At 44.4% G+C, this 288,358-nt stretch overlaps 1 pseudogene; it reads left to right on the forward strand.

Moving 5' to 3' along the window:
* Positions 1-119,493: 119,493 nt before the first annotated feature.
* Positions 119,494-119,611, forward strand: LOC126164099 (5S ribosomal RNA; annotated as a pseudogene).
* The last annotated feature ends 168,747 nt before the right edge of the window (positions 119,612-288,358 follow it).

The raw sequence follows: 288,358 nt of genomic DNA on the forward strand, positions 1-288,358 counted from the left end.
GTTAAATTTTAACATTATGGGTACGTAACGTTTAGAAAGATTCGAATAGCAATTTGCACGAATGTAGAACACTTGCTTATGTTCGTAAGGCTTCTGTTAAGTAATGAATGTTGCGAGCAGAATGTTAGATGCAGATTCCTATGTTTAAGGGTGAATTATATTTTCTATTTATAACTAGTTTTTGTTCACCAGAGGTGAGCTGGGGGAAGTATGTTTTTCGTAAACAATTCGTGTCACAGTTCCCGGAATGTAATAGAAACGGACGGAGGAGCAAGAACGTGTCCCGGGAACATCTGCAGTGGGAGTGACGGCGTGAAATCGGACATCCTCCGTAAGACAATGGCGCCGCGGGCCCTGCACAAGCAGCTCCGCCTGTGCCTGCTTTAATAAATATTCAGGCCGCAAGAAGCGGGCGCTGCCAGAATTCATTAGGCGCTAATTTAAAATTGGCTCTGCTTCATGGCGGTGCGCGGACAGCCCGCGTAATGAGAGTTTTTATATACGCCGCAGTTAATTACAAGTATTTGAAAAAGTCGATTCTCTACGCCTCGTAGCAGAAATTACGTGTACAGTTAGAAGGGCTGTCCGTTCTCTCTCTCTCCCAATCTCTCTCTATCCACTGTGCTATTTTCCTTTTGGTTGTTTGTCGATTACTCATCGCTAACAAAAAACTTGATGATAACAGACAAAAATTTAGCAAATGGAAGGAAATTTGTGGTAAGTTCCTATCGGACCAAACTGCTGAGGTCATCGGTCCCTAGACTTACACACTACTTAACATAGCTTAAACTAACCTATGCTAAGGACAACACACACACGTCCATGCCCGAGGGAGGACTCGAACCTCCGACGAGGGCAGCCGAGCGAACCGCGGCAAGGCGCCTGAGACCGCTCAGGTACCCCGCGCGACTTTAGCAGATGTTTCTAGGTACATTTGTAAAAGCTTCCTAGTCGATGCCGAGAATGAATTATTTTATACGAATGAAATCCCTTTAAAATCAGTGTACAACCTGCTTCTGTTTTACACTGACAAACCAAAACATTATGTCCACTGCACACCGCGACGTTGAATGTTGCCTGGTGGCGTTGCGGCACCTCACGTGATAAAGTATGTAAGCGGAGCAGACACGGACGGGGATCACCCAAGCGAAGCGGGAAATTCATTGAGATAAGCGGCTTTGACTAAGGGCAGATTATTATTATGCAGAACCTGCGAACGAGTATCTCAAAAACGGCGAAGCTTGTAGAATGTTCGCGTGCTACTGTCGTGAGCATCTACAGAAAGAGGTAGAAGGGCAGTGAAACTACGACTAGACTCTAAATGGTTGGACGCCCACGACTCTTCACAGAACGTGGCGTTCGGAGGCTGGTCTGCTCTGTAAAGTAGGATACATGGCGATCTGCCGCATCACTGCCAAAAGAGCACAATGCTGGTGCACGCACAAGTACTCGAATTGCGCAGCAAACCGTCCGTTGTAAATTGTTCAACATGAGGATCTTCAGCAGACCACCCCTACGAGTTTATTTCTCGACCCCAACGACATCGTCGGTTACGACTGCAGTGTAACCTTCGGTTTTCGGCCGCCGATAAATGGAAACGAGTAGGCTCTTCGGGTGAACCACGTTTTTGCTACACTAGGTCTATGGTCGTCTCCACAGACGCCGTCATTGAGGTGAACGGTGGCTGGAAACGTGCAGCGCCACGAACGCAGTATGGTGGAAGCAGTATTATGCTATGGAGACATCCTCCTGCACTTACATGGGGCCTGTGTAGTAATCGAAGACACGCTGACAGCTGCGAACCACCTGCATACCTTCATGCTTGATGTCTTCCCCTACGACAATGCCATCTTGCAGCAGTGTAGTTGTCCGTGTCTCAAGAGTCAGAACAGTGCTATAGTTGTTCGAGGAGCATTGTAGTGAAATCTTGTTGATGTCACGGCGACCAGATTCCCCAGATGTAACCCATCTGTGTCACTGTCGGGCACCATCAGTCTGTACACAAATTAGCGGCCTGCTATTTACACGAATTACATGAGCTGTGCGTAGATATCTAATGCCACATACCTCCACAAGGCTACCAACTAATTGTCGGGAACATGATATGCAGAATCAATAATATCTTTCGTTCCAAACATGGACAAACAAGTTGTTAACCAGTTGGTCATAATGTTCTGGCTCATCAGTGAACGTGTACCATTACACTCGCTACGGGTAAGGCTGCTGCCTCAACTCATGGTGGCCTCTGTATTTCCTTCAATCATCTGCCCATATTTATCTAGTACAGCTTAGGACTACTACAAACTTAAGCACGTTTATTGCGTTGTTTGTCGTGGTATCGTCGAGAAGTCGCGGTACCATACCAAAGTCGGCTACACATATCGCTACCACATACGTTAACGGGTAATCCCCAACGACGTACGGGAGACAATTCTGGAGACCACACCTCTTCTCTCAGCACAGTAAGCACCCTCATACTGAGATCTATATAGTGGTGAGCATGCAGGAGCACATCCTAAATTTTCTTTTCTATTTTTCTTTATATTATTCTTGTCAGCATCTTGGATGCATGAAATGTTAAGCTAATTGTATGAAAATTGTCGCATTTGTCAGCTTTTGCAGTCTTCGGAATTGTATGGATGACATTTTCCCGAAAGTCAGACGGTATACTGCCAGAGTCATACATTCTACAAACCAATGTGAATAGTCGACTTGTTACCACTTCCAGTAATGATTTTAGAAATTCTGATGGGATATTATCTATACCTTACGATCGAATAAGGCCTTATTGCCTCCAAAGCTGTCTTAAATTCTGATTCTAATTCTAGATCCACTATCTCTTCTAAATCGACTCCTGTTTCTTCTTCTAACACATCAGACAGATCTTCCCCTCATAGAGGCCTTCAATGTATTCTTTCCAACTATCCGCTCTCTACTCTGCATTTAACAATGAAATTCTGGTTGTACTCTTAATGTTACCACCCTTGCTATTAATTTCACCGAAGGTCGTTTTGACTTTCTTATACGCCGAGTCAGTCCTTCCGACTATCATTTCTTTTTCGATTTCTTCACATTTTTCAAGCAGACATTTTGTCTTAGCTTCCCCGCACTTCCTATTTATTTCATTCCACAGCGACTTGAATTTCTGTATACCTGAATTTCCCTGAAAATTTTTGCACTTCCTTCTTTCATCGATCAGCTGAAGTATAGTTTCTTTGCAGTTACTTTCTTTGTACCTATGTTTTTCTTTCCAGATTCTGTGACTGCCCTTTTTAGAGATGTCCATTCCACTTCCACTATACTGCCTACTGGACTATTCTTTATAGCTGTATCTACATCCTTAGAAAACTTCAAGCGTATCTCGTCATTCCATAGTAGTTCCGTATCCCACTTTTTTGCGCATTCATCCTTCCTGACTAACCTCTGAAACTTCAGCCTTCTCTTAATACTACTACATTGTGATCTTACTGTTAGTCTATATCTGCTCCTTGATATGCCTTACAATCCAGTATCTGATTTCGGAATCTCTGTTTGACCATGATGCAATCTAACTGAAATTTTCCCGTAACTTCCGGCCTTTACCAAGTGTACCTCCTCCTAGCCCAGACGGCTACCCTCGCTGTCTAACGAGTTGCTTCCCGAGCGGAAAGGTGTGCCGGCCCCGGCACGAATCCGCCCGGCGGATTAGTGTCGAGGTCCGGTGTGCCGGCCAGTCTGTGGATGGTTTTGAAGGCGGTTTTCCATTTACCTCGTTGAATGCGGGCTGATTCTCCTTATTCTGCCTCAGTTATTGTCGGCGATTGCTGTGCAAACACCATTTCCACACACGCGTACACCACTATTAGTCTACCACACAAACGTTTGGGGTTACACTCGTCTGGAATGAAAGGGTTCCTGGGGGTGAGGGGGGGGGGGGGGGACCGAACCGCACGGTAATTATTGTCGGCGATTGCTGTGCAAACACCATTTCCACACACGCGTACACCACTATTAGTCTACCACACAAACGTTTGGGGTTACACTCGTCTGGAATGAAAGGGTTCCCGGGGGTGAGGGGGGGGGGGGGGACCGAACCGCACGGTAATTTTGGGTTTCGTGTGGGGTGACCATGGGGAGGGTGGACTGCTGTGGCCTGTTGTGGGGTTGTGAACCACTGAGGGCTACGGCGAGTCGAAGCCTCTCCGTCGTTTGTAGGTCCCTGGTTTAATGTAACACAATACAATCCCTCCTCCTCATGTGATATTTGAACAGAGCTGAAACTTACTGCAGAACTCAATTAGTCTTTCTCCTCTGTCATTTCTTGTCCCAAGCCGATATCCTCCAGTAACCTTTTCTTCTACTTCATCCCCTGCAACTACATTCCAGTCCCCCATGACTATTAGATTTTCATTCCTTATGAGTATTGTATTATCCTTTCATTATCCTCATATACTTTCTCTGTCCCTTCATCTTCAACTTGCGACATCAGCATGTATAACTGAACTGTCGTTGCCGGTGTTGGCTTGCTGTTGATTCTGATAAGAATAACCCTATCACTGAACTGTTCACATGAAGACACTCTCTGCCCTACCTTTCCATTCACAACGAGTGCTACTCCCTGTTGATATAAACCTATACTCATCTGACCAGAGATTGTTGGCTTCTTTCCATTTCACTTCACTGACCCCTACTACATCTAAATTGAGCCTTTGCATTTACCTTTTCAGATTTTCTAGTTTCTCTATCACATTCAAGCTTCTCACATTCCACGCAACGACTCGTAGAACGTTAACCTGTCGTTGCTTATTCAACCTTTTTATCCCTCTTGCCACTCCCCTCCCAGAGTTGCAAATGGGGGACTATTACGGAATCTTTTGCCAATGGAGAGATCATCATGACACTTTTCAATTACACGCCGCATGTCCTGTGGAGACACGTTGTGTGTCTTTAATGCAGTGGTTTCCATTGCCTTTTGCATCCACATGCCGTTGATCGTTACTGATACTTCCGCCTTTAGAGTAAGAGAGTGTCCTGAAACTCCGTCCGCTCTTCCACCGTCTTTGACAACGCCATTGGAGAATGAGGGTGACTTCTTATGCCGGAAGACTTCGGTTGCCAAGGCTGATTATTAATCACAATTTAAGCGGCGGCGGGTTCGAACTCGGGATGGACGGCGTTTTAATTATGAATAAAAGACTCTACAGCTTTTTTTGTTTTTGTTGTATTTGGTCGTAGCGGACGTCACATGACATCCGTTGAAGTTGGTTGTTGATCCTTCTTTCACTCAGGTTTTTATTGCAGCTATGATGCCGGGGCCGCTAGACGACGGGTCTCTTAGCAATGAAATAAACAGGAAGTGCAAGGAAATTTACTAGAAATGGCTGCAGGAAGCCCGAAAAAGAAATGGTTTTCGGAAGAAAAGGTATAGGAAACAGAAAAGTCAATACATACAGGTGTTAACATTGCGAGTTCAAGCGCAATTCCGCTGCTAAGCGCAGACGAGAAAGCGGATAAGTTGCAAGAATGCACTGAAGGTCTCTACGAGAGGGAGGAACTATCTGCCGACGTGATAGAAGCAAATGTGGAAGTCGATGTGGAAGACACACAGAGTTCAATATTATAGAGCTGGAGAGAGTTTTGAAGCAATTGCGACGAAATAAGGTGGAAGGCATAGGTAAAATTATTGAGGAAATAGCACCCAAACGACTATTCAAGTTGGTTCTGAAAGTTGCATGTTCATATACAATTTCATTTTTTGCTCTCAGTATTTTTGCTGTTTTTAAGTCATTAATTTAGCTTGAAATGGTTTACAGAGTTCAATATTATAGAGCTGGAGAGAGTTTTGAAGCAATTGCGACGAAATAAGGTAGAAGGCATAGGTAAAATTATTGAGGAAATAGCACCCAAACGACTATTCAAGTTGGTTCTGAAAGTTGCATGTACATATACAATTTCATTTTTTGCTCTCAGTATTTTTGCTGTTTTTAAGTCATTAGTTTATCTTGAAATGGTTTACAGAGTTGAATATTATAGAGCTGGAGAGAGTTTTGAAGCAATTGCGACGAAATAAGGTGGAAGGCATAGGTAAAATTATTGAGGAAATAGCACCCAAACGACTATTCAAGTTGGTTCTGAAAGTTGCATGTTCATATACAATTTCATTTTTTGCTCTCAGTATTTTTGCTGTTTTTAAGTCATTAGTTTATCTTGAAATGGTTTACAGAGTTCAATATTATAGAGCTGGAGAGAGTTTTGAAGGAATTGCGACGAAATAAGGTAGAAGGCATAGGTAAAATTATTGAGGAAATAGCACCCAAACGACTATTCAAGTTGGTTCTGAAAGTTGCATGTACATATACAATTTCATTTTTTGCTCTCAGTATTTTTGCTGTTTTTAAGTCATTAGTTTATCTTGAAATGGTTTACAGAGTTCAATATTATAGAGCTGGAGAGAGTTTTGAAGGAATTGCGACGAAATAAGGTAGAAGGCATAGGTAAAATTATTGAGGAAATAGCACCCAAACGACTATTCAAGTTGGTTCTGAAAGTTGCATGTACATATACAATTTCATTTTTTGCTCTCAGTATTTTTGCTGTTTTTAAGTCATTAGTTTATCTTGAAATGGTTTACAGAGTTCAATATTATAGAGCTGGAGAGAGTTTTGAAGGAATTGCGACGAAATAAGGTGGAAGGCATAGGTAAAATTATTGAGGAAATAGCACCCAAACTATTCAAGTTGGTTCTGAAAGTTGCATGTTCATATACAATTTCATTTTTTGCTCTCAGTATTTTTGCTGTTTTTAAGTCATTAGTTTATTTTGAAATGGTTTACCGTTTTATACAATAATCAGCTTCAATTTGTCGAAACAGTCTCTTTCTTTCTGCACTGATGCATTTCGTATCTTTGGAGGCTGGATTAGGCCATTTTTGGAACTACTAGGCAATGTTGTTGTGATGAGGATTCGCCGTTCTGTTACTGGTTTTCTGTTCGAAAAGTGGTGTAGTCTGATTTGTTTTTTGTCTGGTGTCGATGCCAGCTGGTTCTGAATTTGTACAATGATGAAAAGTACGGGTAATAGCTTTTCAGCTACATTCTGTGGTGAGTATTGGTCGTGTTGTAGGTTCAAATTGATCATCCTTTTTTCCCTTTATTGTTATTTTGAAACCTTTACAATATACGTAGGCCGGCAGAGGCTTGCAGCAGCTTAGTACGCTGCTCTACAGCCTACAGACTTTTTTAAAAACAGCATAAGAGAAGAAACAAGAAAAACAGTTTAAAATGGCGGAAAATTGCGGAAAACTAAAACAGAAAGCAAAGGGGTTGGCAAGGTTAATAAAATACACACGATTCAGACAAGTAACATAGTAGTCACACAATAAAAAAAAAAGAAACATGGCGACAGTCTGGTTTCTGTTCACAAGAGATAAAAAATCACACCCAGCGACAGTATGATGGCTGTTCGCAACACTTCCCAAAAGACACAACACGGAACACTCACTGTAAAACACTGCACGAATATGTCGGCACAAAGATGACACTCCCTAGCCAAGGGCAGATAGGGGGGGTGGGGGGCGGGGGGACCTGGAGGAGGTGGAAAACAAGGAGGGAGGAGAGGAAAAAACGTAAAGGGGGGGGACCGATGGAGGGAGAGGACTCATAAGGGGGGAGAGGGGCAGGGCAGATGCGAGTGGGAATGGGAAAAGGCAGAGGAGGGAAATGCAAATGGACTCGGGGGAGAGAAGGGGGCAGAGAGAGGGGAGAGACATGATCATCCTCTTCCGCATTATAAATGAACAACTGCGTTGCTATAAGTCCTGCATTTAGATCATGTGATTTTGTTACTTACTGGGACAAACTCATTTTGTATTTGCTACTTTGAGAACCATGCAGGCAATGTGAGTTAACAGCACTACGAAAGGCGTTCAATACCATAAGTAATGCTACATCTTTCTTTTCTCAGACAATTTCACCACTGTGTAATGAATTAACAGACATTCGAAGTAGTAATTTGGTAATTCTGCATAGGGAAATGGAGTGGGTGGCAAGTAATGGCGTAGACAGTGAAACAATTAGTGGACATGGAAGCATTATTGATCGATCGGTCGGCAACAGCTCGCCTCAGGAATCCGAAATGGCAGGACACGATCTTGCAAATACTGCAGATTCAGGTTTTGCGTCCTCACCATTTTCTCAGATAAGTCAAGACACATTTTCTGCTTGTCAAAATGTGAATGTTGTCGGTGCAACTTCACTGCCGAAAAGCACTCAGGAACATGTTTCAGACACCAGTGCATTGTTATTACAGTTAATGCAACAAATGGGACAAAGGCTACAACAGTTAGACACAACGCTTGAACAAAATCAGAAACAAATGAGACAAAATCTTCTAGACACAATGGAACAAAATCTTCAGAAGTTAGACACCACGCTTGAACAAACACGTGAAGATTTAACTACTGAGTTACATAACATTGAATCGAAATGTCAAAAAGTCTGTAATGACGTAAAAACACAAATTTGTGAGCATTTTCAACCTATTTTTTCGCGGCATGAAAATGCATTACAGAATCACGAAGCAGCCATAAAAGAACTGCAAACTATTGTTCATGAAAATCATGAGACCTTACAAGCTAAAATTGACTCAATTGCATCTACCTATTCAGTTACGCAACTTGCAAAAACTCAGGAAAACTTAAAGGACTCAGTAGATACTCTGAAAATTGGTTCAGAAAGACACATGGAGGAAATTAGTTCATTATCAGAGAAAGTAGTGGAACTTTCGGATCAGCTAAATAATTTATCTACGAAGGTAGATGATAATCTGAATGACACAAAGCCGGTAGTCTTTAATGACACAGAAGAGTGCGAACAAATTAGGAAATTCAAACAAAATCAGAATCAAATTAATACGCAACACCAAAGAGAAATCCGGGAAGTACAAGATCAGCTGACACAGGTAAAACAAGAATTACGTATATCAGAGGACACTCGCACTCCAACACAGAAAGAGGGACTTAGAAATACGGAAAAGCCACAAAATAATAACACAGGGCATTTCGGAAATTATGAAAGAAATCGGCAAGGTGCACCGAATTTTGAGATGGAACCGCCGACACGACGTAACAATGACCGATATGCGACTCGCCGACACGATGATTTTCACTATAAGCTGTTTATTACTACACGTAAATTCAAAGCATATCAGAATTCTGGCAACAACATTAATCCACGAGCATGGCTTCATCAATTCTCTCATTGTTTTCCTGGTCATTGCAGCACAGATTAGAATTTATGTGTGGCTACTTAGAGAATGAGCCAGGAATGCGATCGGTCATTCACGATTGTCACAGCGAAGGAGAATTTTATCATGCCTTCCTCTCAGCATATTGGTCTCAAGCTACACAAGACTGAGTAAAACATAGCATCATGATGATGAAACACTTTGAACAATCGGAATTTTCTAGTCTTGTCAAATATTTCGAAGACATGTTACATAGGAATCAGTATCTTTCAAACCCATACAGCCCCTCAGAACTCATCCGCATTTGCTTAATCAAATTGCCTGAATATTTTTGACATATTATTTTGGCAGGACGTTGCAAAGACGACATTGAAGCTTCTCAGGGACTGTTACAAGAACTGGAAATTAACATTGACAATCGCGGAACGCGAAAACAGGAACACAACATTTACAGGTCACATCCGTCACAATTCCGCGACTAAAGAAATAATAACTGGACACGATAAGTCTATTCTTACAACGCAAATCGTGAACAAAACATACACCACCCATATGGCAACCACTGGCAGAGTAATAGTTACAGAGAAAGATCGCATTTCCGTAGTAATGAATATGACAGAGATAACCATAGAAACAGATAATATGGGAACGAAAATCATTATTATTCTCCACCACATGACCGACAAACAAGAAAATATGTAAACTACCGACAAAACGACAGACCTGAATTCCACGAGAACTGGCAAGTTTCAAACAGGGCAAGGCCTTCTCGAAAAGGTGAATTTGCAGAAGTTAGGTCTCCTAATCCTAATAACGACGCGCGCCAACATAGAGACAGACAATGACTCGCACCGCAGGCAGCCACGTGCGCCGGCTGGCTCAGAGAAAAATAACATAGACGCTAACCTTGAGAAAAATTTTAGCATTCCTCACTGATGTATACCGCATGATAATTCCGTTCAAGTTGAACCTCTGCGTACTAGGAAGAGTACAGGATTGCACCACACTTTACATGTAAAACCGTTTATTGAAAGACAATCTGCTTTATAACTTAGTCTTTGCCATAAAATTTTTCACTTCACGCTACTAGTATGCTTTGTCAGACTTAGAAACTGTTAACATGCAACAATGTTTTGAAGTTAACTATCCAGTCTAGAACCTAGGGAGCATTTTTAAACAGAAATTACGAATGCATTGTTATTGTGAACAGATGACACAGTGTTATTGTGTGTGTACATTCTTGCTTGTTAGTTGCACGATTACGTAACGACTATAAGGCTCACTTACTTCGAACATTTACCAGTACTGCTAGTGAGATTTTAATGCAACATTTTGGTTTACTTGAAGATTCATTCTGGATTTAAAGTACTTTCTGTGAGACACCAGATGACACAGTGGTTAGTTTTTGTGACAGCTACACGATTTTATCACGACGCTACTAATGAGTGACAATTTACAATGTTGCTTTTGCGGTGTTTCTGTTTTATATCTGCACAGTTTTTGTGAATTATTCTGGAATGTAAAACATGTTTTAGTAGTACTTTTTGTGGTATAGCTACAATGAGACAGTCTTTTCCATAGCACAACAATACGTTACAGCACAGTACTTTCTTCATCACGGCAATAAGCGTAATAACTAAGATATCTATACGCAAAGCATTTCACTTTTGTTTATCATGAGGTAAGTACATTGACTTCTGCAGAACTTAGCTTTCAGAGGACGATAACTACAACACTTCCACAGAGATTATCTTACAACAAGACGCACAGTTTAGCGCTACAGTACACGTATTTGAGTGATAAATTTTGTACTTAAATCATTTATTTTTAAAGATATTTGAAGTACAATGGTACAAAGGTTTTCCGTGATACATTTCATTCCATTGCTGTAATGTGTAACACCTGAGAGTATAATTACATTAATCCTCAGGGGGTACATGCCTACTTTGTGTACCATGTGTTTGGCAAGTACAAGGAGCCCTAGCTAATATGGTATTTGCTTACACAACTTTACACATCGGTACCATATTTCTCTAACTCACAAATTACACAGCTATCTGATCATTAAACTGAGAGATAAAAAAATTTTTTTTACTACATCAGTGACACATGTTTACTCAATTACACAGTTGGGTAACTTCACACTTATGAAATTGTATTTTGTGTGTACTTTGTGAACTGTTCATATTTTTTGGAACCATTGTGATACTATGAGAGCTTTGAATGATGTATTTGGTATGGGATCATGATTTTTAAAGTACGTTTGAGGTAGATGACACTAGTGTACTCTTGTATACTTGTGTTTTTCCTGTATTTATGTGTTTAGCTAATAAGATTTATGTTGTAGAATTTTTTAAATACTATGTTATTATCTTCATAAAGATGTTGAGACGTTATTTATTCTCTTTTGTTTTAATGATCATGTGTGAAATAAATGTTTCAAGAACCATTTTCATTATTTTATTTATTTACTTACGTCATAACTCCTGTAACACTGATGTATATGTCTGTTTCTATTCTTTTGTAAAGCCTGCATTACTACAACTGTCATCTGTACTATTATGTTCTTTAATGATGTTTTTTGTACCTTTGTAATTGTATTCTTATGTTATAAAATTGTAATTGACACCAGTTCATCATATTATTAACTTGTAAGTTCCATTTCACTGCATATGTTTCTGTTGGTCATAGTATATGGACAATATGTGAGAAGTAGGGACTGCTAGTGTTTACACGTGTGTTAATAATTCAGCAAGGGACTGAATAACAGCATTGCTGGTTCTAAGGACAATTCCAAAAACTTTGTGAGTGCACAAGTGGTGGTCATGGACTTGCTATATGTGGTGTCACCACCAGACACCACACTTGCTAGGTGGTAGCCTTTAAATCGGCCGCGGTCCGTTAGTATACGATGGACCCACGTGTCGCCACTGTCAGTGATTGCAGACCGAGCGCCGCCACACGGCAGGTCTAGAGAGACTTCCTAGCACTCGCCCCAGTTGTACAGCCGACATAGCTAGCGATGGTTCACTGACCAATTACGCTCTCATTTGCCGAAACGATAGCATAGCCTTCAGCTACATCATTTGCTACGACCTAGCAAGGCGCCATTATCATTTGCTATTTATCTTGTGATGCATGTACCGTCAGAGCAATGTTCACCAATTATGGATTAAAGTTAAGTATTCCAGAAGCTATGTATCTTTTTTACTAGACTCAACTCCTATAACTGTTCCAGACCTCACGCCAGACTGCGTGAGCTTAAACGCGTTCCTTTCGGCTTCCTCCTAGTGGCTTGGCTGTCTTGCCAAGTTACAACAGGTTGGCTACGAGAATTTTGTGTTCGTCTTGATACTGCTCTAATTTACTTGTGTAATGGCTTCGCCTCATTCTCAAGATGTACTGTCCTAATTTTATCACTTGCAGAATCAGCAGAGGCAGCTGTTACTGAATGCCCTTGGACAGCTCGTCCAGGGTCAACGTGCAATGCAAAACGATGCGGCAGCCGCCACTTCACTGCTACCGCCGCCACAACCCGCAGTTGCACCACATTTTCGTCCTTTTGATGCGGCACTGGAAAGCTGGACGGAGTGCTCACACCAATTTGGATTCCATCTCGCCGCCTACAGAATTCAAGGTAACGAGCGGCAGCCGTTCTTATTATGTTCTGTCGGAGTGTCCACGTACCATGTGATAGTCAAATTGTTTCCCCGGCGCGACGTAGCAACTCTGTCCTACGAAGTAATTTTGTCTGCATTAGATGCCTATTTCAAAGAAACAGTCAATGTAGTTGCAAAAAGGTATACCTTCTTTCGTACAAAACGTACGGCCGGTCAGACTAATGGGGAGTGGGTTGCAACCTTGCTGGGCCTTTCTAGGGATTGTGCTTTTGAGTGTCAATGTGGCCTCCCTTATTCAGATACTATGGTGCATGATGCAATTGCACAGAACGTTTCTGATGTTCGTATAAGGGAACAGATTTTGAAACTAGTCAATCCCTCCCTTCAACGAGTGATGGACATATAGGATCGGCAGGACACACTTGACTTTGCTCAGGAATCATTTGAAACTTCGCCACCTGTGTGTCACGTTAACCAGCCCGCCGGGCGAGCTGCACGGAACAGTAAACAGTCCTCGTGCCCGGCCGCGCCAAAGCCGCCTGGCTCTCAGCCACGTGTCCCGTGCCGGCATGCAAATGCAGTGAAATCATGCCCGCGGTGTGCTACTAGACATTCGCGTGAGAATTGCCCGTCATGCCAGGCTATTTGCTTTTTCCGTAATAAAAAAGGACATGTTCAAAGTGTTTGCCAGAAAAAGCTCCGATCGGACACTACCAACCATTCCAGGCCCTTTGCTTCGCTCCAGAATTGGAATCACACCAAGGATACTCAGGCTCGCGACGCTTCGCCCATGGAAGTTCATGTAGTTAATGCCACTCCGCCCAGTGCTACTCTCTCTAACAGTGACTGTGTTCGGCCCACAAATGGTGTGCGTCGACATCGCCAGAAATCCCGTCAAGTCGCAAGTGATTCTGTACCACTGTCAGTTCACGTTGCACGAGACAGTCGCTCTTGTCATCAGCAGGACAATAAACTTTTTGTGGACTTGGACATTAACGGCAAAGTGATACCGTTCCAGCTCGATCCCGGAGCTGCAGTTTCACTACTCAATCACGACACGTACAAACAGCTGGGCACACCTCCGTTGCATGCCGCCAACGTTAAGCTTAGTAGTTATTCCGGACAAGCGATCCCTGTGTTAGGACAGTGCAACCATCTTGCAACATACAAGGGACAAACAAAACTTGTGTCATTTTATGTCCTTCGTTCTTCTTCTGCAGTGAACTTGTTTGGTTTCGATTTATTACAGTTGTTTAACTTGTCTATAGTAAATCAGGTCCTATCAGTGAACCAGACTGTGCCTTCAGCCAGTGTTTCTCGTCTATGTGACGAATTTGCAGACATTTTTGCACTGGGCCTTGGTAGCGCTAAGAACTATAAAGCACATTTGGAACTGAAAGTCACCGCGCAACCGAAATTTTTCAGAACGTGCAATGTTCCCCACGCATTGCGTGGTGAGGTCGCAAAAACATTACACGATTTGGAATCACATCACCCTTAGTAATTTTGCAAAAACCTTCCGGAAAATTGAGACTTTGTGTGGACTTCAAGGCAACAGTGAATCCACAACTAGTGACTGCTACTTGTCCTTTACCCCGCCCGGAAGATCTTTTTTACAAACTGTGCCCGGGTAAATATTTTTCGAAGTTGGACCTAGCAGATGCATACTTGCAAATACCGGTGGACGAAGAATCCCAGCGAGTATTGGTGGTTAACACGCATCTTGGTTTGTACCGATTCAAAAGACAGCCATTCGGGTGTGCATCCGCCCCTGCATTGTTTCAGCAATATCTACAAACTGTTTGTGCGTCGGTCCCTACTGCAGCAAACTATCTGGACGATATTGTGATCTCCGGAAAGACGGAAGAAGAACATTTAGCCAATCTAAGACCATTATTACAGGTCTTGCGACAAAATGGTCTTCGCTTGCGGAGGCACAAATGTGTGTTTTTTGCTCGTGACTTACCCTACCTGGGACATGTACTCAATGCCCAAGGCATACATCCCAGTCCTGAGCACCTCCGTGCCATACAAGACTTGCCTTCGCTGGAGAACTTGAAGCAGCTACAGAGTGTGCTGGGAAAAATTAACTATTATCATCGCTATATTTCACAGGACTCTTCCATTTCAGCTCCGCTTCATCACTTACGCCGTAAGGGTGTTCCGTTCGTCTGGACGACGGAATGCGAACGCGCCTTTCGCCTGTTGAAATCGGCGTTGCTGTCCAATACTTGCCTTACGCCATTCGATCCCCGGAAGCCCCTTTTGTTGATGGTGGATGCATCGGATTTCGGGATCGATGCTGTGCTTGCGCACAAAGATGGTTCGCACGTTCGCCCTATTGCCTTTGCGTCCACATTGCTCTCGTCTGCGCAAAGACATTATTCACAGATCGAGAAAGAAGCATTGGCTCTCGTATTTGGTGTTACAAAGTTTCATGATTTCTTGTATGGTCGTCGCTTTACCATCATCACAGACCACAAACCTTTGACATCGCTTTTTCATCCGTCCAAGCCTGTACCTCCACGTACAGTGCAGAAATTCATTCGCTGGTCTATTTTCCTCTTGCAGTACCGCTACGATATTTTGTATCGGTCCACTGCTAAGCACGGCAACGCCGATGCGTTGTCCCGTTTGCCTGTTGCTGAGGATAGCGTATTCGATTCCTCCGAACTTGCTTGCATGTTCATTGATTCAGAAACTGGTGACGTGGTCAAATCGTTTCCGATTGATTTTCGTCGTGTAGCTACAGCCACAGCTGCCTACCCTGTCCTTGCTACCATTCTACGTTTTGTTGCTACGCAATGGCCCTTGTCAAAGTCATGGATCGGGGATCCGTTGGTTCGCCGATTTTTTGCTCACAAGGAGAGACTTTTTGTATGATGTGGTGCTTTGCTGCTGCGTTCTGATAACGATCAGTCCAGGGTCGTGGTCCCACGTTCGTTACAGTCCTCTGTCGTAAGGCTTCTCCACCAAGGACATTGGGGTATAGTGAGAACGAAACAACTTGCTCGTCAGCACTGTACTTGGTACGGAATCGATGCCGCGATTACGAATATGTGCTCTTCTTGCATGGTGTGTGCCGAACTACAATCAGCACCACCGCGGAAATTCTTTGCATGACCAAAAGCCACTTCCCCTTGGCAACGCTTACACATCGATTTTGCTGGTCCCTTCTGGAATGCTCAATGGTTGATTGTGGTCGATTCATTCAGCAATTTTCCTTTTGTTGTGCGGATGTCTTCCACGACGTCATCTGCCACCATCCAAGCGTTATCTGCTATCTTTTGCATTGAAGGTCTTCCACAGACTATTGTTTCCGACAATGGCCCACAATTCATGTCCCCAGAATTTCAGTCATTCTGCAAGGCCAATGGTATTCAACATCTGACGTCCGCGCCGTTTTCGCCACAGTCAAACGGTGCCGCTGAACGTTTGGTCAGGACTTTCAAGTCACAGATGTTGAAGCTGCGAGATTCGCATTCTCGGGAGGACGCGTTCTTTCTCTTTTTGTCCTCGTATCGCTCTCAGCCCCGAGATGATCGCTCGCCGGCTGAGTTGCTCCACGGTCGCCCTCATCGAACGTTGATGTCTTTGCTACATCCACCGCATCAGGTTCCTGTGCAGCGGCAGACAGCTGCTTTTGCCCCAGGCGACTTTCTCTATTATTGCAACTATCGCGGTTCACGGCGTTGGCTCGAAGGGCGCATTCTTCCCTGCCTCGGCCGCGCTATGTATCTGGTTTTTGGGGCCTCTGGTGAGGTGCGTCGGCATCTCAATCAGCTGCGCCTCTGTCGTCGACTGGGTTCTGCCGCTTACCGTCTGCTTTCAGCGACGGTGCCGTCCTGTCAGCGCCCTGGGGACCAATCTACTGGCTCGCCTCAGCCCCAGGTGTTACCGACGCTGCCTTCCATTTTGCCCTATGGCGACGCGCCGCCGCCGCCGCTGCCGCCGCCGCCTGTTCTCCCACCGGCGACGCCCGCAGTGGACGCGTCGCTGCAACCGCCGGGCGCCTCCCTGGGTCACGCGCCACCGATCGCTTCCCGTGACCCGTTGTCCTCCGCCATGTACTTCTTGCCCGCTCCGGACCACATGGCGTCTTCGCCTGTCGGGTGCCCCGGCCCGATGGAGGTCGACCCTTCGGCCCCTCCTGTCTCTCTAATGGCGCATACACCGCATGTTGGCGTGCATCCTGAAGCAGGTTTTCAGGCGTTTCCTAGCTGCCCTCGGTCCGAATGGCAGGGTGCGGGTGGCACAGCCTCGCCTGTTGTTAGGCTCCCCACCTCGTCGCATACGCCAACATAGCGTCCTCCCCACGGCGGGCGGAAGCCTTATGCCACAACCGAAGGCCGATTTGCGGGGGACGAATGTGGTGTCACCGCCAGACACCACACTTGCTAGGTGGTAGCCTTTAAATCGGCCGCGGTCCGTTAGTATACGACGGACCCGCGTGTCGCCACTGTCAGTGATTGCAGACCGAGCGCCGCCACACGGCAGGTCTAGAGAGACTTCCTAGCAGTCGCCCCAGTTGTACAGCCGACTTTGCTAGCGATGGTTCACTGACCAATTACGCTCTCATTTGCCGAAACGATAGTTAGCATAGCCTTCAGCTACGTCATTTGCTACGACCTAGCAAGGCGCCATTATCATTTGCTATTTATCTTGTGATGCATGTACCGTCAGAGCGATGTTTACCAATTATGGAATAAAGTTAAGTATTCCAGAAGCTACGTACCTTTTTTACTAGACTCAACTCCTATAACTGTTCCAGACCTCACGCCAGACTGCGTGAGCTTAAACGCGTGCCTTTCGGCTTCCTCCTAGTGGCTTGGCTGTCTTGCCAAGTCACAACACTACATTGTCCGCAAGACTCTTCGACGGTGATTGTGCACCTGCACAGTCGCAGCAGATGGCTGCTGGCCATCTCTACAAAGACTACAGTGGGTCTACACCTTTGATGACTCACCAATATCATTATTTCTGCAAGGACTGCAGTGGGTCTGCACCTTTGGTGGCCCACCAATATCATACTCTCTACCAAGACTATAGTGGGTCTGCTCTGTGATGAACTACCTACCAATATTCTTCAAAACGTCGAATGACTCTGCTGTGGGTTTGCTCTGTTGTGGCCCATTACCTGTCTGTATGTCGAGAGTCAGCACTGTCTTTCCGTTGGAAGGACAACACTACTTCTTCAAGACTGCATGGAAATCCACTACTTCTGTGTGCATTTTCTTTTACTGCTCAGACTTTGAGAAAAACACAGCAATTTTACTGTGATGAATGATCAGGACTGTCTTTATGGACTGTGAGAAAATTTTAGCTTTTGAGCAACATTGTATCAATAAGTGTGTGCATTTGATATCTTTGTTATTGTAATTATGAAAATTTTTATCAAATCATTATTGGCCACTGCCCAAAACAGTTTGTAAAATTATTTGTGGGGAGCATGGGGGTTATGTAAGTAGACTGTTTATGTTTTCTTATTGGCAACGTTACGTAGCGCTCTGTATGAAAATCACTGGCTGTGCTGTGTGCAGTCTGTGGCTAGCTTGCATTGTTGTCTGCCATTGTAGTGTTGGGCAGAGGCAGCTGGATGTGAACAGCGCGTAGCGTTGCGAAGTTGGAGGTGAGCCGCCAGCAGTGGTGGATGTGGGGAGAGAAATGGCGGAGTTTTGAAATTTGTAAGACTGGATGTCATGAAATGCTATGTATATTATGATTTTTCAACACTATTAAGGTAAATACATTGCTTGTTCTCTATCAAAATCTCTCATTTGCTAACTATGCCTATCAGTAGTTAGTGCCTTCAGTAGTTTGAATCTTTTATTTAGCTGGCAGTAGTGGCGCTCGCTGTATTGCAGTAGTTCGAGTAACGAAGATTTTTGGTGAGGTAAGTGATTTGTGAAAGGTATAGTTTAATGTTGGTCAGGGCCATTCTTTTGTAGGGATTTTTGAAAGTCAGACTGCGGTGCGCTAAAAATATTGTGTGTCAGTTTAAGCACAGTCATGTATAATTTTTCGAAGGGAACGTTTCAATATTCATAATCTTTTCTTTAAATTATTTTCCTCTGCCCACATTATTTGACTTATTACCTTGCGTAACGTAGCTACATGCTGGCCTGCTGTCATATTGGGCTCAATTTTCCTGCCGAGCTCGCGATGTAAACTCTCAGACATAGAGTGAGCAGTTACCTGAATTAAGTTCATTTTGCACTTGCAAATCATCGCCGATAAATACTCCCTTCTTTGTATAACACTGCTGACTGGCGTTTCATATTAATAGACGCTGCTTCTCTCCGCTTTACTTCACTAGTTTAATTACATATTTTGTTTTGCTGGTAACTTTAAGGAAGCAAACAATAAAAACCTGGATTGATAATTAGTGGCAGATTACACACGGTGTGATTTACGAGGATATGTCAACAAGTATCTGCAATCGAGTTTTATAGTTTATTACAACAATAGAACAAAATTTTTTATCTCATTTTTCGAAATATTCGTCCTGCCTTTCAATGCACTTGCTCCAGGGTTGCAAAAGGTTTACCGTACCCTCTGAAAAAAGGTTTTTGGTGGCGCAGCAAGCCGCGTATGAACCGCTTGCTTAACCTATTGATCTGAGCTGAATTGACGTCCTTTCAGAGTATCTTTAAGTGGACAGAAGAGACGGTAATTCGACGGGGCGAGATCGTGGCTGTGTGCAGGGTGCTCCAACATGTCGAAACACAGCACCTGAAGCGTTTGAGTGGTGTAGGCCGCGGTATGCGGACGCCCTTTGCCATGCCACAAAAGAACGCCTTGTGACTATCGACCTCTGCGTTTAGTGCGAATTTCGCGCTCAGCTAGTTTAACAGCATGTCACTGTAACTTTCTGTGTTAACTGCTGAGTTCTTTTCCACATAATGTTTCAAGAACTGCTCTTGTCAGTCCCAACAGCTGTGAGCATCACTTTTCCTGGGGAAGGTTGACTCCTGAATTTTTTTTGAGTGGACATTCGGGGTGCTTCCATTCCGTCCTCTGGCGTTTGCTCTCTGTTTCGAAACTATGAATCCATGGGTCATCTCCAGTGACAATTCGCTTCAGAAACGTTTCACCTTTGTTAGCGTGATGGTCCCGTAGGTGCTGACAGATGTTCTTGCCGTTGCACTTGTGCCCTCCATCTCGCACAGAGATTGGTGAATGTTGTTATGAACGGTTTCATATACAGAAGCATGACTAATCTACGTACATCATCAGTCAGTTAATGAAGATCAGACACAGCTTGTTCAGTACTGGCATTAGTTATGCCTGTACCTGGACGCCTCCCTCTTTCCTCATCATTCACTCTCGTACCACTACTTCCGAATGGTTCAGTTCATCGGTAGAAATTTAACTGAGACAAAACATAGTACTCATATGTTTCAAATGGCTCTGAGTACTATGCGACTTAACTTCTGAGGTCATCAGTCGCCTAGAACTTAGAACTAATTAAACCTAACTAACCTAAGTACATCACACACATCCATGCCGGAGGCAGGATTCGAACCTGCGACCGTAGCGGTCTCTCGGTTCCAGACTGTAGCGCCTAGAACCACACGGCCACTCCAGCTGGTCATTGCACTCCTATTGTGTTAAAAGTCTTCTATGAACTGTCACTCCCGGTACACATTCAGACCACTAAAAACGGACTATGGAATGCCGTTCTTTTATGGTGTGAACAGAGCGTGGCGCGGCGATCTTTACGTTACAACAAAGCAAAGCGGACTGACGTAATAACAACAGGCAAAAACAACAGCTCCCTCTAGTGGCTGGTGTGTACACAAAGCCGTAGAGCCGACATAAAGACAATTAGAGTAAAACTGGAGGTACATATTGACTTATCCTCGGATTGTTACACTGATTACTCACTTCGAAACCAATTTACCTACACTCAGTTTCCGCAAGACCTCGCATGCCAAAATATGACATTAATGAAACCACACTGACACTCTAATACCGTCACAACGGGACGCAGCACGGATCATTAGCGCTACAACGTATTAACGAGCACGGTAACCTAGTATCAACTCAATACCGAAATTTCCACTCGATAGTGGCTGCTGAGTTGCCACACCAAGCGCACGCACGCACAAACAAACAACCCTTGTTTAAGGAAAGCATTGCTACCGGGCGACGATTATTCTGAAATGCGGTACTGGCTAACCCAGCGGTAGCTGCAGTAACATAATATACAATCTACAATGAAACTAACCGACAAATTTACGACAAATGTAATAAAGAATAACAAATATATCGTCGTGGGAGAATAAAGGATCCTTAAACATACCCCAACCTCAGAAAATTAATTTCGCCTGGAAATTTCTGGTGACTTAAGTTTCAGCTTGAAATTAATCAAGAAAGAAACGTCTCAGTAGACAAGAAAGAAACAACAGATAAATACCCCATAATGGCAAATTAATAGCCTCATGAATTATAGATACGTACTTAACAGGTGTCACCACCTGAAAATATAACTCAAGGAATAAGTATAGATGAGATTAGTGAAATACGTCCAACATGTATTGTTTAAAAAATGTCAGTGGAAAAAGACAAATATATGCAGAACGCGATCATTATACGGAACTGTATCGCTATTAATTAACAGACCATTGTGTGCAAAATCCTTAACTTTTTCTTCACGAAAACAAATGCATAATCTGATTTTTTAAAATGCTGTTATTAGCAAAATGATTAAATTGTGAATGAAGCTAATCAACTATTTACTAACAGCAACTAATGTCATTGATAGAAGACATTAAATCAGCATCTCTATCTTGTTAGCTTTTCTCTTAACAAACTTCATTAAGCTCAAAAGAATGTATATTGAGGGGAACAAACACTCCGATTTGTGTTATTTTGGTAGATAAACATCAACTTCTTATCAAGTCACATAACAACAGTAATAATGGGAAATAGCCGATTACTCCAGTGGAGCAGTTGTTACCATTGCAGCCTTTTTACATCAAGAACTCAATATCCTTTCGTGTCAGACTTTGATCAATATCATCCTTACAATTTTATTTGGTCTTGACAAATTTATCGAGTTCACTAATAGTAATTCGAAGATCACAAGAACGTCGTCCTAAATGAAAAATTAACTGAGCGTCTGCATTACTTCCACCAATAATCAACGGTATAATGGATTACTGCACTCGGTTCAATAGACTAAAAAGCTCCTTGTTGCTGTGCGATTGACACTGAACTTCCTTCTGTTCATCATTTTATTTCCTGCCTTGAGCATAATTCTCGCAAGTCTTTACAGTATCACATGTAGGTCCAACCTTTCGCTCAGAACTGCTTCCGATTTTTGACGATGTTCGAGCTTTCTTTTCCTATGTGCAATCAATTCTTGCTTAATATCATCCAGTTTCTACGTATTGTCGTCAAGTCTTTTGTTCATATCTGAGTTCATTTTTTGATTATTATCCTGTAACTTTCGAGAATCTACTCTCTAACCGTCTCTCAGTTTTCGTAAAAACAGAATTAACACAATCTCCCCTGCAACATTATCGACGTGATTGTTGTTTATCACTACCTCTCACAATTCAATGTGTACATTCATAATTTAATTTTAATACTCAGTTGTCTCTACAATTTGAATTCTGTTTAGTAATCCCTGTTCATTAATGTGTTTCATATTAATACTGTCGCATTTAACGCTGTCCTGCCCTATAATTACACCACGGTTCTCGGTATGACTAGCCACTCTTATTCAAATATGTATACTACGCGCGCAGTTTGTAATCCAGTTGATAGTTTGTCACACCTTCTTTCCATTCCAACGTTGTCGTAAAAATCGAGGCGCTACTGAAAATTCCAAATTCTATCACAATATGTTGATGCTTGCAATTGGGCTACGGATCTGAAGATGGTGGCAGGATCCGGCGTCCTTGTCACCGGTGTCCATGTGTAACACGACCAGCTGGTGAGTCATTGCTGAGAACTTTTAGCACGCTGACTATGGATGATTCGACTGGAACCTGTTAATGGTAGTCGTACTCGGTACAACTTTTATCAAAGTGATTACTCATTTCTAAACCAGTTTATCTGCAATCACTTTTAGCGAGATCCCATATGCGACAATACATTTCACACTGAAACCTTAAGACTAAAAGCAGAATGCGGATAATTAGCCACAAAACATTAGCGACCACCACCACCCAATGTCGACTCCATGCTGCAACTGTCCACTCACTGCCGAGTTACTACACCAAGCGCACGTGCAAAGCAGCAATCACTACTTCAGAAAAGCGTTGTCGGTAGGAAACTATTACTCTGACATGCTTCACTCAGCTAACTCGGCGGCAGCTGCAGTAATATAATTTTCGATGAAACTAATCGATAAACTTACGACAAATGGCACCAAGAATAACAAGTATGTCTACGGGGAGGATGTAGAATCCTTATACATGCATGGATTTAGGTTTCAGATGGAGACAGGTGTGTCATCAGTTGCTGTCTTGGAAGTTTGATGATTTCTGAATACAATGCACGGTGATCCGGTATTTCAGTGAGATATCTTGTAGAATACATGACATGGAAGGCCTATGTAGTTGTAATAGTAGGAAGTGATTTTGTTTTGACGTTATATTCTGATGATAGTGGGGCTAAAGAAAGGATTTGTTTATGACTTCGAATCTAAATTCAATGATTTCAGATAAGAGGAAACATCCCCATTTGAATTGGTTTGGGTTACAAGCTGAGAGAAAACACATTATATAATTTTTGGACCAGTTCTTGAGGAACAATAACTTACTGTTTCATGTATGAATAGTGAACTATTCGAAATTCTCTTACGTTGTGCCTACATTAGGCAAGTGTGTAATCACTCATTTATTGCAGCATAGCTGACTAGTTCAGTGCTTTACCTAACTGCCGAAGATAGCAGTTCATTTTATCACACAATACACCACTTACCGTGTATACAATTACTGAGATTGGAGACAGTCCATCAGAGAGTTGGAAAAATCTCATCCATGCAGTTCCAAAGGTAACAAGAGCTCATAATAACAAGAATGACGTGCTCGGCAAGAAAGGGTGTAAAGCAGGAATGCAGCGTGCAGGCTGCCTGATTGGATGAATTTCGGGAGCGTTTTATTAATGATTTCCAGTACTTAAATTTTATTTCTTTCTTTCATGCTCAGCAATGTAATGTTTTCGCGGCCGCTCCAGTGCCTTGTGTATCGGGACCAGTCTATGTTGCAGGCCAAGAGTAGATTGTAATGATCAGAGATTGCTAGTGAGGCATGCTCTTTAAGCGTCGCCTCTAGTGATCAATGGGAAGTGTAGGACCTTTGTGATACGTGGTTTTGCATGAGCACCAGACGAGATGTTCTTCCGCCACTCAGCTTCAAACCTGACAGTACGTAACCTTTCTTCACTCTCTATTAATTCCAGACTTTGGTCCACCGTAACTTAGCCGTGGCGGCTTCTCCAAGTAGCTGATGCATATTCACCTTCCGCAGGTGTACCCCTTGTATCCCGATTACTGAATTATATCATGCATTTTTACCCCATGTACTAAATTACAATATGTATTTTCACCTGTTTAATTCTCCTGTTATTACTTGATATTATCCTTACTGGATGGCCAGTCCTCACCATTCCCGGCAGCGGTACAGTAGTTTTTGTCCTTCACCGTTCAATCTGCACATCGGAGGAACTTCGACGAAATTAAAAGGCTCATGAGTGCGACTAAAATTCAGGGTGAAAGGCAACGATAAGATTTTCTGATAACATACCTATCGTCAGTGAAAGTGAGGAAGAACTACAGGACATGGATGAACATTCTACTTAGCACATAATGGAGACTGAGAGCAAGCCGAAGAAAGACGAAAGTAGTAAGTAGTAGCAGAAATGAGAACAGTGGGAAACCTGCCATCAAACTTGGGGACCACCACGTAGACAATTTACAAGAATTGAATGTAAATTAATACATGACGGACTTACATTGCCTACTAGAACAGACGGAGGGTATTCCTGCCCAAAAAACAACCTGCAGGTATCACATATCGGCTTTAAGAAATTTCTGCAGACGTCTGCTTGGCTTACAGAATTGAATGAAGGTGATTCATGGACTGCGTGAAAATCGGAAACTAAGAAAATCGAAGCGTTTGAGATGTGGTGTCACACAAAGATGTTGAAAATTAAGTGGACTGATAAGGTTCAGAATGAGGAGGTTGTCCATAGAGTCGACGAGACAGAAAATACGTGAAAAACACTGACAATAAGAAATGACAGGATGATAGGATATGAGTTAAGACGCCAGGGAATAACTCTCATTATACCGCGGGGAGTTCTACAGGGGAATATCCGACAAACAACTGACGCTGTTCGATGTTGGTTGGTTGGTTTAAAGGAGGGGAAGGGACCAAACTGCTAGGTCATCGACCCCTCGTTCCAATTAAAATAATTCCATAAGGGTGGGAGTAAAATGATCGAGACATACGAAACACAGCTGGAAGAAAGGAGAAAAACACAAGAACGACAGAAGAGCAACAAACACTAAAATGGACAAAATCGGACACGAAAATGACAGGGAGACACAAGAAACACATAGAAGAGATAAAAAAAACCAGAGCAGATTACCATAGCTGGATGACCATGAGAATAAAAAGGAGAAGCCAGCCACTCTGCAACACAGTAAAATCTCCGTCCTCAAAGCTCTAGGGCGGAGGACACAGAGGGAGAAAGGACACGCGCCAAAACTTAGATCAAATGAATAAAACGAATAAAACGTAAAACTAAAGTTGCTGTTGAGGCATTGACGCCCAACACCGAAGGTAGGGTGCTGGGACCGCTACGGTCGCAGGTTCGAATCCTGCCTCGGGTATGGATGTGTGTGATATGCTTAGGTTAGTTAGGTTTAAGTAGTTCTAAGTACTAGGGGACTGATGACCACAGTGTTAAGTCCCATAGTGCTCAGGGTCATTTGAACCATTTTGTGAGCCACAGCGAAACCGAGGTGCGTCCTCGCGACAGAGCAGGTAACCATGCGTTAGCCACGTATGGCCAATACGGAGGACAACTGATTCCCTGCGAGAGGACCGTATGGGAGACTTACACACATTCGTAGTCTCCTTAATGACACGCAATTTGTTGTGGGTACTGTTATGCCATTCCGTCTCCCAAAGCCTATAAACTCTGCGGAATAAGACAGTTTCGGAGATGCCCACCTTCAGAAGCGGTTTCCACGTAGCCTATTTGGCCAGCCTGGCGGCAGTTTCGTTGACTGGGATTCCGATGTGTCCTGCGGTACACACAAACGCCACTGAACGATCGGATCATTCCAGGGCATAGAAGGACTCCTGAATGGACGTTACCAAGGGATGTCGAGGGTAACACTGGTCGATAGCTTGTAGGCTAATCAAGGAGTCAGTACACAGGACAAATGACTCGCCAGGGAATGAGCGAATGTGCTCAAGAGCACGAGATATGGCCGCCAGTTCTGCAGTGAAATCGCTGCAGCCATTTGGCTAGGAGTTCTGTTCAATATGTCCTCTATGAACATACGCAAAGCCTACGTGACCGTCAGCCATCGAGCTGTCGGTCTGAACCACTTCATGGCCCAAGTACACTCCTGGAAATGGAAAAAAGAACACATTGACAACGGTTTGTCAGACCCACCATACTTGCTCCGGACACTGCGAGAGGGCTGTACAAGCAATGATCACACGCACGGCACAGCGGACACACCAGGAACCGCGGTGTTGGCCGTCGAATGGCGCTAGCTACGCAGCATTTGTGCACCGCCGCCGTCAGTGTCAGCCAGTTTGCCGTGGCATACGGAGCTCCATCGCAGTCTTTAACACTGGTAGCATGCCGCGACAGCGTGGACGTGAACCGTATGTGCAGTTGACGGACTTTGAGCGAGGGCGTATAGTGGGCATGCGGGAGGCCGGGTGGACGTACCGCCAAATTGCTCAACACGTGGGGCGTGAGGTCTCCACAGTACATCGATGTTGTCGCCAGTGGTCGGCGGAAGGTGCACGTGCCCGTCGACCTGGGACCGGACCGCAGCGACGCACGGATGCACGCCAAGACCGTCGGATCCTACGCAGTGCCGTAGGGGACCGCACCGCCACTTCCCAGCAAATTAGGGACACTGTTGCTCCTGGGGTATCGGCGAGGACCATTCGCAACCGTCTCCATGAAGCTGGGCTACGGTCCCGCACACCGTTAGGCCGTCTTCCGCTCACGCCCCAACATCGTGCAGCCCGCCTCCAGTGGTGTCGCGACAGGCGTGAATGGAGGGACGAATGGAGACGTGTCGTCTTCAGCGATGAGAGTCGCTTCTGCCTTGGTGCCAATGATGGTCGTATGCGTGTTTGGCGCCGTGCATGTGAGCGCCACAATCAGGACTGCATACGACCGAGGCACACAGGGCCAACACCCGGCATCATGGTGTGGGGAGCGATCTCATACACTGGCCGTACACCACTGGTGATCGTCGAGGGGACACTGAATAGTGCACGGTACACCCAAACCGTCATCGAACCCATGGTTCTACCATTCCTAGACCGGCAAGGGAACTTGCTGTTCCAACAGGACAATGCACGTCCGCATGTATCCCGTGCCACCCAACGTGCTCTAGAAGGTGTAAGTCAACTACCCTGGCCAGCAAGATCTCCGGATCTGTCCCCCATTGAGCATGTTTGGGAGTGGATGAAGCGTCGTCTCACGCGGTCTGCACGTCCAGCACGAACGCTGGTCCAACTGAGGCGCCAGGTGGAAATGGCATGGCAAGGCGTTCCACAGGACTACATCCAGCATCTCTACGATCGTCTCCATGGGAGAATAGCAGCCTGCATTGCTGCGAAAGGTGGATATACACTGTACTAGTGCCGACATTGTGCATGCTCTGTTGCCTGTGTCTATGTGCCTGTGGTTCTGTCAGTGTGATCATGTGATGTATCTGACCCCAGGAATGTGTCAATAAAGTTTCCCCTTCCTGGGACAATGAATTCACGGTGTTCTTATTTCAATTTCCAGGAGTGTACATGTCGAGAATCGAGAGGAAGTGATAGCGGAGAGCTGTAGGGTTAACGGACTCCTTAGAGCCATGCGAAAGGTCCATAAGAATCTGCGCCCTAGTTTTACACCATGGAGGTGTACGTGAATGGACCTCGAGGAGAGGTGGCAACGGGAAGGACTTCATTTCAGACAGAAGGGACCGGACGCGAACCGCAATCGTAAACTCTGACCTGGGTCGCCTATGCGGGAGATGAACCGCCTTCTCAGAGCTATATAATGCCATTAAGTGTCCTACGACACATGCAACTGAGCAGTTGGGAAAGTTTTTGTTGAGAAACGCAAGACAATCAAATGAAAGCTGAAAGTGCAACCACAGAAAAAAGTTATTTGATATTAACAATTGCGAAACACAATTAGCTACATTCAAAACAGGGCTTGAGATAGTGCAACCGGCTGCAGGTGGTCTCACTGGGTGGTTGTCACAAGGACTGATTGGCACAAGTCTCAATTTTCAGATGCCTTTGCTTGCTGGCGATCTAGAACGAAGTTGAAGCATGACCACAATATTCTCAGTAGGGTGTAAGCTGTCGCTAGTTCCTGGTGACAGTTTCTCGAATTTTATTTGAGTTTTTGTTATGATAACAGGTCCAGCGGCGGTGTCAGAGTTAAATGGCTTGGCAAGTGGAAAAGTATTCCAAAGTTGAAACAAGGCGGTCAGTAGGATTCTTGAGAAAAGTAGTCTAAATTACACACAGATTCACTGTGACATTTTGGTGGTATTTGAACAAAATGCAGTGTTGCGTCCAGCCACAGTGAAATGGTCCGAACGATTTGACTAAGGCCGTATGAACGTGAGTAATGCTGATCGTGTAACGTCGAAGTACGGTGCAGCAGTCTCTAATAGTTACTTTGCCCGCCACAGTAATGTGTAACTTACTTTTTGAACTGCCCTCGAATGCACTTAAATAACTAGTGTCTGAATTAGTATTAAATAAGTCATCATCATCATCATCATCAGTCGTCTGATACACTGAGGAAGAAAAATCGCAGCACCAAGGAGGAGTTGGCGACATAAAAGAGAGTTGGTAGGCGTGTATCGACATCTGAAAGATGATATAGACTTCAGTGTGCAAACGAAAGCCTCATTGAAGGGTAGTGTGGACGTCAGTTGTATTTTCTGATGAAAGGTGGTCCTGCCTTGATGGCATTGATTGATTTGTTGGTTAACAGGAGGGCAGTTGATGGCCCGCAACCAACCTGTCTCCATGTGATGGTCACAATGGACACACTCCAGGATTTATGGTCTCTAGTGCCATTTCGTGCAGGAGCACTCTCATGGTTATCTCCCACGACACTTGGCTGCAAAATGTGTACGTCAGTCTGGTGATTCGACCTGTTGTGCTGCCATTCATGAACAGCATACCACAGGGTATTTTCCAACAGGATAGCGCTCGCCCACATACCACTTTTGTAACCCAACATGCTCTACAGAATTTCGACATGTTGCCTTGGACTGCTCGATCATCATATCTCTCTCTAATCGAACACATACGGGACATCATCGGCCGACAACACCATCGTCGTCCATAACCACTATTAGCCGTCTCCGTATTGATCGACCACGTGCAACAGGCATAGAACTAGCACTCCTGAAAGTTGGTAGATCACTTGCCCGCGACAGGCGAAGGTCTCGATTTCGAGTCTCGGTCCGGCACCAGTTTTAATCTGCCAGAAAGTTTCATATCAGCGCACACTCCGTCGCAGAGTGAGAATCTCATTCTGGAAACATCCTCCAGGCTGTGACTAAGCCATGTCTCCGCAATATCCTTTCTTTCAGGAGTGCTAGTTCTGCAAGGTTCGCACGAGAGCTTCTGTATAGTTTGAAAGGTAGGAGACGAGGTATTGGCAGAAGTAGAGCTGTGAGGACGGGGCGTGAGTCGTGCTTGGATAGCTTAGTTGGTAGAGCACTTGCCCGCGAAAGCCAAAGTTCCCGATTTCGAGTCTCGGTCCGGCACACAGTTTTAATCTGCGAGGAAGTTTCATACTCATTTGAATGTTCTCCAGAGCATAATGGAGTCGCCGCCAGCTTATCTTCGTCCCGCGCTACATGTGTCAAGGAGCTTTCCCTGGAAGTCAACAGATTCGCGCCCTTCCATTGGCGTATTGAAGAAGGTATAGGGATTAATCAGATCAGGCAACGCTCTGACACTGCGGCAACGTGCACTGCCGATGATCACATACCCACTTCACTCGTAGCGGCCAATGTCATTGTGTTAACCGTGGCACGTGCATGGGTCGTCAGCTTCGGAGGCACACCGTTAGGAGTGTTCGGTGCAGTGTGTGCTCTGGCGGACTCGTATCCTGCCCAGTATTACAGTCTGATGTTAGTGTCCAGCTTGCGACGTCCAGAATCTGTAACGAGGGGTGGCTCACCATTCTCAGGACGTCTGGACGTGTTCTACGAGGTGCATTCAAGTTCTAAGGCCTCCGATTTTTTTTCTAATTAACTACTCACCCGAAATCGGTGAAAGTGGCGTTACTTCTCGACGTAATCGCCCTGCAGACGTACACATTTTTCACAACGCTGACGCCATGATTCCATCGCAGCGACGAAGGCTTCTTTAGGAGTCTGTTTTGACCACTGGAAAATCGCTGAGGCAATAGCAGTACGGCTGGTGAATGTGCGGCCACGGAGAGTGTCTTTCATTGTTGGAAAAAGCCAAAAGTCACTAGGAGCCAGGTCAGGTGAGTAAAGAGCATGAGGAATCACTTAAAAGTTGTTATCACGAAGAAACTGTTGCGTAACGTTAGCTCGATGTGCGGGTGCGTTGTCTCCGTGAAACAGCACACGCGCAGCCCTTCCCGGACGTTTTTGTTGCAGTGCAGGAAGGAATTTGTTCTTCAAAACATTTTCGTAGGATGCACCTGTTGCCGCAGTGCCCTTTGGAACGCAATGGGTAAGGATTACTCCGTCGCTGTCCCAGAACATGGACACCATCATTTTTTCAGCACTGGCGGTTACCAGAAATTTTTTTGGTGGCGGTGAATCTGTGTGCTTCCATTGAGCTGACTGGCGCTTTGTTTCTGGATTGAAAAATGGCATCCACGTCTCATCCATTGTCACAACCGGCGAAAAGAAAGTTCCATTCATGCTGTCGTTGCGCGTCAACATTGCTTGGCAACATGCCACACGGGCAGCCGTGTGGTCGCCTGTCAGCATTCGTGGCACCCACCAGGATGACACTTTTCGCATTTTCAGGTCGTCATGTAGGATTGTGTGCACAGAACCCACAGAAATGCCAACTCTGGAGGCGATCTGATTCAACAGTCATTCGGCGATCCCCCAATACAATTCTCTCCACTTTCTCGATCGTGTCGTCAGACCGGCTTGTGCGATCCCGAGGTTGTCTCGGTTTGTTGTTACACGATGTTCTGCCTTCATTAAACTGTCGCACCCACGAACGCACCTTCGACACATCCACAACTCCATCACCACATGTCTCCTTCAACTGTCGATGAATTTCAATTGGTTTCACACCACGCAAATTCAGAAAACGAATGATTGCACGCTGTTCAAATAAGGAAAACGTCGCCATTTTAAGTATTTAAAACAGTTCTCATTCTCGCCGCTGGTGGTAAAATTCCATCTGCCGTACGGTGCTGCCATCTCTGGGACGTATTGACAATGAACGCGGCCTCATTTTAAAACAATGTGCATGTTTCTATCTCTTTCCAGTCCGGAGAAAAAAAAAATCGGAGGCCTTAGAACTTGAATGCTCCTCGTACCTTGGTTTCGTCACGTGTTTAGACATTCACCACAGCGCTTCTCGAACAACCGACATGTCGTGCAGTTTCTCAAATCCTCGCTCCGCGCCGCCGTACCATCACAATCTGCCCTCGATCGAATTCAGATCGACCGCGCACCTCCCCCATTCTACACACAGACAGCACGGTCACTGACACTACATGCTGCGTGCTTGTGTCTGACCAGCAGGAAGGGGACGCTGCTATCACCTGGACGGGTGTGTATCGAGAGTAGAGGCGTGGTCATAATTTCTGGCTGATTAGTGTATGTCCTCATACCATGAGACACAGTATACACGTCTGGGATATCAGCTGAGACGTTGTACCAATACACAGCGATCAAAAGCTTCATGCATCCAACTGGCCTCCCCCTGACGATCAAAAATCCGCAGTGAAAATTAGAATCACGGTAGGGAACCGTATCGCTAAGGGTTGAGCACCTATGACACGTGTAACACCATAGCTCTAATGCTGTACTGATTCATTTTGCTTTTAGTTCATTTAATGTTACATTGCTGTGCTTCTGTAAATGTGTTTGTTTGACTAGATAACACAAAACTGTATACTCCTTCCTTTGTAAAAACTTTGAGTCATGGTCTGATTCTATGCAATGTACTATATGTGTCGTTTAAATGCTTTGTCCCATTTGGAGGGAACAAAACTTACTGTATATGATTGTAATTTTGTGTGAATAATTTTTGGTAGAAATGTCAATATGTGAAAATGTTCTGTTTTATTTAATGTATTTGATTACTGTTATGTAAACTGCTGATCCTCACTTAGGGTTCTTAGTTAGTTTGTATGTAAAAGGTGTAGTGGTTCCCCTCGGGAATGGAACTGTGTAGCGCGCGCAAATTGTGGTTGGCCTAGGTAGGAAAGGTGGAACTGATAGACAGTCGGGGACGAGCTACGAGTCGGAGACGAGCTACGAGTCGGAGACGAGCTACGAGTCGGAGACGAGCTACGAGTCGGGGCACTGCCATGTAAAAGATGCATATTATGCTGGTTCCGAGAGAGGCTTTTCCTGCCGCTTTCAAATGCCTCGGAAGAATGGATAAATGGCTGGAAATATTCTGGGATTGGTATCAATCATCGCCACCAAGAAATGACAGAGTCCAGCAATTCTGCCTGCAATTCCACCTAACAACATGCAGTTGCCACCACATTGCGCAATCATTGCATCGGAATATTACAATGATGTATAGTGAAGGATTAGCTTAATGGATGTGTTAGTCTGCTGAAATATAAGGTAATTTATATCTGAATTTATGTACCTACCCTGATTTTTCTCCTCATCATAACACCTCTCAGGTTCCTCTCCGTTTGAGTTAAAGTGAGATCCGAGTGTCCTTACTAAAAGAACATTAAAGCCCAATATTTTGCTCATTAATGCCTCTTCAACATAGTAAAAAGAAAGTTAAAGTTAATGTGGCAAGAGAGTGAGTTAAAGTCAATGATGTTTGCTGAAAATAATTTTCCTAGTAAGACTGCTTAATAATGTGTTGTTGCCAACTTCAAATAAAAAGTCCTTAAGACTGAGGCTTATAAAGTTTTGCTTAGTAAATGATCACATTACTGCCTGTTGTAAATCGCGGAAGGTGAGTCAGTATCTTACATATATGTTAATTTTGTGTCTCACTGTAGTAAAAGTAGAAAGCTGCAGTTGTGAAACGTTATATACTCATGTTTGCTAATTGTTTGTCTCTCTTGTGTATTAGAAGTGCATATTAATAGTAATGTTATAAAGACCATTCACTTTGTGTAAGCCCTGAAAGTAATAGTGTGTTTCGGTATCTGTTATAATTTTGCAAATAGTTAGTGCTGATCTGTTAGTTTCAATATTACCGTAAACATATGTATGTGTCAGAGTTCACTGCACTCGCGTGTGACAAAGTATAGGTTGTGTTTATCCATTAAAGTTACCAATAACTATTTTCCTGAACGAGAATGTTAATCATTATCTTGCCTAGTTAGGCTGGCGACCGTTTTCTTTATACGTTAAACAGTGCAGATAGGCAAAAATTTTGTTTGTTACTGTTCAAATATTTACGTAATTCTAACTTTCATTTCCGATAAGCCACCTCCGTTAGGAACAACACGGTCAACCTAGCAAAATTCCTCTCAGAGGGTAACACTGTTCTGTTGCTTTATACCATTATTAATCCAACAAAATAATTCTGTTTTGCAAATTGCCTCCAGTTTTGAGGTTATGGTATAACAGTAGCAGGTAGGAGTGTTACACACGGACTTCTCAAATGACAAGAAGTATAAAAACTGTATTAGTGTAGGAGTTCTCTGCCGTGTAGACAGCAAGAACAGTGCAGAACTGATGTGTTGAATCGCCTCCGTAGTCGCCGACGAGGTATACCATTGTGAGTTAAATGTTCGTTGGGATAACATAGGGCAGCACCTGTGGTCGAAGCAGCCGGTCGGTGCGTCTGCCCGGCGGGCAAGTGTTCACAGTAGCTGCGGGCTTCGTCAAGGCCGCCATTACGGCGGTACAGGTAGGCCGGCGTACGTGCAGCCAGCTGTCCGCTCCTCGTTAGCGTCGTGCGGTTTTAATGGTTGCAAACCGTTTGCAATTATCCACACGTGCTGCTGCATGTTAGGTGGCAGGAAAAAAAAAATAAAGTCACGCACACAATTCGAAGGCGAAAGGATGTTGTTTGTCATACTTCGTTGTGTTATAATATGCTTAGAGTTTCCAAATTAATTTTCCGGAATACTATTGTAAAATATTTTTTTTTAATATAAAACTCACCAACTGATGACAAGCAGTACTTAATTACATAATACAGGGTGATTCAAAAACAATACCACAACTTTAGGAATTTAAAACTCTGCAACGACAAAAGGCAGAGCTAAGCACTATCTGTCGGCGCATTAAGGGAGCTATAAAGTTTCATTTAGTTGTACATTTGTTCGCTTGAGGCGCTGTTGACTAGGCGTCAGCGTCAGTTGATGCTAAGATGGCGACCGCTCAACAGAAAGCTTTTTGTGTTATTGAGTACGGCAGAAGTGAATCGACGACAGTTGTTCAGCGTGCATTTCGAACGAAGTATGGTGTTAAACCTTCTGATAGGTGATGTATTAAACGTTGGTATAAACAGTTTACAGAGAAGGGGTGTTTGTGCAAAGGGAAAAGTTCTGGACGGCCGAGAACGAGTGATGAAAATGTAGCACGCATCCAGCAAGCATTTGTTCGCAGCCCAGGAAAATCGACTCGCAGAGCTAGCAGAGAGCTGCAAATTCCACAATCAACAGTATGGAATAGTCCTACGAAAAAGGTTAGTTATGAAACCTTATCGTCTGAAATTGGTTCAAGCACTGTCTGCAGCTGATAAGATTAAAAGAATCGATTTCTGTGATTTTATCCTTGCTCAAATGGAAACAGATGAATCTTTCGTTTCAAAGATTGTGTTTATTGATGAAGCAACTTTCCACACTAACGGGAAAGTCAACCGTCACAATGTTTGTATATGGGGCACTGAGAATCCGCGGGAAACAACTCAGTATGAACGTGACTCGCCTAAGGTGAACGTTTTCTGTGCCATTTCAGCCAATAAAGTTTTTGGTCCCTTTTTCTTCGAAGATGCTACTGTAACTGGACTACAGTATCTGGAGATGTTAGAGAATTGGCTGTTCCCTCAGCTCGAACAAGAAGCACAACAATTCATATTTCAGCAGGATGGAGGGCCACCACATTGGCACTTATCTGTCCGTAACTACCTGAACGTCAACTACCCGAGGCGATGGATCGGCCGCCAGGTAGCCCGTGACAGAGCACTTCATCACTGGCCTCCAAGAAGCCCTGATCTTACCCCTTGCGATTTTTTCTTATGGGGGTATGTAAAGGATATGGTGTTTCGGCCACCTCTCCCAGCCACCATTGATGATTTGAAACGAGAAATAACAGCAGCTATCCAAACTGTTACGCCTGATATGCTACAGAGAGTGTGGAACGAGTTAGAGTATCGGGTTGATATTGCTCGAGTGTCTGGAGGGGGCCATATTGAACATCTCTGAACTTGTTTTTGAGTGAAAAAAAACCTTTTTAAATACTCTTTGTAATGATGTATAACAGAAGGTTATATTATGTTTCTTTCATTAAATACACATTTTTAAAGTTGTGGTATTCTTTTTGAATCACCCTGTATTTTCTAGAGTGTCCTATTACTGCATTACAAAAATGTTGTTAAGTGTTGCAGATATCCTTCGAGGAAAATACTATGAGAAAACAATTCCGCCCAATATACACGATACAGTATACTTATGAGACAAAACATTGTGACCTCCTGCTCAGTAGCATATTTGGCCACCTTTGGAGCACAGCATGGTAGAGATTCTGCGTCTTATGGTTCGATAAGTTTCCGCAGTAGAAGTAGATGGTTCAAATGGCTCTGAGCACTATGGGACTTAACATCTATGGTCATCAGTCCCCTAGAACTTAGAACTACTTAAACCTAACTAACCTAAGGACATCACACAACACCCAGTCATCACGAGGCAGAGAAAATCCCTGACCCCGCCGGGAATCGAACCCGGGAACCCGGGCGTGGGAAGCGAGAACGCTACCGCACGACCACGAGCTGCGGACATAGAAGTAGATAAAGTTAAGGAATTCTACTACCTAGGCAACAAAATAACCAATGACGGACTTTGCAAGAAGGCCATCGAAGGCAGACTAGCACTGGGAAAACGTGTTTTCCTGACCAAGAAAGACCGAAATAAGTGAGAATCGAAGCATATGAGATGTGGTGCCACAGACGAATATTGAACACTGCGTGGACTGATAAGGTAAGGAATGAGGATTCTGCGCAGAATCGGAGAGGAAAAGAAGAAGGGGTATGGGTGTAGTGCATCGTAACGCATCTGCAGCAACAACTGGAGCAAAACAGGGACACAACGAACTGTTACAAATCATTTACTTCAAGGACACCTCCGAGCCGGACACCCTGTAGCGTGCGTTCAAAAAAAATGTTCAAATGTGTGTGAAATCTTACGGGACTTAACTGCTAAGGTCATCAGTCCCTAAGCTTACACACTACTTAACCTAAATTATCCTAAGGACAAACACACACACACCCATGCCCGAGGGAGGACTCGAACCGCCGCCGGGACCAGCCGCACAGTCTATGACTGCAGCGCCATCAGACCGCTTTTTTTAGGAACCAAGTGACTTTTATTTTTCTTCTTTTCGTTCTCGTTCAAGGTGTTGTAGTGGTTTCACATATTTAACCAACACCCATTTTTTCAAAAATGATCTTCAGCATGTTGCCATAGTGCTTCTTGTGGTTGCGATACGTGCTGATTTTTGCATATTCACACTTCATGTAAACGCGGAATTCTATCTCGTTGTCCGACCCAAGTGTGTGGATGACATAACTAACATATTTTCCCAGTAACCAGCTAATGGCGTTGGTTTTTAATTTCGGAAAGTATGTCATGTCCGGTCTCAGGAGGAGCGACGGCGTTATAGATTGCGTAGAGGATCTGGTGAGAAAGGCGATTTGTTGCCTGATCCAATTCCAGTTATGCACATTGCCACCACAGGTGAATCTGTGGCTGAGTGTATCCACCAGATTGCATTTTCCACAAAGGTGTGTCTGGTTTAAACCGATCCCATATAGTCTCTCGTTGGTGCTGATGACATTATTAACTGTTTTGTACCATGCGGAAATAGAGTCTGTAGATAGTCCGGCATAGTTGATGTTCCGCCATACAGCTTTCCAGTCACAATTTGGGAATTTCGTTTCAATTTTGTTTCTACCCTCATTTAACTTCCTTTCAAGTATGATGTCGCGCGCTGTGATACGTCTGTTGCTTCTGATTTCGTCACTAAGGTAACTTGCTTCGAGGAAAAAGTTCCTCACATACTGCAGACGGGCATTAATCCTTCGCACATCAATCGGTGCTTGCAGGCTATGGGGTGTCACAGCCTCAAAGAGCTTTGCGGTTATACATTGTGGAAGTTCTCTGAGTATATGGAAAGTCCGTTTGAGGAACAGAGCAGACGCTTTATTGCGAATATCCACCAAACCGAGGCCCCCGTTTCTGACATCCAGTATAACCGTAGTCGCACCAACCCTGAATATGTCTCCTCGCCATAAATAATTGGTAACAGTGGACATGATCCCTTTCGCTACTAGTTTAGGGATTGGAAATACCTGTGCAGTGAAATACGCTTTAGACAAAACGCAGGAGTTGATGAATCTGACTTTTTGCACCAGGTCGATAGTCCGATGGATGTTTTCCATTACAGCACCATGAACTTTCCTCCTAGTTTCCGTCCAGTTAAAAGCAGCCATCCGCATCGTACATGCCATTAAGGTTATTCCCAAAGTTTTATGTTTGTTGTCTTGTTTTGCCCATGCCAGTCGAAGGTCATCTAGGCCCCGTAGATTCAATATTTGACTTTTGTTTTCATTTGCTGTCGCTCCCGACGCTAGACAATACCTTTGGATTTCTCTTTCCAGTGTAACTGTCTCCTCCTTATTCCTTATTACAACGCCCACGTCATCAGCATAAGCTCGTATGACAGTTTTCTCACCACTCAATGTTATGCCTGTTAATCTTGCGTGGACAGTGCGGAGGAAGGGCTCTAAAGATACTGAAAATAAAAACATTGATAAGGGACTGCCCTGTGGAACCCCTCGCCTTATCTGTATGGATTTAGATGTTTGGCCATTGATTGCTATTTTCGCATTTATACCTGTTGCAATATTCCTTAGCATGTTCACAATCTGGGGGGGAAAGCCATTCTTGGCAGCGTCGCAAAGAGGTATCTATGACTAACGCGGTCAAAAGCTTTGTTGAAATCTATAAAGATTAAAGCACATTTTATACTTGTCACTGAGGTAATTGCAATGACGTCTCTGTATGCAGATAGACTTTCGAATATCGTTCTGGTCGGAGAACAAGATTGGTGATGAGTCAATATTTTGTTGGAAAAGGCAGAGAGTCTTTTGTTGATAATACTCGGCTAATCCCTCGCGGCAGCGTGTGTTCCACTGACCCCAAACCACCGCTATTTGCGACCTTTAGTGGTGTCAAGCGAGAGCTCACTGGAGAGCAGGTTGGAGGTCTGTTGTGTTTTCTGATGCAAGCTGGTCTATCTCGGTGCCAGGGGCGTCCGTGCGCTGCCTGGAAGGAGGCCACTTGAGTGTCGGGAACCAACCAGTACGCGTGTTAGGCACGCTGGATCTACACCTGGTCCGGGGTGCGGTTTCGTATGACGGCAGTCGCAGTCGTGGTTATTCCTCGCGGCCCTTGGCTGCAAATTTGTACAGTCTAGTGATACGACATGTTTTGCTGCCGTTCATGAACAGAATTCCAGGCAGTGTTTTGCAACAAATTAACGCTCACCCATATACCGCTGTTGTAAGCCAACATTCACTACGGAGTGTCGACAAGTTGCCCTGGCCTGCTCGATCACCAGATCTGTCTCCAAATGACCACATGTGGCACATCATCGGACGACAACTCCAGCGTCATCAACAAACAGCATTGACCGTCAATTTATTGACCAACCAAGAGCAACACGCATGGAACTCCATCCCACAAACTGACATCCAGAACTTGCACAACACAATGCATGCACATGTCTATGCTTCGCTTCATTATTATGCCGGTTACACTGGTTATTAATGTAACAACATTTTACGTTTGCAAAACGTATCTGGCGTTCACATTAACCTGTGATCTTGTAATTTTAATCACTTAGATATCCTACGTAGACAAATGTATTTTCGAAATTTTCATGACTCTACAGTAATTATTTTTTCCATCAGTGTATATGTATGAATCTAACTGCTCCCTGATGTTGACAGTGTACAATGTTACCCGCAACAGCAAAACAATATTTTGAACATGTAAGTACATTAGAATATTAGAACTGTATGTGCAAAAAGTGTGTTGGTTATTTTGTGCAGTTTTCTCTGCAGGCACCTCTAAAACGAGCTCAAAATTTTACTACTGTTCGTCTCAACAGGACTTTTCTATTCAAACAGGGACAACAAACTCTTAAGACTTATGAACGATTGTTGGTTAATATTACACCATAATAGACAATATGTCGATCATGTATATTAATACCGAGGAAATGTTGCCACCTCGATGGAGATACATGTAAATTCATATAGTGCAGGTTCTTCCCAGGCTTGACTGTTTCAACATCGACTCGAGATACACAACGAAAATAGCATATTGGTGATTAAAAGGCAACACTTGAAGAGCAGAAGTATTCGACCGAGTGGTACTCTTTAGACTTGTTTTCTGTTTTTGCATTTATTGATTCGTAAATAAAGGTCATTTTTCTCTCTAACAACTAGTTGAAATATTTGTCCGAATACAGAAACGGATTAGTTTTTAAAAGCTATTTTGTATGCAGTGTATCTAAAGCAGTAAGTGTGAGCATTACGTTTTATTTGTTTTACTGATCGAGTGACTGTCATAAGCATTTTGCAACATTTGTACCTTGTTAGCTCTAAGTAGCTTGTACCCCACTTAGTTGTGGGACTTTCCTTTTCCTATTGAGGACAATGTGCTTGTATGCAATCACATTACTGTAGATGAAAACTGGACGAAGCTACGATCAGGTAAATAATACTAAAATGCTCTCAATGGAACAAACTATCTTTAGGATATGTGTCATGTAATACCTAACTTATTTTAAATCGGGTTTCCGAGTCACTTCTTTAATATGGTAACATTTTTTCGAAAGCGCTATACGAGTACTGTAAGTGAATTCGTATTCATGTGCTTGCCGCTGTGTGTGTTCGTGTGTATTGTACATTTGAGAGCACGTGAACTAGATTTCTAGATTTTGTTAAGGTGAATAATAGAAAATTTTTAATTTAGCTTACTGTCTTGGCGTTAGGGAGAAAGACGCTCGATTTAGGATGAGGACATGAGCACTGTATCAATAAAATAACTGTCGTTAATTTTATCGTTGTTTCACATGAAGTGCAGATGAAACTTAGTCTTCCGAGCTATCTCATAACGGAACAAATTATTCAAATTTATCATCCATTCTGCTGTTACACCATAATTTGTACCTACTGTCTAGCTCACGATTGTAAATAAAGCACATCAGCCGCTGGCGATGGGTTTGATTATCACGGACGAGATTACTTTGAATTTTCGGACTTTCTAAATCCATCCCTCCACTTCGCACGTCATCGCCGCATGTCTGACGAACATTATAGAACACTATGTTCATTTTATCCTCTTTGCATTCGATTCGCTGAACAATGTCGGTACACCTTAAGGCAAGCTAAGATGTATTTTGAGGATCATACGATATTACTGTGTGAGCCTTTTCTTATATGTTTCTCAACTCAACTTTTAACGTACGCCGGCATATTACTGTTCACGCGAATATTGCCAACTCAGTTTAAGCAAACAACTGTTCGAAAGGATAGGCCCTAAAGCAAATCTTGATGGATTCAGTTTCACAAGACATATCTCCAACACTATTTCGTCCCATGGCGCCTTAGAAGAGGAGAAAAAATGGATTAGTTAAGACACTAAGTAGTGGACACAAAGGCATTCCAGTAAGAGGGTACTTAATAAAAAACCTTTGGTATCATGATTAAATTGTTAATTAAGACAAAATATTATTTGAGTTCTGTATGCAGCTGAAAGGAGTGAGCCAATAGTGCCGTCTATTCCTGCAGATGGTGTCCTAAAAAAACAAATCGACATTGTCTTGGAAAAAGGTAACAAGACAAATATAAACAAACTTCTAACAAGGGTAAAGTAATCCATTTGAGTTAAACCCATCGAAACTGAGGAAATCTGTAATCCATGTGAATTAAACTAAGCGAAACTGAGGGAATAAGATGAGGGAATGAATAACTAAAAGCAGCAGCTGAGTTCTGCTTTTTGGGCATGACTGTAGTAGAGGGGACATAAACTGCGCACTAGCAAAAGCACCAAAAGACGTTGTGAGGAGTCTTGAAATTTTGACATCAAATATAAATGTTGGTGTTAAAAAGTCTATTCTGAAGGTATTTGTCTGGTGTGTAGCCTTGTATGGTAGCGATACGCGGATGATAAGCAGTGTAGATAAAAATGTAACGGATGCTTGCGAAACGTGGTGCCTCTGGAGAATGCCGAAGATTAGATGGATAAATAGGATAAGTAATGAAGAGGTCCCAGAATGAGATTTTCACCCTTCAGCGGAGTGTGCGCTGATATACAGAGCGCTGACGTATAGAGCACTTGCCCGCGAAAGGCAAAGGTCCCGAGTTCGAGTCTCGTTCCGGCACACAGTTTTAATCTGCCAGCAAGTTTCAATGAAGAGGTCCTCCATCGAAAAAAGTTTTGTGGCACAAGTTGACTAAAAGAGAGGATCATTTGATAGGACATACCAATAACACCACCATACGCACACACTCACCGATTTTTAATGAATCAAAGTGCCACATACAAAACAGCTTCAAATGTCTGATAACTTTGCAGATGGATTAATGTGTGAAATATTTGATACTAAGCAATAGTTATGACTGAAGCAGTAAGACCCTCATTGTGTTGGGAAGGGGGTAAACTATTTACCTTTGGATATTTTGTGGATCTGAAAATTAGAAAAAGCTTGGAAAAGGTTCAGAAAAAACAGAATCGCTTGAACGACTGCAGATAGAAGGTTCATATTCACAGGACATGTACATTAGTATGTTCTGCAGAAATAGCTCAACACGACCTACCAATAAAAGGTACCTGCGGCCCTCGCTGTCGCTATAAACCTAAGGTAATGGATCAGTGTGACCTGTGCAGATGTGCAGCGGACCTCGCAGACACATGCGCGAACCGTACCGTCAAATCAGTACCGAGCTTGAAAGACGGAGCCTTACTAGCATGAGAAAATATGATTCATCCATGCGGGGGACGAAGTGTTTCGTAATGCAACGACTGTGTGCAGAACGGTTCACGGAAGACCGTAGAACATGATGGGGTGTGTCAGGTCGCACCACCCAGCCCCCCCCCCCCCCCCCAGGAGATCTACATCTCATCTGAATGGTATTTCAGGACAGATCCGCATCCTCCTCGGCTCTGGCGCAACGGTTGATCGGTGTAACACATCGTACACTATCAGGGGTGACAGTCCGTTGCCGTTTATTACGGCAAGGATTACGTGTGCGTCGTCCGCCTATCTGCCTATCTTTGACGAATGCGCAGAAACACGCTAGACGGCAATGGTGTATGGGACGACGTCACTGGGGACAGGAATGGTATCAGGCAGTGTTTTCGGAAGAATCCAGGTTCTGTTTGTTCGAAAATGATGGCCGCATTTTGGTTCGTCGCAGCCGGGGGGGACCGCCATCACAGTGACTGAATTCGCACAAGACATACAGCACCAACTCAAGGCCTTATGGTGTTGGGTGCTATTGGGTACAACCGTAAATCACAGTTGGTGCGTATCCAAGGCACCGTAACGAGTATGACATCCTGCAACCTGTAGCCATACCCTTTCTGCACAACATACGAGGCGCCATTTTTCGGCAAGACAGTCCTCGACCACATTTGGATGCACCAACATGTGGCTTTCTGGAGTCACAGGATGTCAGCCTTTTGCCCTGTCCCTCCAAACCACCAAACTTGTTGCCAATCGAAAATGTGTGGGATATGGTGAAAAGACGGGTGCAGCGCTGTGATCCAATGCCAACCACCACAGATGAACTTTGGATGTGGTGTCACCGCCAGACACCACACTTGCTAGGTGGTAGCTTTAAATCGGCCGCGGTCCATTAGTACATGTCGGACCCGCGTGTCGCCACTGTCAGTAATTGCAGACCTAGCGCCACCACACGGCAGGTCTCGAGACCCGTACTAGCACTCGCTCCAGTTGTACGACGACTTTGCTAGCGACTACACTGACGAAGCCTTTCTCTCATTTGCCGAGAGACAGTTAGAATAGCCTTCAGCTAAGTCCATGGCTACGACCTAGCATGGCGCCATTAACCATATTTAAAGTGTCTCATTTGTATCGTCAGGAGCGATGTACCACAAGGATGAATTAAAGTTAAGTAATAACGCAGCTACGTACTTTTCTTTATAGCATTCAATACGTATCCTGTTCCAGAACTCACGCCAGCCGGTGTGTGTGTACGCGTGCATTTCGGTTACCTCGCCTTGTGTCTAGACTGTCTTGTCTATGGCTGTACCATAGGAGCCATTCGCGCCTTATACATGTCGATGCCATCACACATGGAACAAGTTGTCAGGAATAATGGCGGAATCCGTAGCTACTAGGCAATAGGACATATCTGAACCGAGTTAAATGAGATGCTTATCATTTCTGCAGGGCGTACTAATGTACATGTCCACCGAATATGTATGTCCTATCTCTAGTTGTTCAGGTGTTCTGCTTTTTTTCTGAACATGAGTGTATTATATGAGGTTCATTCAAATGAAACCTGGTCAGTGCGTCTACCTTAGCCTTACACGTAAGTTGGTACCATGTAACTGCCGGTATGATGGCGCCATCTATTGGTAGACAGACTGTCGCGTGCAATACTCGAATGGTGCTATCTTTGAGTCATATACAACGTTGAGGAGGAAAACGACTTTCTGTCGCGTATTGTCACAGCTGACGAAACATGGTGTCACCATTTTGAACCAGAAAGCAAGAGTCAAAGCAAGCAATGGAAACATGGGACTTCAGGACCTCCAAAGAAATCAAAGGCCGTGCACACCAGGTCTGGCAAGGTCATGATATATTTGTTCCTTGCCACAACGGACCACTGATTGTCGAGTTCCTGGAAGGTGGAACTACTATCAATGCCCAGCGATATCAAGTCGCTATACAGAACTTTAGACGAGCCACCAAGTCGAAACGCCGAGGCATGTTGTCCAATGGCATTATCCTGTACTGCGTATAACTACATATTTGAGTTAATAAAATCGTTACCGTTACTTTGCAGTAGTGACCGGGTTTCATTTGAGTGGCCCCAAATATCAGCTCTGTATGTAGATGAAAGGAGTGAGCAAGTGCTGTAGTATATTCGTGAAGTTATTCAATCTGTATAATGAGCAATCAGGAAAAAGAAGCTTTTTTAAAAGAAGCTGTGTATCGGGGAGAGAAAATAAATACGGTCATATTTTCTGATTACATTGTAATCCAGTCATATACAATAAAGGAGTTGTAAGTTGAGTTGAACGTAACGGATAGTATCATGAAGGAACGTAAGTGACAATGTCTTGGAAAAAGGTTACAAGATAAATATCAAGAAATTTGAGGCAAGGGTAAAGTAATCCATTTGAATTAAACTAAGCGGAGCTGAGGGAATTAGATTAGGGAATGAATCACTAAGAGCAGCACATGAGTTCTGCTATACGGACAGCGACACACCTGCATATGACTGAAGTACAGGGGACATAAGTTGCAGATTCGCAGTAGCAACAAAGCAGTAGCAGCTTGCTGAATATCAAATATTTCGCACATAAATTCATTTGCAAAGTTGTCAGACGTTTGAAGTAGTTTTGTATGTGAGACTTCTGACGTTTGCTAATATTTTAACATCAAATACAAATAGTAGTGTTAAAAAGTCATTTCTGAGGGTATTTGTATGGAAGTGATACGCGGGCGATAAGCAGTATAGACAGGAACAGAATGGATGCTTGTGAAACGTGATGCCACTGGAGAGTGCCGAAGATCAGATGGGAAATAGAATAAGATCCTGCATCAAAAAGAATGTTGCGGCACATGTTGACTAAAAGAAGGCATCAGTTGACAAGACCTGCCAGTAACGCCGCAATACGCACACACACACACACAGATTTTTAATGAATCAAAGTCCCGCATACGAAACAGTTTAAAACGTGTGACTACTTTGTAAACGAGTTAGTGTGTGAAATATTTGATGTGAAGCATGTTAAACATTTATGACTGAAGTAACAAAACTCCCATTGTGTTGTAAAGGGATAAACTGTTCTCCCTTCATTATTTTATGTGTCCGCAAACTAGGAAAAGGTTAGAAAAGGTTCGAAAGAATATTTAAAGTTTGTTTGAAGTCTAAAGTGCTCTCTTTAACAAACAACGGATGAGTGTAGTCTGGGTAATTTTGTGCTCCTTTTTAAGAAAGGCTAGTTTTCACGTCACTCTGTGACGTCATATTTCCTGAACTGTGTATCGCACAATGATATAATTTTGCAGGTACATTCAATGGTATATACGGCTGCTGTCTGCAAAATGAGTTGCGAACAGAGTTAGTCGTAAAGGACTATTAAACTTAAAAGACATGTGTGATGTTGTAGTTTTACTGCATGAACAGTGAAAATGTACGCGTAGTAAGCGATAATTGGTTTTCCTTTCATTACTTTATGGCGAGTGTCAGCGAGGAAATGTTTCGAATACGTTTCTAATTTTGTATAAATTTCGTGCTGTCATGTGCTGCGTGAATAAAATCTCGGTAACTGCTCGCTGTGAGTTACTCTGCCTGAAGACATTCACAGTTTCTAACTTCAGTACCTGACTTACTGTGCTATACCTTTTTAACGCCAGGTTATCATTTTTAATGATCAGATTATGATAGGATATACCAATTTTAAATTCAGTCAATAATTATATAAAATACTGGAAGCCGTTAGATAGGCAACCCGTCATCGGGTTGGGTGACCGGTTTCGCCGTTTATTGATATTCAAGAATACTTCCTGAGTCGTCAACCTGTTATCAGTTTAGTAACGGTGGTAAGTCTGGTAGGTGGAAACTGTTGAGGAGCACCAAGGCTTGACAACTATAGGCAGGTCCATGGGTGCAGTATTTATTCAGAGATGAAAAAGCTTACACAGGTTAGACTGACATGGAGAGCCGTATAAAACTAGCCTACAGATCTATTAACACAACAACAGCACGCAGATTTGTCATTTTTCTTTGTCGGTGTATCACTTGACAGAAAGTTGGTAGGTGTGCATGGACGATAGAGTGATGTAATTTGTGGTCTCGTGGCGTTGCCCGACGCTGCTATAAGACGTCTCAGTCATTAGGGCCGGCGTCACTAATGGGGTCGGCTTACGGACAGGACAGGTGCGGGCAACACGGCCAGCATGAGAAGGTTTTTGCCGCAAAACCGCCGCACGCTCATGCAGGTGCTCCGGGCGGCGTGCACAGCGGACAGCGCGTTTATTTGCTCCCTGCCCGGGGCCTCTGTACGACCGGGAAAGCGCCTGTGGTAGGCGTGCTTCGTCAGTAACGTACACTCGGCGTCGGGTCTTCGGTAATATCAATGTTAGGGAAAGCGAATGGATGACTTAGATTTGTTGGGAGCGTTCTGAAGAAGTTCGATGCAACTGTAATGGAATTCTCACACAACACACTGTGTAGTATCGATTTCGATGCACTTAATTTTATTTATTTAATTTTTAGTACGAAATTATTTTCGTTGCGAAACTTTGTCTCTAATTAACATCATGAGTTTTGACGACAAAGACATTATATCGCCGCAACGAAGACATTATATTGCTGGTGCTAACCCGTCTCGCAGCGCTTGTTTTAAATTCATTATTCAGTTGTCTGTCGTCAGAATGCTCTAGAGAGAGAGGGGTACGAATTCTGGCTGCTACTCCTGAACCGGTTATTTTAGTACATCGAAGAATGTCAGATACTGTAACGTTGAGTCAGTACTTGAGATTTCAAACATATTTAAAATGCAACGTCAAAGTAAGATAAACTCCGTCCGAACAGGCCTTGAAGGCCTAACGCTACTGACCGACAGCCGTGTCTTCCTCAGCCCACAGGCGGCACTGGATGCTATGGGCACCGCTCTCCCGGTCGTTGTCAGCTTTCATGATTGGAGCCGCTACTTCCCAGTCAAGTAGCTCCTCAATTGGCCTCACAAACGCTGAGTGAACCCAACTTACCAACAGCTCGCGGCAGACCGAACGGTCACCCGTCCAACTGCTGCCAAAGTCCGACAGTGCTTAACATCGGTTATCTGACGGGAAACGGTGTTACCACTGCGGTAAGGCCGGTGGCACAAGCTACAATAACAAAACAAGGAGAAACCCTGTTGTCGTTTCATAGCTTGACCAAGATTCACTATTCAATTATCCTGTTCCATGCGTGTGTGCTTACTATACAGTGTGTAACGGGTATAAGTGCAAATATTTTTATATATTTTACTATAATATATACACACATTAGTGTGTTGACTGGTTTTTCTCTGCAACGAACAGTCTTTCCACAAACTTTACGACGTGATGTTTTGTGCATGGTCGTAAATGCAGTGCTGAGTGGACTACAGCTGTCGGTATGGACTAACCGTTTTGCGTCCACGCGTACACACTTCATCACTTGACCTGCTGCCGAAGGTAAAGTAAGCATTAATGGCTTGCTCTTGGCACACATGGTTGGAGGTGCCAAGCAACCTAAAAATGTACTATTTGTAATAGCTATAATTATTAATCTACCGATGACCTAAATACTGATTTAACGTCATTCAGTACGCCATCCCCAGGAAATATCTTCACTTATACCTGCTATATTTGGAGTAGGTATTAAAATCCATGGAGAAGAAATAAAAACTTTGAGGTTCGCCGATGACATTGTAATTCTGTCAGAGACAGCAAAGGACTTGGAAGAGCAGTTGAACGGAATGGATGGTGTCTTGAAGGGAGTATATAAGATGAACATCAACAAAATCAAAACGAGGATAATGGAATGTAGTCGAATTAAGTCGGGTGATGTTGAGGGTATTAGATTAGGAAATGAAACACTTAAAGTAGTAAAGGAGTTTTGCTATTTGGGGAGCAAAATAACTGATGATGGTCGAAGTAGAGAGGATATAAAATGTAGACTGGCAATGGCAAGGAAAGCGTTTCTGAAGAAGAGAAGTTTGTTAACATTGAGTACAGATTTAAGTGTCAGGAAGTCATTTCTGAAAGTATTTGTATGGAGTGTAGCCATGTATGGAAGTGAAACATGGACGGTAAATAGTTTGGACAAGAAGAGAATAGAAGCTTTTGAAATGTGGTGCTACAGAAGAATGCTGAAGATTAGATGGGTAGATCACATAACTAATGAGGAAGTATTGAATAGGATTGGTGAGAAGAGAAGTTTGTGGCACAACTTGACCAGAAGAAGGGATCGGTTGGTAGGACATGTTCTGAGGCATCAAGGGATCACCAATTTAGTATTGGAGGGCAACGTGGAGGGTAAAAATCGTAGGGGGAGACCAAGAGATGAATACACTAAGCAGATTCAGAAGGATGTAGGTTGCAGCAGGTACTGGGAGATGAAGAAGCTTGCACAGGATAGAGTAGCATGGAGAGCTGCATCAAACCAGTCTCAGGACTGAAGACCACAACAAAAACAACATACCTGCTACACCCTGTACATTAAATGACTACTCCCACGGCGGTGAGAGAGATACTGCGTCTTTTATGAAGTTACTTATAAGTCGATCCTCGCGTACAATCTAACAAAGGAAATGACATAAGAGATAATTCAAGTCTAAACCATATCGTTCTGATATCAATTCATTATAATAATTTTTCAGTTCTATTTAAGCTGTTAGCGACTCTTTTTATTACAGTCATGATAGCTGGTATGACCAGTCCTACTCTGTTCCATTGTTTGGAATCGTTACCAAGTAGGCGTAACAACAGACATTGAACGATTTTTTTAATTAATTAATTAATTTATTTATTTACTTTTTTTGGGTCACCAGTCGTCTGACTAATCTGATGCAGCCCGCCACGCATTCCTCTCCTGTGCCAACCTTTCCGTCTCACAGCAGCACTTGCAATTTATTTGCTGGATGTACTCTATTCTCTGTCTTCCTCTACCGTTTTTACCCTCTACAGGTCCCTCTAGAGCCATGGAAGCTATTCTCTAATGTGTTAAGTCATGTCCTACCGTCCTGTCCCTTCTTCGTGCCAGTATTTTCCATATATTCATTTCTTTACCAATTCTATGGAGAACCTCCTCATTCCTTACTTTATCGGTCCATCTAATTTTCAACATTATTCTGTAGCACCATGTCTCAAATGCTTGGCTTCTCTTCTGGTTTGGTTTTCCCACAATCCATATTTCACTACCATACAATGCTGTGCTCCAAACGTACATTATGAGAAATTTCTTCCTCAAATTAAGGTCTGTGTTTCATACTAGTAGACTTTTCAATGCCAGAAACGCCCTTTTTGCCACTGTTAAGCTTTTTTTAATGTCCCCCTTGATCCGTCTGTCGTAGCTTATTTCGCTGCCTAGGTACGACAATTCCTTAACTTCATCTACTTCGTGACTGTCAATCCTGATATTTAGTTTCTCACTGTTGTCATTTCTGCTACTTCTCGTTACTTTCGTCATTCTTCGATTTACTTTCAGTCCATTTCCTGCCCTTATTAGACTGTTCATTCCATTCAGCAGACTCTGTAATTCTTTTTCACTGATGATAGCAGTCACATCACCGAATCTTATCATTGATATCCTTTCACCTTAAATTTAATCTACTCATGAACCTTTTTGTTGTTTCCATCATAGCCTCTTTGATGTGTAGATTGAACAGTAGGGGGACAGACTACATCCCTGTCTTACATCCTTTTTAATCCGAGAACTTCGTCCTTGGTCTTCCAGTCTTATTATTACTTCTTGGTTCTTGTACATATTGTATATTACCTGTCCTCCCTATAGCTTACCCCTATTTTTCTCGGAGTTCATAACATCTTGGACTGTATCAGACTGTCGAACGCTTTCTCCAAGTGCACAAATCCTATGAACGTGTCTTGATTATTCTTTAGTGTTGCTTCCATTATTAACTGCAACGTCATAATTGCCTCTCTAGTGCCTTTACGTTTGCTAAAGTCAAACTGATCATCATCTAACATATCCTCAGTTCTCTTTTCCATCCTTTTGTACATTATAACTGTCAGCAACTTGGTCGCATGAGCTGTTAAGCTGACTGTTCCTTAATTTTCGCACTTGTCGGCTCTTGCAGTCTTCGGAATTGTGTCGGTGATGTTTTTCCGAAGTCAGGTGGTATTCTACACACCAACGAATTACAGACGCTTATCCAGTACCGTAAAAAATCGACATACCTCAGACGAAAGTGTAACAGAATTGCTCGAGGAGCTTAAATGGGAATCCTTGACGGAAAGACGACGCATTTCTTTCGAAACTTTCTTTGGCAAGTTTAGAGAATCTGTATTCGAGGACGCCTGTTGGGACCATTAAGCTACGCTTAGGGATCGTGAGCGTAAGATGAGAGAGGTAAGGACGCGTACAGAGACGTACAGTCATTTTTCCAGCGCCCAGTACACGAACAAATGTTCAAATGTTGAAATGTATGTGAATTTCTAAGGGACCAAACTGCTGAGGTCATCGGTCCCTAGGCTTACACACTACCGCGCGGCAGTACACGAACAGAATAGGAAAAGAATGTGCTCTGTATAGTAGCTTTTGGAGTATTTACCTCGTCGTAGACGTTGAACAATTACGAACTTGCCTTGTTGAAATGAGTTTCCAAAGAATGTGCTAATTTCTACTGTAAATGAAATCTCTCAAATAGCTTCGTCATTCTTTGACGGAACTCCGAAACTTTGTATAAAATACTCAGACTCCACGTGTCCTTCTACATTTCGTCAGCGTCGCTGACGACTTCATCATCCATGATCGTACGTACACTTTACACGTCGAGCAAGTCATCGACTTTACTCTGTATGCATATAAATAAATGCAATAGGCTTTTATGGAGGGATTCAGTTGTTTTTCTTAATCCACTTGACCACCATTATGAGGCGAGCTCTGGTTCTTTGTAGCCTCCTTCTCTGACAACAGAGAACTCATCCCTCAACACAAAGACGAAATCGTACACCATAACATAGCACAATCAATTCCCACACAAGATAGGAAACATCTTCAGAAAACCTAAAATTGTTAGATTATTCAGGATACACGGGACAATACAAAACAAACGACATCAGAATAGAATGATCAATAAAACAGTTAAGGAATATAAACATGTAATATCTTCAGCTAAAAATATATCTGGATGACTGCGTGAAATACTAACATCAGGTAGAACATATAAAGCCATTGAGGGTTAATGTACCCACCCCACATATCGAGAACATCTAGTAAAGGAAAACCACCGCCATACTGCGATAAAAAAAATGCATGACCGTCTGGTGCCATAACAAAAAAGGAAAGGAAATGCCCATTCTACAGGACGAATATTTCAATACAAAAGGACATAAATAAAATTAAAACCTGCTAAATGACGAAACAGCAATACCAAAAGGGCAATATATATATATATATATATATATATATATATATATATATATTTTCTCACTAACCCATAACTTATTATAACACACACACACACACACACACACACACACACACACAACATGCACTGTCACCCACCACCCACCCTCCTTCATACCCACCCCAACACTCCATTAAACTAAAAAATGGTTCAAATGTCTCTGAGCACTATGAGACTTAACTTCTGAGGTCATCAGTCGCCTAGAACTTAGAACTCATTAAACCTAACTAACCTAAGGATATCACACGCATACATGCCCGAGGCAGGATTCGAACCTGCGACCGTAGCGGTCGCTCGGCTCCAGACTGTAGCGCCTAGAACCGCACGGTCACTCCGGCCGGCTCCATTCTACTCTCACCCTCTATACCTCCGATTATCCTCAGTTAGCCTTACAGTATGTGAGCAAGAATATGTGCAGGTTACATGAAGTGAAATGTTACATGTGACCTCCAACTGCATGTTGTGCTATGTGCAACTATTACATACAGAAGGAAACATGGACACACAAAAAGAACATGACAAGAAATGTAAATGTAAAAGAACACGGCCACGTATTTGGAAATAATTAGATAATTTGAATGAGCTGCCAAGAATCATCACAGAATATGAATAAATAAATAATTTGTTTTATTTGATAGACCACTGATGATGCCTGACGTGGACAGACAGAAATAAAACACTGAGTTGCGAAAGAAGGATTTTTTATCATCTTCATGATAAAGCAAAATGAAGATGCAACTGAGGAGGGATGGCTAGAAATATCAGCAACAAGGTACCCCTTTTAGAAGAGTGATCGATTTCTACCGGGGAGCTGCCTTTATGAGGCCATCCTGTGCATCTATCTACACACAATAGATCTCTTGTGTGCCCAGCCTCGCTCAGTGCTCTCTGGAGCCTCTGTGCATTGTACCTTTATCCTCCCTTATTACAACAGGTCCATGAATGCCTTTATTCGCTCGCTGGTGCTGGTGGTAAGGTGTCAGTCTTCTTGGATACGTTGTCATGTCGGGAAATGAGGTTGCTGCGGCTGCTAAGGCAGCCAGTCTACTACCCAGATCTTTTAGCCATTCTGTTACCTCCAATGATCTCAGTGTTATATGCAGGCACGTACCCTAGACCTGGCACGAACTCGGGTGGTCTCACTGTATGAACAAACTTCGGGATGTTAAACCTCTCCGTGTTCTTCGAAGAACTGCATCTCGTCCAGCTCGTCGCGAAGAGATGATTAGGGTCCTCCATGTTATTTATCTTCAAGAAACACGGAGTGCTATACTGAAAACGCGCTCCTTTCTAATTCATAATTTCGGTGCTTATGGTCACATTCTTTATGAAACTTCCTGGCAGATTAAAACTGTGTGCCCGACCGATACTCGACCTCGGGACCTTTGCCTTTCGCGGGCAAGTGCTCTACCAACTGAGCTACCGAAGCACGACTCACGCCCGGTACTCACAGCTTTACTTCTGCCAGTATCTCGTCTCCTACCTTCCAAACTTTACAGAAGATCTCCTGCGAACCTGGCAGAGTGAAAATCTCATTCTGGAAACATCCGCCAGGCTGTGGCTAAGCCATGTCTCCGCTATATCCTTTCTTTCAGGAGTGCTAGTTCTGCAAGGTTCGCAGGAGAGCTTCTGTAAAGTTTGGAAGGTAGGAGACGAAATACTGGCAGAAGTAAAGCTGTGAGTACCGGGCGTGAGTCGTGCTTCGGTAGCTCAGTTGGTAGAGCACTTGCCCGCGAAAGGCGAAGGTCCCGAATTCGAGTCTCGGTCGGGCACACAGTTTTAATCTATCAGGAAGTTTCATATCAGCGCACACTCCGCTGCAGAGTGAAAATCTCATTCTGGACATATTCTTTATGTATCCTGAAGCTAAGGAAATGAAGTCGGTACGCGCAATTTTATATTTCCTGCCGGTTTTTATAGGCACATGTAGAAATAACTAACACCCCTGAAGGAAATTATCACATAAAAGTCTAAACGTGCTTGTGATAATAAATATCAGGGTTGAAGCACGTAATTCACCCATTTCGGGTTATCATTATTTATTTATCTGTTTCAAAATATGCAAATTGCAACAATATTGTCACATAAACTTTTAAACTTCATATATGGCACAAATTTGATACCCATTGGCAGCACACTTAACGAGTCGCAACTGAAACATAGACTCATCTCTAGGGAAAGCCAGTACAAATAAATCGCTAATAAACTATAATGAATTAGAAAAACTAGCACACTTTATTCTGGAATATTCTGTTAGTGCGTGCGACCTGCATCAGGTTATTCTTATCAAGGACATCGTATTAGAGAAGGATTCCAACATGAATTACAAGGAATTTTTATTTCTGACAGGAGAATCTGACAGTAACGGTGCGAAGAATAAAGTGACAAACACTTGACAAGAGAGACATAATGCCTCCAAAAACTACATATAAAATTGAAAAGAGAAACAACGCTTTGAGGCAAATTTACGAATATTTGATAGGTTCCTAAAAGTTGCTTCATTAGTGACTGAAAATAAAGGCACACATAGCAGAGGCATAAATGGGGTCTTTTTACTATGCTGCGTTACTGAGTTTAGCTGCAGCATCCTTAATACACTCCTGGAAATTGAAATAAGAACACCGTGAATTCATTGTCCCAGGAAGGGGAAACTTTATTGACACATTCCTGGGGTCAGATACATCACATGATCACACTGACAGAACCACAGGCACATAGACACAGGCAACAGAGCATGCACAATGTCGGCACTAGTACAGTGTATATCCACCTTTCGCAGCAATGCAGGCTGCTATTCTCCCATGGAGACGATCGTAGAAATGCTGGATGTAGTCCTGTGGAACGGCTTGCCATGCCATTTCCACCTGGCGCCTCAGTTGGAGCAGCGTTCGTGCTGGACGTGCAGACCGCGTGAGACGACGCTTCATCCAGTCCCAAACATGTTTAATGGGGGACAGATCCGGAGATCTTGCTGGCCAGGGTAGTTGACTTACACCTTCTAGAGCACGTTGGGTGGCACGGGATACATGCGGACGTGCATTGTCCTGTTGGAACAGCAAGTTCCCTTGCTGGTCTAGGAATGGTAGAACGATGGGTTCGATGACGGTTTGGATGTACCGTGCACTATTCAGTGTCCCCTCGACGATCACCAGTGGTGTACGGCCAGTGTAGGAGATCGCTCCCCACACCATGATGTCGGGTGTTGGCCCTGTGTGCCTCGGTCGTATGCAGTCCTGATTGTGGCGCTCACCTGCACGGCGCCAAACACGCATTCGACCATCATGGGCACCAAGGCAGAAGCGACTCTCATCGCTGAAGACGACACGTCTCCATTCGTCCCTCCATTCACGCCTGTCGCGACACCACTGGAGGCGGGCTGCACGATGTTGGGGCGTGAGCGGAAGACGGCCTAACGGTGTGCGGGACCGTAGCCCAGCTTCATGGAGACGGTTGCGAATGGTCCTCGCCGATACCCCAGGAGCAACAGTGTCCCTAATTTGCTGGGAAGTGTCGGTGCGGTCCCCTACGGCACTGCGTAGGATCCTACGGTCTTGGCGTGCATCCGTGCGTCGCTGCGGTCCGGTCCCAGGTCGACGGGCACGTGCACCTTCCGCCGACCAGTGGCGACAACATCGATGTACTGTGGAGACCTCACGCCCCACGTGTTGAGCAATTCGGCGGTACATCCACCCAGCCTTCCGCATGCCCACTATACGCCCTCGCTCAAAGTCCGTCAACTGCACATACGGTTCACGTCCACGCTGTCGCGGCATGCTACCAGTGTTAAAGACTGCGATGGAGCTCCGTATGCCACGGCAAACTGGCTGACACTGACGGCGGCGGTGCACAAATGCTGCGCAGCTAGCGCCATTCGACGGCCAACACCGCGGTTCCTGGTGTGTCCGCTGTGCCGTGCGTGTGATCATTGCTTGTACAGCCCTCTCGCAGTGTCCGGAGCAAGTATGGTGGGTCTGACACACCGGTGTCAATGTGTTCTTTTTTCCATTTCCAGGAGTGTATTTCGGTGTAATACAGCTATGAGTTTGATAAAACTTTCTTGAAAGTGGCTTAAGCCCATTTGTAAAATAGAAAAGCTAGAAGCAAAGACTGAACCATGGTGTAGTCCAATCCCTGTAGATTTTTTTTTTATTGGGTCATATGGTAATACTTTGGCTGTAGGCCCTCGAAATGGACGGGACACTTAAGTCGTGATTTGCAGCTGAGGTTTTCCCAAAATTCTGAGATGTATGGCTTAAATGTAGTGTTCGTTTTTCTTATAAATGCCTGACCTTTCTAAACTGTGATAGACAACAAAGGTGTGTGCCACTGGAGCAAAGTACAGACAGTGTCTTTACAAACAAATGAGTTTGTTGCTGAGTTACTGCTTTCTTGACAACTCAGAAATGGAGACAACAGTTGAAGAATATCCTAGAAGTATGTAGTACCCTAGGAAAGCCCGCTAGGCTAGCTGCGTGGTTTAACGCTCTGCTTCCCGAGCGGGAAGGCGTGCCGGTTTTCGGCACGAATCCGTCTGGCAGATTAGTGTCGAGGTCCAGTGTGCCAACCAGCCAGTAGATGGTTTTTAAGGCGGTTTTCCATCTGCCTCTGCGAACATGGGCTGGTTCCCCTTATTCCGCCTCAGTTACACTATGTCGTCGATTGCTGCACGAACACTGTCTCCACATATGCATACGCCATAATTACTCATAAATAATGATATACCCGAAATGGGTGAATTACGTGCTTCAACCCCGATATTTATTATCACAAGCACGTTTCGACTTTTATGTGGTAATTTCCTTCAGGGGTGTTAGTTACTTCTACATGTGCCTGTAAAAACCGGCAGGAAATATAAAATTGCGCGTACCGACTTCATTTTCTTAGGTTCAGAGTACATAAAGAATGTGACCATAAGCACCGAAATTATGATTTAGAAAGGAGCGCGTTTTCAGTACAGCACTCCGTGTTTCTTGAAGATGAATAACATAGAGGAGCCTAATCATCTGTTCGCGACGAGCTGGACGAGATGCAGTTCTTCGAAGAACAGAGAGACGTTTAACATCCCGAAGTTTGTTCATACAGTGAGACCACCCGAGTTCGTGCCAGGTCTAGGGGACGTTCCTGCTTATAACACTGAGATCATTGGAGGTAACAGAATGGCTAAAAGATTTGGGTAGTAGACTGGCTGCCTTAGCAGCCGCAGCAACCTCATTTCCCGACATGATAACGTATCCAAGAAGACTGACACCTTGCCACCAGCACCAGCGAGCGAGTGAAGGCATTCATGGACCTGTTGCAATAAGGGAGGATAAAGGTACAATGCACAGAGGCTCTAGAGAGCACTGAGTGAGACTGGGCACACAAGAGATCTATTGTGTGTAGACAGGTGCACAGGAAACGGAAACATCTCGGGTTACACTTGTCTGGTATGAGACGTTCCCGGGTCGCAGGGGGGGGGGGGGGGGGGGGGGCGTGTCCACTGGGGGCCGAACCACACAATAGCCCTTGGTTCAGTGTGGGGCGGCGGTGGAGTGAGTGGACTGCTGTGGCCTGTTTTGGGGTTGTGAGCCACTGTGGGCTACCACGGGATGAAGCCTTTCCATCGTTTCTAGGCCCCCAGTTCAATGCACAGTCGACACGCTAGGGAACTTCAGCGTGTACTGTAATATAATACAACATTGAACACGACACGTAAGTTCGAGTTCACTTACCAGATAATGTAAGATCAGGAAAGTTCACCCTGTATGAAGACTGGTAGGCTTGATTATGCGGTATGGGTCATTCGTTGGGTGGGACTGCAGACAGAAACCAACTGTGACAAAGGGGACATTACGTGAAATCCAGTGGCCATGTCTACAGAGTGGGGGATGAATTAACAAAACTGCCAAGCAATAGCAGCTACAGATCAGCGAGTGTAATCGATCAGACAGTGAAGAATTGGACAAGAGGAAAGAGGAAGTGAGTTTTCCATCTGGAGACACGCAAACCGGTAGTCAACTCATTCTTGAGACTCCATTCAGTCCGGCGTCTACCATCATTGTGTGAAATCTCACTTCTTTTCCATTTTGAAAGGACTTTGGTTTCATACTAGACTCTTTAAGCATCCTAATGAACTTTTTTCTCCTGACCTGAGCCACTAAAATACTATGCTAACACTGCACCTGCGAGATAATCACCCTAGACATATCCTGAGAGGATGCATTACTCTGCGTCAACCGCCGAGCTGTGCTGCACCTGAAGGATTAGGTCAGCCAGTGCAGAAAAATGAACGAGTAAACAGAGTCTCTACGAAGCCACAGAACACAGAAGATGGAAGTTTGCAGCTGTATTCCCGCAACCACATACATGACGAAAGGTGATCGATGTGTTGCACCAAAATTGCATCTGTTACACAAGCCGTCATGTGAAACTGAGTTCATCGAGTGGCAAGATGCACTGGTCCGTCGCTCCCCTCCCCCATCACTTACCCAATACTGATTCAAACTGTTCCTGGGAATGTATTTGTGTTTTTGAGCCTATAACAAACGAAAATGTTTCCATTTATTAATATTTCAATGAGTTTGCTTTCAGTACAACCTTACTTGCATATATCCTTTGTCATTGTACTGTACTATACATGTGTAACAATTATAAGTGCAGATATTTTTAAATATTGTACCTCAATATGTACACAAATCAGTTCGTTGATTCGTTTTTCTCTGAGTCGAACATTCCTCACACAAACACATAAATTTTTCAACTTGATGTTTCCTTTGTGGTCGTAACTGCACCAATAAGTGGACTATGCCTGTCAGTATAGACTAACCGCTTTGCATAAATACGTCCAAGCTTCGACACCTGATCTGCTACCCAGGGAAACGTAAGCATAAATGGCTTGCTTTGCACGTACTTGGAGGTACTTTGACTTCATTCCTTTGACCCCTATGGGGGCACAGGGCATCCAGGAGAACTCGCCATTTGTCTGTCTTCGGCCATTTGCCTCAATTCTGGTCAGGTCTTGCCAACTCTTTTTGCTTCCCCTTCCACTCTCCTCTTCCATGTGCCCCTAGGTCTTCGTCTCTTCCTTGTTCCCTGGGGATTCCATTTCAATACTTTTTTCTCGATGGCTCCATCTGGTTTTCTCATGGTGTGCTCCAACCAAACCCACTTTCTCTCTCGTATCAGTTCTTCTATAGGTATCTTCTATAGGTATCTGGTTTGTTATTAGCCAGAGCTCCTCATTACATATTTTTTCTGACCACCAGATATTCATGATGCGTCGAAGACATCTATTTATGAAGCTTTGTAACTGGGATGTTATCTTTTTATCCATTTTCAAGCTTTCACTGGCATACAGGACAGACTTCAGGTTTGTATTAAAAATACGGATTTTTGTTTTGTACGTGATATTTGTATTTTTCCATATTGGATACAATTCTATAGAGGCATCATTTGCCTTTTGAATGCGGTTTTTAACATCATCTCCAGCTCTACCATCTTCCGTCACTATACTTCCCAGATACAGGAATGAGTTGACGGTTTCCACCTGCTGCTCTCATATTAAGAGTGGCACCTCCATGTTCTCTGAATTTACTTTCATTTCCTTTGTTTTGCCTGTATTTACCTTATTTATCTTGAGGTCAGCAGTCTCTGCTTCCTCTTTCAGCAAGTTTAATTTAGCTTGCATATCAGTCAGCCTTTGAGCTAATAAAACTATGTCATGTGCAAAATCCAAATCCTCCAGACTTTCCTGGATCCCCCACTGGGTTCCTCGTCTCCTGCCTGCTGTGACTATTTTCATAACTGAGTCTAGAACAAAAAGAAAAAGTGTTGGTGATAAAATGCAAACCTGCAGGACACCAGTTGTTACTTTTAGGGGCTCTGTCATACTTCCCTTGTGGAGTACGCAACATTTGTAGCCATCACATTGATCTTTTATGATGTTTAAGGTCTTCTGTGGTACGCCATACTTCCGCAACACCTGCCAGACCACTTTGTGTTTCACAGAATCTAAGGCCTTTTGAAAACCAATGAATGCCAGGTACATGGTTGCTTGGAATTCTTTACTTTGCTCTAAAATGATCCTAAGAGTGTTAATAAGATCAACACAACTGCTTTGTGCCCTAAGACCGGCCTGTCCTTCACGCAGTCGCTTTTCAAGAGACTCTTTAATTCTGTTTAATATAATTACGGTAAGGGTCTTACTGGGCACTGACAACAATGTAATACGACGCCAGTTGTTACAGTCTGACAAATCTCCCTTTTTTGGGAGCTTTACCACCAAACCAGTTTTTCAATCCTTTGGATATTTTCTCTTCAAGCCAAATATGCTTCCGCAATTGATGGAGCATTTTAACAGTACTTTCAATATCGGCTTTTAAGAGCTCCGGTGCTGTGTTGTCTAGGCCTGGAGCCTTTGTATTATTTAGTGTTTTCAAAGCAATTTAATTTCGTCCATTGTGGGGCACTGCAAATTTATATCTTGATCTTCTTCGACTTCCTCGAGAACATCCCTTACTTGTTCCTCTTGGTTGTCTTCACAATTTTACAGTTCCTTGAAGTGCTCCACCCATCTCTGTGTCTGTGGCTGTTGAGTTTTAAGCATCACCCCATCCTTGTTCTTAACTGGTCCTTCACGTCTGAAGTTCTTCATTGACAACCTTTTGGTTATATTGCAGAGCTCTTTCATATTTCCTTGTCTTGCTGCCTCTTCTGCTAATTCTGCTTGCTCATGTATCCATTTCCTTTTATCTCGACGTAGCCATATTTTCACCTTTTTGTTCGACTCCGTGTATTCTTTATACACTTCGCTCTTCTGCGCTCTTGTCTTACAAAGATTTAACTTCAGTTTTAGTTCTTTACTGTGACTGATTTCATTCCATATAGCACTGGAGATCCATTCCTTCCTTTGATGTCTCTTAAATCGTAAGATTTTTTCTCCCATATCTAAATAACTGTCTTTGACTTTTTGACAACATGTTTCAATTCCCTCTTCCATAAAATTTTCTTCAGAGATTGTCTGGAATCTATTTTGTAGTTGAAGGGCAAATGTTTCTTTGATCTGATGGGCTTTTAACCTTACCACATCTACTTGAGCTTGGTTCTCTTTGCCACTATCTTCAGTCTGAATTCAGCCAAAACTAGGTTGTGTGGACTTCCAACGTCTGCTCCTCTTCTATTTCTGACATCTAACAGAGAGTGTCGGAACTTGCGGCTTATAACTATGTGGTCTATTCCATTTTCGGCAACGTGGTCTGGAGAAACCCACGTTCTCTTACGGCAGTTACGATGTGGAAACAACGTGCCTCCATTGACTATGTCATGTTCAGCGCACGTATCTCTCTACAGTTCACCATTTACATTCCTGATCCCCACGTCGTGCACACCCATGATATGTTAAAGCCCTTCATTTTCTGAACCAACTTTTGCATTCAAGTCACCCATTAAAATTTTTATGTCCCTAGAAATTGTTTGCCAAGGGACTCCGTTAAGCACTGTATAAAATGGTTCTTTTCATTCCCCTTTAGCTACTTCAGTAGGTGTATAGCATTGAATTACAGTGACATATCGCACATTTGTTATCCGTTCTGAGACTGGTTTCCAGTAAGCTCTTCTTGCTGCTTTTAGATAGTAAGAGCCCTACACCGTTTCCATGCATCGCGTCCTCACGTGTCTGAGCCGCATACAGCAGCACTCCAGCATTTTGTGTTTGGAATTCTCCAGATTCTGGCCACCTTGCTTGGAGGTACTAATCAACGTAAAAACGTATGACTTGTAATAGTTATAATTATTAGCCTGCAAATGATGTAAATACTGATTAACGTTATTCAGTATACAGTCGTCACTCACTGATGGAAATATCTGCACTGATACCCATTTAGGCCTGTACACATTATGAATCGTACAGTATCGTAGGCAACAAGATATTCAGAATGTAGTCTTCAGACTGCTGGAGAACGCTGTAAGAATTGTCCTTAGTGGCCTTGCGTAAGAGCTCTGTGGACTCTGAGATCGTTAGCCTTCACATTCTCTATTGGTTTTCTTGGGCCAGGCTCTCCCAGAGAAAATACTTTGCATAGTTTGTTTGCAGAGGTAAATCACGATAATACTTAGATGTCTCACTTCGCTACAGAATGCCTCTAATGTAATTGAAGTTTTACTTGTTTCATTAACTGAGAGAGCTAACCTCTCTCTGTTATATCTTTGCATGGGGATCTACATTCGAACTTATTTGTCATAGTTCTTAAAAAATCTGAGGTGTATGTGATTTTCTGCAGGAATGTAAGTTAATGTGTGATATATGTTGTAGTTTGTATGCCTACCCTGACGTAACGTTTAGAAAATATTGCTGTACATATACTTTACAGGAATTTTACTTTTCTTTAGCGTTTATTATGTTCTTGTTTCTCTTTACATATGGCAATCACAAATTTGTTAAAGCCATTGTTGCTGAAGGGGGAAGGGGTCTTATATCACTTGAGTTTACCCCTTCATTTCTCTTCTCTTCTTTCGGAAAAACAATTCTTCTCAGAAATATTTTTCTACAGTAGTTCAAATTTTCCCTCCTTGTTTGCCTTAAACGGTATGTATGTAGTCTACTCTTTTACTGTCGCTGTAGTTGATACACTAATGAAGAAAGCTTTTCGCTTTCCACGACCCTTTCAGCATTATATTTTTCACGTACTTCTAAAATATGTGCCTTTCCGCTGTCTTTAGAGTTTACATATACTATTTATTGCAATTACATGTTTGTAATAGCACAACGGTTCAGTTACGTAATATCGAACAATATGCAACAGCATGCCGTTTTCTATCAATATATAATTGTCATTTTAACACAAAGTGAATGTCTTCTGTAATTTGCTGAACCTACTCCGTTCACCAATGCACTTCCCTTCCGATTCAAAGGAATTAGGTTGTCGAGCCGAGAAACTTTTGATCTGGCCGGTAAATATAATCAAATGAGCTTAGTTAGGGATATATACTCAAAGTGTATCAACAGAAAATAATCAATTTTAGAGAATTTGTAAGCGTCCTACTCAGTTCAATGTTCATTAGTAGCGTAAGTAAATCCTAACATGCCCTCATTTTGAAAGATATGTCCTTTCATATACAAAGTTTTAGCCCTTGTAAACAATTTATGAACACAATCTCACCACAACACCGCAATAGATGGTTGACTGAGAAAACCGAGGGACGCAAAACTATCTGTAATGCCACAGCAATGGCCAATGTGTTTATCGATTTGTCCTAGAACGTGCATGGTCTGTAATTATAATAGTCAAATATGATTCAGCAGGTATATATACTATTCTGTGGAACCATGCACAACGTATCTTGAGTGGCATATAATTGACTTTAGAAAACAAAACAAAGACAACAATACACGTCCTATCAGCACACATGGAAGAGGCAGTTAAAGTTAAGATACGTGGTGACTATGTAAACAGAAATTCGATACGAATCACGAACTATTTTGGAAGGTAAAATGAGGGGAACAGTGACTGGATTGCCTCTAAAATTCTTAAGATTCATTGGCCTATGATATCATTCTGCACCAAGCCTCAAAGCTACTACTGTCACAAGCAAGGTGGAGCCGGTAATGTCACGTAGCATTCAAGCCCATTCGCGATAGCCACAACAAGTTGGCAAAGCGAAGTAAGAACATATAACCGCAAAATGCAAGTGTGTTCTGAATGATTAAGAGAATAGTATTGGAGATTTGCATTGCTGACGTACAACCATTTTAAATGAAACCATTTCACCAAGCAGCGACTCATTGAGACACCGCATTCAACGCCAAACCCGTCTTGTCTACGCCGCTGAAAACACCAGTGTGTTCTTGAAACCAAGATGCAGCGTGCCCTGTGAGTGGGCATAGCTACCACTGGCCCATACAGAGCGTGCTTCCTTCAAGTCTCGCAGACTCAACTTCCAAAGATACAAGTGTTCATAGTCGATACTGGAAACAGAATCATCTTTTGATTACTCTAGCAATAACTAGTTTCACAGAACTAAGTAAATGTAGAAATAATGAAGCTGAATATGGAAAGTGGCTGTTTAACACGCAACTTACATACTGAAATAAAAATTATTATTAATAATAAAAATTTAAAAGCATAGTATTACTACTAGCAAGTATTCAACAACTTCCTCAAGTTTTCTTAAAATAAAGGGAAGCTTTTACTTACCTTGTGTATCATTATTTTTCCTTAGTAAGTTCCTTATCAACCGTTTTTGCTATTTTTTGTGTTCAAAGTGACGGGTGAGTCGTATTAGGACATGGCAAACGCAACACGTTTAGTAGAATTCAGGAGACAGCTTGGCACCCGAAGTATGGACTGTACCCTGCCTCTTGAAACCTCCCCTTGGAAAAATTATAAATGACTGTGCTTAAACTGATACACTATATTATAGCGCAACGCAATCTGACTTTCAAAAACCCCTACAAAAGAATGGCCCTGACTAACAATAACCTATACCTTTCATGAATCACGTACCTCACAAAAATCTTCGTTACTCAAACTACTGCAACACAGCGAGCGCCAATACTGCCAGCTGAATAAAAGATTCTAACTACTGAAGGCACTAACTACTGACAGGCATGCTTAGCAAATGAAAGATTTTGATAGAGAACAAACAATGTATTTACCTTAATAGTGTTCAAAAGTCATAATATATATATATATCAGTTCATGATATCCAGTATTACAAATTTTCTCTCTCTGATGGACACACGTCCAGAACATCCGCTCTCAAAACTCCGCCATCTCTCTCCCCACATCCACCACTGCTGGCGACTAACCTCCAACTGCGCAATGCTACGCGCTGTTCACATCCAACTGCCCAACACTACAATAGCAAAAAAAAAAAAAAAAAAATGCAAACCAGCCACAGACTGCACACAGCACAGCCAGTGATTTTCATAAAGAGCGCTACGTGGCGTTACCAATTTAAAACCCTAAACAGCCTACTTACACTCTTAGCAGTCACGTAGCTGGTGTGAGCTTCATGTGTAAGTAGGCTGTTCATGTTTTCTTATTGGCAACGTTACGTAGCGCTCTGTACGAAAATCACTGGCTGTGCTGTGTGCAGTCTGTGGCTAGTTTGCATTGTTGTCTGCCATTGTAGTGTTGGGCAGCGGCAGCTGGATGTGAACAGCGCGTAGCGTTGCGCAGTTGGAGGTGAGCCGCCAGCAGTGGTGGATGTGGGGAGAGAGATGGCGGAGTTTTGAAATTTCTAATACTGGATCTCATGAACTGCTATGTATATTATGATTTTTCAGCACTATTAAGGTAAATACATTGTTTGTTCTCTATTAAAATCTTTCATTTGCTAACTATTCCTATCAATAGTTAGTGCCTTCCGTAGTTTGAATCTTTTATTTAGCTGGCAGTAGTGGCGCTCGCTGTATAGCAGTAGTTCGAGTAACGAAGATTTTTGGTGAGGTAAGTGATTTGTGAAACGTATAGGTTAATGATAGTCAGGGCCATTCTTTTGTAGGGATTTTTGAAAGTCAGATTGCGTTGCGATAAAAATATTGTGTGTCAGTTTAAGCACAGTCATGTATAAATGTTCAAAAAGGGGACGTTTCACATGTACGGTATTGTGTTTGCGTGTGCTCAGTCCTGTACTACCCGTCGCGCGACTTTACCTGCAGTGGCTACTCAGGGAGCGGAACATTCCACGAGAGCCTTCTGCAGTAGATTCTACTGCCCCACAGGTCTGTTGTAGCCCTCACAATCACGTAGTGAACGAAGAGCTCATTTATCGAATTCCTTTGCAAAGACGCACCAGGCGGGCTCATTAAAATTCTAGCAGGGCATAGTGGTATGTCGACGTAAAAGAGTGGATAAATAAGTGATGAAAGTGTTATACATGGTTTAGTATGGGCCATTCTCCAGTAAACACGTCGTATAAACATACACTGAGGAGCCAAAACATTACGACCGCCTGCTTAATAGCTTGTTTGCCCTCAAAAAAATGGTTCAAATGGCTCTGAGCACTATGAGACTTAACATCTATGGTCATCAGTCCCCTAGAACTTAGAACTACTAAAACCTAACTAACCCAAGGACATCACGCAACACCCAGCCATCACGAGGCAGAGAAAATCCCTGACCCCGCCGGGAATCGAACCCGGGAACCCGCGCATGAGAAGCGAGAACGCTACCGCACGACCACGAGATGCGGGTTGTTTGCCCTCTTTGGAACGAAATACATCACTGATTCTGCTTATCAGGTATCCGACAGTTTGTTGGTAGGTTCGTGAGGTATGTGGCATTATATGTCTATGCACAGATCATGTAATCCGCGTGAATAACGGGATGATCAAGTGGTTTAAATATCTACGCGTAACGCTCCAAAGCGATATGAAATGGAAGGAGCATTTGAGATCTATGGTAGGGAAGGTAAATGGTCGACTTCGGTTTATTGGGAGAATTTTAGGAAAGAGTAGTTCGCCTGTAAAAGAGACCGCATATAGGACGCTGGTGCGACCTGTTCTCGAGTACTGCTCGAGTGTTTGGGACTCGAGTGTTTGGGATCCGTACGAGGACGGACTGGAGGAAGACAACGACAAAATTCAGAGGCAGGCTGCTAGATTTGTTACCAGTAGGTTCGAACAACACGTAAGTATTACGAAGATGCTTCGGGAACTGAAATGGGAACCGCTGGAGGGAGGGCGACGATCCTTTCGAGAAACACTATTGAGAGAATTTCGAGAACCGGCATCTTACTGCCAAACGATTCTACTGCCGCCAACATACAGTGCGTGTAAGGACCACGAAGATAAGGTACGGGAAATTAGGGCTCATACGGAGGCATACAGGCAGTCGTTCTTACCTCGCTCTACTTGCGAGTGGAACAGGAGGGGAAATGACAAGTAGCGCTACGGAGAACCCTGCACCACACGCGGTAAGGTGGCTTGCGGAGTATCTGTGGTGTCACCGCCAGACACCACACTTGCTAGGTGGTAGCTTTAAATCGGCCGCGGTCCATTAGTACATGTCGGACCCGCGTGTCGCCACTGTCAGTAATTGCAGACCGAGCGCCCACACGGCAGGTCTAGAGAGACGTACTAGCACTCGCCCCAGTAGTACGACGACTTTGCTAGCGACTACACTGACGAAGCCTTTCTCTCACTTGCCGAGAGACAGTTAGAATAGCCTTCAGCTAAGTCCATGGCTACGACCTAGCAAGGCGCCATTAACTATTTCTAGAGAGAGTCTCACTTGTATCATCAAGAACGCTGTATACAAATGATGGATTAAAGTTAAGTATTCCAGGAGCTACGTACTTTTCTTTATAGCATTCATTACGTATCCTGTTTCGGACCTAAGCACCTGCGTGAGTTGACGCGTGCATTTCGGCCTCCTCTTGCCCCACAGTGTTGGCTCTTCTGCCAACACAACATTATCTGTGTAGATGTAAATGTAGGTCGTTCTGCCTCTCATTAAGATAGACCAGAACTCTAAGATCCATTACAGTAACGCTGTATAGCTCCGTGCAGAAGGTGCGCAGCCGCGCGGCGTGGCCGCTCGGCTGGAGGCACTATGTCATCGATTGCGCAGCGCCTCCCGCCGAAGGTCCGAGTCCTCCCTCGGGCATGGGCGTGTGTGTTGGCCTCAGCATAAGTTAGTTTAAGTAGTGGTAAGTGTAGGGACCGAAGACCTCAGCAGTTTGGTCCCTTAGGAATTAGCACACGTTTTGAAGATGTCCACACTCAGATAACCAACATGACAAAAAAACTGCGATTTCCAATTAGCTGTTTCTCGGTAAACATTGTGACCGGGATTTATACGGTGCTTTCCCTTCGGAATGATCAATATAATAGTGTGCTAATGTCAGCTTTTATGATTCTGATGCACATTTTATTTGGCAGTGCGGAGAAATAAATAAATCAAGGGGTTTTAGTGTATAGGAAAGCGACTGTACTGAAAAACCATACAGCTTAGACGAAATTGTACATCGTTATCACAAGTCGTTCACACCTCTCCTATCTCCACTACAGAATATCAGTACAACAACAACCACAAAACTGTAACTCATTTTACTACTAGGGAGATGGATAGAACTACAAGATGAACACCTGTACCTGTTGTAATTTATTATACGTCTATAGTAGTTATGACCTTGGTAATTACACTCTGAAAATATTCCCTTCTAATATAAAATTTTTACCCATGAGTGAACAACAATGAGATCTCACTACTGCTAATTGAATATTAGGTAGTAACAACACTTTTGTAGCACAGCGGAATACACTCCTGGAAATTGAAATAAGAACACCGTGAATTCATTGTCCCAGGAAGGGGAAACTTTATTGACACATTCCTGGGGTCAGATACATCACATGATCACACTGACAGAACCACAGGCACATAGGCAACAGAGCATGCACAATGTCGGCACTAGTACAGTGTATATCCACCTTTCGCAGCAATGCAGGCTGCTATTCTCCCATGGAGACGATCGTAGAGATGCTGGATGTAGTCCTGTGGAACGGCTTGCCATGCCATTTCCACCTGGCGCCTCAGTTGGACCAGCGTTCGTGCTGGACGTGCAGACCGCGTGAGACGACGCTTCATCCAGTACCAAACATGCTCAATGGGGGACAGATCCGGAGATCTTGCTGGCCAGGGTAGTTGACTTACACCTTCTAGAACACGTTGGGTGGCACGGGATACATGCGGACGTGCATTGTCCTGTTGGAACAGCAAGTTCCCTTGCCGGTCTAGGAATGGTAGAACGATGGGTTCGATGACGGTTTGGATGTACCGTGCACTATTCAGTGTCCCCTCGACGATCACCAGTGGTGTACGGCCAGTGTAGGAGATCGCTCCCCACACCATGATGCCGGGTGTTGGCCCTGTGTGCCTCGGTCGTATGCAGTCCTGATTGTGGCGCTCACCTGCACGGCGCCAAACACGCATACGACCATCATTGGCACCAAGGCAGAAGCGACTCTCATCGCTGAAGACGACACGTCTCCATTCGTCCCTCCATTCACGCCTGTCGCGACACCACTGGAGGCGGGCTGCGCTATGTTGGGGCGTGAGCGGAAGACGGCGTAACGGTGTGCGGGACCGTAGCCCAGCTTCATGGAGACGGTTGCGAATGGTCCTCGCCGATACCCCAGGAGCAACAGTGTCCCTAATTTGCTGGGAAGTGGCGGTGCGGTCCCCTACTACGGTCTTGGCGTGCAGCCGTGCGTCGCTGCGGTCCGGTCCCAGGTCGACGGGCACGTGCACCTTCCGCCGACCACTGGCGACAACATCGATGTACTGTGGAGACCTCACGCCCCACGTGTTGAGCAATTCGGCGGTACGCCCACCCGGCCTCCCGCATGCCCACTATACGCCCTCGCTCAAAGTCCGTCAACTGCACATACGGTTCACGTCCACGCTGTCGCGGCATGCTACCAGTGTTAAAGACTGCGATGGAGCTCCTTATGCCACGGCAAACTGGCTGACACTGACGGTGGCGGTGCACAAATGCTGCGCAGCTAGCGCCATTCGACGGCCAACACCGCGGTTCCTGGTGTGTCCGCTGTGCCGTGCGTGTGATCATTGCTTGTACAGCCCTCTCGCAGTGTCCGGAGCAAGTATGGTGGGTCTGACACACCGGTGTCAATGTGTTCTTTTTTCCGTTTCCAGGAGTGTAGTACTACTAATTCTCCTGAAGGAAGATTGTCGGCACTAAGTTGTGCTTGCATCGGCTACAAGAATGTGAATAAGAACAGATTATCAAAAAGAGATAATGCCTTAGGACAAATGTAACACTATTTGACGAGTGAGAAAGTAAATCGATACGCAACTAATATATACAGATGGCCCATATGAAAGCATAAAGCAACGCTCGTAAAATCAAAGGTTTGAGCCGAAGAAAACCCAACGTCGGGCACAATGGAAACGCGTCTCTAACCTGAAAAATCAGGTTGTGTAGAATGACACCAATGTAACGCCAGCTTTTTTTTTTTGTTGTGTCACTTCGTTGAAGAAAGGCCCATCGGCTTTGCCGATTCGCCATGTATTTTTGTGTGTGTTTGGATGGTTGTACTGTGGTAGCACTCTTTATATGACTTTGGGGGACAGAAATGTTATTGTTTTCGGACCTCGTCCGCCAATCCGCCTCCTTGAGTGGTGGTTTGCTCTTCCTCTTCAGGAGTTATGTGGTTGGACGTTTTCGTTGTCTTCTTGTTTCTTCCGAGGCGATTCGCCGTTGGGCTGTCGTACTTTGTTTTGGTTTCGGATGCGAGTACTAGTTTATTTTAGTGAGTAGTATTTAAGTCGTACTTGCCTCTCCGTATGAGCTATGATCTTTCTACACATTTATTTAGGTGAGGTGGCTAATGATTCTAACCCTGCCTATCCTTATGAGCTATGATCTTTCTACACATTTATTTAGAGTGGCGGTTAATGATTCTAATCTATCTACAGCGTTATGTGCTAATTCTAATCTACTAGAGGTGGCTGATGATTTTTAATCTATATACAGTGTTTATGTTTAATATACTAGGTGTCAGTTTAGTCTGCTGTCTCTTCAATTATGCTACGTGGCACGCGCTGCTTGTGCCATTGCTTAGGTTTGCTGGTGCCTACGTTAGTCAAATGTCTGCAGTTATCTCTTATAATATCTAGCTTGTTATGGACCTGTGTTGCTAATTTCCTGACTGTTTCATCTAACACGTCCATCTCCATGATCTCGTGGAGGTCTCTGGTGCGTGCCCGTGGTGGGACGCCTAGGATCCAGAGCAGCATTTTATTTTGGACGATTTGTAGTTGGTATCTGGTGGTTCTGCTTGCGGTGCCCGACAAGTTACAGCCACACGTCGTCACAGGCAAGATTGTGGTTTTGTAGAATTTTCGTTTTGTTTCTTGTTTTAGGTTTGTACTTTTGAATATGGGGAAGAGGGCCTTCGCTAGGTTTTGAGCTTTTTGTTTCCTTTCCTTAATGTGCCGGTGGTAGAGTAGCTTCCTGTCCAATGTGACGCCTAAATACTTTACTTCATCCCTCCAGGGCAGGTCCTTTGTACGAGGTGCTTTCAAGTTCTAAGGCCTCCGATTTTTTTTTCTAATTAACTACTCACCCGAAATCGATGAAACTGGCGTTACTTCTCGACCTAATCGCCCTGCAGACGCACACATTTTTCACATCGTTGACGCCATGATTCCATGGCAGCGGCGAAGGCTTCTTTAGGAGTCTGTTTTGACCACTGGAAAATCGCTGAGGCAATAGCAGCACGGCTGGTGAATGTGCGGCCACAGAGAGTGTCTTTCATTGTTGGAAAAAGCCAAAAGTCACTAGGAGCCAGGTCAGGTGAGTAGGGAGCATGAGGAATCACTTCAAAGTTGTTATCACGAAGAAACTGTTGCGTAACGTTAGCTCGATGTGCGGGTGCGTTGTCTTGGTGAAACAGCACACGCGCAGCCCTTCCCGGAGGTTTTTGTTGCAGGGCAGGAAGGAATTTGTTCTTCAAAACATTTTCGTAGGATGCACCTGTTACCATAGTGCCATTTGGAATGCAATGGGTAAGGATTACGCCCTCGCTGTCCCAGAACATGGACACCATCATTTTTTCAGCACTGGCGGTTACCCGAAATTTTTGGTGGCAGTGAATCTGTGTGCTTCCATTGAGCTGACTGGCGCTTTGTTTCTGGATTGAAAAATGGCATCCACGTCTCATCCATTGTCACAACCGACGAAAAGAAAGTCCCATTCGTGCTGACGTTGTGCATCAACACTGCTTGGCAACATGCCACACGGGCAGCCATGTGGTCGACCGTCAGCATTAGTGGCACCCATCTGGATGACACTTTTCGCATTTTCAGGTCGTCATGCAGGATTGTGTGCACAGAACCCACAGAAATGCCAACTCTGGAGGCGATCTGTTCAACAGTCATTCGGCGATCCCCCAAAACAATTATCTCCACTTTCTCGATCATGTCGTCAGACCAGCTTGTGCGAGCCCGAGGTTGTTTCGGTTTGTTGTCACACGATGTTATGCCTACATTAAACTGTCGCACCCACGAACGCACTTTCGACACATCCATAACTCCATCACCACATGGCTCCTTCAACTGTCGATGAATTTCAATTGGTTTCACACCACGCAAATTCAGAAAACGAATGATTGCACACTGTTTAAGTAAGGAAAACGTCGCCATTTTAAGTGTTTAAAACAGTTCTCATTCTCGCTGCTGGCGGTAAAATTCCATTTGCCGTACGGTGCTGCCATCTCTGGCATGTATTGACAATGAACGCGGCCTCATTTTAAAACAATGCGCATGTTTCTATCTCTTTCCAGTCCGGAGAAAAAAAATCGGAGGCTTTAGAACTCGAATGCACCTCGTATTTAGTCTCAGGTGTTCTTCAAGGATGGGTCTTTTTCTCGTAGAGTAGACTGCAGCTGATTTCCCTGCGTTCAGTTGCAGTTTATTTTGGCGACACCATATTTCCACTAGGGACACTTGCCGCTGCAGCCTTTTGATGTTGGTGAGGTAACGTTTGTCGCTTGTGTAAAAGGCCGTATCGTCAGAGAACTGGGCACTGTTTACTCCTGGCTCCAGTGGGATATCTTTTGCTTAGATGTTAAACAGGGTTGGCGAAACAACTGATCCTTGGGGAATTCCTGCATTCAGCGGTCGTATGGATGAGTGTTTTCCGTCAATTTCGACCACGAAGTGTCTGTTGGTCAGGAAGCTGTCTATAATTTTGACGTAGGTGGCTGGGATGGTTGTCTGTCTTAAGAGTTTCCATATTAGGTTCTGATGCCACGCTTCGTCAAACGCTTTTTCCCAGTCAAGGAAGGTGGCGGCTGTTGAATTTTCGTAGTTCATAATTTGGGAGATGTGTTCTTTTAGCCGGAGTACTTGGAGCTCGGCGGAAACTTTCCTTTGGAAGCCAAACTGTTCTGCCCGGATGGTGTTCCCTTCAGTGAGGGCTTTTTGTATACGGTTTAGTATGACCCTCTCAAGGATTTTCCCCATGGTTTGTAGGAGGCTTATTGTTCTATTATTGGCTGGTAGGCTGGGGGTTTTTGCCTGCTTTCGGAATTGTTATGAGTTTCGCTTTATTCCATGTTGTTGGGAAGTAATTTAGTTGTAGACATCGGTTTATTATTCTGGTCAGCAGGACAAGGGGTTTTCTAGGGAGGTTTTTGAGATGCATGTTAGCTATTCTGTCAAAGCCTGGTGCTGTTTTTCCGCTTCTTTTCCGTATTTCTTTTCTTATTTCACTGGGTGTGGCTAGTTCTGGTGGTATGGCTGGTATTGTGCTTCGGTTTCACGTCTCATTAAGTTGTCTTTTTCGTGGTCTTCCCGTGTGCGAACATCATACTGGGGTAGGGAGTTTTGATCTTCAAAGGTTTCAGCCAGTAGTTCTGTGGTGTGACCGCCAGACACCACACTTGCTAGGTGGTAGCTTTAAATCGACCACGGTCCGCTAGTATACGACGGACCCGCGTGTCGCCACTGTCAGTGATGGCAGACCGAGCGCTGCTACACGGCAGGTCTAGTGAGACGTATTAGCACTCGCCCCAGTTGTACAGCCGACGTTGCTAGCCATGGTTCACTGAGAATTACGCTCTCATATGCCGAGACGATAGTTAGCATAGCCTTCAGCTACATTTGCTACGACCTAGCAAGGCGCCGTATTCAATTGATATTGAGATTCTATTAATGTATCATCAAGAGCGATGTTCTACAAATGTGGATTAAAGTTAAGTATTCCAGAAGCTACGTACTTTTTTTATAGCATTCATTACGTATCCTGTTTCAGACCTCACGCCAGCCTGCGTGAGTTTAAGTGCGTGCCTTTCGGCTTCGTCTCATTGTGTCTAGGCTGTCTTGTCTAGACACAACAAGTTCGACTCTTGCAAGGGCATCGAACATGATGCCTTGTTGGCCCAATAGGGCCCTCTTCCCTGTTGGCTGGCTTTTTAAGTTTTTGACTAACTTCCATTCATCCTGTGAGTGGAACCTGAATGTTTCCATGAGGTCGCCCCATTTTTGGGCGCGCGATTCTGTGAGACGTTTTTGCAGTTCTCTTGTTAGCTTGTTCATTCCTGTCCGGTCCCTAGGTTAGCGCGTTCGTTGCCATCGTTTTCGTGCCTTGTTTTTCAGGTGTCGGAGGTCTTGCAGTAGTGGTGGAAGATTGTCTTGCTGTTTTTCGATTAATGTTGCTGTGGTGGCGTTTTTGGCGGCTATTTGGATATCTTTAGCTGGCTTCCGTATTGCTTCATCAACTTTGTTGACGATGGTGAGGTCGGTGGTTGGTCGGGTGGTGGCTGTTAATGCTGTTCTGTATTGGTCCCGGTTTATGTGGTTTTGTTTGGTGGTTGAGATGGTGGTCTGATCTTACGGATATTGACGAGTACTGGGTGATTGTCGGATGACAGGTTGTTGCAGACTGTCATCCTCACATTGCCTATTGGGCCCTTGGTTAGTATTACATCTAGGACATCTGGTCTTTGCTGGGGTAGGAGTGGTATATGTGTGGGGTCGTCTGGCCCTTGGACGATAAACGGAAGCGTTTCTTCTAATGACTGCAGCTTATTTCCCTTCCGGTTCACTAGCCGTGAGTTCCAGAACGGATGTTTTGCGTTTAGGTCTCCCCCCAAGAGAATTCTGGGGTGGAGATCTAGCATTGTTCGTAAGTCTTCTTCTTCGTCGGTGTTTATTTTGGCGAGTGTAACTTCCATCTGCTGTAGTTCTGGGATGCTCACTGGGTCGTGGGTTATTGTGTTTTTGATGAATATTGCTGTGCCTCCACCTCGTTGGTTTCGTTGGTCGGATCTGTAACAGGTCATGTTTCGGAGTCGGAAGTTGGCTGATGGCTGCAGATGGATTTCTGTAACCAGCAAGATATCAATGTCCTTTTCGGTAATGAACGCTTGGATTTCGGTATTTTGGCGTTTGATGCCATTAGCGTTCCAGACGCAAATGGTTATGTCACGTTTTTGTCCTCTGTGGTCCGCCATTTTTACTCGGTGAGCATTATGGCTGCTTCTAGCAGGATTACTGCCTTTGCCGTTTTGTCTTGTGCTGCGCGGAGTTGGTTGGCCGTTGTTATGATGGTTGTCACAAGGTTTTCTTTATTAAATAGTTGTAGTGTGGACAGTATTTCAGCCACTGCTATTCCCGGTTCAGTGGGCACGTGGTCAGCTGGTGGTTGTTGTTGTGGTGTAGTGCCCAGTTGTTGTTGTGTTGGGGTGCCTGGGGCCACGGTTCTGTCGTGTTCTGGGTGTCGCTGTGGGGGTGACGTTACATTTGCATACGTGCGGTCGGTTGACCGCATGCCTCTTGTGATGGTGGCATTTGCCAATGTCTGTCTTCTGTCAGCGCGTCTTGTCGAGTCCGTCTGTAGTTCCGTTCTTGTGTGTTCTTGTCGGTTTATGTTGTGGCTTTGGGCTGGTGTGAATGGCTTTAGTCTCTTTTGGTAATATTCGAACCCTTTTAAGTGTGCTGAGTGGCTCCCTTTGCAGTTTGCGCAGGTGGGTGGCTCTGTTCGTGGCTTCTGGCAGTCCTTGGAGTGGTGCAGTCCGGCGCAGCGTACACATCGTGCTGGCAACTGACAATAGTTTGCGGTGTGGTCTAGCCTTTGGCATCGATGGCACTGCGCAGGACCGTTTCTCGCCCTGTATGCCTCCACACGTACCACCACCAACCCCAGCAAGCCACGTATGTCGTACAGTTTGTCGGCCTCTTTAATTTGTGGCGTTGCAATTTGGTAAGTTCTCTGCGGGATGAGTTTCTCTGCCCCTCTTTTTGTGTTAGAAAACGGACACGATTTGGTGGCCTTTTTGTGTTAGCGCTGTTTTTACTTCGTCTACCGGCGTGTTGGGTAGTAACCCTTTCATAACATATCCCCTACAGCGTTGATCGGCATGCTGGTGGCCGTAGTAGGGTAGCTTTTCCTCTCTCAGGTATTTTTCTGCCTCCCTGTAGTTTTCCGCTGTGTCGAAATGGTATTTCACGCTGTCTCCGTGGAAGATGGCTTTTAGTGGCCCCTTGATCTTTTCCTTTAGGAACTTCTTTAGTTTTTGGAAATCGCATGGTTGATGAACCACGATTGGTGGTATTTTGTTAGTGGCCATGATGAGCGCCGCTTGGGGTTTTATTGTGTGTTGCGGTCCCTGTTGCCGTTGTTCGGCGTTCTGGTAACGCCAGCAAGCAACGCTCTCACCATAAATACAAACTGCAGCAATCTTAGATACCACCTTGTCAGTAATGCTAGATGTAATAAGGTCTGAACTTAAGAAAGTGTCTGCGAGTAGAGCAATTTCGGCTGCTGTACGTGGTGACCTCAGCAATAGGCAGATGCAGAGTGCCTCGTTACGTAGTCACAAGAGCCAAGCGAACTCAAATCTAACCGCGTACCCACCTGACTGGTCGGCAGGGCTTTCATTGTATTCCTGGCCGATATGCTGCTCATCGAAAGACGCGACTTCCGTAACATACGACAGGATGCAATACATCAGGCTGTTCCAGCTCGTCGGCTCCGTGTTGAGCCGCGGAGCGCTCCCTGCTGCAGGGAGCCGTGTCGCTCGCTGTGGCCATTCAAGTGGGCCGGCACGCCGGCACGTGGTACGGCTGGCTGAGGCAGGCGGCAAGGCAAGCGTTTTGATGTTCCAGCTGCGTCTTACAAGATCTACAACCTCATACTCTTAGCTGCTAAGGCGTGGTGACGTGCTACACCAGGAAATATGATGTTCAGCAAATAAATAAGAAACAACTGTTTTACAAGGAATTGCATATTGTATTTATTGGGCCTCTGTAACTTGACATTTTCTTTTCATTACAAGATCGGAGATATCAGGCGTCAAAGTGTTCGCAGCGTTAATGCGGAGGATGACCTTCATTGTTGCATCCTGAAGAAACGATCGTTCCTTACTTTTTCCTCTTCTCATTGCTGAGGAAAAATGCTCACAACAATATGTAGATACAAACATGCACATGGTCTGAGCGTCATTTTTGTGAAGCTTGGGAAATGTTTTTTGCTGTAATGAACGATACCATAGTGACAAATCCAACGTGTTGTAGTACCTCTCTTTCAACAAAGTTAAATTTTGCAAATCAATAATCTCCAATTGAACTGACGATGACAAGTCATCGGGGGAAACTGAAAAAGAATTGCTGAACACCTTAAGTTCCATTTCCAAACTAGTGAGGTCACGGAATCGTGTTTCAGACGACGTGATGAGCTGGTTTAACTTTGCTTGGTAATCGCCGAAAGTGGTATCTTCAGGTAGTTTTAAACAAGCAAGACGATTGAAGAACGTTAAATGTCCATTACTCATGTGCCTCTCAAATAAACGTAACTTTCCATGAACGCGTTGATCTGGTCGTGCATGTCAACGATTAGCTACCCTTTACCCTGCAGTGACAGATTTAAATTATTCAGGTGCATAGTTATGTCAGCTAGGAACGCCACGTCTGATATCCATTTTAAATCTTTCAGACAACGCATTTCTTCCCCTTTCATGTCGAGAAAAAGGGATTTTTCCTCACGAATGACAAAGAAAACATCAAGAACTTTTCCCCGACTCAGTCAACGAAATGTATTGTGGTAAGGTATATCCCCATACTCCGCTTCCATATCTTTCAGGAATCCTTTGAATTGGCGATGATTCATACCGTGACGCCGCACAAAATTCGCACACTTCACGACATCTTTCATTACGCAACCTAGCTCTACTGTTTCAGCACACAGTGCCTCTTGGAGAATAAAACAATGAAGAGTCAAAATGACTTTCCCGAATTCGTCCCTGGGTTTATTTTTCAAACGAGAAGCAAAATCTTGGTGACGCCCTATCATTTGTGGTGCACCGTCTGTCGCCACAGAATGGAGATTATCCCACGGCAAATTCATATTGTCCACTGATTCACAAACAGCTTCAAAAATGTCACGTCCTGTTGCGGTGTAATCGAGTGGTAACACATCCAAGAGCTCTTCAGTTACTTCTAGCTCCATGTCGACACCACGCACAAAGACTGCAAGCTTGGCACAGTTCGATAAGTCGGTGCTTTCGCCAAGCGCGACAAAGCTCTCCGCCTTTTTCCTGAGCTGTGTCTCTAAATCCGCTGCCATGCCCAGGATTCGACGAGACATTGTTTGCTTCGACAGGGAAACCCCTTCAATTACCTGCACCTCCCTTGGAAACAAACATTCTGCAACTGCTACCATGCACGATTTTACGAGTGGTCCCACCGAAAACGGACTGCCACTCGTCGCAATGATGTGAGCGACCCTGTAGTTTGCTCGAATTGCAGGTGCAGTAGTATATTCTCCGCTCTCATTCACCTGAAAAGTATAAACGCATTACAGAACACGAAATATGTTGCATGTTTCGATACCCTCCGTATTACGAAACCGTTTGTAAACTTAGGTCCCCTGGTAAGTCGTTCTTAAGTCTGGCTACCAGTTCTCTGCATGCAACGCCTTCTACCTGATCGCAGTGCACTGCGTGAAGACGTGTATAAAGTCGCTGCATATTGTACCTCTTCGCAGAATTAAATAATTTATGACATACACAACACTGCGGACGACCATCCCTCTCAATGAATAGAAGGTATCCTCCAATTGAGGTGCAGGGCTCACGCGGCTAGTCATAGCGGTCATTGAACACGGATTATTGAGTCAGTTGCGGCTGCATGCGGCCAGGGGGCAGTGCGTTCGCTTTCCCCCTCCACGCGGGCTCCGAGCTGCCGCAGTGACCGCTCCGGAGCGCTCCGGCTCCCTGGAGCTCGGTTGGAACAGCCTGCAATACATAGTATTTGAGCCTTGCAAGTTACTCACAACGCATATATCAGTATACACAACGATGAGCCAAAACATTATGATGACTGCCCACAGCCTACTGATGTGGCCGTGCGGTTCTAGGCGCTTCAGTCCGGAACCGCGAGACTGCTAGGGTCGCTGGTTGGAATCCTGCCTCGGGCATGGATGTGTGTGATGTCCTTAGGTTAGTTAGGTTTAAGTAGTTCTAAGTTCTAGGGGACTGATGACCACAGATGTAGAGTCCCATAGTGCTCAGAGCCATTTGAACCAGTTGTCTGCCCACCGCGATTTTGTGTATTGTCTGGTGGCGTTGAGGGCACGTGACGCGGTAAGAGAAGTAATGAGCGGAGCAGAGACGGATGGGGGATTTTTCTAGCGACAAAAAGGGGCGCTATTGCGGCAATCCGCCGGCATAAGCGACTTTGACAAAATCCAGGTTGTTGTGGCCCGTGTCTGGGAATTTCGGAAACGGCGAAGCGTGCTGTTTTAGTGAGCATCTGTGGAAAATGGTTGAGGAAGATGAAACCAAGAGAATTTGGACGTCAGTACCTCATCACAAAACGTTGGGATCGGAGGCTTGCCCCCTTTCCAAAGCAGTATAGCCGGTGATCTGAGGCAGATTTGACGTCGGAGTAAATGGTTCAAATGGCTCTGAGCACTATGCGACTTAACTTCTGAAGTCATCAGTCCCATAGAACTTAGAACTACTTAAACCTAACTAACCTGACGATATCACACACGTCCATGCCCGAGACAGGATTCGAACCTGCGACCGTAGCGGTCGCGCGGTTCCCGACTGTAGCCTAGAACCGCTCGGCCACTCCGGCCGGCACGACGGAGTACGGTGCCGACGCAAGCACAAGTGTTTCGGAGCACACCGTTGAGTGCACAGTGTTGAACATGGCGTTCCGCAGTAGAGGACCTCTACGCTTCCCCATTTTGATCCAACAGCACCATCGGTTAAGATTACAGTAGGCTTGGGATTGTCGAGACTGCACCACGGATCAATGGAATCGTGTCGCCTGGAGGGATGAATCCCGTTTATTGTTGCAGCAGGTCAATGGTCGTGTCCAGATACGCCGTCATCCATGCGAATGGCTGCTCGCAACATGCAGCGCGCCGCGCATTCAGGCCGGTGGGAGCAATGCTATGGTATGGGGGTTTCCATGGGACCTGCGGTAGTAATCAAATGCAACATGACAGCTGTCAACTACTATTACGGACCTTATGCTTGATGTCTTCCTCGAAAGCGATGGCATCTTCCAGCGGAATAAGTGTGGGTGCCATAGGACCAGAATCGCGCTGCACTGGTTTGAGGAGCATGATAGTGAACTCACGTTGATGTCTTTCCCATCAAATTCGTCTTCTCTAAGTCCGATGAAACGCAGCTTTGACACTGTCGGGCGCCAGGTCTGCGCCCAGAAACTAACCACCCATAAATTACGGGAAGTTGTGGGGCGGCGAGTGAGTAAGCAAATTGCTTGTGAAATAAAGTTTGTTATTTAAACGTGGGAAAAACCCTGCACTTCCCGGCTTTTGGAATGTTGTATAATGTTGTCTTTCGCCGTTCTCAACGCTGGCTCTCTCTTTGCTTTTTGGCACCCAGAAAGTGATTTAACGAAACGTGGAGCCTGTAATGAGAGTTCCTAGTGCCCACTTAACCTGAGAATATTATTATAGCTGCAGCTTATAGCTCTGAAGAAGTAGGAGATTGTTCGGGATTTCTAATCAAAAACAATTTTCCAAAATAGTTGAGTATATTCTGAAATTCACTGATAACATCACAATTATCCCAACAGCCTAACAAACAGAGCAGTTCAGAGTCTAATTCGCTGATGCAACTATAAATGTCCGAATTGAATGTCAAAAGAATGCTCGCCAAAATTTGATGAGAAAATCTCATCAAACGCCACGCTAAAATGATTGGTAGAATGTCTGTCCCGCGACGGCACGTGAAAATACGACAATACGCAAACTGAAGCTAGATAATGCAAATCATCTCAGAATTAATCCTTCACTTGAAATACTTTCACAGTTACGCGTATACATCGTAACTCAATACGGCACCCGAGGCAGTTTGTAGCAGCGCTACCGTAGCGAAGCGACTCCCGACACAGCTGACGTGCTATTCAGCGTCTGGAGAGAACTGGGGCCTTCCTTACTCGCGCAGTGCTCTTATATACAGGGTTATTACAAATGATTGAAGCGATTTCACAGCCCTACAATAACTTTATTATTTGAGATATTTTCACAATGCTTTGCACGTACATACAAAAACTCAAAAAAGTTTTTTTAGGCATTCACAAATGTTCAATATGTGCCCCTTTAGTGATTCGGCAGACATCAAGTCGATAATCAAGTTCCTCCCACACTCGGCGCAGCATGTCCCCATCAATGAGTTCGAAAGCATCGTTGATGCGAGCTCGCAGTTCTGGCACGTTTCTTGGTAGAGGAGGTTTAAACACTGAATCTTTCACATAACCCCACAGAAAGAAATCGCATGGGGTTAAGTCGGGAGAGCGTGGAGGCCATGACATGAATTGCTGATCATGATCTCCACCACGACCGATCCATCGGTTTTCCAATCTCCTGTTTAAGAAATGCCGAACGTCATGATGGAAGTGCGGTGGAACACCATCCTGTTGAAAGATGAAGTCGGCGCTGTCGGTCTCCAGTTGTGGCATGAGCCAATTTATTCGTCGACTTCCGCGGGCTACGCGTGAAACTTGCCCGCACGCGTTCAACCGTTTCTTCGCTCACTGCAGGCCGACCCGTTGATTTCCCCGTACAGAGGCATCCAGAAGCTTTAAACTGCGCATACCATCGCCGAATGGAGTTAGCAGTTGGTGGATCTTTGTTGAAGTTCGTCCTGAAGTGTCGTTGCACTGTTATGACTGACTGATGTGAGTGCATTTCAAGCACGACATACGCTTTCTCGGCTCCTGTCGCCATTTTGTCTCACTGCGCTCTCGAGCGCTCTGGCGGCAGAAACCTGAAGTGCGGCTTCAGCCGAACAAAACTTTATGAGTTTTTCTACGTATCTGTAGTGTGTCGTGACCATATGTCAATGAATGGAGCTACAGTGAATTTATGAAATCGCTTCAATCATTTGTAATAGTCCTGTATATAGCCTCGGTGCGGACGGCTAAGAGAACGCCGGCTCTGACTAGGCTCTCACGACTGGCCGCTGGGCTAGTAACGCACCACTTCAAGTTACATAATAATTTATAGCTTCTTTTGCTGATGGCTTATGAAGCTGTTAATTTAATCGTGCATTTAGCACGCAGGTAAGTATTTATAATAAAATTATGACGTGGCTAAGTTAAATATCTTGGGCGAGAGAAATAATTAAGTTACGCTGCACGCAGCATATGAGCTCTGAACTGGTCCTTTTGAGATCCGCTATCGCTATAATTTTATAGGTATTCAAAAGAAACTTTTCACATCTTCATAGTCATAGCGGACCTCCAAACTATTTAAATCTAAACATCCTAGTCTTATTCATTAGCCTACTTAATCTATCTTGCTTCCTTCAGTTTTGAGATGAAAACCAGAAAATCATGAATTTCCACTAAAGTCTTAACCTGTGAAATCCAAAGTACTGTTTTTATTAAATCATTATGAAAGATGAGTCTAAATATAAATTTTGAAGTCTCTAGCTCCTTTCTGTTGCGCCAATTATTTTTTTAGAAAAACGCCCAAATTACAAAAATGGCTGAAGTTATTGCACTGATATTTAATACACATTAATTTAGTATTATTCCTTACATGCTGGAAAAGTTTCAGATCATTTGCTTAAATTTTAAGGTATTGCGCAACCTTTATGACGTCAGAGCTAGTTACAGCAGACTGGCTGGCACACAATGGAAACTGATGTGAATTTACTACAGCGTGAGTAGGCTGCTTCCCTACATCACCCTCTACTTAAATTTTTTGTTTATGAATGTTAATGAATGAAAAAAAAATTTAATTACAAAAAGGGAAGCAAGAGTACACTTTAACTCCCTATAAAAATCAAAATTGAAATATAAACATGTAGAAACATTAAAGAAAACTGATTATCTACATTAATTATTTAAATTGTGGCCATGTTCACTGCCTTTTAAACAATGTCAGTACTCAAAATTTTAAGCGAAGTCACTGAAATATTTCGGCATACATATTGCCTTAGACAAACAAACACATACGAATTGAAAAATTATGAAAATCTTAGATCCATTAAATACATTACATACATTTTTACATACACAAATTCAAAGAAAATAACATGATACATAAACAGATGATTATCTCTTAGCAGTCTTTTCTAAACCTGAAAGAAAGTTCACAAATAATTTTTTACACACGTGGTTGTAGCCGCTTTGGCTGGCGTCCTACACTTCCATTCACAAGGGTAGAGGAGGGGAAGTTGCTATGGTGTGCGTCCTTCACGTTCTCTCTAAATTACATGGGGGAAAGGGGAGGGTCACTGTGAGTTGTGTCCAAGTCACTCCACGCTTTCACGCAGCTACCAGGCTGCCATTATCTGGTTTGTCCTGTAGAACAAACAAAAGAGTGCCTCAGACTCTGTTCACTTAATATCTAAGGGTGGGTCACAATGAAATGGGGATATATACATTTTAACTTCCAATATATTACTGGAACAAAGTTAACAGAACTTTCTTTCCACATTACTCTTGCGGTTACTTAAATGTCATAAAATCGGTAAATAAATGGCTCAAAACGCCGTTAGTCACGTACTAGAGAAATTCTATGCTCATGGCATACAATCATGAATCCTATTTAACGTCAATTTATTATTTCTGGGCCGGAACACTGAACCAATGCTCGGTACATTCCTGACATTTGTATATTAAGCACTTAACTGAATCATCTTTGATTATCTTATTCTTAGAGATAGTATGAGTATGATTAGTGGTTGTTTTCTCAGCTTCTTTGTATATGTGAGTAACTTTTGGTAATAGTACAGTCCTGAGTGTTCAAAACACACTACGTTTAGTTGCCTACAAAATCCACTTATTGGTCCTCTGCTGTTGTCAGTTCCACATCTGCAATTAGGGTCTTACTTACTTTGAAGTGTATTTATGCTGAGCTAAAATTACTGTTTCACGTCTGCTATTATGTTTCTTATTTATATTGCTAGTGTATGTACTTATTTACCACTCACTCTATTAATATTTAAAGCATAGGATAGCACATTTATTTCATATTCATAGTGTATTGCGGCTGATTAGTTTGCTCACGTGGCAATCCATTTCCACTCGATCGGATGCTGAAACCTCAGGTAGTCTCTCTCGGACCTACCACTAAAGTGCATCAAATAATTATGGACGAGCGTAATGCTAAATTCCTTAAACCTATAGGACACCATGAGCTGCTCTGTCTCATCTAACATAAGGGTACCTATGGTCGCATTCACGCTTCCAACTCATAACCTCAATACGCGTAGGTGTATCCTGTCACACACTACACTAAAATAACGGCCAGCTCCAACCTTATAAATACTTCAGGGACGTGTCCTTCACGACTCAACCACAAACACTGCTCACTTCTATTACACTGCCTTTCCTTGCTACATCAGGTGAGTTTAAACTTACAACTTATCTGCATATTTTTCATAACACTTAGCAATCTCCTTCTTATTATTTATTAGTTAGCTCTAATGTATCCACTAGGTTTCATTACCACTTCAGATTCTGCTTGTACACGAATTCATACATCTTTTTTAAATTACTGTTGATGGACCATTTCCAACCAAACAACACTTTGTACTTACTATATTACCAGGGTACTACACATAATTGTTACTCAAATACATTTGTATCTTAATTACGTCATACTTCTCTATTGTTTGTCACTATTCAGTTTATCACATTAGGTATCTTTCTTCACTGATCGGTAGATAGAATGGTAACATAACTCATGGCCTGATAGTCATGACAGAAAAATTTCATGTCTGAAAGAAGAGATCTAAATTTTGGTGGATAGGAAAGATGAAGAATGAGTGAGACCTGAAAGGGAAAGAAGATCTCACACAGCTAGGACTGCACAGCTGCCACACTGTGTAGAGGTTACAGAACAACCTCCTCCCTACAGCACTCATTGGCTGAATGCTGACTTGATAGTCATGACGGAAAATTTTAGTGTATGAAAGAAGAGGTCGAAATTTTTTTGACGACAGGAAAGAGGAAGAATGAGTGAGACCTGAAAGGGAAAGAAGATCTCACACAGCTGGGACTGCACAGCTGCCACACTGTGTAGAGGTTACAGAACAACCTCCTCCCTACAGCCTTCCTTAGTTTAATGCTGTATTGATAACCATACCGGAAAATTTTAGTATTTGAGAGTAAAAGCCGAAATTTTGGTGGATAGGAAAGATGAAGAATGAGTGAGACCTGAAATGGAAAGAAGATCTCACACAGCTGGGACTGCACAGCTGCCACACTGTGTAGAGGTTACAGAACAACCTCCTCCCTACAGCATTCATTCATAGCCTTTGACCACGCCACGTCGATCTGAAAATACCTTATGATGCCTCTTTAGAACCTGTCTCAGTTCTTCCTTTTGATTGTCTGAAATCTTATCGATTTCCTGCAACTTAGCTTCTATTTTGTCCAAAATAATTGCTTCTTCTTCTTCTGTGTTCAGCTTATTGTTACTAAGATTAACACCTTCGTCCCAATACCTCCTATTTTTCAAAATTCTTATAGGCAACTCCCAAGTTTCATGATCAGTTACTACATGCTTATCACTAAAAGGTACTATAATTACTCCGGTTATTGGTAAGACCATTTTTAATTGGCTGTTCTCAAAGTCCACAACACTCTGATATTTTGACAAGAAATCTATGCCAATTAAAACCTCAATACTGAGATTGTTTACAATTAAACATGGATGATCTATTAAATTACCATTAATGTTAAAGGGTAGTAAAGCTTCTTGCTTTACCGTTTTTGAAACCTTGCCGGTAGCACCAATTATTCTTAGTCCTGATACCCTCATTACTGTAAGCTTGTCTTTACCAGGTAATGCATCAAAGAAGGACTGAGATATTGCACTCACCTCACTTCCACTGTCTAAGAGACAACGTACATTGATACCTAACATATTTACTATTATTATAGGGTGGCTTATTCTAGGTTGTACAGGTGGTTCCTCAAATTCATCTAGTAGTTCCTTTTGGATTTGTCTCCAACTAAAGTGATTGACATCTGTCTTCATTACATTTAGGTCACAGTGTGTAGGGGTTTCCTGAATTACATTTTCAGCTGCCTTTTCCAGTCGGTCTATTAATTTTAAATCGAAACACTGCACGACTTCATTACATTTAGTTTGCTGAACATAACCCAAATTACTGTAGTCTGAGCGATTCTGCGCCTCCAGACCGGGCATAACACTAGTTACAGCTAAACCACTTTTACCATTATCGTCAGTTTCCTTCTCAAGTGACAACTGGTCACAGCTACTGGGTTCATCGACCCTCAACAGCCTACCCTCTACATTCTCACTTATCTCCTGTCCTAAGTCTATTAGTACATTATCAACATCCTGCACAGGCACTTTAGATAAGAGCACATCATCCTCATCGTAAATATAAGCATGAATTTCTTCTGCTTCTTCACCTGTCAATTCAATATTTTGTAGCTCTTCCCTATTGTTACACTGCTGTGCCTTCTCTTTCTCTTCCCACTTAGAAAGCGTTTCTAACACGGTATCTATCAAATACTGTGAGTGATCTAATATTTCTGTTGTATCTTTAGATGCTACCGACTCTTCATCCACATGTTCAGTTTGAGTATTCTGATCTGTCTTACCAATTCCCTTAACTACTGGCTTAGGAAAAGTAACCGCCTGGTGAGCGCCAGTGTCCTCATAGACGGGAACTAGTTTTCCTGCCTCGGCCTATTGCTGTTTTCTTTAGTTTCATTATAATTGACTGGCACAGCATTGCTTTCCGTACTGTTGTTTACATGCATATTTCTGTTCGGCACAAAATTATTATCTCTTGAACGCCATTGTTGGTTCTGATAATTATTTCCCCAATTCCTACCTCTCTTAGGATGGCGAATACCTACTGTTCTGATGTTTACATTACCATTTTGCTCATTCCTAAAATTACTATTATTGTTAGTGGCATTTCTGTTATTACGTGCCTGCTCCTCATTGGCAGCAACACGTTCTACACGTTCCAAATATTCAATGAAACGATCAAGGTTGTCTCTAGGGGCCGATATAATTCTGGTTTGCCAATACCATGGCAGTTTGGCTTCAAGACCTAATATAATCATTTCTGGCTTTAGCTTTTCCGCCAAATGTGACAAACGTGAAATCCATGACCTAGCAAATTCTTTAATTGATTCCTTGCCTGCACTGAAGCGTTTTCCACTCCAAAATTCTCTTAACACTTCATTTTGCTTATTACTAGACCAATATTCATTAATGAAAGCTGTTTTAAACTCCGCTAAAGTTTTACACTTCAACATAACATCAGCGGACCAACGCAAGGCGTCACCTGCTAAATGGCTTTTAATAAATGAGATTTTCTCTCGTTCAGACCAATTTGGTGGAATTACATCTTCAAAATCGTTCCAGAAATCTAGCGGGTGGATATTTTTATCTGGATCAAACCGCAAGAACTGCCGACACCCGATAAATGCGGCGTTAGCAGCTACAACTTGTTGTACACTACCATTACCAGAAGTTACTGAAGCTACTTTACTCTCAATGTTAGCAATGTTAGTAGTGATATTTTCTACTCTCAATTCAACATTATCTACTCTTTGTACAATATGAGTAGTATCACTTTTGATTGCATCTACGTCTGCTTGACATATGTTTACTTTAATATTAACATCTTTAAATCTATCTGAGCACAGTTCAGATTCCGACTCGATCTTTTCTGTTAATTTGGGCTCCAGCTTCGCATCTTCCATTTGGAAGTCTCTGCGAACCTCAGCAACTTCAGATTTAACTGTTTTATACATTTCAGAAAATTGTTGAGCAACCTTTTTCTTAATATCCTCATGGTTGTAATCAATTTTATAATTCAAACTGTCTAGATCCTCTTTCAACTTATTGCAACCAGCCTTGAAGGTATCGTCCATTACCTCCAATCGTTTATTAAAATTAGTTTGACTGGCCACAATCCTGTTATTTACCTCAATTATATCAGATTTTAATTCAGCTGTCATTTGTGCATTACTGGCAGCGATTGCTTGTAATATAACATTTAGATCAACAGCCCCAGCATTTTTGGGTTGCTCACTAGCTGGCTTTTTATCACACTCAGGTGACGAAAAACTAGCTCCAACACCAGAATCATCAAAATTAAATGAAACTTCTGATTGATTAGTCCTATCTAACTTCTCCTTCTTAAACTCTACCATCTCTGATGACTGTTTCATTTTTAATTCATCAGAGAAACTATCATCCAATAAATTTACAATTTCTACTTTCTGCTTTACTACAGGGGTCTCTATTATTGAATCATTACCCCTTCCCACACTACTGTCAGGAGATAATACTTCATATTTTACTTTAACATTACCACTTTTATGCATATTTACACTTGAACCGTTGTCTGGATTTACAGTTCCCTCCTCAGACATAGGTTCTGATATAAGTTTAACCTCAGTTTCTTTAGGCGGTTCCATCGCCGACAGTCTCTTAGTGCAGGTTAGTAAAATTTTTAACAGTTTTCCACTTAACTTAGTTCCTTCTGCACGACGTTGCCGTAGCCGGCGCGGCGTACCAGGATTCCTGATGCGACGTGGCACGTTGAACTGCAGACGGCACTCCGACGGCTGTGGTGTGTTTACGTGGCCCGTAACTGCAGGCGCGGCCCCCGGCTGCTGCGGGAGACGACTGCGGTACGGCGAAACTGGCTTCTCGCGATGCCGGCAGCACCGCTAGACTCAGTGCCAGCTCCGTCAATCTAGATGCGTTGTTGATTCAACTGCGTTGTCCACCTGCCTATGTAACACTTTCACTGTTCTATACTCAGTTGCGTGTCGCATTTCACTCGCGAATCCGAATAGTTAAAAATCACTTTCACTTAGTTGATTTCCCGGCCGATGCACCATATGTGGGGCGGCGAGTGAGTATAAGCAAATTGCTTGTGAAATAAAGTTTGTTATTTAAACGTGGGAAAAACCCTGCACTTCCCGGCTTTTGGAATGTTGTATAATGCTGTCTTTCGCCGTTCTCAACACTGGCTCTCTCTTTGCTTTTTGGCACCCAGAAAGTGATTTAACGAAACGTGGAGCCTGTAATGAGAGTTCCTAGTGCCCACTTAACCTGAGAATATTATTATAGCTGCAGCTTATAGCTCTGAAGAAGTAGGAGATTGTTCGGGATTTCTAATCAAAAACAATTTTCCAAAATAGTTGAGTATATTCTGAAATTCACTGATAACATCACAATTATCCCAACAGCCTAACAAACAGAGCAGTTCAGAGTCTAATTCGCTGATGCAACTATAAATGTCCGAATTGAATGTCAAAAGAATGCTCGCCAAAATTTGATGAGAAAATCTCATCAAACGCCACGCTAAAATGATTGGTAGAATGTCTGTCCCGCGACGGCACGTGAAAATACGACAATACGCAAACTGAAGCTAGATAATGCAAATCATCTCAGAATTAATCCTTCACTTGAAATACTTTCACAGTTACGCGTATACATCGTAACTCAATACGGCACCCGAGGCAGTTTGTAGCAGCGCTACCGTAGCGAAGCGACTCCCGACACAGCTTACGTGCTATTCAGCGTCTGGAGAGAACTGGGGCCTTCCTTACTCGCGCAGTGCTCTTATATATATAGCCTCGGTGCGGACGGCTAAGAGAACGCCGGCTCTAACTAGGCTCTCACGACTGGCCGCTGGGCTAGTAACGCACCACTTCAAGTTACATAATAATTTATAGCTTCTTTTGCTGATGGCTTATGAAGCTGTTAATTTAATCGTGCATTTAGCACGCAGGTAAGTATTTATAATAAAATTATGACGTGGCTAAGTTAAATATCTTGGGCGAGAGAAATAATTAAGTTACGCTGCACGCAGCATATGAGCTCTGAACTGGTCCTTTTGAGATCCGCTATCGCTATAATTTTATAGGTATTCAAAAGAAACTTTTCACATCTTCATAGTCATAGCGGACCTCCAAACTATTTAAATCTAAACATCCTAGTCTTATTCATTAGCCTACTTAATCTATCTTGCTTCCTTCAGTTTTGAGATGAAAACCAGAAAATCATGAATTTCCACTAAAGTCTTAACCTGTGAAATCCAAAGTACTGTTTTTATTAAATCATTATGAAAGATGAGTCTAAATATAAATTTTGAAGTCTCTAGCTCCTTTCTGTTGCGCCAATTATTTTTTTAGAAAAACGCCCAAATTACAAAAATGGCTGAAGTTATTGCACTGATATTTAATACACATTAATTTAGTATTATTCCTTACATGCTGGAAAAGTTTCAGATCATTTGCTTAAATTTTAAGGTATTGCGCAACCTTTATGACGTCAGAGCTAGTTACAGCAGACTGGCTGGCACACAATGGAAACTGATGTGAATTTACTACAGCGTGAGTAGGCTGCTTCCCTACAAAGTGCGTTGGCACCTGGTGGCAGAAACCTCTGGAAACCTATCAAGTACTTGTCAAACCCACCGCAAGCAAAATCACTGCTGAATTGCGTTCCAGAAGTGGACCAATGAGTTTTTAAGTAGGTGACCATAATGTTTAGGGTCATCAGCGTATATTATGAAAGACGTTTGTCACAAATGACTTTCAAAGGTACAAGACCAAAGTACTATCAAACTATGGTATTTGTATCATTCGCCATTAGAGTTCTCTTAAAAAAACAGGTGCACTAGGATGACATGTGCCAAAGCGATCGTTCTTGGTTTATAGCGAAATTTGGGAGCCAACGAGAACCGCTAAGCGAGCAAGAGTATACAAGTAATATTTCTAAGAAGGACTAATGGTTCCTCTACAGTGTATAAGAAGAAAACCATAGGCCTATAATACGAAATTGGAACACTCGAGAATTAATCGCGACGCATTGCACATAAAATAAATAAACCTCCATTGATAGAGAGACTACAACAATTACGCTCTTCTTAAAGCATTAATTAATGTGCAAAAATACAGTCAGGTGTGTCAAAAACTCATACTGAATTACAGGGTGACACAGAAAACGGGAACATTTCCAAAATCCTATAAAACTAGAAGTGCTGAAGGAAAGAAATTGCGTTCATAGTAATTGAAACCTTATAGATTTGCCAATTACGAAACATTTACCTTTTTTGTTAAATTGCGTCCATTAGATTGCGTCTTCCTGTACGAATACAGTCGCGAAATCTGCTATTGAGATTCCTCATTGACCACTGCAACATCTCAGTTGGGATTCTATGAATTGCATCCCATATTCTCTGTTTCAACTCATGCACTGTTCTTGGGCGAGTCATGTAGACTTTGATCTTGAGGATCACAAACGGATAGATCTGGCTATCTAGGGGGCCAGGGAATCTTACCGAATCGTGAGATCACATGGTTGGCAAACACTTCTCGCAAATGTGCCATTGATTGCACCGACCTGTTGAAAGCAGGCTTCTTTAACGTTTGGGAAGTTGTCTAGTGCAGGTGTAACGGAAGTTCGTAACATCTCCACGTAACGATCGCCTTTGACAGTTATTGTGTTTCCCTGTTCATTTGCGAGAAAATACGGTCCGATAATCCCAAGTGGTGGAACACCACACCATACTGTCAGTCACTTTACTAGCGTGTATAGGGCGCTCATGAACGTGATTAGGATTTGTGCTTTCCCAGTAACGGTAGTTCTGTTTATTCACATAACCTGTGAAATGAAAATGTCCCTCATCTGACATCCACAACTTGTTTAGAAATTCATCGGCATTGTTATTTTTTTTATCATTTGTTAACAGAATCCTAATCGTAGCCGGTAATCATTGCCCTTCGATTGTTGCACCATGTGTAGTTTGTACGGATGAAATTTTAAATTAAGACGAACAATTTAGCGAACACACTCTCGGGACATTCCAACCACTGGTGCTTGCCTACGAATGAACGTCGTGGGCTCCGCAAGACAGATTCGCGTACAAAATCAATGTTCGCTGGAGAAGGCACACTTCTTGGTCGTCCTGTTGGTTTCTTCTTGATCGAAAATCCAGTCTCTTCAAAGGTATCAACCCAACATTGATCGCGTGTTTCGATGGAACCTCCAGTCCTAAATTATAAAAAGCGTCTAAACTCCCTCTGCGCCCATACCAAACTAACATTGTTTCTACAAAACAGTTTTATGTCTAACGCACGCTGTTGTCCGTTCCACTGATCCCTGATTACTGAAATGCCGGACTGTTTACTCGCTAAGTGTCACGCACACGCAGTGCTGCCAAAAGCCCATGGCTACCACTACTCATTTCAAACATTACCGTTATTCTGTGTCACCCTGTATCTCTAGAAGTCTTTTAAAAAACGCGTTCAGAACTATTAGAACTTCTGTGACCCTTGGTAATGTTATATTAGCTCAGCGCACGCCAAAGTGTGAAGCATTCTGCTGTGTTTGTGACATTCGTCACTTTCACACTAAATAGAATAATAAACTAGCCATGAGGCCATTCGACAGCCGTAGCAAAAACAAGCGTGTCGATATGACTATTGGTGAAGTAAGAAGTGGAATTATTCACACAAAAAGAGATTATGTGGGAAATGTGCTAAATGTGATTACCACAAAGCAGTCTCGGGTCCAGGTCCCATTTCCACATTTACCTGATTTCCTGTTCCTTTTCTCCCGAGAAGATTCATCGTACATTTTAACGAGCCTTGTACCACTAAATTCTTTTTTTAGAAACTCTAGGGTATAGTTAAAATGTATCTCTACCCACCAAAAAAGTTCAAATTTAGACAATATAGCAAAACACTATCACTTACGGAAAATTTTGTTTCGATTTCTTGAATGATTTATGGCAGATTATGGATGTCAACGTTTCAGCAAAGAAGGTCAATTTGAAACAGTAGAATGATGAGAGAGAGAGACTGATAGGACAGCGAAAGAAACATTACACTGGGTTCTCTGCAGAAACTGTTAAATGTCACTCTTCGCTAGCTAGATGCCTCAAGTTCTTTGATTATGGAAACATATTTAAGTTCTGTCATTCACCTATCGTAGTATATGGGCATTGTGTGGAAATAGATAAGGAAAAAAGCAAATGCCCTAACAAGATGAATCCTGCCAGAAATGGGAAAAATGTACAGCAAGAGTAAAGGACTGTCCTACTTACAGATAATATTGGAAAGAAAAATTGATATGACTAATTATTGATGACTACAGTAACTGAGTGCCTCTACCCACAAATAAACGAGAAGATAAAGAAAATACTCGCCTCAACTCAAAGAAGCATAAATCTCCATCTAAACGGTTAAGAAAATGGTTCAAATGGCTCTGAGCACTGTGGAACTTAACTTCTGAGGTCATCAGTCCCCTAGAACTATTTAAACCTAACTATCCTAAGGACATCACACACATCCATGTCCGAGGCAGGATTCGAACCTGCGACCGTAGCGGTCGCTCGCTTCCAGACTGTAGCGCCTAGAACCGCTTGGCCATCCCGGCCGGCACGGTTAAGAGATAAACAACGTGATCTAAAATTTACAATGACCCTACACTTGCTTAGCGAAAGACTAATGTTTGATGTCTACAAGTTGTAAGGTTCCTGGTAGGTTTTACTTTTGTAGGTAAGTCAAACTACGCCCTGAAATAAGAAACATGCACTGTAAAATACAATGTTTAAACCCGTTAATAGAATCAGTAATGCAGTTTGATTGCAAGGAGTTTGAAGAAAATTGTGGCATCCAAACAGTGAAGCCTTACTTTTTGGTAGAATGATTTACAATACGCATATAAAAAGCTAACTAAATTTTTGTGTGAACGTGAGAAATTGCACCAAGCACCTGACTAAGCATAGTGAGAGCCCCCTGCAATGAAGTGGAAATGTGGTCCCAGTCTTTTGTGAAAACTCACACATTAAAGACATGAAATAAGCACATTTTCCATAAAATAAAGCACGGCGTCTTTGCCATCTGCGTCAACATCAACGTCTACCTTTTCTCTGAAAAGCATGCAAAATATGCGAAATATAATATTCGTAGTCATTAGCATTCTCAGAGTTCCTTAAAGAATCTACCGATTACTGAAGAAAAATTATATGTTTCACGTCAAGTTGTCGTACTTCTAAGTGTAAGAATAATTCGTCTAAACAGGAAAATGTGTGGCAAGAAAATTCGCTTTGAAAGAATATTAGAATGTAGAACCATGTAATTGACTCCCAGATGGTAATTCAATCATATCAGTACATGTAACATAACTGCACAGAACACATGTGGCACACAGAGATCCAATACGTAAGACTGTATAGTTCTTGCGGGTAATGAAGTATTGACAAAGGTTCACTGATAGCGAATGTGACAAAATTTACTGTACTACCTTGCCCGCAGCTCGTGGTCGCGCGGTAGCGTTCTCGCTTCCCGCGCCCGGGTTCCCGGGTTCGATTCCCGGCGGGGTCAGGGATTTTCTCTGCCTCGTGATTACTGGGTGTTGTGTGATGTCCTTAGGTTAAGTTAGGTTTAAGTAGTTCTAAGTTCTAGGGGACTGATGACCATAGATGTCAAATCCCATTGTGCTCAGAGCCATTTGAACCATTTTTGAACTGTACTACCATTCGGATGATTTAATTGCAAATAGGTACTGTACCGATCAACGAAACATACTCTACTCACAAGGACACAAATACCGAATCTCCACATGTGAGACACACTTCCAACACGTGAAAGGTATAGTCATGCACAAACGATAGCAAAATCGTATTGCTATTGTGCTCTGTTTGCACACAGCCAAACCACCTCACTGTACAGCAGAACAGCAACCTTCGCCATCAGACTCCCAAATACGATCGATGTATCACCGTCCAGTAGGGCAGAAGAAAAGAGTGACTCATTGAGACTCATCATGCCCCTGCAATCTGAGTGTGGCGTCTGTGAGCTGGTTGTTTGACACAGCCGGAACCCAAAGACTGGTTCCTCAATACATCACAGTTTGACCCAAAAACAACTAAATTTTCCGGAATAGATATTAGTTACATAAATGCATCTTTGCAACAAGTCTGTGGTAACTACGACGCGAGATATCTGAATTGTAGAAACAGAAAGTCAAATACTGGAAATTTCAATGTAAGAGCCATATTTCAAAGTTATCTGAACCTCCATCCCATTCTGTCAACAGAAAGCAGATTATGGGTGTTGGCATCCAAAGTGATTAAAACATAGAATTCGAGAAGTATAAAACACGAATAGACCGTAGGCAGCTGTACGATAGCTAAGAGGATATGGCCAAGCTGCCTAGTCGAGAAGAGTTGGATTACATACAGCCTTGAGAGATGTAAAGCGTTTTGGACAACCCGTGGGAAATTTAATTATCTTCCCGGTTCCCGAATTAATCTGGGGCGTTTTATAGCTTACGGCGACTTTCATTCTTTCGAAGATTCAGATAACCGGACTGCCGTAGAATGTTGTACTACTGTCTGTTGGATTACTGCAGGAACCGATTCGCAACGCTGTGAAGTCCCGCGTCAGTAGTTAGCAAACGTTTTACGAAAGGATGCCCTCAGGTTTCTATTCGCGGATTTTAATTAAATCTGTGACGTTAACTTAGAACCACTTCTGAATTGATTAAAAAACTGCCAGTAAGTAATAGGAGTTTTGGCATATGCTGACGACCTGCTGCTTTTTGTACACACCAACAATTGTGATACGCTAGAAAAAAATTGTGGCAAACTTTATGGAATTATGCATGAGGTGCGCTCGACAATGCAACTCAGAGTAGCACCACAAGAATCGACGTACGTGTCACTCAAAGGAAGACTTCTTAGGGATCCAACCATTACAATAAATCAGGCGATAATTCGAACGTATACCGTCAACGGGGATTTCTATGTGTAAGCAGACCAACACCTGGCATTGAAGACTTCACATAGAATATATAGCAAATAAATTTAGTTGTATAAATATTACAGTTATCAATATGGGACAAAGGAGGTTCGTTTTTTGCCCCTGAATGTAATTAGACTGTACCATGACTGTACATTAACTGCGAATGTTGACAACGGAGTCAGTATTTGGGCGCTAAGGTCACGGCTGGTCAGAGCTGCTACTGCGCTGCAAAAATACAGCGAGCAATCGTGTTATGCTGCTACGAAGTCTTCAGCACCACATCTATATGCGCCCTAACTATACTGAAGAACGTATATCCCCAGAGGATACAAATAAGAAGAAGAAACAGGAGAAAAATTTGCATAAAATTCTTGGTGAACCAGCGAAAATTCTGTTACTAACAAAGAGCTTGTAATTTTCAGAATGACACCAGAGAAGGCATTTCTCAGATACAGGAAGGAAAATGTTTCATAGTCTTTCTTATGCAGACGAACGGATTCAGGTAACACATTTCGAGTGAATTAGAGGACTGGCCCACGTGAGCCATATCATACAAATCTGAATAGAGTAGGTACGAGTCCAATGACCAGCTGTTATTGTGGCAAAATCGACACACCAGACCGTGTCCTACGGGAATGTTTCTTAGTTCAAGATATTGCAAGAACTACGAAGTGTGTAGGAGGTAAAACAGTTTACAACACAACCAGAGTAAAATAAGACTTTAATACCAAAATTATTCTAACTGGTGCTGTCTCTCGGAAAGTATGGCGTAACAGTAAACAACAGACACCACAGTAGAGAAGAGTAAAGCTTGTAGACGACCTACATCTACATCTACATTTATACTCCGCAAGCCACCCAACGGTGTGTGGCGGAGGGCACTTTACGTGCCACTGTCATTACCTCCCTTTCCTGTTCCAGTCGCGTATGGTTCGCGGGAAGAACGACTGCCGAAAAGCCTCCGTGCGTGCTCGAATCTCTCTAATTTTACATTCGTGATCTCCTCGGGAGGTATAAGTAGGGGGAAGCAATATATTCGATACCTCATCCAGAAACGCACCCTCTCGAAACCTGGACAGCAAACTGCACCGCGATGCAGAGCGCCTCTCTTGCAGAGTCTGCCACTTGAGTTTGCTAAACATCTCCGTAACGCTATCACGGTTACCAAATAACCCTGTGACGAAAGGCGCCGCTCTCCTTTGGATCTTCTCTATCTCCTCCGTCAACCCGATCTGGTGCGGATCCCATACTGATGAGCAATACTCAAGTATAGGTCGAACGAGTGTTTTGTAAGCCACCTCCTTTGTTGATGGACTACATTTTCTGAGGACTCTCCCAATGAATCTCAACCTGGTACCCGCCTTACCAACAATTAATTTTATATGATCATTCCACTTCAAATCGTTTCGCACGCATACTCCCAGATATTTTACAGAAGTAACTGCTACCAGTGTTTGTTCCGCTATCATATAATCATACAATAAAGAATCCTTCTTTCTATGTATTCGCAATACATTACATTTATCTATGTTAAGGGTCAGTTGCCACTCCCTGCACCAAGTGCCTATCCGTTGCAGATCTTCCTGCATTTCGCTACAATTTTCTGATGCTGCAACTTCTCTGTATACTACAGCATCATCCGCGAAAAGCCGCATGGAACTTCCGACAGTATCTACTAGGTCATTTACATATATTGTGAAAAGCAATGGTCCCATAACACTCCCCTGTGGCACGCCAGTGGTTACTTTAACGTCTGTAGACGTCTCTCCGTTGATGACAACATGCTGTGTTCTGTTTGCTAAAAACTCTTCAATCCAGCCACACAGCTGGTCTGATATTCCGTAGGCTCTTACTTTGTTTATCAGGCGACAGTGCGGAACTGTATCGAACGCCGTCCGGAAGTCAAGAAAAATAGCATCTACCTGGGAGCCTGTATCTAATATTTTCTTGGTCTCATGAACAAATAAAGCGAGTTGGGTCTCACACGATCGCTGTTTCCGGAATCCATGTTGATTCCTACATAGTAGATTCTGAGTTTCCAAAAACGACATGATACTCGAGCAAAAAATATGTTCTAAAATTCTACAACAGATCGACGTCAGAGATATAGGTCTATAGTTTTGCGCATCTGCTCGACGACCCTTGTTGAAGACTGGGATTACCTGTGCTCTTTTCCAATCATTTGGAACCTTCCGTTCCTCTAGAGACTTGCGGTACACGGCTGTTAGAAGGGGGGCAAGTTCTTTCGCGTACTCTGTGTAGAATCGAATTGGTATCCCGTCAGGTCCAGTGGACTTTCCTCTGTTGAGTGATTCCAGGCATTCGAGGGCGAGGACCTCATCAATGCTTTGCATCTAGCGCCCTCACGTGGAGTGCTCTTCCATCTAGGTTACGGTGTATTTCTCTTTTACTCTAGGCGATAGTTTGTGTTGCCCTCTATTTCTACTTTTTCTTACAGTATAGCATTATAGTCTACTGCACTAGGGAACGAGATCGAAGCCCGATAGTTCTATGCGCGCTTGGCCCAGTAACATATCAGTGATGGAAGGTCACCACAAGCGTACCTGAGAAGAACAAGAAGAGTCAGTGAAGGATAAGCGATGCACTCTGATGCGTCGTCACGCTGTCTCTTGGAAGATCTTGGTGGACCCGACAGCGTGGTCGATCTAGTAAACGTGCAGAGAAAACAGATACATTCCGTTAGTAGCAAATTGTGTTTCTGTATTCATCTGAGGCTACAGTAAAGAGAAACAGTACAGCTAAATGTCAGTGATACTTTGCGTGTGTGTGGATTTCTAAATAATGAAGAAGGAGGCGTACCTTAAAACTACAGAAAACGATTGCAGGGTAAGAGAGGCAAGACAACACACATGCAAGGATAACAAAAATGGCAATTTAAACATTTGCACTTGATAATGAGAATAAATTCTCGAAATGCATTGTACTATGCATAAAAACACATAATAGGTGCAGTGTTCCACTATTTAAGTCACGTATAAGCACATTTACAAGCCTTCCGAAAACATCGATCATGATGAATATGAATGAAGTAAGACACCGAAACAGTTAAAGTACAAATAGGGTCTAAATTAGAAGAAATGGTAACTGTCACCAGAGTGTTACGAAACAAAAAATGTACAGTAGACTATAATGCTATACTGTAAGATAAAGTAGAAATAGAGGGCAACACAAACTATCGCCTAGAGTGAAAGAGAAATACACCGTAACCTAGATGGAAGAGCACACCACGTGAGGGCGCTAGATGCAAAGCATTGATGAGGTCCTCGCCCTCGAATGCCGAGTAGTACATTAGTAGATCAGGCTGTGTCTGCTCAGGAGCGACAGACTCAATGTCTTCCCGAGGTGCCTGTGGAGTATCATCTCAATTGCGCGACTGGATTCGAGATAATCTGTCAGAGAGGTGACAGTCATAGGAACTGACGTGAAGTCATAGAGTGATTGGATTGTTTGAGGGGAAGAGACCAAATAGCGAGGTCATCTGTCTTATCGGATTAGGGAATGACCTGCAAGGAAGTCGCCCTTGCGCTTTCAAAGGAATCATCCCGGCATTTGCCAGGAGCGATTTAGGGAAATCACGGAAAACCTAAATCAGGATGGCCGGACGTGGGATTGAACCGTCGTCCTCCCGAATGCGAGTCTAGTGTGCTAACCACTGCGCCACCTCGCTCGGCGTCATAGAGAGAAATTGAAGTGATATGTGGGGTTCCCCAAGGAAGGGTTGACGGCTCCTGCCGCTCTTAATCTATATAAACCGATTTAGGAGACAATCTGAGAAGCACTCTTGGATTGTTTGCAGATGACACTTGCGTGTGCATGTAGCAAAGTACTCGGAAGAACAAATCGAACTGCTACATGATTTACTGGCCGGAGTGGCCGAGCGGTTCTAGGCGCTACAGTCTACCATTACGATCGCAGGTTCGAATCCTTGCGTCGGGCATGGGTGTGTGTGAAGTCCTTAGGTTAGTTAGGTTTAACTAGTTCTAAGTTGTAGGGGACTGATAACCTCAGATGTTAAGTCCCATAGTGCTCAGAGACATTTGAACCTTTTTTTTTATTTTATTTTTATTTTTTTTCTACACGATTTAGACAAGTTATCTGTAGGAATGGAAAAGTGAGAATTGATCCTAAACAATAGAACAGTGTGAGGTCCTCCACGTGAGTAAGAAAAATGTTCCTTTACATTTGTCTTGTATGGTAAAAAACATAAATGTAAAAGTTGTACGGTTAGGGATTGAAATTACAAAAAACTTAAATTGAAATCGTCATATAGAAATAGAATGAGGAAAGCGAACCAAAGACTTGGAAGATGCAACAAATGTACTACAGAGACTGCCTACAGTAAGGTTGTCCTTTCTCTTCTGGAGTATTGCTACGCGGTGTGGGATCGCACTAGACAAGGTTGGCGGGGGGCATGGAAAACGTTCAAAGAAGGGCGTTGATTTTGTACTATCGTAAAGTGGGGAGAAATCCGCCCACCAAGGGGGAAAACCCCGAGAAATGTTGGGGAACCCGGGCTTTTGTGTGTGGGATGGATGTGGAAACAATTGTATCAGTATATGCCCTTTTCTTCTATATTCAGTTGTCATTTTTTTGAAGATCGAAATTTTTGCTGAACTGTCTATGCTGGGCTATCATACAAGCACGTACGGTCAATCGATAAATCCCCCACATCCACCGTTTGGAACGTTTGTCAGCGACAAATACACTGATCGACAAAAACATTATGGCCACCGACCTTGTGTCGATATAAACATGTCCAGGCTATAGCAGCGTCACCTGGCGAGGAGTGACTGCTAGCCACACATGCACGGTGCGTGTATCATCAGTGGGCGTGCTGTCCGTGTATAGAAAGGCGGAGGCGCGCGATCTATCTGAGACTGACCGAGGGCAGTTTGTGGTAGTGCGGAAGCTTGTGTAATTTATTCCTCCTACCTACGTAATTCTGTAGCTCTCAATTCGTTCGAGCAATCAATCATTCATGATAGGAAACACAGTCATAGCTCAGTCACTCCAAAATGATTCTGAAATTTTACTTGTTAGAATGAAATCAGGCGATGATTCTTCTTCTCTGCAGACTCGTGCTTTGCGGCAGTCTGTTAATCTGTACAAATAAAATGCCTCGTAATTTTGGGAGCGTTGTATAATCAGTCAGGAAACCTCAGATCAATCGGATATTTGGCTTTGATGAATTTTAACCTTCCGAAGAAGCAATGGAGCTCTTGGATTATTAAATGCAGGTTCGTATCCAGTCTTTCGGAAGTCCCTTCTGATTAACAACTACGCAATATATCGATAAATATCATTAATTCCCAAATGTCACATACACATCCTTTTTTGAAGGTGCAATATATATATATATATATATTTCCTTTTTAATCGTATAGTTCGTATCAGTTATCTTCTGTGATAAATCTCAATAATCAAATTACAGTTCTTCCAAACCAAGCTCATGCTAATCGGCACGGAGACAATCTCGGAAGCTCCCTTCTCTCCTTTTTTTTATGATTAACAACCACCAGAGAGAGTACTACAAAGAATACTTATGCGCTCATGGCATAGCTATTGTATGAACTACTTTTCGCATGGATTCTGCGAGTATGAAGATAGAAAATTAGTAAACGTCATTCAAGGGTAGAATTGTATCAGAATAATTCATCGAATATAAAGAGATATTACACTTGGCACGAGCATTTTGGAAACTGTGCGACGTATCTGGTGTTCGAGTAGCGCTGTTCTGAGTGCGTTCAACACGTAGCGAAAACTAGGTGAAACCACGCCCAGATATCGTGGGTTTGGCCGGCGATCCCTCGTTACTTATGTCGGTCGGCGTAGGCTGGGCAGATTTTTTTTAAAAAAAAGGGCGGAATAAGTGGGAAATTCTTGAAGGGCTTCTGGAATATTGTGACTTGCAGAAAAAGACGCGTGATGCAGTTAGTAACGGTATCATACAGTAGATGTGTTTAAAAAGAAAGAACTTCGTTTAAAACATTATCACGGTCAGTGCTTTGATAATGGACTAAATATGGCTTGTCAAATAAAAGATGTGCAAGCAAAAATGGAGAGACACTTATCCGCAGGCAATATTTTCTCCTTGTGCAGTTCATACTCTGAACGTAGTAGGATTACATGCTACTAGAAGTAATGAAGTAGTAAGCACATTCATCTGTCTGAACCAGCTGTAGAATTTCTTCAGTGGAAGCCTACATAGATGGGAAGGGTTATTAAAATACACCGTCAGTCGATTCTTCTAGGAGTGTCTGAAAGAAGATGGAGAACAGGCAGTGAAGTCTATAGCAGGCCGGCCGGAGTGGCCGAGCGGTTAAAGGCGCTACAGTCTGGAACCGCACGACCGCTACGGTCGCAGGTTCGAATCCTGCCTCGGGCATGGATGTGTGTGATGTCCTTAGGTTAATTAGGTTTAAGTAGTTCTAAGTTCTAGGGGACTTATGACCACAGCAGTTGAGTCCCATAGTGCTCAGAGCCATTTGAACCATTTGAAGTCTATAGCAGGAAAATTATGAGAAGTAGTAGAAGCTTTAAAATTCACGAAAATTCAGTGCAGTCCGTCTCTTGATGGTATCGTGGAAGTTAATTGGCTGAAAATTTTTTTCTCCAAGTTTGAAGCACTGTTTCTCTTGAATGTTTGGAGAGGATTTTTAAAATATAAAATCGTAAGAACCTCGATTCTGCACTCAAAGGATATTAACCTTGGTAACACTGTACAACGAAAAAAAAACTTTTTTTTTAAGGAACAGAGTTAAAACATGGTGGACCTAACTAATTTGAACTTGCTGGATTCAAAAATGCAGCTAGATTTACGCATCACCCTCCAATTTCTTGCTACAGAGATTTTTAAATGCCTATATCCAGAAACATAGACTAGGGTGGTCTACACTAAATTTAGACAATATATAACATACTTAATGCTATAAAACTATAGTGTCCTGGGCGTAATGTACATTTTTAGAAGAAAAATTGCAACTTTCAATTGCTCGATGTTGATGTTGACGGTAGAGTGTTGAGTCTTTTTCATGACAACTTCCTTCTGTGGGATATATATCCTTCACGCTGCAAAAACCAACAGTAATCACTTAACATTGAAGGGTTCCATCTACCTTTATAGTGGCTTTCCATTCGCAAAATGTCCTGATGGAATATTTCTCCGCATTCGTCACTAACCGCTCCCAAGTTGGTAGGGAAGAAATCTAAATGAAAATGATGGAAATGGATTTTTAGTGACATTCAGGGTCCAAGATTTTTATAGTTCTCTAAAAGAGTTCCTACTAATATGTTACTGTTTTCTGCTATTGTATTCCCTAGAAAAAACTTCAACGACATCCTTAAGAGAATGCCATGCTGCAAGTTCTAACTGACTTAATTGTTATTCTAAGTGCTTATCATGCATTAACTCTCTAATTTGTGACCCAATAAAAATCTCGTCTTTCAATTTGGTGTCACTTAACTCAGGGAACACTGCACGTAGATGCATGAAACCATTAGCATTTGTGTCCATTCCCTTGACAAAATTCTTCATAAGGCCGAGCTTAATGTGCAGTGGGGAAGGAAAACATTTTGAGAATCCACCAAAGGTACGTATTTCACATTTTCTCTCCTTGTAGCCAATTTTTCTCGTGGTGGCCACTGTATAATGTATCTGTTGCACGGCTGTCCCAAAGACAAAGGAAACAACAATACTTTGTGAAACCACTTTGGAGACCAATTAGTAAACCAATCACCTTAAGATCACCTTAAGATCATATTTTCCAGTTTTCCTCCCTATAATTAATGGCTTCAAGTATCTCTGACAAATTTACGTAGTTCTCTTTTATAGTCACAACGTACCCTGCAGGTACGGATGGAAACATATTACCATTATGCGATAGTACAGCCTTCAGACTTGTCTTGGAAGCGTCAATAAACAAGCGCCACTCAGCAGCATCGTATGGTATGTTTGTTTCATTAATCCTACTGCATCACTACAAGCACAAACCTTGCCCACCATACGGTAATATGTCATTATATCTATATTACGTAGCCTGAAGTGAGTCATTCTTGTTTCTTCGCGAAGTATGTTCCATTCCTTAAGACGTGAAGATAAAATTTTTTGCAAGCTCCTTGGATAAGTATAAATCACAAAGTAAGTCATTGAAGTCTGCTTGTGTAATTGAATGCGGTCTTCGTTCTGGAAAGTGCTCCTCTTGTCTTGATTGACATTGTGCTTTCCAGCTTTTGTAGAGTCTTGATCAGGATCAGGAACTTCTTGCACACTAGTGGAGGAGTTGAAACTGGTAGGTCTGATTGCTGAGGGCAGGTTAGGGTACTGTTTATTCTTCTTATTCTTATTTATATCAGTCAAACACAAGGAGCAATAATCAACATGATTTTGAGGCACTCGCCAGATCACTGGTATGCCGTATGGTAAGTGCTCTTTTTTTCCTTTCAGCCTTTGTGTTAGTTTACAATTACACCTAGTGCAAGTTATATGAGGTGCCCAATTTTAATTATGATCTCCCAGTTGGCATTTGAAGTATAAATGATACGACGTCTTCAGTAAGTTAGAGATTGCTCGTCTTAGTTTCCTTGTCGTGAATTAGCCACAGATATTGAGAGGCACCCACATGTCTTGCTCATACTGTGGCATCAAGCAGTCAGGCCTGCAAGATGAGTGGTCTGCCAAGCGAGTGGATTCATTCTTATTTATCGAGTAACATGAACTCTAGTACTCACAATTAAGTTAAAAATTATTCTTCTGTATGAATACTACGCAACGGAAACGCACATCTGACTATTAGTAATTTACACAACTCTGACTGTTCACTACGCACTGGCAATACCACATTTTCTTTTTTATTTAACGGCTTTGATCAACACGTGGCCATCGCACTGAATATGAATGGCGCACACATTATAAATTCTGGATATCATGGCAACATACAATTAGAAGGAAAAGACCACCAATCTTTTTCTTTTCACTATCTTATTTATTCCGATAAATTCTATAACCTAAACACACAAATTCTATAACCTACAACAATAACACATGAGAAATTCCGCCCAGAGGGCATGGCCTTACATTGGTGATTCTCTATCTTATGGTCTCGTAATTCTTTAACGCTACAATGCACTTTCTGGATAGGATGGTGGATCTTTTGCTATATCTCACACTTCGACTCTCACAACCATCATCACGAAACTTTCCTCCAGACCGAGCGGTACAAAAGGAACATGCATAACCCACTACCTCTGAAACTACCTTGCTACTCTCCCATGCAAACCACACACACTTAAATTACATGACATACACCACACTGCAACATGGAATACAACATAAGGAATAGTCACAACATTATAATCACATCACTTTCAGCTTTCCCACTTCAATTAGTATTCATCCCAGTTCCACACGACACTGCCCCACTTCGTAACTTTTCTTTCCTACTGCGAACTCTGGACGATATATGCACGTCTTCCTGTGCAATGCAAGCCACGTGGCGTTGCTGGATAGACGGCTGACTCACCTTGCTTCTCTCTCAGAGTATTATAGTTTGAATCAAGCGTCACACGGAAACATAACACGCAAAGTAATATTAAGAACATATTCATCACACACGCGAGTCCTCAACTGGTACCATGGACGAGTACTTCTCTTTATCCTTTGTCTCATACACAGATTGAGACTCACACAGTACTCACCACGTGGAAGTACTCGTCTCTAATTTCAAGTCCTGCACACGCCATTTCTTAAATATTTCCAACTTATAGTACACACGCTAGTAATTCAGCTTAACTTAAGCACTCGGAAGTATTTCAACTTATTGCTACACGTGGTTTCATTGTGACCGTTGGTCACTTCCGAAGATTACTACGATCCCATTAATATTACCTGCCCGACATTTAATGCTCCCCACAAAAGTTCCTGAAATAGAGAAATTATTATTCTAAACTACTCTTAAGTATTTCACATGCATACCATGTCTCCACTCTTTTGTCCTTACGGAGCACGCCTAAGACAGGCCTTACCAACACTAGATCCAGCGACAGAGTGCTGAAACATGGCCGTTCTTCAGGTCATCTCGCACCTCTGTCGAGGTGGGGGAAGACCATGCTACAGTATTGGTCAGCCACATTTGAGGCGCTCAAAGCTCCGGTAAGTTTCTTCTCTTTGGTTCCACCAAAGGTGGCCAAAGGATCGTCTCAAAGATGATCATATATTCACATTCACTATCTGCGGTTAGCAGACGACCATACATTCATTCATTTCACAGATCTCACCAAACTGGATGTAGAGATTTATTTTGTGGGAGTGCACATGTGATCAACTAAATAAATAAATTGTCATTCTTTCCCACACTGGTATCCGGCTTCGCTGTATTAATTGAAATTGAGTTATTTTTACAAAAAATGTGTTGTTCTGACAAGAATAATGAAGTATGTTGTACCTATTTTCAATGTCGGCCGGTACTGTACCCTTTCAACATAACAAAATGAAATGGGATGATGTCGTGAATTAGCCACAGATATAACCAAATGAAATGGGATGATTTGTATATTCACGTTTTGATTTCTTCATGTTGTATTTTCAATGCCTACAAAACACTTTTCTGTCGAATGAACTTAGCCAGATCAATTCCCGAAAAAGAAAAGAAAAATTCAAAGACTTAAATTAATATAGAAGGAAGAGTAAGCAAATGTATGTGACTAGAGCGTTAAAATACACAATGTAAAATACACTGATGTTACATATCACTTTTAAAAAATAGTTCACATTAAAGTTAAGAACAAAAAAGGTAACTGCACTAACTTTGATCACACTCCTTCCAAACACAAAGCACTTAAAAATCATACAGTAAATTCAACTATGTTATATAACTTGCAGGTCATAACTTTTAATCCTGACGTGATGGAAACTTCCCAATTTCACATTTTATGTCACATTAAATATAGAATTAAGTTTTATATGTACTTTGCCTGTACCGAAACCAATTTTGACTAATGTAATAAAACCAGATCTTACGATCACTATTTTTTTAAAAGAGATGTATCTTACTGAGGTAGTAGAGGAACATCTTACACACTTCCAGGTAAGACTGAAGAACAACCACAAAAAAGGTTTTTGATGTAATCATTGGCAAGAATGTTCACAGATGGATTCTCGATATGAAGAAATGAGAAATATTTGAGCAAGTTTTGGAGCCATTCTCAGGATAAATACAAATGTGGATGATGGCAATACGATTAAGAAATTAACTAGAACTTATCCTTATGATCTGAGTGACAATCTTATCAAAGAAATACGAATGTTCAAGTTAGTGAGTGCTCCTACTTTTCCGGATTTGAAAAATACGATAGAAAAGAAAGCGTCCATTTCTTCTTTTAAATGAACGTCGTAAGCTTACGAAGTTACAATCTATGTTTTCTGAACTTTGCACTGCACTCAGGACCTTCATTACCGTAGCAGTGACTGTTGCTTCACGTGAGAGAGAATTTAGTAAATTAGCGTTAGTAAGAAATCAGCGAATATTAGCTTTAGGCCAAGAGAAACTTAATCATAAAGCACAGAGCATGAACTTGCTCCTAAAATGAGCTTCAGTCATGTCGTGGATAAGTTCGTAAGCTGCAAGAGTAGTAGATTCGGCGTTCCGCCAACGGTTGCCAGAAACTCTTCAGGCGATACTGACAGTTTCACCCAGACCTTTTAAGTCGAAACAACGAAGAACGCTGCAAAGGTTTCTCATTAAATGTTAGATTTTTTGTTTTAGTAGGTATTATTATTATTTTGTGAACTAACCTAACTATCTATTCTAATACGGTAGATTCAGTTAATAAGTAAATTGTAGCCAGAGTAAGCAGCGTTTATTTACTGCTCATGTGTAAAACAACGTACTGAACAATTAATATTTGTGATAATTAACTCCTGTAGGTTCAGAAGACTTGGCGGTCCTTTAGAAGTTCGTCTATGGGCCAATGAAACCTGGGGGTGGCCGTGACGTGGAGAGAGTGCCAGGGACGTTTTAAGCGAGTTAGGGTGCCAATCAGCGTTTCGTTTCAGTAAGATCCTCTCACGAAACTTTTTTCTCCAACTTACTACTCCGAATGCCAAAATGCCTTGTTGACTTTCACCTACACATGAAAAAATAGCAGTCGTAATAAAATGACAGAAATAAGAGGTGGTACGGAAAGATTTATGTGTTACGTTTTCCCACATGCGACTCTTGGTTAACATCTGAAAGAAAAAACATAGAAGCTATGTAGCTTCCGCCAAACAAGTGTGAATCGCAGAGTAATTATGACGATGTAGATGATGTACTCCCTGCTGGACAACATCGGAGGTGGCAGTCTATAATCTAAATCCTTTCCTGACTTCCTATTACCCTATCTTCTTAATACACGAATTGTTCCGTTAAGCTTTTCTGTTTTTAATTAGTTATGAATTCCCAAGTGTTTAAAGTTGTGACATAGTTAAAAAACTCAGAAAAGAAAAAAAATCCATTTTATTTGCGTGCACAAATTAATATTCTGAAATCAGGACCTTCGTCACTAGGAAGCAGGTCAAATGTAAACGGCGCAAATAAAGTAAAAAATAAGTAAATAAAAGTACCGCTAGTGGTTCCTTAAACTGTGGGAATCTGTGAGAACGTGATTTCAGCGAAGTCCTAAAAGACTCAGTTTGAGCCGTAACACGCTCCATAATAATCAAATTGTGTCTCGACATGCGGCCCTCTTAGCTAACCCCCCAATGCGGCAAAATGAAATTTTCTATCAGAAGCCGCCGCTTTCCCTCGGAAGATAATAAAATACACGGGGGAATCCAGTGCGGCGGGGGGCACTTATAATGCACGAAGGATTTATAATTACAGGAATCTGGGGGAGCGCGCAGCCGCCAATTACCATAAAATGCTAATACGACCGGAACGTTACTCCCCAATTTCGTGGTACTTAATACTAAATGTATAATTACGGCTCAATCACACAAAACCGTCTTCTTTTAATGCTGGCGTGGATAGTTTCCATTAATGAAAAGTTAATCCGTTAAATTGTTAGTAATATCGAATTGCTGATAATTGTTTAATCAAACGGTGGATTGCGTCCTCCCAATGGCGTCTCCTCCATATTTGAACGCCTATTCTGCAGCATCCAGCGGTTACGACGCTGCCATCTGTACCGGAGGAGGACGCGGGCGAAGCAGCTGCGCATCCCTTTCGCAATTTCGGAGGATGATGAAAGTCGTGCAAATCGAATTAACACGTGCAACACGGCAGTGCTACCTTTCGGAGCAATTACGTTGCCTCCCCTCTGGTGGCTGGTGTAATTGCGGTGGCGCCGAGCGTACCACTGAAGTAGCCATTAAGGCAACTGCCGAAATTACTGCGCTGCTCCTAACTGCGGCGCCCACACTGGCTGTAACGTGTTGCCTCGTCGCGAGCGCTGCTGCTGGTGACCAGATGAACTATAACCTTGTCTCGAACGTTCTCAACCTTTTGTCCCACCTATCTAACCATTCACAGTCTAACTACATAATCTTTTTCAGTGTTATAATATTTGCTATTAAAAACAGTCTTGATCACAATTTATTTAACAAGGTGACCGGTTTCGACCACTACTGTGGTCATCTTCAGACCATTGAGTAGGAACCTCTTTCAGTTGGAGAATGCATTCAAAAGTAATTCAAGTTATAATATTTGTTTATCCAATTTACCAACCTTTTCATCGGCTGTCCGTAGGATGGATGCACTAGTGTGGGTTACCTTTCCATAAGTAATCAGTAAAATTATACTACTGTACTCGTAACATAATTTACACTTATAATTAAAATACTAACACAAACATATAAGGATTATTTCAGAAGTAGAATAAAATGGTTATCTCGGTGGTGTCGATTACACAAAATCAGCAAAATACTACCAGAAACTTTTCTCAAATATTCGATTATTCCATTAACTAATTTTTTAACCGCCCCCCCCCCCCCTCCTCTCATTTGAACATGTGCCAGAAAAGTTGTAGTTAATAGAATAAACGAGTAGTTCAAAAAAGTAACGTTGCTGTTTTCTGTATTTATATTCGGTACATACTCATGGGCTCTACAACATCAATAATGGGTAATTATTTTCAACCATAATGGCTGTATGTATGTAAGTACAGACAGTTGAAAATGAACGAAACACGTTGCATTATGTTAGATTAAGCATAAAATAAAAAGTGACTGGTAGCAGAAACTTGGAAAACATAATAGGTCAGTTTTCGCTGGAGTCAATTATATTTTCGGAAAGCACTGATTGTACGAAATCCAAGTGGTGTTCGTAACACATGACACAAGAGTCATGCGCAGTGGCAATTAATCTGAACCCAAGTTTATAAACACTCTAAGAAGTTTCCGTGTCAAATTTACGCCTCCTGAAGAAAATAAGTTCGCTCGAAATAGCTGTCAAGGTTTGTAATTGGAAAAGGAAGATAGAACTCAGAAAGTTATCGTGAATTAAAGTTTTCCACAAAAAATAAACAAATTTTGGTGTGCCTCAAAAAATGGCTCTGAGCATTGTGGGACTTAACATCTGAGGTCATCAGTCCCCTAGAACTTAGAACTACTTAAACCTATCTAACCTAAGGACATCACACACATCCATGCCCGAGGCAGGATTCGAACCTGCGACCGTAGCGGTCGCGCGGTTCCAGACTGAAGCACCTAGAACCGCTCGGCCACAACGACCGGCGGTGTGCCTCATGAAGATGTGACACACACATTATTGTTGACGCAATTTATTAACGAATGGACAGTATTAGTTGGAATTACCATTCATGTAAGCAGAAATTTTACTCCATCAAAATCAGATATTGACAGAATATTAACTAAATACAGAGAATAAAAAACAAAGATAGTGATGCTGGGAATTTGACTTCCCCACGAGTCGCAGAAGTTTGACTTGCTTGATTAACGGCTCACAACTGCTATAAAGCATCGTTTACAAAAATATAATTAATGCTTATTGGGATTATCAAGAGAAACTAACATAGCCTTTCATTTACTTACGGCCTCTAGGGCACCTTCTTTTATGACTTCTTGGAGATTCTATAAAAGCTTGCTTTGAATTACTTGAAACAAATGACGGGGCATTCTATTTTTGGGAATTTATTTGCTGCATGTAAAAGCTCGTCTGCACACTGCGTGAGGTAGAAATTCTATGAGTCCTAAGGATGAAAAATTTTGGAGCCTTCGTCACACAAAACACAAATCGCAAAAGGAATTACTTGTCTAGTAAGACAGTTGTAGGCGAATATGAGGCTCTCGAGGAGATGATGAAGTGGTTGAGGAAATGAGTTGGACCCTTTTGCGATGGTGGAAAGAATAGGCTCTTACTGAGTCTTACAAAATAGGTTAGTATTAATGCTGAAGGGGGGATCAGATAGTGATACAATAAGTACCCTCCGCCACACACCGTAAGGTGGCTCGCGGAGTATAGATGTAGATGTAGATGTATAGGTAAATGTCTAAGGGTGTATTTCTAAGACACATAAAGTTATTGTGAAATTATAATGTGTCGTTCACCCAGGCATAACAATTGAATCTCATGAATTAATTAATCACGTATACATTGATACAACTTCTGTAACAAAAAAATATACGCACAATCCTCATTTCAGTATATCAAAAAAAAAAGAATGAAAAAAAAAGATGGATCGCTAACAACAAGGAATGAAAATGCATGCACAGGATGTAAAAAAGCAGAATGTACAAAATTTTAGAGTATTTAGAGGACACAAAGGGAACACTTTTTCTTGTGACAAAACTCTTACAGGTGCAGTGTTTTTTCGTTAGGGAACCATGAAAGTTTTGACGCTACTGATGTTCGGAGACTGTTTTCGAACAGCCGCGCCATGAATGTTGTTTTCCAGATGTTTCTGACTATGGATTTCATTTTATGGAGATAGATGAAGTATTGGTGTACGAGACATCGCTAGAAACTCCACGTGACCTGGATGACCGTTTGGCTGAATCTGCAACCGTTATTGTGAGACACCTCGTTAGACAAACAATAGGACGTAAATGCTAGCTGTGCATGAATGTAAAGGACGACATTTTCAGCCACACCGCTAATACTTTGCATGACGTGCACCACATTATTGATGTGCACCCGAAGAAAACAGTCAAGACTCGTGAAATCTAAGGAACTCACCGTAACTGCAAGAGGTCCTCTTATAGAATTTCTGGAGAACTGTCGGACATCGATAATTTCTGGAAACTGTCTTCTCAAATAATAAAACTCTCAGACAGCCGTTTTTCACTGATTTCTTGGTGGTGGACTCCTAAACGTTCGATGTGTGATCCATTTTAATTCACTTCGTTAACAGCGGATTTAGTGGATTGACGAAACTGGTAATATTCCAACTAGTTGTACTGAGGAAACCTGGTCTTTAGTCCTCTAGCGAAAATCACGGATTTGCTGGGATTTTTCAGAGACGATTAGCATTACACAATGTAAGAGTTTATATGGTTCTGGATCAGTACTAGTGCGGTATATATAATTTGGGTTTCAAAAGATGACAGCGTAAAAACTCCAAGATTTACAGAAAACAGAAATACATCAGGAGCTAGAGCGTCTCTCCATTTCTCAACTCACATTACAGGTAATTATTATGGCCATAATTTGTGAGGCGGCAAACATCAAAGTACACGGAATTCATTGAAATCACCGACACCAATTGTCCAGGACGGCTTGATACCATATGAAAGGGTTGCCTTTCTGCAGGCGCGAACTAGTTCTATGCGACAATATAGAACAAATGCGTTGTCTACATCTTCTATCACCATTTCCCCCTAGGATAATTACGCCACAGCGGGTTTTACTAAGGGAAACTTGGGAATTTGGTCTATCTATTGGTATGTGTCTGTTTCCTGTATCTTTTTTAGTTTTCGTATAGTCGTCTTCTGAAACCTTGGAGGTAATTACAAATAACCATGTATTTATTACAGTCATTCGATGGGCGGTAACGAAACTATTAGTCCATATATCAAACGTTTGAGAGAATACCATGAAGGAATCAGTGGGAGTACGACTGTGTGAGAATATGCCATTTGGGGCAGTCGTTTCCAGTTGGACGCTGCTTGTAGTCCTAGTATCGGGAAACTTCTTGTTCTGGAAAACTGTCGTATTTATGCAAATTTACAGAAAGAGGAAGACCGCTCCGACACCGATCAGGCGAACTTTCTTCACGAACGGGGTTCAGAGGAACGCGCTGACTTGGAACAGAAGTCCATGCGCTCAGGAAACGCCTACGCTCCAACTTACAAGAACATAATGCATGCGCCAGTGAGGTTTAAAGTTTGGGAGCCCCGTACGATCCTGTGCCAAGGCAACAGTCTCCATCGATTTCACCTGTTACCAATAGCAAATTAGATACATAGCACGTGTCTAGTAGGTCATCGAATTCACTTTGTGGACATGTAAAACTACATTTTGTTGTGGATTGGCAAGACAGCCAACCCACTATGAGAGGAAGCCGAAAGGCACGCGTTTTAGCTCACGCAGGCTGGCGTGAGGTCTGGAACAGGACACGGAAATGAGAATAGCCAAAAAAGGTCGTAGCTGTTGGAATACTTAACTTTAACCCATAATTGGTGAACATCGCTCTTGACGGTACAATGTTTACAGCATTAATAGTAACTGGTAATGGCGCCTTGCTAGGTCTAAGCAAATGACGTAGCTGAAGGCTATGGTAACTATCGTCTCGGCAAATGAGAGCGTAATTTGTCAGTGAACCATCGCTAGCAAAGTCGGCTGTACAACTGGGGCGAGTGCTAGGAAGTCTCTCTGGACCTGCCGTGTGGCGGCGCTCGGTCTGCAATCACTGATAGTGGCGACACGCGGGTCCGACGTATACTAACGGACCGCGGCCGATTTAAAGGCTACCACCTAGCAAGTGTGGTGTCTGGCGGTGACACCACACATTTTTCACGTACACTACACTTCTAAATTTTTGTCTGGGACATACTGTCTAGAATTAAGTTAAAAATACATTGTGCACCTAAATTAAAGGATTACTTTTTGGAAACCCCATAACTGCAGCCACTGCGACGCGTAAGTGTGAAATTTGGCACAAAAGTGCATAGTATAATCCTTTGCAATGATGCAAGTGTATGGAGGCCTGTGAAGTCACCCTTGGGATCGATGACGGTTCAGACAGTAAGGTGACGACACTTGCTCAAAAAGGCCGCAGGTCAAAAGTTAATGAAAGGTGAAAGGCGTGTTATGATGTCATAATGGCATCAAATTTCACCACAGTTTTGTACAACGCCACCGTGGACATGTCACACGATACGAAGGTTGTCATACCCCCTGTTACATTCATCCCTGACCTCCGTGGCAGAACAGCGATAGCCAGCGTTGAATTCGCTCTGTTTTCATATATACGCCCATGAAAAATGTTCCAGATACACAATCGCTCAGGATCGGCACGCAAAGGCCACAGAGGGTTGCACGAAGGGCGTTAGGGGCTGTACGACTCCTGGACTCCTACAGTCGTCAGCCGAAAACCGGGCAGAATATTGTCGTGAGGACCTACGTACACTCAAGAGCGCCAAGTTAACATCATTGACAATAACACATTTACTAGACAGTCTTCCAAATGCCACAACTGAGATGGAGGAGAAGTGGCCTGTCAGCAGTGAAGAGCCATAACGTGCTCAACTTTCAGTACTGTCAGCGAAGTGCTGGATGGTAGCTGTTACGTCACAGGGCGCACGTCGACCCGGGGACTCTGGTAGCCACCAGATCTATATAACGATTTATAAAGTGCACTTGTTGAATTCGGAGATTTCTACTAAGCAATCTCGTCCCAGGACCACTTGAAATAGTCACTGGCTTGCAGGGGTCGGCTCTCAGACCCCATTTAGGAGGCAGGAACCAGCAGCATCGGCGTTTGCTACACGAACGGGGTGGGCAGCTACTGTGTCCCACTCTCGAAGAAGGTGGATGACAGACTGCGTCCAGGTGACACACGTCCACCCTCCAGCAGGCCTGCTGTGCGCCATCAGTGTTGGCTCAAAAGCTGGCCGTGCAGCTAGCAGCAACAGCGTCCTTCCAACCGGACCTACGGCAGCTAGGTTTTCCGAGGATCGGCCTCCATAGTCTCCCATGCCACTGAATGGCTGCAACTGGCACAAGGGCTGAGACTTGGCACTGAGCAGCTGATAATCAGCACTCAGCAATCAACCATTTGTTAAGAAGGGTGTCGTATTTATGTCGGCGTATCCCATGCACTCTCCAGTATTGGAGATGGCTATGACGTCATGTGTTCTATTATTTGACGTCATGTGTTCTATTATTCTGTTGCTGTCAGTTCTCCAAGCGACTTAAGAGTTTTGAAACTTTCTGAAGCTCTTTTCTGTTGGCTCGGCACGTGAATACTTACTGTTGCGTTCCACCTAGCCTTCCTTACTCTGCTTCGACACTAGTATAATAGTCTCTTGGGATTCCATGATGTCATTATGCTTCGCTTGCAGACTTGAGTACTTGGTCATTCCCCCGTGCTGTGATAGCTATAGCTCCCACATTTACTGCAACTTGCTCAGCATTTCCACTTAGCTTGCAGTCCACTGGTCCCATGTGGTTCGGTTTCTGAAAACTGCCAAGGTGGAATTTGGACGAATTTTTAGAGTCCGCTGGGGATACTATACTGGGGCGTGTAACATCTCCATCTTCCTTCAGAAAATTCGCCTCGAATTTTTCAATTTGAAGTTCCAGCAATAAACTCATCCTACATATTTTGCACCATTAGTTACACATTATACAGTTTTAGTTATTCTTCCATTACCATATAACTTATGTACATGATTTTCACCAGGTGCTATATTGAAGCGATAAAGAAGGTATTTGCTGAAGTCATTTCTTACACACTAACACAATTATTCATATACACTCCTGGAAATGGCAAAAGAACACATTGACACCGGTGTGTCAGACCCACCATACTTGCTCCGGACACTGCGAGAGGGCTGTACAAGCAATGATCACACGCACGGCACAGCGGACACACCAGGAACAGCGGTGTTGGCCGTCGAATGGCGCTAGCTGCGCAGCATTTGTGCACCGCCGCCGTCAGTGTCAGCCAGTTTGCCGTGGCATACGGAGCTCCATCGCAGTCTTTAACACTGGTAGCATGCCGCGACAGCGTGGACGTGAACCGTATGTGCAGTTGACGGACTTTGAGCGAGGGCGTATAGTGGGCATGCGGGAGGCCGGGTGGACGTACCGCCGAATTGCTCAACACGTGGGGCGTGAGGTCTCCACAGTACATCGATGTTGTCGCCAGTGGTCGGCGGAAGGTGCACGTGCCCGTCGACCTGGGACCGGACCACAGCGACGCACGGATGCACGCCAAGACCGTAGGATCCTACGCAGTGCCGTAGGGGACCGCACCGCCACTTCCCAGCAAATTAGGGACACTGTTGCTCCTGGGGTATCGGCGAGGACCATTCGCAACCGTCTCCATGAAGTTGGGCTACGGTCCCGCACACCGTTAGGCCGTCTTCCGCTCACGCCCCAACATCGTGCAGCCCGCCTCCAGTGGTGTCGCGACAGGCGTGAATGGAGGGACGAATGGAGACGTGTCGTCTTCAGCGATGAGAGTCGCTTCTGCCTTGGTACCAATGATGGTCGTATGCGTGTTTGGCGCCGTGCAGGTGAGCGCCACAATCAGGACTGCATACGACCGAGGCACACAGGGCCAACACCCGGCATCATGGTGTGGGGAGCGATCTCCTACACTGGCCGTACACCACTGGTGATCGTCGAGGGGACAGTGAATAGTGCACGGTACATCCAAACCGTCATCGAACCCATCGTTCTACCATTCCTAGACCGGCAAGGGAACTTGCTGTTCCAACAGGACAATGCACGTCCGCATGTATCCCGTGCCACCCAACGTGCTCTAGAAGGTGTAAGTCAACTACCCTGGCCAGCAAGATCTCCGGATCTGTCCCCCATTGAGCATGTTTGGGACTGGATGAAGCGTCGTCTCACGCGGTCTGCACGTCCAGCACGAACGCTGGTTCAACTGAGGCGCCAGGTGGAAATGGCATGGCAAGCCGTTCCACAGGACTACATCCAGCATCTCTACGATCGTCTCCATGGGAGAATAGCAGCCTGCATTGCTGCGAAAGGTGGATATACACTGTACTAGTGCCGACATTGTGCATGCTCTGTTGCCTGTGTCTATGTGCCTGTGGTTCTGTCAGTGTGATCATGTGATGTATCTGACCCCAGGAATGTGTCAATAAAGTTTCCCCTTCCTGGGACAATGAATTCACGGTGTTCTTATTTCAATTTCCAGGAGTGTCCTTGTAGGTTCATATATTAGTTTACAAGAAATTCCCGTACTATGTGTGTGCTGTGTATAGGAGGGTTGTCCAGAAAGTAAATGCACCGCACGTTTTCCTTCAATAATTCTTTATTGAACATAATGAGAATTACACACACACGAAAGAACGACGTTTTATCCACACACACTATTTTTCCACGTAATCTCCACCCCGTTCTGGGCCTTCCTCCTGTGCGAAACAAGTGCGTGTATGCCCTATCGGTACCAATGCTTGTCTTGGTGGCGGAGCCAGTGCTTCACTGTGTGAATCATTTGCTGATCGATATGCAACGCCAACTGCCGAGTCTCAGTGCGTCTGTCCTCGCGAATGACAACATCAGCTCGCTGCAACGTATCAGATGTGACAGCCGCTCCATGGTCTTCCCGACCGTCGAGGTCCGCCGAACCACGTCAGATGACCTCACCCCCCGCGCCCAGCGGCTAACTGTACTTCCGTCAACAACAGATGTTCCATAGACTTTGCACAAGCGTTTCTGAATATTCTCCACAGTTTCGTTCTCTGCAGTGAGAAATTCAATGATGACACGTTGCTCGTAACGTAAATCACCTACAGACGCCATTTTGAAACTGTCCTGCATCTACACTATCTGTCGGGGGTGACGGAAACTTGGCGCGCTCTCTCAGGAGACTTCAACTAATACATACGTAATGTTTCGCATTCGTAGCATTGTTTCCGGCTGAGGAAAAAAAGTGGTACATTTCTTTCTAGGCAACCGTCGTATGAATCAATTAACGGGTATCTGATGCACAGGTAAACCTGAGAAGTGCACTGATTTTCGTTTAAAACAGGAGCAGATTACAAAAATCAAAATCCCAACCAGAATAGCGCTGGTTAATGTCACGTTTATAGAAGGAGGAAGAGGATCGGAAGGAGATTAGTGTCCAACGTCTCGACAACACCGAGGTCATTAGAGACTGAATACAAGCTCAGACTAGGGAAGGACTAGAAGGATGTCGGCCGTGCCCTTTCAAAGAAACCATTCCTGAATTTACCTTAAGGGGCTCCGGAAAGGCTCAAAATCATGAAAAGTTCAATTTTTACTTTTTTGCGTTTTCTGAATCTGCAGACTATTACCTTTTAATAGATATATAATTTATTCAATTCCGAAGACTACAACTATTTTTAAATTTTTTTTTGAAATGTGTTCTACATGGGCGAGACCCACTGTGGCGCTGTTAAACTGCTGTCAAATGGTGTTGTTATTAACGTCCGTGTTCATCAGGTACATTTTAGTGATGTGAGATAAAGTATGTGTTGTGGCTAACCTGTGATGGTTCAATATATATCGCTGGTGTGATTGTCGATTGTTTCATGTTTATTTACTCTGTCGTTATCTCAAAAATATTCGTAATTAATTCTGTTTCTTGAGTCTCTGTTTTGTTGAAGTATAATAATGAGTAAAAGTAAAGTTATTAGAAATCCTCTGAAGGCTTTTAAGAAAAGGAGAAATGTTGTAAAGCCAAAGGTATGTGTTATTACTGTAAATAATAACATTCTAACATGGTACGAGCGATGCTTGCTTTAGACAAGGAACGCCTGCGGGCTGCAGACAGGGCTGTAAAGAGACTAGAAATACAAGCAAGAGTAAACAGGAGGAGGAACAAGAGGAAGCTGGAGGAGGAGTTTGCAGAGGATGAAGATAATCCATCCTATGGACCTGGAATGCACTAAAAAGTTAATCCCATCTTTGTCGCTCGATTCCCAAAACTTTTATTTTCTCATACTAATTATATGGTTTCTAAGGATCTTCCAAACATATTTGTTTCAAACTTTCAGTAAATGTTACACAGTACCTTCTGCATAATTTAACACAGCCCTTTTCCAAAAAAACTGTATATTTTTGAATATATAAATAAAAAATTGCAAAAAAATGTTGTGAATTTTCATTACAATTGAAAAAAAATCATCTTTAATAACTGAACTAAAATTTTGTAAAATCCCTGTGTTAAATTGTAGCCCATAGTCCAATAAATAATCTGTAAAAAGTTCAACTTCCTACCTCAAATACTTTGTGAGGAAAGACGTAATTTATAAGCGGTATTTTAACATTGCAAGTATAGGGCGTTCCGGAGCCCCTTAATGTCACGTTTATAGAAGGAGGAGGAGGATGGGAAGGAGATTAGTGTCCAACGTCTCGACAACACCGAGGTCATTAGAGACTGAATACAAGCTCAGACTAGGGAAGGACTAGAAGGATGTCGGCCGTGCCCTTTCAAAGAAACGATTCCTGAATTTGCCTTAAGCGATTCAGGAAAATCACGAGAAAGCTGTATCTGGATGGCCAGACGAGGGTCTGAACCGTCGTCCTCCCGAATGCGAGTCCAGTGTGCTAACTACCGAACTACTTCCCCTGGTGTCATGCTTATAGTAATGTACTATGAACATTTGTCAGGCCGTAATCCTCTCTTTTTGCATTGCTACTAGTTCATCTCAGGCCAACGGCCTTGCCGCAGTGGTAACACCGGTTCCCGTCAGATCACCGAAGTTAAGCGCTGTCGGGCTTGGCTAGCAGTTGGATGGGTGACCATCCGGTCTGCCGAGCGCTGTTGGCAAGCGGGGTGCACTCAGCCCTTATGAGACAAACTGAGGAGCTACTTGATTGAGAAGTAGTGGCTCCGGTCTCGGAAACTGACATACGGGCGGGAGAGCGGTGTGCTGACCACATGCCTTTCCATATCCGCATCCAGTGACGCCTATGGGCTGAGGATGACACGGCGGCCACGCGGTACCTTTATACCTTCATGGCCTGTGCTTGAGGAGTTTTTTTTTTACTAGTTCATGTAGAGAGCGTAGAATGTCTGAATTCAGGACATTGTTAAAGAGCTTTAAGTTTTGCGTAACCAGCACCTTGAGTGGCATCTTGGGCCAGTACAACATAGTGTGGTCGTACCAATAATCGTAGTTGGTTAATCCACAAATCGTACGGTTTATTATTATTCCGCTGCCTTGTGATACTATTCCACTCAAACATGTTGGCTTCCCGTGTTTGTAACAGTTTAATATCAGTACTACTGGTCAAAAAATTGAGTAGACTCAGTGTGTGCCAACTGTGTGGAAGCGTGGACATGGCGTTAACGCTTTACTTTGAAGTCCAGTCCCTTCAGTTTTTCTCAGGAATAACTGAATCTTGCATGTCTGTACGCTAGTCTACACTCCTGGAAATGGAAAAAAGAACACATTGACACCGGTGTGTCAGACTCACCATACTTGCTCCGGACACTGCGAGAGGGCTGTACAAGCAATGATCACACGCACGGCACAGCGCACACACCAGGAACCGCGGTGTTGGCCGTCGAATGGCGCTAGCTGCGCAGCATTTGTGCACCGCCGCCGTCAGTGTCAGCCAGTTTGCCGTGGCATATGGAGCTCCATCGCAGTCTTTAACACTGGTAGCATGCCGCGACAGCGTGGACGTGAACCGTATGTGCAGTTGACGGACTTTGAGCGAGGGCGTATAGTGGGCATGCGGGAGGCCGGGTGGACGTACCGCCGAATTGCTCAACACGTGGGGCGTGAGGTCTCCACAGTACATCGATGTTGTCGCCAGTGGTCGGCGGAAGGTGCACGTGCCCGTCGACCTGGGACCGGACCGCAGCGACGCACGGATGCACGCCAAGACCGTAGGATCCTACGCAGTGCCGTAGGGGACCGCACCGCCACTTCCCAGCGAATTAGGGTATCGGCGAGGACCATTCGCAACCGTCTCCATGAAGCTGGGCTACGGTCCCGCACACCGTTAGGCCGTCTTCCGCTCACGCCCCAACATCGTGCAGCCCGCCTCCAGTGGTGTCGCTACAGGCGTGAATGGAGGGACGAATGGAGACGTGTCGTCTTCAGCGATGAGAGTCGCTTCTGCCTTGGTGCCAATGATGGTCGTATGCGTGTTTGGCGCCGTACAGGTGAGCGCCACAATCAGGACTGCATACGACCGAGGCACACAGGGCCAACAGCCGGCATCATGGTGTGGGGAGCGATCTCCTACACTGGCCGTACACCACTGGTGATCGTCGAGGGGACACTGAATAGTGCACGGTACATCCAAACCGTCATCGAACCCATCGTTCTACCATTCCTAGACCGGCAAGGGAACTTGCTGTTCCAACAGGACAATGCACGTACGCATGTATCCCGTGCCACCCAACTACCCTGGCCAGCAAGATCTCCGGATCTGTCCCCCATTGAGCATGTTTGGGACTGGATGAAGCGTCGTCTCACGCGGTCTGCACGTCCAGCACGAAAGCTGGTCCAACTGAGGCGCCAGGTGGAAATGGCATTTCAAGCCGTTCCACAGGAGTACATCCAGCATCTCTACGATCGTCTCCATGGGAGAATAGCAGCCTGCATTGGTGCGAAAGGTGGATATACACTGTACTAGTGCCGACATTGTGCATGCTCTGTTGCCTGTGTCTATGTGTCTGTGGTTCTGTCAGTGTGATCATGTAATGTATCTGACCCCAGGAATGTGTCAATAAAGTTTCCCCTTCCTGGGACAATGAATTCACGGTGTTCTTATTTCAATTTCCAGGAGTGTATATCATCCTACTTGGACAGATCGTAACACTTTCCCTTTGGGATCTCTGCAGGCTTTCCAACGACAGTAGAGTGCAGTCATCTCTTTGCGCTGAAATTATTAATAGATGTTTGGTGCATACCTGTTCCCGTTTCGGAATGTGGCCTGAGAGAAAGAAACTTTAGCACTAACTCCCCTCCATTCAGAAGGCGAGATTACCTGGATAAAAATTTATGCCCACATACATAATCAAAATTGTATTCATTCCTCAGTAACGAAAAATAAGAAACACCTTAAAACACACTATCAATACACTGAAGCTTCAAAGAAACAGGTATAGTCATGCGTGTTCAAATACAGAACTACAGAGAGATGTAAAAACGCAGAATACGGCACTGCGGTCGCCAACGCCTGTATAAAACAACAAGTGTCTGGCGCAGTTGTTAGATCGGGTACTGCTGCTACAATGGCAGGTTATTAAAACGATGAACGTGGTGTTACAAGCGATGTACGAGCGCTGGGACACAGCATCTCCAAGGTACCGATGAAGTGCGGCGTTTCCCGTACGCCCATTTCACGAGTGGACCACGAAAATCAGGAACCCGGTAAAACACCAAATCTCAGACATCGTTGCGGCTGGAAAAAGATGCTGCAACAACGGGACGACAGACGACTGAAGAGGGTCGTTCAGCGTGACAGAAGTGCAACCCTTCCGCAAATTGCTGCATATTTCAATGCTGGGCGATCAACAAGTGTCAGTGTGCGAACCATCCAACGACACATCATCGATATGGGCTTTCGGAGCCAAAGACCCACTTATGTACCCTTGATGATTGCACGATACAAAGCTTTACTCCCTGCCTGGGCCCGTCAACACCGACATTCGATGAAGACTGGAAACACGTTGCCTGGTCGGACGAGTCTCGTTTAAAATTGTATGAAGTGGATGGACGTGTATGGGTATGGAGAAAATATCATGAATCCATGGATCCTGCATGTCAGCAGGGGACTGTTCAAGTTAATGGAGGCTCTTTAATGGTGTGGGGCATGTGCATTTGAATTGATATGTGACTCGTGATACATCTAGATATGACTCTGACAGGTGACACGCGACGTAAGCATCCTGTCTGATCACCTGCATCCATTGATGTTCATTGTGCATTCATACGGACTTGGGCAATTCCAGCAGTTCAATGCGACACCTCACATGTCCAGAATGGCTACAGAGTGGCTCCTGGAACACTCTTTTGAGTTTAAACACTTCCGATGCCCACCAAACTCCTCATACATGAACATTATTGAGCAAGTCTGGCATGCCTTGCAACATGCTGTTCAGAAGACATCTGCACCCCCTCGTACTCTTACGGATTTATGGTGTCATTTCCGTCCAGCACTACTTCAGACATTAATAGGTTCCCTAACATGTCACACTGTGGCCCATCTGCGTGGTTGCGGGGGCCCTACACTATATTGGGCAGGTGTACCAGATTCTTTGCATCTTCAGTGTAAAACAAAATAAAACTCAATAACTTCCTAATGATCTTCATAATAACAAACGAAGCAACAGGTAAACAACAATCTCAAAGGTTATGTATCTATGTGGCCTAAGGGGTAATGCATTTAAACATACTCTGGTAATCAGTATTCCATTTCTTCTTCGTTCCACGAGGCCTCGCATTTTGTGATGCAGATTTTGCTGGTATCTGCGGCAGTGCATCATTTAAAAGAATTGATATGTCCCATGTGAATAATCGCAGTCTGTGCTGGCTTCTGCTTTTTTAACATTGGCAGATGAAATTACTTCCAGTACTTGGTATGGTCCATGGTATTGCGTCAGGAATTTCTTTATTTTCCTTTTTACTGTACATGAATTCATCACTAATGCCAATTGGCTGACCCTAGATTCTGATAACCTCCCTACATATTGTCCCGCTGTAACAGGTGAAGGCCAATTTCTTCCATATATTATCTTATATGGCGAAAGATCTTTAGCTTTATGGTCTTTACAACTATATGCAACTGCTATAAATTTTAAATATATGACCCAGTTTTCGTAATTACCACTAACATTATCGCCCATAATCTTCGAATTTTCTGTTCTCCCAATGCCTCGAGTGTCAAAGGGGCTCAGTTGTAGCATACATATTTGAAACAATCAACACGACTGCCTCATAAAGTCGGACAATAAATTGGTACCATGGTCTGTATTTATCACGTCCAGAATGCCAAATGCGAGCCACCAATTATTTACTAATTTCTGAGCAGCTGCAGCTGGTTTTTGGTCAGGAATTGCAGCCGTTACACCCAATACTATATGACATGAGAAATGGTCAATTATACTCAAAATGTATTTGTTTCCTGCTCGTGTTTTACTAAATGGGCTTAAAATGTCCGTCCCGACATTTCAAATGGTTTAGCTGCTTTTGGTAGACATTGTGATGGAATCAGTCGGTGGCTAAGATTAGGTTGTTGCGCACAAGGTATGCAGTGCCTGACATTTTGCTCGACATCTCGTTTTCTAGTCTTACACTAACATTTTTCAGCAGTTTATCTACGTGTTACTCTACACACACCATGTCCTGACTATATACAGGCATTTGTTTGTGCCAAATCTCAGAAAGCTGCAGGTACCACTCAAAATCCTCACTTTGATGCTCTGCACACCAAGCCATCGTGCATCACGAATTTAGATTGTAATTTGAATTGTTGGCAGTCAGCATCACAGATTGAGTATTTCGCCATTCAGCAATGCTTCTGATCAGTGTTTGTAAAATTGCGTATTTTCTACTCAAACTGTCGACATTACAATGCCTTTTATGTGGCTTGTGTAACATCTCATAATCAAATTCATTCAAATGGTTACCCCACCTTGCTAATTTGCTGCTAATAACTATTTGAGAGCAGCATGATCCATCACCACCTTAATTTTCTGGCCATATAAATAACAGCATAGGTACATAATACAATAGATTACGTTAGCATATCCTCAGTCGTGGAATAATATTACTCCATTTTGTTCAACTATTGGGATGCGTAAATGACAGGATGGTCTTTGCCGTCTACATTAAGTCCAAGGACAAGCACCAGAGCCATATTCCTTGCATCACAAAACAGAATACATTCCTTTTTAAAATCAGAGAATATCAAGACAGGGTCCAATGTCAGCACTCACTTCAAAGTATCGAACACCATTGACAATTGGTAGATCATTCAAATTTTGCTCCTTTCTGCAACAAAAGTTTCAAAGCTCTGACAATTTCCGCAAAGTCTTTTGAAAACTGACGATAATAATTACAGAGACTGATGAAACTCTACAGCTGTTTAACTATCTTCAGTGGCGAAAGATTATGAACTGTTGACAACAGACATGGATCTGTTCTCACACCTTTCTTGCTAGTTTTATATCCAAGATAATTTACTTCCATTGCTGTAACACAACATTTACCAATCCTTAGCGTTAGTAAAGCTGCTCTTAATCTTTTGAATATTTTCTGCAATTGTGGTACATGTTCTTCATGTCCTCTGAAAACATTATTATGTCATCCTGATAGATAAAATATTGTTTGGTTTCAATCCTCTAAGTACACTATCCAATAATCTCTGAAAGATGACAGATGCATTCATGAATCCAGGTAGTATTCAGTGGTATTGTAAATGAGCCTCATTACTGAAAATGCTGTCTTTGGTCGATCCCCTGGCGCTACTTTTAATTGACGATGTCTTCTCTTTTAATTCATTGTGGAGAAATAGCTACACTGACCCAAGTTGTCAAGAGTCTCCATTATATTTCGTATCGAGTATACATGGGTGACCATTTGTGCATCGGATATCGATAGTCACAGAAAAATCTGTGTTTTGTACCGCCATCCGGTGTCTTTCTTGGGACCAATATTACGGTACCCCCAGGGACTATCTTTATACTCAATAATACCATTAGCTACCTGCTGTTCGATAAACTCTTCCGTTATCCATTGCATACATTTCGGAATGCAGTATGGGATCTTGTACACTGGAGTATTATTCCTTGTTGGTATTTTCTGTTGCATGAGTGGTGATTGGCGTTGCTGGTAACAGACATTAAGATTAAAGAAACCTTCCATTGCTTCTCTATCATTTCCCCATAAATATTTCACTTTTTCATGTAACGCAGATGCATTGACGGTTTGTTTGCGGCGGTGGTCCTGATTTGACCTATCCATGTCATCTTGCTCTAAAACATCAAAATTAGCAATTAGCAAACAATTTGGCAGATTCACTTTGTCCCTGCCAAAATTATCAAGATTGTCTGGAACAATAAAATCTCCTACCACATCAGTGGTGCAACAGTGTGACATCATATTCCTCTTAGGTTGCAGTCGCTCTACAACATCTAATAAATTCTTACGTAGGTCTGACCTACGTTCACCCAGATTTTCGTCCCTGTACCTTGCAGTATCCTATCCCACAAACTGATCTTTAGCGCCTGTGTCCTCCGCAGTTTACTGGGTTATCATCTCCATGATCAGTGAAACTTACGACAATGTAACAATTCAAGCAGTCGCCCCACGTGGAAACAATGCCCAAACCAAGTTCAGCTGTACACTGAGAAATGTCAATTTTTGGCCGATGTTTAGTAAGAAAGTCGAGTCCCATGATCGCACATTACCCTTCACTAACACCCAGCAGTACTTCTCCAAGTACTCGAAAACACTTATTTCCCACGTTAAAATGGAATGGCGTTGTCCGAATGACATTTCATCATTATCACCTACTCTGTGTAACCTATACTGTGGCGACTGCAGTCTCTTTCTGTCCAAGAGATCCAGACTGACCACTGATATGTGAGCACCTGTGTCCACCAGAAATTTATCTTCTCTACCATTTACTTTGCCTGGCAAGCAACAACCCACCTCTGCACACATTTCAGCAGTCTCACGTGTTACTGGGAATGCCATTTGACGGATGAGACACCCCATTTCCTTTTAACGGCCCATTATTAGGATGTTGCTTGTCCCATGCTTTCCTCTGTCAGTGAGGCATTGTATGTCCCATGTCCACAGTTTCATAATACACGGGCTGACGATATTGTTTCCTGATGAGGGCCATGCTCCCTTATCTAAAACATTTCACTTCAGAAGAAAAAACAATGTGATCACTCTGTGTAACAGTGTATATCTCCCCTAACTGCGTAGTCATCCTAGAGGCAGCTGGGCTCTCTATTCTGACCCTCCTTGACATATCAAAGCAGAAATATCTCTTAGAAACACATCCGGAGCCCTATCCTCTACCTCAAGCAGAATCACATTATCAGTCTCTGCCGTCTGTGTTAGTTCACATTTTTGTGAGTTCAGTTTCCAAATCCTGTCAGGGAAGTATTTCACTGTTTCGTCGTGCTTCGGCGATAGTCCATTGAGTTTACCCCTAAAGTACCCCACCCTGTTCTACTTCTGATAGCACTGCATTAGACCGTCAGCCAGTTTATCAAATGTTGGGCTTTACTGAGGGTCTTGTGGTACATATACACTCCTGGAAATGGAAAAAAGAACACATTGACACCGGTGTGTCAGACCCACCATACTTGCTCCGGACACTGCGAGAGGGCTGTACAAGCAATGATTACACGCACGGCACAGCGGACACACCAGGAACCGCGGTGTTGGCCGTCGAATGGCGCTAGCTGCGCAGCATTTGTGCACCGCCGCCGTCAGTGTCAGCCAGTTTGCCGTGGCATACGGAGCTCCATCACAGTCTTTAACACTGGTAGCATGCCGCGACAGCGTGGACGTGAACCGTATGTGACGGACTTTGAGCGAGGGCGTATAGTGGGCATGCGGGAGGCCGGGTGGACGTACCGCTGAATTGCTCAACACGTGGGCCGTGAGGTCTACACAGTACATCGATGTTGTCCCAGTGGTCGGCGGAAGGTGCACGTGCCCGTCGACCTGGGACCGGACCGCAGCGACGCACGGATGCACGCCAAGACCGTAGGATCCTACGCAGTGCCGTAGGGGACCGCACCGCCACTTCCCAGCAAATTAGGGACACTGTTGCTCCTGGGGTATCGGCGAGGACCATTCGCAACCGTCTCCATGAAGCTGGGCTACGGTCCCGCACACCGTTAGGCCGTCTTCCGCTCACGCCCCAACATCGTGCAGCCCGCCTCCAGTGGTGTCGCGACAGGCGTGAATGGAGGGACGAATGGAGACGTGTCGTCTTCAGCGATGAGAGTCGCTTCTGCCTTGGTGCCAATGATGGTCGTATGCGTGTTTGGCGCCGTGCAGGTGAGCGCCACAATCAGGACTGCATACGACCGAGGCACACAGGGCCAACACCCGGCATCATGGTGTGGGGAGCGATCTCCTACACTGGCCGTACACCACTGGTGATCGTCGAGGGACACTGAATAGTGCACGGTACATCCAAACAGTCATCGAACCCATCGTTCTACCATTCCCAGACCGGCAAGGTAACTTGCTGTTCCAATAGGACAATGCACGTCCGCATGTATCCCGTGCCACCCAACGTGCTCTAGAAGGTGTAAGTCAACTACCCTGGCCAGCAAGATCTCCGGATCTGTCCCCCATTGAGCATGTTTGGGACTGGATGAAGCGTCGTCTCACGCGGTCTGCACGTCCAGCACGAACGCTGGTCCAACTGAGGCGCCAGGTGGAAATGGCATGGTAAGCCGTTCCACAGGACTACATCCAGCATCTCTACGATCGTCTCCATGGGAGAATAGCAGCCTGCATTGCTGCGAAAGGTGGATATACACTGTACTAGTGCCGACATTGTGCACGCTCTGTTGCCTGTGTCTATGTGCCTGTGGTTCTGCCAGTGTGATCATGTGATGTATCTGACCCCAGGAATGTGTCAATAAAGTTTCCCCTTCCTGGGACAATGAATTCACGGTGTTCTTATTTCAATTTCCAGGAGTGTATTCTCTCGTCACCCACAAACCTTAGTCTAGCCATATTCAAGGACGTTTCTTTAGAACATTTTCCCAGTTTGAAGGCTGCCATTACGTCACTAATAAAAAAACAGATGCATCCTCAGTTGTTCAGTTGCTTTGCCTGAAAATGACGGTATGAGGTTAGCTGCTGTGGGATCGATGGAATATGCAGTACGCTCCACATGGTTCTAATCTCTCCCAAATCAAGGAGTCCTTGGACCCCAAGGGCTTCCCATTGCTCTGTTCTTCTACACAGTGCTTCGCTGTTCTCTCCATGTACATTCGACGGCACTAAGGAAAGATCGTTGACTATAACACATTTATTAAGAAGTAATACAGGACTGGCTGCCAACATACTGAATGAAAAGTAGCGCCTTCAAGTCTGGGAGAGCAGTGTGCTAAAACCTGCAGACTGCATCTGAATGACGCCATTGTCAGAGGACCACAAGGCGGTCGGTTGGCATCCCACGGTTCTCTGAACCTAATCGCAGAGTTGGAGTTCTCCAGATATTATTTGAATCTGGAATAAGTCGACTGTAACTCTGCTGCTATTGTTTTCCGAAGAGTGGTCTGATACAGCTCTTCAATGATTATTCAAAGTAAATCTGTCCCACTGTTCATGATTACTGCAAGGGACATTAACTTCAATAGGCTGACTGTAGTCAAAGTGCGGAGCCACTTTCCTCCATTAAGAAATTAATTTGATGCTATAGGATACAATCCATTCCCTTAGGCAAATCCAAACAAATTATGTCTGTACGTATGTGTATTTCACCTCTTCTCCTAAATCACTCGACTGTTTTAAAGCAAACTTGGTACACGTATCATTTCCTGTCTGGAAATAATCGCTTTAGCGGTAGGGACCCCCCGCCCCCCACGTATAAGAACATTGGGGCTGGGCTGAAAAAGAAGTGTAGCCCAAGACGCAAAAATACCTATACTTTAGTTGGTTCAAGTGGCTCTGAGCACTTTTCGACTTAACTTCTGAGGTTATCAGTCCCCTAGAACATAGAACTACTTAAACCTAACTAATCTAAGGACATGACACACATCCATGCCCGAGGCAGGATTCGAACCTGCGACCTTTGCGATCGCTCGATTCCAGACTGTAGCGCCTAGAACCGCACAGCCACTCCGGCCGACTACACTTCAGTCATCCAGTGTTTGAGAATGAGAACACTTAGAGACATGCAACAGACTTTACAGATAATTTCATCCTTCAGATTGCGAGACTAACGACCAACCCATTGCATTACCTAGCTCGCAAAATTGTGGTTTCATTTTGTGGTTCAGTTTGTATAGAGATTTATATGATCTTTCCTTTCTGCAGCAATTTCTCTGAACATGAGGACTTTCCCCTTCTCATATTCTGAATATTTCAGACTACGTCGTGTATGTGTGGAGAGCTGGTTGCCGTACGTCAATATGTGGTGGCGTAGTTGGCGGTTTCTGCAAGCACTGGGAGAGTCATGGCAAAATGCTTGAATGAAACGTAATGTGCGGTTGCTGTGACATTCCTTTGGACATGTAGTTTTAAATGGCGCACCTTGCTCTTTCTACGAGCAGAGTTACCTTCTTCTGCATGTTTACGATGCATGTTGATCCTTGGGGTCGTAACATTTTATAACCTTTGCTGAGCTAACACTCTCTATCCTCGGCTTCCTTGAACACAGTCCCGCCCAACTGTTACACGCTATTCATTCTGCGCCTTGTTTCCTCTCACGGACTGCTTTTTGTGTTCTCCGTGGGACTCCTTCACTAGAGAGTCATTTCCTGTTACTTAACAAATGTGCTTCTATGCACAACTAAGGATGTAACCATTATCCCAGTTAATGTTGTCGTTGTTACATATTACTTTTTGTATCCGAACTGCAAGTGTTAAAGAAGCTTTGTGGACCAGCGGTACGTTCCAACGTTCTTATGAATCCCCTTCTCAAAAGTTATGGAAGAAATTGGAACTAAGGAAGTGGGCTGTAATCATCCCCATTCCCCCTTTCATGCAGTGATTTTACAAATGATTATTTTGTACTATGTGGAAACTGAGCTTAATTGAGAGAGAAGCCTACTCTACATCCTACGGATGACCGTAACGGCTGATCCCGCGTTTGTGTTTAATAATGGTAAGTCTTCCGGTCCAGATCGTATACCAATTAGCTTCTCTTCAGAGTATGCTGATGCAATAGCTCCATACCTAGCAATCATAAACAACCACTCGCTCGACGAACAATCCGTACCTAAAGAGTAGAAAGTTGCACAGGTCACAACAATACACAAGAATGCAAATAGGAGAAATTCACTGAATTACAGACACATATCACTAACAAGGATTCGCAGTAGTATTTCTAAACACATACTGTGTACTGTGATCGAACATTATGACTTACCGTCCAGGAAACGAAAGATTCAGAAAACATCGATCTTGTGAAACACAACTAGTTCTTTATTCACATGAAGTAATGAAAGCTATCTACAGGCAATCTGATGCCATTTTTCTAGGTTTCCGGAAAGGTTTTGATACCGTTCATCACAAACGACGTCTAATAAAATTGCGTGCCTACGGAATATGGTCTCAGTTGTGCAAGTGCATTCGTGATTTCCTGTCAAATAGGTCTCGCAGTTCGTAGTAATTATAGGAAAGTCAGCTAGTCAAACAGAAGTAATATCTGGTATTCCCCAACGAAGTGTCATAGCCCCTGTGCTGTTCGCAACCAATACAAACGGTATAGGAGACAATCTGAGCAGCCCTCTTAGACTGTCTGCAGATGCGGTGTCATTTGTCGTTCCGTAAAGTTATCAGATGATGAAAACCAACTGCAGAATTGTTTCGACAACATGTCGGTATGGTACGAGAAGTGGCAATTGGCTCTAAATAATAAAAACTGTGAACTCATTCACGTAAGTACTAATGAGACTCCCCTAAATATCCGTCACACAATAAATCACACTAATCTAAGAGCTGTGAACCCAACTAAATACTTAAGTATTACAATTACGAATAACTCAAATTGGAACGCTCACATGTTGTGGGGAAGGCATACCAAAGACTTCGTTTATTGGCAGAACGCTTAAACGATGCAACAGGCCAGCTGAAGAGATTGTTTACATTCTACATCTACATCTACATCTACATTTATACTCCGAAAGCCACCCAAGGGTGTGTGGCGGAGGGCACTTTACGTGCCACTGTCATTACCTCCCTTTCCTGTTCCAGTCGCGTATGGTTCGCGGGAAGAACGACTGTCTGAAAGCCTCTGTGCGCGCTCTAATCTTTCTAATTTTACATTCGTGATCTCCTCGGAAGGTATAAGTAGGGGGAAGCAATATATTCGATACCTCATCCAGAAACGCACCCTCTCGAAACCTGGCGAGCAAGCTACACCGCGATACAGAGCGCCTCTCTTGCAGAGTCTGCCACTGGAGTTTGTTAAACATCTCCGTAACGCTATCACGGTTACCAAATAACCCTGTGACGAAACGCGCCGCTCTTCTTTGGATCTTCTCTATCTCTTCCGTCAACCCGATCTGGTACGGATCCCACACTGATGAGCAATACTCAAGTATAGGTCGAACGAGTGTTTTGTAAGCCACCTCCTTTGTTGATGGACTACATTTTGTAAGGACTCTCCCAATGAATCTCAACCTGGTACCCGCCTTACCAACAATTAATTTTATATGATCATTCCACTTCAAATCGTTCCGCACGCATACTCCCAGATATTTTACAGAAGTAACTGCTACCAGTGTTTGTTCCGCTATCATATAATCATACAATAAAGGATCCTTCTTTCTATGTATTCTCAATACATTACATTTGTCTATGTTAAGGGTCAGTTGCCACTCCCTGCACCAAGTGCCTATCCGCTGCAGATCTTCCTGCATTTCGCTACATTGTGGTTCTTTGTCCTGTGCTAGTGTATTTCTGTGTAGTGTGGGATCCACGTAAGATAGGACTGACGGAGGATGTCGAAAAAGTCCAAACAAGACACTTAGTTCTGTATTATCACTAAATAGAGGTAAGGGTCTAATGGTTATGATACTCGAGTTGGATTGACGATAGTTAAAATAAAGATTATTTTCGTTAAAGCAAGATTTTTTCATGAAATTTCAATCACCAACTTTCTCTTCCGAATGCGAAGATATTTTGTTTGTACCCACCCACACAGGGAGAAATGATCATTTTAATAAAATAAGAGGAATCGGAGTTCGCTTAGAAAGTTTTAAGCGTTCGTTTTCCCCGCACGCTGTTGGAGATTGGAGCAGTAGAGAAATAGTTAGAAGGCGGTTCCATGAACCCTCTCCCAAGCACTTCGTAGTGAATCGCAGAGTAGACATGTAGATGTCATGTAGATGTAGAAGGATTCTGATGGAAGTAAAAGGAAGGGATCACTCAAACGCGGGATTAACTCAAATCCAATTCTATTCGAAGAATACTCAGGTCCTGTCAAGATCAGTACTGCAGCACTTTACTACACTGTAAAGAAAGGTGGGGTCTTTTGTAAAACCACGGCACTGCAACGATATAGAGAGATTAGGTTAGTGGAGCCGATACAATTTGTGTAGCACACCGTTTCGCTTTCGGCGGTTGTAGTTCAGGTGGTAGTGAGAAACACTTTATATGTGGAGAGTTGTTAGCCTCCTACACGAAACTTGCAAGCAGACGGAAAGTTAGTCACCCCCAGGATATATCGCTCTAATACCTTTTTACATCGGCTCTGACCTTGATAATGGCTTCAGTTCAGCGTGGAAGAGAGTGCACAAATTTCTTCATATATGCCATGCCTAGCTGAAGCCAGTCAGTGATGAGTGGTTGCTGTAGAGCTACTAAATCACTGTAGTTTCGTCCCCTGTTCCGAATGGTCCACGATATTTTCTATAGGTCAGACGATTTAGCTGGCCAGTGCAGGTGCGAAGGGGTGCCTGAGTGTTATCACAACCAGGAACTTAAGTGGGCAGTCCTACGTTGTGATCCAGGAAGAACGGAGTGTCCACGGTGTAGGATCATCATGGTGACGTAGAGGAAAGGGCCTAAACGTGGTCACGGAGAACAATGGAATAAACTCCTTGATTTGTGTTCACGATAACCTGAACGAATAGGTCCAACTTTAGGAACAAAAACCACTGTCGAAAACCTCACAGAATCAACTCCAAGCCGTCCGGGGTGGCCGAGCGGTTCTAGGCGCTACAGTCTGGAACCGCGTGACCGCTACGGTCGCAGGTTCGAATCCTGCCTCGGGCATGGATGTGTGCGATGTCCTTAGGTTGGTTAGGTTTAAGTAGTTCTAAGTTCTAGGGGACTGATGACCTCAGAAGTTACGTCCCATAGTGCTCAGAGCCATTTGAACCATCAACTCCAGTCTGAACCACTCCTACCACGCACACTGCGATAATTGGTTTGTCAGTTCATTAGACGCCTTGTATTAGGAGATAATTTCACAGAACTGATCTGCGACAATTGCAAATTCACGTAACCTGTTATTGAATCTTATGTAAAATGGTTCAAATGGCTCTGAGCACTATGGGACTTAACTGCTGTGGTCATCAGTCCCCTAGAACTTAGAACTACTTAAACCTAACTAACGTAAGGACATCACAAACACCCATGCCCGAGGCAGGATTCGAACTTGCGACCGCAGCGGTCACGCGGTTCCAGACTGTAGCGCCTGTAACCGCTCGGCAACTCCGGCCGACTCTTATGTAAAGGTCTTGTCGCTACTTTTGTTACGGTAGGCCGAGTCTGTGAGTTCGTGAAACGGCTTCTGGTGCAGTACACCGCTAAGACAATTTCTCCCTGCCACTATTACATATCTATGCCCCGGGATCAAGTAACAGGCTCGGAGAACCAAGGTTCTACAACACTCCAACAACTTAGTAACAAAATCATACAAATGAGTTAAAAAAGGTTTCCTTACCTTTGTGATATGTTGAATAATGAAGTCTGCAACAGAGCACTTATTATGAGACGAAAAAAGGAACTCAGTGACTAAATACGAATAATCGTAGGTAAACTTCACAGTACATAGGAAATGCAATTTACAACTATCTGTTCGCTTCTAAGAGTTCACCACCAACGTTCCCTATCTAAGTCAGCCGTGGACGATGATCTATAACCAAGTGGGTGAGAGCTGCTCTTGTGTCTTCCGAGTAGGTCTCTATCCGTAGCCGTGCGGTCACTGGCGGGGTGTACTCAGCCGGCAACTGGCTTAGGCGAAGTCGATGTCTTAATCCTCAGCGCTGACCGTGGCGGATGACACAGCAGAACCCACGATGAATAATTAATTGCAATAAGAGAAATCATCTGAATATTAAATGCATAGCTGATTGTTAGCTTCCATAATGACCTAAAACAGATTCGCTTGCTGGCTGGAAACGAGAGATATATTTTGGAGGCACACTGGCCGACAAAGACGCTGAGCCCATGTGATATCACATTTTATTACAGAAATAACTGTGTCAGGTACTGTGCTGTGTGTAGGAAGCAAAGATGTTGTTACTCCTTGAATAAGAAAAGCGAATATTATCATTGCATTATCGCTGATTTTTATTATCTCTGTTGTTGAACGTATTGTTAATGACTCGGGTTTTGTTCTTGCTGTAATAAAGGTGAAGGAATAATAAGGAATATAACGTTTTACAAGTCGACAGTTAGAGTAAAAGTTATATTCAAGTGAGAAAGAAACGACTGCTCATTTCTGGTCAATGATTAGGCCAAACTGGAGTGTAGATATTAGTTTTTCTAGTCATTCTAATTGCCAACGACCTTCCCGCAGTGGTAACACCGGTTCCCGTCAGATCACCGAAGTTAAGCGCTCTCGGGCTGGGCTAACACTTGGACGGGCGGCCATCCGGTCTGCCGAGCGCTGTTGGCAAGCGGGGTGCACTCAGCCCTTGTTAGGTAAACTGACGAGCTACTTGTTTGAGAAGTAGCGACCGGGAGAGCGGTTTGCTGACCACATGCCCCTCCGATTCCGCATCCAGTGACGCCTACAGGCTGAAGATGACACGGCAGCCGGTCGGTACCGTTGGGCCCTCATGGCCTGTTCGGGAGGAGTTTAGTTTTTCTTTTGTTTACTCATTCTAATTAGTATAGAAAGTTGCAATCATAATACTACGTCGACGTGGAGTTGGAGAGACCCTGGAGACATTGGCGAATGAGTCCGCAAATACACTCCTGGAAACTGAAATAAGAACACCGTGAATTCATTGTCCCAGGAATGGGAAACTTTATTGACATATTCCTGGGGTCAGATACATCACATGATCACACTGACAGAACCACAGGCACATAGACACAGGCAACAGAGCATGCACAATGTCGGCACTAGTACAGTGTATATTCACCTTTCGCAGCAATGCAGGCTGCTATTCTCCCATGGAGACGATCGTAGAGATGCTGGATGTAGTCCTGTGGAACGGCTTGCCATGCCATTCCCACCTGGCGCCTCAGTCGGACCAGCGTTCGTGCTGGACGTGCAGACCGCGTGAGACGACGCTTCATCCAGTCCCAAACATGCTCAATGGGGGACAGATCCGGAGATCTTGCTGGCCAGGGTAGTTGACTTACACCTTCTAGAGCACGTTGGGTGGCACGGGATACAGGCGGACGTGCATTGTCCTGTTGGAACAGCAAGTTCCCTTGCCGGTCTAGGAATGGTAGAACGATGGGTTCGATGACGGTTTGGATGTACCGTGCACTATTCAGTGTCCCCTCGACGATCACCAGTGGTGTACGGCCAGTGTAGGAGATCGCTCCCCACACCATGATGCCGGGTGTTGGCCCTGTGTGCCTCGGTCGTATGCAGTCCTGATTGTGGCGCTCACCTGCACGGCGCCAAACACGCATACGACCATCATTGGCACCAAGGCAGCAGCGACTCTCATCGCTGAAGACGACACGTCTCCATTCGTCCCTCCATTCACGCCTGTCGCGACACCACTGGAGGCGGGCTGCACGATGTTGGGGCGTGAGCGGAAGACGGCCTAACGGTGTGCGGGACCGTAGCCCAGCTTCATGGAGACGGTTGCGAATGGTCCTCGCCGATACCTCAGGAGCAACAGTGTCCCTAATTTGCTGGGAAGTGGCGGTGCGGTCCCCTACGGCACTGCGTAGGATCCTACGGTCTTGGCGTGCATCCGTGCGTCGCTGCGGTCCGGTCCCAGGTAGACGGGCACGCGCACCTTCCGCCGACCACTGGCGACAACATGGATGTACTGTGGAGACCTCACGCCCCACGTGTTGAGCAATTCGGCGGTACGTCCACCCGGCCTCCCGGATGCCCACTATACGCCCTCGCTCAAAGTCCGTCAACTGCACATACGGTTCACGTCCACGCTGTCGCGGCATGCTACCAGTGTTAAAGACTGCGATGGAGCTCCGTATGCCACGGCAAACTGGCTGACACTGACGGCGGCGGTGCACAAATGCTGCGCAGCTAGCGCCATTCGACGGCCAACACCGCGGTTCCTGGTGCGTCCGCTGTGCCGTGCGTGTGATCATTGCTAGTACAGCCCTCTCGCAGTGTCCGGAGCAAGTATGGTGGGTCTGACACACCAGTGTCAATGTGTTCTTTTTTCCATTTCCAGGAGTGTAATTGCGGTGACTTTCAACGGATTCAAGAGCGCGTAATGCCGAAAACTGCCACAGCTCTTTACCAACATTTAACCGCAACGACAAAACACACACAAGGCGAGTTTAGTCTCAATGGACGTTGCAATTTTAAAACCGTTTTGAAACCAAGAATACATGCTATTCTTGTCTATAGAACCATAAAATAGTATAAAAATAACGATACTCCGAGCGCCGGAACAGTCAGGCACACCGCTGCGTCCTTCCAAGAAGACAAACAACGAGAAGCGGTCATGACCGCAGCCAGCCCGCACGTTCAGCAGAGCGCCGACATGCAGTTCATTTTTTTTGATTTATTTATTTTGAGTCGTCAGCCTTCTGACTGGTTTGACGAGATCCGTTCATCTCAGAGTATCCCCTGCAACCTATGTCGTCAAGTATTTCCTGGATGTATTACAATTTCTATTCTCGTCTATTTTTTACCCTCTACAGCTCCTTCTGTTAACATGGAAATTATTCCCTGATGTCTTAACAGATGCACTGCCATCATGTCGCTTCTTCTTGTCAGTATTTTCCATATATTCCTTCCCTAGTCCGTTTCTCTGGAGAACTTCATCATTGCTTACCTCATCAGTACACTATATTTCAGCATTCTATTGTAGCATCACATCTCCACTACCTCGATTCTCATCTTTTCTGGTTTTCCCACAGTCCATGTTTCTCTACTGCACAATGCTGTGCTCCGAACGTACGTTCTCATAAATTCCTTCCTGAGATTAAGGTCTATGTTTGATACGTGCGCAATATCCCGCTGTATGTAACACTGTGAGACCTGTCAGAGTAATGGACTCACCGACATTTCGTCACACACCCCTTAAGACACCACGTTAACTATAAATTACGCAAGGGAGTCGTTATCTTCAAATACCTGACATAAATCATAAGGTGGGAAAGGCAATAATCCTAGCATATAACTATCCATTATAATCCTAGCATATAACTATCCACAGAATGCATAAGTGATTTCAAGGGTACCAAGTGCTCCTTCAAATAAGAATGCTAGTGAAAATAAACCGATTATTTATTACATTAACCAATTACGAAGTGTTCGCATTACTTCATACAATGTACGGTTTCACGGCCGGTATTGTCTTCACTTAAAACTTCCGGGCTCATAGCCCGAGGTCGAAGTATAAAACTCTCTCCTGACGTTTCGTCTCCGACTGCGGGAGACATCCTCTGAGGTAAAGCGGCGAACTGCGAAGAGAACTCGAGGAAGCGCTGATTATATAGACAGTACAGAGGGAGCCACTGTCGGTCACGTGGCGTCGGCTATGAGATTGTTTCTGGTAATGCCAACATTCTCGATTCTCGCTTTCTTACACTTCGGCTCACTCTTCACCATTACTACATTGTGAGTTCAGTCTAAACCTGCTCTTGGGTATCCCCTGCAATTGTCTCTGGTAATGCCAACATTCTCGATTCTCGATTGAATCGAGAATGTTGGCATTACCAGAGACAATCTCATAGCCGACGCCATGTGACCGACAGTGGCTCCCTCTGTACTGTCTATATAATCAGCGTTTCCTCGATTTCTCTTCGCAGTTCGCCGCTTTACCTCCGAGGATGTCTCCCGCAGTCGGAGACGAAACGTCAGGAGAGAGTTTTATACTTCGACCACGGCCTATCAGCCCGGAAGTTTTAAGTGAAGGGTTCCCATTAAAATTATATGGAAAAATAAAGTTACTTGCTGAGGACAACTAACAAGATAGGCAAGCGGAGGGGTGGCTACCGTATCGTACCTACTTATTAAATCATTGATCCACTCTAAGCCAACGATTAACTTAGCAAATCGAGTGGTCGATTTAATATGACATCAATCGATGCTAAGACCAGAATCGAGTTTAGCGGAGCTGCGGAAACGGTCCGCTTCCTATCTAAACATTAACTACCAACTAATGAGCCGTGCTGCTGTACGCTCTCCCCATTCCGCTGCGGCGCTAAGGTGGAGGATCGTGATCATAGTGGAGAACCAGAATCCCGCTCGTCAGGATTCGGACACCTCCAGGCGGCACGACGTATCGAACCAGCGATCTGTCTCCGTCGACAATCAAACCAGGAGTGTCCCGTTTTCCCACCAGCCCCCGACTCGGCAATTTGCGCCAATGTGGCCGCAAGAGCCAGTCTGGTGAATACGTCACTGGTTTCTACAAATAGTGTGCCAATACCACCTTCTACAAACTCTCAACCCGGAATGTCCTCAGTCCCAGGCCAACCAGAGCACATCTTCCTCGCTAGTTTTTCCCAGAAATCCCGTCTGGCGTCAGCTGGCGATGGGCGAATCAGAGCGTTGTGTAGCACTTCTGAATTTTCCAGGCTTCTTGTTCTCACCGTGGTTTGCCCCATCATTCTAAGACTTGCTTGTACATTTCCGCCATAAATTATGACGTCCCAGCAAGTACCACGAACTGTTGCCCTCGGCCATACTCAGAGGCGAGTTGTGCCACAGGCCGCTAACCCCGACTTAGCGAGAAGGATCGGTTGGTTCCGTATGCTTCCGTCGGTGGCCGCTCGACTCGCGCAAGCCAACACAAGACTCTGAGTGCTCACGACACACATGCTGCATTCAGAGCAGTCTGCGAGGCGTGCATTTCTCACCTATTCACGTACCGGAACTATTGGCCCCTTCACCGACGACCACTCAAATTTTTATAAAATACACTCCTGGAAATGGAAAAAAGAACACATTGACACCGGTGTGTCAGACCCACCATACTTGCTCCGGACACTGCGAGAGGGCTGTACAAGCAATGATCACACGCACGGCACAGCGGACACACCAGGAACCGCGGTGTTGGCCGTCGAATGGCGCTAGCTGCGCAGCATTTGTGCACCGCCGCCGTCAGTGTCAGCCAGTTTGCCGTGGCATACGGAGCTCCATCGCAGTCTTTAACACTGGTAGCATGCCGCGACAGCGTGGACGTGAACCGTATGTGCAGTTGACGGACTTTGAGCGAGGGCGTATAGTGGGCATGCAGGAGGCCGGGTGGACGTACCGCCGAATTGCTCAACACGTGGGGCGTGAGGTCTCCACAGTACATCGATGTTGTCGCCAGTGGTCGGCGGAAGGTGCACGTGCCCGTCGACCTGGGACCGGACCGCAGCGACGCACGGATGCACGCCAAGACCGTAGGATCCTACGCAGTGCCGTAGGGGACCGCACCGCCACTTCCCAGCAAATTAGGGACACTGTTGCTCCTGGGGTATCGGCGAGGACCATTCGCAACCGTCTCCATGAAGCTGAACTACGGTCCCGCACACCGTTAGTCCGTCTTCCGCTCACGCCCCAACATCGTGCAGCCCGCCTCCAGTGGTGTCGCGACAGGCGTGAATGGAGGGACGAATGGAGACGTGTCGTCTTCAGCGATGAGAGTCGCTTCTGCCTTGGTGCCAATGATGGTCGTATGCGTGTTTGGCGCCGTGCAGGTGAGCGCCACAATCAGGACTGCATACGACCGAGGCACACAGGGCCAACACCCGGCATCATGGTGTGGGGAGCGATCTTCTACACTGGCCGTACACCACTGGTGATCGTCGAGGGGACACTGAATAGTGCACGGTACATCCAAACCGTCATCGAACCCATCGTTCTACCATTCCTAGACCGGCAAGGGAACTTGCTGTTCCAACAGGACAATGCACGTCCGCCTGTATCCCGTGCCACCCAACGTGCTCTAGAAGGTGTAAGTCAACTACCCTGGCCAGCAAGATCTCCGGATCTGTCCCCCATTGAGCATGTTTGGGACTGGATGAAGCGTCGTCTCACGCGGTCTGCACGTCCAGCACGAACGCTGGTCCAACTGAGGCGCCAGGTGGAAATGGCATGGCAAGCCGTTCCACAGGACTACATCCAGCATCTCTACGATCGTCTCCATGGGAGAATAGCAGCCTGCATTGCTGCGAAAGGTGGATATACACTGTACTAGTGCCGACATTGTGCATGCTCTGTTGCCTGTGTCTATGTGCCTGTGGTTCTGTCAGTGTGATCATGTGATGTATCTGACCCCAGGAATGTGTCAGTAAAGTTTCCCCTTCCTGGGACAATGGATTCACAGTGTTCTTATTTCAATTTCTTGGAGTGTACCTTTCCTTGTAAAAAATTAACGTTAAGAGACTTTAAGTAGATGCACCCGAGCGTCCTGCATATTGCCAGTCATGACAAGCGGCAGATAAATTTAGTGCAAATGGAAGGAGGTAAGCCAACTGGCAACCTTCCACTAGCAGACTTCTATTGGCCAGGAACGTCCTTTTTGTCAGTGCTAGTCTGCTTTTTATGTGCTCCTTGCTCCGACTGCCATAATTCCTTAACTTCATCTACTTCGCGATCACCAGTTATTAAATTTCTCACTGTTCTCGTTTGTGTTACTTCTCATTACTTTCGTCTGTCTTCGACTTACTCTGAATCCATATTCTGTACCCATTAGAATGTTCATTTCATTGAGCAGATGTAATTCTTCATCACTTTCATTGAGGATAGTAATATCGTCAGCGAATCTTATCATTGGTATCATTACGCGTTTTGTTTTAATTCCGCTCTTTTTTTATTTCCGTCATTGCTTCTTCGATTTGTAGATTGAACAGTAGGGGCGAGAGCCTACACCTCTGTCTTACGCCCTTTTTAAGCCGCACACTTCGTTGTTGATCTCCCATTCTTATTGTTCCTTTTTGGTTCTTGTACATAGTGTATATTACCCTCCTTTTCAGACAGTTTACCTCCTGTTTTTCTCATAGTTCAGAATATCTTGCACCATTTCACTTTATCGAAAGCTTTTTCCAATTTGATAAATCCTATGAATGTCTCTCGATTTCACTTCAGTCAGAATTGCCTCTCTAGTCACTTTACCTTTCCTAAATCCGAATTGATCGTCATCATTTTTCTTTTCCATTCTTCCGTAAGTATTATCTTGTCAACAACTTGGATGAATGTGCAGTCAAGCTGATTGTGCGATAATTCTCTGCTCTTGCTATCTACGGAATTGTATGCATTCTGTTTTCCGGAAAGTCAGATGGTATACAACCAGACTCATACATTCTGGCAACCTGAATAGTCACCCCCAATGATTTTAGAAATTCTGATGCTAAGTCTTTCAAAACTCTTTTAAATTCTGATTCTAATACTGCATCCCCTATCTGTTCTATATCGACTCCTGTTTTATTTTTCTCTACCACATCTTCAGACAAGTCTTTCCTCTCAAAGAGGCCTTCAGTGTAGTCGTTTCACCTATCCGCTCTCTCCTCTGCATTTAACATTGGACTTTCCACTACACTCTTAATGCTATCGCCCTTGATTTTAATTTCACCGAAGGTTATTTTCGCTTTCTTACACTTCAGCTCACTCTTCATCATTACTACATTGTGAGTTCAGTCTAAACCTGCTCCTGGGTATCCTTTACAATCCAGTATCTCATTTCGGAAACTCTGTCTGACCATGATGTGATCTAACCGAAATCTTTCAGTATCAACCGGCCTTTTCCAAATATATCTCCTCCTCTTGTGATTCTTGAACAGAGTCTTAGTGTTCGCTATTAGTAGCTGAAATTCTCCTGTAACATTTCCTTCTACCCCTTCCTTTTCTACTGCATTCCAGTTCGCCATGACTATTAGATATTCATCTCCATTTACGAACTGTATTATCCTTTGCATATCCTCAGATACTTTTTCTATCTCTTCATCTTCAGCTTGCGACGTCGGCACGTGAACCTGAACTATCGTTGTCGGTGTTGGTTTGCTGTCGATTCTGATTGAAACAACTCTGTCACTGAAGTGTTCACATACTCTCCGACCTACCTTCTTATTCATAACGAATCCTACACCCGTTATGCCATTTTCTCCTGTTGTTAATTTGCCCTATACTCATCTGGCCAGAAATCTTTGTCGTCATTCCATTTCACTTCACTGACACCTACTACATCTAGATTGAGCCTTTGCATTTCCATTTTTTCTGGTTTCCTTAACACTTTCAAGCTTCTGACATTCCACGCCCAGACTCACAGAAACGTTAACCTTTCGTTAGTTATTCATTATTTTTCTCATGGTCACGCCCCCCCCCCCCCCCCCTGTTGGCTGTCCTCTCCCGAAGATCATAACGGGAGGCTATTCCGTGATCTTTTGCCAGTGGAGACATCATTACGGCACTTCAGTTACATGGCACATTTGCTGTGGACACACGTTATGTGTCTTTAATACAGTGTTTTCCAATGCCTTCTGCCTCCTCACTCTGTTGATCACTGCAGATTCTTCCGCCTTTAGGGGCAGTTTCCTACTCCAAGGGCAAAGGAGTACCCTGAACATCTGTCCGCTCCTCCGCCGTCTTTCACAAAGCTTCGGTAGATTGAGGGGAACTTCTTATCCTGGATGTCTTCGGTCGTCATTTCTGATGACTTTTATTCAGGATTTAAGCGGCGGCTGGGTTCGTATCCGGGACCGAAGACGTTTTGTTCTTTTTTGTTGGGAACAGGAAATAGGTTAAAAAAACTATATTTATTTGCACTAATATAAATACAACGTAAAGGCTGTCCTTCTGGTGCTACCAACACTAGACACTACACTCGAATAAGGCGTGCAAACATGGTATGGCAAAAATAGGGAAAAAAAGGAAAAAAAACCGAATGTAAGGCGTGCAATGTCTTTATTAACAAGGTGTGGAAAAATATATAATATAAGACCGAATCTAAAGCAAGACGTGTGGCGCCGTAGACAAAGACGAAAGAGAGGGCGTGGCATGGTAAGACTTGCAGGCATCCTCTTGCTCGGCAGATGGGTGCTGGGGTGAAGAGGGGGGAGGCGTCAACATGCGAAGCGTGGCCATAGTGTGAACGGATGGCGGAAACCATGGAGGAGGGGATAGTAAAGAATGAGATTTTCACTCTGCAGCGGAGTGTGCGCTGATATGAAACTTCCTGGCAGATTAAAACTGTGTGCCCGACCGAGACTCGAACTCGGGAACTTTGCCTTTCGCGGGCAGGTGCTCTACCAACTGAGCTACCGAGCACGACTCACGTCCGGTACTCACAGCTTTACTTCTGCCAGTACCTCGTCTCCTACCTTCCAAACTAGCCGTGTCTCCGCAGTATCCTTTCTTTCAGGAGTGCTAGTTCTGCAAGGTTCGCAGGAGAGCTTCTGGAAAGTTTGGAAGGTAGGAGACGAGGTACTGGCAGAAGTAAAGCTGTGAGTACCGGACGTGAGTCGTGCTTCGGTAGCTCAGTTGGTAGAGCACTTGGCCGCGAAAGGCAAAGTTCCCGAGTTCGAGTCTCGGTCGGGCACACAGTTTTAATCTGCCAGGAAGTTTCAGGGGATAGTAAAGTTGGAGGAATGACCGTTGGGACTGGTATAGAGCAATAAAGAAAAGGGCGTGTGTCCATGCCCCTACCCAGCTGTAAAGTACGATATAGAAGTGTAGCGCGGGGAGCCTCTGACGTCAGCAGGCAGGGCGGGGAGGGGGTAGGGAGTGTCTCCCGCATGTGGCTCCTTCCAGCTGAAAGGGCGTGACGTAAATATCACGCGAAGGTAGTGTCCGAAGAAGGTGCGGTAGCGCGGCCGGTGCTCGACTGGATTATGGGGGGTTTGTAAGTAGTGCCAGAAGTCAAGGCGTGATTTATCGCCATTAGTACACAGGTAATTAATCGTCCATCCACTGACCCATACAATCGCATGATTTTTAGTAAGATGAGTATCCTCAGGATGCATAATAGTCCATTGGTCAATCGGATCCGACGAAACGTGGAGGTAACTGTCGACTCGGTTTCCAGACGTCAACGGGGGCAGCACAAGTCACGTGGCGGGGCATCGTCATCCAAGAGGTGGCAAATATTACAGAGCGGAGTGTCGAACAATCTGATTGTGTGAAGACGTTGATTCGTGCCAAATTTTCCACATGCGACATGATACCGTGTTTCCCGGACGTTTGAGGGAAGGAAACCCGGCGGACATGACGCCAAAGCGTAGGCCACCACGGCGATGGATTTTTGTGTTCGACGTTATTGCGAGACATGCTACAAAGTAATGGGGTGCAGAAATCTTTGGCTAGAGGTAGGTGCATGTTCGGTAAGTGTGTGTGAGCGTAGTCGACTTTGAAATCAGAAATGTGCTCCAGATGGTGCATGATGTGAGCTAGTGACACTGGAAGTTCGTGGATATAAGAATGTCCAGCATTCCACTGCTGGTGCGTGGTGGATATGTACAAAGACGGCGCTCGGAGTCGCACATTAACAAGGCGTAGACATCCCTCTCGCGATGGGAGAGTGACTTTTTCGTAACCAACCTTGAAGAGCGTACCAGCCGTATAAAGTATCCGAACGCGGCCTGGAAGTTCGTCCAATAGTTGTTGACAATTAGGGTATCTGTGCGGTGTGGACCATTCCGGACGCCACAAGTTGATTGAGATACTCGGCACGTAGTAATGAATCAAGTCAGCAGAGGCGATTTTGTTGCACAGCCATGCGGATAATTTGGAGACTACGCCGAAAATTGATGGCAGCGGAGCGACGCACTGTGAGGCAGCAATGATACCAAGATATCGTAGACTCTGTACCCACAGGAGGGCTGCTAAGTCGTCGTCTGACAAGCCGCGTCCAGTGGCCATTGTCGGGGAGTTAGCCACATTCACGGCAATGCCCACTGCAGTTTGCTACGCTGATATCACATCGAGTACCATCTGCGGACGTACGGACTAAGAGGAGGTCGTCCACCAACGCACGACAACGGAAAGTGTGTTGTTTCAAAGTGAGACCAGAAAGGTGGGTCGTCCGGCTCCCGGTAAGTGGCTTCAGGGTTCGCGGCGCGAAGTCTGCTATTGCGATCAAATTGCGACATTCTCCTGTGGCCGTTTGTATATTACCTGATCTACCTGGAATTGTCTGATCTGTGGACAGAATCGAAGAGAGCATCTTGTGACAACGCGTCGCCAGAAGATGCGCATAGACTTTACAGTATGCGTTAAGCAGAGTTAGGGGGCGTTAATGTGCTGTCGTCGCTCCCGTTATCCGTTTTTCAGTGGGTATAATGATACCCGTGACAAAGGCTCGCGGTAAATCGGCAATCCGTCAACGCCAGGTGACTTGTTCAAAGTACCTTGGTTGACTGCATCGCGGACCTCGTCGAAGGTATCCGGCGCCCTCAGCTCGTCAGCATCGTCGCCAGGATGGACGCGTGTGCTGTGTGGTAACCGGAACTACTCAGTACGTGTGTTAGTAATCTCCTGGTACATTTGAAACGTCCCCTTTGAAAAATTTATACAAGACTGTGCTTAAACTGATACACAATATTTTTTTAGCGCAACGCAATCTGACTTTCAGAAATCCCTACAAAGGAATGGCCCTGACTAACATTAACCTGTACCTTTCACAAATCACTTACCTCACCAAAAATCTTCGTTACTCGAACTACTGCAATACAGCGAGCGCCGCTACTGCCAGCTAAATAAAAGATTCAAACTACTGAAGGCACTAACTACTGATAGGCATAGTTAGCAAATGAAAGATTTTAATAGACAGCAAACAATGTATTTACCTTAATAGTGTTGAATAGTGTTGAAAAATCATAATATACATAGCAGTTCATAATATCCAGTATAACAAATTTCAAAACTCCGCCATCTCTCTCCCCACATCCACCACTGCTGGCGGCTCACCTCCAACTGCGCAACGCTACGCGCTGTTCACATCCAGCTGCCGCTGCCCAACACTACAATGGCACACAACAATGCAAACTAGCCACAGACTGCACACAGCACAGCCAGTGATTTTCATATAGAGCGCTACGTAATGTTGCCAATAAGAAAACCTAAACAGCCTACTTACATAAAGAAAACATAAACAGCCTACCTACATAGCCCCCATGCTCCCCACAAAAAATTTTACAAATTGTTTTGGGCAGTGGCCAATAATGATTTGAAAAAATTTTTCATAATTACAATAACAAAGATATCAAATGCACACACTTATTGATACAATGTTGGTCAAAAGCTAAAATTTTCTTACAGTCCATAAAGACAGTCCTGATCATTCATCATAGTAGTAATTACAGTCTTTTTTACAAAGTCTCATTACTAAAAGAAATTGCACACAGAAGTAGTGGATTTTCATGCAGTCTTGAAGAAGTAGTGTTGCCCTTCCAACGGAAAGACAGTGCTGACTCTTGACATGCTGACAGGTAATGGGCCACAACAGAGCAAACTACCCACAGACAGCACACAGCACAGCCAGTGATTTTCATATAGAGCGCTACATAACGTTGCCAATAAGAAAACCTAAACAGCCTACTTACATAAAGAAAACATAAACAGCCTACTTACACATTCTGCGGTAGTACTAGGCACTGACGATTTCGGCCTGACAATTGACATTATGTGCTGGGCACGACAGATGCTATAAGATGGCAAGAACTATGCCCCTTACATGAAGTCATTAAAGATCGCCTAAGTCATGTTGAGCGAACAGTAGGGCTGAACAATAATGACCGACAAGGCACAATGCATCTTGTAGAGGGTATAGTATGGACATATTGGAATAATTAATGTAGAGTGATGGTTTTAAAGTAATTCACACGACATGAAAACTTTGTGGAAGCGCGTTGATTTACTGGAGGCTAGTTTATCTGAGAGAAGTATTCAGAGTTGACTGTGGCCGGCTGGGGAGTGGCGAAGGGAAGCGACAATAGGCAGCTTACGGCGGCTCAAGCTCTGAGAAAGTGGTAATGGGGTGTGGCCTCCAGCTGCCTTAAGGTGAGTGACAGTGAGTGGGTGGTTAACCCCATGCTGGTGTACCGGGAAGCAGACGGAGAACTTGTACGCCTGTTGATAAATGTCCGTCGTCCCGTTTTCAGTGAAACATGCGAGAAAGCCGCGCAAAGCTACGGTGGAGCGGTCAACAGAGGCCAAAACATGCGTGTTTGTGACTGTAGCAACTTCACGCTGAATTCACGGTCTGCAGAGTCTGAAGTACATCAGGTGAAGAGCGACAGAATGAAATACGCCGGCATCCGATGGGAACGTAAGACCAAGGAATTTGAAATACTCTCCTGGGAGTCAGAATTCCTGAAAAATTGGTGTTTTGTGCAGACGCTAACCTTGATGGGTGGCCTGGGAGGAGCTAAATAGCAGAAGTTGAGAGGAAGGGAAATTTTGTGGGGATTTGTTCACTTCCCAGGAAGTGGCGCTAAGAAGCGACGCATAATTAACGTGACTAGCGTTGCAATTGGCGTTAGTGATTTTGATGGAGGGGAAACCGAGGTGAAGAGCGGACTGGGAGAAGTCTCTATAGTGGTCTTCTGTTCCCAGCTTGCCTAGAGTGCGGACGTGGCGTTCTCTACTCAGCTTGCCTGAGAAAGAGTGAGCATCTCTGCAGTTTCGGCCTTAGCAAATGGAACGATTGAGCTTGGAGATAGAAAGTTTTGGTTCAGCTTTGTACTGAGCAAGATAGCCAGGAGTGAATAGACGAGCGCAGCCTTGCAAGACCACGAGGCTGGCCGACGTCCTCGCAACGACGACGCCCCGCCACGCTGAATTCAGTGATATTGCACCCGCTCCGGCTTGAATTAGGCCACTGATTAATTTGTTGGATCATGTCGGCAAAGTTTCCACGAGGATTTCATGGGACGTGTATTGGGGAATTCTTCTCGCACTTCGCATTACGCCTGGGTCAGTAGATAGGAATTAATTGTGATTTATCGCGCTTTACTCTACATAAACGCAATTTATTACCACTGCCTGATAGGACAATCATGTAATGTGATGATTGAAGGTCAGGGGTTAAAATAAATTTGTGCTAATCGACTGCATCTGTTTTCAATCAAGTAGTTGAAATCCCAAGTCACTTTCTTAATTAATTTTATGTTCAACATTTGCATCTGGTGTTCAATAGCTGAATATAACATCAATTTGCAGCCTTTTTTAATTAAAAGTGATCAATTCTGAATCAATTAATGTCGACACTGCCACCGCAGTTCAATCAGGAGTCACAGGGCCTTATTACTTTCTTTGCGTTATCCGATATTGCGGCAGTTTTGCACGCTCTGTTGATCTGTTAGTCAATTAGCTGGGGTGAACACACGCCAAAACCAGATAAGTTACAATGTAGATCTCGGTGACGAGTCTTTGCCTTCGTTGTGGTCCCATATGAGGCGATATGATGCGTGGTGGGATGTTCCTGTGCCACCGAATCTTGACGTCTGCTCCTCACTGCCGCTCTCTGCAGTCTACGGCGTGTCAACGACAGGATTTGCACCTTAATGCTACTGCGTTTTCTCTGAGTTTCACGGGTGTCCGGGAACGGCGTAGAAGTACTCGGTATGGCAAGCGTCACGCAGCTGCCTTCTTGCCATACCGAATGAAGGTATGTCGAATAGCAGGTTTTGCACATTCGACCCACCAAGTAGAGGATGTGCAGTATTGAGGCAAGCAACGTTCACGGGTGGCCCATTTCTCGGTAACACATTGAAAACGTTCGGGATCGTGAAGCTGGGATGTGTTTAATTTCCACAGTGCACAGCTATCCCCGATCATTTCTTACGGGAAGAGAGTATTACAGATGTAGACATAGTAGTCCGAAAAGGCCCAAGTGTTTGCACCTTGGAGTCCAGGTATGAGTTCCTCAGTGACGTAAGTTGCGTCTAAGCGGCTCGCAGAGTGACTCGTCTGGTAAGTATGTCCATGTGCGTCGTGGTGTCGAAATTCCGAAGTGTGACGAAGGAACAGATCACGGACGACAAGGCATAATTCTTCGCATGTGTTGAACCATAGGGTGCAGGCGCAATTAAAATCACTCCCAAGCAAGTAATGGTCTCAGCGTCCAAGGGTGGACCCAAATGAAACGTAAATACGCTTCCCCATGACGGTGATCGCAATGCCACTGGAGACGCAAGGGATGTGACATCAGCTGCTTGGTTACCCTCACGAGCATAGATGTCTACGCCATGTCACAGGTGGTCACCAGGGGAGGAATAAGTGTTACAGCCCGTCACGTCCAGAAGTATGTCCACGTGTATTTCCGGTAGTAATGTGATGTCGACGTTCGATGCTCATATCATTTCTCGCAGCATATGAACTTTCAGTTGGGAGCTAATGTTGCTAGTGTTGATAGTTGCTAGTCCGTGCGTTTGGAGCCGATTCCCGACGAGGAAAGCTGCTCCGTCAGCGGTAACAAACGAGGGCCGAGACGGTGGCGAATTGTGCCATAGGCCATCCGTTAGCGTTAGCGTGAGGGTAACTAGGTCTCTGTGTGGGGTAACTCCGTCCCCAGCGTGTAGTTCGGTTCACTCCACGCGATCGAGGACGCTGTCGTTGTGGCATTAATATGTTCCACATCGTTCGTAGAAGCGGAGGACGTCTCGGCGGCAGTTGTAACGGTGAATTCCATCGGTTTAGGAGGATCTGAGTGAGCTGACGAAGTACATACTGGCGCATCCAGATCTGGCGTCGCGTTCTCGTCATTCTTGTTGTCGTGCAGTTTCTCCGAGACCTCGTCGGGGCAGATGGCCTCTGGAGCCTCAGGGGGAGGTGAGCTGTCAATTTTCGAACCGTACGACGCTCCTCGTCCGCTGTTTAGGTGAACGATGTCCGCGTATCCGTCCCTCTGTGTTGGAGGACAGGAAACAATCACGGCTGTCCCGGAGGAAGGCCGTCGTGGGGCCGATAAGCGACGTGACGTCCGTATCATCGGCCAGCCAGCCAGCCATTGGCAGTAGTCGCTGCTGGTAGTGGTGTCGGAGTCGCGTCAGGTTTGAGTGTGACACGTCGACCCGGCGTTATCCGCGGCAGTTGGAAGGGACACTGGTGCGTGGTCCGACCGTCGACGGACGGCGGAAAAAGAAGAAAACGCCGATGCGTAGGTGATCGCTAAAACCATCGTCTCAGTCGGAGGTGCCACGGAAGCGACCGGTAATTGGGTGATGTGCCGCTAAAGACACTCAGACCTGATGTGGCCTCCTTTGCCACACCCGGAACAGGTTTTGGGTTGGGAGTCGTATATAACGACCGCGCCGCACCCGCTGATCTCTAGATTAGACTGCACGTCGCTACGGAGATCGACGGTTTCCTGTCGTACACTATCCAGAACGGAGTGTTTACGGAACTGCGCCCCATGTTAAGCTGTGTGATGTAACACCCCTCGAAACCCGAAAACCCAAATAAGAATGTCATGATAATTTAAAGTAGGGAACAGTATCCTGATAGGTACGACAACTTTGACAATAATAAAACACCTTAAAGTTTTGATGAACACCAATTTCATTAATTACTGACGATGTCATGATATAAAGGCAGAAAGAAAGAAAGGTTATTTTTAATTAGCTCTCAAATATCTCAGTAATAACTGCAAATCAGTACGACGAATGTTAAGTCCAAAATAATATGTCAGTCAGAGATTTTATTGTGAAAGAGAGTTGTAAACGCGGCGAAAAGGAAGTTCAATGCGTCTATAATGCTCGGTCATGGAAATGTTGCTTGCTATCAAATCGCGAGAGAGCACCGTTTGTTATAGTAGTACAAACGGAACCCTACGAGATTGTTTCTATTTAAAACAAAGTACTATTGTGTGATAGAGATGTGCGGGCTTTGTTCTCAGTTATTCGGCCTTGAGAACTTTAACTGAAGTGATATTCTGATGGTGTACGACGAGTTAATGAACTTTAATTATTGGAGATATTATTGCTGGACTCAACCTTCATCAAAGTGAACAGTTACAACGAAGAATGTACATAACATCGAAGACTGAATTCCTGATTAGCCTTGAGTAGGAAACATTAATACGACCACACGAAGATAATACAAATACGCCGATTGTAAAAGTTGTCGTAATCGTCACGATCACCGAACTGAAAAGAATCGCAATTGATCTGATCCATCGGTGTGCGTGTGGTGTGATGATTATAAACTAACTGTTAAGAAGGAACAATAAAAATTGTTCGTCAGTAATGGAAATCTTACGTGTTCGCTCCATCATTACTTGAAATGTGTGATAGTTGATGATCAAAATTAATTAACCATGAACATTTTTATTGAAAGAGTGACTTGATGAACATCGAGCATTGAAAGGAGTGTTTTGCCGAAATAGTATTACGACGCACGAAAGCAAGATAGCATCGTAGATTATCTCTGGATTTGCGTCGTGCCGTAGTGAACAATTCTGCCTAGGAACGTAACAACAACTACTGATACTGAACCGCAAATAAATTTTTCCTGGCTTCAGTGGTGTGAAACGACGCCGGTGATGAATGATTCACTCAATACTGCAATAACTAACTAAGTTACTAACTAACCCCCCCCCCCCATTAACCATGGACCTTGCCGTAGGTGGGGAGGCTTGCGTGCCTCAGCGATACAGATAGCCGTACCGTAGGTACAACCACAACGGAGGGGTATCTGTTGCGAGGCCAGACAAACGTGTGGTTCCTGAAGAGGGGCAGCAGCCTTTTCAGTAGTTGCAAGGCAACAGTCTGGATGATTGACTGATCTGCCCTTGTAACAATAACCAAAACGGCCTTGCTGTGCTGGTACTGCGAACGGCTGAAAGCAAGGGGAAACTACGGCCGTAATTTTTCCCGAGAGCATGCAGCTTTACTGTATGATTAAGTGATGATGGCGTTCTCTTGGGTAAAATATTCCGGAGGTAAAATAATCCCCCATTCGGATCTCCGGGCGGGGACTACTCAAGACGATGCCGTTATCAGGAGAAAGAAACCTGGCGTTCTACGGATCGGAGCGTGGAATGTCAGATCCCTTAATCGGGCAGGTAGGTTAGAAAATTTAAAAAGGGAAATGGATAGGTTAAAGTTAGATATAGTGGGAATTAGTGAAGTTCGGTGGCAGGAGGAACAAGACTTCTGGTCAGGTGACTACAGGGTTATAAACACAAAGTCAAATAGGGGTAAAGCAGGAGTAGGTTTAATAATGAATAGGAAAATAGGAATGCGGGTAAGCTACTACAAACAGCATAGTGAACGCATTATTGTGGCCAAGATAGATACGAAGCCCACACCTACTACAGTAGTAGAAGTTTATATGCCAACTAGCTCTGCAGATGACGAAGAAATTGAAGAAATGTATGATGAGATGAACGAAATTATTCAGGTAGTGAAGGGAGAAGAAAATTTAATAGTCATGGGTGGCTGGAATTCGAGTGTAGGAAAAGGGAGAGAAGGAAACGTAGTAGATGGATATGGATTGGGGCTAAGAAATGAAAGTGGAAGCCGCCTGGTAGAATTTTGCACAGAGCACAACTTAATCATAGCTAACACTTGGTTTAAGAATCATGATAGAAGGTTGTATACATGGAAGAACCCTGGAGACACTAAAAGGTATCAGATAGATTATATAATGGTAAGACAGAGATTTAGGAACCAGGTTTTAAATTGTAAGACATTTCCAGGGGCAGATGTGGACTCTGACCACAATCTATCGGTTATGACCTGTAGATTAAGACTGAAGAGACTGCAAAAAGGTGGGAATTTAAGGAGATGGGACCTGGATAAACTGAAAGAACCAGAGGTTGTACAGAGTTTCAGGGAGAGCATAAGGGAACAATTGACAGGAATGGGGGAAAGAAATACAGTAGAAGAAGAATGGGTAGCTTTGAGGGATGAAGTAGTGAAGGCAGCAGAGGATCAAGTAGGTAAAAAGACGAGGGCTAGTAGAAATCCTTGGGTAACAGAAGAAATATTGAATTTAATTGATGAAAGGAGAAAATATAAAAATGCTGTAAATGAAGCAGGCAAAAAGGAATACAAACGTCTCAAAAATGAGATCGACAGGAAGTGCAAAATGGCTAAGCAGGGATGGCCAGAGGACAAAAGTAAGGATGTAGAGGCGTATCTCACTAGGGATAAGACAGAAACTGCCTACAGGAAAATTAAAGAGACCTTTGGAGATAAGAGAACCACTTGTATGAATATCAAGAGCTCAGATGGAAACCCAGTTCTAAGCAAAGAAGGGAAAGCAGAAAGGTGGAAGGAGTATATAAAGGGGCTATACAAGGGTGATGTACTTGAGGACAATATTATGGGCCCGCATCTCGTGGTCGTGCGGTAGCGTTCTCGCTTCCCACGCCCGGGTTCCCGGGTTCGATTCCCGGCGGGGTCAGGGATTTTCTCTGCCTCGTGATGGCTGGGTGTTGTGTGATGTCCTTAGGTTAGTTAGGTTTAAGTAGTTCTAAGTTCTAGGGGACTGATGACCTAATATGTTAAGTCCCATAGTGCTCAGAGCCATTTTTTTGACAATATTATGGAAATGGAAGAGGATGTAGATGAAGATGAAATGGGAGATACGATACTGCGTGAAGAGTTTGACAGAGCACTGAAAGACCTGAGTCGAAAAAAGGCCCCCGGAGTAGACAACATTCCATTAGAACTACTGACGGCCTTGGGAGAGTCTGTCCTGACGGAACTCTACCATCTGGTGAGCAAGATGTATGAAACAGGCGAAATACCCTCAGACTTCAAGAAGAATATAATAATTCCAATCCCAAAGAAAGCAGGTGTTGACAGATGTGAAAATTACCGAACAATCAGTTTAATAAGCCACAGCTGCAAAATACTAACACGAATTCTTTACAGACGAATGGAAAAACTAGTAGAAGCCGACCTCGGGGAAGATCAGTATGGATTCCGCAGAAATACTGGAACACGTGAGGCAATACTGACCTTACGACTTATCTTAGAAGAAAGATTAAGGAAAGGCAAACCTACGTTTCTAGTATTTGTAGACTTACAAAAACCTTTTGACAATGTTGACTGGAATACCCTTTTTCAAATTCTAAAGGTGGCAGGGGTAAATTACAGGGAGCGAAAGGCTATTTACAATTTGTACAGAAACCAGATGGCATTTATAAGAGTCGAGGGACATGAAAGGGGAGCAGCGGTTGGGAAGGGAGTAAGACAGGGTTGTAACCTCTCCCCGATGTTGTTCAATCTGTATACTGAGCAAGCAGTAAAGGAAACAAAAGAAAAATTCGGAGTAGGTATTAAAATCCATAGAGAAGAAATAAAAACTCTGAGGTTCGCCGATGACATTGTAATTCTGTCAGAGACAGCAAAGGACTTGGAAGAGCAGTTGAACGGAATGGATGGTGTCTTGAAGGGAGGATATAAGATGAACATTAAAAAAAACAAAACGAGGATAATGGAATGTAGTCGAATTAAGTCGGGTGATGTTGAGGGTATTAGATTAGGAAATGAGACACTTAAAGTAGTAAAGGAGTTCTGCTATTTGGGGAGCAAAATAACTGATGATGGTCGAAGTAGAGAGGATATTAAATGTAGACTGGCAATAGCAAGGAAAGCGTTTCTGACGAAGAGAAATTTGTTAACATCGAGTATAGATTTAAGTGTCAGGAATTCATTTCTGAAAGTATTTGTATGGAGTGTAGCCATGTATGGAAGTGAAACATGGACGGTAAATAGTTTGGACAAGAAGAGAATAGAAGCTTTCGAAATGTGGTGCCACAGAAGAATGCTGAATATTAGATGGGTAGATCACATAACTAATGAGGAGGTATTGAATAGGATTGGGAGAAGAGAAGTTTGTGGCACAACTTGACCAGAAGAAGGGATCGGTTGGTAGGACATGTTCTGAGGCATCAAGGGATCACCAGTTTAGTATTGGAGGGCAGCGTGGAGGGTAAAAATCGTAGGGGGAGACCAAGAGATGGATACACTAAGCAGATTCAGAAGGATGTAGGTTGCAGTAGGTACTGGGAGATGAAGAAGCTTGCACAGGATAGGGTGGCCTGGAGAGCTGCATCAAACCAGTCTCAGGACTGAAGACCACAACATAACTAACCGGGCATAGCAAATCATCATAAACCATAACAGACAATTAAAATCAGCAGTTTGCATCGCTGAGGAGACTGTGCGGACTCGTAAACGGACTTTCAAATATTACGCGAGGAACAATTTTCTTGAGAGATTTTCAGGTGCTGTTCCACGTTATCCAACGGCGACAAACATCACTGCGCGTCGCATCTCCATTCCACCGCCCGAGCCGTAGCAGTAGCGGCTCAACATAGACAACAAAAGGGGAGAGGGGACGTCACAGTGGCCATGTACAGTGCCATAGAGGCGGAGAGCCGAGACAACGTTTCGCAACGAGACCTCGAATGGTAGCTCGAAAACTCGTATGGTGGTCATGTGCAAGCCCGTGTGGCCGGCAGTGTACGCGCCGGCATTGCCGTCGGCGTGGCAAATGCGTAGTCCTCGTCTGGTGTCACGAAGTATGCGTTCGCACGCCGTGTCATTCATGAATTTGACGTACACCTTACAGCCTAAGATGGACAAATGCATGCCTAAAATGTCGGGAGCTGGGATTTCAGCTAGTCGCATATGAAGCGTTCAACTTCCAAACCCTTTGGTCGGTTGTACTCTTTAGGGTAGGTGAAGCGTGCTGTGGATTTTTGAAAACGGTTGGCCATGTTCTACCCATCTTCAGCGACGGCCGCTGAAAGTAAACAATGGCGAGCGAGCGAGCTCCTCAATTGGAATCTCACAGCACGTCCGCACTGCACGGCTGCGGAAATTGGACTGGGATTAGTAATCGAAGGCGCTACCCCTAAACCACAGCTGCGACGCAGATAGAGAACAGTTAGGACGTCCTGTAGCGACCGCCTGCACAAATGTTTTACGACGAGGTGTGAGTTGACCTCCAAACGCAGATAGTCAAATTTTGGGACAGACACTGGTGATCCGTACGTTGTAGATGAAACAGAACTTCAAGCTACGTCTGTGAAAAGTGTAAGACGCCGCCGAATGCGTAGAGATGTAAAAACCCTGATTATTAGTACATCTAAACTTTTTCCAGGCAGGCAGAGTGTACAACAGTGGAGGAGGGGAAAACAGAGGCAGGAATATGAGGAAACAACTTTTTTCACAGCAGAACTGAACATCACCATCATCATCATCATCATTTAAGACTGATTATGCCTTTCAGCGTTCAGTCTGGAGCATAGCCCCCTTATAAAATTCCTCCACGATCTCCTATTGAGTGCTAACATTGGTGCCTCTTCTGATGTTAAACCTATTACTTCAAAATCATTCTTAACCGAATCCAGGTACCTTCTCCTTGGTCTGCCCCGACTCCTCCTACCCTCTACTGCTGAACCCATGAGTCTCTTGGGTAACCTTGCTTCTCCCATGCGTGTAACATGACCCCACCATCTAAGCCTGTACGCCCTGACTGCTACATCTATAGAGTTCATTGCCAGTTTTTCTTTGATTTCCTCATTGTGGACATCCTCCCGCCATTGTTCCCATCTACTAGTACCTGCAATCATCATAGCTACTTTCATATCCGTAACCTCAGCCTTGTTGATAAGGTAACCTGAATCCACCCAGCTTTCGTTCCCATACAACAAAGTTGGTCGAAAGATTGAACGGTGCACAGATAACTTAGTCTTGGTACTGACTTCCTTCTTGCAGAAGAGAGTAGATCGTAGCTGAGCGCTCACTGCATTAGCTTTGCTACACCTCGCTTCCAGTTCTTTCACTGTGTTGCCATCCTGTGAGAATATGCATCCCAAGTACTTGAAACCGTCCACTTGTTCTAACTTAGTTCCTTCTATTTGGCACTCAATCCGTTTATATTTCTTTCCCACTGACATTACTTTCGTTTTGGAGATACTGATCTTCATACCATAGTCCTTACATTTCTGATCTAGCTCTGAAATATTACTTTGCAAACTTTCAATCGAATCTGTCATCACAACTAAATCATCCGCATATGCAAGACTGCTTATTTTGTGTTCACATATCTTAATCTCACGCAGCCGGTCTATTGTTTTCAACATATGATCCATAAATAACATGAACTACAGTGGAGACAGGTAGCAGCCTTGTCTTACCCCTGAAACTACACTGAACCATGAACTCAATTTACCGTCAACTCTAACTGCTGCCTGACTATCCATGTAAAGACCTTTAATTGGTTGCAAAAGTTTGCCTCCTATTCCATAATCTCGCAGAACAGACAATAACTTCCTCCTAGGAACCCGGTCATATGCCTTTTCTAGATCTATAAATTCCCTGTTCCACTCATAACACTTCTCCATTATTTGCCGTAAGCTAAACATCTGGCCCTGACAACCTCTAAGAGACCTAAACCCACACTGATTTTCATCCAATTGGTCCTCAACTAATACTCGCACCAATTGGTCCTCAACTAATACTCGCACCTTCCTTTCAACAATACCTGAGAAGATTTTACCCACAACGCTGTTTAAAGAGATACCTCTGTAGTTGTTACAATCTTTTCTGTTTCCATGTTTAAAGATTGGTGTCATTACTGCTTTTGTCCAATCTGATGGAACCTGTCCCGACTCCCAGGCCATTTCAGTTATCCTGTGTAGCCATTTAAGACCTGACATTTCACTGTATTTGTTGAGTTCCAACTTAATTTCATCCACCCCAGCTGCTTTATTGCACTGCAATCTATTCACCATTTTCTCCACTTCCTCAAATGTGATCCTATTTCCATCATCATTCCTAACCCATTCCACCTCGAAATCTGAAACATTACTGATCGTTTTTTCACCTACATTGAAAAACTCTTCAAAATATTCCCTCCATCTGCCCAAGGCATCCACAGGATTCACCAGCAGCTTTCCTGACCTGTCCAAAATACTTGTCATTTCCTTCTTACCTCCCTTTCGAAGACTGCTAATTACACTCCAGAATAGTTTTCCAGCAGCTTGAACCATAGTCTCTAACCTGTTTCCAAAGTCTTCCCAAGACTTCTTCTTGGATGCTGCAATTATCTGTTTGGATTTGTTTCTTTCTTCAACATAACTCTCTCTGTCTACCTGAGTTCTAGTATGTAACCATTTTTGATACGCCTTCTTTTTCCTTTTACAGGCTGCCTTGACTGTGTCATTCCACCAAGCCGTTTGCTTCTTCCTACTTTTACACACTACTGTTCCAAGACATTCTTCAGCCACTTCTAGTACTGTGTCCATGTACCTTGTCCATTCCTTTTCCAATGACTGTAATTGACTACATTCAACTAACTGATACCTTTCTGAGATCGCTGTTATGCACTTGTGCCTGATTTCCTTATCCTGAAGTTTCTCCACTCTTATCCTCCTTCATATGGACCTGACCTCCTGCACTTTCGGCCTCACAATCCCAATTTCACTGCAGATTAAATAATGATCAGTGTCATCAAAGAATCCCCTGAATACACGTGTGTCCCTCACAGCCTTCCTGAATTCCTGATCTGTTATTATATAGTCAATGACAGATCTGGTTCCCCTGCCTTCCCAAGTATACCGGTGAATGTTCTTATGTTTAAAAAAGGAATTTGTGATTACTAAGCCCATACTGGCACAGAAATCCAAGAGTTGTTTCTCGTTCCTGTTGGCCTCCATATCCTCTCCAAATTTACCCATAACCTTTTCATACCCTTCTGTTCGATTTCCAATCCTGGCGTTACAATCACCCATGAGCAGAACACTGTTCTTGTCCTTTACCCTAGCAACTACATCACTGAGTGCCTCATAAAAACTATCCATCTTATCTTGATCTGTCCCTTCACAATGCGAATATACTGACACAATCCTAATTTTCTTGCTAGACACTGTCAAATCCATCCACATCAGTCGTTCGTTTACATACCTTATTCAACTACGCTGGGTTCTATTTCTTTCCTGATGTAAAGCCCTACACCCCATTGTGCTATTCCTGCTTTGACTCCTGACAGGTAGACCTTGTATTCTCCCACTTCCTCTTCTTTCTCACCCCTTACCCGAATGTCACTAACAGCTAAAACGTCCAGCTCCATCTTACTTGTAGCCTCTGCTAGCTCTACCTTCTTCCCAGAGTAGCCCCCATTAATATTAATAGCTCCCCATCTCATTACCATTTGTTTGCCAAGTCGTATCTTAGGAGTCCCTGGTTTGTCAGAGGTGGGTCTCCGTCACCTCCAAAGGTCCGAGGCATTTTGCTGTGATTGTTGCCAGCATCATGTTTAAAGTACCAGGGAAGCAGGTTGCTAGCCTTACTTGCCCTGAGTCCCATTGGGTATTACCCCTAACGGTTGAGGGACTAACCGGTGGATTTGGTAGTCTTTGCCGTATGAGCACAAAGGTGACCACGACTCAGAATATGTCCGAGATGCCCTGCCTTATTCCAAAGTAACTGGTATTCCGACTGTCGGGAGCACTTACTTGTCCACTCATACGTTGCCCGTGGTTCATGAACTAGGACATGACTACAGGAACCCACACCATGAACCACCAGAACAGAACAATGGAGATAATTGACTAACCAACTAAAACCTAGCCCAGAGGAAGGGACGCGATATATCTAAGGCAAATTTGATCAGTTAGAGCTATGAATATTCAGAGCCCAGCCAATCAGATGAAGCTTCTACAGGAAAACGCATCACAAACAACTTAACTCGTTGGACGCAGTCATTCCATCTCATAACTTCGTAGCTTCAACTGCCTATTCCCCATCTTCCTCAGCTTCAACCGCCAACTGATGTGATGCATGTGGGGGACTCAGAAAACATTCGGGCCATTCGACTCTTAGCAGCAGTCTAGGGCTGCGGATGCTTCCTCTCACTGACATCACAGAACATCAGTCACCGGTAGCGACATTACCGGTTCCACATGAGAAGAAAGGAATTTCTAGTGTATAATGTTACCATCTGAGAGACTCACTCTGAAGATTTGTCTTATGAATTAAGGAACAGTTCGCTTCCAAAATCGAAAACAGGTGTGTCTATTTTCTGTATTAACCACTTTCACGACATACTCTACATACGTACGTGATTATTCCCCCCCTCTCCCCCAGCAGCCCACTCCCTCACCTGGTTTAATATAAGATTTATCAGTCTTTCGCTGACACAGGTTTCCATTAGTAAATGTTCTTTAAGGGTTGCCATAGGTCACTATTATTATGCGTGAAGCATTATGTTTTTAAAGTATTATTTTGCACTAATTGTGAAATTTATGACATTTGATATGCAGATAAATAGGAGTAATCCGAATACACACATCACTCCACTCAACCACTAGCCACCACACTAATGCTTGCGTCGACTAAAATGAAGTACAGTCACGGTTCGTATGACCACACCATATGCCTCGAGTATGTGTTTGCGAACTTCCAGCATGCTGGAGTAGTTGTGGGTCAGCAACTTCTGTTAATCAGTGCCACGAAGAACCAGTTCCAACACTCGATGACTATTTTCAGGATGAGACCCATTTTCAGATCATCGTAACATAGTCAAAAACAGTATTTCCGAAGATGTGAAAACCATGTCAAAAAGCTGCAACGAACAATAACAGAGCGTACAGATAACTGTATATCTGTATGCCCTGTAACTATTCGTTGCAGATTTATGACATGGTTTTCACATCTTCGGAAATACCGTTATTGACTATGTTACGATGATCTGAAAATGGGTCATCGAGTGAACAAAGAAAGTAAAATTTGCAACTTTGGACTGGTTTTTCGTTGTACTGAACTTTTGTTTAGTTTCTTCGCGTACCATTGTGAGCAACGGCCTTTCGCGAGGTACTTCACTCCCAATTTCCATTGTATGCTGTTTTTTCACAATGTTTGCTCTGAAATTTGTTCAGATGGGCCTACATTCAATGGCTGCAGCGAATGCTTTTGAATTTGAAACCGATTGTCATTGAAAACTGTTGTGAATTGGCAGGAGCCAATTCACGGAGTTTGGAGGAAGCCGAAAGGCACGAGTTTAAGCTCACGCAGGCTGGTGTGAGGTCTGTAACAATTACAGGAGTTGAGTCTAATAAAAAAAGGAGGTAACTGGTAGAATACTCAACTTTAATCCACAATTGGTGAACATCTCTGTTGACTGTACGTGCTACACAAGACAAATATCAAATGCTATGGCGCCTTGCTAGGTCGTAGCAAATGACGTAGCTGAAGGCTATGCTAACTATCGTCTCGGCAAATGAGAGCGTAATTTGTCAGTGAACCATTGCTCGCAACGTCGGCTGTACAACTGGGGCGAGTGATAGGAAGTGTCTCTAGACCTGCCGTGTGGCGGAGCTCGGTCTGCAATCACTGACAGTGGCGACACGCGGGTCCGACGTATTCTAGCGGACCGCGGCCGAATTAAAGGCTACCACCTAGCAAGTGTGGTGTCTGGCGATGACACCACATTCCTCCCCCGCAAATCGGCGTACGGTTGTATTATAAGGCTTCCGCCCGCCGTGGGGTGGAATTGCTGAAACAATGCAGGGGTGGATGCACACCCGAATGGCAGTCTTTTGAATCGGTATAAACCAAGATGCGTGTTAACCACCAAGACGCGCTGGGATTCTTCGTCCACCGGTATTTTCAAGTACGCATCTGCTAGGTCCAACTTCGAAAAATATTTACCCAGGCACAGTTTGTCAAAAAGATCTTCTGGGCGGGGTAAAGGAAAAGTTGCAGTCACTAGTTGTGGATTCACTGTTACCTTGAAGTCCACACAAAGTCTCAATTTTCCGGAAGGTTTGTGCAAAATTACTAAGTGTGAAGCCCAGAGAGAAGCTTGCACACGTTGAATTACACCTTGTGATTCCAAATCGTTTAATGTTCTTGCGACCTCGTCACGCAATGCGTGGGGAACATTGCGCGCTCTGAAAAATTTCGGTTGCGCGTTTACTTTCAGTTCCAAATGTGCTTTATAGTTCTTAGCGCAACCGAGGCCCGGTGCAAAAATGCCTGCAAACTCTTCACATACACGAAAAACACTGGCTGAAGGCACAGTCTGGTCCACTGATAGGACGTGATTGACTATAGACAAGTTAAACAACTGAAATAAATCTAAACCAAACAAGTTCACTGCAGAAGAAGAACGAAGGACGTAAAATGACACAAGTTTTGTTTGTCTCTTGTGTGTTGCAAGAAGGCTGCACTGTCCTAACACAGGGATCTGCTGTCCTGAATACCTACTGAGCTTAACATTTGCGGCATGCAACGGAGGTTTGCCCAGCTGTTGGTACGTGTTGTGATTGATCAGGGAAACTGCAGCTCCGGTATCGAGCTGTAACGGTATCACTTTGCCGTGAATGTCCAAGTCCACAAAAAGTTTATTGTCCTGCTGACGACAAGAGCGACTGTCCCGTGCAACATGAACAGACACTGGTACAGAATCACTTGCGACTGGACGGGATTTCCGTCGATGTCGACGCACACTGTTCGTGGGACGAACACAGTCACTATTAGAGAGAGTAGCACTGGGCGGAGTGGCATGAACTACATGAATTTCCATGGGCGAATGTTCACGAGCCCGAGTATTCTTGGTTCGATTCTGGCTTGATGCAAAGAGCCTGGAATGGTTGGGAGTGTCCGATCGGAGCTTTTTCTGGCAAACACTTTGAACATGGCCTTTTTTATTACAGAAAAAGCAAATAGCTTGGCGTCACGGGCAATTCTCACGCGAATGTCTAGTAGCACACCGCGGGCATGATTTTACTGCATCTGGATGCTGGTGCGGGAAACGTGGCTGAGGGCCAGGCGGCTTTGGCGCGGCCGGGCGTGAGGACTGTTTACTGTTCCGTGCAGCTCGCCCGGCGGGCCGGTTAACGTGACATACAGGTGGCAAAGTTTCAAATGATTCCTGAGCAAAGTCAAGTGTGTCCTGCTGATCCAATATGTCCATCACTTGTTGAAGGGAGGGATTGACTAGTTTCAAAATCTGTTCCCGTATACGAACATCAGAAACGTTCTGTGCAATAGCATCACATACCGTAGTATCCGAATAAGGGAGTCCACATTGACACTCAAAAGCACAATCCCTAGTAAGGCCTTGCAAGGTTGCAACCCACTCCCTATTAGTATGACCGGCCGTACGTTTTGTATGAAAGAACGTATACCTTTTTGCAACGACATTGACTGATTCTTTAAAATATGCATCTAATGCAGACAAAATTTCTTCATAGGACAGAGTTGCTACGTCGCGTCGGGGAAATAATTTCACTATCACATGGTAGGTGGACACACCTACACAAGAGAGCAAAAAAGGCCGCCACTCAATACCTTGAATTCTGTAGGCGGCGAGATGGAATCCATATTGGCGTGACCACTCCGTCCAGCTTTCCAGTGCAGCATCAAAAGGACGAAAAGGTGGTGCAACAGCGTGTTGTGGCTGCTGTAGCGGTGGAGCGGCGGCGGCCGCATCGTTTTGCATTGCACGTTGACCCTGGACGAGCTGTCCAAAGGCATCCAATAAGGCCTGCGTCTGCTGATTCTGCAAGCGATAAAATTCGGACAGTACATCTGGAGATTGTGGCGAAGCCATGACACAAGTAATTTAAGCAAGTGTAAAGAAGAAGAGCGTTTTTACACTCATCGCCATATGTTGTGAATTGGCAGGAGCCAATTCACGGAGTTTGGAGGAAGCCGAAAGGCACGCGTTTAGGCTCATGCAGGCTGGCGTGAGGTCTGGAACAGTTATAGGAGTTGAGTCTAGTAAAAAAAGGAGGTAACTGGTAGAATACTTAACTTTAATCCACAATTGGTGAACATCTCTCTTGACTGTACATGCTTCACAAGATAAATATCAGATGCTATGGCGCCTTGCTAGGTCGTAGCAAATGACGTAGCTGAAGGCTATGCTAACTATCATCTCGGCAAATGAGAGCGTAATTTGTCAGTTAACCATTGCTCGCAACGTCGGCTGTACAACTGGGGCGAGTGATAGGAAGTGTCTCTAGACCTGCCGTGTGGCGTCGCTCGGTCTGCAATCACTGACAGTGGCGACACGCAGGTCCGACGTATTCTAGCGGACCGCGGCCGATTTAAAGGCTACCACCTAGCGAGTGTGGTGTCTGTTGGTGACACCACAAAAACATCCAATAGGTTACATCTTTTTACGTCGTTGCTGTTACGTCGTGGTACGTGGCTGCTGGTGGTAAATTATTACTCGAGTCCACGTTGGACAGTCCGTGTTGATGCACCATCAAATCCTGCAATTTCATTGACGGTGCTGCCATGGTCATGTCCAAACACGATAGTTCCTGTCTGCCATTTTGTCATATCACGGTCGGATCAGCAGTTCGTATCTTGTCATTCATGCCTTCATCAAGCCAATCCTCGAATACAGCTGTTAAATCGCCTTTCTGGACATGTGCTTTTATTGAGAATTCTGTTTCGGTGTGGGTTGTTGAGTAAAATAATTCTGCTCGAATTGTAGGTACAGGATTGGGCCCAGGTTACATGCAGTCTAAACTATCGCTCTCTACTGCATTTTTGGCATCTTGTTGACGTCCAACCTGTTTCCCACTCGCTAGCCGTATCGCAGCAGTGATTAGCGCAGTTAGTGTCAGGGAGCACCATAAAAGATTTAAATAAGTACATGGTAACAAAATCAGGAAATAAAAGCTAGCAACTCTCTTGTTCTTGTGGTCTAATTACTGACGATGAAAACTAAATTCGCAATGTAATTTCCAAGTAGTTGCCTTCTGATCCAACGCTGCCGGTTTTCGTTGTCAACCAGGACCAAATTTACGTCTTTAGAAAACTGATGTGGACTATAACGAAGTGAGTAGTTCTTTGTTTGAATCCGTATATTTCCCTCTTTAAAATAACTGTTTTTATCTCGTTTCAAAAGTTGTGCGCCCGAGACTAAGAGGATAAAACCCAAATTCAAATATCCAGGGTTCAATCCTCAGTCGGTCTTGGAATTTACTCTGCCACTAATCGCTTCTCTCACATCGGGCAGTGACTTATGAACAATATAAGTCTTTCTTTGCTACATGGACTAGAGTACTTGTTAAACTGTAAATTTCCTGATAACTGGCTGGATAAATAAGGTCGGATAATGAGAAAGACATACAACATCTAGTAGGATCATACCTGAGCCGGCCGGAGTGGCCGAGCGGCTCTGGGCGCTACAGTCTGGAACCGAGCGACCGCTACGGTCGCAGGTTCGAATCCTGCCTCGGGCATGGATGTGTGTGATGTCCTTAGGTTAGTTAGGTTTAATTAGTTCTAAGTTCTAGGCGACTGATGACCTCAGCAGTTAAGTCGCATAGTGCTCAGAGCCATTTGATCATACCTGAATCTTCCTGACATTAAAATTATTTGCCGATCCGGCACTCGAACCCAGCACCTTGTAATTTACGGGCATTGCTATCTAGGTACTACTAACAACCTACCCGCATACTGTACTAACTTTTCAGAAGCTCTCTTTCATACTCTGCTAGTTCCAGGGCACAACTTGTGGAGAAAGTCAGTGGTATATTACAGCACGTGAATATCTGCTTTAAAAATATGTACTTACGATTACCAAAAACAAAATACTTTACACCCTACTTTAAGGGAAGACTCTTTAGAAATGCTGCTTAGGAACTTGTAAACAGAAACATAGGGTGAAAACACACGGCAAGACACCTGGGAATAAGCACTCTCCTTCAAAACTTGCATAAAAACTGGCATGAATAAGCATTACAGATTACAGTTCTCAGCTGACACACTTTGGAATATACACCGTGCTGAAACTTTAATCCTCGTAACCAATGCGGCAAGGAAATCGGGACACATAGCCCGCCCAGCGAGAGACAGAACTATGGTAGGCACAGGCAGAGTGGTGCTCCAATGGTTATCAGGCACCTTGCGAACTACATCACAGGAAGCTCACTGTATTATTTTGGGCGTCTTTCCAGTGGACATTGCTGTTAGGTATCTTGCTGCATTATAGCAAATGAAGATGAGCGTCAGGGACAAAACGAGAGCAATCACGGAAAAAGATGTCAGCAATATACACCATCTTAAGAGATGGCGGATGAATGTGTGGAAAAAGGAGGGGGCCATATGTAATAAGCTCCGGAGAGTACATGACCTCTTTCGGAACGTATGTAAAACCTGTTAGTCAAGGGAAGGCAGGATTCGGTTACAACTGTGGACGGGGCCGTAATCAATTACTACTGGTTGCCTTTTACAGTTACACACAATTTATTTTAAACCAGTATTTCTAGACTCAACAATAAATAAAAATACCACACGTTATTAATGAAGGAATAAACAACTGTGTACATAATAGTGTCTTCAGTGAGCTACAATTTAGCAAATCACCATTAAATACAGATACAGCTGATAATATTTTAAAGGCAAGCCGCTGTGATCTGAGCAGAAGGCCTTACACGCCAGTAATTGAAAGAAATTAAGAATTTTTTAAAAACTCGCTGCAATTTACAACTTACAGGTATTGAAATATTAAAGGTAAGTCACCACAAACATAGCAGAAGGCTACAGACACTAGGAATGGCAGTAAATAAGGTTTTAAGGCTTACTGCTAAAATATAAATACCAAATTAGAATTTTAAGGCAAATGACCACAATAACGGCTGAAGGCCTTACACACCAGGAACGGCAATAATATAAAAAAATTGATAAACCTGCTATAAAACAGCAAATATAATAGGAAAGGTTAATAAAAAAAAACAAGCAACTGATCACCAAACAGGTGAAATAAGATGATGGTATACTTTGTAACACAAGCCTTAACATCCACTGAACACTACACTGATAGATTTATTCCAGAAGGTGATCAGAACTATTAACTAGACGTATATAACCTTCAATGCAGGCATTAAAAGGTATTGTAATAAATGATACAATAATAAAACACAAGGATCAGTACATAAGTTCCTTAAGGGGTACTGAGGCAAATTATACCCGCTGACCGAAGGAGCGTTACACTGCACTACTGGCCATCAGACCTCCTTTTAGAACACCATGTCTTACGAGAAGGAATCGACGTCTGAGAAGGTCCGGCAACAAACACTTTCGCGAGCGATGAGATAGGCAGCCAAGAATTGCATTCACTTCACAAGATAGTAACTCAGAGTAGTAGCAGTCGAAAGAATGACTAATGATAATCTTGCTGAAGCTACCTTGCGTCCGATAAACCAAATGCAACGATGGAACAATACGCCAAAGCCGGAACCGGCGGTCTTCAGTACGTACCCAGAATACTGTGTTTAGAGGGCCCGGAACGAGAAAGTAATCACTACCACCAGAGTAGAAGAATCACCAACGGGCCTACAATCAAGAAAGCTGTCAAAACTACATGCCTTACGGACAGCAGCGGCAACGCGAGGAAACATACACTGCCGTTACATACACTAAGCACCAGGGCAGGTAACTGAGGCGTTAGCAGCCACCAGATAAAAAGCAACTTAGCTACCCAACTACGTAAATACACTCCTGGAAATGGAAAAAAGAACACATTGACACCGGTGTGTCAGACCCACCATACTTGCGCCGGACACTGCGAGAGGGCTGTACTAGCTATGATCACACGCACGGCACAGCGGACACACCAGGAACCGCGGTGTTGGCCGTCGAATGGCGCTAGCTGCGCAGCATTTGTGCACCGCCGCCGTCAGTGTCAGCCAGTTTGCCGTGGCATACGGAGCTCCATCGCAGTCTTTAACACTGGTAGCATGCCACGACAGCGTGGACGTGAACCGTATGTGCAGTTGACGGACTTTGAGCGAGGGCGTATAGTGGGCATGCGGGAGGCCGGGTGGACGTACCGCCGAATTGCTCAACACGTGGGGCGTGAGGTCTCCACAGTACATCGATGTTGTCGCCAGTGGTCGGCGGAAGGTGCACGTGCCCGTCGACCTGGGACCGGACCGCAGCGACGCACGGATGCACGCCAAGACCGTAGGATCCTACGCAGTGCCGTAGGGGACCGCACCGCCACTTCCCAGCAAATTAGGGACACTGTTGCTCCTGGGGTATCGGCGAGGACCATTCGCAACCGTCTCCATGAAGCTGGGCTACGGTCCCGCACACCGTTAGGCCGTCTTCCGCTCACGCCCCAACATCGTGCAGCCCGCCTCCAGTGGTGTCGCGACAGGCGTGAATGGAGGGACGAATGGAGACGTGTCGTCTTCAACGATGAGAGTCGCTTCTGCCTTGGTGCCAATGATGGTCGTATGCGTGTTTGGCACCGTGCAGGTGAGCGCCACAATCAGGACTGCATACGACCGAGGGACACAGGGCCAACACCCGGCATCATGGTGTGGGGAGCGATCTCCTACACTGGCCGTACACCACTGGTGATCGTCGAGGGGACACTGAATAGTGCACGGTACATCCAAACCGTCATCGAACCCATCGTTCTACCATTCCTAGACCGGCAAGGGAACTTGCTGTTCCAACAGGACAGTGCACGTCCGCATGTATCCCGTGCCACCCAACGTGCTCTAGAAGGTGTAAGTCAACTACCCTGGCCAGCAAGATCTCCGGATCTGTCCCCCATTGAGCATGTTTGGGACTGGATGAAGCGTCGTCTCACGCGGTCTGCACGTCCAGCACGAACGCTGGTCCAACTGAGGCGCCAGGTGGAAATGGCATGGCAAGCCGTTCCACAGGACTACATCCAGCATCTCTACGATCGTCTCCATGGGAGAATAGCAGCCTGCATTGCTGCGAAAGGTGGATATACACTGTACTAGTGCCGACATTGTGCATGCTCTGTTGCCTGTGTCTATGTGCCTGTGGTTCTGTCAGTGTGATCATGTGATGTATCTGACCCCAGGAATGTGTCAATAAAGTTTCCCCTTCCTGGGACAATGAATTCACGGTGTTCTTATTTCAATTTCCAGGAGTGTATGTGTAAAATATGATAAAAAAGTTTCCGTTCGAAGACCGTGTACTTCATAATCGATATGCCAATCAGGCAAAATAGCTATGAACATTGAGGCAAATATCCAGTTGACGCACCATTTCGAAAATAACCCTTTGGTAAAACAGTGTGACGTGCTGCGTCCGTAACTGCGTGTTGCATATCCTCGTCTGACAGGAATCATTCAGTTTGAAGGACTTTTTTAAGGGACGGCATGCGTTGTAATCGCATGGGGAGAGATCAGGACTACAGGGCAGATGCCTGAGTGGCCCACTTGTTGTCCATAATGGGTGAGACTGGCCTCCAAGATCGACCGGGGTCTAGTGTTGAATCGCGACAAGCGTTGAACTTGGCACAGAATTCCATAACTGTGGTTTTCAAGAAACATGGTGCTCTATACACGTTCTTCAAACTCCGAAGGATGTCTAGTGGCGTTTGTCTTTTGCAAAAAGAAAAGAAGATCAGTACGCTGGTCCTGTTTCAACGCATTTGGTAACAGCATCCCCATTTTCACGTTTGGTTATCAAATGAAGAAAATACTGGTCGGAAATGCATAGCTCGATGACTGTATTCCGTAATATTGATTCCTTACAAGCTTCATAAAATATTGGAGTCAATAACTAGTATAATAATTGTGTTTAAATCAACAGCAACCCATCAATGACTGTTCAGCGAACGTTGTTGCTTATAGGTCCCCGTATCAGGCGCCTGATTCATGCATCGATGCTGACTTCCGTTCATCGGTGACGAAGGCTGGAATTTGCACGTCAAGAGCGCAACTGAACTCCCACTGAGTGGTGACAGGTAGCCTTTTCAGATGAATAACGTTTTATGCTCCATCGGATAGGAAGCAAACACCCTGCAAAGGTCGTCGAAAGGGTCCAGTCTGGAGGAAGCAGCGTTATGGTATGGGGAATGATTTACTGTATTCCGTGCGCGATCTCGTCATTCTGGGAGGCACAGTGGATCAACATAAGTATTGGTCTATCCTCGGGGACCACGTCCACCTCTACAGGCAGTTTGTTTGCCTGGATATGGTGGCATCCACCAGCAGAACAATACAACAGCTCGCTGTTTACGCTCGTGGTTCGAAGTGCACCGGAACGAGTTTACCATACTCCCTGGCAAACAGACTCCCCAGATTTAAACCCACCCCGATCGGGCCTTTTCGGCCATGGATCCTCGATCGAGAAACCCACAGCAGCTGGACAATTCACGGAGTTGGCATGGGTCCACATCCTTGGCGGTCCCTTCTAAAAACTCATTGGCGTTCTTCCTGCACGCCTCGCAGCGATGTGTGCTGCAGGTGTTCACTGAGGCTTTTGACAGATGATCACATTAATGTGACTGGACAGTGTAATACGGAGCAGTTAATGGTTTTACATGATGAAAATTGTAAAACGTACGATCTGTTTTAAAATAGTAGGTACCATGTTTTTAGATGTACTATAAACGAAAAAAATACCTTGCTGGAACATATTTTTAGGAGAGCAGCAATCAATTTTGAAAAATAGGAGCGAGTTACTGGCGGGAGTACAGTTATCAGCTCGGTTTTTGAGTCACCACTGGATAATTCAATCGGCAAGAGAACTGCTCGTGAAAGGCACAGTTCCAGGTTCGAATTCAGACTGGCCAGACAATTTTAATCCACCCGGGGCTTTAAATCAGCACACACTTCACTGCACAGTGACGTTTTCATTCAGGATGATAACTGTTAACAGACTGCTGTACACAAATCAGTCTTCAGGTTGTTAACAGTTTCACTTGCTTATATACCGAGATGCCAAAACCATGGATACCTGATAAAATTTTGTCAGACCTCCTTATGCCCAGCGTAGCGCAGTAACTACACTTGGCATTGTCTCAGCAAATCATTGGAAGTCCTCCGCATATCTATTGACCCATGCTGCCTTTATTGGCGTCAATAACTGCGAAAGTGTGGCAGGGGCAGAATGTTGTGCAGTAACCGACCATTCGATTATGTCTCATAAATGTTCAAAGAGATTCATAACAGCGGTCAGGGTGACCAAGTCATTCGCTCCAACTCCCCAGAACGTTCTTCATACCAACCTCGAACAACCGTCACCCATAATAATGTCATCGTTATTTGGGAACGTCCATGCATGGCTGTAAATGGTCACCATGCAGCCGAACATAACCATTTACACTCTATGATCGATTCAGTTGGACAAGGTGCCCTAGTCCATTCCATGTAAAAGGAGACCAGACCATTATGGAGCCAGCACCATCTTTCACAGTACCCTGTTGACAACTTGACTCCATGGTCTCGTGGGATTGTGGGCCACCCTCGAACACTGCCGCCAGATCTCACCAACTGACCCGGGACTCAGCTGGGTAGACCACGGTTTTCCAGTCGTCTCGGGTCCAACCGATAGGGTCACGAGCACAGACGAGGCGTTGCAGGCGACGTGGTGCTGTTTGCAGAAGCACTCGTGTCGGTCGTCTCTGCTGCCGTAGCCCATTATCGCCATCTTTCGCCGCACTGCTCTAACGGATACGTTCATGGTTCGTCTCACCTTGATTTCTGCGGTTGTTTCACGCAGTGGTGCTTGTCTGTTAGCACTGAAAACTCTATGCAAACACCGATGCTCTCGGTCTCTGAGTGAAGGAAGTCGGCCACTGCTTTGTCCATGGCGAGAGGTAACGCCTGAAATCTGGTATAGTCTGCACACTCTTAACACCGTGGATCTCGAAATTTCGAAGCCCCTAACGATTTCCGGAACAGAATGACGCATGCATCTACACTCCTGGTAATGGAAAAAAGAACACATTGACACCGGTGTGTCAGACCCACCATACTTGCTCCGGACACTGCGAGAGGGCTGTACAAGCAATGATCACACGCACGGCACAGCGGACACACCAGGAACCGCGGTGTTGGCCGTCGAATGGCGCTAGCTGCGCAGCATTTGTGCACCGCCGCCGTCAGTGTCAGCCAGTTTGCCGTGGCATACGGAGCTCCATCGCAGTCTTTAACACTGGTAGCATGCCGCGACAGCGTGGACGTGAACCGTATGTGCAGTTGACGGACTTTGAGCGAGGGCGTATAGTGGGCATGCGGGAGGCAGGGTGGACGTACCGCCGAATTGCTCAACACGTGGGGCGTGAGGTCTCCACAGTACATCGATGTTGTCGCCAGTGGTCGGCGGAAGGTGCACGTGCCCGTCGACCTGGGACCGGACCGCAGCGACGCACGGATGCACGCCAAGACCGTAGGATCCTACGCAGTGCCGTAGGGGACCGCACCGCCACTTCCCAGCAAATTAGGGACACTGTTGCTCCTGGGGTATCGGCGAGGACCATTCGCAACCGTCTCCATGAAGCTGGGCTACGGTCCCGCACACCGTTAGGCCGTCTTCCGCTCACGCCCCAACATCGTGCAGCCCGCCTCCAGTGGTGTCGCGACAGGCGTGAATGGAGGGACGAATGGAGACGTGTCGTCTTCAGCGATGAGAGTCGCTTCTGCCTTGGTGCCAATGATGGTCGTATGCGTGTTTGGCGCCGTGCAGGTGAGCGCCACAATCAGGACTGCATACGACCGAGGCACACAGGGCCAACACCCGGCATCATGGTGTGGGGAGCGATCTCCTACACTGGCCGTACACCACTGGTGATCGTCGAGGGGACACTGAATAGTGCACGGTACATCCAAACCGTCATCGAACCCATCGTTCTACCATTCCTAGACCGGCAAGGGAACTTGCTGTTCCAACAGGACAATGCACGTCCGCATGTATCCCGTGCCACCCAACGTGCTCTAGAAGGTGTAAGTCAACTACCCTGGCCAGCAAGATCTCCGGATCTGTCCCCCATTTAGCATGTTTGGGACTGGATGAAGCGTCGTCTCACGCGGTCTGCACGTCCAGCACGAACGCTGGTCCAACTGAGGCGCCAGGTGGAAATGGCATGGCAAGCCGTTCCACAGGACTACATCCAGCATCTCTACGATCGTCTCCATGGGAGAATAGCAGCCTGCATTCGTGCGAAAGATGGATATACACTGTACTCGTGCCGACATTGTGCATGCTCTGTTGCCTGTGTCTATGTGCCTGTGGTTCTGTCAGTGTGATCATGTGATGTATCTGACCCCAGGAATGTGTCAATAAAGTTTCCCCTTCCTGGGACAATGAATTCACGGTGTTCTTATTTCAATTTCCGGGAGTGTAGTTCCAACTATCATTCTGTGTTCAAAGTCTGTTAATTCCCATCGAATGGCCATAATCAGGCAGGAAATCTTTTCAGATGAATGACCTAGGTACAAATGACAGTTCCCGCGATGCACTACCTCGTATACGTGATACTGCAGCCATCTGTGTATAAAGAAATCGCTATCCAGTGACTATGTCACCTTTCTGTATACTGAAACTTATACAATTCCTCAGATGCTTCTCGAGTACTGCGGAATCACGAATGCGAACCCGGAGTATTGGTGTGAAAGCGATGGCAGCCGCGCAAGTTCGTCGATTGCTACCCGCGGGGTCCACAAGGTAAGTACCTGGAACAAGAGCGGCGCTATTGCCAGCTAAGTTGCTACCCTGCCGTGATGCGAACGCCGTTGCCGGCGGCACGGCAGACAGACAGCCAATAAGTGTTACAGCCGTTACTCGCAGGGGGAATGAGCAGCAACCAATCGTAGTACTTACTGCTATTAGCAGCGCGCCCATCTGGAAAACACGGGCAGGCGGTCGAGGCGAGATTCCCACGGGCAGAACGGCGTCATCACGCGGTGACCCTTGACGCCTGCGCCGACCCAGTGAGGTCGGAATAAAGAGGCAAATGGCCGCAATCTGGACGTGCGCGTAATTAACGCGGCGGCGACGGCCGGTTCTCCGGCGTCGCGTCGCGCCGCGGCGCGCGGCAGGTAGGAGCGGCCGCCCGCTCAACAATGAGACGGGAGGGGCCAAATATTAAATGTAGATTGATCCCGGAGCTAATTTCGATAATGGCGCGCGGTCGGGGGCGCCCCCGTTAATGCCGCATAATTTGCCGCCGCCAGAATGAGAACTCGGTTGTTATAGCTCCAAATTGTAGCGGCCGGACGGCGGTCAGAAATCTCCATTAGGTCTTATTAGCGGGGCCGGCAACAGGGTCAGTCGGGCGCCGGGCTGTCCTGCCGCCGAACCAGTTCGGGACAAATTCCGCCGTCCTCGACGTAACAGCGTGCCAGGAGCGTCGCGTCGAGTCGCTCAAGGCGGTGTTGCTGCCCATATTGTACACCGATGTACTGGTCCGTTATCAGGCAGTACACTGTTGGAAAACACCAGTTACGACCTTAAAAACAACTGTAGAACTACGTTCACACAATGCAAACTACTGTCAGCTATGATGTGCATTTTCAACTTCTCGCGGCGTAATGAATAATCCATTACATTTCGGGCATGCAGCCGCGCAAATAAAATTTCTTCTACTGATATTTCGGCCGCGTATCGTCCGGCCATCTTCAGAGCGAGTCACAAGACTGACGACAGTTTGATGGTGAATTTTATGAGCAAATTGATGTGTTGCCATGGGAAGCCCCCTCTCCCGTCTGGTAGCTAATTTATTCATGGAAGACTTCGAGGACAAGGCATTGGACTCAGCATGTTTTAAACCTACGGTCTTCTGGAGGTACGTGGACGACACATTCGTGGTATGGCCCCATGGTATGGATGAATTACATCGATTTCTCCAGCATTTGAATTCCATCCATGCTAGCATTAAATTTACTATGGAAATAGAAAAAGACGGCTGCCTCCTCTTTCTGGATGTTGTCGTTCGCCGTAAAAGTGATGGCACATTAGGACATGCCGTACATCGGAAACGAACGCACACAAATCTACACCTTCATGCCAGTAGCTGCCATCACCCTTCTCAGAGCATGGGTGTCCTTAAGACCTTAGTGCATCGGGCGCACTGTATATCCGATGAAGACAATTTACAAGGAGAGCTAACATACCTCAAGAGTGGATATTCTCCGCAACAAATTCGTAGAGCATTCGATGCAAAACCTAAAAAGAAGGTATGCGATGGGGAAGAAGATAGTAATTTCTTCAGATCTAGGGCGTTTCTGCCTTATGTGGGTGCTCTTTCTTCAAAGATAGGCCGTATTCTTGAGAAACACTGTGTTAAGGTGATCTTCCGGCCCCCCACGAAGATTGCGGCTTTACTCGGCTCTGTGAAGGACGATTTACTACTTCGTAAGTCGGGTGTGTACCAGATTCCTTGCGGAAATTGTGAGCAGTCATACATAGGTCAAACAACACGCACCGTTCATGAGAGGTGTGTGGAGCACCGAAGATACACACGCTTATTACAACCAGACAAGTCAGCTGTGGCCGAACATTGTATTGATACGGGTCATTCCATGAATTCCAGTGATGTGAAGATTTTAACATCCACCTCTTCTTTTTGGGAATCTGTATTCAAGGAAGCCATAGAAATTCGATTAGCCAACAATTTAATAAACAGAGATAATGGTTTTAATTTGGACAAAGCATGGAATCCGGCTCTTGGAGTAATTAAATTGCAGAGAAGTCGTCACCGTGTCACCGCCGCCGATCAAACATCGATAAGCACATCGAATGTCCGTACGCCTTCGCCACAGGCGGCGCAGCATCTGTGACCCGCATGCGCAGTACCGCCGCGGTGGAGCATATAAGGCCGCGCTTGGCACCTTGTCATCAGTCTTGTGACTCGCTCTGAAGATGGCCGGACGATACGCGGCCGAAATATCAGTAGAAGAAATTTTATTTGCGCGACTGCATGCCCGAAATTTAATGGATTACTGTCAGCTACATGCAAGGGTGTATTTCCCATTTTATCACTTATTAGGGTATCTTACCGTTCCGTCGTTTCGTAGAATTCGGGAAGAATGAAAACTAAAACGCCTGTGTGCGCCGTGTAGTTTAATTACTGTTGTCTTGGCAACCACTACAGGAGCGATACATAGAGTTGAAGTACATATATAGCCCCGAAATACATTCATGCTCATAAATTAAGGATAAAGCGGATACCTGGTGAAACAACACGCTGGTAGGCGGTACGAGGGTTTAAATCACCTCGAGGTATGACCATGCGGTGCATTTGACCTGCGGTCGTCGCATGGTGGCGTTGGCAGTAGCCCACATACGCAGAGGTGTGTTAGTGCATGTGAGTACTGTGCAGTGAGTGCAGACGTTTTCAGACGTGCTAATGGTGAATTTGTTTTAAAAATGGATCAAAGAACACATAGTGATAACGTTATGAGCCGTAGAACACTAGGACGACTGCAGGCTGGTCAGACACAGCAGGTCGTTGCACGCCCTCATGTGCCACAAAGTGTGATCTCAAGATTATGGCCACGATTCCAGCAGACAGGAATCGTGTCCAGGCGCTACACTACGGGACGTCCACAGTGTACAACACCACAAGAAGACCGATATCTCACCATCAGTGCCCGCAGACGGCCACGGAGTACTGCAGGTAGCCTTGCTCGGGACTTTACCGCAGCCACTGGAACAATTGTCTCCAGACACACAGTCTACAGACGACTGAACAGACAGGGTTTAATGGCCCAGAGACCTGCAGGTTGCATTCCACTGACCCCTGGTCACAGGAGAGCCTGTAAAGCCTGGTGTCAAGAACACAGTACATGCTCATTGGAGCAGTAGTCCCAGGTTATCTTCACGGACGAGTCCAAGTATAGTCTGGACAGTGATTCTCGCCTGGTTTTCATCTGGTGTTAACCAGGAACCAGATACCAAACCCTTAACGTCCTTGAAAGGGACCTGTATAGAGGTCATTGTTTGATGGTGTGGGGTGGGATTATGATTGGTGCACTTGCACCCCTGCACGTCTTTGACAGAGGAACTCTAACAGGTCAGGTGTATCGGGATGTCATTTTTCACCAGTATGTCCGCTTTTTCAGGTGTGCAGTGGGTCCCACCTTCCTCCTGATGGATGATAACGCACGGCCCCACTGAGCTGCCATCGTGGAGGAGTTCCTTGAAACAGAAGATACCAGGCGAATGGAGTGGCCTGCCTGTTCTCCAGACCTTAGCCCCATCGAACACGTCTGGGATGCTCTTGGTCGACGTATCGCTGCACGTCTTCAAACACCTGCGACACTTCAGGAGCTCCGACAGGCTCTGGTGCAAGAATGGGAAGCTATACCCCAGCAGCTGCTCGACCACCTGATCCAGAGTATGCCGACCCGTTGTGCGGCCTGTGTACGTGTGATCATATCCCATACTGATGTCGGGGTACATGCGCAGGAAAGAGTGGCGTTTTGTAGCACATGTGTTACGGGAATACCACCAATACTGTGGACTTACAGATCTGTGTCCTGTGTGTTCCTTATGTGCCTATGCTATTAGTGCCAGTTTTGTGTAGTTCCACGTTGTATGGCACCACGTTCCGCAACTATCCTTAATTTTTGAACACGAGTGCACTATATGGATGAGGACTACCCTTGAACACTACGCAGGAAAACTGTATGCCTAAATCATCAAAATACGCTCTAATCAGAATAGGATGAAAATACTCTCCTGGAAATTGAAATAAGAACACCGTGAATTCATTGTCCCAGGAAGGGGAAACTTTATTGACACATTCCTGGGGTCAGATGCATCACATGATCACACTGACAGAACCACAGGCACATAGACACAGGCAACAGAGCATGCACAATGTCGGCACTAGTACAGTGTATATCCACCTTTCGCAGCAATGCAGGCTGCTATTCTCCCATGGAGACGATCGTAGAGATGCTGGATGTAGTCCTGTGGAACGGCTTGCCATGCCATTTCCACCTGGCGCCTCAGTTGGACCAGCGTTCGTGCTGGACGTGCAGACCGCGTGAGACGACGCTTCATCCAGTCCCAAACATGCTCAATGGGGGACAGATCCGGAGATCTTGCTGGCCAGGGTAGTTGACTTACACCTTCTAGAGCACGTTGGGTGGCACGGGATACATGCGGACGTGCATTGTCCTGTTGGAACAGCAAGTTCCCTTGCCGGTCTAGGAATGGTAGAACGATGGGTTCGATGACGGTTTGGATGTACCGTGCACTATTCAGTGTCCCCTCGACGATCACCAGTGGTGTACGGCCAGTGTAGGAGATCGCTCCCCACACCATGATGCCGGGTGTTGGCCCTGTGTGCCTCGGTCGTATGCAGTCCTGATTGTGGCGCTCACCTGCACGGCGACAAACACGCATACGACCATCATTGGCACCAAGGCAGAAGCGACTCTCATCGCTGAAGACGACACGTCTCCATTCGTCCCTCCATTCACGCCTGTCGCGACACCACTGGAGGCGGGCTGCACGATGTTGAGGCGTGAGCGGAAGACGGCCTAACGGTGTGCGGGACCGTAGCCCAGCTTCATGGAGACGGTTGCGAATGGTCCTCGCCGATACCCCAGGAGCAACAGTGTCCCTAATTTGCTGGGAAGTGGCGGTGCGGTCCCCTACGGCACTGCGTAGGATCCTACGGTCTTGGCGTGCATCCGTGCGTCGCTGCGGTCCGGTCCCAGGTCGACGGGCACGTGCACCTTCCGCCGACCATTGGCGACAACATCGATGTACTGTGGAGACCTCACGCCCCACGTGTTGAGCAATTCGGCGGTACGTCCACCCGGCCTCCCGCATGCCCACTATACGCCCTCGCTCAAAGTCCGTCAACTGCACATACGGTTCACGTCCACGCTGCCGCGGCATGCTACCAGTGTTAAAGACTGCGATGGAGCTCCGTATGCCACGGCAAACTGGCTGACACTGACGGCGGCGGTGCACAAATGCTGCGCAGCTGGCGCCATTCGACGGCCAACACCGCGGTTCCTGGTGTGTCCGCTGTGCCGTGCGTGTGATCATTGCTTGTACAGCCCTCTCGCAGTGTCCGGAGCAAGTATGGTGGGTCTGACACACCGCCGGCCGCGGTGGTCTAGCGGTTCTGGCGCTGCAGTCCGGAACCGCGGGACTGCTACGGTCGCAGGTTCGAATCCTGCCTCGGGCATGGGTGTGTGTGATGTCCTTAGGTTAGTTAGGTTTAATTAGTTCTAAGTTCTAGGGGACTTATGACCTAAGATGTTGAGTCCCATAGTGCTCAGAGCCATTTGAACCATTTTTTCTGACACACCGGTGTCAATGTGTTCTTTTTTCCATTTCCAGGAGTGTAATTAGATGGGATGTACATGTACAGATAAATGATTACAAGTTACTAACGCACTGGTCAATCAATTGCGCTTATGGAAGCAGTTGTTTCTCTTGGAAAGGGTTATTAGAGAAATTGGATATCCTCCTGAGGGTCTCGTGCCAAATTCTAATTGGCACGTTAGACCCTCAAAATCCCAGGGTGGGTGCAAGGCCTTGCCCATAATGTTCCAAATGTTCTCAAGTGGCGAGGTATCCAGCGACCTTGCTGGCCAAGGTAGGATTTGGCAAGCACGAGGACAAGCAGTAGACACTCTCGCCGTGATGCGAGCCTGCTTTATCTTGCTGGAATGTAAGCCCAAGATGGCTTACTATGAAGGACGACGTACTGTTGTGCTGCAAGGGTGCTGTGGATGACAACCAAAGTGGTCCTCCTGTGGAAAGATATCGCTCCCCAGGCTATCACACCTGGTTGTCTGGGCGTATGGCGAGCGACTGTCAGGTTGGTATCCAGCCACTGTCTGGCGCCTGATTCATGCATCGATGCTGACTTCCGTTCATCGGTGACGAAGGCTGTAATTTGCACGTCAATAGCACAACTGAACACTCACTGAGTGGTGACGGGTAGCCTTTTCAGATGAATAACGTTTTATGCTACATCGGATGGGAAGCAGGCACCCTGCAAAGGTCGTCGAAAGGGTCCAGTCTGGAGGAAGCAGCGTTATGGTATGGGGAATGATTTACTGTATTCCGTGCGCGATCTCGTCATTCTGGGAGGCACAGTGAATCAACATAAGTATTGGTCTATCCTGGGGGACCACGCCCACCTCTACAGGCAGTTTGTTTGCCTGGATATGGTGGCATCCACCAGCAGAACAATACAACAGCTTGCTGTTTACGCTCGTGGTTCGAAGTGCACCGGAACGAGTTTACCATACTCCCTGGCAAACAGACTCCCCAGATTTAAACCCACCCCGATCGGGCCTTTTCGGCCATGGATCCTCGATCGAGAAACCCACAGCAGCTGGACAATTCACGGAGTTGGCATGGGTCCACATCCTTGGCGGTACCTTCTAAAAACTCATTGGCGTTCTTGCTGCACGCCTCGCAGCGATGTGTGCTGCAGGTGTTCACTCAGGCTTTTGACAGCTGATCACATTAATGTGACTGGACAGTGTAATACGGAGCAGTTAATGGTTTTACATGATGAAAATTGTAAAACGTACGATCTGTTTTAAAATACTAGGTACCATGTTTTTAGATATACTATAAACGAAAAAAAATACCTTGCTGGAACATGTTTTTAGGAGAGCAGCTATCAATTTTGAAAAATAGGAGCGAGTTACTGGCGGGAGTAAAGTTATCAGCTCGGTTTTTGAGTCACCACTGGATAATTCAATCGGCAAGAGAACTGCTCGTGAAAGGCACAGTTCCAGGTTCGAATCCAGACTGGCCAGACATTTTTAATCTACCAGGGGCTTTAAATCAGCACTCACTTCACTGCACAGTGACGTTTTCATTCAGGATGATAACTGTTAACATACTGCTGTACACAAATCAGTTTTCAGGTTGTTAACAGTTTCACTTGCTTATATACCGAGATGCCAAAGACCATGGATACCTGATAAAATCTTGTCAGACCTCCTTATGCCCAGCGTAGCGCAGTAACTACACTTGGCATTGTCTCAGCAAATCATTGGAAGTCCTCTGCCTATCTATTGACCCATGCTGCCTCTATCGGCGTCAATAACTGCGAAAGTGTGGCAGGGGCAGAATGTTGTGCAGTAACCGACCATTCGATTATGTCTCATAAATGTTCAAAGAGATTCATCTACAGATATGTCTTCGGCCTAGAATCTCTGTAGTAGAATTTTCTTCAGTGATGAGTCCCACTTTTGTAATGGGTCCCAGTCTCAGTGACCAGCGAAGACGTGTCTGTAGACATCCCACACAGGGGTGGGATCTCATGTGGCCAACTGGACACAATTTGGCACGATATACCTCAGGAGTCATCCGACAACTCTGTCAACCATTACCAAGCCGAATAACTGGATGAATAAAGTCCAGAGGTGGACCAACCCGTTACTGACTTGCTCAATTTGTGAAGAACTTACTCTTGGATAAATCATCCAGCTTTTATGAAACTGTAATCATTTGTTTTTCTGTACATGTGCGTCACATCAGCCTATTCTTGTCCCATTCGGATGATTTCTTCGTAGTGTGTCACTTTTATTTGTGTTAGAGTGTGATTGAAACCAATATCCAATGGTGGAAGTTCATATTTCATTGCTATAAAATTACTGTTAGCAATATTCTAAATAGTGAAAGGGTTTCACGCGATAATTTACTTGCCATAAGGGAATAAATACACTTTATGTGAGTTGCAAATAAATCTGGTACATTTTTCATATTTAACCGTTGTATTTATCGTTGGTGCATGGGTTATCAGAACTTAGAATGATAATCGATCAGAACTGAGCAATGGCACCATCCATCCATCCGTGTCACGGTATGCATCCCATTATTTTTGATACCCAAGGCAGGTGGTCAGACTTATCGTCCAGTGGTCGACTGGTGTCAGCTGAATCAGAAAGTGATCGTAGAAGCAGTCCCACTTCTGGATTTATATGACTGTTTATCTGTTTGTCAGTGCTTCATCTGAATACAGTATAGCATCAGGTACCACTTGCATAAGATTGTAAGCCCTTGATCACTTTCTGTGTGGATTGTAATTTGAGTACAACCGAGTCGCTTTTCGTTTGGCCTCTGGGGTCGCAGTTCGCCTGATCTTTACATTCTGTTTTGGGTTATTTAAGGTTCAAGAGCGTATACAATTGCTTAAATGATGTTGTTATTTATAGTAAACCGTTTGAAGACTACCTGTACCATGTCGGGCAAGTATTACGTCGTCTGCATAAAGCAGGACTATTAACCTAGCAAAAGTTAAACTGGCAGCTAAGGAGATCTTCTTCCTAGGTTGAGTAGTTTCAGTCAGAGGCGTAAGAATTGTCATCCATCGGTTTCTCAAGAACAGGAAAGAAATTACGAGCTTCATTTCCATGACCAATTTTTTTCGAAAATTTGTCCAGAACTTTACCCTTTCAACCAACTGAGGGAGAAGTTTTGAAATGGGATGTATCCCAGCAAGCATCTTTTGACACTCATAAAGCGCTGCTAACAAGCACGCCAAATTGCAGTGCAGGCAATACTTCAAAGGTAGGGTAATCGAAAAGTGTTGCCCATTAAATCGAGTTTCGCTTCAAGAATATTTTTCCACACAGGAAACATATCACTGTCGCTCTCCTTCGAGCCTCTCTGACGTTATTTCCTTTCTTAGCGCAAGGCACACCTGATTTTGAGATGTTCATTCTACAAATCGATGCTTCCAGCTCAGCAATTTCCGTGGTCGCCCTGCAGAATAATGAAGCGGAAAGATGACCCACCACTTACGCATGTAGATCTTTGTCTCCTGCATAGAAGACGTTCCCAGTATACGAGTTAGGACAACGGCGATGATGTTCGGGTTGGAAAGCTTAAAATTTCACGTTGAACATAAATTACTTCATCTAGAGACAGACGATCAAGTATTGTTGGCGGTTCCGGCCCATCACCGTAAGACAGTACGTTTAGCCAAATGGGCCGTAAGAATTTTTGCGTTCTGTTTCCAGATGCACGACATAATGGGTACTGACAATCAAGTAGTCAGTACCCAAGTGTAGTGTTTTCTGAGGCGGATGATGCTCGGGACACCAATGAAGATATTCCTGTGCCAAAGAAGGTATCCGGGTGCATGTTTGCAAAGGAACATTACTGGTGGAGATTCTGGCATTGTTTGGAGATATAGGGGAGGGGCAATATGAAGACCCGCGGTTACGTCATATTAAGCAGCAGCTCCGGGAAGAGCGAGAAGTTCCAGGATACTCCCATAAAAAAGGGACACTTTGCTTTCGATTTCGGTACAATGGGAACGACAAGTAATATATCCCCAAGGAGTTGACTCCCGCCATGTTGCAATATTTTCATCGGTCGTTGCGAACTATTATGAAAATAAAGCAACACATAAAATGGCTCAGCCTAAATGGGGATGTCCAAATCAGAGCCAAGAATGCAGTAAAGCGAAGTCCAATGCGAGCACATGTAGAGGGGAACATGATTGAACTTGCGAGGAACATTCGATAGACAACATTTTTGCTGATTACCTTGGTCCCTTACTGCTCACTGGGCATGGGGACAACAATTTTTTGGTAGTAGTTGATGGCTTTCCTGCTGTGTTTCGCCTTCCTAGAGTACCAGTTAGTGATATCGAGCTGGCATTTGCCTCAAAGGATTTAAAGAGGTATGAACACAATATATGGCGAATTTAAAGCATATGACAGACAATTATTCGTTAAATATTGCTGTGGATGATGACAATCCACATATGTATAAAAAAATCACTATGTACTCAAATGATAATATTTCTTACAATTTTTTTAAACTCCATCCTGTCAATTATTTTATATTTCTAGTACGTTTTAAAAAATGTATGAATAGGTTCAATCATTGCAGCTTAGTCAGTAAGGTAATTTCAGAGGTTTATACGAATATACAGCAGTCTCATTACTATTACCTCCACAGCTGGCTAAGTTTCAAAGACTGCACATTTTTGTAAGAATCTCTGGTTTTCATAACAAAAATTACAAATGTAGATAAATTAATTTCTAACTCAAGAAATAAGCTCATAATAACATCATTTCGGTACTGATGACCGACTATACAGTAATACATAGAGAACGTCCAACAGAACAGGTAACACAACCCACAATTATCAGAGCACCAAAAAGACAGAAATAGCAATGTTTTAAATTTGAAACTTGTAACTGTATTGAATTTAGAACAATACTTTAACTTTTGTGTGAAACAATTTCATTTACCTAATGCAGCATTGTCATTTGCTTTGAATAAAAAAATTAACAATATGACAACTAGAACTGCAACAATAGATTTTTAATAATTTTTTTAGCTTAGTAAATTGTTTAGCCACAACTTCACACTGTCTGGATTATTATTAAGGGAATGACATTTGTTGCCAAGTATTTAGTGGGTCTTTTCACTAATCACTTTCATATGGAGTGCTCTTCTTACCTTAGTCATTACTTTAATGACTTCGAGACATCTACATGCTATTATTCAATATGGACCTGGGAGACAGCACAACTTTACCTTTCGATTTTTCACCTGCAAAAAAAAATGCATTAAAACATATTATATACCAATGCTTTTCACTGATACTGAATTTATTACACCGAAAATTTTATACAAGGGAGCATTGTCAAAAGCCCTCACAGTCACATAACGCTTTTGGGATAGCAATTTTCTGATCATTCTGAATCTGATTAAAGCTTAATATTAGCAGAATTTTTTGCAGTAAGTATAGCATCTTTGTTCTATCACATACTCGTATTATCTACAAAATCTTTACTCTTTTATGTGTGCTGTGTGGCAGAACAGAATGACACCAACTTATTTTTACTAAATGCAACAGTGATACTAGTGCCATCACTGCTATGTAGAATTCATGAAGCACATGTGATTCATTTGTAGTTTGGATTGGTTGTAATATTCTGCTACAAAATCTGACAGTTTTTGAATCGGGATTTTACCGCCAAAACGAACGAGAGTTACAGAATTGTCGGATAGGGGTTGGCAAGTGTCAACTGAGCTACCTAGATACATAGTAAATGCTTGTCAGTTTTTAACACATAGAGACAGTCATCCAGAATGCTAAGAAACACGTTTTTATTTTCTCCAGGGAATCATTGTTAGCACATTAGAGCTGTGCTACATAGTTCAATATCATCTTTAAACAAGTGCTTTGAGATATTAGAATAGTACACCTTCGAATCCATTTAAATCATATCGGAAAGAGCTGACCCAGTAACGACTCGAGGTAGCAGCAGCATCTGTTGTTGTTGTTGTCTTCAGTCCTGAGACTGGTTTGATGCAGCTCTCCATGCTACTCTATCCTGTGCAAGCTTATTCATCTCCCAGTACCTACTGCAACCTACATTCTTCTGAATCTGCTTAGTGTATTCATCTCTTGGTCTCCCCCTGCGATTTTTACCCTCCACGCTGCCTTCTAATACTAAATTGGTGATCCCTTGATGTCTCAGAACATGTCCTACCAACCGATCCCTTCTTCTGGTCAAGTTGTGCCACAAACTTCTCTTCTCCCCAATCCTATTCAATGCTTCCTCATTAGTTATGTGATCTACCCATCTAATCTTCAGCATTCTTCTGTAGCACCACATTTCAAAAGCTTCTATTCTCTTCTTTCTAAAGAACGTAAAAATGAGTCCATTGCCACACAATCCCTCGTGTGGCATATCAGTTATAATTCCATACTTCTGGAACACCAAAATAACAGCTCTGTGAATTCACATTACTTACAAAAAATGGTTCAAATGGCTCTGAGCACTATGGGACAACATCTATGGTCATCAGTCCCCTAGAACTTAGAACTACTTAAACCTAACTAACCTAAGGACATCACACAACACCCTGCCATCACGAGGCAGAGAAACATTACGTACACCTCCTCACATTGATCACGTATGTAGTCACACATTTTTTAATAGTATTACTTTGAGGAAGTTGTATACATTGAAGTAAGAGTAACCCACGAAAAGAAATCACATCCAGAAGGAATTAACAGCAACTTTTCGTAGCATATCTGTTCTTTCCTTTACAATTCTGAGTAGATAATGAAACATTTGTACCTTTTTTAACTGAAGCATAGGAGAGAAATCAGCAGCCAATTAACACGTGATGCCATCTCCTTGGCTACTGCTATAATTTCCATATAGTATTTGATTCAGCATCCCACATATATTTTTCATAATGAGGATGTAAACTGAAGCCCTGCATTTAAGTTTTATTGTAGTTCTAAGAAGTGTCACTAAATGGCATATCAATTTATGTAGGAGTGCATGTATGGAACTCTTAACGGGCTATATACCTATTTACATTTCACGGAAATCAGTAAGCTGTTTCAACCATCCATCACTTGCAATAATAAAATGCCAGCAGATAGCATACTCGGAAGCCTTACAGATATTGCAAATCATGTATGTTCACGAAATGTGTGCTATTTATAAATCTGAGTTACTTGCACAAATACAGTTCTTGTGCACATGTGTGTGTGTGTGTGTGTGTGTGTGTGTGTGTGTGTGTGTGTGTGTGTGTCTGTGTGTGTGCGTGTGTGTGTGTGTGTGTGCAAATTACATAAATCTTTCTCTGTGCACACACAGTGTGGATATATATCTTTAACAGCTACAGATGACTCTTACAGTGCATACACGTAGATTGGGAGTTGAGAGTTGTTGAAATCAATCTCTAGACACCAATGAGAGCAGTGCAGCGGAGTATGCATGAATTAGTAAGTGTTTACATTTGTTATTTTTATTTTTCTGCCTAAACATATTTATTTTAATCACAGATGCTACTAGTGCAACAACCGCCATGCATCAACAGCAACTGCATGCTGCTGAACGTATTATTAGGGAAAACATGTTTGAATAGCGGCAGCAACTGCCACCAAAATAACTGGCTATAACCTCATTATACACAGTCATTATCAGTACTGAGAAGAAGTTCAAGCAGCAACAGCAAATTCAGACTACTTCATTACCCACCAATGAAAACCTTTGCAAAAACAGCAGAACTTACATTCAGCATCATTTTCTGGAACTATGTCCCTACTGCTTGATGGAACGTCATAAACCTGATTTACAGGGAGAAGCGAACCTTGTGCTGCAAAAGTTACAAACTGTCATTTGATAATGAATCGTATACTACGCAAGAGCATCCTTCCAAAACTTTCTTTGCAGTATATCTTATTCAAATGTATACTGAGATATTTAATTTCCTGATATATGGAAATATAGAGACAATAGTTTGACAAAAGAAACGTCTGATGCTCAATGATGTATATTATTTGCCATAAAGTTATCCCATAGGTCTTGACAGGAAGTCTAAGACATGGAGAGTAGTGTTAAATTCATCTGGCACAATGAATGGTTGACCTTACATTTCTCTATTACATACAGTTATAACTTTTCACAGTTTTATGTTATTCACATGCAGAAAAGAAATTCGTTGCAAGCTTTTCGAATTAGGTGGTACTTATTCCTTCTAACTTTGCTACAGCACAACGTTTGACGATGCATTCATGGAATTCATTGTGAGAGAAAAAGATTAAACTTACAGCAAATCTCACTCCATCTGACATTGCTTTAGTGGTAATATGGGGACTGCATTATCATTGCTCTTTTCCCTGTAGTGTGCAAAAAAATTGAGTAGCAATGTCTGATAGAACAAAGATGCAATAATTACAGCAGAGGAAGCAACTAACTTTAAGCTTCCATCAACTGCTCAGAATACTGAGAAGTTTGGTATCCCAAAAGCGTTATATGATTGTGAGGGCTTTTGACAATGCTCACCAGTGTAATATTTTTACACAAATAATTCGGTTTCATCAAATAATGTTGATATATAAAATGTTTATCTGTATTTTTTCAGGTGAAAAGAGGAAGAAGTAAAGTTGTACTGTCTCCTATCCCCATAGTAGATACAAGCTTGTAAATGTCTCAGAGTCATCAAATTAATAACTAAGGTAAAAAGAGCAAAGTACGTGAATGTGATTAGTTAACAGACATACTGCATGTTTAGGAACAATATCATTGCCTTAATAATAATCCAAACAGTTTGAAGCTGAGGCTAAACAATTTACTAACCTAAAAATCTTTATTAGAATTTTGCTATTTGCATGTGTATTTGATGTAATGTGAAATACTTCTCATACTGAGCTAGTGAGCTTTTAGCATTACACAAATGTAACTGTCCCACTCAAAAGTTAAAGCATTGTTGTAAATTGAAATGTCGTAACTGTCTTTTTTGTGACATGATTATTAATGGTTTATGTTACTGGTGCTATAAGAACTTCTTTACATATTATTAAATAGTCTGTCATCAGCAATGAAATGTGTTGTTGTGAGTTTGTTGAGTTAGCAGCTCATTGTATCTTTAATCGTAATTTTTGTGACTTAACCAGTTGGGGACGTGATAATGATAATGATGGAACTGCTCTATTTTTAGTATAAACCACAACAACTGAGCATCTTTATAAATTTTTATGTCACATTAGAAGTATATAAGAAAACTGGCAGGCTAGTGTGAAATAAAACATTTTAGTAAGAAAAATTATTATTTTACTATCTACTTTTTATACAGTTATTGTACATAGTCTTCACCAACAGCAATATTTTGTGAGTAATTGTGTTTTATATGCCTCAAATTGGCTGTGTACTGTGTTCAAATCGATAGGAGCAACAAAATACTTGCATATTTCATCTATAAATTGCACTGGTATAGATTAACACCTATGGGGATAGTAGTAGCAGACTTCAGCACTGAATGAATACATGAATTTATACACTGAAATAGGTACTCTCATGCACACTCTCCATGAACTACGGCATGTTAAATAGATGATCCCACCCCGTTCCCGTAATATGAACTTTAACACTGCATTGAACATCCTCAGTTTTAGTTATTAAGTCACAGTAATTATCGATTGCCATGCCTACATTTACAAGTTTAGATCAGCTGTCATCCAGTTGGTAAGTAGTACCAAAGAACAATATACTGAATACACTTAGCCGCGCCTTGAAGAATGATGGCGCAGATGTTGGAAAGTCGGTATCAGGGAACTGTTCTGTGTCCTGCTCCGATATATCAGATAGTCCATCTGCGTGCTGATGACGACGTAGCTACAGCTTGACAAGCAGCAGTGTACACAGTGGAAGCTCAACGTCCAGGAACAGATTGTATCCTGCTCTGATCAGTAAGGGAGTCATCACGCCGAAGGAGAAATAATAACGAATCTAAAATACATATGCACCTGGAACAGATATAATGAGCCATTTGAGAGAGAGAGTAAAAGATTTATAATACTTCCATTCAAATGTATGAATGAGTTTCTTTTTCACTTTGTCTGGAGGTAGTAGATCACTGCTGATGCTCCATACTTATCGATCTTTCACCATAGTATATAGAGCATGAGTGAAAAGGCAATCTAATGGTTAGAACGTCTGGATGAACGGTGGTTATAGGCAACTGGGACAACATGGGTGTAGGCAACTGGGACAACATGGGAAACCACCATTACAAAGGTAAACTGAAAGTAGCCAGTCCTCTAGCTATTCTCCTCTGGCCACATTCTGTATTCATATTGTATTCATAAAAAAAAATATGCGTCAGACATAATGTGGCAGGAAGAGAAGCACACACCAGGGCTCTTATTAAGTGTCTTGCTTGCACACACCGACTATGTAGCTTCTTCACAGACACAAGTACAGCAAATCTGAGGTAACAGAGATTAGCAAAATTTTAACATCATTTATTAGTATTAGCATCACATAACTATATTATGAAGATGGTGCGTAGTTAAAGTTCACTTGTGTAATCCTGACTTGAGTGAACGATAATTATGATCACTTGTAGTTCATTTTGCAATGGTTCTCGTAAAGATTACAATATGAACCTGTTCATTTTCTGTGTTACTTCGAGGTTTCAATGAATTGCAAACGTTTCAGTCTGTTACTGTAAATAGCTTCTGGCGTACCAAATGACGACCGAAAGTTAAGTACCTCTCCTGTCGCTGTTGCTGTAACCACTGTTTTCTTTTTGCGACTTCAGTACACATTTCAGCCTTGCCAGGACTTGACCGAAAACTGTGCCAAGCTGCAGGACCTTCATGAATATGTGTTCTTAACTCTATCTCTAATTGCGCTATTCTTGATAGTATTGCTTCATATGATGAAGGCGCTGTCACTGAAAACAACTCTCTGTCAGTTTTCTGAGGCATGTTCGGTTCCGGGTTAATTCTCATGTTAGTGTAGGCACAAGAATCTCTGTACGTCATCCCAACATTTCTCTATACTGAAGAAAGAAAGATGGAAGATTTGTGTTTCCACCAATAACTTTGTATTAGAGACGAAACGACAGGGAAGGAAAAGGGTCCTACCTTTCATTGGAATTGTCTTAGCATTTTTATTAAGCGATAGGGCAATGGTGGGAAACCTAAATGCGGATGGCAGGACGCAGATTTGAACCGCTGCCCTCCGGAATACGGGTCCAGATCACTACACCTGCGTCACCGCTCCCTCTCTATCAGTCTGCCAAATGTAATAGTTCCCACACTCAAAAGGTGTGTACTTCCCGACGAGAAAGAGAGAAGATTGTTCCCATTACTACCCGACTATTTCTAGCTTTATATTACAGAGCAACAGTTTTCGGCTTTGAACTATTTCATATATAGTTTCATCAGAATCGATTCACTCAATGAAAGGAACATACTTTATATTAGAGATATTTTTTGCACTCTGCAGGAAACGACCTGACTCCTGCGCAGCCTCGTTGCAAATAAACTGCAGAAATGTTTTGAACCCTGCTCGGAATGAATGTATACGGATATGACCTCAAATAAGTATTACTTTGAAGTCGACCGCCACCAACAAGAGGACCCTGCGGAATTCTTTTTGCAAATTATTTTTGGGAATGTAATTGTAATTAATCTGATATGCGTCTGACCGTCTGTCAATTAGATTTCATAAAACAGTGATTAAAAAAAATACCCAGAGTTACTATGTATTACGTAATTTAAATGTGCCCTATCGCAAAGTACATCTCTTGAATTTACATGAAATTTCAGTAATTGAGAACTTTTTGTAATATTCTGTCAAAAATGTTCATTTAGGCTCTACAACAAATGCTCACCTTGCAACGGATAATTTGACTCTGCTGTGGTGGCACTGTGAATGATGATCTGAAACAAATCACTGCGTGGCACTGTTACAGCAAATTAGTTTTTGATTCTCTTTTCAAAATTATTAATTACCAGCTTAGCGCCCGATGCTTCACTTGCCTAGGCTATATGATCTGCACAGCTTTTTTTCATGTGTTTTTATGCTGTTCACAAGCTGTAACACCTAAACATCCTACGCTAATTAAGGCCACAGAAGCAAATGCGATTTTACCTGGAGTTCAGAGTTTTGTTAATCATGCCTTTTGCGTTCTTATGGTGATATTTCTATAGTAACTTTCATCCGCTAACACATGTTTCTTTATATCTAACCGACAACGGAAATATCAATTTTTATAGATTTAGCTTTAAATCTTTTTTAATACGAAATATTGTCTTAAAAAAATTTTCATCCTCTGTTTCATCCCAAAAACAGTGAAACACGTATCCTTTTCTATGGGAGAACAAAGAAATCAAATTTTCACCATTTGGTAACGCTTTCATAATGAAATAATATCATAAGGCTTTTCATCCCTTAAATCACGCCCTTGAGGGGCAGAATTTCCAAAAAAAGTGAAGCATGTGTTTTTTGTTTCTAACCGAGAGGTCGAATATCTGTTTTCATAGATGTAGCTCTAAAAATGGTTTAGTAGTTCTTCAATAATGACTTATCTTCAAAAAAACCTTCAGTCACTATTTTGCCCCCTAAGTGATTCAATTTCCCAAAATTCTGATGCTCCTTTTTTTTATTTTTTACTGAGAAACCAAAAACCAATTTTGGTAGTTCTAGTTTCAAAATCGCCTGATTAGCGACATGTTCCCAAAAAGTCTTTTATCCCCTTTTTCATTTCTTGACGAAAGGAATTTCGAAAACTCCCTACTTAAAAACGACTCCTACAGTACAAGGCCAACAGCCTCTCCAGATTTCTAGTTCCTGTCCTTAGCTGTTTGGGCGGGGCACTGATGAGTCAGTCTGTCGGGACATTGCCTCTTATATATATATATAGGTTGTTCACATAAAGCGTGACAATGCAAATCTTACTATATTTAATTTTTTGAACAGTGGATATTTCTTGCACAATATTTACAAGTGACAAAGGGAATTAGGTCTACTTCTAGAAAATATTTCTATTACAAGGAAATGCTTTCTTCACCTCATAATGTAATACTATTTAACTAATCTAAATGGGGGAGGATTAATTAGAATGCTGATGGTTCTCCCTGATTGTCAGCTTGTACATTATACTGTACACAATGAAATCCTTGTACAGTACTAATTACCGAACTCGCGCTTGCAGCTAACGAACTGATATTCAATTACATTTTCATGTAGTGCTGTCTCTTTGTACAATCTTCTTAAAAATCATCCTTAATCCTCCGCTTGCGCATTATGGAATATCTCGAACAGAAATCTTTTGGAGGCACATCCGCCATCCATGCTGCTCATTCCGCCATGATCCAACACCCTCTCTCCACGACTCCTGAACTACTACTGTACAAGTCTCACCTCCACTCGATTGTTACGTGCTACCTTTCCCGCACTTTTCTCAATAATGGAGCATCTGCAAACCATAGACAGTGAATAGTTCAAGTGTTTAGAGTGCAAAGATATTTGAAGTGACGGTATTCTGAGTAAATAGATAATTTTCCACACTTTCGCATTCAAAGATGCACATAGTGGTAATACACCTAACGAACTGTGATTTATTAGCGTTTAATTTGGTGTATAAACCTTTCAATGGTAATTCACATATGTAAGGAATAAGAATGGACCTAAAATTGAACCCTGTGGGACTCCTTTCCCGATTTCTCCCCAGCGACTAAAATGTTGCTTCCTTTTATCTGTGGAGCGACAACAAGGCTGTTCCCCAGGGAGAGCGGAGATCAGGCAGGCGTTCCCGGATGCTGGGTGCTGTACGCTGGGTGCTTCCAGCGGCTACCTGCGCGTTGTCGCGCCGCGCGCTGCTACACTTTATGGCCGCCGGTCACGGAGTTATGACGTCCAGGCGGCGCTGGCGCTAGTGACACCACAGGCATTAAAATACATCACCCCGGACAGCCGCCCGGGAAGCACGCCTACAGCGCGCATGCGCCGTTACTGTCACGAGCGCGCTCGCCGCTATCCACGGTAGCTTTCCGATTTTGTGTCTTGTTGTAGGTATCGTGTAATTTCATCCAGTTGTTCAGTGAATTAGCGCAAATTGCTTTGCCATTTATGGCCAGACACTAGAAATAAATTGCTTATCTGGAGCTGTTACAGTGTCGATATGCTGTAGGTCCATGTGTCGGTGTCATTAGATCCACTACTCTTTCAAGATAATTTCCCATAACTCCAGAGAGGCATTTTCTTTCTTTCTTGAGTTATTCGTCCAATATATTCCCCTCATGATACAAGGAAGCAATCTGAAAGAATCTTGGATCAACTTTCCCATACCACCACCTAGCTGCCCACTAGCCAGTGGAACGTCGTTGGAACATGCATAACAAATGGTATTATCGTTGCTGTTTGCCAACCCTGAAGGATGTTTATAAATTAGTTATACAAAAGTAACTTTTAATTGTGAAAAGGGTAAATAACTTACAGAAATGTTTGATTTGGTACTGCATGCAGAATATGGTTCAAATGGCTCTAAGCACTATGAGACTTAACATCTGAGGTCATCAGTCCCCTAGACTTAGAACTACTTAAACCTAACTAACCTAAGGACATCACACACATCCATGCCCAATGCAGGATTCGAACCTGCGACCGTAGCAGCAGCGCAGTTCCGGTCTGAAGCGCCTAGAAGCGCTCGGCCACAGCGGACGGCTGCAGAATATGTTCAAGGTTTATTCCCGCTTGGCACTGTTAGATCCCAACGTTCCCGCTAGGTGGCATGCGTGAGTGACTTATTCCAACAGTCATTACGGAGTCATATAACGGCGCAGAGCGTGCGCAATGTTATTTATGGTTTTATGAATCCAAAACCGCTACCACAGGTCAAAGACAATTCAGGACAAAATAACGCAAGCCACCGCCTCAAAGACAAACTATTATTAATTGGTACAATCGTTTCGCCGAAACTGGCTGTGTATTACATACGACACCTATTCGCTACTACCATCACCTCATTTAACCCCAATAAACTCCTGTGTGTGGGGTAACATTGAAGACAGAGTGTGTAAGTGGACTGCTTCTGTGTTGGCAGCACTGTGTATCGCTTTGCATTGGATCTCTGACTGCACTTAGTAGGAGACTCTGTGGCTGGTTGGACTCGTTATTGGAAGTTAATCGCCAGTACTGTTGGGCAGTTGGAAGTTAGTCGCCAGAAGTGATGGAAGTACTGTTGGCCACTTGGAGGTGAAGAGCCAGCAGCGATGGATGTTAAATGTGAGAAGTTAGCATTGATGGAGGGTAAAGGTCTGAAATGTTAGTGTAGGCTAACGATCTGGATGTATCCGACTTGGAGACTGAAAATTATTTATGATTATATATCTTTGTACTGGATGTCAATGACAATTTATATTCGTGTTTGAACTCGATGTCACATTATTAAGGTAAAAAAATACATTATTTGGTTTGCAACAAAATGTTTCCTTTGCTACCCACATTCCTATTATTAGTTAGAGGCTTTAGTAGTTAGAATCTTTTATTTAACTAGCAGTATTGCTGTATTGCAGTAGTTCGCGTAATGAAGATTTTTGTGAGGTAAGTGCTTAATGAAATGTATAGGTTATTGTCAGGATTGTTTCTTATTCAGGGCCATACTTTTGTATTGATTATTTGAAGTGAAGTTGTAATATTTTCGAGCAGTCAGACTGCCTTGAGCTAGAACAGAACAGAACAGAACAGAAAAAGTAAAGAGAAAGTAGTTTCAGTATATTCAGTTTTACTAAGCTGTTTCAGATTCAAATAACGTAGAAGTTTCATCTTCTCAGTCATTCAGCAATTTAAGTACAGATTCACACATTTAAATAAAGAAGTTTCAAGTGGTGGTTCCTATACTTCCAGGAAACTTTGACGAGCTGTGGCTTCGGATTCAACACACAGTTGCCGCCGTACTCATAAACTTGTTTCACAGGCTTTAGGAGGCAAGTGTCTAAAGATGGGACATTTGTCGTGTCCGAAGAGGTAATTTCATTTTCATTTTTAAATAAGACTTGAAGATATGCTGCCTTCAGAGCTGTATCAAACATTTCTCGATGTTATTTACCCTTTTCACAATTAAAGGTTACTTTTGTGTAACTAATTTATAAACATCCCGTCTATAGCAGAATTTTTCCTAAATTTAGAGAAGGATCTTGAACCTGTTTCACAACTAATTGGTATGCTCTCCGTGACCACAATGTACCTGGTCTTCGTATTGAATGGGTCGAAACGCTGTACGGGTACAATCCGTGCACTGTCCACCTGTTATATAGAGTAGCTGTCAGTTTGCAGTTGGCGTGTACCAAAAGATAGTAGTATTGTCTTTTTTGCTCATCTTGCACAGTGACCTTATAACATGATGACATCAGCTGAGTTCCAAGCCGATGATGTCATTGATGCTTCGAAAAGATAGGAACTGAATTGATTGAATCAGTCATGTTACGACCAACTCAGTAAATTTGGATTTCGATTGAATAACGCGTAAACTGAGTAACTTCAAACAATTCAGTTCTTCGAACGCACCAAATAAAAAAGCAGGATCAAAAGATTCATTGGGTCCCATTCTCAAAGTGACAGCAGCATCAGCAGCTATGAAGAACATGGAATCAAAGGCGCTGCCGTCTACTACTATTTGCTAGCGAGTCTTGAAAATGGATGTTCCCAATGGGAAAAAATGAAGGAAAAAAAACATATCGTGCTATGGTAATGCATATGTTGCTTTGAATAATGGGTGTTTTCGGCTATTTTCTTGCTTGATCATGTGTGCAACGACGAATCTTGCGTTACGATTAAATTACGGGAAAGCTAACCTCACCGGTATTGAGTCGTTCTGAGGACTGTATTTCATTTTTTTTTTTTTTTTTTTTTTTTGCCAATACTATATACAAACTGGAGAACAATGGCTGCTTACCACGCAGATGACGCAAGTAGAGATATAAAGTATAGGAGGAAAAACTTCAAAGGCAAGCTCGCAAATTATAATTTAATTTTTGATGACCGGCTTTGACAATTCTAAGTTGTCATCATAGGATCATACGAGAATACAATACAGTACATCTCCGTCATATACATGATATGTATTTGCATAAAACCCGATGATGGCAATTTAGATTTGCCGAAACCGGGTATCAACAATAAAATTATAACTAGCGATCTCGCTCTTCGAAGTTTTTACTTCTGTATTTCAAATTACTCAACATTGTCCCAACATTTGAACGATATCAAGCATAAACAGCAATTTCAGATGTTAAGGTATTAACACAGATCGTTGCTCCTCTTACAGAAGGCTCAAGAGGTCGATAAAAGTGGACCCGGAGAAGCAGACGCTGCTGATTGAGGAGATTTTCTTTAATACTTCCTCCAACGTGGTGGATGGTTCTATAATAAAGATGAGATAATCTACTACAGCTTCCTACCGACAATGTTGCACGCTACATAGCCCCATACGTGTAATGCATGCGTCTGGAACATATTCTCCCGCCTCTCTTGTTGTGCTGCGGTCTCTCCTGTGTCGCAGTCCAATCGCTGGACACGTGTTGCTTCATCTTAGCCAAATAGCTTAGCAGTAGTGAAACGAATGGAATTTGCACTCGGCCTGTACACTGGCAAGACACGATCTCCAGGTGGAACTGTTGTTACTCACATCGGCATCAACGGTTCAGTCCCGCGTCCGGCCATCCTGATTTAGGTTTTCCGTGATTTCCCTAAATCGCTCCAGGCAAATGCCGGGATGGTTCCTTTGAAAGGGCACGGCCGACTTCCTTCCCCATCCTTCCCTAATCCGATGAGACCGATGACCTCTGACTTTGGTCTCTTCCCCCAAACAATCCAACCCAACGGCAGGCGCTTGGGTCGCTACCGAGATAGGAGGAGGAAGACCACAGATACCCATTACGTGCGGCAATATATCTGAGCATACTGAACTCCCTTTCATATGCCTTTGATATGGAGGGAACATTATTTAATCTGTTTAGGAGGGACAGGAAAGCAGCAGTTTTATATTTAAATAACTGGTTCGATGTTGCACTCAGAAATAAATCAGCAGTAGATTGTTTTATATAGATGTAGAACTCTAAGTATCCGCCATCTGAGGTGATTTATAAGCCTAAATGTGGCAAAGTCCCGTTGATATAGTCCTGAAACAAAAAGAAATCTTTTCATGAAATGTATTAAGTTTATTATGTAAATTGCCACTCTACTTTGCAGCCTCCATATAGAACAAAAATATCATCAACATAACGCTTCCTGCATACCACCTTAGCAGCCTATTCCGAGCACTTCTTAAGAAACTTACACTCGAAATGTGACATTTAAATATTCACTTAAAAGCAAGCTAGGGAGGAATCTCTCCTCAAACTCTGTCGCTGTCTGTAAACTTGGTCATCATCATCATCATCATCATCATCATCATCATTTAAGACTGATTATGCCTTTCAGCATTCAGTCTGGAGCATAACCTCCCTTATACAGTTCCTCCATGATCCCCTATTCGGTGCTAACATTGGAGCCTCTTCTGATGTTAAACCTATTACTTCAAAATCATTCTTAACCGAATCCAGGTACCTTCTCCTCGGTCTGCCCCGACTCCTCCTACCCTCTACTGCTGAATCCATGAGTCTCTTGGGTAACCTTGCTTCTCCCATGCGTGTAACATGACCCCACCATCTAAGACTGTTCGCACTGACTGCTACATCTATAGAGTTCATTCCCAGTTTTTCTTTGATTTCCTCATTGTGGACACCCTCCTGCCATTGTTACCATCTACTAGTACCTGCAATCATCCTAGCTACTTTCATATCCGTAACCTCAACCTTGTTGATAAGGTAACCTGAATCCACCCAGCTTTCGCTCCCATACAACAAAGTTGGTCGAAAGATTGAACGGTGCACAAATAACTTAGTCTTGGTACTGACTTCCTTCTTGCAGAAGAGAGTAGATCGTAGCTGAGCGCTCACTGCATTAGCTTTGCTACACCTCGCTTCCAGTTCTTTCACTATGTTGCCATCCTGTGAGAATATGCATCCTAAGTACTTGAAACCGTCCACCTGTTCTAACTTTGTTCCTCCTATTTGGCACTCAATCCGTTTATATTTCTTTCCCACTGACATTACTTTCGTTGTGGAGATGCTAATCTTCTACCGTAGTCCTTACATTTCTGATCTAGCTCTGAAATATTACTTTGCAAACTTTCAATCGAATCTGCCATCACAACTAAGTCATAAGCATACGCAATACTGCTTATTTTGTGTTCACATATCTTAATCTCACCCAGCCAGTCTATTGTTTTCAACATATGATCCATAAATAATATGAACAACAGTGGAGACAGGTTGCAGCCTTGTCTTACCCCTGAAACTACTCTGAACCATGAACTCAATTTACCGTCAACTCTAACTGCTGCCTGACTATCCATGTAAAGACCTTTAACTGCTTGCAAAAGTTTGCCTCCTATTCCATAATCTCGTAGAACAGACAATAACTTCCTCCTAGGAACCCGGTGATATTCCTTTTCTAGATCTATAAAGCATAGATACAATTCCCTGTTCTACTCATAACCCTTCTCCATTATTTGCTGTAAGGTAAAGATCTGGTCCTGACAACCTCTAAGAGGCCTAAACCCACACTGATTTTCATCCAATTGCTCCTCAACTAATACTCGCACTTTCCTTTCAACAATACCTGAGAAGATTTTACCCACAACGCTGTTTAAAGAGATACCTCTGTAGTAGTTACAATCTTTTCTGTTTCCATGTTTAAAGATTGGTGTGATTACTGCTTTTGTCCAGTCTGATGGAACCTGTCCCAACTCCCAGGCCATTTCAATTATCCTGTGTAGCCATTTTAGACCTGACATTCCACTGTATTTGATGAGTTCCGACTTAATTTCATCCACCCCAGCCGCTTTATTGCACTGCAATCTATTGACCATTTTTTCCACTTCCTCAAATGTGATCCTATTTCCATCATCATTCCTATCCCATTCTACCTCGAAATCTGAAACATTACTGATCGCATTTTCACCTACATTGAGCAACTCTTCAAAATATTCCCTCCATCTGCCCAACGCATCCACAGGATTCACCAGCAGTTTTCCTGACCTGTCCAAAATACTTGTCATTTCCTTCCTACCTCCCTTTCGAAGACTGCTAATTACACTCCAGAATGGTTTTCCAGCAGCTTGACCCATAGTCTCCAACCTGTTTCCAAAGTCTTCCCACGATTTCTTCTTGGATGCTGCAATTATCTGTTTGGCTTTGTTTCTTTCTTCAATTTGGTCACCAAATTTAAAATAATTAAAACTCAAGACCAAAGCTGAAATATTAACAAGGTTCCTGATTATGTTCGATGCTCTGCCGCCAAATTTCCTAAACTTGCCGAGATTTTCAAGAGGAATGCCACTTATTTCGTCTGTAAGTATATTAGTATACATATTGCTGATGTTAAACATAGCCTAATCCGTACCTGGTGGGAGCTTGGTATTCTTGAGAACAGTAATTAAATCCTCCCTGTTTTTTATCGTTGTAAACTCCATGAGGTCAAAGTGTTCTTTTAGAGAGCCTGCAACAGAATTCTCATGGTTGTAACCTGCATGGCGCCGCATGCATTGACAACTGGTCCCCCCGAGTTGTCAGGTTTATGTAACTTAATCGTCTCCCGGAGTGTAAGTGTTTTAGTGTTCATAATTATCAGTTGTTACTTCCACTTTTCATCTGACAAAATCCTAGTTTGTTTTAGTAATGTCCTGATTTCAGCAGCGAACGTTTCTCTTTGATCCCTGAACTTAACAATATCGTTAGTAGCAATAAACTGTTCAGCTTATTCAACATACTGTAGATGAGAAACGACAACAGCTTCTTCAAAATGGTTCAAATGGCTCTGACCACTATGCGACTTAACTTCTGAGGTCATCAGTCGCCTAGAACTTAGAACTAATTAAACCTAACTAACCTAAGGACATCACACACATCCATACCCGAGGCAGGATTCGAACCTGCGACCGTAGCGGTCACGCGGTTCCAGACTGAAGCGCCTTTAACCGGCCGGCAACAGCTTCTTCCCTTTATCAGTAAAGACGACTATGGCAACTTTGTATATCAGTATATTGATAATTTTTACTTATGGGCCGTCTGACAGCAACTGAATAAAACACAATTTTAGTGCTATACCCGTTTATCCTTTATTTTCTGCAAGGCATCATCAGTGGCAGGTTGCGCGGACAATTTCTTACATGTTACGCTCCTGTTGCATTTTTGGTGTTCTTCTTCTTATGAATACCAATTTGCGGTTTTTTCCCACATTCCACAGCACTATGAACTGAACGATTGTTTCCAAACTGCAGTAAAAAGATCGGAAGTGATGTTTATGTTGATCTCTGTTCCAATTATCTGTACAGGTACCCGAATCTCGGAACCGTGGTGATGCAGAACTTTCCATGATGTGTGTATATTGCCGAAAGTAATAGGTATCCGAGGTGTATGACTGGGAAATTGAATTAAAAAAAAAATACTAGTGAAGCGTGGGGGATCGTGGAAGAGAATCACTCGCATCCAATAGAGAAAAAGAACAATTTTTATAAGATTCCATATCACGAAACACGTATCATAAAGGACTGGAAAGAAACTGGCGCCGGCCGGTGTGGTCGAGCGGTTTTTGGCGCTTCAGTGTGGAACCGCTCGACCGTTACGGTGGCAGGTTGGAATCCTGCCTCGGGCATGAATGTGTGTGATGTCCTTAGGTTAGTCAGGTTTAAGTAGTTCTAGGGGACTGATGACCTCAGAAGTTTAGTCCCATAGTGCTCAGAGCCATCTGAACCATTTGGAAAGAAATCCAACATAGCTCCGGTATTTTTTATTTCAAAAAATGTGAACCTTGAAGTTTTCTATAAGCATCCATTTCTTCTACTCCGGAGTGTATCGTATTGAGTGCAATACAGGTCAGTTGTGTAAGAGCAGATACATAGGCCAGACAGGCAGGATTTACGGGTCGTTAAGATCTTGCCAATTCCAGGTCATCGCTGACAATGCATTTGACTGACAACTAGGGTCACCTGTTGCAGTTTAGTGGTAACTTAGTCGTCTTACATACTGCAGAGAAAGGTCGGATACTCGGTGTCCTGGAAGAAACTGAAATCTTAAGAAGTATTTATTCTCATACTGCAGATACAATTAATGAGTGCAGTACAGTTAATTACGACATTAATCAGACAGGTCAAAGTGTGCTTATAATTCAGTATTTTTCCTTTTCTGTGTCTAGGTCCTCTTCCCTCTTAATGTTTCGATGCTTCCGTCCCCTTTCTGCCGTTACCTCCCGGTTTTACAGTTTAAAAACTTCTCCAGTCACATACACAATATGATCAAAAGTACCCGGACACCACCAAAAATTAACGTTTTTCGTATTAGGTACAGTGTCTGCCACTTACTGCCAGGTACTCCATATCAGCGACCTCAGTAGTCATTAGACATTGTGAGAGAGCAGAATGGGGCTCTCCGCGGAACTCACGGATTTCGAACGTGGTCAGTTGCTTGGGTGTCACTTGGGTCACACGTCTCTACACGAGATTTCCACACTCCGAAACATTCCTAGGTCCACTGTTTCCAATGTGATAGTGAAGTGGAAACGTGAAGGGAGACGTACAACACAAAAGCGTACAGGCCGACCTCGTCTGTTGACTGACAGAGACCGCCGAAAGTTGAAGAGGGTCGTAATATTTAGTAGGCAGACATCTATCCAGACGATCACACAGGAATTCCAAATTGCATCAAGATCCACTGCAAGTACTAAGATAGTTAGGCGAGAGGTGAGAAAACTTGGATTTCATGGTCAAGCGTCCGCTCATAAGCCACACATCACGCTGGTAAATGCCAAACGACGCCTCGATTGGTGTAAGGAGCGTAAACATTGGACGATAGAACAGTGGAAAAATCGTTGTGAGGAGTGACGAATCACGGTACACAATGTGGCGATCCGATGGCACGGTGTGGGTATGGCGAATGCCAGATGAACGTCATCTGCCAGCGTGTGTAGTGCCAACCCTAAAATTAGGAAGTTTTGGTGTTATGATGTGGTCGAGTTTTCCATGTAGGCGGCTTGCACCCCCTGTTGTTTTGCGTGGCACTATCACAGCACAGGCCTACACTGATGTTTTCAGCACCTTCTTGCTCCCCACTGTTGAAGAGCAATTCGCGGATGGCGATTGCATCTTTCAACACGATAGAGCGTTCATAATGTACAGCTTGTGGCGCAGTGGTTACATTATAATAACATCTCTGTAGTGGACTGGCCTGCACAGAGTCCTGACCTGAATCCATTTCCAGTCAGGGATTTACTTATAAGCAAATCTGAACCTCATATTATTTATTATCTTGGCATTCGTGGTGTATATTTAATGAAAACTTTTCTGCAACAAATATTTTCTTTTCCTGATAGCAAGATATTTAAAGTGGTTTTTTCATCTTGTAGGCGAAGCCCGAAAATCATGTAATTAATTTTATTTCACATAGTGGCTGCCAATGCGCCATCATGGCAAAAGAATGGCAGATGGCCAATGATAAAACTTGAATTCCACTTCATTATAGTCCCATGGCGGGAGTTGTATGAAGCGAGATTTAAAGGACAATTACTTTTTATGCATATATTGAGAAAAAACAATTAACAAACTCCTGCGTTCAGAAGCTACTTCGTACAAATTCGTCTAGTTGTTTTGAGAGCTGACACCAGAGTGATCATTTTATTCGTCGAAGTCTTTATTCCATAATTATATAGAAATTCCAGGACATCATATACTAATAGTCTTAGCATTTGTTGTACAGATATTTTTTTGTTACTAATGTTTTCATGTTAAAAACACGTAAAATTGGAGAGTTTTCTCATTCCAAAATAACATTTCATCATTGACAGTACATTTACATACAATAACACGCATACTTTTATTCATTATTTTGACAGTTTAGTTGGTGTCGTAACATTTAACTACGATTTTTAGAAGACTCTGCAGGAGACGGTACAATGCCTAACAGGTGAGGTGCCACCACTATTTCTTTTAAAGACTGAGTTAAATCACGACGCTGCCGTGGCTAATGGAAGAGGTCGTGGAAGTGGGTTGGATCGGAGACGTCCAGACGCATTTACAACAGTAGTTACCTGCTGATATGACAAGAACTGTCTCCAACATGTTGAAACAGCCCTCTGCAGCTTGGTAGAGAGGCCAGAGGCGCAATAGGGTTGATACAGCAGAAAGGCAGAGCCACTGCGGGGTTGGAGAACTGACGGCTTCGCGTCCGAGGTTTGGTTCAGTCAGGCTGCCTTTAGTCTGTACTGTGGGCTTCTGTCTGCTCCCGCAGTCAGCTTCCATACCGAGTCGCTGGCGTTATCACTCCATCGGCAGTGGCCAACGAGATTGGTTCAAATGGCTCTGAGCACTATGGGATTTAACGTCTGAGGTCATCAGTCCATTAGAACTTAGAACTACTTAAACCTAACTAATATAAGGACATCACACACATCCACGCCCGAGGCACGATTCGAACCTTTGACCTAAGCGGTCGCGCGGTTCCAGACTGAAGTGCCTAGAACCGCTCGGTCACACCGGCTGGCGGCCAACGAGATATACGAACTTGTGACGTCATACTAGTAGGGTAGTCCGCCAATCTTCGGGGACGTTTTTCTCCGCGCAGAGCCCATTGGAAATCAATAATTGAAAAGATGCCAACTACAGGTTCCAGTTTTGTCGTGTGCTACCGAGAACTTGCAAGCACTGGAACTCGCCATTAAGAATTATTAAACTCATCTGAAATAGTTACTCGCTCCCAGCCGTAGAAGACCTGCAGTGCCACGTGCTGTGACGTATGCGCCACGGACTGTCTCTCGCAGGCCTCGTCCATCGGCCAAGTAAAGCTGTATGGCGGCAGCTGCCTGCTGAAGGTCATACCTCTTTTCAAGCTGCCTACATGCAGGGGGCACTGACTTCTCTAACTACTGTCATGACTGTTGTAGCTTGCAGAGTAATAAACAAATGTCTTAAAATGCTCTTTTCATGTAGATGGTTCTGGCGAATACGAGTACGAGGTATGATCCCAAGCTTCACTGGCACCTTGTTGAGGGTGGTGAACCACTGCCTTCCTAACGATAACACCTCCGTTGCTTCACGCACCATCTACTTCCGGCCATTACGAGGGCAAATATGTAACACATTACGTCATTTGTCATCATGTGTTTTAAGCTTTATTGTACATCGGAGTTCGAATGTTTGAAGAGTCAAAGGTTGACTTATTTCGCATATTGTGGCCGAAATAGGCGAAATGACGGCATTATGCTAATCCTTCATTGTCTGGCTATTCAAACATTACTCTCCCATACCCTCCCCGTTATATCCACAACGATGTCTTCAGCCAATGCCGAAATGACGCGTCTGAGCACGACTCCAGGTTATCCTCCACACTGGAAGACGAGGCATCAGAATGTTTTGGTTCCGACCCATCCTCCTGCGGTACTTGTTTCTAGCCTCTAAGCTGCGAACGGAACTATTTCACTTTCAAAAAATATGAAGCGTCATTTCGAAATTGTTGGCTCTTCGTGTCTGAGTTGAAGACCTCCCTCAGAGAAGGTTGTACATCATATTTTTGGTAATATTGACTTTTCACTGGAATGAAGAGGTACATCACATGGGAAATGCCACCGTAGCCAGGAAAGTCCTTTTTTATTTTTACAAATTGAGTTATTTCTAGTTGTAAAGTTGACCATCCTGGAAGAACGTAGTGTATCAATGAAAATTGCGCATGTGGCTGAAGTAAAATTCACTCGAAAGAATATCGTATCGTTAAATAAAGGCATAGAAATGAAAATAGATCGATCAAACTGGAACCAGAATGCAGGTGGAACAGCGGGATATTATTATTTCCAAAGCTATTAAAGAAGTGCTTGAAAACATTACATCATATCTGATACGTGCAACAACGTTGTATATCATCGTAAGGTAAAATTTGCACACTAGAATAAATTGGTTTTCCTGGCCGTTGGTTTGGGCCAAGAAACAACAGGACAGTGACACTTTTACATAACTTTCTCGTCTCGACAGGATGCTCTACAACAGCATATCAAACTTTCTTTTTTCAGGACATAGTTCTCTGCCCTGGGACCGTACTTTTGCATTAATCGAAATTACCTGTGAATGGAAGTATGTAATATCTGAAGCTTGTTTAAGTACATGTTTCACTAAAAAGAAAATCATCCAGAATAACGTTGTTGGTCTCAGTATCCTGAATGGAATTAGGAAGCTTGATGGAAACTTGAGAATTACTAGCTATATGGTTGAGTATCAATGCAGATGACCCTAATTCAGTCTATCTGCGTCTTGGACTTTAAGTCCTTTACCACTGCGTACATCATTCTCTACTAAAACCAAAAATCAACCTTAACATCCCTATATATGTTATGAAGTCTCCTACATCTATATCTCCATGACTATTCTGCACCTCACACCTAAGTGCTTCTCATATGGTTCATCGTATCGCTTTCACAGAATTTTTCCATCGTTGTGCGCTCTCTAACAGCGTGCGTGACAAACGAACACTTAAATTCGTCTGTGCAAGCACTGATTTCTCTTACTTTATGACAATAGTCCTTTCTCCCTGCGTAGATGGATGCCAACAAAATATTTTAGCAGTCGCAGGAGAAGTTTGAAACTTCGTGAAAAGGTCTCTCATCAATGGTTCAAATGGTTCAAATGGCTCTGAGCACTATGAGACTTAACTTCTGAGGTCATCAGTTCCCTAGAACTTAGAACTACGTAAACCTAACTAACCTAAGGACATCACACACATCCATGCCCGAGGCAGGGTTCGAACCTGCGACCGTAGCGGTCGCGCGGTTCCAGAGGGGTGGTAGGGACAGAGCATCGTGTGACATTATACTGAGTGCACTATCCGAAAATTACCTCGAGCAATTAAACAGAGAACCGACTCGTGGAGATAACATCTTGGACCTACTGATAACAAACAGACCCGAACTTTTCGACTCTGTATGTGCAGAACAGGGAATCAGTGATCATAAGGCCGTTGCAGAATCCCTGAATATGGAAGTTAATAGGAATATAAAAAAAGGGAGGAAGGTTTATTTGCTTAGCAAGAGTAATAGAAGGCAGATTTCAGACTACCTAACATATCAAAACGAATATTTCTGTTCCGACACTGACAATGTTGAGTGTTTATGGAAAAAGCTTAAGGCAATCGTAAAATGCGTTTTAATCAGGTACGTGCCGAGTAAAACTGTGAGGGACGGGAAAAACCCACCGTGGTTCAACAACAAAGTTAGGAAACTACTGCGAAAGCAAAAAGAGCTTCACTCCAAGTTTAAACGCAGCCAAAACCTCTCAGACAAACAGAAGCTAAACGATGTCAAAGTTAGCGTAACGAGGGCTTTGCGTGAAGGGTTCAGTGAATTCGAAAGTAAAATTCTATGTACCGACTTGACAGAAAATCCTAGGAAGTTCTGGTCTTACGTTAAATCAGTAAGTGGCTCGAAACAGCATATCCAGACACTCCGGGATGATGAGGGCATTGAAACAGAGGATGACACGCGTAAAGCTGAAATACTAAACACCTTTTTCCAAAGCTGTCTCACAGAGGAAGACCGCACTGCAGTTCCTTCTCTAAATCCTCGCACAAACGAAAAACTGGCTGACATCGAAATAAGTGTCCAAGGAATAGAAAAGCAACTGGAATCACTCAACAGAGGAAAGTCCACAGGACCTGACGGGATACCGATTCGATTCTACACAGATTACGCAAAAGAACTTGCCCCCTTCTAACAGCCGTGTACTGCAAGTCTCTAGAGGAACGGAAGATTCCAAATGATTGGAAAAGAGCACAGGTAGTCCCAGTCTTCAAGAAGGGTTGTCGAGCAGATGCACAAAACTAGACCTATATCTCTGACGTCGATCTGTTGTAGAATTTTAGAAAATGTTTTTTGCTCGAGTATCATGTCGTTTTTGGAAACCCAGAATCTACTCTGTAGGAATCAACATGGATTCCGGAAACAGCGATCGTGTGAGACCCAACTCACTTTATTTGTTCATGAGACCCAGAAAATATTAGATACAGGCTCCCAGGTAGATGCTATTTCCCTTGACTTCCGGAAGGCGTTCGATACAGTTCCGCACTGTCGCCTCATAAACAAAGTAAGAGCCTACGGAATATCAGACCAGCTGTGTGGTTGGATTGAAGAGTTTTTAGCAAACAGAACACAGCATGTTGTTATCAATGGAGAGACGTCTACAGACGTTAAAGTAACCTCTGGCGTGCCACAGGGGAGTGTTATGGGACCATTGCTTTTCACAATATATATAAATGACCTAGTAGATAGTGTCGAAAGTTCCATGCGGCTTTTCGCGGATGATACTGTAGTTTACAGAGAAGCTGCAGCATTAGAAAATTGTAGCGAAATGCAGGAAGATCTGCAGCGGATATGCACTTGGTGCAGGGAGTGGAAACTGACCCTTAACATAAACAAATGTAATGTATTGCGAATACATAGTAAGAAGGATCCTTTATTGTATGATTATATGATAGCGGAACAAACACTGGTAGCAGTGACTTCTGTAAAATATCTGGGAGTATGCGTGCGGAACGATTTGAAGTGGAATGATCATATACAATTAATTGTTGGTAAGGCGAGTACCAGGTTGAGATTCATTGGGAGAGTCCTTAGAAAATGTAGTCCATCAACAAAGGAGGTGGCTTACAAAACACTCGTTCGACCTATACTTCAGTATTGCTCATCAGTGTGGGATCCGAACCAGATCGGGTTGACGGAGGAGATAGAGAAGATCCAAAGAAGAGCGGCGCGTTTCGTCACAGGGTTATTTGGTAACCGTGTTAGCGTTACGGAGATGTTTAGCAAACTCAAGTGGCAGACTCTGCAAGAGAGGCGCTCTGCATCGCGGTGTAGCTTGCTGTCCAGGTTTCGAGAGGGTGCGTTTCTGGATGAGGTATCGAATATATTGCTTCCCCCTACTTATAACTCCCGAGGAGATCGCGAATGTAAAATTAGAGAGATTCGAGCACGCACGGAGGCTTTTCGGCAGTCGTTCTTCCCGCGAACCATACGCGACTGGAACAGAAAAGGGAGGTAATGACAGTGGTACGTAAAGTGCCCTCCGGCACACACCGTTGGGTGGCTTGCGGAGTATAAATGTAGATGTAGATGTAGACTATAGAGCCTAGAACCCCTCGGACACTGTGGCCGCTCTTGCATCAATGTAAAATGTCTTTGTTTTAATAATTGGCACTCCAATTCACGTATCACATACCGCACATTCTCTCCCCGATTTCGCGATAATACAAAGCAAGAAATCCTTCTTTGAACAACTTCTATGTTCTCCGTCTATCCCAAATTCCTTTGTTGTATAAAGAGCTTCTTCTTGTATCGGATGAAAAAATGAGGGATTTGTTTCATGTATTTAAATATCTTGATGTACAATATGAAGAATTTAATATGACCTTGTCTTCTGAGTGAAGAGTTCAATTTATTTTTCCTCTGTTCCACTCTTCCTTTCTCTTTGGTTCTTGTCCTGCAGACCAATGGAACTAGATATTTTTAATCTGTAGGTTAATTAAATAAATAAAATGCATTATTTCGGTACGTCAGGTAATATACACTATTGATACTTTCCATTATTCTTGTCACTTCAAGAAAAACTTTTATTTTTTATAAACAACGTTAAAATACAATGTAATTTTACAGGATACGCTAATTTCTTATGTGAAATGGCACATAAAAATTAAGATAACTTCCTAAATATTGTAAAATAAGCTCAGTACATCTTGTTGTTCTGTAATACTTATTGTATCACTTGATCATACATAATAAAACATATAAAGTAATTGTCCCAAACAAAACAAGCCGGCCGATGAGGCCGTGCGGTTCTAGGCGCTTCAGTCTGGAACCGCGTGACCGCTACGGTCGCAGGTTCGAATCCTACCTCGGGCATGGATATGTGTGGTGTTCTTAGGTTAGTTAGGTTTAAGTAGTTCTAAGTTCTAGGGGACTGATGACCACAGATGTTAAGTCCCATAGAGCTCAGAGCCATTTGAACCATTTTTGAACCAAAATAACACTTATTTCCACTTCCTGAAAAATTATGAAATTGTGATATACAACTTCCTTTGAGGGATGTCTTCAGTTATCAAGTGGTGTCGGCTTTGGTATCACGGTACAAAGAACTCAATAGACCCTTTTAAAATGAAATTGAAAGCAAGTAGATTCCACAGTACCTTCCTGGCCAAATCTAAGTGCTGAAACAATGCTCTTAGGCAGGTAACGCTCACTCAGTACCCACGTGGTCGATACACGAGTATGTGCAACGTATAGCGTCCTATGGCGTTTACAGTCATTTTACATGTTGTTTACGACTTTGTGCACAACGGTATGGGGAGGATGGCTACAGCGTGGTGTGGCAACTGTCGTCGTAGAAAAGCTGGACAGGAGTTGAAATTATTAGCGATGAAGATTGTAGTATCCTGCCCAGACGGATGTGTGCCTAGGAAGCTGTTCTCTCGGATCGATGTGGCCGAGCGGTTCTAGGCGCTTCAGTCCGCAACCGCGCTGCTGCTACGGTCGCAGGTTCGAATCCTGCCTTGGGCATGGATGTGTGTGATGTCCTTAGGTTAGTTAGGTTTAAGTAGTTCTAAGTCTAGGACGCTGATGAACTCAGATGTTAAGTCTCGTATAGCTTAGAGCTATTAGAATCATTTTCGACACGTAAATAATCAATGTCCTTCGGTATACACAATTTCAATGCAAGAAAAACAAAACAGATTGTAAGTCATTGCTGTTGCGTTTGTATGACGGTTCGTATTGATGTGACAACTTTTTTTTTCCTTTATTGTTATTTTCATACCTTACAAAAGGTAGGCTGGCAGCGGTCTATCTACGCCGCTCTTCGGCCATAGAAAAACAGACAACAACAAGACTTAAATACACACATACATGAATGGTAAAAACAGGAAACATACATAAGAAACGAAAAGAAGGTGTTTTCGGAAGTCACTGGTGGGACCAGTAAGTTCAGCAGTGCACACAAACGTAAACAAAATATTTGCACACGCGAACGAAGGAGCACTGAAGAAGAAACACCGACGGACGTAGACGAAGAGAACACTGTAGCACATGGGTGACGATCTTCGGTGCACTAGACACACTATTGCACGAAAGAGGGGGGCGGGCGGGGTCCTGCCACAGGGAATAGGGGATGGTCGGAGGGAGGTGGAGAGGATGCCAGTGGGACAAAAGAAGGGGAGAGGAGAGGGTATGGTGAGGTGTAGAAGCCCAGGGGGGGGGAGGAGAGGAAGAGAGGAGGGGGAAGGGAGTGAATGGAAAGAGGGAGCCCTAGGAGGAAAAACTCAGGAGGAGGAAGGGGAGGATCAAACGTGGTAGGAGGGGTACATGGGAGGGGACGAGGGCATCATCTAGTAGGGGAAGTTGGCGGAAGCCACCTTAGGGCAAGGGTGTGGAATGTGGTAAGAGGGAGAGTGGTTGGGATGCAGGAGTACAGGAGTGGCAGCCGAGTGAGAGAGGATGGGAGAGACAAGTGGGTCAGGGGCATCAAGTTTACAGGAGGTGTAAAGGTTGCGTATCCGTTCAAGGAAGAGGAGGAGGTCACAGAACTAGGTGGTATGGCGCTTACATTCTCTTGGTACAGATTCCGCTCCTGTTGTGGTGTCGTCCTAGACAGTGTACTATTGGCTGAAGTCGTCTCACAGCCATCTCTGCTCTAACGTTCCAGGCTGAGGTGTTGGCACTTGATTTTACGCCGGAACAAAGATAACATAGTAAAGAGAAGATTGACCTAAGCTTTGTTTCTCCAAGCATACGAAGCCTCATTACGAATAGTGCAGCAAGAAACAGAATCCAGCTGTCGCAGTGTTAACAAGGAAGAGTGATGCTGCAGGCGGAGTGACTGCGACAGTGAGTGGGATGAGTGGCTGTCGCCAGCCGTCTGTATTGCGGCCGCTGAGGACACTCGTAGTCCTGAGCTGTTGGAGGCGGGTCTCAGCGGGCGCACACTACAGGGCTATTACAAATGATTGAAGCGATTTCATAAATTCACTGTAGCTCCATTCATTGACATATGGTCACGACACACTACAGATGCGTAGAAAAACTCATAAAATTTTGTTCGGCTGAAGGCGCACTTCAGGTTTCTGCCGTCAGAGCGCTCGAGAGCGCAGTGAGACAAAATGGCGACAGGAGCCGAGAAAGCGTATGTCGTGCTTGAAATGCACTCACATCAGTCAGTCATAACAGTGCAACGACACTTCAGGACGAAGTTCAACAAAGATCCACCAACTGCTAACTCCATTCGGCGATGGTATGCGCAGTTTAAAGCTTCTGGATGCCTCTGTAAGGGGAAATCAACGGGTCGACCTGCAGTGAGCGAAGAAACGGTTGAACGCGTGCGGGCAAGTTTCACGCGTAGCCCGCGGAAGTCGACGGAGAAAGCAAGCAGGGAGCTAAACGTACCACAGCCGACGGTTTGGAAAATCTTACGGAAAAGGCTAAAGCAGAAGCCTTACCGTTTACAATTGCTACAAGCCCTGACACCCGATGACAAAGTCAAACGCTTTGAATTTTCGGCGCGGTTGCAACAACTCATGGAAGAGGATGCGTTCGGTGCGAAACCTGTTTTCAGTGATGAAGCAACATTTTTTCTTAATGGTGAAGTGAACAGACAGAATGTGCGAATCTGGGCGGTAGAGAATCCTCACGCATTCGTGCAGCAAATTCGCAATACACCAAAAGTTAAAGTCTTTTGTGCAGTCTCACGGTTTAAAGTTTACGGCCCCTTTTTCTTCTGCGAAAAATACATTACACGACACGTGTATCTGGACATGCTGGAAAATTGGCTCAAGCCACAACTGGAGACCGACAGCGCCGACTTCATCTTTCAACAGGATGGTGCTCCAGCGCACTTCCATCATGATGTTCGGCATTTCTTAAACAGGAGATTGGAAAACCGATGGATCGGTCGTGGTGGAGATCATGATCAGCAATTCATGTCATGGCCTCCACGCTCTCCCGACTTAACCGATGCGATTTCTTTCTGTGTGGTTATGTGAAATATTCAGTGTTTACACCTCCTCTGCCAAGAAACGTGCCAGAACTGCGAGCTCGCATCAACAATGCTTTCGAACTCATTGATGGGGACATGCTGCGCCGAGTGTGGGAGGAACTTGATTATCGGCTTGATGTCTGCCGAATCACTAAAGGGGCACATATCGAACATTTGTGAATGCCTAAAAAAACTTTTTGAGTTTTTGTATATGTGTGCAAAGCATTGTGAAAATATCTCAAATAATAAAGTTATTGTAGAGCTGTGAAATCGCTTCAATCATTTGTAATAACCCTGTATTGGGTCCGCCGGATCCCTCGCACCGCTGGCGGCGACAGCCGGACACTTGCGATTCCGTTGCTATGACGCCCTTGGGATGCTGGAAATGGACATGAGCGTATGACGTCAGTGGCCGGGAGTTCCCAGTCGGCAAGTAGGGTCGCCAAGTGCAAGTCTTATTGAGTGCGACGCAACATTGGGCGACCTGTGCGTCGACAATGTGGATGACATGATGATGAGGACAGCACAGCACCCAGTCCCTGAGGGGAGAAAATCTCCCGCCCCAGCCGGGAATCAAACCCGGGCCCCTGCTTGGGATGGTATCAGTATGTGATACCACGGCAGTACTATTCTTCTCTCATACAAATGCACTGCTTTTTTGTGCTGCGAAATATCAGTTTCCTGACTATCGGATTATGAGCTGCAGATTTCCTGCATAATCCATTTGCAAACAACTTAAGACATAGGTACGCATGGTACGATTGGACCGATGGTGATCGCTATTCCGCTTGCATTAGTTTTCTCGTCTTTCCCAATACATTCATTTTGACATTTTGGGACGTTTGAAAGTACTGTTAACAGTATATAGGTTTCTAAAGAACAACTGTTTATGCGGTGAGGTACGAAGAAATCTATAAGCTGCTGTTTCCTCGCTGAAAGATATATATAAGCCTAATTGGCATATATATATATATATATATATATATATATATATATATAAGCCTAATTGGCATATATATATATATATATATATATATATATATATATATATATATATATATATATACCTACACGAGACGGTATCGGTGTCAATGTACTGGAGGCCTCAAGCGGAATCACGGAATAACTATACTTTGATTATTGGGAATTTTTGTGCTTTTGTTGCCGTTTTAACAACATCCCGCTCGAAAATTTAACTCACTCTCCCTGGGGAATGGCGTAAACACCACATATCGCTAGTCTCAACAGCGTAAATTTCTTAGTGTTGAACTCGACCTCTTTAGCATTTCTTAATAGGCCAGGCAACAGCGTAAAACCGTTACTACAGCCTCAGAATATTTCACTACCTCAAATTGTCACCTTCACTTCCCCACCAAACATCCTATGCTTTATACTCCGGTATCAAATAAAGAAATTTCAATTATTCCATAAGAAATGACACTTAGCCGGGTTGGAAATGTGCGACAAAACATAAAAATATCCTGTGTCGCTCTAGTAAGCTCGAGGGTCAGTAATGGAACTATCGTTAAGAGGTTAGTTGGAGTGACCTATCTCGGCAACACTTTCACAGTTAAATCGTTCTGTTTGAAAACGAAGAACTTTCTTATCGAATAGTTCGTACAACTTCAGTGCCTCTCTGTCATTAAGATCATGTGCGTTACACATTATACGATAACCTATAAAGTACTGTAGGGAATGTGTCTTAACTCATTTTTCTAGTAAGTTTTATGCACAGAGTTTCAAGCAATGTCGCTTCTCTGATGTCTTTCAGCAGCTCCTCTTCTTTATCTGCCTTTCACAGATTAGGCACACTGGCTTGCTTCGTCGCAGCTCCACTTTTTAACTAACCGTACAATGTCCCTGTTTCTTTTGGGTTTAGTCCATCTTCAGATTCCTTGTTTCTTTCATTTGTTCCAGATGTTCCTTTCAGTTTTGTTTATTTTCTTCTGTTTCGTCATTTAATGGAAAAAATTTCAGTTGTCGTGTAACATTACTTTTAGGCTCAAATGGCTCTGAGCACTATGCGGCTTAACTTCTGAGGTCATCAGTCGCCTAGAACTTAGAACTAATTAAACCTAACTATCCTAAGGACATTACTTTTAGGTATCCTGTCCATCTTAAGATCAACCTTCTACTGCCCGTAAAAATTCCATTTCAGGAGCGTGAACGTGATGTTCAGCATATGTCCTGAATATTTAAGGGGTCATGTTTCTATGATTTAATTAAAAGCAGGAAACAAAATATATTTTTTTATTATTTTAGTGTCTGAGAATGTAGCAACCATAAGGGTGCCGATAACTAACACCCATAACGAAGATTCATTTGACTACAACAGAACTCGTTCTGGAAAAGAACACGGGCATGTCACTAAGTGATACAAAGGCTAAAGAGGTGTCGATGAAAGAAATACGATTCTGTTGCAAAGAGGAAAATGTAGTTTCTTTAGTAAAATTAAGGAATGTGATGTGAACTTTCTCCAAGGAAACGCGCACTCGGAGTCTGCAAGACATCTTACTTTCCATCAACTCTCTACGGGATATTTTCAATAAAGCTTTTGTTTGCAGTCTCGCTGAATAGGCAAAAGAAAGGCGCGGATCGGCGCCACAGAGCACCGAGCGGGGATGAAAGTAACTGTAGAGAAAAATCGACCACAGGCTGCGATCCGTTGTGTTTACTCAGCGTAATTTCTCAACTGCGCTGATGACAGCGTGCGGTCCCGCGGGACTGTGGAGCCGGTGATTTCTCCAGCGTAATGAGCGGGATGCGATACACTTACCGGCGTTTCTTTCGCGCGAGCATTTTGCCTCGGAGGTGGGCTTTGTGAGCCATCAGGGGCAACTCGTGCGAGGCCAATCAGACCAACTGCGGTCGAACCGCCGCCTTTCGTTTGGAGAGCACTGACGTTTTTCTCTAGACGACGGCAAGGAAAATAAAAAGGAAAGAATATTCAAGAGCGACTGTGCGTAGAAAGTCAGGTGTGGGTCAGAAGAGCCACGATCCAAGCGGCGAGAATTTTCTTCTTGACGCTGTTTTACAAGTTGCGGGAGAGGAAACGCAGCTAATTTTATTATAGAGCTCATCTGTCATCCTCGTAACTACTAAAGCACCTGAGTAGCTCAGATCGCTAAAGTGGCACTCAATCGCGACGGTACCGTTTCGTATCCTGGCCGTGGAGGAATTTCTATCACCACTATTTGGTTGCCAACAGTAGGAGACAATCTAGCGCAGTGTTGCTGGTCACCAGACTTTCACTGGTTTCAAATTCGATTATGAAGTACGATAAACAATCACCTATACAATCAGACCACTTTTAACCCTTCTGAGGCCGGCCGTGGTAACCGAGCGGTTCTAGGCGCTACAGTCTGGAACCACGCGACCGCTACGGTCGCAGGTTCGCATCCTGCCTCGGGCATGGATGTGTGTGATGTCCTTAGGTTAGTTAGGTTTGGTTCTAGGTTCTAGGGGACTGATGACCTAAGTAGTTAAGTCCCATAGTGCTCAGAACCATGTTAAACTTTCTGAAACGCAACAACGGATTAAATATCAGATATGCGTAACACTGTGTAGATATTATTCAAACATTTTTACCAACACTACAATGAAAAAAACCGTGCGACTCTGACTAATACGACATGCGAAATTACCAAATTCCAGTTACTTTTTGAGCGTACAAATTTTCAAATGCAAGAAAAACGCGCTTACTGTCTTCATAACTATCTTAGTGTCGGATTCTTGTGTGTTAGCTATCACTTTGAAACTAATGGAACACTGGCAGCTGGACGTTTACTGGAGAACTTCACTGCATTTTATTGCCAGGTGGCGTGCTCACCCCATGTCATCCGCTGAGAACAGTCGTTGCTGTATGTAGACCAAGGCTGGTCTGAACCACAGGAGTCCTGTGAATCGATTCGCTGACCATTGTTTATGATTAATAGACAGACATCTTGAGTGACAAACCACTTAGATGCTGAACTGTCTAACTTCGGGCTTATCAGGAAAACATCGTGCCTGGAGCATCATTCTTCCTGTCTCCCATAATGTTCTGTAAAATTCGCATCGGGCGTTTCTTACGTTTGGTTGGCAGCTCGATTATTTGTCTTGCCAAGTGAATCATTTATTAGTAAAACTCTGGTTCCTGTTGAAAAATACCACCTTTCTGCATGCCATACGCTTGCCATATAATGTTCATTTTAAAAGCATTACTGTGCTACAGTTCGTTTCAACAATATTTGGGAACGCTGTGTTTGGTTTCTTGCTGAATCTCCTTGTCGTAAATGTCATACATTGTGCAATATCGTTTCCCTGCAGGCAAAATAAGCGAGTAATCTCTACTAAGCATTTTTTTATGAGGGCTGCCTAAGGCAGATCGTCTGGCAAGTTAATTTTCCCGTCTCTGATCAGCTATGTTGCTCCCACAGATACATGACGACACTCATCCATAGCATCACAAACACTTGATTAAACCACGTCAGCACTCATCTCTGCCATCATCAAGATACACATACACGCTTTACACAACCTAATAGATTCGCCAGTGGCAAATCTGCAGCACTAAGATTTTACCTAATACAACAACTTTTGCACTGACCGCGGCAATTAGCGTTAGCATCTGGTGCATCATGAGCTGTATCTTGTTTACAATGTCTTGACATTTTTGGCTATCAAGATACGTTTTCTTTGATAATTATTCTGAGGTTATGCTACTATTGACTTCGTAAACCGAACCAGTTCCATAACGGCTATCTCGTACTGGATGATCTCAGTCTGTTCGAACCTATAATATTCTTCACATAGGATCTAGACTTTTACAAAATTTAACTAAGCAAAGTGCATTAAGTATTCGATAATTTGTAAGGTACTGAATCCAAATCGTTGTAGGAGAGTTAGAATCTCGCTTTCATGGAAATATTTGCCCCACTGCTCCACATATCACAATGTCACACTTTTTACCTCGATCTCCGACACCCGTAAATGAGTTTCGGAATTTCGTGGCGCCTTTGTGGAAAATCCAACCCATGCTGGAGCTTTGATCACGGTTGCATCTCCATATCACCGTTGTGTGTACAGCGCCAAAAAATAGCGTTCACGTGGAGGCACGCTACACACGTGTGGCTCATTTCGCGAATGTGAAATCCGGAATATTGTCTCCGTTTCCATAGTCTGTTGTTGTTTTATATACTGGTTTCCAGCAGTGCCTGAGACCTTTTCTGAATGATAAATTGGTGGTCTTATGTTCATCCAAGGAACTAAATAAGTAAAAAAAAAGTACTGAATGTTTCCAAGATGTATAGTGTCTGAGAATACGATTTTGATTGTTTTAGAAGCTGCGACTCACTGCTTTTCCCTCTTTGTAGATATATTTTTAGGCATGTTATCCTACTTGCCTCTCTAAGTCACTGTTGTGCTTGTAAGAAGGTTTCCTGCTTTGTTAGGGATGTGTGTATGTGCTGGAAATACCACGACGTGGTGCTTATTCAGTGATCGAACATAAATTTCAGTACTTATGTATTACATTTTTTGGTGAAGAGCAGCTTACCGCAATTCATAATAAATATAAATGTCTACCTGAGCGGGCAGTGTGTGTGAGCGACACGCGGAGCACCCTGTTTCAACACCAGGTACTACCATGGATTTTTTCCGCGGTGGGAGGACTGGAAGAACAACGTGCTGTCGGCCTTGTGAGGCCAACTGAAGAGCTCCTTGAATGAGATGCAACTGACAAAGGCCGCGCTAGAAGCGAGCTGTCCCCGCGCTCCCACATACCACACCCTCACGACACCAGACGCCAGAGGACGACTCGCTGGCCGGTCGGCGTCGCTTCTTCCTCAGCGCGGAGTACAGTCAGTATTAACAGGAAGTCAGGCAGCAACAGGGAAGGAACCGATTTTGTGACTTTTGTGAGCTCCTAACCTGGAGCAAATTGTATAATTTCAACTGTGTGCTTTGATAGTTTAGTTTCTTGCGTTTCTGGGTCTTAATTTTATGAAACGTCCCCTTAGAACAACTTATAGAAGACTGTGCTTAAACTGACACACAATATTTTTAGCGCAACGCAATCTGACTTTCAGAAATCCCTACAAAGGAATGGCCCTGACTAACATTAACCTGTACCTTTCACAAATCACTTACGTCACCAAAAATCTTCGTTACTCGAACTACTGCAATACAGCGAGCGCCACTACTGCCAGCTAAATAAAAGATTCAAACTACGGAAGTCACTAACTACTAGTAGGCATAGTTATCAAATGAAATATTTTAATAGAGAACAAACAATGTATTTACCTTAATAGTCATAATATATATATATATCCAGTATAACAAATTTCAAAACTCCGCCATTTCTCTCCCCACATCCACCACTGCTGGCGGCTCACCTCCAACTGCGCAACGCTACGCGCTGTTCACGTCCAGCCGCCCAACACTACAATAGCAGACAACAATGCAAACTAGCCACAGACTGCACACAGCACAGCCAGTGATTTTCATATAGAGCGCTACGTAACGTTGCCAATAAGAAAACATAAACAGCCTACTTACATAAAGAAAACATAAACAGCCTGCTTACATAAAGAAAACATAATCAGCCTACTTACAATTTAATATCTAATAGACACAGTTCTCGAGTTTTCGTTTCCGTCGGAAAGTGAACCGATGTTGTGACGTATTACAAGTTCCAAATCAGGACCGAATTATTTAGTGTCACCTGAGTGCTTCGGTGGTTCGGTTTTCGAATCTCTGCGCATTAATCTAATTTACTAGACACAGGCTGTTTATATACTTTCCGGGATGTGAGGTCGTGGTCCAAGAACTTTTCTGCCCCTTACGTTTCGTCCAGGACTGCGCTGGACTTCCTCAGAGGCGCTGCTCCGCTGAGTCTTGCCGACTGACTGGTCGGGTGTCTGAGAGCGACTTATATATTGTGAGAAAGAGGGGCGTGGTTCAGGTGACTTGGAAAAATAGAAAAGTCAGCTGTAGCGGAACATGCTCTTCAACCAGGCAACCACCAAGTGAAGTTTTCGGATACCGAAGTTTTATCTACAACGTTAAATTACTACCCACGGATTTATAGAGAAGCTATCGAAATTTATAAACATAACGATAATTTTAATAGGAAAGAGGAGGCTATGAAACTTAGCGATATATGGACAGTGGCTCTACAAAACTGCTAACAATTTTTATCTTTGACAAGGTGGTAATCGATAGTCAACCTTATCTTTGCTATGGATTATCACTGCTCATCACGTGTCACCTGAACCACGCCCCTCTTTCTCACAATATATAAGTCGCTCTCAGACACCCGACCAGTCAGTCGGCAAGACTCAGCGGAGCAGCGCCTCTGAGGAAGTCCAGCGCAGTCCTGGACGAAACGTAAGGAGCAGAAAAGTTCTTGGACCACGACCTCACATCCCGGAAAGTATATAAACAGCCATGTTAACCGGTCGTGAAAGCCTTCATTCTACAATTACTAGACACAGTTCTTGTGCCTTCGTCATAGTCTATTGGAGAGTTCCCCAGCAAGTGTCGATAGTCCGTTTTTCTGAGTAGTGAAGAGAATCTGTTTTTCTTAGTAGTGAAGTTTTCCACGGTCTTTAGTGTGGATACAGACTGTGACTTGTGTGTCGACGCGAGCAGAGTTGATGTCACTTCGCCCTTAGCTCCAGGATCTGATGGCTTCGGTTACACAGCCTGAAGCTACAGTGGACGGGCATCACTGCTGTGGGCCCGCTGTGGGGATCCAACGGACGTCCGAGTCCTCTGATAGGTGCTCACCGGTGGCTAGCCCAGTTACTGCTCACACTGAGGACGACCCTTCGCCCATGTTCAAGTGGGAGGTCGCCTCGGGGCGTGGCAGACGGCGAAAGACATCCCAGAAAGTCTTCCTGGTTAGGCTGACAAACAGGTTCCAGGTGCTTTCTGTGGCTGACACTGTCGCTCTGCCAGATGCAGTCACCTGTCCTGTTTCAGAGGAAACCTCTCAGCCTGCAATATTTGGGCAATCGCAGAGGGTGGGATTGTGGGATTATTGGTAGTTGAGAGCGCCAATGTTAGGCGCGTTATGGGGCCGCTTAGGGTCATGGCTGCCATGAAGGGGAAGAAAGCCACTGTGCACTCCGTGTGCGTACTGTGGGGAGTCATTCCAGACGTGGAACGAGTCGTTCTAGGTGCCATGAAGAGCACACGGTGCAGCCAGCTGCAGGTGGCGCCTCACGTCGGTACCAATGATGTGTGTCACTTTGGATCGGAAGAGACTCTCTCTGGTTTCGAGCTGCTAACAGAAGTGGTAAGGGCTGCCACTCTTGCTTGCAAGATGAAAGCAGAGCTGACCATTTGGAGCATAGTCGATGGGATCGATTGCGGACCTCTGGTACAGAGCCGAGTGGAGGGTCTAAATCAGAGACTAGGACGGTTCTGCGACCGTGTAGGCTGCAGATTCCTCGACTTGCGTCAGAGAATTGCTGGATTTCGGGTTCCGCTGAATAGGTCAGGTGTCCACTACACGCGGTAGCGGCTACACGGGTAGCAGGGGCTGTGAGGCGTGGACTGGGCGGTCTTTTTAGGTTACAGGATCTCGGGAAAACACGAAAAGCGCTTCTGTCTTAAAGAGTGCAGGCCGAACATAGGAAGAACGTAGACACAGGAACCATCGGTATAACAGTTGTAAATTTTCGTAGTTCTGTTGGGAAATTACCAGTTCTCCAAGCCCTAATAGAAAGAAATGATGCTCAAATCTTTATAGGTACTGAAAGCTAGGCAAAGTCGGACATAAGTTCATCCGAAATTTTTGCTAAAAATCTGTGTTCCGAAAGGATAGGCTAAACACAGTTGGCGGTGGCGTGTTTGTTGCTGTCAGTAGTTGTCGCGAAATTGAAGTAGATAATTTCTGTGAGTCAGTATGGACAGAGGTCATTTAGGCAACCGGAATAAAATGGTAATTGTACCCCTTTACCGAGCTCCCAATTCAGATGATACAATTGCTGAAAGGTTTTATTTCAAACATGTACTAAACATACAATGTAGTTGGTGGTGGCTTTAATTTACCCTTCATATGTTGGCGAAAATACATATTTAAATCCGGTCGTACATATAAAACATCATCCGAAAATGTACTAAATTCATCGTCTGAAAATTATTTCGAGCAGTTAGTTCATGAGGCTACGCGAATAGTAAACAGTTGTGAAAACACACTTGACCTCTTAGCAACAAATAATCCTGAACTAATAGCAAGCATCAAAACGGACACCAGAATCAGTGACAACAGGGTTGTCGTTTCGATATTGAATATTGTTAACTCACGAATCCGCCAAAAATAAACGAAAAATACACCTATTCAAAAAAACTGATAAAAAAATCACTTGACGCCTTCCTGAGAGACAATCTCCACTTCTTCCAAAATAACAATGCATGTTTAGTCGAGATGTGTCTTGCATTCAAAGAAATAATATCGGCAGAAATTGAGAGATTTGTACCAAATAAAACAAAACGGGTAACAACACTGTTGCACAAACAACGAAAAAAACATACCAAATTTCAAAAGCCGCAAAATCTTGGATGACTGGCGATCTTTTACAGAAGCTCGAAATTTAGTGCGGAGTTAAATGGGAGATGCTTATAATAGTTTCCACAATGAAACTTTGTATCGAAACCTGCCAGAAAATCCAAAGAGATTCTGGTCGTATGTTAAGGATGCTAGTGGCCAGACATAATCAATGCCTTCTCTGCGCGATTGCAATGGAAATATTATCGACGACAGTGCTGCCAAATCAGAGTTACTAAACACAGCCTTCCGAAATTACGTCACCAAAGAACACGAAGAAAATATTCCAGAATTCGAATCAAGAACAGCTGCCAACACGAGTAACGTAGAATTAGATATCGTCGGAGTAGTGAAACAACTCAGTCACTTAATAAAAGCAAGTCTTCTGGCCCAGACTGTATATTAATCATGTTCCTTTCAGAGTATGATGATGCAATAGTTATATACTTAACAATCATATGCAATCGTTGGCGCGAAGAAAGATCCATGCCAAAGACTGCAAAGTCGCACAGGTCACACCAGTATTCAAGGAAGGTAGTAGGAGTAATCCACTAAATTACAGGCCCATATCATTAACGTCGATATGCAGCAGGATTCTGTAACATATATTGTGTTCGAACATTTTGAATTACCTCGAAGAGAATGATCTATTGACACACAGTCAACATGGATTTAGAAAACATCGTTCTTGTGAAACACAACTAGCTCTTTACTGACACGAAGTGTTGAGTGCCATTGGCAAGGGATTGCCAATTGATTCCGTATTTCTTGATCTCCAGAAGGCTTTTGACATTGTATGTATGTATGTATGTATTGAAGCGGGGACCTAAACCAGTTCGCAGTAACTGACGGAAAGTCATCGAGTAAGACAGATTGATTTCGGGCGTTCCTGATTTCTGGCGTTCCACAAGGTAGTGTTAAAGGCCCTTAGACAATATGAGCAGCCGTCTTAGGTTGTTTGCAGATGATGCTGTCGTTTATCGGCTAGTAAAGTCATTAGAAAACTGCAAAACGATTTAGTATGCAAAACAAATTGCAAAACGGTTTAGAAAAGGTATCTTCAGGGTACAAAAATTGACAATTGTCCCCAAATAACGAAAAGTGTGAGGTCATCTACATGAGTGCTAAAAGGAATCCGTTAAACTTCGGTTACACGATAAATCTGTCAAATCTAAAGGCCGTAAATTCAGCTAAATACCTACGAATTGCAGTGACGAACAACTTAAATGGAAAGAACTCAAAGAAAATTTTTGGGGGAAAGCTAACCACACACTACGTTTCATTGGCAGGACACATAGGAAGTGTAATAGGTCTGCTACATTGCGCTTGTCCGTTCTCGTTTGGAGTACTGTTGCCCGGTGTGGGATCCTTACCAGATAGGAGTGACGGGGTACATCGGGAAATTTCAAAAAAGGGCAGCACGTTTTGTATTATCACCAAATAGGGGATAGAATGTCACTAAAATGACACAGGAATTTGGGTAGACATAATTAAAACAAAGGCGTTTTTCATTGCGGCAGAATCTTCTCACGAAATTTCAATCACCAATTTTCTCCTCCAAATGCGAAAATGTTTTGTTAACGCCAACCTACATAAGGAGAAACGATCATCATAATAAAATTAGGGATGTAACAGCTCGCACGGAAAGATATAAGTGTTTGTTTATTTTCCCCGTTGTACGAGATTGGTATAATAGAGGATTATTTTGAAGGTGGTTCGATGAACCCTCTGCCAGGCACTTGAAAGTGACTTGCAGAATTGGTTGGTTTAAAAGGGGGGTGGGGGGGGGGGAGGGGCCAAACTGCTAAGTCATCGGTCCCGATTTGCAGAGTATCCATGCAGATGTATATGAAGATGAGTGCAGAGGTGTGATTGGTTGGTTGGTTGGTTTAAAAGAGGGGGGAGGGGGCAAACTGCTAGGTCATCGGTCCCGAATTGCAGAGTATCCATGTAGATGTAGATGTAGATGAGTGCAGAGGTGTGATTCTTAAAAATTGTATTCTCGATTTATCTGTTGTGGTTCACTTTCGAAACATTACTTACTCCTCAGGAACTAGATGCCGCTTGAAATTCATTAGAAGAATCCTAAGGGAATGCACTCCATCCACCAGAAAGAAGGCTTACAAAACGCAGGCGCCGTCGATTCTTGGATCAGTGTACAACCTTTACCAGGTGGTATTAATAAATAGTAATGGTAATGATAATAATAATAATAGTAATATTAAGAAGACGTGCGTTTCATCACGCTTCCGCTTAGTAAATACGCGAGCGTTATAGGATGCTCAACAGACCTCAGTATGACACCCTACGAGAGAGATAATGTGTATAAGACGCTACAAGAGAGATATTGTGTATCAGACTATAGTTCACTGTAAAAACTTAGAGAGCGAACGATCCTACAATACTCACCATATACAGGGTGGTCGGAAATTCCCGTTACATACTTCTAGGACTCGTAGAACGGAGTGAGTATATCGTATTTTGAATACGAACCCACGTCCGGAAATGTCATCCAACGAGACTACAGAGCGTCAAAGTTGTAGGCGCAGGCGTCTGTAAATGTAAGTATATACACGGGGTGATTCCGTGATGATGTTACACACTTTCTAGGATGATGGAGAACGATAAATGTATTAATTTAAAGTAGGGGTCCCTGTACCGGAAACGAACAAGTTGAAAGTTATAACGAAAACCGTTCTGATACCTCTGACAGTTGAATACACGTACTGGTTCTTGTGTTGTGAAGAGGGTAGGAGGGCTGGTAACTTTCAGTGGTGGTAGTGTGGACAAAAACGAGAAAAATGTCCAATAAACATGGGCTCAAAAGTGCGTACCTTAACAGCTATGAACATTTGCTCAGTAGAGGAGATGGCTCAGTAGAGGAGATGTGTTTCACATTAGCAAAGATGAACGAATGGTCATAGCTGTTAAGGTACGCACTTTAGAGCCCACGTTTATTGGGCATTTTTTTCTCGTTTTTGTCCACATTAACACCATTGGAAGTTACCAGCCCTACACTTTTTGCAACACAAGAATCAGCAGGTGTAGTCAACTGTCAGAGGTATCAAAACGGTTTCCGTTTATAACATTCAACTCCTTCGTTTCCGGTACAGGGATCCTTAGTTCAAATTAATACATTTATCGTTCTCCATCATCCTAGAAAGTCTGTAACATCATCACGGAATCACCCCGTGTATATACTTACATTTACAGACGCCCGCCACTACAACTTTGTCGCTCTATAGGCTCGTTGGATGACGTTTCCGGACATGGGTTCCTATTCAAAATACGATGTACTCATTCCGTTCTACGAGTCCTAGAAGTCTGTAACGGGAATTTCCGACTATCCTGTATATTATTTCGTCATTGGTGTACATCACGGGATGACCCCCGACGGAAAAATCAGAGAAAGTAGATCTCACTGAACGGAATGCAGTGTATCTTAAAAAGAGATTATGTGGCGAACACACACAAAATTATAGCAAATATAGTGAAGTGTAGTCGAATATGGTGTGATGACGCTGAGAGAATTAGATTATAAAATGGGACGATGAAAGTGGCAGACAAATTTTGCTATTTGGGCAGCAAAATAACTGACGACGATAGAAGTAATGGAGATATAAAATGTAGACCGCCTACAGCAAGAAAAGTTTTCCTGAAAAACAGACTTACGTGCCCGCATCTCGTGGTCGTGCGGTAACGTTCTCGCTTCCCACGCCCGGGTTCCCGGGTTCGATTCCCGGCGGGGTCAGGGATTTTTTCTGCCTTGTGATGGCTGGGTGTTGTGTGCTGTCCTTAGGTTAGTTAGGTTTAAGTAGTTCTAAGTTCTAGGGGACTGATGACCATAGGTGTTAAGTCCCATAGTGCTCAGAGCCATTTGAACCATTTTTGAACAGACTTACGTTAACATATATGTTAACACGGAATACAAATTTAACTGTCGGGAAGTCTTTTCTGAAAATATTTCTTTAGAGTGCAGGCTTATAGGTAAGCGATAAGTGGACGACAGTAGGACGGACGAAAAGAGTAGGGCCTCGCGGGATTAGCCGAGCGGTCTTAGGCGCTGCAGTCATGGAGTGCGTGGCTGGTCCTGGCGGAGGTTCGAGTCCTCCTTCGGGCATGGGTGTGTGTGTTTGTCCTTAGGATAATTTAGGTTAAGTAGTGTGTAAGCTTAGGGACTGATGACCTTAGCACTTAAGTCCCATAACACTTCACACACATTTGAACGTTTTTTGAAAAGAGTAGACACGTTTTGGCACAGAAGTGTGCTCCAGATTAGGTGCATAGACGGAGTAACTAATGAAGACATGCCTTGTAGAACTCAGAGAAAATAGATTTATGCCATAAGGTGAAGGTGAAAACCGGCTGAAATGCTTCCTCGTATGATTTCACAATATGTTGAAAGTTATACGAACCGCGGAAATTTTTATAAGGGGATAAAAGAGTTCAAAGCTGGTCGAACTTCAATGACTGACGAGCTACATCCTAGCCGGCCGGTTGAAGTGTCAACTCATTTGCATGAGACCCGTGTTGACGACATTATTCTTGAAGAGCGACGCGTTACAGTTTAACGTGTATCAAAAACAGTTGCAGTAAGCGTTGGCGCAGTTCATAACATTATCAGTAACAAGCTCAAATATAGCGAACCAAGTGCGAGGTGGGCCATGAAAGACTTAAGGAAATACCATAAGGAAACACGCCTCAAATTGTGTTCAGACTTGAAAGAACGCTATCAAAAGGAAGGTTACCTTTTTCTATATATTTTTTCCACCCAGGGAGTTATTACGTGGCATAAAAGATACAACCAGAGTGAAGAGGTCAAATAATTTGTGTGAAAGTGAATGTCGACCAAGGCAAAGAGTTGTTTGCGTCAGGTATAAAAACCAGTTCATCGTTGTGACGAGTCTATTAATATTGGTGGGATTACATTTAGAAGCAGGAAGAGTCCCATTTTGTAAAAGTACAATTTTTATATCAGTTTGTCTTTTTAATTATTGACTGTCCCTTGTAATTAGTTACTCTGTAATTCTTAGTTACTCAGCAATTATCACCAAGGTGAAATGAGTTGACATGGACTGAGGACTTCATTTCAGTGGCATACTACTGTACTCTTTTATTGTTGTTATTTCTGATGAAATCAACTATACTTATTGACAGTTAGGTTCATTTTCCAACGAACGCAGTTAGCATGAGCGTGATTCTTTGCGTAAGATGGTGAGATTCCTAATACGCGATAGTATGCGGCGGTGTCGCATATTAAGACTCCTACCGCATGTACTCGTTCATTCACAGTTTGTGATGTATAATTTATGCAATAATGTCATAAGATAACAATATTTTATCATTTATTGCAGTAAAATATTGAGGAATGCCTTTTAAACGGGGATTACTTTGACTAATCCAGTTACTGGGAATTGGCATGTTTTCTGAATCTTTCTACTAGGGCAGTATTTTGTCGTAAGTTAATCAATATTCCTGCAAATTCAAAGTACTCGGTTCACAATAATTCTAAAAAATAATCTAACAAATGAAATGATAGAAATTGAAGTCTTTTGAGTACTATGTACGATTATTGTATTTATTCTTCGTAGATGGCTTCGAAAACTAAAAAGAAAACGTGGGATAAGAAAGCCACGGTTCATGTTATCAAATGTGTGATAAATGGCGAGATGGAGTATTTAAAAGCCCCGAAATTTTTTGCTATACCAAAACGTAGTTTGGGAAGGTACGTGAAGAATAAAACTCGGACACACGGTGTGTTGGTTGGGGTTAATCTGGTAGGGCAACTGTTCTTTCTTCTGAACCAGACGATGAACTAGTGGAATACTGCCTAGCAATGGAAGAGCTATTTTATGCTCTTAAATGTAAGGACATAAGAAGGATGGCCTTCTAGATAGATGTCAGGAATGGGCTGAAGAATCCCTTCATTTCAGAATAGGCTTCAGCAAGAAAGAAGTTGCTCTGAGTCCTCCTTAAGACACATCAGTGGGAACTCCTCAGGGTTTCAGAGCAGCAAGAGTTGAAGCTTTCACTCCAGAAAAATGTGGCGAGGTTTTTTAATATTTACAAGTCTATACTATCTAAAGTCAACCGTAACCCACACAGTGTCTTCAGTGTTGACGAAACTGGGATCACGTCTGCGCACCACAAACACAGCAAAACTATTGCTACGAAAGGGAAGAGGCAAGCTGCTACTTCCATGTGAGCTGGAAGAGGAAATCTCATCACACTTGTCACTTATATGAACGCAGCTGGCACTTACATTCCAACCCTAATCGCCTTCACAAGGAAGAATACAAAGCAGGAATTGATGGTTGGTCCATCTGCAGGTTCAATACCCACTTGTCATCCAAGTGGCTGGATACAAACTCGTATTTTTACTCAGTGGTTTGATCATTTGGTGAGCCATGTAAAGTCATCTTCAGAACACCCTGTTATTTTGATTCTCGATGGACATTATTCTCAAACGAAATATCTCGATGTGTTAGATAAAGCACGTGAAAACTGTGTTCGTTCTGTATGTTTGCCACCTCACTCAACGCATTAAATGCAGTCACTTGACGTCAGATTTCTGCGTCCTTTGAAAACCTCCTATGCCCAAGAAAGGGAAATGTGGTTGGCAAGTAACCCAGGTCGTGTTTTCACCCCATTATTAATTGACAGGTTATCTGGGGCAGCTTACAACCTAGCAGCAACGATGGAAGTGTCTGTGAATGCCTTCAGGGAAATGGTCAAGCTGAGAACCGCGCTGACATCAGACCTCTTCCATAATCGCAAAGCCATTTGGAGTTGCGGCCATTCAGAATAAAGCAGCCAAAAACGTATTCGGGGATAAGAGTGGAAAATCTCCAGAACGTAGACCTAAAGCAGAAGAATTGTCTAGTGACACGGCATCCGATGTCCATCTTGATGACAGTGGTGATTCAGATAGAAGTGATGACGATGACGCTCAGCTTGTTCTGTACAGAGCGCTTTCCTGACGAGAAACACTGGGAAGAATGGGCACAGTGCATGGAATGTTATCACTGGATTACGCCGACGTAGAAACAACCTTTTTTTTGCCCGCAACGTTGCAAAAATAAACATAAGTAGTGTGAAATGAGTGAAGGGTAACAGAAGTCGATGAATAAGTACAAATTGTATGTTCATATGTCATTGCTCCGTAACAAAAAACAAATATTATTACTATCTCATATCAGGAAACCTTTACCTAATTTCTGTGAAATGCCTTGTTTGTGAAGATTTAATAATTACACTGAAATATTATTTTTATTGCAAATATGATAAATGTATTATATAATTAAATAGCACAAGATAATATTAACATGATAAAAAACATAATTGCGCTTACTTTTAGGCCTCCAAAGTGAGTCTGCAAAAGTGTGTCTCATATTAGGCACCTTTCCTCTGCAGTAGCTTTTGTTGGTCTAATCAACATCTCCTCATAAAATAGTCTGTACTCCCATGGAATATACGTGACTATCTTGTGTACATCCTCGATCTTCTTGTCCTGTACTGGAATTTTTCCATTGTACTACATTTCTGTTGGAATGTGGGGCACTCTTGTTCTTTTGTAGCAAGGAAGTGTTCTTTATCACACCATCAATGAATTCAGATCCAGCTAAATAACTTTTAGGTAAGGAGTATTGCAATGTACCTGCCTGTATTTGGAAATATAGAATGAGGACATTTCCGCAGACTTCGTTGTTGTCGTTGTAGCCAAACTAACACCTTTTAAACCATATAGAACACCAAATATATGTGAATAACTACTATTCATTTACCTATTACGAAGAATATTTGAATTCAATCGTCACACGTTAAACTCAATACACTACACTAACGCACACCATACAACAGACGTTTGGGTGCTATTCACAAGGGATTTCAGATCGATTCCGTATTTCTGGATTTCCGGAAGGCTTTTGACACTGTACCACACAAGCGGCTCGTAGTGAAATTGCGTGCTTATGGAATATCGTCTCAGTTGTGTGATTTCCTGTCAGACAGGTCACAGTTCGTAGTAACTGACGGAAAGTCATCGAGTAAAACAGAAGTGATTTCTGGCGTTCCCGAAGATAGTGTTATAGGCATTTTGCTGTTCCTTATCTATATAAACGATTTGGGAGATAATCTGAGCAACCGTCTTCGGTTGTTTGCAGATGATGCTGTCGTTTATCGACAAAACAAACTGAAAACATTTTACACTACTGGCCATTCCAATTGCTACACCACGAAGATGACGTGCTACAGACGCGAAATTTAACCGACAGGAAGAAGATGCTGTGATATGCAAATGATTAGCTGTTCAGAGCATTCACACAAGGTTGGCACCGGTGGCGTCACGTACAACGTGCTGACATGAGGAAAGTTTCCAACCGATTTCTCATACATAAACAGCAGCTGACCGGCGTTGCCTGATGAAAAGTTGTTGTGATGCATCGTGTAAGAAAGGAGAAATGCGTACCATCACGTTTCCGACTCTGATAAAGGTCGGATTGTAGCCTATCGCGATTGCGGTTTATTGTATTGCGACATTGCTGCTCGCGTTGGTCGAGATCCAATGACTGTTAGCAGAATATGGAATCAGTGGGTTCAGGAGGGCAATACGGAACGCCGTGCTGGATCCCAACGGCCTCGTATCACTAGCAGTCGAGATGACAGGCACCCGCATGGTTGTAACGGATCGTGCAGCCACGTCTCGACCCCTGAGTCAACATATGGCGACGTTTGCAAGACAACAAACATCTACACGAAGAGTTCGTTGACGTTTGCAGCAACATGGACTATCAGCTAGGAGACCATGGCTGCGGTTACTCTTGACGCTGCATCACAGGCAGGAGCGCCTGCGATGGTGTACTCAACGACGAACCTGGGTGCACGAATGGCAAAACGTCATTTTGTCGGATGAATCCAGATTCCGTTTACAGCATCATAATGGTCGCATCTGTGTTTGGGGGCATCGCGGTGAACATTGTAAGCGTTTATTCGTCATCGCCACACTGGCGTATCACCCGGGGTGATGGTATGGGGTGCCATTGGTTACACGTCTCGGTCACCTCTTTTTCGCGTTGACGGTAATTTGAACAGTGGACGTTACTTTCAGATGTGTTACGACCCGTGCCTCTACCGTTCGTTCGATCCCTGCGAAACCCTACGTTTCAGCAGGATAATGCACGACCGATGTTGCAGGTCTTGTACGGGCCTTTCTGGATACAGAAAATGTTCGACTGCTGCCCTGGTCAGCACTTTCCCCAGATTCTCACTAATTGAAAACGTCTGGTCAATGGTGGCTGAACAACTGGCTCGTCACAATACGGCAGTCACTGCTCTTGATGAACTGTGGAATCGTGGTGAAGCTGCATGGGCAGCTGTACCTGTACACGCCATCCAAGCTCTGTTTGGCTCAATGCCCAGGCGTATCAAGGCCGTTATTACGGCCAGAGGTGGTTGTTCTGGGTACTGATTTCTCAGGATCTATACACCCAAACCGCGTGAAAATGTAATCACATGTCAGTTCTAGTATGATATATTTGTCCAATGAACACACGTTTATCATCTGCATTTCTTCTTGGTGTAGCAATTTTAATGGCCAGTAGTGTACTTAACTACTTGACGTCCAGATCAATAGTGGACGAGAGCTCGCTAGAAACTTGATGCAAGCCGCGGAGCACCATAGTACGAGCTACAAAGGCCGCGGGGTTGAAATACAAATTGGACGGCGAATTAAATAAAATTTAGCACAAGCATTCTACAAAGCACACAATACATTCATACATAATACGCTAAACTAACTAAAGTCGTACAACATGTGCTGCCACCGCTCGTCCACTTCAAGTTACATTTGCACAAAAGATCTCTCCGAATAAAAGGAATATTACTGAAATTGAATTAGTTGGTGCGGCGTGATTATCAATGCCACACACCAGAGTGACTAACGGGAACTCGAACAAAACTCTCCCACATTTCAACTTTGCAAACAGAGATGCTACTCAGAACATCCGTACTCACGGGCGTCCTTGGGAAGAGTAATCTATTCGTCTCTCCCGATCGGAGTCCACACTCGGTGGCCGGTAGGGCTCAGAGAGCGCAAGCGATTTCCACCTGTACCGACCTGACAATGGATGCTGAGCAGTGGCTACTAATGCTTTTCTGACCCAACGTAGCTGTATTCAGAACTCTACACAATGGTTGGTGTTATCACATGTTTGGTGAAAAAAATCGATATTTTGGCACTTGTTCGATTCTTCAAACTATCAATTCATTTGCAGTAGAGACTGAAAATATCACGTTAGTTGTAGGTTTTTCATCTTACAGGTCTTAGACCACGACCAGTTTCAGGCTGTGTCACACATGTGACCCAGAGAATAAACAAGCGATCGAAAATGATAATAATTTTATATCCAGTAGTACACACGAGAAAATAAAAAAAGGAGTACGATATAACAATTTTAGAAAACACTGGTCAGGCTAGATGAGGTAAAATGTAAGTCAATGTGAAAACGACACCAGGCAGTACAACGGATAACTGTGTGGTATCAGATGTCGATAGCACCCTACAGCGAATCAGGGTCGGTAATGGACGGCAAGTTTCCATCCGACGCTGACAACGAGCTCGTAGGATTTGGCGGACATAACAGAGCACGACTGCTGTGCCACGTTTCCAGCAGCTCTGTATTACGAGCTCCTTCTGCTGCCGCGGTATAGGATGGCCGGCGGCCACATCGCCACGTGATGCTACACAGACGCCGTGTATTAGCGACTCTGGCGCCACAGTGCGTGCAGTAGCGCAGAAAACGTCATTCATGTTCATATCAGTAGCTGGACTCTATTTCTTGTTGCATCATTTGTACGAGGTGTATTCAAGTTCTAAAGCCTCCGATTTTTTTTCTAATTAACTACTCACCCGAAATCGATGAAACTGGCGTTACTTCCCGACGTAATCGCCCTGAAGACGTACACATTTTTCACAACGCTGACGCCATGATTCCATGACAGCGGCGAAGACTTCTTTAGGAGTCTGTTTTGACCACTGGAAAATCGCTGAGGCAATAGCAGCACGGCTGGTGAATGTGCGGCCACGGAGAGTGTCTTTCATTGTTGGAAAAAGCCAAAAGTCACTAGGAGCCAAGTCAGGTGAGTAGGGAGCATGAGGAATCGCTTCAAAGTTGTTATCACGAAGAAACTGTTGCGTAACGTTAGCTCGATGTGCGGGTGCGTTGTCTTGGTGAAACAGCACACGCGCAGCCTTTCCCGGACGGTTTTGTTGCAGTGCAGGAAGGAATTTGTTCATCAAAACATTTTCGTAGGATGCACCTGTTACCGTAGTGCCATTTGGAACGCAATGGGTAAGGATTACGCCCTCGCTGTCCCAGAACATGGACACCATCATTTTCTCAGCACTGGCGGTTACCCGAAATTTTGTTGGTGGCGGTGAATCTGTGTGCTTCCATTGAGCTGACTGGCGCTTTGTTTCTGGATTGAAAAATGGCATCCACGTCTCATCCATTGTCACAACCGACAAAAAGAAAGTCCCATTCATGCTGTCGTTGCGCGTCAACATTGCTTGGCAACATGCCGCACGGGCAGCCATGTGGTCGTCTGTCAGCATTCGTGGCACCCACCTGGATGACACTTTTCGCATTTTCAGGTCGTCATGCAGGATTGTGTGCACAGAACCCACAGAAATGCCAACTCTGGAGGCGATCATTCAACAGTCATTCGGCGTCCCCCAAAACAATTCTCTCCACTTTCTCGATCATGTCGTCGGACCGGCTTGTGCGAGCCCAAGGTTGTTTCGGTTTGTTGTCACACGATGTTCTGCCTTCATTAAACTGTCGCACCCATGAACGCACTTTCGACACATCCATAACTCCATCACCACATGTCTCCTTCAACTGTCGATGAATTTCAATTGGTTTCACACCACGCAAATTCAGAAAACGAATGATTGCAGGCTGTTCAAGTAAGGAAAACGTCGCCATTTTAAGTATTTAAAGCAGTCCTCATTCTCGCCGCTGGCGGCAAAATTCCATCTGCCGTACGGTGCTGCCATCTCTGGGACGTATTGACAATGAACGCGGCCTCATTTTAAAACAGTGCGCGTGTTTCTATCTCTTTCCAGTCCAGAGAAAAAAAAAATCGGAGGCCTTAGAACTTGAATGCACCTAGTAATAAGTCTTCGTACACTTGGAGAAAAACAAGCGAAGTAAATCTTCCGTTTACTGTATTACTTGTTCACTGATCATTTCTGCTCGTGTCCAGGTTTCCTGTGATGACAGTTACCGCACCACTCTGCAACTCACCTTGTAACGGGTTCACCACCCTGCTGGAGCAAATGCAATTTCGATGTATTTCTCACGCGCTGCTTGCGACAGAAATTATCCTTGTTGGAATAGAATCGCAGGTCAGAGCAGTCTTGGCAGCAGTTGCAGTCGCTCGCTGCTACAGTGCAGTTGTAGTCTGTCGCTGCTACGGCGCAGTTCATAGCCATGTATTATTGTAAGATAAATTTTGTTATTTTTATTGGCATGCGCGTAGTTAAGTCACTTGTCTGAGATGTTAATATGAATTTGTTTCAATCTTTCTGTGATTCTTCAGCACCAGTTGACCCAGATTTGTAATATTAAATATAATGGATTGCAGATCTTTAGCAATAATGTAAAAGATTTTCAGAATATAATTTTTACCAGTCAACAAAAAAAGGAAGGAATAATTGTGCTTTAAGTAATTGCTAGTCCCGGTCAAGTCATTTCTTTAAATGTAAAAATTTCAGATTTCAGATCATAGTCATGTGTTCTTTAGTAAACATACCACCAGCTGTGCAGCTATGCCAATAAGGAAAGTCAGTTTTTCTAATAATTCAGATCTCAGACTAATGTTGTCCAGTATTAGCAGGTAGGTCACCTTTGCAGTAAGCTGTGGCACTTACTAGCAGATATATAGACTGTAGTGTTGGCAGAAAAGCCAACACTGTGGGGCAAGAGGAGGCCGAAATGCACGCGTCAACTCACGCAGGTGCTTAAGTCTGAAACAGGATACGTAATGAATGCTATAAAGAAAAGTACGTAGCTTCTGGAATACTTAACTTTAATCCATCATTTGTATACAGCATTCTTGATGATACAAGTGAGACTCTCTCTAGATATGGTTAATGGCGCCTTGCTAGGTCGTAGCCTTGGACTTAGCTGAAGGCTATTCTAACTGTCTCTCGGCTAATGAGAGAAAGGCTTCGTCAGTGTAGTCGCTAGCAAAGTCGTCCGTACAACTGGGGCGAGTGCTAGTATGTCTCTCAAGACCTGCCGTGTGGTGGCGCTCGGTCTGCGATCACTGACAGTGGCGACACGCGGGTCCGACATGTACTAATGGACCGCGGCCGATTTAAAGCTACCACCTAGCAAGTGTGGTGTCTGGCGGTGACACCACATAGACAGTGTTATCCTTGATACCATCACGAGGTAAGAATTTTTCAGTTTATTTCTCATGGACAGATTCAAAAAGGGTTCAAATGGCTCTGAGCAGTATGGGACTTAACTTCTGAGGTCATGAGTCCCCTAGAACTCAGAACTACTTATACCTAACCTAAGGACATCACACACATCCAGGCCCGACGCAGGATTCGAACTTGCGACCGTAGCGGTAGCGCGTTCCAGAGTGTAGCGCTTAGAACCGCTCGGCCACACTGGCCGGCGCGGTGGCGTGGCTCGTGCCGATACAACTAGCAGCGGAACACGCGGCCTCCCGAATGCTGGCAGCGCCTATGGGGGATCACGACTGCGGCCGGCGTCTGGCGTGGAGGTGCGGCGCAGCGCGGCCGGTGGCGCGCGACCCCAGCCTTCTGAGCTGGCGGGCGGCAGGCGGAGGGCGGAGGGCGGAGGGCTGGGCGGCCGCAGTCGGACCTGCCGCCGCTCGTGCCGCACGTGACGGAGCGCCGCACCGGGTCGCAGGGAGGACGGCCCGCGCCATTCCCCTGTTACCGGGCGCTGCGATGCACAGTAACGAGCGGCCGGCTATTGGGACGCCGTACCGCACGTGTTGCTGCTCGGCGCGCGGGCAATTTGCGCCGACAACCTCGGCTCGGCTCGATCCTAAAATTGCTTATAGGAAAATAACTCGCGGCAATACAACACGGGGCACGGCTGCGTAAGGCATTGCTCGCGGTACGGGTGGAGGGCTAAACGTGTCAGTTCCTCACCTTGCAGCTGCAGACACACCGGGAACGTCGGGTAGGCTTAAGGGGCTCCGGAAAGGCTCAAAATCATGAAAAGTTCAATTTTTACTTTTTTGCGTTTTCTGAATCTGCAGATTATTGCCTTTTAATAGATATATAGCTTATTCAATTCCGAAGACTACAACTATTTTAAAATTTTTTTTGAAATGTGTTCTACATGGGCGTTACCCACTGTGCCGCTGTTAAACTGCTGTCAAATGGTGTTATTATTAACGTCCGTGTTCATCAGGTACATTTTAGTGATGTGAGATAAAGTATGTGTTGTGGCTAACCTATTTTCAGAGACTTAGCAGCACCTGAACTGTTGAAAAAGTGTATTCACGGAAAAACTCAAAACCCCAATTAAAGTGTAAATAGTGTTATATGGTCGAGAATCCCCAAGACTGTATTTGTTGGAATAGAAACACTTCACTTTGGTGTGTATGATGCTGTTGCGACTTTCAATGATGGCAACATTGTAAGGTGCAAGGTATTTAGAAATATGGGAATGAAGATAGGTTCTAACATGGTACGAGCGATGCTTGCTTTAGACAAGGAACGCCTTCGGGCTGCAGACAGGGCTGTAAAGAGTCTAGAAATACAAGCAAGAGTAAACGGGAGGAGGAACAAGAGGAAGCTGGAGGAGGAGTTAGCAGAGGATGAAGATAATCCATCCTATGGACATGGAATGCACTAAAAAGTTAATCCAATCTTTGTCGCTCGATTCCCAAAACTTTTATTTTCTCATACTAATTACATGTTTTCTAAGGATCTTCCAAACATATTTGTTTCAAACTTTCAGTAAATGTTACACAGTACCTTCTGCATAATTTAACGCAGCCTTTTTCCAAAAAACTGTATATTTTTGAATATATAAATAAAAAATTGCAAAAAAATGTTGTGAATTTTGATTACAATTGAAAAAAATCATCTTTAGTAACTGAACTAAAATTTTGTAAAATCCCTGTGTTAAGTTGTAGCCAATATTCCAATAAATAATCTGTAAAAAGTTCAACTTCCTACCTCAAATACTTTGTGAGGAAAGATGTAATTTATAAGCGTTATTTTAACATTGCAAGTATAGGGCGTTCCGGAGCACCTTAACGTTGCTGTAAGGCGTACTATCAATCAAAGAGGTAGCTTCAGGATGCCTCAGTCATCACTCGTAACGGAACAGGTCTAAGTCACAAGGAAAAACGGTTAATATGCTATATGTACTAAAACAAAGTGCAGAAAATAATAAGAGAAGACAATAAATGGAGGACGGTTGGTTGATTTAGGGGAGGGGACGGAACAGCGAGGTCACTGGTCACACCGGATAAATGAAAGGTGGGGAACGAAGTCGGCTTTTCAAGGGAACCATCCCGACATTTACCTGAAATGGTTTACGAAAATCACGGAAAACTTAAATCAAGACGGCCGGACGCTGGTTTGAACCGTCCTCCTCTCGAATCCGAGTCCAGTGTGCTACCCACTGTGCCACCTTGCTCGGTTCCAACAATGGACTCGTCACATTAAAAGCGTGTAACACAGGGTTCCTGTCTTTCGCCCCTGCTACTGTTCAGTATGTACAATGAAGAGCCAAAGAAAGTCGCATATCTGCCTAATATCGTGTAAGACCCCAGCGATCACGTACAAGTGTCGCAACACGTCGTGGCATGGAGTCATGTAATGTCTGGAACAGTGCTGGAGCGAGTTGACACCACGAATGCTGCAGGGCTGTCCATAAACCCGTAACAGTACGAAGGGGTGGAGATCTCTTCTGAACACCACGTTGCAAAGCATCCCCGATATGCTCAGTAATGTTCATGTCTACAGAGTTTGATGACCAGCTGAAGTGTTTAAACTCAGAAGAGTGTTCCTGGAGCCACTCTGTAGCAATACTGGACTTGTGGGGTGTCGCATTGTCCTGCTGCAATAATCTAAGTCCGTCGGAATGCACAACAGACATGAATGGATAGATATTTTGATGCAATAATTTACCAACAGCCATATGTATTGTAGAGATTTCTTCTGTTGACTGGAATATTCTCTTTCAAATTCTGAAGGTGGCAGCGGTAAAATACAGGGAGCGGAAAGCTATTTACAATTTGTACAGAAACCAGATGGCAGTTCTAAGAGTCGAGGGATATGAAAGGGAAGCAGTGGTTGGGAAGGGAGTGAGACAGGGTTGTAGCCTCTCCCCGATGTTATTCAATCTCTATTCGGAGTAGGTATTAAAATCCATGGAGAAGAAATAAAAACTTTGAGGTTCGCCAACGACATTGTAATTCTGTCAGAGACAGCAAAGGACTTGGAAAAGCAGTTGAATGGAATGGACAGTGTCTTGAAAGGAGGATATAAGATGAACATCAACAAAAGCAAAACGAGGATAATGGAATGTAGTCGAGTTAACTCGGGTGATGCTGAGGGAATTACATTAGGAAATGAGACACTTAAAGCAGTAAAGGAGTTTTGCTATTTGGGGAGCAAAGTAACTGATGATGGTCGAAGTAGAGAGGATATAAAATGTAGACTGGCAATGGCAAGGAAAGCGTTTCTGACGAAGAGAAATTTGTTAACATCGAGTATAGATTTAATTGTCAGGGAGTCGTGTCTGAAAGTATTTGTATGGAGTGTAGCCATGTATGGAAGTGAAACGTGGATGATAAATAGTTTGCACCAGAAGAAAATAGAAGCTTTCGAAATGTGGTGCTACAGAAGAATGCTGAAGATTAGATGGTTTGATCACACAACTAATGAGGAAGTATTGAATAGGATTGGGGAGAAGAGAAGTTTGTGGCACAACTTGACTAGAAGAAGGGATCGGTTGGTAGGACATGTTCTGAGGCATCAAGGGATCACCAATTTAGCATTGGAGGGCAGCGTGGAGGGTAAAAATCGTAGAGGGAGACCAAGAGATGAATACACTAAGCGGATTCAGAAGGATGTAGGTTGCAGTAGGTATTCGGATATGAAGAAGCTTGCACAGGATAGAGTAGCATGGAGAGCTGCATCAAACCAGTCTCAGGACTGAAGACCACAACACCAACATGAACTTCTATGTGCTACCAGTTTCGGCATTTCATTGATGCCATCTTCAGGCCCCACTCGTCAAAGTCATAAAATCGCTATACGCCGAAGGAGCCATATAACTGGATCCGTGAATCAAATCGTCCTGCAACACCTCTTGGTGGCCAGGCGAGCAAGAGCTATTGCAGGACGATTTGATTCACGGATCCAGTTATATGGCTCCTTCCGTGTATAGCGATATAACGACTATGACGACTGGGGCGTGAAGATGGCATCAATGTAATGCCGGAACTGGTAGCACATAGCAGTTCCTAAAATAAAATAAATTTCTACAATACATACGGTTGTTGCTAAATTATTGCATCAAAAAGTTCATGCCAGCCGTCGTCCCACGATCCATGATGGATCAACGAAGACTGAACGGATGCTGGTGATGAGACGGAATGCTAATGTATGTGTCACCTGTCAGAGTTTATCTAAACGTACCATGGGTTCCATATCACTCCAACTGCACACGCCCCACACCGTTACAGAGCCTCCACCAGCTTGAACACTCCCCTGCTGACATGCAGGGTCCACGGATTCATAAGGTTGTCTCCGTATCCGTACACGGCCATCCGCAGGGTATAATTTGAAACGAGAGTCGTCCGACCAGGCAACATGTTTCCAGTCATTAACAGTCCAATGTCGGTGTTGACGGCCCAGGTGAGGTGTAAAGCTTTGTGTCGTGCAGTCATCAAGGATACACTAGTGGGCCTTAGGCTCCGAAAGTCCGTTCGATGATGTTTCGTTGAAGGGTTCGCCCGCTGACGCTTGTTGATGGCTCAGCACTTCACTTCCGTCATGTTGAACGATTCTCTTCAGTCGTAGTTGGTCCCGTTCTTGCAGGATCTTTTCCCGAACGCAGCTATGTCGGAGATTTGATGTTTTGCCGAATTCCTGGTATTCACTGTACACTCGTGAAATGGTCGTAATGAAAAATCCTTGTTTTATCGCAACCTCGGAGGTCCTGTGTCCCATCTCTTGTGTGCCGACTATAACACCACGTTCGTAATGACTTAAATGTCGATAACCTGCCTTTGCAGCAACAGTAACCGATCTAACAGCTGCGCCACTAGTTTTTTATATACGTTGCCGACCGCAGAAACGTATTCTGCCTTTTTACATATCTCTTCATTCCAATATATCAGTTTCTCTGGCGCTTCAGTGTAAAATATGTACTAAAACAAAGTGCAGATTGAAAGAATTAACAGAAGGTTGCAATCTTTCGTCCCATCTGCTGTTTAACCTGTACATCGAAGGACCAAAGACGGAAATAATAGAGAGTCTGGAGAGTGAGATTGAAATTGAGAGTGGAACGATGTCAATAATAAAATCAGCTGTAGACATTGTAATCGTGAATGAAAGTGAGAAACAACTGCAGGTCCCCTTAAATGAGATAAACCTTCTAATGGGAACATGCTACGATTTGCGAGTAAATCCAGGAAAGACGAAAGTAGAGAAGAATTGCATAAATGAGACTAGCGATAAACTTAACAATAAAATTAGGGACGACGAAGTACATGTACTAATGGAATCTGCTACCTTCGAAGCAAAATACGAGTAACACATGGAGGTCGAAGCGAAGAGGACGTAAAAATCAGACTACCACAGGCGAGCATGGCATTGCTGGTGGAAGGAAATCTACTAGTACCAAACATCGGCATAATTTGAGTAAGACATTTCTGAGAATGCACGCTTGCAACATAGTATTGTATGCGAACTAATCACGGGCTGTGGGAGAACCGGACATGAAGTGATTCTAAGTGTTTGATATGTGTTGCTAGAGAAGGCTGTTGAAACTTAGGCGGCCTGATAACAAATGGAGACGTATTGAACGGAATCGGCATGGAGAAGTGGAAAACACTGACAAGAAGAAGGGACGGGATGATACGACAGTTGGAACTTCAGTAGTGGTCACTATTTACTTACAGCTCGTACGAAATAGATACGTGTTTCAAAGTTTTACTCGCCTTCGAAGTAGTTAACAATACTGTGTATAACCCGTTGCCAGCGATGTGGAAATCGTAGGCTACTCTTAGCAGTGCCAGTTGTATTGACAGTTCGAGCGGCGCAGTCTATTGCCCGACGAATTTGTAGCAGTTCTGAAGCGAATTCCGTGAGGTGTTTCCTTCAGTTTATAAATCGAGTTGAATTCACGAGGGCTTAAGTCAGAGGAGTGCAGTAGGTGGCATAGCACGTTGCAGCCCCATCAGTCAAACAAATCAGTAGTAACAGCTTGCACTGTACGTGCTTGAGCATTGTTCTGCAAAATGATGGTCAGGTCCTGCAGAAGGGGTCATCATTTCTGACTCTAAGCTGGCCATAGGTTGTGTTCCAAAAGTGAACACCATAGAGACACAAGTTATGACACTTCCTGCTTGACCTGACCATCATTTTGAAGGACAGTACTCAAGCAAGTACAGTGCTGTTACTGATTTGTTTGACTGATGGAGCCGTTAAGTGCTATACCATCTACTGCACTCCCCTGACTTAAGCCCTCGTGAGTTCAACTCGATTTCTAAACTGAAGGAAACACTTCACGGCATTCTCTTCAGAACTGGTACAAATTCGTTGGGCAATATACCGCACCGCTCGAACTATCAACACAACTGGCACTGCTAAGAGTATCCTAAGACTTCCACATTGGTGGAAACGGGTTATACAGAATGATGCTGACTTCTTTGAAGGTCAGTAAAACTTCGAAAGACGTATCTATTTTGTACGAGCTGTACATAAATAGTTGTCACTATTACTCGCAAAGTTCCAACCCTCGTAGGACAAGTGTTAAGACATCAGACAATGACTGCAATGGTACTTTGGTGAGCACTAGAGGGTAAAAACTGTAGGGGGAAGAATGAGATTATAACGTATCCAAGAGATACTCTAGTACGTTATGTGGAAGTGCATTTCTGAGACGATGAGGCTGTCACAGGAGTGGCATTCGTCGCGGACCACATCAAACTAGTCAGAAGACTGATGCCTCCCCCCCCCGCTCCCCCCCCCTCCCCCCACCACCCGCAAAAAAAAAAAAAAAAAATCATATTCAGAACAATCTTGCAGAATAATCTTGGTTGAAGCACTATTCTTGTTACTGGCTATAATTGCTTAACTCTCCTGTTCTGCTGCTGCCAATTTGAAAAGTCTGCGTTTCTCGACAGTATAAGACGCAGATCCAGGTGTAGGTTATGGAGAGGGGAGGGTCAGAAATTGATACACTCTCTCTTTCTCTCTCTCTCTCTCCTTTTCTTTCCCTTCCTCCTCCTCTAATTCGTATAGCTTGCCATTACCCCCAGTAATAATGTGCCGCCAATGCCTAGTAGTTTAATAAGAATAACAATAAAATATATAAAATACTTTAGTATAACAATAGCAGTTTTTTTATCAATGCTTACTACATCAGTGGAGCATGAATTGCAGTTGATTGAAGTATCCCGTTTTAAAAGCATCCCATTTTAATCCGATAATTTGAGAAATATTTGGGTTATGCAACTGATTGTAAGATCTGCATGGTCCAGTCACATTAACATGACCACCGTTTATGTTTGAAGTCAACGTGCAATAACCACTCACAAATGGCAGGTGGCAGTACTAGCAGGTGAAGGTACACAAAGCGTGTCGGCGTGATGGGGGGGGGGGGGGGGGGCTGTAAACAGTGCAGTCGTGCAGTCGTTGTCGTAACGCAGAAACGGAGCGATTTGTCTGACGTCCGAAAGGGAATGATCAGTGGCTTTCGGGTCAAGGGTGGAAGCATTTAAGAAACAGTTGTTTGCAAACTGTTCGGCATTGCCATAGTTAAAGTTTACCGTCCACGGGAAAATGGCGCCGTCCAGCACCGGTCCCAAGGCAACTGTGGTGTACCAGGAGCAGATAGGGATGAACGACGGCTGTGAAGACTTTTACAGTTGAATATGCGTGCAACTGCTGGATAATTGGCCGCCCAGAGGAAGCAGGGGACTACCGACAGGGTCTCCTCGACAACTGTTTGGCGAACGTTACTGCATATGGGCCTCCACAGGAGACACCTGGTCCATGCACCCATTCTGACTGCTATCCATCGCCGACAAAGGCTGGATTTTGCAGGCCGGTACCGCAGCTGGACGTCCATTGAGGTGCGACAGGTGTCCTTTACAGGGGAATCACGTTTCATGCTCCATGGAGCAGATAACCGCCGGCGCTTGCGGCGTGAAACAAGTGAAAGCAACCACCCTGCAACAATCGTCGGAATGTTCCGGGCTGGATGGTACTCCCTACGTGATCTTTCGTTCTGGGAGGCACAAAGGAGCACTAGAAGTATGCATCTATCGTTGGGGACCATGCCAATTGATATGTGCAGTTTTTCCTTGGCACGACGGTATCTACAGGAAGGACAGGGCAACATGTCGCACGGAAGTGTACATGCGTGGTTCTAAGAGAGACAGGGTGAGGTTACCGCACTCCCCTGACCAGAAAACACTCTAGACTGTTGGATGTCAGTAACTTTCTACGTAATTATCTGAACCAAGAAACGTAGTGCAACTGGCCACATCACTGAAGTCGACATGACTCCTGATCCCTGTTGGCGCCTTCCGGAACGTCATTGACTCTCTTCCTGCACTTATCGTAATGGTCTGCACTACAAAAGGGTGTTATTCAGTCCTATGGTTACTGTACAACAGCAACCAACTCTAACCACTTTAAGAATTTCGTAACTTATACGATATGAAATCGAAGTGTGCGCATTCCATTATTGAGTATTTCACTTGTCATATACACAGGTCTGCAGACTAAGCGGATGTGCAAATACGGGAATGCTGTTTCATTAATTTGCTCCGGCCTGCGTTGGGTAGGTCACTATGTTTTAGTGGAGGGTCTTCCTCTCTCCATCGTGTATGTTTCTTTGACGTTCACCAGTGTAATCGAGAAAACACTGGTTCCCGCATCTCGTGGTCGTGCGGTAGCATTCTCGCTTCCCACGCCCGGGTTCCCGGGTTCGATTCCCGGCGGGGTGAGGGATTTTCTCTGCCTCATGATGACTGGGTGTTGTGTGCTGTCCTTAGGTTAGTTAGGTTTAAGTAGTTCTAAGTTCTAGGGGACTGATGACCATAGATGTTAAGTCCCATAGTGCTCAGAGCCATTTTAGAAAACACTGACATGCCAGCAGAAGATAAGCAGCAGCAGTTTAATGTAAACAAGGCAGAACCAGCATTTTTTCCCAAAATGGCAGCTCTCGTTCTGATTTCCTATCCATTACGCTGACGTAAGCGCAAATATCGTTAACCAATACCTTAAGCGTTTATCGTTACTGTAGGTTTTCCGTCTTCGTGAGTAAATAAATGGGTGAATGAATGTTCAGCTGGTGGGTGACATACTGTAACGAGAGGGTTTCAGTTTATAAGACGCCTGCCATCATAGTCTGAGTCGAATCCCATAAAAAAAAAAGAATTGTACTCGCTTACTGCAAGTAATCCACCATCTCTGATGTGGATTTGGCCTTCTTCGTAAGTCGGAAAATGTATAGCTGGAGCAAGTATTCAGAGCATCCGCAAAAGGGAAGCGGCTCGGTACAACCGCAGTCAAACTCCGAGGAACATTCAGGTCAGAGATTTAGTCTATGTGAGTAATTGTAGGGGTAGAGTAAGGCGTCCAGGAAACTGTCAACCCGCTTTGTAGTGCCGTATAAGGTGTTGGAAGTACCCACTCCAGCCACGCTTGTAGTGCGTTTAAAATAGGCTGCGACTTTTGACAGTTCAGTACGGAGCGGGTGGATGGATACGTAGTTGCCAGCGTGTGCTGTACACATCAGCAGCTGACCACAATATAATGCCTGTCCTACTCGGCGCGCAAACAGGTCGGGCTCACCTGATTGTGTGATAGGAAGCCGGCCGATCTCAGATCTTTCTCAAACGATTTTAAAGAAACTATTCAGTAATAAACTCACATTCTCGCATATCTTGAAATTTAACTCGTCAGTTTATTGATGAAGTGCCTGTCATTTCGTTAATGGTCATAGTTACTATGATCGATTGTAGGTAAACTACTGCAAGAAATTCTTAGTTTGCAGTGAAAAATATGTGTCACTGTGAACATGTCTTTGATGCGTTTTAAGTTGCATGTTACTGCATATTAAATGTAGATAATATATTGAATTATTCTTTGAACTTGGAAGGATATCGCTATATGTTTCCAATCTCGAGTAAATGGAATGCATGTAAAACGCTCCGTCATGAACTCGTGCGTTAGTGAAAAAAGTAGAATAAAATATTCATGATTCCCCGTATCTCATAAATGGTTTGAGATACCGAAGCAAGATTTTGGCAAAAGGTAGCGCCAAAGACGATAGTGGTTTGCCATATGATTAATATAGAAACCTCTACATCTACGCCGATATTCGAGCTACTACAGATTTTTTTCAATGAAACAACGTAATTATTGACGGCCGTCGATAGCTGATGAAACGAGAATCGGAAATTGGTTCAAAAAATGGTTCAAATGGCTCTGAGCAATATGGGACTTAACATCAATGGTCATCAGTCCCCTAGAACTTAGAACTACTTAAACCTAACTAACCTAAGGACAGCACACAACACCCAGTCATCACGAGGCAGAGAAAATCCCTGACCCGCCGGGAATCGAACCCGGGAACGCTGGCGCGGGAAGCGAGAACGCTACCACACAACCACGAGCTGCGGACGAATCGGAAATTGGAGTTTTACGGTAAGATCTTATGGGACGTAATTGCTTAGGTGATCGGTCCCTAAGCTTACACACTACTTAATGTATTGTAAACTAACATATAAACTAACATACCATATGGAGAACACACACACCCATGCCCGAGGGAGGACTCGAACCTCCGACGGGGGCAGCCGCACGGGCTGTGACAAGGCGCCCTAGACCGTTTAATAAGTGAAGAAGTTACACTTTTACTTTTATACGAGGGCAGTTCAATAAGTAATGCAACACATTTTTTTTCTCGGCCAATTTTGGTAGAAAAAAACGGAAATTTCTTGTGGAATATTTTCAAACATTCCCGCTTCGTCTCGTATAGTTTCATTGACTTCCGACAAGTGGCAGCGCTGTACGGAGCTGTTAAAATGGCGTCTGTAACGGATGTGCGTTGCAAACAACGGGCAGTGATCGAGTTTCTTTTGGCGGAAAACCAGGGCATCTCAGATATTCATAGGCGCTTGCAGAATGTCTACGGTGATCTGGCAGTGGACAAAAGCACGGTGAGTCGTTGGGCAAAGCGTGTGTCATCATCGCCGCAAGGTCAAGCAAGACTGTCTGATCTCCCGCGTGCGGGCCGGCCGTGCACAGCTGTGACTCCTGCAATGGCGGAGCGTGCGAGCACACTCGTTCCAGATGATCGACGGATCACCATCAAACAACTCAGTGCTCAACTTGACATCTCTGTTGGTAGTGCTGTCACAATTGTTCACAAAAATCTGAACGAACTTCTCCTTCTTCATGACAACGCAAGACCTCACACAAGTCTTCGCACCCGAGAGGAGCTCACAAAACTTCAGTGGACTGTTCTTCCTCATGCACCCTACAGCCCCGATGTCGCACCGTCGGATTGCCATATGTTTGGCCCAATGAAGGACGCAATCCGTGGGAGGCACTACGCAGATGATGAAGACGTTATTGATGCAGTACAACGTTGGCTCCGACATCGACCAGTGGAATGGTACCGTGCAGGCATACAGGCCCTCATTTCAAGGTGGCGTAAGGCCGTAGCATTGAATGGAGATTACGTTGAAAAATAGTGTTGTGTAGCTAAAAGATTGGGGAATAACCTGGTGTATTTCAATGCTGTACAAAACAACCCCTGTTTCAGAAAAAAAAATGTGTTGCATTACTTATTGAACTGCCCTCGTACTGAGAATGGGCTGTTTCATAAACTATTGATCTGACTTGCACTCAGTTGTTAGTTTAATTATACACAATTTCAGGATTCTATCGCAGTTACAACTGCATTATAATGTTAATGAGATGAATATTCATGAACTCTGCTGTGTTTTGACGAAAGAAGCAGGTTTTACGATGACAACAATACAAGTTACGTATTCCTTAAATCTCGTCGCAGTCCGTCATGAATCAATGTCTTCTCAACTAAGTTCTTGCTACGGCTGACAACTCTAGTCCTGTCGCGTAACATTGCAGTGGCTTCTTTTATCAGTATTTCAACCTGAATGAGCGTAAACCTCTTGTTGATTTTTGCAATATTTCACTTCACTTAGGCCCAAATACTCTATCGGATCTAAGTGAGCACGATTCGAAGGAAGCCTGACTAAACTGTGCTGTGCGCTCTACGGTTAGCCAGTTACTCGGCCTGGTACCATAAACTTTCCGCTTATAAAGCACTACAAGCTGCATTAACTTCGGCTTATATGTGCTAGGTTCAACCTTATCTCATGGAAAATTTCTTTGTACTCGGAGCAAATTATCAGCTTTCCTCCACTGCATTATTGAAGATTTGTGCATCAAAACGGAGTGGTACGGCGTTTCCTCCATTATTATTGTCGAATTGTGGGGATTGTTTTGCAGCAGAACGTTAGCTTCCCAACTGGGAGACACTTTTATTGTAAATCTCTTATTCAGATGTTATGGATTTGTTGTCATTAATGCAACGCAGACACTTGTTCACAACACCTGACGACTACAAAACATTTCAATGCCACCAAATACGACTTTACAATGAGAGCTGACGAACGTTGATGCATCTAATGCGTAACACTACGTGGCAATGCTTACCGATGATGTGGCAACAGAGCAGCTTTACCAGCCGAGCCGCTGGCAGCGTGGTAGGAAAAGCCAGCTCGCCATTGTTGTTACCTGGGCAACGGCGTCACGTCCCCCTCCGGTCATCCAAATGTCAAAAGTTGCAACTAATTTTAAACGGCCTTTTGTTTTTATGGGCTCTGTAACGAAAACGGTGGAAATGAATGGCGGGAACATCTTAGCCAAGTTCACAGAGGTAGTGTTACTTTTCCTCTGTAAGCCCTGCCCCGTTCCCCGGGGTTCCTGTTTGGCGGTGGGGGGGGGGGGGGGGCGGGGCGGGGGGAGGCCGAACGCTGAACCGCTGCGCGGTCGATAGCTCGCGCCATTTTCCCGGAACGGCGTGAAGCGGTCGTGGCACGTCTGCCGCGAATGCTACTGACACTGTTTCCTGTGTAAAGGCAGTGTGTGAAGCAACACGGACAGCGGAGGTCTACCTGCAGTGGGACTTTCAAGTTGGTTTGACTAAGCATCTTCCAGAAGTCGGGGACCTGCACTGGAAAAAAGAGTGGACACATTATTCCCTTGGTCGACCAGGTCTGGAGGCAAGCGGTGGGTCGTCGTCATCCAGACATCTGGCGACTCTGGATTTTTCAATTTTTGTCATCACTCAGCGCCTTTGTGTGTTCGGTGAGCTACCTTTAGTGTGTTGCTTCAGTGCGAGGCCACACAGCATTCGTAAGGACTGAACTTGCTCTCCTCTGTGAGGGAGACTGGTTCGCTTCACACACGTGTTGATGGCCTGCTGGTTCTATAACGGTTTCGGTTTAGCCTTCTGTTGTTGTTGTTGTTGTCCTCTGTTCCTGCGTCTGGCTAGGCAATTTGAGGACGTGTCGCTGTATTAGAACATTTCCATTTTGTACCTGTCATAGAGTTGTTATTTGATGGTGTGTTTTAAGTTAGTGGGGTTTTGTATATTGCTTTAATGCATAATGTGTCATTATTTAGGACATTCAAAGAATTTTTTATCAGGTAAGTTGTGCACTAAATCGCTAAGTCGCTTTCTTTAGTTACTTGGAGCCTGCAAGCTTATGAGACTTATTGTGGCAAATCTTGTTACATGACCAAGCGAGGTGGCGCAGTGGTTAGCACACTGGACTCGCATTCGGGTAGACGACGGTTCAAACCCGTCTCTGGCGATCCTGATTTAGGTTTTCCGTGATTTCCCTAAATCGTTCCAGGCAAATGCCGGGATGGTTCCTTTGAAAGGGCACGGCCGAGTTCCTCACCCGTCTTCCCTAATCCGAGCTTGTGCTCCGTCTCTAATGACCTCGTTGTCGACGGGACGTTAAACATTAATCTCCTCCTCCTCTTGTTACATGTGCACTGGAGCGTTTCTGGCGCCTGGTTCCATCGATCGTCATTTTGATCTCTGAGTCGACTTCGATGCCTACTTGTCGTCTGCTCATCTTTGGCGGCGCGGATTTAACGGCAGTGCGAGCGCTCTGCTGGGGAGGTGTGTCGGGATCTGCGGTGAGCGAGAGTCACGTGGGGCTGTGTACGTAGACAGGGCGGCAAGAGGACGAGTCTGACAACGAAGGAGCGCGGCCAGCGGCGACGGCGTGTTGAGTCGTGAGGGCAGATCCACCGCCCGTGGTGATTTGGTTTTCCTAGAGGCCGGAAGGACAAGCTCCTTCGAGTCTGTTATAAGCTACGCCGGCCGATAGAATTGGAGTCGCCGAGTTGCTTCTGTGGGTTGCGAGCGGCGTACTTGAATACGCCAGTGTACTAAAAATCCTTTGGAATTGTTTTAGTTGTTTATCACTTACCTTGGTGTCGTGACTACCTATCTTGACGGCAGTTGAGGAAGTGTGGTTACGCCCAACCAACCGACATGAAGCGTGGTTAAAGACGTAGCTAGAAGTGCAACGAGTAGTAAGTAGGTCCGGCTCTGGCGTTTCAAGACACGCCGAGATACGTCCTCTATTCTACCTTGTAGTTCATATGGTAGTTCGGCGTGTAAATGTGCGTCGACATAATTTTTGTCATCTTAAGGGCATGATTATTAGCGAACTTATTAATCAAAGTTTAAGGGCTGGCACTGGCCACGTAAATCACGGAGGCTAATTTGTTTCTATTCAGTTGTATTGATCAACTGTTCTTAGGCAAGATTATGCAGTTTATGTCTCAGAATATTGTCTGCCGTTCATGTGTGTTGTGTTACAGATAACTGGCAGCGGTCAACACGAACATACTAGGATCTGAGCACCACGGGGCAGAGAGATATTTAAGGGCCTGACCTCTCCTTTACTTCGTTATGTTGTCACCGTTGCGTGATTCCATCTTTCCGGTGGAGAATTATACACTCCTGGAAATTGAAATAAGAACACCGTGAATTCATTGTCCCAGGAAGGGGAAACTTTATTGACACATTCCTGGGGTCAGATACATCACATGATCACACTGACAGAACCACAGGCACATAGACACAGGCAACAGAGCATGCACAATGTCGGCACTAGTACAGTGTATATCCACCTTTCGCAGCAATGCAGGCTGCTATTCTCCCATGGAGACGATCGTAGAGGTGCTGGATGTAGTCCTGTGGAACGGCTTGCCATGCCATTTCCACCTGGCGCCTCAGTTGGACCAGCGTTCGTGCTGGACGTGCAGACCGCGTGAGACGACGCTTCATCCAGTCCCAAACATGCTCAATGGGGGACAGATCCGGAGATCTTGCTGGCCAGGGTAGTTGACTTACACCTTCTAGAGCACGTTGGGTGGCACGGGATACATGCGGACGTGCATTGTCCTGTTGGAACAGCAAGTTCCCTTGCCGGTCTAGGAATGGTAGAACGATGGGTTCGATGACGGTTTGGATGTACCGTGCACTATTCAGTGTCCCCTCGACGATCACCAGTGGTGTACGGCCAGTGTAGGAGATCGCTCCCCACACCATGATGCCGGGTGTTGGCCCTGTGTGCCTCGGTCGTATGCAGTCCTGATTGTGGCGCTCACCTGCACGGCGCCAAACACGCATACGACCATCATTGGCACCAAGGCAGAAGCGACTCTCATCGCTGAAGACGACACGTCTCCATTCGTCCCTCCATTCACGCCTGTCGCGACACCACTGGAGGCGGGCTGCACGATGTTGGGGCGTGAGCGGAAGACGGCCTAACGGTGTGCGGGACCGTAGCCCAGCTTCATGGAGACGGTTGCGAATGGTCCTCGCCGATACCCCAGGAGCAACAGTGTCCCTAATTTGCTGGGAAGTGGCGGTGCGGTCCCCTACGGCACTGCGTAGGATCCTACGGTCTTGGCGTGCATCCGTGCGTCGCTGCGGTCCGGTCCCAGGTCGACGGGCACGTGCACCTTCCACCGACCACTGGCGACAACATCAATGTACTGTGGAGACCTCACGCCCCACGTGTTGAGCAATTCGGCGGTACGTCCACCCGGCCTCCCGCATGCCCACTATACGCCCTCGCTCAAAGTCCGTCAACTGCACATACGGTTCACGTCCACGCTGTCGCGGCATGCTACCAGTGTTAAAGACTGCGATGGAGCTCCGTATGGCACGGCAAACTGGCTGACACTGACGGCGGCGGTGCACAAATGCTGCGCAGCTAGCGCCATTCGACGGCCAACACCGCGGTTCCTGGTGTGTCCGCTGTGCCGTGCGTGTGATCATTGCTTGTACAGCCCTCTCGCAGTGTCCGGAGCAAGTATGGTGGGTCTGACACACCGGTGTCAATGTGTTCTTTTTTCCATTTCCAGGAGTGTAGTATCTGAAGTTCAATTGCAGTACAAACAATTGGATACATTTCTATGTCATTTCCTGTCTCGTGGATCTCTCGTATTCATTTGAATCCTTGGTCTGCTCGCGTCTATCGCTAATTCACACGCAATATTGCAGCAACCTCATTTTAGGAGTATTGTCATATGGTCATGTTCTAGTTGTAATCATTCTAAGAATATCGTTGATTAATCAACTGAGTAAGTAAATTTGAAGATTGGTTTGGTCAAAATTAAAGCACCTCCTTATCTGTTTTGATCATATAGTTTTGTTTAGGAAAGTTGGTTACCCAAGCGGTCCTGGGTGGTCATTCTTGGTTCAATGGTCCGAAATTTCGGGAAACCCACTCCTAAATCTGAATGCGACACACGTAAATTTCTTTTCCTGCCAAGAGAACAATACTAGACGAAAACCTAAGCTGGACTGAAGAGTCATCTACATCATGCTGGAAGGCATCAGCGTATCTTCATTTACTACAATCATTTGTTGACTAAAGCGATGTTGCCTTGCCTCTCGCAGGGACGTCGACGACCCTTGGGGTTGGTGATGAATGTTGTCGTAACATACATCTGTGGTAAGACAATGTTAATTTTTGTGATATTGCGCCCTCTTATACTCAGGTGTCATAGCTAGTTTCGTCCTGTTGCACCACGACCTAGCCTGGAGCATTGAACTGACTGGCGCCAATGCAACCATATGGAGCTAGGTGTTGTTATTATGGTGACCACGCACTGTGAAGTAATGCAACGTATTCACGGTGCAAGGGCACTTATACAGTACTCCGATGCAGCAAGATACAATCGCCCCCCGCTTCTGAAAAGCGAAGTTGAAATACACTTCAGCTACGACAAGGTGTCCAGGAAAGCTGACCAGATGAGAAAAGTAGGCCGAGTGAAGTCACAGTCACTTGTTTTGGTTTACAGGGAAAAGCGTTGGTGAGAATAAAATACTAGCTGACCTAGTCTGCGTAATAGTATCTGAATCAAACCCCTTCTCTTTTGTGCTCAAAATTTCTCTAAGAGTATCGAGGCGTGCACGAGACGCCGATATACGGCACCAGCGCCAAACGCTATCGTCGAGGCGAAGATAGAGAGCAGTACACGGCGATGGATCTAATCACCTATTCGGGACTTAGGCTGCAAAAGCTACAGTCATCCACTGAGCTGAAGATATTATGCGGACTTCCTGGCGAAAGCAAGCATTGTTTGCACACTTCGTTTATGGTTACTTCAGGAAATGCAACATGGGGTTTGGACCCAACCCAACGGTTAATTGACGACTTCAGGAAGAAGCATTAGTGACACTGTTTGCAGATTTAAGAGAAGTTGAATGTAAATTCTATAGTTTCCAATAAATGTACTGTCGTTTGAAAGATAACAGTAATACAGCGGCTGTAACGTCAACCGCCCATCTTTTCCAGATATCTGCTGCACTCTGATATGCATTATGAGTACAGAATGTGGCACACAACATCGCGTAAAATAGGGATGTTTGCAAATGTGTATGGGAAGTCTTGCACATATCGAAATTCACAGAAGGAAGATGGCTGAAAAGCGCCACTGAACTCACTAACTGAAATGTGTACAGTTATGTATTTTCTGGCTCCGGTACAATAAAGTATTGATTGTCATGAACCGGCTGAAGTAATAAAATTTATTTCAAACTGAAGCTTTGTTTATTCTGGGGAAAGCGCTCTCGCCAGGAAGCAAAGCACTTAGCAGTATTTCAAGTGCTATATGAACACCACCTCCAGAACAGAAATACAAAATAGTTTGCACTTTTATTTACGTATGTCATCTCCGTGTTGATTCGATTTCACAGCAAAATCCTCACAAAACTTTACATGCACTTGAAACCGTGCGGCTCTCTTCCCAATCCTTGACTCCTTACGAGATTTGTCCCATATTTCAGAGTATTTTTTCACCCCTTCAGTGAGCACTTCCACAACTGAACCGGCTGTATTTAAGACAGGCTGACGACAGCTGTTGCTGGGGTTGCGATCGCATTTGCGGTGTCCTATTCACCTACGACAACTCCTGCCTATCGGCGAGATAGCTGCAATGCAGCAGTGGTTTGCGAGCACAGTATTGTCTCGCAAGCGTCACCGCCGTCTTGTTCGCAGCTCCACTGTTTCACATGCACTGCTGAAACGCGCGAGAGAATACACTGCGAGTGCGCGATACTACGAGGGCAGTTCAATAAGTAATGCAACACTTTTTTTTTCTCGGCCAATTTTGGTAGAAAAAAACGGAAATTTCTTGTGGAATATTTTCAAACATTCCCGCTTCGTCTCGTATAGTTTCATTGACTTCCGACAGGTGGCAGCGCTGTACGGAGCTGTTAAAGTGGCGTCTGTAACGGATGTGCGTTGCAAACAGGCAGTGATCGAGTTTCTTTTGGCGGAAAACCAGGGCATCTCAGATATTCATAGGCGCTTGCAGAATGTCTACGGTGATCTGGCAGTGGACAAAAGCACGGTGAGTCGTTGGGCAAAGCGTGTGTCATCATCGCCGCAAGGTCAAGCAAGACTGTCTGATCTCCCGCGTGCGGGCCGGCCGTGCACAGCTGTGACTCCTGCAATGGCGGAGCGTGCGAACACACTCGTTCGAGATGATCGACGGATCACCATCAAACAACTCAGTGCTCAACTTGACATCTCTGTTGGTAGTGTTGTCAGAGTTGTTCACCAGTTGGGATATTCAAACGTTTGTTCCCGCTGGGTCCCTCGTTGTCTAACCGAACACCATAAAGAGCAAAGGAGAACCATCTGTGCGGAATTGCTTGCTCGTCATGTGGCTGAGGGTGACAATTTCTTGTCAAAGATTGTTACAGGCGATGAAACATGGGTTCATCACTTCGAACCTGAAACAAAACGGCAATCAATGGAGTGGCGCCACACCCACTCCCCTACCAAGAAAAAGTTTAAAGCCATACCCTCAGCCGGTAAAGTCATGGTTACAGTCTTCTGGGACGCTGAAGGGGTTATTCTGTTCGATGTCCTTCCCCATGGTCAAACGATCAACTCTGAAGTGTATTGTGCTACTCTTCAGAAATTGAAGAAACGACTTCAGCGTGTTCGTAGGCACAAAAATCTGAACGAACATCTCCTTCTTCATGACAACGCAAGACCTCACACAAGTCTTCGCACCCGAGAGGAGCTCCCAAAACTTCAGTGGACTGTTCTTCCTCATGCACCCTACAGCCCCGATCTCGCACCTTCGGATTTCCATATGTTTGGCCCAACGAAGGACGCAATCCGTGGGAGGCACTACGCGGATGATGAAGAAGTTATTGATGCAGTACGACGTTGGTTCCGACATCGACCAGTGGAATGGTACCGTGCAGGCATACAGGCCCTCATTTCAAGGTGGCGTAAGGCCGTAGCATTGAATGGAGATTACGTTGAAAAATAGTGTTGTGTAGCTAAATGATTGGGGAATAACCTGGTGTATTTCAATGCTGAATAAAACAACCCCTGTTTCAGAAATAAAATGTGTTGCATTACTTATAGAACTGCCCTCGTATATCACTCATGTGCATCGTGCCTTACATGGATAAAATTCTAATTCATTCTAGCTGTCCACCACTCGATTTCAGTGACTACCACCACTCACAACCCAAGTCCAAGGGAAGGAAACTCAGTATCCCCCTGACCTGTCTAAGCCGTTCCCTCCGCCATTTTTGGCGTCACCTGCTGGCCCCAATAAGTGCACTCTGTTAACTTCTGAGTCTGGTCAGTAAACAAACTGTCAGCTGTTTCTCCCCGACCATAACACTATTATCTGAACGGTTCAGCAGAAATACGCGTTTTCACCACAGGAAAATATTTTCTGCACTACATCATCACACAACCGGTTTCTCTAAATCTTTCTCAGTAGCAGAAAAAGCGGCACTCAAGTGAGCTCTCTCATGAGAGACTTAGTCACATTTGAAGTTACGAAATGCAGCTGAACCGCAAGTACGAACGTCGTGAGTTTCAATACTTTCTCTCCATACGTCCATGGCAATTTGTGTGCTGCTGGATTTCAGTAACTTTCTGAGTAATTATTTCGGTGCATAGTCTTCTGGCCATCTTTAGAAATATATTGACGGAAGTAAAGTCACCACTGAACTATATACATGAAAACAGAAAAGTTATTATGAAGATGATGAAAGAAGTGTGTTTGCCATTTTTAGATGTTTTAGAGTGCCGTAAGAGCTATGGTATACTCGGACATTCTGTGTATCGGAAGCCCACGGACGTGTATTTAAAGCCTACAAGTTGCCACTGTCCGACTCATACAATGGCTGTTCACCATGGCCGTCAGATCTCAGATGTAGATGACGTTCAGGCAGAATTGGTGCACCTCCTGACTTTGTTATTAGAAAAAGGGGGATTCGTCTCACCAGACACAGAGAGCGTTAAAGATGTATAAACTGCATGACAAGAAAGAAGACGATAGCTTACCTGTCATTAATTGAAAATATCACCGAGAAAATATCACAGGGTACTAAGAAAATATGTACATCTTCATCCATATTCTCCAAACCACCATGAAGTGAATGGGAGGGGCACATTCCATTGCGCAATTCTTAGGACTTTTTCCCATTCCACTCTCGTAAGGGGCGTGGGAACAATAACAGATTCCACGCCTCTGTGCGTGTTGTAATTATTCTCTTCTTGTCTTTGCGATCCATACAGGAGCGATACTTAAGGAGTTGTTGAACGTTCCTAGAGTCACCAAGCTGACTAAGTCCTCTTGGGATTCCTTTGGAGTGATTGCGTTGGAATTATGCGACATTTCAGTCAGTGTCATTATTATCATCTAGTGGCGATGATCAGAGTTACGATGAATTTCGTCGGAGCTACCCAGCTCGCTCTATTTGCGAGTGGAACAAGAAAAAAACAGACGAGTAGTTGTACAAGGTACCCTCCACCAAGCGCCTTGCTGTGCTTTGCGGAGTATCCACGTAAATGTAAATGGAAGCCCGAGAAGAATTCATTACACACTTAAGACCCAGTGCTAAATTTACTCCTCACAGTGGATTTACAAACGCTTTTATTGATTGGCCCTATCTAAGAATCTGCAGGTGGGGAATTGTTTACATCATTTAAAGGAATTGGTTACCATAATGAACTCAAGATTTAAATAACACTCTCACGCTCTAGGACAGTAAACCTATTGGACACTAAAAATCTGTCGAAGCTCCACTTTGGCAGTTCCCGTAAGCTGAACCATCAGTGTCAGTGATCAGTAGACTGGCAACTAGGGAGAAATGCTGAGTGAGTTGCGGCAAACACGGAAGCTATTTCAGCACGGGAGAACGACGTAGCGCCCAAGTGATGATGTCTGGTTTGTGGGAAGCTGAACTGCGCGGTCATCAGAGCCCGTAAAAAACCCCACTTTTTTACACAATAGAATCTAGCCACAGCCACTAATGATGATGATGAGGACGACGATGATGATGATGAAGACAACACAAACATCCAGTCCCTGTGTAGAGAAAGTCCCCAATCCGGCTGGGAATCAAACCCGAAACCCCGGGATCCAGAAGCAGCAACGGTAACCACTGAACCACGAGCTGCGGACCCACGAGCGCTCAAGTCTGCAACCAAAGTACAAGACGTCAGCCGGCCAGGGTGGCCGAGCGGTTCTAGGCGCTACTGTCTGGCACCGCGCGACCGCTACGGTCGCAGGTTCGAATCCTGCCTCGGCCATGGATGTGTGTGATGTCCTCGGTTAGTTAAGTTTAAGTAGTTCTAAGTTCTAGGGGTGGGAAATTGCCCCTAAAAGCGGAAGAATCAGCAATGACCAACGACATGAGGATGCAGAAAGCAATTAAAACCACTGCATTAAAAACACGTAACGTGTATCCACAGGACATGTGGCCTGTATTTGAAGAAGAGTCATGATGATCTCTCCATTGTAAAAAGATTCCGGAATAGTCCCCCATTCGGATCTCCGGGAGGGGACTGCCAAGGGGGAGGTTAGCATGAGTAAAAAAAAGTGAATAATCAACGAAAGGATAACGTTCTACGAGTCGGGGCGTGGAATGTCAGAAGCTTGAACGTGGTAGGGAAACTAGAAAATCTGAAAAGGGAAAATCAAAGGCGCAATCTAGATATAGTAGGGGTCAGTGAAGTGAAGTGGAAGGAGGACAAGGATTTCTGGTCAGGTGAGTATCGGGTAATATCAACAGCAGCAGAAAATAGTATAACAGGTGTAGGATTCGTTATGAATAGGAAGGTAGGGCAGAGGGTGTGTTACTGTGAACAGTTCAGTGACCGGGTTGTTCTAATCAGAATCGACAGCAGACCAACACCGACAACGATAGTTCAGGTATACATGCCGACGTCGCAAGCTGAAGATGAACAGATAGAGAAAGTGTATGAGGCTTTTGAAAGGGTAATGCAGTATGTAAAGGGGGACGAAAATCTAATAGTCATGGGCGACTGGAATGTAGTTGTAGTGGAAGGAGTAGAAGAAAAGGTTACAGGAGAATATGGGCTTGGGACAAGGAATGAAAGAGGAGAAAGGCTAATTGAGTTCTGTAACAAGTTTCAGCTAGTAATAGCGAATACCCTGTTCAAGAATCACAAGAGGAGGAGGTATACTTGGAAAAGGCCGGAAGATTTCAATTAGATTACATCATGGTCAGACAGAGATTCCGAAATCAGATACTGGATTGTAAGGCGTACCCAGGAGCAGATATAGACTCAGATCACAATATAGTAGTGATGAAGAGTAGGCTGAAGTTCAAGACATTAGTCAGGAAGAATCAATACGCAAAGATGTGTAATACGGAAGTACTAAGGAATGAGGAGATACGTTTGAAGCTCTCTAACGCTATAGACACAGCAATAAGGAATAGCGCAGTAGGCAGTACAGTTGAAGAGGAATGGACATCTCTAAAAAGGGCCATCATAGACGTTGGGAAGGAAAACATAGGTACAAACAAGGTAGCTGCGAAGAAACCATGGGTAACAGAAGAAATACTTCAGTTGATTGATGAAAGAAGGAAGTACAAACATGTTCCGGGAAAATCAGGAATACAGAAATACAAGTCGCTGAGGAATGAAATAAATAGGAAGTGCAGGGAAGCTAAGACGAAATGGCTGCAGGAAAAATGTGAAGATATCGAAAAAGATATGATTGTCGGAAGGACAGACTCAGCATACAGGAAAGTCAAAACAACCTTTGGTTACATTAAAAGCAACGGTGGTAACATTAAGAGTGCAACGGGAATTCCACTGAACCAGAGGAGAGAGCAGAGAGGTGGAAAAAATACATTGAAAGCCTCTATGAGGGTGAAGATCTGTCTGATGTGATAGAAGAAGAAACAGGAGTCGATTTAGAAGAGATAGGGTATCCAGTATTAGAATCGGAATTTAAAAGAGCTTTGGAGGACTTACGGTCAAATAAGGCAGAAGGGATAGATAAAATTCCATCAGAATTTCTAAAATCATTGGGGGAAGTGGCAACAAAACGACTATTCACGTTGGTGTCTAGAATATATGAGTCTGGCGATATACCATCTGTCTTTCGGAAAAGCATCATCCGCACAATTCCGAAGACGGCAAGAGCTGACAAGTGCGAGAATTATCGCACAATCAGCTTAACAGCTCATGCATTGAAGTTGCTTACAAGAATAATATACAGAAGAATGGAAAAGAAAATTGAGAATGCGCTAGGTGACGATCAGTTTGGCTTTAGGAAAAGTAAAGGGACGAGAGCGGCAATTCTGACGTTACGGCTAATAATGGAAGCAAGGCTAAAGAAAAATCAAGACACTTTCATAGGATTTGTCGACCTGGAAAAAGCGTTCGACAGTATAAAATGGTGCAAGCTGTTCGAGATTCTGAAAAGGTAGGGGTAAGCTATAGGGAGAGACGGGTCATATACTATATGTACAACAACCAAGAGGGAATAATAAGAGTGGACGATCAAGAACGAAGTGCTCGTATTAAGAAGGGTGTAAGACAAGGCTGTAGCCTTTCGCCCCTACTCTTCAATCTGTACATCGAGGTAGCAATGACGGAAATAAAAGAAAGGTTCAGGAGTGGAATTAAAATACAAGGTGAAAGGATATCAATGATACGATTCGCTGATGACATTGCTATCCTGAGTGAAAGTGAAGAAGAATTAAATGATCTGCTGAACGGAATGAACAGTCTAATGAGTACACAGTACGGTTTGAGAGTAAATCGGAGAAAGACGAAGGTAATGAGAAGTAGTAGAAATGAGAACAGCGACAAACTTAACATCAGGATTGATGGTCACGAAGTCAATGAAGTTAAAGAATTCTGCTACCTAGGCAGTAAAATAACCAATGACGGACGGAGCAAGGAGGACATCAAAAGCAGACTCGCTATGGCAAAAAAGGCATTTGTGGCCAAGAGAAGTCTACTAATATCAAATACCGGCATTAAATTGAGGAAGAAATTTCTGAGGATATACGTCTGGAGTACAGCATTGTATGGTAGTGAAACATGGACTGTGGGAAAACCGGAACAGAAGAGAATCGAAGCATTTGAGATGTGGTGCTATAGACGAATGTCGAAAATTAGGTGGACTGATAAGGTAAGGAATGAGGAGGTTCAACGCAGAATCGGAGAGGAAAGGAATATGTGGAAAACACTGATAAGGAGAAGGGACAGGATGATAGGACATCTGCTAAGACATGAGGGAATGACTTCCATGGTACTAGAGGGAGCTGTAGAGGGCAAAAAGTGTAGAGGAAGACAGAGATTGGAATACGTCAAGCAAATAATTGAGGACGTAGGTTGCAAGTGCTACTCTGAGATGAAGAGGTTAGCACAGGAAAGGAATTCGTGGCGAGCCGCATCAAACCAGTAAGTAGACTGTTGACCAAAAAAAAAAAAAGAAAAAAAAAGTTGTAGGGGATTGATGACCTCAGAAGTTAAGTCCCATAGTGCTCAGAGCCATTTGAACCATTTTTTTTTTTTTTTATAGACGCCATTCAAGCCGAGAGATACCTGAGCCGCGATGCTTCTTTTCTGGCACAGCAGCTGTTTGGCACGACTATCGATTACCCGGCTGTACTACGATCTTTGCTCCTGTTGTGATCTGGCGGCGGGTATTGGCGGTCGGTGAGTTGTCTCTGCCACCAATTGTGACTTAGGAAGTCGCGATTAGCATAGAGCATGGAAGGTCAAGCCTCCTATAATGTCTGTCCTTAAACACAACAACTAGTAGACCAATATATTAACAATTTATTCAAGACCACATTTATAAAACAGCTAACATACGATAAACATGTGGCCGTTTTAAAAACAATATTCCAAAAGACAAAAGCTTCCTTCCCAAGCAAGCAGCAAATTAGAATTACTTAATGAACAATAAATCTGAAGTAATTTAAAGGTGACTCAGATAAGTTTTTTCAGCAATATACATCCAGCACCATAGGTTACACTTAATATAATTCATTGGCAAGCAATTGTTTTTTAAATACACGAGGGACGTTAATTGTTTATCAAATGGGCAGTGATGCCAGTCTACCCTGAGCAAAAGTGACTTAACTTAAAATGCTCGAAACAGCAGACCAGCCGTCCAAAACCACACCTAAACGCCGGGACCCAAACGGGAGTCACTTGCCATTAGACGACACGTCTCAGCTTCTGCGCACCGAAGCAGAACGTGGCGCCGCACCCACACACACCGACTCGCAGAAAACTGGAACACAAACAGACAGCATACAACACGGAAAACACCAAGCAAACATCAATTAATATAAGTTAAGAAAAATGGCTAAATGGCTCTGAGCACTATGGGACTCAACTGCTGTGGTCATAAGTCCCCTAGAACTTAGAACTACTTAAACCTAACTAACCTAAGGACATCACACACATCCATGCCCGAGGCAGGATTCGAACCTGCGACCGTAGCGGTCGCGCGGTTCCAGACTGTAGCGCCTTTAACCGCGCGGTCACTCCGGCCGGCATAAGTTAAGAGATCAATAAACAATATAAGTTAAAAAACACCGATAAGTGGTTTCAATTTAAACTAGTTAAATTTAGCAGTAATATCAATGTTGTAAAGCATTTAAACTAAGATTCGTACACACATGGAATGCTGTAAAATAATATGAGACCTTTACACTCTCATAGTTTACCGAACAATATTTACACATATGATTAAGGTCGACAATATGTACCAAGATGAAATGGAAATAATTTAAAGATAGTATCAAGCTATTCAAATGCACAAATTCACAAGAAAACTACGTTTGTGCACTTTAATTTCGGTGCATAGGTCTGCCATGTAACTGCCAATTGTGTAAGCTTGATATGCAGAAAATCAGAACCAGACTATGAGCTAATATCTTCAATACCTTACAGTTACTTATCTTTTGGGGGCACTGATTTCCTTAAAGGAAGTAGTGACTGCTGGTCTCCAGGCGATCAAACACATTGCCGGCTGCTCTTACTTCAACAACACATACATTAGGGCAACCAACCAACAAGTAACAGTTGCTACAACGCAAATACACTCCTGGAAATTGAAATAAGAACACCGTGAATTCATTGTCCCAGGAAGGGGAAACTTTATTGACACATTCCTGGGGTCAGATACATCACATGATCACACTGACAGAACCACAGGCACATAGTCACAGGCAACAGAGCATGCACAATGTCGGCACTAGTACAGTGTATATCCACCTTTCGCAGCAATGCAGGCTGCTATTCTCCCATGGAGACGATCGTAGAGATGCTGGATGTAGTCCTGTGGAACGGCTTGCCATGCCATTTCCACCTGGCGCCTCAGTTGGACCAGCGTTCGTGCTGGACGTGCAGACCGCGTGAGACGACGCTTCATCCAGTCCCAAACATGCTCAATGGGGGACAGATCAGGAGATCTTGCTGGCCAGGGTAGTTGACTTACACCTTCTAGAGAACGTTGGGTGGCACGGGATACATGCGGACGTGCATTGTCCTGTTGGAACAGAAAGTTCCCTTGCCGGTCTAGGAATGGTAGAACGATGGGTTCGATGACGGTTTGGATGTACCGTGCACTATTCAGTGTCCCCTCGACGATCACCAGTGGTGTACGGCCAGTGTAGGAGATCGCTCCCCACACCATGATGCCGGGTGTTGGCCCTGTGTGCCTCGGTCGTATGCAGTCCTGATTGTGGCGCTCACCTGCACGGCGCCAAACACGCATACGGCCATCATTGGCACCAAGGCAGAAGCGACTCTCATCGCTGAAGACGACACGTCTCCATTCGTCCCTCCATTCACGCCTGTCGCGACACCACTGGAGGGGGGCTGCACGATGTTGGGGCGTGAGCGGAAGTCGGCCTAACGGTGTGCGGGACCGTAGCCCAGCTTCATGGAGACGGTTGCGAATGGTCCTCGCCGATACCCCAGGAGCAACAGTGTCCCTAATTTGCTGGGAAGTGGCGGTGCGGTCCCCTACGGCACTGCGTAGGATCCTACGGTCTTGGCGTGCATCCGTGCGTCGCTGCGGTCCGGTCCCAGGTCGACGGGCACGTGCACCTTCCGCCGACCACTGGCGACAACATCGATGTACTGTGGAGACCTCACGCCCCACGTGTTGAGCAATTCGGCGGTACGTCCACCCGGCCTCCCGCATGCCCACTATACGCCCTCGCTCAAAGTCCGTCAACTGCACATACGGTTCACGTCCACGCTGTCGCGGCATGCTACCAGTGTTAAAGACTGCGATGGAGCTCCGTATGCCACGGCAAACTGGCTGACACTGACGGTGGCGGTGCACAAATGCTGCGCAGCTAGCGCCATTCGACGGCCAACACCGCGGTTCCTGGTGTGTCCGCTGTGCCGTGCGTGTGATCATTGCTTGTACAGCCCTCTCGCAGTGTCCGGAGCAAGTATGGTGGGTCTGACACACCGGTGTCAATGTGTTCTTTTTTTCCATTTCCAGGAGTGTAGTTCCACGAAACGACGGCACCAAAAACAATTACACGAGGGATGGGTCTCTCTGAGAAAACAGGTACCAAAGCAATGCGACGGGCAGCGCCCGGAATTGACATCAGGCAGGTCCACCACAAACTCGCGACCGTCCTGCAAGGTAGACCGGCCGCGCCGCTGCTGGCCGAGCCCGCGTGTTTTGCTCCGTCGTCCACTCAAACACGTCCTAGCGCCACGTAGCGAGTCCGACGACCAACTCACCGACCGTCAGTACCCGCCGCCAGATCACAACAGGGGCAAAGATCGTAGTTCAGCCGGGTAATCGATGGGCGTGCCAAAGAGCTGGTGTGCCAGAAAAGGCGCACCACGGCTCATTGCCATCGTACTAATAACAAAGTAGAGTGTCGTAAGGAAGACTGGATAGAGATCAACAATAATATTTCAGGTGCCGAACCCCAACAGAAAACAGGTTCTGAAAGGAGAGCTGGCTGTGTGGTAAGACCACATGATGTCACTGCTATCCCATCCCTGCAGAATGCAAGGGAAATGGAATCATAAATACCTCACTCTTATAAACAAATGTCCGATAGCTGAGTGCAGCTGCTCAATGTCCAGTGCGTAGTCTCAACCTTTGTGACAGATGCAGCTATCCAGTCAGAGGGGAAGCTATGGAAATCGACCCTGGGCACACCCAGCTGTATGGAGCCACGAGTCTGGCTGGAAGGTCGTTGCTCGTGCCATCCGCACTGCCAACTTTCGAGGCAATGTTGACGGGGCGCGGAGGCCACCATCATCCTTCAGGCTTGCCGGAGGCTTGATCTGCATAACTAAGACGCTGACCATCAGCTACCTTCTAGAGGGACGGTCCCTGCTGCTCATCCTTTTCCTGAGGCTGACATCGAGGTTGTCGGCTCGTGTCTCTTAAAAGGGAGCTGAGAGCCGACCCCTACGAGCCAACGAGCTCTGCAGGTGGACCCGGGGCCGTTACTCCAGAGTGAAAATCTTGGACGTCAACGAGAGCCCTTTGGAGATCCATAAGTAAAGCTACATAGGGAGGAGACCCTCCACGCCCACAACGGCACGATGGTCAACATGAAAGGTCTGCTGCCATATTCGCATAGGAGTTAGTGTTCACTAAGTGAGGTCTTTGCAGGATGTGCGTAATGCGATGTTTGTGTAAACCAGTAATATATGCTCATCTGAAGATAGATTGGGTTGAAAACTGAATGAGAGGTGGCGGCTTGAAGGGGAGAGGAAAAAAATTGCAAAAGCAAACAGAAAAGCACTGCGATAGTCGTGTCGGGTAGTAAAAGCAGATCATGCAACAGGTAAATAAGTTAGCAGTGAGTGTCATGCAGACGGATACCTTTGACGCTGCGAGCCGTTTCACTCGGCTGCTGCAGCTGGGTGCCGACCAGCATCAGCAAACCTATAACAGTTGAGTTCATCATCGGTTAGCGTACGATAGGTCATATATCGTAAGCATAGTGTAGGGTGGTGTAGGTGATTTGTTTGTTGTGAGTTTAGCGGCTTCCCATGCTGTTGCCTGTTGGTCCGCTGTGATGGCAGCTGGCACGTCCAGTCATCGTTGATGATATGCCGGGGCTCGCCAGTGTTGTTGCTTGTTTGTGTTAGCTCGCCATAGATGGTTAGGTCCTAGCTAGCAGTGTCTTACGTCGCTTATGCTTCCACCTCTGTTCGTGATCATAGTTCCCTACAGTAAGGATGAAAGGATTGTTCGAGTCTCTCGAGTTCCTGTACAGTCGTCTTTTTTAATACGTCCTTCAGGGGTTCAAAGCTTTATTGATTGTGAAGATCCGCAGTGCGAGTGTAGCGTGGAGCGTTGCTAATGATGCATAACACGTCACATAGAAGAGTTCGTATGTAAAGTATTTGATGACGAACCTCGGTCGGGAAATCTGCCGTTGGGATGTAAATACACTGCTGGCCATTAAAATTGCTACAGCAAGAAGAAATGCAGATGATAAACGGGTATTCATGGGACAAATATTTTATACTAGAACTGACATGTGATTACATTTTCACGCAATTTTGGTGCATAGATCCTGAGAAATCAGTACCCAGAACAACCAGCTCTGGCCGTAATAACGGCCTTGATACGCCTGGGCATTGAGTCAAACACAGCTTGGATGGCGTGTACAGGTACAGCTGCACATGCAGCTTCAACACCATACCACAGTTCATCAAGAGTGGTGACTGCCGTGTTGTGACGAGCCAGTTGCTCGGCCATCATTGACCAGACGTTTTCGATTGGTGAGAGATCTGGAGAATGTGCTGGCCAGGGGAGCAGTCGAACATTTGCTGTATCCACAAAGGCCCGTACAGGACCTGCAACAAGCGGTCGTGCATTATCCTGCTGAAATATAGGGTTTCACAGGGATCGAATGAACGGTAGAGCCATGGGCCGTAACACATCTGAAATGTAACGTCCGCTGTTCAAAGTGCCGTCAATGCGAACAAGAGGTGACCGAGACGTGTAATGGCACCCCATACCATCACGCCGGGTGACACGCCAGTATGGTGATGACGAATAAACGCTTACAATGTGCGTCCGCCGCGATGTCGCCAAACACGGATGCGACCATCATGATGCTGTAAACAGAACCTGCATTCATCCGAAAAAGCGACGTTTTGCCATTCGTGCACCAAGGTTCGTCGTTGAGAACACCATCGCAGGCGCCCCTGTCTGTGATGCAGCGTCAAGGGTGATCGCAGCCATGGTCTCCTAGCTGATAGTCCCTGCTGCTGCAAACGACGTCGAACTGTTCGTGTAGATGGTTGTTGTCTTGCAAACTGTTGTGTCTAGACAAGACAGCTTAGACACAATGAGAGGAAGCCGAAAGGCACGCGCTTAAACTCACGCAGGCTGGCGTGAGGTCTGAAACAGGATACGTAAAGAATGCTCTAAAGAAAAGTACGTAGCTTCTGGAATACTTAACTTTAATCCACATTTGTAGAACATCGCTCTTGATGATACATTAATAGAATCTCAATATCTAGGCCGTAGCGAATGTAGCTGAAGGCTATGCTAACTATCGTCTCGGCAAATGAGAGCGTAATTGTCAGTGAACCATGGCTAGCAACGTCGGCTGTACAACAGGACTGAGTGCTAGGATCTGTCTCTAGACCTGCCGTGTGGCGGCACTCGGTCTGCAATTACTGACAGTGGCGACACGCGGGTCCGACGTATACTAGCGGACCGCGGCCGATTTAAAAGCTACTACCTAGCAAGTGTGGTGTCTGGCGGTGACACCACACAAACGTCCCCATCTGTTGACTCAGGGATCGAGACGTGACTGCACGATCCGTTACAGCCATGCGGATAAGACGCCTGTCATCTCGACTGCTAGCGATACGAGGCCGTTGCGATCCAGCACGGCGTTCCGTATTACCCTCCTGAAGCCACCGATTCCATATAATGCTAACAGTCATTGGATCTCGACCAACGCTAGCAGCAATGTCGCAATACGATAAACAGCAATCGCGGTAGGCTACAATCCGAACTTTATCAAAGTCGGAAACGTGGTGGTACGCATTTCTCCTCCTTACACGAGGCATCACAGCAACGTTTCACCAGGCAACGCCGGTCAACTGCTGTTTGTGTATGAGAAATCGGTTGGAAACTTTCCTGATGTGAGCACGTTGCAGGTGCCGCCACCGGTGCCAACCTTGTGTGAATGCTCTGAAAAGCTAATCATTTGCATATCACAGCATCTTTTCCTGTCGGTTAAATTTCTCGTCTGTAGCACGTCATCTTCGTGGTGTAGCAATGTTAATGGCCAGTAGTGTATGTTTGAAGATCTGATCACTTCCAAATCTCCCCGGCCCGTACAAATCCGAGAGTGCGGTCCCTGGCACGCCTTCTAGTTCCCAACGTACAAGCTCCTCGCGGCGTTTGTTGTTCGACGAAAATTTTTATGTGATGTCATAAATATAACAGCGACTCATGATGGTGCCGTCTCATCTGTTTGTGTGCGCACCGTAAAGAGGGAGGTTTGAAAGTAATCCGATTTTCAAACTGATTTTACGAGAGGGTACCAGAAAAAGAAACTGGAATAAATTGCCGTGGGTGGAGCGTGTGTAGCATGCATTTCAGCCACTAGGCGTGTATAGTGCAAGTCATCGCCCATTCAGTGCCGCCCGTGTTGTCGATCTCGCTTGTTGCCGGCCAGTGTGGCCACACGATTAAAGGCGCTTCAGTCTGGAACCGCGCGACCGCTACGGTCGCAGGTTCGAATCCTGCCTCGGGCATGGATGTGTGTGATGTCCTTAGGTTAGTTAGGTTTAAGTAGTTCTAAGTTCTAGGGGACTCATGACCTCAGATGTTAAGTCCCATAGTGCTCAGAGCCATTTGAACCATTTTTTTGATCTCGCTTGTTCTGTTGATCTGCGGTGATTGTTTTTGCTGGCGCTGTTTTGTTTTATTTTTTATGATGGCAAGTTTACGTGGACCATGTGTAGCTGTGAAATTTTGTTTTCTACTCGGTGAAAATGGTGCTGAAGCTGTTTTAATGTTGAAAACAGCTTACCAAAATGACATTGTGGGAAAAACTCAAATGTAAGAGTGGTGTTGCTCGATTTAAAATTACAACACGTTGACAGATAACAAACCTCATTCTGGACGCCTATCGTCTGCCCGAAGCCGCGCGGGATTAGCCGAGCGGTCTCAGGCGCTGCAGTCATGGACTGTGCAGCTGGTCCCGGCGGAGGTTCGAGTCCTCCCTCGGGCATGGGTGTATGTGTTTGTCCTTAGGATAATTTAGGTTAAGTAGTGTGTAAGCTTAGGGACTGATGACCTTACCAGTTAAGTCCCATAAAATTTCACATACATCTGAATTTGACTACCCGAATCGACGGAAGTATTGGCATATTTCGATAGTTTTTTCTCACAGACCGTCGACAGACAATTGATGTACTGTCAGAGATTAGTGGGTTATCTCGGAACTCGGTTCAGCGAATTTTAACGTAATATTTGGGAATGAAAAGAGTTGCTCAGACTGAAAATGGGAAAGGAACATCGAGCTGAAACATGTCGTGATTTGTGTCAATGATCGTTATTGGTGATGAGTCCGAGTCATGGTGCTATGGTTACGACCCAGAAAGAAAGCAACAGTCAAGCCAATGGAAGACATCATCGTCACTCCGCCCAAAAAATATCTTCAAGTCAAACCAGACATCAAAACAATACCGATCTGCTTCTTTTATGGTTCAAATGGCTCTGAGCACTATGGGACTTAACAGCTATGTTCATCAGTCCCCTAGAACTTAGAACTACTTAAACCTAACCTAAGGACAGCACACAACACCCAGCCTTCACGAGGCAGAGAGAATCCCTGACCCCGCCGGGAATCGAACCCGGGAAACCGGGCGTGGGAAGCGAGAACGCTACCGCACGACCACGAGATGCGGGCGTTTTTTTATGCCAAGGACGTAGTTCCTTCAGGGCCTGTACTCCCAGGTAAGACCATCAATCGAACCTTATATTTGGAAATTTTATGAAGATTGCGCAACAGTGTTCGGAAAAAAGACCCGATTTGTGGCAAACAGGAGACTGTTTATTCCACCTCGACAACGTACCTGTACACACAGCCATCTCTTTTAGACAGTTTTTGGCTAAAATTAGCATGGTCCCGCTGCCCCACGCACCTTACTCTCCTGTCATGGCTCCGTGCGACTTTTTCTGGATTCCAGGCTTGAAAAGGGGCATGAAATGACACCGATTTGACAACACTGAAGAAGTCAAGAAAAAAACGAGGCAGGAGCTGTCAGGCTACAAACAATGTTTCGAACAGTTGAAGCGTCGGTGGGACAAATGTATTAGGTGTTATGGAGAGTATTTTGAACGGGATGAGGTTGTTTTATAAACAATTTGAAAATATATATCTTTCGAAAAATAATTCCGGTTTCATTGGGTTCCAACTCGTATATTCAGCTGCTACATTTCCGGATGTAGCTTCTTTGTCATAACTTTATCTTCTAAGTCCTGCCTATAACCGCGAGAACCTTGCGATAGCAATTGTAAAACAACCTGTATTTACATTACTATTTCTTACACTCAGTACAATAGTAATAAAAATACTTATTGGGTCATTTACTTTCATCTGATGATTACAGTGATGACAGACAGTTAAAACAAAATGTTATCAGTATGTTAACTATGTACTGTGAGAACTCAACGACGAGTTCTTTAGGAGTGCACAACGTCCACTGACTGCAGAGGTCAACGGGGGCAAGCACGCTGCCTTAAGCCTTTACTGGTCATGCAGGTTTTCCAGTGTTTGATTTGCCACGGCAAAGGTGGTCGACAACACCGCTGGGACGATGTGAACAAACGTCTGTTTTTACATGGCTTAAACTTAATAAGCCACATAGCTGTGTCTTTTTTGGTCACTGCAGTCGGTTGCCAAACGACGTCTGAATACCTGTAATGTTATTATCATTAGTTCTTACTGCGGTTATTCCAAACAACATTCATTATTCTCAAGAAATGAGATTGAAAGGATCCCTTCTATCGTAGGTACACCCGAAACCGGTAAAATTCATCTTTTCGCTGGCAGAATGAGATTTTCACTCTGCAGCGGGATGTGCGCTGATATGAAACTTTCTGGCAGGTTAAAACTGTGTGCTGGACCGAGACTCGAACTCGGGACATTTGCCTTTCGCGGGCAAGTGCTCTACCAACTGAGCTACCCAAGTACGATTCACGTCCCGTCCTCACAACCTTACTTCTGCCAGTACCTCGTCTCCTGCCTTCCAAACTTTAACAGAAGCTCTCCTGCTAGCGTCTGTAAAGTTTGGAAGGTTTGGAAGGCAGGAGACGAGGTACTGGCAGAAGTAAGGTTGTGAGGACGGGGCGTGAATCGTGCTTGGGTAGCTCAGTTGGTAGAGCACTTGCCCGCGAAAGGCAAATGTCCCGAGTTCGAGTCTCGGTCCGGCACACAGTTTTCATTAGCCTGGAAGTTTCTTCTCATCTTTTCGCTATTACTACCGTTATCATTATTATTAAGATATTTTAGTCATAATCGCCGGCCGCGGTGGCCGTGCGGTTCTGGCGCTGCAGTCCGGAACCGCGGGACTGCTACGGTCGCAGGTTCGAATCCTGCCTCGGGCATGGGTGTGTGTGATGTCCTTAGGTTAGTTAGGTGTAAGTAGTTCTAAGTTCTAGGGGACTTATGACCTAAGATGTTGAGTCCCATAGTGCTCAGAGCCATTTGAACCATTTTTTTAGTCATAATCATTATTTAAGTAAACTGTAATGCAAAGCGATTCTGTTTGTGTAAAACCATGGCCTAATCAAAGGAAGGCCAAAAGGGTCAGGTTAAACGAGAAAATGAATATGACGGACGCATACAGATAAAAAAACATCTTCGAATTTCGCAAATAATCTTGAGTTTACAGGTTGTAGCGTATAACTATTTAATGAGAGGTAAATGATGAGCTAAAACTAGTTGAAGAGATAATCCTGTAGCGGAATTTTTGGAAGGAAGAAATGAGTAACTTTTCTGAAGCTGCAGAGAAGAGCATTCCAAAATAGAGTGTTTGAAACACAGAAATACTTGACGACGTAAACGACTGTGGTAGTAGGATTAACTGAAAAAAATTTAGAATGTGATGATTGTGTCGCACACAAGAATGTTTTAGTTAAAGACAGATATGAAAGGTAGTATGTACTGAGGAGATAATGGAGATAGGATGTGTATTGTAATTGTGCTTTTAGACTGTCCGTGGCTACGACAGTCACAACTACATTGGAATCCATCTGATGCCTGTGCACAGTGATCGTTGAATATACAGATTTTAAGGAGGACAGGAATGAGTCGCAAAAATCAGGAATTTATTGCAGACCTACATTTGGACTGTAACATAGCTATAATCGGTGCTAAAATACGAAGAGGGGTAGAATCAGAAAAGGTATAAATGATACATATAAAGCAGTTATGCTAATCCGTATGAGTGGGAAGCTTTCAGTACCATATGTTTATCAGAAGAGTCATAGTGGTGCAACAAGCCACAGCATGAACTAGTGACAAATGACAGGAGCCTTTGCGTGGCAGAAACACAAATGACTCCGTTGCTTACAGCCAGCGCAGACGCCATGAGCATGCGTCTTCCAGAACGCGTACTGCCCTCTATCGTTATGTCTAGGAATAAGTTACGTGATGTTAAGGTGCTGTGGCAGTCATATATATGAGTATCATAGGGAAACCTAACAGAAGATTGAGGCACCACGAATTTCCACTGTCTTGATGTTTTTGTACAGGATCACAAAGTTCGAAGGTGTCTTTGGTTCTGATGTGTCTGAAGAAAAGCTATCCCTGAGATGCTAAAAAATGAAGCGACGCATGTAGCTTAATTTCCAGAACACAAGAACAATAATTTGAGCGTTCATTGGGCTTCATTAACTGAAGCTGTAGAAAGGGGTTTCTACAATATTTGGAAAGATATGAGGGTAATCCCAAATGTAAGGTCTCCTCCTATTTTTATGGTTTACATCAGTTTACAGCTTGAACATTTTGCTATTTTTCGACAGAATCACCATTTCTGTCGATGCATTTTTGTCGACGCTGTGGCAGCTTATGTATGCCCATGTCACACCAGCTCGCCGCCATGCTGTTCAGAAAGTTATGAAGCTCTTCTTTCACCTCGTCGTCGGAGCTGAATCGCTTTCCGGCCAAATGTTCTTTTAACCTAGGGAACAGGTGATAGTCAGTGGGCGCCAAGCCAGGACTATAGGGTGGTTGGGTGATTATGTTCCACTGAAACTGTCGCAGGAGGGCAACGGTTTGCCGAGCGATGTGTGGGCGATCGTTGTCATGGAGAATGTGTACGCCCTTGCTCAACATTCTTCTTCTCCGGTTCTCAATTGCCCGTTTGAGTTTTTCAGAATTTCATACTACCTGTCAGCGTTAATTGCGGTCCCAGTGGGCGTAAAGTCGACCAACAATACCCCTTTCCGATCCCAAAGAACGGTTGCCATGACTTTACCGACAGACTGTGTTTGTTTGAATTTCCGCGGCTTTGGCGAAGAAGGATGCCGCCACTGGGGTGATTGTTGCTTGGTCTCAGGTGTAAAGCGTTATGCCCATGTTTCGTCTCTCGTGACAATTGAGTCCAGAAAGTTGTCCTGTTGGCCTGCAAGGCGATGAAGAAATGCGCGGAAATCATCAACTCGTTGCTGCATGTGGTCCTGAGTCAGCATGCGTGGCAGGCATCTTGCGCACGCCTCCCGGTGGTTCAATGTTTCCGTTAAAATTTTGGGAGCGGTGCTTCGGGAGACCTCAGGAACCAACGTGCAGAGATCATCCAGCGTGATCCGCCGATCTTCACGCAAGCTCTGCTCAACCTTCAACACTGTCTACTGAGAAATTGACGGTCTCCCGCTCCTTTGTTCGTCGTGAATTTCGGTCCGACCAGCTGCAAACTCTCTACACCACTTACGAACTTTTTTGACAGCCATGCACGACTCACCACGCACTTCCGTCAGTTGGCGATAGATTTCAATCGGCGCAGTGCCCTTTGCGTTCAAAAACCGAATAACTGCGCGCAATTCGCACTTGGCGGTAGCATCCAACGGGAGCTCCATTCTCAACGGCTGCCAAGCCGAGACTGAGCGCCTCAGCGAGCCGTGCGCATGTTTACACACAGCACGTGAAGCACTCTTCGTAACAGTGTGACCAACTGCCACACAAAAAGAGTTCTGTACTTATAAAAAAAAGGGAGACTTACTTTTGCGATTACCCTCGTATGTGGAAGGATTTCGGGTAAATGTCATCTGATGAGTATTTTATGAACGATTAGGAATACTATAATTCCGTAGAGACAGCTTAAGTCTTACTTTTGTTCAATGTTTAGTAAACAGCTTGGCGGCCTTCATTAATATTTATAGCTGCTTTCACATCTCCTGGTCGGGCGATGTGACTATATTGTACGCATGGAATCAGAATGATCTGAAAGCTCAAATTTAAAAATATGATTTATCCCAGAGTCCCTAATATTACGAAACATTTTAATTATCTTTCGGGCTGCATGACAGAGGAAGAGCCGAAGACTTTATAAGTGGAAGATAGATACAATTCTGTCTACGTGGAAGCCAGATGGAGACGTGTACGAAACATACACACACGTGTGTAACAGTGACGAATTGTTGCAGAACACCTGCCTCATAACAACGTAAATAGATCCAAACGCCCGTGTAAGTGATGAAGCCGTTAGAATTTGAGAAATGGTCGCCAAAAAGTAGGAGGCTGGTCATCTAGACGGTAAATCCACTGAAACGCTGGGCGTTTCTTCTATTCGTTCGACAGTGTATCATTGCTGTCGTCCACGCACGGGTCGTCCCTTATCTCGAATTTATGCATCGTGTATTGGTACTCGTGTAAAACTTATTTTTCGAGACGATTGTCTGGATACGTCTGCGTGCAGATGTTGCAGTTCGTGACCCCCGAATCGAAGAACAAGCGAGTCTCCTCTTTATAGCATCGTGATTTACCATAAGTCGCAGCCACGAGCCGTATGAACAACAAGACATTGTCTGCGTCCTGTCCAGCAGTGCGTAGGAAGGAGCAGAGACACCGGTACGGTAGTTCGCAGTCGGCCGGGAGGCGGAAGAAAAATAATCCGGAGAAGAAAGAATGGCGGCGAGAGACGTACGTCTGGAATAAATTTCCCCACTGCAACTAATGCATATATTTCGCGCCTCATAAAAATATATTTTGCCACCGCGGGTGCATGTCGAGGGGGCGATAGTGATCTGCGGCAATGCGTCAGCTGGACGCCAGGGATTCCCCGTGGCGCGCGTCGCCCACGCCGCCGAGAGTGTTGCGATTTATCGACCGCGGACGACTGCAATCTGTTGCGGTCGAATGGCGGCAGTCACGGTGAAATTCACGCGCGCGCTGTGCTGCGGTACCGACCGCGCCGCTTCCGTCGACTTTATAGGATCGATATGCACCTCGACAAGTTGGGCCATCGCTGCTGCGCGGTCCGCGGCAGCGCACTTTATAGAGACGATCGGCGGTCGATATCTGCCGGCAGACAAGGTGCGCCGACAGCTCTGCCGGGTGCGTTGCGTTTCGTTTCTCAGCGCGTCGTGCAATACGAATATCGTGCATTCGAGCGTTGAGGGGCAACATCTTGATTCCTGACTGTGCGGAAAATTTGTATCTCTTCTTTCTACTTGTTTTCAGCCGACAGAACGAAACCTCACAGTTTCAAAACGAGAGAGAGAGAGAGAGAGAGTGTAAAAGAAGAATCTGCTGAGAGAAAACGAAGACACCAGAGGTAGACTAAGTTGTCACACTTGATCTGTCGTATGTGTTTCAGAGACACCTACACTGCTCCTCACTTCTTTATCTATATCTTTGTGGCTACTCCGCAATTTAGACTTGAGTGTTTGGCGGAGGGTACGTAGAAACACTTAGTCTATTTCTGTACCGTCACACTATCGAATAGCACATGGTCTTCTGTGTGAGCTCTGACTTCTATAATTTTATTCCGATGGCCATTTTTCCCTCAATGGTAGGGCATCAACAATATGTTTTGGCTTTGGAGAATGTTGGTAACTGAAATGTCGTGAAACTATCTACGAAAATCTCCTTTGTTTTACTGCCAGCAACGCTCGTCATATCCGTGACCGTTTATAATCTTCTGGCCCAAGTGTATAAGTGTACAGCATACATCTTGAAAGTTGGTTGTTCACATCCCATTTTCAGTCTTTTAAGGACATTGTATAATTGTAACTCATAATTCCAAGTACTCAACTAAGTTTCATTCTTTTTATTTTACAGTAGGACTATTTCGGTCGAATTGCTATCATCAAGTTAACTGTAAGTAAATAGTACATAATTTTGGTACACTATTTTAAAATTATACATTATTATTAAATGAATATCATTTAATAATTATTATAGCAGGAGAGAGAGGGTGAGGTTATATGTGTGGAAAGGGGCCAAAGTAAATTACTGTGAGTTGCACTCAACATATAAACTTTATTTGTTAAAAAACACAATCACACAAGCAAGAGCAAAATCTCTGAAGGTTTTAATGAAAGACCTCCTTTGATTTAATTTAGATCAGCTGAAGGCCACATCGAAAATACAAGGCACAAGTCCTAAGAAAGGAATTGAGGTACAGGAGTTCTTCTGGAGGTTTCACTTCTTTAGAAAAAAATTATCCTCAATATACATAGGCTGAAAGCCTTAGCTTAAGTTTTTCCCATAGAACTCGGCTAAAGGCCACTCATTAATCAAGAACAATGTTACGGTTTAAGGCCGAGACAAAGATTTTCAATGTTTAATCTAAATTGTCTGGAAACTCGGCGGAAGGCCGCATATCAACAAAACAATTTAACGGCAATTTAACGGCTTAAGGCCTAGGAAGAAGAACTTTCAAGTTGAAAAGGCTGAAGGCCTTATCGTCAAATTTTTCGTGTATTACTCGGCTGAAGACGTCGTACTAAAGAATAAAAATCATATGACTTAAGGGCAAGACAAGGATTTTGAATTTTGAATTTAAGAGAGATCAAAACTCCGCTGAAGGCCACACACCACGCAGAAAACAATTTGACGGATTAAGACCTAAAGGGAAGAGCTTCTAAATTTCAACTGCAGTAGGCTAAAAGCTTTAAACTTAAATGCTTCACATAAAACTTGGCTGAAGGCCCCATACGAAACCCAAACAATCTCACGGCTTGAAGCCCAGGCAAAGAAATTTCAATTTTTAATTTAAGCTGGAAAACTCGGCTGAAGGCCACATAGAAACTAAAAAATATTTTTTACGGCCTAAGGCCTAGACAAAACTTTTAAACTTTTGATTTCAAAAGGCTGAAAACTCGGCTGAAGGCCCCATACCAACTTGAAAGAAATTTACGGCTGAAAGCCTAGACACAAGGAATTTCCAGTTTTAATTTTGAAAGGCTCAAACTTGGCTGAAGGCCACATACCAAACTAGAAACAATTTTTTTTTACGCCTTAAGGCCTAAGAAGAAAGCCTAGCAATATTAATAAGCTAAACCCCGGCTGAAAGACGCACAGGGTACTTAAGACTAAAAGTAAATCACTAAATAAAACACAAGGAGCGGCGCTCAGAAGGTTCCTAGGGTTGGCCTGGTAAGTAACACTGATGCAAGTTTAGGTGAGACAGGCGGCGAGGCCGACAACCTCTTAATCGGAAGGCAACCGAACCGAAAGCCAGCTGACGAACCAACCAACAAGATCAGTTCTGCTCCACCGGACCAGCAAAATGACAACAAGATGTCAATAGCACAACGCTCTGGATACTGGTGCCCAATCCAGCCAAGTTAGAATAAACGCCCAAAACTACCAACAATACCTCCGCTGCTGAACTACACGCCGTGCTGTACAGCATCGACACGTCGAGGAAAATACACTGCCGAAAACTACGTCAATACCCAGGGCAAGTAACCGGAACGTCAACGGCCACAAGGCAGAAGATACCGCTGGTATTAAATGAAGTTAAACACCATGCAGGAAGACGGCTGCAATTACAGCCAACTTCAATGCATACACGTTGTTGGTCGCGGGGATCTCCCATAAAGTGACAACCAGGAACAAACGAAGAGATGTGGTAGCAGTTGAGGCCTGACAGTAGGTTAAGTGAGCACTCAACTTTAGTGCCCAGTGCGACGAACTTCGTAACCCTCGCAAGAAGCGGCTCACAACCCCAACCGCGCGTGCTCGACGCCAGCGGCTCTGGCCCGACTACGCGCCAAGGAGTCTTCCTCGCTGCTCTACCCCAAGCGACCTACTGCCACACACAGCACACCCGGAAAATATAACCTCCACACCAAAGGTAGTACAGCAGTACTAGAATCGATACACGCTGCTGCTGCCACTCACGCAGAGAAGACAGCAACGTTATGGGAGGTAACCGAAGAAGAAATAAGACACCACTGGACTGTAACCACGGATAAAAAACAAGGCACGACGCGAGACATCCACGGCTCACATTTTTACATACCTCTTGACATCAATGCAATATCGGTGTTTGTGCCCCTATTTGCTTGTTAGTTACGTTCCATTGGAGTTGTTGTAGTATTAATGTTTAGTTATCGCGTTATCTGACTTATTACTTTATGTAGTTTTCAGATTATATTCTTTGTATCGGTATTTCCGTGAAAGCTTGTTTGACGAGTAATCCAGTGATGTTATATGGTCCGGTGGTTTGCCAATAAAAACCAATCCTTTGCTCGACTTTATTTTTACATGGTGATTGCTATTTATGTTGTTCATAACTGTAACGACAAGGTGTTCAGTTCAATCGACAACTATACATTTCTGTAATTCATCGCGTAATGGAAAGCCAACAGAAAATTTTTACCCTGACGTGGAGGTCCAAACACTTTCTATCGTACACGATGAATTGCCACTTCCCGTAGTATGCAGATGTCTAAATTGTTTTCATTTCCCTTTGATGTCGTGCTAACTTTGCTAGACGTTTCACCACGGTGAGATGGACTTATCAGGTGGAGGCAGGCTGCTCGATGTTATTGATGATCACCTCCTGATCAACAGGTGCTCCAGGATCAGTTGTGGCTTCACAGGGAGCCCAGCGGGTAATGCATCAAAGAGTGGCAGGTGACTTGCTTGTCTCGGCGTATCATTTCCGCACAACGAATCGCTGAGTTGTTGATTTTTGTAAACTGCTGTTACTATCAAGACACGACACGGCAACAAGATAGTAACAACACTGCCATCAGCCACGTATCAGTTCCCGATTGTCACGATAGCGATAACATTGGTGACAACCGATATAATTAGCGGCGATGGCATTTGTAAAAAGGGAGTGATGCCAACAGATGGGCGCGCAGCCTCGTTGCGACTCAAGTCTTCGGAGGATATCGCCATGCCAGTGAAATACACTCATGATCATAAGCTAAGGATAATGCTGATGCATGGCGAAACAACGCTCTGGTCGGCGTTTTGCCGGTTTCAACCGCCTCGGGGTATGACCATGCGGTGCATTTGACCTGCGGTCGTCGCACGGTGGCGCTGGCAGCAGTCCACATACGCAGAGGTGTGTTGGTGCATGTCAGCGTACGGTGCAGCGAGTAATTGTGCGGACATTTTCAGACGTGCTAATGGTGACTGTGTGTAGAAAATGGCTCAGAGAACATACACTCCTGGAAATGGAAAAAAGAACACATTGACACCAGTGTGTCAGACCCACCATACTTGCTCCGGACACTGCGAGAGGGCTGTACAAGCAATGATCACACGCACGGCACAGCGGACACACCAGGAACCGCGGTGTTGGCCGTCGAATGGCGCTAGCTGCGCAGCATTTGTGCACCGCCGCCGTCAGCGTCAGCCAGTTTGCCGTGGCATACGGAGCTCCTTCGCAGTCTTTAACACTGGTAGCATGCCGCGACAGCGTGGACGTGAACCGTATGTGCAGTTGACGGACTTTGAGCGAGGGCGTATAGTGGGCATGCGGGAGGCCGGGTGGACGTACCGCCGAATTGCTCAACACGTGGGGCGTGAGGTCTCCACAGTACCTCGATGCTGTCGCCAGTGGTCGGCGGAAGGTGCACGTGCCCGTCGACCTGGGACCGGACCGCAGCGACGCACGGATGCACGCCAAGACCGTAGGATCCTACGCAGTGCCGTAGGGGACCGCACCGCCACTTCCCAGCAAATTAGGGACACTGTTGCTCCTGGGGTATCGGCGAGGACCATTCGCAACCGTCTCCATGAAGCTGGGCTACGGTCCCGCACACCGTTAGGCCGTCTTCCGCTCACGCCCCAACATCGTGCAGCCCGCCTCCAGTGGTGTCGCGACAGGCGTGAATGGAGGGACGAATGGAGACGTGTCGTCTTCAGCGATGAGAGTCGCTTCTGCCTTGGTGCCAATGATGGTCGTATGCATGTTTGGCGCCGTGCAGGTGAGCGCCACAATCAGGACTGCATACGACCGAGGCACACAGGGCCAACACCCGGCATCATGGTGTGGGGAGCGATCTCCTACACTGGCCGTACACCACTGGTGATCGTCGAGGGGACACTGAATAGTGCACGGTACATCCAAACCGTCATCGAACCCATCGTTCTACCATTCCTAGACCGGCAAGGGAACTTGCTGTTCCAACAGGACAATGCACGTCCGCATGTATCCCGTGCCACCCAACGTGCTCTAGAAGGTGTAAGTCAACTACCCTGGCCAGCAAGATCTCCGGATCTGTCCCCCATTGAGCATGTTTGGGACTGGATGAAGCGTCGTCTCACGCGGTCTGCACGTCCAGCACGAACGCTGGTCCAACTGAGGCGCCAGGTGGAAATGGCATGGCAAGCCGTTCCACAGGACTACATCCAGCATCTCTACGATCGTCTCCATGGGAGAATAGCAGCCTGCATTGCTGCGAAAGGTGGATATACACTGTACTAGTGCCGACATTGTGCATGCTCTGTTGCCTGTGTGTATGTGCCTGTGGTTCTGTCAGTGTGATCATGTGATGTATCTGACCCCAGGAATGTGTCAATAAAGTTTCCCCTTCCTGGGACAATGAATTCACGGTGTACTTATTTCAATTTCCAGGAGTGTATATTGATGACGTTATGAGGGGTAGAATACTAGGACGGCTGGAGGCTGGTCAATCTCAGCAGGTTGCAGAACGAGCCCTCCGTGTGCCACAAAGTGTGATCTCAAGATTATGGCAACGATTCCAGCAGACAAGCGCTATAGTAAGGGACGTCCACTGTGTACAACACAACAAGAAAACCGATATCTTACCATCAATGCCTTCAGACGGCCACGGAGTACTGCAGGTAGCCTTGCTCGGGACCTTACCGCAGCCACTGGAACAGTTGTTTCCAGACACACAGTCTACAGGCGACTGATCAGAAGTAGTTTGTTCGCCCGGATACCTGCAAGGTGCATTCCACTGACCCTTGGTCACAGGAGAGCCCGTAAAGCTTGGTGTCAAGAACACAGTACATGGTCATTGGAACAGTGATCCCTAGTTATGTTCACAGACGAGTAGAGGTATAGTCTGAACAGTGATTCTGGCCCGGGTTTCATCTGGCGTGGCTGGCCGGGGTGGTCGAGCGGTTCTAGGCGCTACAGTCTGGAACCGCGCGACCGCTAAGGTTCGAATCCTGCCTCTGGCGGGCGTTAAGATATTTCCTTAATCTTCCTTCTGTGCGCGTTATGAGGTTTTCTTAATCTTCTTTCTGTGTTGCAACAAATACTTACTATTACCTGTATGAACGGGTTATTAGAGGTCTCTCAGCCTGGACGCAATGTGACTTCCAGAACATATTGTCGAGATGATTCAAATAGCTTTGAGTACTATGGGACAACTTCTGAGGTCATTAGTCCCCTAGAATTTAGAACTACTTAAACCAAGCTAACCTAAGGACATCACACACATCCATGCCCGAGGCAGGATTCGAACCTGCGACCGTAGCGGTCGCGCGGCTCCAGACTGTAGCGCCTAGAACTGCTCGACCACCCCGGCTGGCCACGCCAGATGAAACCCGGGCCTGAATCACTGTTCGGACTATACCTCTACTCGTCTGTGAACATAACTAGGGATCACTGTTCCAATGACCATGTACTGTGTTGTTGACACCAAGCTTTACGGGCTCTCCAGTGACCAAGGGTCAGTGGAATGCACCTTGCAGGTCTCCGGGCGAACAAACCACTTCTGATCAGTCGTCTGTAGACTGTGTGTCTGGAGACAACTGTTCCAGTGGCTGCGGTAAGGTCCCGAGCAAGGCTACCGGCAGTACTCCGTGGCCGTCTGAAGGCACTGATGGTAAGATATCGGTTTTCTTGTTGTGTTGTACACAGTGGACGTCTCTTACTATGGCTCCTGTCTGCTGGAATCGTTGCCATAATCTTGAGATCACACTTTGTGGAACACGGAGGGCGCGTTCCACAACCTGTTGTGATTGACCAGCCTCCAGTCGTCCTAGTATTCTACCCCTCATAACGTCATCAATATGTGTTTAAATGTTCAAATGTGTGGAAATCTTATGGTTCTAGGCGCTAGAGTCTGGAGCCGCGCGACCGCTACGGCCGCAGGTTCGAATCCTGCCTCGGGCATGGATGCGTGTGTTGTCCTTATATTAGTTAGGTTTAAGTAGTTCTAAGTTCTAGGGGACTGATGACCTCAGCAGTTATGTCCCATAGTGCTCAGAGCCATTTGAAATCTTATGGGACTTAGCTGCTAAGGTCATTAGTCCCTAAGCTTACACACTACTTAACCTAAAGTATCCTAATGACAAACACATACACGCATGCCCGAGGGAGGACTCGAACCTCCGCCAGGACCAGCCGCACAGGCCATGACTGCAGCGCCCTAGACCGCTCAATATGTGTTCTCTGAGCCATTTTCTACACACAGTCACCATTAGGACGTCTGAAAATGTCCGCACGCGTACTCGCTCCACCGTACTCTGACATGCACCAACACACCTCTGCGTATGTGGACTGCTGCCAGCGCCACCGTGCGTCGACCGCAGGTCAAATGCAGCGCATAATCATACCCCGAAGTGATTTAAACCCGCAAACCGCCCAGCAGAGCCTTGTCTCGCCATGTATCAGCATTATCCTTTCTTTGAGAGCATGAGTGTAGTTCGGGGCGCAGTACACACGCCGCCGGTGGGCCCGCATCGGTGTGGCTTGGCGTCATTGGACCGTAGCCTATAGGTTGTGTTTCCCGTACGTCCGACGGCAGGCGTTGCTGAGGGTGGGGATGGTCGCGCCTGCGCGCCGCCGCCTATCGGCAGTGAGCTGAACGCCATGGTGCGATCACTGACGATGGTTTAGGCTCTTGAGGAAAAGTGGGCTGCCATTCGTCTGCAGAAATTCATACGCCTCGTTGAAAGTGTCCCCAGCAGAGTTCTGGGTGTCATAACGGCGAAGGGTGGACTCACCCAGTGTTAATGTTGAAACGTATGTGAGAAGTAGGGACTGTTAGTGTTTGCGCGTGTGTTGATAATTCAGCAAGGGACTGGATAACAGCGTTGCTGGTTCTAAGGACAATTCCAAAAACTTTGTGAGTGCACAAGTGGTGGTTATGGACTTGCTATATTAACTGCAAGACTCTTAAGACTCTTCAATGGTCATTGTGCACCCGCACAGTCACAACAGATCGCTGCTGGCCATGTCTACAAGGACTACAGTGGATCTGCACCTCTGGTGGCCCACCAATACCACAATCTCTATCAGGACTACAGTGGGCCTGTCCACAATTTCTACAAGGACTGCAGTGGGTCTGCACTTCTGGTGGCCCACCAATACTCTCTACCAGGACTGCAGTGGGTCTGCTCTGTGATGACCTACCTACCAATCTTGTTCAAAACGTCGAATGACTCTGCTGTGGGTTTGCTCTGTTGTGGCCCATTACCTGTCTGCATGTCAAGAGTCAGCACTGTCTTTCCGTTGGAAGGACAACACTACTTCTTCAAGACTGCATGGAAATCCACTACTTCTGTGTGCAATTTCTTTTACTAATGAGACTTCGTGAAAATGATCAGGACTGTCTTTATGGACTGTGAGAAAATTTTAGCTTTTGACCACTATTGTATTAATAAGTGTGTGAATTTGATATCTTTGTTATTGTAATTATGAAAAATTTTATCAAATTATAATTCGCCACTGGCCAAAACAATTTGTAAATTTTTTTGTGGGGAGCATGGGGGCTATGTAAGTAGGCTGTTTATGTTTTCTTTATGTAAGTAGGCTGTTTATGTTTTCTTATTGGCAACGCCACGTAGCGCTCTATATGAAAATCACTGGCTGTGCTGTGTGCAGTCTGTGGCTAGTTTGCATTGTTGTCTGCCATTGTAGTGTTGGGCAGCGGCAGCTGGATGTGAACAGCGCGTAGCGTTGCGCAGTTGGAGGTGAGCCGCCAGCAGTGGTGGATGTGGGGAGAGAGATGGCGGAGTTTTGAAATTGAACTGCTATATATATTATGATTATTAAGGTAAATACAGTGTTTGTTCTCTATTGAAATCTTTCATTTGCTAACTATCCCTATCAGTAGTTAGTGCCTTCTGTAGTTTGAATCTTTTATTTAGCTGGCAGTAGTGGCGCTCGCTGTATTGCAGTAGTTCGAGTAACGAAGATTTTTGGTGAGGTAAGTGATTTGTGAAACGTATAGGTTAATGTTAGTCAGGGCCATTCCTTTGTAGGGATTTCTGAAAGTCAGATTGCGTTGCGCTAAAAAAATATTGTGTGTCAGTTTAAGCACAGTCGTGTACAATTGTTCTAAGGGGACGTTTCAATGTCTTGATTCTTTTGCTCAGGTAGTGTATGTGACTCGACATTGCATTAATTTGTAATATTGTGAGTCGACATTGCATTAATTTAAAAAATTGTGCTTCCACTGTTTGTGTTGGATGTCGAGATCTTTGGCCTTCCAGATGATGACACTGTGAGACAAGTGTAGCCTGAATCGCGGAGAGCATATCGAGATCAGAGTGAGTTTGCTTTCCGGGCGCTCAGTACGATTTTTCATCTGCTCCGACTCGGAGGATGAATCATGTGGAGAGTAGGCAGCGCGAGTGCAGCCAGCGGCCGAGCGCGCGTGCGCCCAGATGGCGGTGGGCGATACGGCAGCTGGTGGGGCGTGCCGCCGCGCCGCGCCGCTCTCTGCTGTCTGCTGTCCGCTGTCCGCTGTCCGCCTACCCAGCACCCGCCGTGACGCGGGCCGCTCAGCGGGGGTCCCTACCACCACCAGCTGGTCGCCGCACCGCCGCGACGCCCCGTAACGTCACCGGAGAAGCGCCGCAGCCGGTCTCCTCGGGTGTATCGGCTTCGCTGTAAAACACATTTCCCTACCGCCTCTACTTACGTGCTTCTAAAAAGCGAGGTGGCGCGGTGGTTGGCACACTGGACTCGCATACCGTGGTTCGAACCCGGTCCAGTCTTCCTGATTTACGTTTTCCGTGATTTCCCTAAAACGCTTCAGACAAATGACGGGATGGTTCCTTAGCAAGGGCGCAACCATCTTCCTTTCCCCAGCCTTTCCTAATCCGATTGGGCCGATGACCTCTCTGTTTTGTCGCCTCCCCCAACCAACCAACGAAAGTACGAGGGCAGTTCAATAAGTAATGCAACACATTTTTTTTCTCGGCCAATTATGGTTGAAAAAACCGGAAATTTCTTGTGGAATATTTTCAAACATTCCCGCTTCGTCTCGTATAGTTTCATTGACTTCCGACAGGTGGCAGCGCTGTACGGAGCTGTTAAAATGGCGTCTGTAACGGATGTGCGTTGCAAACAACGGGCAGTGATCGAGTTTCTTTTGGCGGAAAACCAGGGCATCTCAGATATTCATAGGCGCTTGCAGAATGTCTACGGTGATCTGGCAGTGGACAAAAGCACGGTGAGTCGTTGGGCAAAGCGTGTGTCATCATCGCCGCAAGGTCAAGCAAGACTGTCTGATCTCCCGCGTGCGGGCCGGCCGTGCACAGCTGTGACTCCTGCAATGGCGGAGCGTGGGAACACACTCGTTCGAGATGATCGACGGATCACCATCAAACAACTCAGTGCTCAACTTGACATCCCTGTTGTTAGTGCTGTCAAAATTGTTCACCAGTTGGGATATTCAAAGGTTTGTTCCCGCTGGGTCCCTCGTTGTCTAACCGAACACCATAAAGAACAAAGGAGAACCATCTGTGCGCAATTGCTTGCTCGTCATGTGGCTGAGGGTGACAATTTCTTATCAAAGATTGTTACAGGCGATGAAACATGGGTTCATCACTTCGAACCTGAAACAAAACGGCAATCAATGGAGTGGCGCCACACCCACTCCCCTACCAAGAAAAAGTTTAAAGCCATACCCTCAGCCGGTAAAGTCATGGTTACAGTCTTCTGGGACGCTGAAGGGGTTATTCTGTTCGATGTCCTTCCCCATGGTCAAACGATCAACTCTGAAGTGTACTGTGCTACTCTACAGAAATTGAAGAAACGACTTCAGCGTGTTCGTAGGCACAAAAATCTGAACGAACTTCTCCTTCTTCATGACAACGCAAGACCTCACACAAGTCTTCGCACCCGAGAGGAGCTCACAAAACTTCAGTGGACTGTTCTTCATCATGCACCCTACAGCCTCGATCTCGCACCGTCGGATTTCCATATGTTTGGCCCAATGAAGGACGCAATCCGTGGGAGGCACTACGCGGATCATGAAGAAGTTATTGACGCAGTACGACGTTGGCCCCGACATCGACCAGTGGAATGATACCGTGCAGGCATACAGGCACTCATTTCAAGGTGGCGTAAGGCCGTAGCATTGAATGGAGATTGCGTTGAAAAATAGTGTTGTGTAGCTAAAAGATTGGGGAATAACCTGGTGTATTTCAATGCTGAATAAAACAACCCCTGTTTCAGAAAAAAAATGTGTTGCATTACTTATTGAACTGCCCTCGTACTTCTATTTCTGCTTCCTAGCAAACACTCTGGGCGTAAAACTATCACACTCAGTGAAAATGTTTCTTTCATACGTGCCTCAGAGCTTCCGTTACGCAGCGGCCTGGAACACGGACTTTTGGCGGTGTGTGGCGTGCGAGACACACTGCACGAGAGACTACTCCTCGGATTTAATCACAAAGGTTTATTGCTGGACCCATATTAATAGTCTGCTCCATCATGCTATCAAATCAGAACAAACTATTAACACTTTCCCCCGACCTCCACCCCACCCCACCCCCCACCACCCGCCTCACACCCGCCCTTGATTCTTTAAAGAATCGAACTTCCAAGTACAAAACGGCTTGAAGCGCGTGATTACTTTCCAACTGAGTTTACTTATTAACCTAGTTTTTCATACATCTCAATGTTCATGATGTCACATCTCCTGAGCTATGGCTGTACAATGATGTTATTTTGCAAGTACATTAAATGGTACATGTGGACATTCTCTGCAAAAGTCTTGCGAATACAGTGGCTAGTTCTTGTTGTTGTGGTCTTTAGTCCTGAGACTGGTTTGATGCAGCTCTCCATGCTACTCTATCCTGTGCAAGCTTCTTCATCTCCCAGTACCTACTGCAGCCTACATCCTTCTGAATCTGCTTAGTGTATTCATCTCTTGGTGTCCGTGTACGATTTTTACCCTCCACGCTGCCTTCCAATACTAAATTGGTGATCCCTTGATGCCTCGGAACATGTCCTACCAACCAATCCCTTCTTCTAGTCAAGTTGTGCCACAAACTCCTCTTCTCCCCAATTCTATTCAATACCTCCTCATTAGTTATATGATCTACCCATCTAATCTTCAGCATTCTTCTGAAGCACCACGTTTCGAAAGCTTCTATTCTCTTCTTGTCCAAACTATTTATCGTCCATGTTTCACTTCCATACATGGCTACACTCCATACAAATACTTTCAGAAACGACTTCCTGAAACTTAAATCTATACTCGATGTTAACAAATTCCTCTTCTTCAGAAACGCTTTCCTTGCCATTGCCAGTCTACATTTTATATCCTCTCTACTTCGACCATCATCAGTTATTTTGCTCCCCAAATATCAAAACTCCTTTACTACTTCAAGTGTCTCATTTCCTAATGTAATTCCCTCAGCATCACCCATCTTAATTCGACTACATTCTATTATTCTCGTTTTGCTTTTGTTGATGTTCATCTTATATCCTCCTTTCAAGACACTGTACATTCCGTTCAACTGCTCTTCCAAGTCCTTTGCTGTCTCTGACAGTAAAGTACTCGCTTGTAAAGACTTAGTAAGTTAAAATTGTCATTCCTACTCTTCGCAATACCAAGGGTGGGAGAGGGTGAGGGGGGTGGGTGGGAGGTGGAAGTGATGGCTTGGGTTCGACTTGATACCGACCTCTTGAAAATATCGTAATCTCGTCATGTAGTTTGTATTTTAAAATTCTGCAAAAATATTTATAGTTGTTAATGGAGTCTTATACCAGATTCCGGAACTGTTTAAAATTTTTCAGTAAAAAGTAACGCAAAAAATTGAAGTCTTAGTAGTGCATTTCGCTTTTCACGATCAATTTCATATTCATCTTTTAATGTTCAGGACCCTTCGCACACATCTACGTAGCTTTGAAAACTATACTGTGAATAACAGTCAATGACGCTTAACAAAATCTGTAATTTTCAAATTTTTTGTTTCGATCATAATGTACCCCAATCGTCGGTGTACACATTACGGAAAATGCGCTGGTAGTCCAACCACTGCGCTCAAAGAGGTTTTTAGGTTCCGGACCCTACTGATAGATCAGTACCAACATTGCTGGGCTTGTCGTAGCC

This window comes from Schistocerca cancellata, chromosome 2, assembly GCF_023864275.1.
Source record: "Schistocerca cancellata isolate TAMUIC-IGC-003103 chromosome 2, iqSchCanc2.1, whole genome shotgun sequence".
In the NCBI taxonomy this organism is placed as follows: Eukaryota; Metazoa; Arthropoda; class Insecta; order Orthoptera; family Acrididae; genus Schistocerca; species Schistocerca cancellata.